General features: G+C 38.9%; 22 protein-coding genes and 1 non-coding gene across 66 annotated transcripts; 11 read left to right on the top strand and 12 right to left on the bottom strand.

Annotated features, from left to right (window-relative positions):
• Positions 1-20,614: 20,614 nt before the first annotated feature.
• On the top strand, positions 20,615-36,420 carry c22h14orf180 (chromosome 22 C14orf180 homolog). Of its 5 annotated transcripts, XM_078941379.1 has the most exons (13): positions 20,615-20,666; positions 21,379-21,456; positions 23,586-23,668; positions 23,827-24,048; positions 24,564-24,594; positions 27,882-27,968; positions 29,153-29,276; positions 30,450-30,480; positions 30,574-30,682; positions 33,416-33,582; positions 33,684-33,816; positions 34,235-34,261; positions 34,562-36,420. In XM_078941379.1, exons 4-13 carry the CDS (start codon positions 23,896-23,898, stop codon positions 34,765-34,767), a joined length of 1,068 nt encoding a protein of 355 aa, XP_078797505.1. In that variant the 5' UTR covers positions 20,615-20,666; positions 21,379-21,456; positions 23,586-23,668; positions 23,827-23,895; the 3' UTR covers positions 34,768-36,420. The 5 variants fall into 5 exon arrangements, with proteins under 5 accessions (XP_078797505.1, XP_078797507.1, XP_078797504.1 ...); XM_078941378.1 differs by lacking the exons at positions 20,615-20,666; positions 21,379-21,456 and having other exon boundaries at positions 23,577-24,048; XM_078941380.1 differs by lacking the exons at positions 20,615-20,666; positions 21,379-21,456 and having other exon boundaries at positions 23,577-24,048; positions 29,156-29,276.
• LOC101159057 (transmembrane protein 179) lies at positions 36,003-38,880 on the bottom strand. Its single transcript, XM_004082301.4, has 4 exons — positions 38,512-38,880; positions 38,071-38,208; positions 37,335-37,413; positions 36,003-37,259 (listed from the first exon to the last, which is right to left on the bottom strand). Exons 1-4 carry the CDS (start codon positions 38,811-38,813, stop codon positions 37,083-37,085), a joined length of 696 nt encoding a protein of 231 aa, XP_004082349.3. The 5' UTR covers positions 38,814-38,880; the 3' UTR covers positions 36,003-37,082.
• Positions 38,881-45,967: 7,087 nt separating this feature from the next.
• On the top strand, positions 45,968-50,737 carry prph2lb (peripherin 2-like b). Of its 3 annotated transcripts, none has more exons than XM_011490374.4 (4): positions 45,968-46,486; positions 46,771-47,563; positions 48,006-48,252; positions 48,367-50,737. In XM_011490374.4, the coding sequence occupies exons 2-4, from the start codon at positions 46,983-46,985 to the stop codon at positions 48,637-48,639; spliced, it is 1,101 nt and encodes a 366-aa protein (XP_011488676.1). In that variant the 5' UTR covers positions 45,968-46,486; positions 46,771-46,982; the 3' UTR covers positions 48,640-50,737. The 3 variants fall into 3 exon arrangements, with proteins under 3 accessions (XP_011488676.1, XP_078796399.1, XP_004082348.1); XM_078940273.1 differs by having other exon boundaries at positions 46,156-46,268; positions 46,882-47,563; XM_004082300.5 differs by having other exon boundaries at positions 46,351-46,486; positions 46,882-47,563.
• A 3-nt stretch (positions 50,738-50,740) lies between these two features.
• Positions 50,741-69,779, bottom strand: ubr1 (ubiquitin protein ligase E3 component n-recognin 1). Its single transcript, XM_004082560.5, has 47 exons — positions 69,644-69,779; positions 66,496-66,755; positions 65,852-65,930; positions 65,541-65,651; positions 64,439-64,566; positions 64,214-64,352; positions 64,081-64,143; positions 63,879-64,002; positions 62,543-62,650; positions 62,352-62,440; positions 62,177-62,275; positions 61,624-61,781; positions 61,440-61,539; positions 61,237-61,365; positions 60,383-60,563; positions 60,249-60,301; positions 59,973-60,083; positions 59,802-59,867; positions 59,617-59,718; positions 59,456-59,519; positions 59,250-59,374; positions 59,118-59,170; positions 58,932-59,034; positions 58,808-58,856; positions 58,572-58,726; positions 58,370-58,469; positions 58,175-58,278; positions 58,010-58,090; positions 57,707-57,888; positions 57,411-57,619; positions 57,232-57,328; positions 56,958-57,110; positions 56,765-56,865; positions 56,591-56,681; positions 56,361-56,509; positions 56,225-56,280; positions 56,044-56,140; positions 55,194-55,261; positions 54,761-54,908; positions 54,566-54,653; positions 53,889-54,025; positions 53,695-53,803; positions 53,116-53,172; positions 52,933-53,010; positions 52,667-52,837; positions 52,461-52,562; positions 50,741-51,853 (listed from the first exon to the last, which is right to left on the bottom strand). Exons 1-47 carry the CDS (start codon positions 69,686-69,688, stop codon positions 51,712-51,714), a joined length of 5,214 nt encoding a protein of 1,737 aa, XP_004082608.1. The 5' UTR covers positions 69,689-69,779; the 3' UTR covers positions 50,741-51,711.
• Positions 69,746-73,855, top strand: atxn3 (ataxin 3). Of its 2 annotated transcripts, none has more exons than XM_011490370.3 (11): positions 69,746-69,883; positions 70,353-70,517; positions 70,595-70,639; positions 70,724-70,809; positions 70,897-70,963; positions 71,039-71,126; positions 71,200-71,329; positions 71,404-71,561; positions 71,653-71,809; positions 71,950-72,005; positions 72,152-73,855. In XM_011490370.3, exons 1-11 carry the CDS (start codon positions 69,839-69,841, stop codon positions 72,196-72,198), a joined length of 1,044 nt encoding a protein of 347 aa, XP_011488672.1. In that variant the 5' UTR covers positions 69,746-69,838; the 3' UTR covers positions 72,199-73,855. The 2 variants fall into 2 exon arrangements, with proteins under 2 accessions (XP_011488672.1, XP_078796400.1); XM_078940274.1 differs by lacking the exon at positions 69,746-69,883 and adding an exon at positions 70,255-70,271.
• A 698-nt stretch (positions 73,856-74,553) lies between these two features.
• Positions 74,554-80,629, top strand: serpina10b (serpin peptidase inhibitor, clade A (alpha-1 antiproteinase, antitrypsin), member 10b). 4 transcript variants are annotated; one of them, XM_004082299.4, is made up of 5 exons: positions 74,554-74,818; positions 74,960-75,579; positions 75,651-75,924; positions 76,094-76,241; positions 76,316-76,682. In XM_004082299.4, the coding sequence occupies exons 2-5, from the start codon at positions 74,976-74,978 to the stop codon at positions 76,502-76,504; spliced, it is 1,215 nt and encodes a 404-aa protein (XP_004082347.2). In that variant the 5' UTR covers positions 74,554-74,818; positions 74,960-74,975; the 3' UTR covers positions 76,505-76,682. The 4 variants fall into 4 exon arrangements, with proteins under 4 accessions (XP_004082347.2, XP_011488670.1, XP_004082346.1 ...); XM_011490368.4 differs by lacking the exons at positions 74,960-75,579; positions 75,651-75,924; positions 76,094-76,241; positions 76,316-76,682 and adding exons at positions 78,808-79,430; positions 79,502-79,775; positions 79,875-80,022; positions 80,115-80,629 and having other exon boundaries at positions 74,667-74,818; XM_004082298.5 differs by lacking the exons at positions 74,554-74,818; positions 74,960-75,579; positions 75,651-75,924; positions 76,094-76,241; positions 76,316-76,682 and adding exons at positions 78,550-78,663; positions 78,795-79,430; positions 79,502-79,775; positions 79,875-80,022; positions 80,115-80,629.
• Positions 80,630-81,979: 1,350 nt separating this feature from the next.
• On the top strand, positions 81,980-87,609 carry ddx24 (DEAD (Asp-Glu-Ala-Asp) box helicase 24). 2 transcript variants are annotated; one of them, XM_011484847.3, is made up of 9 exons: positions 81,980-82,120; positions 82,246-83,114; positions 83,206-83,619; positions 83,834-83,987; positions 84,426-84,935; positions 85,676-85,751; positions 85,912-86,100; positions 86,184-86,313; positions 86,409-87,609. In XM_011484847.3, the coding sequence occupies exons 2-9, from the start codon at positions 82,325-82,327 to the stop codon at positions 86,678-86,680; spliced, it is 2,535 nt and encodes an 844-aa protein (XP_011483149.1). In that variant the 5' UTR covers positions 81,980-82,120; positions 82,246-82,324; the 3' UTR covers positions 86,681-87,609. The 2 variants fall into 2 exon arrangements, with proteins under 2 accessions (XP_011483149.1, XP_078796393.1); XM_078940267.1 differs by having other exon boundaries at positions 82,016-83,114.
• LOC101170908 (ubiquitin thioesterase OTUB2) lies at positions 86,758-90,738 on the bottom strand. The gene is made up of 5 exons (XM_004066584.5): positions 90,459-90,738; positions 89,554-89,672; positions 89,389-89,473; positions 87,997-88,188; positions 86,758-87,919 (listed from the first exon to the last, which is right to left on the bottom strand). The coding sequence occupies exons 1-5, from the start codon at positions 90,537-90,539 to the stop codon at positions 87,686-87,688; spliced, it is 711 nt and encodes a 236-aa protein (XP_004066632.1). The 5' UTR covers positions 90,540-90,738; the 3' UTR covers positions 86,758-87,685.
• A 1,737-nt stretch (positions 90,739-92,475) lies between these two features.
• Positions 92,476-95,670, bottom strand: ccdc197 (coiled-coil domain containing 197). Of its 2 annotated transcripts, XM_004066699.5 has the most exons (9): positions 95,425-95,670; positions 95,295-95,337; positions 94,420-94,596; positions 94,171-94,328; positions 93,997-94,079; positions 93,744-93,916; positions 93,556-93,666; positions 93,365-93,481; positions 92,476-93,302 (listed from the first exon to the last, which is right to left on the bottom strand). In XM_004066699.5, the coding sequence occupies exons 1-9, from the start codon at positions 95,517-95,519 to the stop codon at positions 93,132-93,134; spliced, it is 1,128 nt and encodes a 375-aa protein (XP_004066747.1). In that variant the 5' UTR covers positions 95,520-95,670; the 3' UTR covers positions 92,476-93,131. The 2 variants fall into 2 exon arrangements, with proteins under 2 accessions (XP_004066747.1, XP_011483176.1); XM_011484874.4 differs by lacking the exon at positions 93,997-94,079 and having other exon boundaries at positions 94,241-94,328.
• Positions 95,671-106,231: 10,561 nt separating this feature from the next.
• Positions 106,232-110,504, top strand: LOC101157753 (ankyrin repeat and SOCS box protein 2). Of its 5 annotated transcripts, none has more exons than XM_078940268.1 (9): positions 106,232-106,248; positions 106,362-106,476; positions 108,079-108,248; positions 108,323-108,478; positions 108,552-108,797; positions 108,884-109,055; positions 109,154-109,748; positions 109,832-109,985; positions 110,099-110,504. In XM_078940268.1, exons 2-9 carry the CDS (start codon positions 106,394-106,396, stop codon positions 110,227-110,229), a joined length of 1,707 nt encoding a protein of 568 aa, XP_078796394.1. In that variant the 5' UTR covers positions 106,232-106,248; positions 106,362-106,393; the 3' UTR covers positions 110,230-110,504. The 5 variants fall into 5 exon arrangements, with proteins under 5 accessions (XP_078796394.1, XP_078796395.1, XP_020556288.1 ...); XM_078940269.1 differs by lacking the exon at positions 106,232-106,248 and having other exon boundaries at positions 106,313-106,476; positions 108,552-108,599; positions 108,693-108,797; XM_078940270.1 differs by lacking the exons at positions 106,232-106,248; positions 106,362-106,476 and adding an exon at positions 107,552-107,883 and having other exon boundaries at positions 108,552-108,599; positions 108,693-108,797.
• Positions 110,505-110,664: 160 nt separating this feature from the next.
• Positions 110,665-111,881, bottom strand: LOC101157270 (uncharacterized). The gene is made up of 2 exons (XR_013653020.1): positions 111,740-111,881; positions 110,665-111,633 (listed from the first exon to the last, which is right to left on the bottom strand). It is a non-coding gene; the product is annotated as an uncharacterized LOC101157270 (transcript).
• A 4,120-nt stretch (positions 111,882-116,001) lies between these two features.
• prima1 (proline rich membrane anchor 1) lies at positions 116,002-134,434 on the top strand. Of its 2 annotated transcripts, none has more exons than XR_013653022.1 (4): positions 116,002-116,801; positions 117,518-117,659; positions 119,669-119,801; positions 132,444-132,750. XR_013653022.1 is itself a non-coding variant. In XM_023951513.2 (4 exons), exons 1-4 carry the CDS (start codon positions 116,331-116,333, stop codon positions 132,541-132,543), a joined length of 402 nt encoding a protein of 133 aa, XP_023807281.1. In that variant the 5' UTR covers positions 116,143-116,330; the 3' UTR covers positions 132,544-134,434. The 2 variants fall into 2 exon arrangements, 1 of the variants encoding a protein (XP_023807281.1); XM_023951513.2 differs by having other exon boundaries at positions 116,143-116,357; positions 132,444-134,434.
• A 2,231-nt stretch (positions 134,435-136,665) lies between these two features.
• On the bottom strand, positions 136,666-170,802 carry unc79 (unc-79 homolog, NALCN channel complex subunit). 9 transcript variants are annotated; one of them, XM_078940276.1, is made up of 51 exons: positions 170,345-170,802; positions 169,047-169,167; positions 165,847-166,160; positions 164,986-165,156; positions 164,759-164,854; positions 164,623-164,678; positions 163,603-163,732; positions 162,855-162,919; positions 161,947-162,035; positions 161,639-161,679; positions 159,987-160,015; positions 158,698-158,927; positions 156,961-157,132; positions 156,633-156,863; positions 156,341-156,531; positions 156,042-156,165; positions 155,302-155,442; positions 154,687-154,902; positions 154,221-154,448; positions 153,827-153,968; positions 153,517-153,596; positions 153,265-153,413; positions 153,034-153,191; positions 152,124-152,305; positions 151,780-151,981; positions 151,513-151,695; positions 150,019-150,087; positions 149,390-149,679; positions 149,126-149,308; positions 148,474-148,636; positions 148,114-148,263; positions 146,771-148,030; positions 144,834-144,935; positions 144,345-144,461; positions 144,167-144,269; positions 143,936-144,076; positions 143,790-143,828; positions 143,603-143,715; positions 143,440-143,525; positions 142,867-143,040; positions 142,525-142,593; positions 142,349-142,459; positions 141,146-141,250; positions 140,983-141,060; positions 140,781-140,870; positions 140,522-140,697; positions 138,099-138,282; positions 137,795-137,998; positions 137,388-137,465; positions 137,266-137,307; positions 136,666-137,178 (listed from the first exon to the last, which is right to left on the bottom strand). In XM_078940276.1, the coding sequence occupies exons 1-51, from the start codon at positions 170,364-170,366 to the stop codon at positions 136,990-136,992; spliced, it is 8,079 nt and encodes a 2,692-aa protein (XP_078796402.1). In that variant the 5' UTR covers positions 170,367-170,802; the 3' UTR covers positions 136,666-136,989. The 9 variants fall into 9 exon arrangements, with proteins under 9 accessions (XP_078796402.1, XP_078796401.1, XP_020569091.1 ...); XM_078940275.1 differs by having other exon boundaries at positions 144,167-144,272; XM_020713432.3 differs by having other exon boundaries at positions 149,390-149,727.
• A 505-nt stretch (positions 170,803-171,307) lies between these two features.
• LOC105356928 (cytochrome c oxidase subunit 8A, mitochondrial) lies at positions 171,308-173,361 on the bottom strand. The gene is made up of 3 exons (XM_078940287.1): positions 173,264-173,361; positions 172,212-172,454; positions 171,308-171,575 (listed from the first exon to the last, which is right to left on the bottom strand). The coding sequence occupies exons 2-3, from the start codon at positions 172,326-172,328 to the stop codon at positions 171,468-171,470; spliced, it is 225 nt and encodes a 74-aa protein (XP_078796413.1). The 5' UTR covers positions 172,329-172,454; positions 173,264-173,361; the 3' UTR covers positions 171,308-171,467.
• On the top strand, positions 173,341-194,308 carry btbd7 (BTB (POZ) domain containing 7). The gene is made up of 11 exons (XM_004082558.5): positions 173,341-173,914; positions 179,823-180,044; positions 181,723-182,874; positions 187,582-187,790; positions 188,225-188,300; positions 188,711-188,871; positions 188,989-189,132; positions 189,446-189,635; positions 190,496-190,674; positions 190,793-191,197; positions 191,311-194,308. Exons 2-11 carry the CDS (start codon positions 179,963-179,965, stop codon positions 192,076-192,078), a joined length of 3,366 nt encoding a protein of 1,121 aa, XP_004082606.1. The 5' UTR covers positions 173,341-173,914; positions 179,823-179,962; the 3' UTR covers positions 192,079-194,308.
• Positions 194,309-194,325: 17 nt separating this feature from the next.
• On the bottom strand, positions 194,326-199,267 carry LOC101157579 (ubiquitin protein ligase E3 component n-recognin 7). Its single transcript, XM_011490362.4, has 13 exons — positions 199,210-199,267; positions 198,915-198,996; positions 196,865-196,985; positions 196,540-196,673; positions 196,403-196,463; positions 196,224-196,319; positions 196,059-196,112; positions 195,870-195,975; positions 195,654-195,781; positions 195,171-195,347; positions 194,894-195,050; positions 194,741-194,802; positions 194,326-194,667 (listed from the first exon to the last, which is right to left on the bottom strand). The coding sequence occupies exons 1-13, from the start codon at positions 199,250-199,252 to the stop codon at positions 194,584-194,586; spliced, it is 1,305 nt and encodes a 434-aa protein (XP_011488664.2). The 5' UTR covers positions 199,253-199,267; the 3' UTR covers positions 194,326-194,583.
• Positions 198,898-224,389, top strand: itpk1b (inositol-tetrakisphosphate 1-kinase b). 14 transcript variants are annotated; one of them, XM_011490365.4, is made up of 12 exons: positions 198,898-199,024; positions 199,680-199,779; positions 204,235-204,259; positions 210,404-210,529; positions 213,075-213,192; positions 218,824-218,922; positions 219,020-219,060; positions 219,207-219,263; positions 219,340-219,505; positions 220,132-220,199; positions 220,285-220,447; positions 222,275-224,389. In XM_011490365.4, exons 2-12 carry the CDS (start codon positions 199,685-199,687, stop codon positions 222,544-222,546), a joined length of 1,230 nt encoding a protein of 409 aa, XP_011488667.1. In that variant the 5' UTR covers positions 198,898-199,024; positions 199,680-199,684; the 3' UTR covers positions 222,547-224,389. The 14 variants fall into 14 exon arrangements, with proteins under 14 accessions (XP_011488667.1, XP_078796407.1, XP_020569128.1 ...); XM_020713469.3 differs by having other exon boundaries at positions 198,899-199,024; positions 199,683-199,779; XM_020713470.3 differs by having other exon boundaries at positions 198,972-199,269; positions 199,683-199,779.
• A 673-nt stretch (positions 224,390-225,062) lies between these two features.
• On the bottom strand, positions 225,063-231,149 carry plk4 (polo-like kinase 4 (Drosophila)). Its single transcript, XM_011490360.4, has 15 exons — positions 230,889-231,149; positions 230,092-230,187; positions 229,742-229,837; positions 229,367-229,481; positions 228,301-229,267; positions 228,139-228,227; positions 227,074-227,393; positions 226,887-226,991; positions 226,677-226,779; positions 226,447-226,596; positions 226,128-226,356; positions 225,951-226,044; positions 225,677-225,814; positions 225,484-225,590; positions 225,063-225,395 (listed from the first exon to the last, which is right to left on the bottom strand). Exons 1-15 carry the CDS (start codon positions 230,916-230,918, stop codon positions 225,281-225,283), a joined length of 2,754 nt encoding a protein of 917 aa, XP_011488662.1. The 5' UTR covers positions 230,919-231,149; the 3' UTR covers positions 225,063-225,280.
• Positions 231,150-231,675: 526 nt separating this feature from the next.
• hspa4l (heat shock protein 4 like) lies at positions 231,676-240,244 on the bottom strand. Of its 3 annotated transcripts, none has more exons than XM_004082293.4 (19): positions 239,756-240,244; positions 238,841-238,898; positions 237,988-238,128; positions 237,712-237,834; positions 237,517-237,616; positions 237,297-237,430; positions 236,984-237,228; positions 236,831-236,907; positions 236,595-236,746; positions 236,376-236,482; positions 236,019-236,152; positions 235,747-235,943; positions 234,905-234,979; positions 234,043-234,186; positions 233,548-233,673; positions 233,342-233,449; positions 233,134-233,253; positions 232,587-232,748; positions 231,676-232,507 (listed from the first exon to the last, which is right to left on the bottom strand). In XM_004082293.4, exons 1-19 carry the CDS (start codon positions 239,860-239,862, stop codon positions 232,319-232,321), a joined length of 2,499 nt encoding a protein of 832 aa, XP_004082341.1. In that variant the 5' UTR covers positions 239,863-240,244; the 3' UTR covers positions 231,676-232,318. The 3 variants fall into 3 exon arrangements, with proteins under 3 accessions (XP_004082341.1, XP_078796414.1, XP_078796415.1); XM_078940288.1 differs by having other exon boundaries at positions 240,033-240,094; XM_078940289.1 differs by lacking the exon at positions 238,841-238,898 and having other exon boundaries at positions 239,756-239,897.
• chmp3 (charged multivesicular body protein 3) lies at positions 240,229-243,490 on the top strand. 2 transcript variants are annotated; one of them, XM_020713391.2, is made up of 6 exons: positions 240,229-240,290; positions 241,426-241,486; positions 241,824-242,003; positions 242,134-242,255; positions 242,358-242,472; positions 242,592-243,490. In XM_020713391.2, the coding sequence occupies exons 1-6, from the start codon at positions 240,255-240,257 to the stop codon at positions 242,729-242,731; spliced, it is 654 nt and encodes a 217-aa protein (XP_020569050.1). In that variant the 5' UTR covers positions 240,229-240,254; the 3' UTR covers positions 242,732-243,490. The 2 variants fall into 2 exon arrangements, with proteins under 2 accessions (XP_020569050.1, XP_004082340.1); XM_004082292.4 differs by lacking the exon at positions 240,229-240,290 and adding an exon at positions 240,864-241,021.
• A 2,225-nt stretch (positions 243,491-245,715) lies between these two features.
• On the top strand, positions 245,716-254,123 carry reep1 (receptor accessory protein 1). Of its 3 annotated transcripts, XM_078940290.1 has the most exons (9): positions 245,867-246,008; positions 247,300-247,372; positions 247,447-247,523; positions 247,632-247,752; positions 247,854-247,984; positions 248,078-248,191; positions 248,416-248,575; positions 251,305-251,552; positions 252,466-254,123. In XM_078940290.1, exons 5-9 carry the CDS (start codon positions 247,955-247,957, stop codon positions 252,535-252,537), a joined length of 624 nt encoding a protein of 207 aa, XP_078796416.1. In that variant the 5' UTR covers positions 245,867-246,008; positions 247,300-247,372; positions 247,447-247,523; positions 247,632-247,752; positions 247,854-247,954; the 3' UTR covers positions 252,538-254,123. The 3 variants fall into 3 exon arrangements, with proteins under 3 accessions (XP_011488661.2, XP_004082339.2, XP_078796416.1); XM_011490359.4 differs by lacking the exon at positions 247,854-247,984 and having other exon boundaries at positions 245,716-246,008; XM_004082291.5 differs by lacking the exons at positions 247,854-247,984; positions 251,305-251,552 and having other exon boundaries at positions 245,734-246,008.
• A 42-nt stretch (positions 254,124-254,165) lies between these two features.
• Positions 254,166-255,602, bottom strand: mrpl35 (mitochondrial ribosomal protein L35). Its single transcript, XM_011490357.3, has 4 exons — positions 255,475-255,602; positions 255,141-255,306; positions 254,497-254,641; positions 254,166-254,413 (listed from the first exon to the last, which is right to left on the bottom strand). Exons 1-4 carry the CDS (start codon positions 255,503-255,505, stop codon positions 254,225-254,227), a joined length of 531 nt encoding a protein of 176 aa, XP_011488659.1. The 5' UTR covers positions 255,506-255,602; the 3' UTR covers positions 254,166-254,224.
• A 2,019-nt stretch (positions 255,603-257,621) lies between these two features.
• On the bottom strand, positions 257,622-264,364 carry si:dkey-21a6.5 (uncharacterized). Its single transcript, XM_011490358.4, has 9 exons — positions 264,176-264,364; positions 263,034-263,207; positions 262,778-262,916; positions 262,600-262,688; positions 262,381-262,444; positions 260,579-260,667; positions 260,381-260,493; positions 260,131-260,287; positions 257,622-258,237 (listed from the first exon to the last, which is right to left on the bottom strand). Exons 1-9 carry the CDS (start codon positions 264,225-264,227, stop codon positions 258,080-258,082), a joined length of 1,035 nt encoding a protein of 344 aa, XP_011488660.1. The 5' UTR covers positions 264,228-264,364; the 3' UTR covers positions 257,622-258,079.
• Between the last annotated feature and the right edge of the window lie 1,035 nt (positions 264,365-265,399).

Raw genomic sequence — 265,399 nt, forward strand, 5'->3', positions numbered from 1 at the left:
CTGTTGTTGGTCCGTGAGAGGAGGTCTCTTCCAGGCTTTTGGCTCCTCACCCTTTTTTGGTCCTCCTAGTATTACTTCCACACATAGCATTCATACAGTTTCCTGGTCTTCAGCATTATTTAATGCTGCCAAGTCACCAGTTTGGAGTAGTTTACATTCTGGCTGTTTTTCTCGTCAAGTCTTGTTTATTGTTCCTGACCAAACTTTTGCCCCAAGCTGCGGCAATTTCATTGTACTTACTTTACTGAAACTGGATTGCCTTAGGGACTAATACCCCAAATCATTTGTTAGTGGTAAACTCAGAAGCATCACCATTACCAAGGATTACAAATATTAATTACCACTTCTGGAATACAGACTCCTCTTCATCTCCGGTTCTGCTTCCTTGATTCTCTCTTGCTACGTCCTGGAAACACAGGGTATGAGTTCTTGCTATCGTACAGTTTCTGTTTAATCTGATTCAGTATCAACACTCACCCTCCAGTGTGGCCTGCCAGCAGCAGTCAGCCTCACTAGTGTCAGCCAAATTTATGCAAACAGAACCCAACTAAGTCTAAGATTTCTGCAGATTATCTCTCCCTGTGCTCACTGAAAGGACTTACCTTGTCACTTTCATCTCCAGTCACTGGAAGATTCATTTGTATCTGCATGCCCTCAACTGATGCTGTGTTCCTCTGTTCAACTCCTCTGAATTTTAATTGAAAAGTTTAACCTCTTACACTCCTGAGTCTGAGTCTGAGTCCTCCCTGCCTCTACAGTACATGACCACTGGCTTGTTGTGTAGCGTCGCGCTCACAAATCTCCACTCACATATACAGTAAGTGTACATCATTCAGGATGCATGTGATGTGAACTGACAGCAAAACACTCAGTGTTTCTAGGGATATTTGGGCCAGTGAACTGCTCTGGTTAAAAGCAGGGCAGTCTTTCCTCAGACTGTTAGAGCAGTGTCCTGGAAATTCCACCTGCTCTCCAAAAACAAAACATATGACCCAATTAAAATGACTGACACATGTCACAAGTATTTACAGACACCTTCACAGACTATGTGTGATGTAAGAGGAAGAAAACCCTAGTAAAATGTTTGCATTTTCTTGAAATAAGTGCTTTGCATTGCAAAATGACTGTTTTTTTCCCTTTAATCTCTTACCTCTGATATTTTTCCATGTTTATCTCGATCCACATGAGGGTTTGACTTATCTGAACCTGAACAAAGATAACAGACAATTTCAGTCTGCAGCTCAAACATATTAGAGGTTATTTTCTGCTGTGTACTGATGACAATCATTCTAAAGTAAGAGGGAAAACAAAGGTATATTCAGACCACTTTCATTTTCCATCAAATGCCACAAAGTACCCAGGTTAGAAATTCTCAAAGGAATCTCTTCTAAAATTACAAATTGATTGGAAAAAAAACAAAACCATTCTCATTCGTAGATAAGCTGTGTAATAACACCACTTCATCCCAGAGTATCAGCTAAGCGGCATAGACACCATTCAGATCAACATAAGCATAATTAGGCAACAAGGAGCTTCTTTTTCATAACTCGTTCAAGAGGTTTCATTCCACTCCAGTTTCTCTTTGAGATAATGTCCTATTTAATTAGAAATTGGAGATATCATATTGTTTTTTAATGAGAGAAACACTTTAGACGAACATGCGAGGCGTTAGACAATCGTGCACAAGAAGGATAATAGCAGCAGGCATGGGCTTAAGGGAGTCCCAAAGAATGAATTTTCTCTCACTTCTGCTCTTTATTCCTTATTCTCTATTCTCAAAGTGCTCTCCTTCAATATAGTCTAACATGGACGGAGGGAGCACTTTAGGTGCAAATTTTCTGCCACGAATAAGGAAAAACCCCAGATTCACTCATTACCTGCCTTACTTTAATATCCTTCCAATATGTTCTTATCTGTCTGAACTGCACAGATACACACAGTGGCATAAAGTGCACACACACAAACACACACACACACATTTATTCGTTGTTGTCTGTGCGCTAATATTCAAAACAGAAATCAAATGCAAATGTATGCTTTGCTTGTGGAAGCTTTAAGGGGAAAGGCACAAAGCCATGAAAGCTGCCCAATATGGACAGAAAGACCTCAAATAAGATTTTAATTTGAAGTTTAGACTCCAAAATCCTATTTCCAATATATGTTTTATTGGAAAAAATAATGACATGTTGTTTGGCAAGGATATATCATTCTTTTTGGATGTTATGGTCTCGACAAACCATGAGTCTTACATTTTTTTTAAAAATTGCTAATGACAATTTACAATGTAGCTGAGTGATCTAATAATCCAAGTCCACAAATTATTTGATCAAATTTTCCCCCAAAAACAATGTTATTTTGAAGACTCCTGCATGAAAATTTTTTGTGTCTTTTTATAGTTTTTGACATGTCCTTTGGGCATTTTTCCCCAAAATTTGCATTTCTAAGAATTTCTTTATTCAAATCATTGTGAATAAGGAGTAGAAGAAAAAATGAGGTTGGAAAAAGCTTGTAAATGTGGCATAAAAGCTAGAATTGGAAGGCCACAAGCTCCATTCTGATGCATCCACTTGAAGACAAATAGAATCATGTATGTCTTCGTTTTACTAATCTGAGCTGGCATCTGGCTCAAAAACTGTACAGCTGGATTGCTCCAATATTGTTCACTATTTTTGTTGCACTGGTAATGTTCTACCCTGCGACAGACTGGCGACCTGTCCAGGGCATCCCCTGCCTACGCCCAAGTAGCCGGGATAGGCTCCGGCAACCCCGTGACCCCGAAAGGGACAAAGCGGTACAGAAAATGAATGAAAAATGGTAATGTTAGGTCGGGAGTATGAAGGCCTGCATGCTAGTGGGAGAATGTGTCAACAAACTGATGATGGGAAGTGATGGAAGGCTTACACTACGCCAATGGTTGTAATGAATTGCCACTCTACAAAAAATGTCTCCTACAAATCGCCCCCGTTTTGTTTTCTTTTTTTTTGGGGGGGGGGGGCAGAAAAGCATAACCATGGTCATAATTAAAGGACCACTGGGAGAGCTTTTACAATAGATCAGAATATGATCGGAGTGGGACTTTAAAAAATGCACCTAATTTTTTAAATTTTAGGATCAGTAAGCTTAACCAGACACTACTGTATATTTGTAATCACCAGCCTTTGCAAAAATTTACATGTATGATGTTCTACTTGATACTTTCATTACTTGATTAATTTGTCTAGTTTCACCCAAATTTTATTTAAATTAAATTGATTCACAATATTAAAATTGAGGACCATGTTTCTTTAAGTTGTTTTTGAATCTAGATTTTGATATAAATCTGTGAATTAAAGATGCTCAAATGAAACTCAAAAAGCCTAGCAGCGCACATCTTTAAATGCTGAAGGAGGATTTTCAGTGTTGATTGTTTATGATTTGTATTGCTGACATGAGCTATTGATGTCGTTTCCATAATGGTAAGACTTCTGTCAGCATGTAAGAGTGCTTGCTGCTAATAGGAGCTGTGCTATCATCAGTGCTGCTGCCCACAGGCTCTAAAATGTCAATGACAGCATTGTGACTTGAATAAGAAATGGCCCTGTGAGGAGCATGGCTTGAGCCATCAAACTGTGATCACTTGTAGTTGCAGGCAGTGGATAGATAATGCAGGACAGCACCTACTGACAAGGCGCTGACAAATACCCAGCTTTGCTGCAGACCACACTGCTGTCATTCATCACTTCACAGACAGAGCTTTGTCACTGCTCAGCAAGCCAAAGAATTATGATTAACAAATGTCCTTGCAAAGGAAAAAGAAATATCATTTTTAACAATTACTGAAAACAGATTGATTGTGTCATCAAATATATTCCCTCAGCACATTCTGAAAGGTTTCTACTGACCCATATTGGCACAGCAGATTTGGCACCTGCTCCCTGGTGTCTAGATTTCAGGACAAGAACAAAGAACATGCACTGAAACAAAAATGGCAAACTTTGAAGAGAAATGTGAGCAAGCTCTCACTTTTATAGCTTAATCCAACATCCAATGAGGTCTTATAGAAATGTACAGTACTATATTGAAGAAGGTTTTGCTTCATCTTAAATGAGTAGTGTGCATGCATACAGGTATTGGGTGTTACATCATGAATTTTGGGTGGAGTAAACAGAGTACACCTTAAGCTTAAGGTAAAATTCTTTGTCTTCCAGCATCTGACCTTCTCAAGAGACAGCAGATGGGGACATGGAGGTACAAATACAGTTTGATACATATACCAGTGCTTAATCTGTGGCTAAATTCAGTGGGAGCTTTAGCTCCATGAAGACTTCTGGGGAGGCAAATACAGATTATCAGGGATTTTTATTTTTTTAAACTCCAAACTTTTTGACATGGGTTGTGATAAAAGTCCACCAAAAGCGGAGAAAGAAAATAGAATATTTAAAGTGAAAATCAAGAACTCACTCCTGGATATCTACAATATTTGTGAATGTAAGACCTTCAGGCATAAAATAGAAAGTTTTTTTCTTTTTTTTATGCTTGTTCATTTGTGAAGAAAAACGCTTCAATACTCACAATATTTACTTGTGAAAACTGAGCCTTACTAAGAAGAATTTATTTGTTTAATTGTACTTTTTTCTGACATCCAGGGTTCCCTTTAACAATGTAGTTGGTCTCTTCTGAATGTGTGTGTGTGTGTGTGTGCGTGCGTGCGTGTGTGCGTGCGTGTGTGCGTGTGTGCGTGTGTGTGTTGTTGACGTGTATTCTATATCAAAAGCTTCTGTTTAATTACTGGATTTTTTTCTTTGCATATGCTTAAATGAAAGGCAATAAGCTGTTGCAATAATATAAACTAGAACTATTTTTTGTGTTAGAATCTTTTTCAGAAAAAAACTAAAATAAATGACACAACTGAAAGAGATCAAGTCAAACTGTTTTTAAGTTTTAGTTTCCTTTGCGTGAATATTCAATGCACCTGACTCGTCCTCCCCTCACTTCTCCAGCGACTCACACTGCCGGCCCTGTTAAGATTAGATTTGAATTTATGAAGATTGCCTCACCTGGTGCACTGCTCTAATCTATGCTGCTGTAGTAATTCAGGTTTAGGCCCTCATTTCCAATGCAGTCAAGAGGAGCCGTATTTCACCATGACAATGTAATCACAGGTCCACATTAAAAAGTCATTATTGTTTAAAATCCTGGGCCTTACTTGAGAAAACATGGAGCCATATTTCCCATTCACATGGCTGTTTACCCAAGAACAGAGGGCCCTGTGATTTAAACATACACTTACAATCTTATTGATCACTCAGTAGTTTTAACACACAGCAGGAGGGGGAAGAAAGTCTGATGGGTCTTTTTGTGCTTTTTGTGCTGATTAGCAGGTAATCTTCATAACAAGCTTTGATCCCTGCAGATTACCAAGAAGATAGACAGAAAGCTTGTTTACTGATAGCGTCTGTAAACTCTAATCTATCTGCCACTGCCTACCACTTTCCCAATAAATACAACTAACACATGTTAGATTAGTCTTAGGTTGGGTTGATGTTTCGGGGTAGCAGGGACCAGTGGTTGCTCTAAGGCCAATGATATTTTAGGTGCATGCCTTTTAATTTTGGTTGGCAATTATAAAAGGTGAAGTTTAAGATTGTTATGAGAAGAATCCTGATGCTGTTCAGCGTACACCGTGAGTCAACCACACCACCACATACAAGGAAATAGTCTCACTCTAGCATGTGGAGAGAGAGCATGCCTACAGAGACTGCAACAACGTCCCAGTAAATGACTTGAAACTGATGAGCATAATCACAAATTAAATATAACAGGTGAAAGTTACCCTGAAAAGGTTCCCAGTCTATTCCAGGACCACTCAACCACACACACTCACAATCACACCTATGGACAATTTAGTGTCATTTAGAGTAATCTATTAACCTTTAAAGCATGTGTGAGGAAATCTGAGTGTCCAGAAAAAAATCCCACACATGCATGCGGAGAACATACAAACTCCACACATAAAGGTTCCTGTTGGGAATCAAACCTGCCCTTCTCGCTGTGAGGCAGGAGTTCTAACTAGTAGAGTATTGAGCAGTCCTTTAACAAAATCTGATCTAATAGATGAATAAATATCAACAAAGGTTCTCATTCATCCAAGTAGTGTTGTCATGAAGTAGAGTCGTGACATCTGGATTTAAAGATGGATAAATGGATGAATGATGGATGAAGACTGTTTGATTGGACCAATGGAAAAGGCTAAGAAGTTGAAAGAAGAAGTTGTTTATAAAAATAGGAAAGAAAAACAGGCAGGTAGGACAAAGGTAAAGGCTGGAGGGGCATCTTTAAATAGCTTACTTTTCCTGTGACTACAGTTGCATGTTAGTCAATGGAGTCCAATGGACTGTAGCCAATCTCACTGGACATGGCCAGAAGAGATGGTTACCGAAAAGACCAGATCAACAAGAAAGTACTTTAAAGATAAACTCAAACGTGTCTACATTTTTAATATAACCAATTTATGCAATCTAAGACTTTTACCAAGGAAAGAAAAACATTCTTATTTATGACTTCATTTCAGAAAATACATCTTCCCTTTCTTGTACAATAGACTAGTAACAGGTAAACTAACTTCACATGTAATCTCATAACCCTAACCCTCAGCAAAGACTGATTCAAAAAGCAGCTGTGTGCTTTTTGACACCAGATAAAAATGCTAAAAATTGATGTTAGACTGTGGTTTATAAATGTATTATTGGTGGATCACAGCCTGTCTAAAGTACATCTCCTAAGGTTTCAGAAACTACATCACAGCAGCAAAGCCATTGATAAAGCACTCTTTTGCGATTGTTTTATTTTGTTATCATTTGTAGTTGTTGTGTGGTTTTGCCACACACTGACCTTATCAGGATGCATTTATTCATTGGTGAACCCTTATTGGTTTCCCTCTCCACACGCACTTTAATCATGATGATTTCAGTCAGGATCAATACTGCTTTTCATGTCTCTCACCTCTCACATCTCTTCTTTTTACAGATCAATACAGTGGTGATGTGTAGTTCTGCCAACCAAACTCTCCTGCTCTCATCATTTAGCTTTTGTTTGCTTCAACTGAAATGTCAAGCGTTTTCCACACATATTTCTCTCAATAATTTAAAAAAATGTGCAACAGTGTTTTGCTGCCCCTAATCCATTTAAATCAATTTGAATAAAAATTTCGGCCCTCGATGTTGAAATGTATTATTTAAGCAATAAACAACCATGCAGTTTTTATGAAATGCCTATCTAACTCCAAATCAATTGGGATTGCAGAGGCTTTGTTAGCACTAAAGCTTTGTTTTCCTCTAGATTTACGATCATTGCAGGGAGTTGGCAGGACCTGTGTGATTACTGCTTACACACTGATTTATACCTCACTTTTAATTATCTTATGGGGCCCACAGCTTGCTTGTGCCAATGAGCCTCCTCTTTTGGAACCATGTGCCGAAAACAAAAGGAGCCATTTCAGGTTTCATCCCACCTATTCCCTCTGTGTCTGAGGATCAGGATTTGGACACGGAAATTTGGCAGCATCCCACTCCTCCCCGGAGCAAAGCAGATATTTCTGACATTTTTCTGTCGGCAGTTTTCACAGTGTTTACTCCTCGTGATCAAAGCAGAGCAGTTTCTGTCCTCTTGTTGTGTGCCGATTACAGCCGGTACGGCTTTGTCTTTTTTTTATGTTTTAGTTCAAATTAACTCTCCTTTAATGTTTGTGCATTGAAGACTGCCAGCTTTCATGTAGTTAACATCGTGGGTGCAAAACTTCACAATTCAAAGTCCTAGAGAAGTAAACTCTTATCCTAACCTTAAAATCCCACTTCGATCATCTTTTGATCTATTTTAATAGCATGATTCAATGATTCAATCAAAAAAACCTGTGTTGTTTTCTAGGACATTGTTTCTGCACAGCGGCAATAGTTTATTCGAAATTTACCTCTGAGTTGTGACTGTCGACGTGGAATGAGCCCGCCACCACTTCCTGTTACCCATTTGTTTACACTATCTACACACCCCCAACCCAACATTAGCGGTGCAACAAAAATGGAGAACAATATTGGAGCTACGCAGCTGTACAGGTTTGAGCCAGATGCCAGCTCAGACTAGGAAAAACAAACATACATGGGTCTAGTTGTCTTCAAATCAAGAGGACCTGGCTGCTGACAACAAGATGGTGCCCAGACATTATTAGCCAGAACTGGAAGTACTTGACCAGATCCAGAAGTTCATGTTAACACCACCCCCAATTTCGGTCATAAAATACTCTATATATATGTTTTTATTTTTTGGGGAGAAAAAGACCGTTTCCCGTCTTTTTAGCTTTAAACCTTTAACACCACCGATGTTTGTGTCAAAACCCACTATGCCCTTTGACCTACTATAAGTCCTTATGCGATCAACGTTAATTAGTTGATTTACAGAGAAATGTGGCTTTGTGCAGGTATGCAATACATTACTAATTTAAAGCCTTGCATACCGGCGCAAAGCTGCTTTTCTCTACGACAGCAGGGACGTGGACAGGATTTTAGAGGGGCAGGGGCTCACAGTCGAAAAAGGGCAACAAAAACACACTTTTTTTTTGTCCTTTAAACAACCCAACTATTGATGTCTCGGCACTGTTTTGTCTGCAGCCAGGTCCCCCTCCTTCAAATGGATGCATCAGATTGGAGCGAAGCAGGGAGTTTGTGGGCTGCCGATTGTAGTTTGTATGTCACTGCTGTTTTTTTTTTTTTTGTCTGCTCCTGATTCACAATGACTGTTATAAAGAAATACTCAGAAATGCAATTTAAATTTTCTTTATAAATGTACTCCATCATCTCAAAATGCAACAAGAACAAAAACACAATTTGCATTGGAGTGGGTCTTTCAGCAGTATGGCTGTCACTAATAGACAAATATCTATTAGTGGGAAACTAACACAATCAATGGGATTCTAATCACAAATTCCTTACTTTTAAAGTAGTTTAGGTTTAGTGTTTTCTGTTGATTTCCTAATTGTTCACACCTGGTTTTAGTTCAGCTGTTCGGCTGTTCCAATTCAGATAATTATTCCCCATGGTGCGCTTTAGCTCTTAAAGAGAATCTTTCCACTTGTTTGTTTCTTCACCAGTTTTGTTCGTTTTTTGTTTTACTTTTTAGGTTTCAGTTTTTTATTTCAATTATTCAAAAAATATTTCAATTTCAAACTGACTCGCCTCTATTCTTCTCCATGTGAGTCATCCAATTATCTTCAAACATGGTAGATTCCTTGAAATTGACTTTTAAGCTGTTAAATGTCCTAATCTGTCAGTAAAAAATTAAAAGGCAAGTACTTCAAAAAGCTCTTAAAAGTCTCATCCAGGTAAAACCACCAAAAGACCTGAAAAAAAGTGTTTGAGTGACTGCTGCTGCCTGCATATCACAGTGATTTATAGAGTTTTCTGTATTAAAACGTTTGATTTTCATGTATAGTTTTTAAAATTATCTTTTTTTATTAAAAAGTAATATTTGGCAAGTCTGAGCTTTTGTGTGAGCAGTTGACTGGGGATTTCTAATAAAAAGTAAAAACATAGTTGACAAAGCAAAGCAAATTAACAAGCCTTGATGCTGTTTTAGGAACAAAAACCTAAAACTTTGATCTCTTAAAAAAAAACAACTAAAGTCTTTTGCTTTTCTTTGATCAGTCCAACATCTGACAGGTATTTAGTGGTCTGAGCTAAAGGTTGAAAGCATGAAGGAGCTGCGAGTGTCATGGTGATGGATTAGTTTTCTTATTGTTTTTCTCCAATGACTGGATTAGCAGCTGATGAGAGGCCAACGTGAAACGTTTATGCCAGACTTACTGACTGACTGTAAGTCAATGCATCACTGCTAGACAGAAGTTACATTTTGGAACTGCTCTGATAAACACAGTAATCCCCTCTCAGAGAGAAAGGAAAGAGTCCTTATGGAGCCAAGGCAGCACATTCAGGCAAATCCGCCTGTTTTAAAATGTGAAAGCGAAGCTTGATCTTGAAGCTAATGTCCTTCAAACACACACTTGTCTCCTTTATCTTTTTTTTTCTAGAGGGAAAAAGTGCAGACTTGCACCAAACACACATATTAAGCTGCTCTGCTCCCACAGGCCCATCTTTTTTTTCACAATAATGCCACTTCCTCTTGCCCCATGCAGCCCACTTTTATTTGCTCGGTTGTGTTTTCTCTGGCTGTTAAACTGAGGGATGGACTTGGGGGGGGGGGGGGGGGGGGGGGGGGGCTTGTCAGGCTTTTATCTCCTGCCCTGACTCATTTTCATTTCCTCTTTGAAGCGGAGGACAAAGCAAACCCTCGTGCCATTATTTTGTCGACGACTGGACGATTTTAGTGTAGAATCCCATAACATATTATCCTGCGTAAGTCATGCCATTGACGTTGCAGCATTACTGGACTTAGAGATATGACGACTCAGGAATTTTATAGACTATTACAGTGAGAGCACTGTAGCTCATGATGACCACAGAGGAATGGAATCATCTACTCTACACCAATGGATTTTAATAATGCATAAATGTGATTACAGAAGGAAAATTGTTTGTCCCACTATTATTACTGGGGCAGAAATTGCATTTTATGTAAGTTCCTAACAAGAAAGCATGCAGAACTTTCAGAGATGCCCACTTGTCTTCTTGCATTAGAATCTTTCAATTCCCTCAGCAGAATCCGTAGTTTATGAGCAGTCCTGCAGTTCATTACTCCCACTGATGCATATTGAAGCTGCAACTTTAAAATATTACATTTATATTTACAACATAGAAACTATTGTCAGAGGTAATAAAGAGAAGGAGCTCTGACATTAACAAAAGCAAGGTGATTAGTTCCCCCATGCATTGAAATTCCCGTGTAGCTGCTGGTGTCCATGTTTCAGGAGATAAAAGCAGAATATGTGGCAAAGGAAATTCTCCACAGCATCATAAAGATAAGGGACTGACCTTTATCAGTACACAAACACACATGTCTATGGATGGATGAGTTTTATAGCTGAAGTCACAGAAAACTGCACTCCTGCTTTTGTCATTAGGTGAAACTAATGGATCTGAAAACATGTCTGGATGAAGTGCTGCCACACGGGATTTGAAGAAGCAACATATGTTTAACAGATTTTTTTAAATATCACACAATAGAGCTTGTATTAAATGTGTGTAATTGTTTTGCAGGTTGTCTTTTTTTCCCTAAAAGAATGACTCTGGATTATAAATTATTTGCAAACTTTAAAATGCCTGCATCAAACTTAGGCTCTTTTTTTCTGAATGTCAGAAAAGCCAATTAACCCAACAGGTGTGGCAAGTGCACCGTGGGGTGTATCACAGCAGGTGTAGTCCTTTTTTCCCCACACTTCTCTTGTTTTTTCTTCTCTACTGCTGGAGCCCTAGAGGGGGAATATCCAACTCGACTCACTGGGAAGCTTATTTGCAATTAGATTTGTTTTATTAGCTTCATTTCTCTGCACCAGCATCTGTGTCTGCTGCTGCTAGGAGCAACTACACCGAAAGTAAATTTTCTTTGTTCTATTTTTTTAAATTTTTCTTTAAAAAGCAACTGTGTGTCTCTACGAGTATGTTTGTGCATCTGCAGTTTGTGACAGTTCACATCCAGAAGCCATGAGTCTCCGGGGAGTTTGTAGGAAATTATACTTTGCTCTGAAATCATTCTTTCTGAGCCGGTTCAGCTGCCCACTTTCACACCAGCACCCAACCTTCACCACCGCTGCTTGTGACACACTTACTCTGAGACTATATGCTGCCAAAATCTCATATCGACCCAGTTTTGGAGACACCATTTCATTTTTCATTCTTGTCCGAGACTTGGAGTAATGGGCTCCTCACTCTCCACATGGTTTCATCTTTGATACACGTTCAAGCGCAATATTTGTCGGCCTTCTATGACCTCAGACAATGGGTGCAATTATGACAGGCCTGATGCCCCACTGAGCTGCACTGCCAGAATGCTTTTAGCTGCCCTGCACTTCATGTTCCCCATGGAGTTAACCCGTTCTAGCCCTGATTGAGTTCTAATAATGACAGTTTGGAATAAAAATAGATTTAACAATTTGCTGCATCCACAGTTTTTTGTGCTGCAACACTTATGAGTCCCAATAAGTCCATGTTTTGGGAGGAGGAAAAGAATGGACACATTTTGTGCTTTACCTCGAGGAATAATGTCTTAGAACTTCTTAACCCTTGTGCTATCTTAGATGACCCCACCCTTACTTTGACAATCTTGAATGTCTAAATTTGTGGGATGTGGGTTTGCGTTGCATTTAAACTTGTTCTGAGCTTCCAATACCCCAAGCTGGGTTAATAAAATGATTTATTCCATATCCAAATTATATGTCCTTTCACACTTTTTGAGCAAAATATTGTTTTCCGGTTAGGTTTTCTTACATAAAATTACATTGTCATTAGTAAAAGTTCCATAAAGTGTAAAAAAAAAAAAAAAAAAAAATTTATTCGTTCCTTACTATGATTGGTTTTGAATGGTAAATCAAGAAATAAAAGCAAATAAAATCAAACCATTAATCAAATAATATAAATTGAGCCCTTTGTTTCACTATATATGAAAATTACAATATCAATAAAGATTGATTTGATATTTTGACATCATCCCTGGTTATTAGATGTCTACTCCATGCCAGGATTTAGTGATCTGGGCAGGACTGACATGACAAACTCAAGTTAGTGTTCTGAAAAACAAGTAAAAAATGCTGGTTAAGAATGGGATGCCATTCCACAACAGCATAAGGATGAGGCTACTTTGACTAATTATATAGATTTTATATACCATGAAACTCCTGTTCATTCAATGAATGCATTGATGAATTGCCAATTTCTTCAAACCTCAATCTTCCAAACCACCAAACAACAAGCTTGAAGATCTGGAAACTTTTTTAGAGGTCCAACTCACAAACTGAGCTCTGCTCTTTTTCCCCACAAATTCAAACACAGCAAAAAGAGGTCATCTAAAAATAGAAAAAGAACATTAATCTTAGGAGGAAAATCACAAGCAATTAGTAAAATTATCTGTCCATTCAGCAAATAATTTTTTACTTGATAAGAAATATTATAATAGAACGAGTACACAACCATTCAAAAAGGGAAAATGAAATAAAAAAAGGCTAACATTTTGATAGAATTACTTCAAATTGAATGTATACAACCCAATACATATTTCTTTTCCTAATTTTGAGCCAATGGTTTGTATTTTATGAGTTTTTGATGTACTGAATTGTAGTTAATTTAGATTACTCGGACAGAAAACTAGTGTAATGAGTGTAAATCACTCATTTAGGACAAAATATGAACAAAATGAGAATGTAATCTAAGTACAAATTGGCCCATCTTGCTAAATCCTTATAACATTTAAAAATTGCTCTTATTTTTGGAACATACATCTGAATTTTTGTATGCCAGATTAACTGGTTAAATTTATTGAACTTCAATATAACATACTCAAACTTGAAACAAAAATTACAACAAATGTTGAGTTTTTTATTCTTATATTACGTTTTTCTACTGTCATGAGCAAAAGGATTTTGACAGATTTTAATGATCATAATTTTCTTATTTCTATATAGTAGCTCTTAATGAAATAAAACATTCTCAACTGTGGTAATTTTGAGAAAAGCTGCTAAATGTATAGAGCAAAAACAAATTCAAACAGTTTTGGTAAAATAATATCTAAAACCAAGGTTGCAAATCTCTCCAAAGTATCATCTAATTTGCAGTGTGTTCCTTAGAAATGTGGTGCCATTCAAAAAATAATAATAAACAGGCTAAACAGAGTTATTACATTTAATTCTAAGAAGTATTGTAACAACAACAAAAACATCTACCAAACACAAATATGCAACATATGGAAAAAAGATTTGGGAGAAATACTGCACAAACTATCACCAGTGCAGCACAAAAACGGTTGAGATACATCATCAGCAATAAAACCACCATTGCAAGGTAATTATCATAGATTTTTTTTTTTACAGTATGACCAGTGTACTTCTCCTGGAGGGGAATCTGTCAGCTGTTTGATGAATTTTGCTTTTTATTGGCCCACAGTAAAACACTTCCTTACTATCTTATATGTAATACAATAGCCTGGCTACATTTCCAAGGAAACCTGCAATAAAAAAATAAGCGCATCAGCAGCTGCATGCTAATGTAATGTGCAGTCTATTGCTGATTATACGGTATGTAGGCATGTTGTCTGACGACAGATCTTCTGCTTTACATTGTAAAACAGTTGCTGACATGCAGGATTCAGCTTTTTAAACCCATGTTTTACATCAACATAACTTAAAAGATGAAGAGTTGTAAAATCACTAAACAAAAGAGGGGTATTTTAACATTTATGAAAGGTAAAAGGAAGACTCTCAGCTCTGTATGACACTTGGGCGGCAATACATTTGTAACTCACACAGGTTTGAGCAGGATGCTCTCTTGCTGGCTCTTTGGAGTCTGTCACAATGAGCCATGGCGGAGCAGGTGGGATTGTCCCACCACAGAGATGTGTGCATCAGGAAGCTGTAAATCCTCCACTGCCTTCCATTTGTTTATGCCTCCTGTTTCCTGCCAAACAAACTAGCAGATTTCCCATGAGAGCTCCCAACCCGCCCACACAAAGTCTTCAGCGGACATGCTTTACGGGAGTCAGAGCCAGATGAAAACAGTTAAAACGCCATTTTTAAAAGGTGCGTTTGCGTGGAGGGGAGAGCAGGATTAGATTCAGCTCAATTATCCGCACAAAAAAGTGAGGATATACTGTAAATCAGCATGCCGATCACTCCTGTCGTCCTGTTCTCAGTAAACACTGATTCATTTCACCGACAAGCAATTCTGCTCAAATTTGAATTTAATCCATCTTTTTATTTATGCATAAAAACAGGGGCGGGTGGCAAATCAGCAAAACTGTGATGGAGTAGAAAATCTCTTGAACTAGCATCACAACAGTCCTGATACATGAAGCTAAATGATGGTTACACTAACATCCCTGTAAATGCAGCTTTTGTGTGTCTTTACTTTCAAAAATGTATCTTTGTTTTTCCTGTATTGTATTGAGGTTTCTTTATTTTTTTAAAGAGTTTAATGTACAGAACGTGACATCCTCTGAGATTTCCCGTCTTGTCTGACATAAATGAAAAACCAAATTGTGTCAAAATGACAATCCCTCCAGGATTCTGTTAATTAGGTGAACTGAAATGTCAAAATAAGCTTTTCGTTTAAGTGACATTACAGTTGGCTTAACTGGAGCCAAATCTGACCTAAACCTTGTTAGAGCGGGTTTGTGTGCGAGTGTGCACCTAATTCTTGGGTTTTATGTCTCTGTGTCAGAATGTTTTATTAACATGGAGCCTCACAGACCAGTTGATGTATTTCACTTGTGAAGGACGTGACCCTGGTTGTTTATTTCCCATGATGAAATTGTCCGCAGGTTGATGACTCCGTAAATAAACAGTTTGTGGGGCAGCTTTTTTTCTGGCCGCCGGTCAAGTGGAATTATTACACTGTAATCATGTAAGGATGTAGCGGCTCAAGTCCAAAAGTTTGATATATTATTTTTTAATTATTGAATTTAATATTAGAGTCATCCACAGTTATTTTTGTGTACAAACAAACAAACTATTATTAATTTATTTTTTTTAAAGTCAAAACAAGTATTGGTTTTTATTGAGGATAACTGTGAGAAAAGATAATTAGATTTTAAACCTTAATCCTGTATTTCCTTCAACGTCTAGCTTAAACAAATAATCATTCATTTGGGCTTGGGACAAAAACAGTCTTTGGTGTCCTTTAGCTCTGCACTTCCATGTTTTACCACACAATCAAGGCCCATCTCAAATAAACCATTTAGCAGTCTCAGTGGTCTGAAAGGAACACATCATGAGGACATCCCAAACTTAATTATCTTCCAGATGCAGACCTGTTCACAGGGAATCAAATCAAATATTGATAATTAATGGACGTGATGTGGCAGAACCGGTCTGTTGAAACCAAAACTACACAGAAACAGGAAGTCTGGATGCTAAAGTTTTCATTAGGATTTTTTGGGCCCTTTGTACATTAAGACAATCTATTTTTAATTTTCATTAGATGTTTTTTCTAAAAGTATTTTTTAGGAACTCCAAATAATTTAACTTGTTTGCATGTAATTAAAGGACTTTAATTAGAGGTAACAGGGTTTTTGGTGGTGTTTTGCATCCTTAAGTAATAAAAATTCAGAAAAGAAGTTCAGTCGCCATTAATTTTGCTTAGCTTCAATAGATCTCCAGCAGGACTGATCTATAAAGTCCTTCCCTTTCATCCCCTTGCATCTGCTAGAAACTGTGTTGCAGTGGGGAAATTAAAGGCTCCAGAAAACAGAGATCTATAAACATATTATATCCTGTCTTAATGGAAATGTCATGAACAGAAATCTCGCAGCTCCACTGAGTGATGAGCCAATTTTCCCGACTCTCCGAATCACTCACATGTAAAACGACTGGAAATTCCAAGGATTGAAAGCAGTAACACCGGCAACCCCCGCTACCACAAACAAAATGACCAAATTTTCCAACCAATTAAACTTAAAGGCCTCCTTTCCCAGTTTTAAATGAACCACCATAAAAATTGAATTTGAAAATAAAGTGAAATGCTTTTTCTGGACGTTGAATAATATCACAAACATTTACTGTGTGCGGTCACTCCCCGCTGGTCACTGCCAGCATCTCTGCCCTTTTCTTAACACTCCTCTATTGGCAGAGTTAAGTGGATCAGAGGTTCACTTAGTTGAGTGGTTTTCAAAATATGGAATCAGAACCATAAACCTGAAAGGTTTACTGATTTTATGTAAAAATACACACAAAGCAAGGATTTGGTTGTTTGATGCTGATCAGCAATAAAATCCCCATTATGTTAAACAATATTTGACACAGGAGATATTCTAATTGGGTCTGAAATTAGACTTTTTGTATTCATTTTTTTAATATTTTTAATGAAATATATTTTTATATTTTTAAAAAGGGATAATCAAAAAAAAATCCAGCTTTCCAGGAGTTCCATTGTAAACAATGTGCCTGTAAATTTATAGTTTGATAACAAAGTAAAAAAGTACAAATGTCTTATTTTTCTTCTTTCAAGTAAAGTTTACTTGCCTGTATTGTTTAAGAACATGCTGATTTTCCAATTTAAAAAAAAACTTCCACACAGGGTTTTTTTTTTGTTAGGCAGCTGTTTTTAGTGTTATTAATGTTGTTGCAGTTGAGAAGACCAGCTGAGATCAAGCTGAGGTCAGGAAACCAAGAAAGCTTCCCAGAGAACTGCCTATCACTTCCCTGAACCCAATTTAAAATACCTGCTTGAGTGCAAAAAATAACTTTCCAGAATTTTTACCTCAATACAGAAACAATGCAGAATGGATTCACTGATTTCAATAATACTTTGAAATGACATTTGTCTATGACAAAAATCGGTCTGTTTGAATATAATAACTTTAATTCATTTTCATAATGTTTATATACCTGTTTAATTTATTTTTTGCATGTATTCCCATCATTTATGTTGCCGTTGGATTGGTTTGTACATATTTTTACTTTAGTTTAATTTTTTAGGACTATTAAATAAGAGAAAAATCTTATTTCACGCAGGTACAAAATACTTTCTACGTTATCCTGTTAGACCTTTTATCCCCAGACATAATTAAAATTTTCACACCACTATTTTTTAATGGACTTTTACAAGATTACGGCATTTTAGTAGTAGGTGTGTGACACTGTAACCTAATTACCTACTTTATCTGTAGTAAATAGTTTATCTAATCGTATTTGCCAGTATACATTGTTTTAAAAAATCCTATGGAAAAAAAAACCTTAATATAATTTTATTTCTGTCAACAGGACGAACAAAAAATCACAATAATAAAATAATGGTAATAATAATGGCAGCAAATATTCTGAGTCTTAATGGTGGCTCTAGTCCATTTTCAATTTCAAACAGGCCTTAACTGAGTCACCTGTTTAAGAGCTGAAAAAAGGGTATTAGTAGACTGATGCTGGTTGGCATGGTAACGCCATGTGTCTTGATTTTTCTCATTGTCTCCTTCCATTGAGCTGTTGAGTGCCAGCATGGCTTTGAATTGATCCAAATGCTTAAGACAGAAAGAAAGTGAATGCTTTACACAGTAGGGTGTTTAATACAAACAGTCTTAAAGGGCCTGTGATGAAAAAAATGTTTTAAAATAGGCATTGGCTAAAAAATATCCTGTAATTCAAATTACATCTCAGTTTTAACAAGGTTGAATTCACTCTCAGTTTTTTATGATCTGAAATGATGTTTTAAAGGCTTTTTGGAAACAATAGAGTGGAGGTTATAAAAACTGTTTTCATGCAGAATTGTCTTAAATTTCATCTTTGAATTTCACCAAACAAAATCAGTCTGAGTCAGCGGCAATCTTAAAGAGAGGGCAGTCACATTTGATTCTCAGTCACATAGTTCAAATTATTGTACTGATAAATAAATTCTGTTTTCTGACACTGCTTTGTTTTCTTTCAATTTACCTCCATCAAGAAGGCAATAAACCCTCCTCATTTCTGCAGCAGATGGCAGTGAAGTCTCAGTTTGGGAAAAGTGTGCTGATGCATGTCAACCTGCATACATTTTTAGATTCTATCACATTATCTAAATGAGTTATTGTGACTTTGTTTGAGCAATAATTTATTGACTTGTTTATATTGATTGCCATGGCAAAAACTATAAATCACCATGAATGAAGACAGCTTCTTTATCTCAATTTTAATTAAATTAGATTCACAAGAAAATGCTACTCCACTGTTTACACTTTAATAAAAGCAACAAAATATTTTAAAAACGGAGCAGACTGAATTTGTTAAATCTTTTTTCACACTAACCTACATTTTTTCATGCAAGCCTTGCAAAAATGCTCCTGACCTGTCTTCTAGTTATCCACCAGGAGGTGCTAGAGTAGAAGAATAGAAGAAGCATAACACTGTACATCAATGCTATTTGAAGGATGATGCTTTTTCTTGAATGAACGCTTACTGATTAATTAATTTTAGCAGTTTTTGACAGCAAGAATTATTAAAAGCCAAGATGAGGGAATGCTATAATTGAAACATTTAAATAATACACTTCTGTCTTGATTAAAGCTGATTCTGCTTTAAATATTGTAGGCGTTTGAGCTGCAACAGACTGGTAACCTGTACAGGGTGTACACTGTCTTTGCCCAAAAATTACTGGGATAGGCTCCAGCAACCCCATGACCCCAAAAAAGGGATTAAACAGGTTTGTAAAATAGACATATGGATGGCATTTTGGAAATCCTTTCCATGTAGAAATAATGAAAATGAAAAATAATTGAAATTGAATAGGTACCTGCTTTGACAATTCCTGTGTGAGTAAACGATACCATTTGTACAAATTGAAGCTGCTCAAAAATGAAACTAGATTGTTGAATGAGGTGAACATGTTTTATAATCTTGGCTGTGAGTTTTGTGTTACTGTTTACCTGCTCAGGTTTTGTCAGTAAAAGTCACTGGGTCAGATAATTGAGTAAAAAGAGACAGATGGTGGCAGCATTTACTGCTGATTACACAGAAGCTATAAACTCCCTCTCAGTAGCTGAGGTGCAAGACTATTAAAGTGCAGCTGCACCTGCAGGAGAGTGCCAGGTTTAAGCAGACACCAAGGCATGCAAGCATATAACTGAAAGCTCCAGGTATAGGTTTATTTTGTTTTATAAGTGCATGCATTTCATATTTATTCAAAACTCAGTGGACTGACCCAGTATTAACATCACTTTGCAAGCTTGGACAGAGTTGCTGCATTTTCATAATTCAGGTAATATTAATAGCATATGCTGATGTCAGTGCTGCAGAATCACTAGACACAAGAGAGGCAATTTGCTTCTCTAAATCCAAAGCATTATACAAAATAAATAACTGTAATAACTGGTTTTGTTTATTCATTATAGCACGTGAGATTAGCTTTCAGAGAAGTCAACTACAGCAGCCAATCGGGAATTTCGTTTTTTGACAGATTACTTTTTTTTATTTATTTTTAATTTTTTTTATTCAGAATTCTAAAAAGCAGGTGGTAGCAGAGACATAGTGCACAGTTAGGTAAACCAGCTTAGGTATGCTTCAAAAATCTAATCTTGTATTTTTCAGTCAATAACAGCATTTTGCTGTCATGAAGGATTTTCTTTCTTTCTTCCAGACCTAATATTACCCTAAGTTAGATAGTTGCCTCACTATATATCTTATTTGCATATATATGAACATATATGTTTATATGTTCATATATATATATATATATATATATATATATATATATATATATATATATATATATATATATATATATATATAAGCATATAAGTTTTGTCATAGCTTGTTTGAAAAGATTACTTACTTATATATGTAACAACAAAAAACATTTGATGTCGGTTTCAGGTATTTTTGTTTCCTATGAGATCCGTTCTCTGACCTTTAAGCATGATCATGGTGGGTTTGAATGAGGAAGTGGGTGGTTTTGACCTTGTTAACCTTTTCCAGTGGATTAGAAACTGACTTTACTTCTCTTCATGTCTTTCCTGTATAGCTGAACCCAATCAGAGCTTCAGAAATGTTGACGGGTGCTGTTCAACAGATTGAGGAAGTAAAGTATAATTCTATTATTCTTCTCTTATTTTATGATAACTTCTCTGAAAGTGTCTGTCTCCGAACATTCATTCTGGAGGTTTCTGTCCAGGGACACACAACTATTAAATACAGCTGTTCCAGAAGGAGACCTGCTTCATTCAGGTCTTCATTTATGAAATTTGTGTTTTTGGAGTTTTTAGCACATTCTTGTGGTATTTTTTTCATCTTGGTGGACATATGTAAAGAAAATCAAGTAATTGAAAATCAGGAGAAGACAAAAAATGCTGTTTGAATTATTTATTTTTTTGTCAAAAAGCGGCACAATCATAATTGAAAGACCACTGGGAACAGATCAAAAGATGATTGGAGTGGGACTTTCAGATAGATTTGCTGGATTTGTTTTGTTTTTTTTTGGCCCTACCTTAAAAGTGAAATTATCCAAAATAAACAAAAACTAAGATAAATCATGAAGCAATTCTGTATTATATATATTATTATATTATATATATATATATATATATATATATATATATATATATATATATATATATATTTAAAGCTAAAGAAACAACCCTCTACTTAAAAGCCCTCCTTCAACAACAAACACATATGGTGAAGGATAAATAACACAATGACATTATATATAAATTGGTCAAAGTGCCCTTTTCATTAACCTTTTGATATTTCTAATTTTAAATAAATAAACTAGTCTGTTTTTTCCCAGCTAGGTTTACTTCAACAGTGCCAAATTCTAAATAGCTGTGCTGTGGATGTAGAGTGGTCAACCTGCAATGGGAAAGTTGAAGGTTGGTAGACAACCTGATTTTCTGTGTATCAAAGTGTCCTTGTGCAAGCTACTGAACCCCATATTGTTCCACCAGGAGCATGCCATCAGTGTGTGAATGTGTGTGTGCTGTGCACGGGTGAAGGGGACTGTGCCTGTAAAGCGCTTTGGGCCTGTATCAAGGTAGAAAACAGCCATATACGACATTTAGCATTTTTTGTAAATCCCTTTCTTTAAAATAAAAAATAAAAAACAATCTGACGCAACATTATTTCTTTTATAATGACTATACACACTGCAAAACTGAAACAAAAGAATCCAAATTCAATACTCCTTCATGTTGCAACAGTATGCATTTACTGGTAACATTTCCATATTGATTATCCTGTAATTTCACAGAAGCACTCAGGTTCTTTTTTCCCCCACAGTTTTTGGATATTTACTTGACAAAACTATAAGAAGTTCATACGAGACCTGCTTTTTTCTCATCCCTATGCTGAATATTGCAGCACAAAGTCTGCAGAAGTAATCCCTTTTGATGTGGATGTAATACGGTATAGACGTACATCACTCAAAGCATTAATTCTAGTTTAAATGCAGAAGTTGACGGTGCTGCAATTACCGCTGGTATGGAATTTATATGTCAATGACAGTTTTAATGACGCTCTGTTCTCCTCTCCATACCATTCATTTGCATTAGTCTGTTAAATTGGCTTGTCCCACAGTGTTGGCTATGTTTACAGATCATACTGATGTATTTTTCTACCAACTCTTCCAGGCAGACAGTCAATATTCCATTTACAGGTAGGTCTCCACTCTTGACCTGTGTTACGGTGAGCGTCAAACAGAAATCGTCTCTAAAGTCCAGCCAGCAAATGCATAGAAATTTAAGAAATATTACACGGGTTGGAAGAATTTCCAAACTTGTATTAATTTTACTGTTCGTTAGGAAAAAAAGACAACGTCTTAAATTTGCATGGGATTTTTAAATTCTGCTTCAAATAAAATGCTTAAAAATGATGGGCAGAAAATTGGTCGATTTTGTTGATTTCCAAATGTTCACTTATTAGAAAATCCCATCACACTATAAAAGCCTCATATTGTTCTGCTCATTCATTCACATACTGATATTTAATCAAGTGTGATAAAGATTTTTTTAACACTAAATTAACGATAAAATTCATCCTGTAAGCTTCTGGCTTCTCATGCTTCAGTTTTGACTCATGTATTGACAGGACAGTAAAATGCGCACAATTACCTTTTTAGAAGGAATCAGTTGGCGTGGAACGGCCTAATCAATTCCCTCAGATTGATGCTATTACAGCAGGATGAGGTCTAGTCACAGGTTTCCTGTGTCTGACCTATAAGTGTGAGCAGAACACCTTCTGAGTTTACAACCACTGAGCTCCCTTCCTGCTCATCAAGGTGCATCGGTCAATGAAGATAGACTCAGCTGTGACTCTCTGTTACATCATTTGTTTCCTCTGCAGCCAGACCTAAGTCCATGTGAGGTGGCGGTGGAAGAAGTGCTGCTCTGTTACTGCCAACACCTGTTCAGGATCAAATTCCATGATATGATCACTTGTCCTGTCCTTTTTCCAGGTCCATGTTGGATTTCATTAGTGTATACTACCAATATTAGTGTAAAGAAACGATCAAATATTTAGAGAAGGTAGTTCCACTGAAAAAAATACCTGTAACCCTTATTTGCATTCTTCCCCTACCTCCTCTGGCATAAAGATAAATGTCGTCTTCTAAAGATGGCTTTTGGTCTTTTTTTTTTTTAATCTTGTTTGTTTTATAGACTTGGCAATACCTTTTGTGATGTTGTTGCAATCTAAAAGAGGATTTAAAACATTTTGTTGTGTATGGTATTAATGTGTGGCTGCATTGGTGCTAGAACTAAAATGAAACCGAAGCAGGCTGCTTTTGTTGGAGCTCCTTTCAATATTTATCTGGAGCATGTGCCACTGTGCCTCTTTCCTTTATATTATCAAAATATTTGTCTTCTGGTTTCTCTGGGTGATGATTGGACGAAATTCCACATGCTGGTGGGGCCGCTGTGCATGATCCAAGCAGGGATTGGCTCACAGCTCTGCCACTCAGAGATAAAATACTCTGACTTCCTCTGTCCTCTTTTTCCTGGTGCAGCCTTAGAGGGAGGGGAATGGATCTTTCCTGTGTGAGTCGCCGGCGCCTCCTCAGCCAGCTTCTTACTACCTGTCCTTGACTGAGTATGCACACAGACAAGATTGACAAGAAGCTGCCTTAGCTCACTCTTCCTCTGCCACATTTCCTCATGTGTTTGTGTGCACAGCTGCTGTCTTTTTAAATATTTCACTCTGGGGATTGTATTTTTTCTTCTTCTTCTACCTGTGGTGCTTCTGTGGAGTGCTGAACATTTGTCCTCAAAGAGTGGAGCTCTGATGGGAGGCAGTGCTAACTCTGGCTGGGACTGGGGATGCTGAACGGAGGTAGGGAGGGCCTGTTTGAGCTGGGACAGCAGCTCCAGCAGCAGGGGGAGTACCAGGCTGCCCTCCACTGCTTCCTCAGCTGCCTGTTGGGGTTGACCCACATCCAGAGCTTCACCTCACTGCCCAACTGCTTACACCAGGTGAGCACATGGACCACACACTTTTTCACTATGTCTTATTTTGTTTAATTCAACAAAATTTGCTCACATCTCATATTCAAATCCTCTGATTTGTATCTTATCCCTCAGCACAGATCAGGATATAATCAATCTACAATTCATGTCAAATCTTACACTTCTTTGAATGTGCTAGCACTGACACTTTAAGAAATCTTCTGTTCCACCATCATAGGAAAAAACAAACAAGATCTGCCTCATAGTATTGTAAGTTACTAAAGATGTTAAAAACTTAGCTGCATGAAAGCAGAGCTTCACTTTCAGCTGAAAGGCTCGAAGTAATGTTCCTACCATCAAGATGTTGCTTTAGCCCCAGAACTTTGCAGGATGATGCTGACCAGGCCTGTGACAAGTTGAGGAGATTGTTTATTTTTACAGCTCATCACATCATGCATGCACACACCCAGGAAAGATGTTGGGATGAATTATTTAACACTTAGCCATGTCTTGGTTGTTTAATCTTTCCTTGTGCTTCACAGATCGCTGAGCTCTTCATCACCGAAAAGAATTGTATCCTTTACAGACAACAATCTGAAGAAGTTTGTCGACTCGCAGTCTGATTTTTTTTTGTTTTTTTTTTTACTTTCCCTTTCATGTGAGACCTCAGAAAGTGGCTGTAAAGCTGTCTCATTGGCTGTATGAGTGTAAAGCATGAGTGATGGAGGCAGGGGTGGCAAATTCCAGCACAATGGAGGATGGGAAATCATTTAAAGAGAGCGGTCTTAACCGAGTGGGATGAGTGGATGTCTTGGGAGGAATATTCATAATCCATTTTTCCCAGAATCCCTCATGTTTTGTTTGTCACTTGGCCCCCGTGTCAGTCTTTTAAGAGGATTTGTGCACTCTTATCTCTGCACAACAGTGAGTGAGCATTAATTAACCTGTATCTGCGCTGAGGAGCCCGTGCATCAACACTTCACTGCCTCTACAATCTACAGCAGTATAGGACATGGCGATAATAGAAGTGTTGTGTTTCAGGATATGTTACCCCCACAGCTCCTCTCCTTGTCACCGAGACACTCGGCACTTAACTTGCCGGCTCAGGTTATCTACCTCAGCAAAGCCTTACCTCTCACTGTCCGATTTCCAAAATAGGTGGACTTGCTGAGCTTCATTCCCTCAGCAGCATGTGCCCTGTCAGCGTATCCAGTAAAGAAACAAAAAGACAGATCAATCTTCAGATGTATTATGTTTTTTTTTATTTGCGTTATTGTCTTACTGAGTAGTGTTCCCTCTTGCTGAGGTTTCTTCAGGTCTTCGATGGTTTCTCATGGCCCTTACAGCACAGGCTTTGTGCTACTTCTGTAACCGCCCTCTTGGGAAAAAGGTGAAAGGTCGCTGCTCAAACTGGGGCAGAATGTGGGAACATTAGAGTTTCACACAAATGATTTACGAGCAGAAGCAACAGCATCTTCTTACACGTCTCAGCTGGTTGACCGTTTTGAAATGCACAAAGACAGATATGTTGCGACTCCTTCAGTTCCGTGGCACTAAACTTTAATCCCAAAAAGTCTACATTGTTAGTTGTGTTTGTTTATGTTTTTGACTGTTAAATAGTCTAGTAAAGGTTGATGTATTATTGTTGGAGTTTGTAGAACCAGTTGTTTAAGCCAAAAGCTGGTTTAGATGGTCAAAGATGTACTTCTTGGAAGAAATTCTGATATTTACTGAAAGGGTTGATTTTAAAGAAACATGCACACTCTAATTTAAAATGAAATCAAAAAATTTTCTACAGCAGCTTTATATCATGGAGGAAAAAATGAGTAAATTTACTAAATGAAATACAGAAGATTTCTGCAGACCTTCTTGGATTCTTTTGGAGGTTATTCTGGTGAACAAAGCAAGAGTTTGTAATCCAATAAGAAGCACAAGAGAAGCTTTGTGAGTGTTTGTAGGAGGAGTCGAGGCAGTTCCCAGGAGAGAATTGTATGAGGTTCCTGCTGTTGCATTGTTTTGGTTCAGCTTGGGCTAAAAATAGCTAGTAGTAGCAGAGCTGTGACCTTTTCTGATAGCTGTTCCCCTTTCCTTCCATCACAGATGGTCTGTCTTGTATCTCAGCTGGCAGGTGACTCACAGGTACAGTCGCATAAAAAAGAAATGTACTCCCTCTGACAATCGCAAGGTCACTCTTGTCAGTACAAAATAACAAATGATGTAGCTTCAACTGGCTCCCAACAAAATCCTAACAACTCAGAGGAAAGAAATGTGGGACAGTTTGTGGGAAAACTAACCGCTTTCTTACGAAACGAGAGGATAAGCATCAGCTAGTTGTGGTAAATGCTTTCAGTCATGGGTGAGCACATCTTAAAAGCAGAAGTCTCCTGATGTGATTCAACACAATACCAAAAAAGGGAAAGATGTCCATATCTATTGTTTAACAAACAATCGTTTCTGCATTTTAGATATAGGAAGTGTTACAAAGTCTTTTCCAAACAATTAGCCCTCCAACAGTCAACACTGAGATCCCTCTCAAGCTGAAAACATTCCACTGTTGCTCGTCTTTCCAGGACTGGATGTCCCAGGTTCACCTCTGAGGCATGCAGTGGAGTTCATGTAGGCTTACAGACAGTAAATAGCATATAATAGGGGAAAAGTGTTTTGTTTCTATGTGTTTTTTTAAAAAGGTGTTCATTTTTCACTTAAACATGGTGGGGGGGTTCTTTGGTTTGCAAAGCTGAATCTGAAAAATGTAAAAACATCTGTGTGTCCGTCAGATAAACTCCACCAAAAGGGTCATTTTAGGTTATCATTTTAAGTTTAGTGTAAATAAATGATCTAATGGTTGTTAAAAATCTTCACGTTGACTGAATTTGAGACATGCAAAAATATATTAGGCCATGTTGTCTTAAAAGTTGTCTTTTATAAGTGTTGCTAATAGTTAGACTCTGAATCAATACACTTATTAGAAATTAAAAGCTTTTAAGTTCATAACAAGTGAAACAACCTCCAGGGAGTCTTTTTTTCACACACCACATCTTCATCTTGGACACCCCCCCCCCCATTGTTTTATGATTTTAATATTCTGATTTTTTAATTCTGTTGTTTTCAGTGGTTCCAATTACTTTTTTAATATATTTTTTTTTCAATAAAAACACAAATTCTTTGTGATCATCCCATGAAAAGATAAAACAAAGCAGAACATTAAAAAAATAATAGCAGTTCCTTTTTGCCATGACACAATGACCGTTTTTCCTTTTTTTTCTTTCTTTTTTTCATTTTTTGTTTTTAACTGAACTGATATCTATAAATAACTGAGAGTCAGTGTGGCAACAGTGACGAAAAATGAATTATTTTTAATCAAATCTTCTGATGGGAGAAAACAGAGGTTTAGTGGGTTATTTTAACAGGCTCCGTTATGTTTATTTTAAGCTCTCCACATCTCATTGGTCATTAAAATAACCTTACAAACATCACTAGTATCTTTTTACAATTACAAGAACACAACGTGCCCGTGATGCTTTGACAAATGGATCTATTGTTAGACTCCTTTAAATAGAGACCTAATGGAAACAAAGTCTGCCATTAGAGGTATTTATACTAAAACACAAACATCTTTTAAAGGTGGAATTAAATTTGGCTCCATGTGAAATTAATTATCTTGCAAAAAAAACCAATGCAGACATTCTATCTGTATGATGACCTAAAGATCCAGTATGTGTTTCGTACTACATTCTGCATGCTCTCAGGCTGTTGACAGGGGTTGGTGTGGGGGGGGGGGAACGTGAGTGCTGCTTTTAACTTCAACAACTGACTAATCCTTTTGACAACTGAAACCATTCCTTCACCCATAAAAACAGATGGGAAAGCGCTGCAGTTCATTCAAGCTGAGAAGATGTTCTATGAGGTGGCGCTGATCGAGCTCACTGCTCTTCAGGGAAGCACAGGCGAGTACTGTTTACTTCACAATTGATGAAAACTTCTAGGAAAAAAGAGAGCAAACATGGAGTTTGTCCTCCTCTGTGGCTCTTTCGGCTTTGTTTTTCTATTCTTTTCCAGGAATGACATTTCTGGCTAGGACGTGCTCAATTCTGCAGTGATTTTGTGAAGATGTTTATTTTGCTAATGCAATGATTTATCCTCCTCAAGTTAACTGTGTTAGTCAAGTCTGTTAGTAATTAATCTGTTCAACTCGACTTGTATCTTGAAAGCCATTAATTAGGCAAAGTGACCAAATATTAGCAAAGAAACACAAGAATCCGGTTCTTAGAAGCTCTTTGATGGCAAACAGACTTCTTTTTTACTAAAGTATCACCAAAGTGACTTGCGGGATTTAACAATCTTGCAAAATTTCTATACATAAAACAGATCACGTTGCTGACACAACATGGAGTAACATGTCATTTTAAGTGTCTCCGTGTTTGCTTGCACAATGGTTGAGGAGCCCAGAGAGTCTGCTCATCCATCAGCTGGTGCAGCAGCTCCAGACGTCTGCCTCTTCCTCCCCGTCTGCAGCTGAGGCAGCAGAGCAGCGTGGCGTGGGCTCAGTCAAGGAGATTGGGGACAGACATAAGCCAAGACAAATGGCCTCACTTTCTCATTAGGAGCTGTGTCAGTCCAGAATACTGAAGTGCCCTGAATCAGCACAGCCTCAGACTGAATGGCAGGCGTTGCCAAGGGCAAAGGAGCTTTCAATTCCTCTTCTGTGAAAAGGGCACCTCTGTATTTCAACTCTGACATAATTCTGACGTTTCATCTGTACGTTTGTGTGCGCTTCCCTGTTACACACTAACTTATTTGCCTTTTCTCCCCCAGTTTTGTTAAATGTTTACCATTCCTGCCTCGAACCTTACGTATGTTTGTAGTTTGTCACAGCGAACATCTCAGGGCTCAGTGGGCGTGGTGTGTTGTTCAACTCGCTTATCTGCTCTCTCCTGCCCTTATCTCTGCTCTCCTGTCTCCAGTCCTCAGTTGGCCCCTCTTTACTGTTCAGGCTTAAAGTCTACAACAAGCTGATCACCAGATGCTCACCCTTTTGAGGATTTGCTTTCCAGACTCTAGCTAGTGGAGAAGCAGAAGCAAAGAAAACAGAGGAACCTTGACTGTGATTCCATGCCTTGTGTGTGTTTAGCAGCGCCTCAGGAGGAGGCTACACTGGGATCTGCGAGATGGACAACCCCAGAGGAACTTTCCGAGCAAGCCTCCCAGGGACAGCACTTGGAGCGCTTGGCTCAGCTGTGCATCATGAGCAAACAGTAAGTAAAACTGTGTCCTTCTGGAGCCTTCGCTCAAAAGGATGTTTGTTCCATGTTTTCCAAGTTGAAGAAGACTCATTGTGAATAAGTTTGAAGAGTAATAGCATCATTTCCTTCTTCAATTTAACCCTTTGTTTTTGCTCTTCTAAATTTTTAGAAATATATGCAGAACAAATGTTATCCGGTTCCTAGTGGAAACTTTTTAAACCTTAACTCCAAGGTGTTTTAGTCAGAGTTAAGTTTCCCCGTCAACGTTGGGAAAAGAAACACCCGCTCTGCCTGACGTTACAGGAGATCTAAAGGTTCCTGTTGCATGGGGACTGTGTCGAGACTGTGGCATTCACCTGTTTTCTCTGCCTGTTGGCAGTGTTAGGATCAGGCCATTTAACCTGGTTGTCAGGGAGGGTGATGGAGGGGGGTAACAGGGCCTCATTAATGCAGGGAGCACACTATAGCTCAACCTAACGAGATGGAACTGATTGAACATGTCTGCACCTTGAGGCTTAGGTTTCTGGCTAAATAAAGATGGAAAGGAATTTGATACTGTGCTGTGATCTTCTCTTGGACTTTTGGAATACAACCTGCAAACTTTAATCAAATCTTCTAAGCCCTCAAGAAGCCTCGGCTTTACATGTTACTTCCTGTTAAAACAGGAAGTTCTACATCTTTCTTTCATGGTATTAAAGTCAAAGAAGAGGTTTTCTGCCCTTAAAGATCAGCAAAAACCAACAGCTGCATACTAATAAAAGCTGGAGCTGGTATTTGCCACTCACAGACCTCGCTCTACATTTGCAGGCACGTGCGAGGGCAACTCTGCCCTTGAAACAGATGCATTCACAAAGCTTAGCACCTTGCAGCCCCTGACAATGCCCCAGCCTGTAAGTGGCAGCTCTTCAGTAAATCACCCTGAGGCAAACAGTGGCAGCGCTGGCAGACATACAGGTTTTCCACTTCCTCCACGAGGCGCCTAAGTGCCCACATGGAATAGGCTCAGTCACAGCACAAACATGCTTACATTCATCATGGTGCGAATGCTGATACTCTGCTAAAATTAGACGTAGCTCTTGTCCAGGTGGATTTCTGCTTTTTACCAAACATTTTTCTTCTTTTGTGTGAACAAAAATAAAGGATGTTCCACATGTCTAATGATTCTTTTCTTACTTTTCGTCACAGACCTCATCTGGCTCTAGAATACAGCGGTAAGGTACGCAAAAGTCATTCTGTTGTTTTAATCTCTTCCACAATTCTAGTCAAACAATTTTGTGTCAGTGACATTTAAGTCTCTGTGTTTGTTTAGGCTACAAAGATTCACCAAAGGGCCTTTGGCAATGACCATCCAATCACTGCCAGAAGCTTGGAGCTCATGGCCACTGTCTATGCTGAAATTGGCAAGACAGAATATTCAGGTAAAACTCTCACCTGGAATCACATAAGCAGCAAAGCAAACAAAGCTTTACTCAGAGGAAATGTTACAACACCCATGTTTGTGGAATGAAAGCTAATAAAAAGCAAACATGAGGGAAAGCGATGAATATCCTTTTGAGGAATAGAGGTGTTTTAAAAATTCCCAAGATGATTCCCAAGTGTTGTTTTGGACACCGAAATGATTGTATGCAGAGGAAAAACAAACAGGAGGGCAGTGAGGGTTGTATACAGCTATGCTTGGCTTGCACTTACAGGGCGCAAAACCCTGCCGACTTCTGAACCGTGCATTTTCTGATGACTGCTGAGATGCAGAAAATAAATCAGAGCAATAGGCTGAAGCTCTCCTCGCTGTCGAGTCAGCTTCCAGAGGCAGTGGTGCAGATCACGAGAAGCAGCCTGCCTACAGCTCTGCAGTAAAAACAGCAGAGTAGACCACATAAGGTAAAACATTTCTATGGCATCGCTGTCGTTTACGTCACAAGGTTAACCGTGTTTGCTGAAAAAGTCAAGCTCTCAGGAGGTGTTGCATTTGTAGTTGCAGCATGGATCACCCGTGGTTCGCATGCTCTTTTGTTTGACATTTTATTTTCTGTATTGTACACATCAGAAACCTTCTTGACCCATAACAGAGGTCTCACTCAAGGATCCCAGCCTTTGACCCACAGGCTGTAACTCAGTTATGCACCCCTCCCCATGTCAATGACGTGTGCTTTTTGCTGGCTTCAACATTGTTAAGATGTGCAGATGAAGGGGAAAAAATTGGCTTTTTAGGGGGGGAAAAAATTCAAAAAGCTTGAAGGATAACGAACAAAAGTTTGCTTTAGGGAAGGAGATTACAAATGAGTTCAAATACACTGAAAAGGTGAAAACTGTGATGTAGAGGAAAACTCAACTATAATTTTTTAATCAGTCTAAATGAAAAAGAAATAACACTAACAAATCATACAAATTAATTAAAATTAAACATATTAACAAAGTACAACATAAAATCTCAAAGCACAACACAAGAACATCAATTATTGTCAATTATTTGAACAGACAAATTGTTATTGATTAAACCTAAAACTATAAAAGGATAGTTTCCAAATTTGTTTGTTTAAATGGATATTAATGTACAGTAGGTATAAATAGATTTTCTTTGTATTCATTTAAAAAAAGGCTCCCTAAAAAAACAAAAGCCTCAAATTGATTTTAAGTTCATTAATGTCATAATGGATGCTTGTTCTTGTTCATTAATGCACAATTTCTTTCCCATTTCCAGTCCCAACAAAGATCCAGCAAAGCTAAACAAAAAAGTATTAGGCTAAAATGGAATTGATATCATGTGAAATTACATAATGCATTTTTGCACTTTGCATTTGTTTATTTGGCAATGATATGTATTTTTATAGCTCTGTAAACTTCATCAGTTTCTATAACAGTGCAGTCATGTAGTTTAGTAATTTAGGATTTTGCAAATTTGTTTAAAGCCTTATTTTGATTATCCTTTGATTTATTCAAAAAGTGCTCCCAGAGGTCTTTCTAATGTGATTATGCCATCTTTAGCCAAAATCTAAAAACCTGTTGTTTTTCTAGGATACAGTTTGTGCAGAGCAACAGAAAAAATCCACCTCTAAGTTGTAGGCATTGGCGCAAAGGAACCCCACCCCCCTTCCCTTCCCTGTTGCTGAAAGCTCTATGTTTACACAATTTTCTGCTATCTTACAGCCCTTCACACCCGCAACCTAACACTACAAGTGCAATAAAAATGGCGAGCAATGTTGGAGCTGTCCAGCTGTACAGTTTAGAGCCAGATGCCAGCTCAGATTAGTAAAGCGAAGACAGACATGGATCTGTTTTTCTGCAGGTAGATGCATTAAAATGGAGCAGAACAGAGAGCTTGTGGCCCACAGAGTGTTATTTACATAATAAATACAGGCTCTTTCCAACTGCATTTTTTTCATCTGCTCCTGATTCATTAAGACTTGAATAAAAAAATACTCAGAGATGCAATTTCATTCATTATATATCATTTCATTTCATTTTTATATATATGTATCTGTCCTCTATCATCAGAAAAACACCAAAAGAGTATATTAAAAACACAAATAAAACCCGATTTTCATCTGTGTAGTTCTTTCAAAGTTAGACAATTGTTTTATCTAAAAATACATCAAAGGCCGCTGCCTTATTTTTATGTTTAGAGTGAGCTGTCATTGTAGTGACAGTATCCTAGATATTTTCAGTTATGGGCCCAAAAATCGTTTATGTTTCAAGGCACTTTCAGCATCACACACTCCAATGACAAACCCTGTGGGGCAGGGGGGGAGCAGGACAGCCCAGCCCCAGTTCCTGTCCTACTTACTGCAGATTACATGGATCAGTCAGTCAGAACCTGAAATTACCTTCAGCTGGAAAACAAGCAGGATAGTTGCTCTCAGAGGCCAGGAATGGGCTGTCATACTTCCATTGCTTCATAAACAGGATTTATTTTTGTAGTTTTTAAATATTAGCATGTTCATCAAATTTCGCTCACCCATGAAATTTGCACATAAAACTTATTTACAATTAATACTATAGGTGGATATCTGCTAAGAGTTGTGAGAACCCAAGCAATAGAAAAGAGAATAAAGGCTTTAAGACATTTGCATATTTTACTTTGTATGTTGGACTTCAGTCTGCCTGCACAGTCCAATGTGAAGCAGCTCACCGGGTTGCCATGGTTCTCTCCTTAGACTCCTTGGGCCAGTGTGTGTCCGCACTGTCCAAACGCTTCACCACCACAGAGTCGCTCACAGACAACTCCAGCTGTGTTCCCCATTCGCACCGGCAAAAACACTCAGAGGTTCGGCACAGAAAGGACACCCACCAACAACAAGAGGAGGACACTCTGAAGCCCAAGGTTTCTTCAGTTTTTACTTCTTATTTTTGCCTTTTGTTTCTGTGAAGGCTGGAATTGTGTTTCTATTTATTTTAAATTGTGTTTCCTTAAATGTAATGTAGGTAAACAGCAGTAAAGTCCCCACCTCCATACTAAAGAGGTCGAGTCCCAGCTGCGTGTCAGATGCAGAGACCAACCATAGACGGAAAGGAGAGCGCAGAGTTCGATTCAGAGAGCCAGAGACCACGGTGCATGGTAAGAAAACACTCTATTTGTTTAAACAATCAACTGTTTTAACAACAACAAAAATTAAAACAGTCTAACTAAAGTTTTACAACCTGTCCTCTTTACTTATTCTCTTGTGAAAAATGTAATGTTTTATACTTTAGAAAGATTTAATTTCATTTAAGCAAAAATAACCCAAAAAGTATTAGTATAAGACTCCCAAATCTGCAATGTAAAACAATCTTGAAGGACTCAAATTTGTCTTAAAATTCTGCAAGAGTCTGACGAGAAACAAAAGAAAGTGACTCACTTGTCACAGGGAATTATGCATGCAAATGAGCTGCAGGAGTCTGCTGCAGGTAGACATAAGGGTCTGTACAGAAGCTGCTGTAGGTCACTGAGGCTGGCTCTTGTTCTCTCTCTGACCTCCTCTCTGTTGGCTTCACAGACCTTCCCTCTTGTGAATATTTAGGCGGTAAGTCCGTCTCAAAGAATCCCTATATTAATGTGCATGAGGAAGCATCAACACCAGAGCACTCTTTGAATGAGTCTCACCCAAACTTGAAAAAAGTTAAGGTTTTGTTGGATTTAATTAAGTAACTTCCTTAATCACTTCCTTTTGATTGAGGCTCAGAAATAACATAGGATAACATAGAACACTCTCAAAATATGTTGCATTTGTTCAATAAAAAGAAATGTGAGTCTTTTTTGCATAATTTAAATACTCTCCATTTACAAGCCAAAACTCCTGACACTTTGTGTTTTCTGTGTGCAGCCTATGAGACAGCAGCATCCCGCCCCCACTTTGCCCTCTTCACCTGCCTTTTCCTGTTGATGTCCTGCTTGGGCGTGGCCATGTACTGCACAGACCGCCGGCGCCCACAGCGAGCATGTGAGGAGCTGGAAGCTGTGTTGGCTGTGTACCTGCTGCACATGAAGCAAATTCTGTGGGGGTGTTGGATATGGTTGACCATGCAGTGACACTGAGCAGGTTGAGGCATGGACTCCGCCACACACCCACACACACTTTCACCTCCTTTTATTAGAACTTGTTTTTTTCCTCCGCTTTGAAGGTGCCCAGGCCTTCAAACACCTCAGACATCTGATTCTAGAATCCATCTTTGCTATGGCATAAATTCTTCATCCCAGAAATATGTAGCTTCCATGTTTGTGTACATATATACAGAATATACTCATTGGCCACTTTTTATCGATCATCAACTCAATAAAACATCATCAGCTGTAAAGTTTAAACTGTCATAATTAAAAGTTGTGCTAATTAAGCAATGGAGTATGGTGCTGCCTTTCCAAAATTTGTCATTTTTGGAAACTATTAGTTCAAAATATGAGAAGTCTCCTATACAAGTTTGATTTGGGCACCAACTCTACCTTAAAACTAAAACTTTATTAAAAATTATTAACTATAAATGCATGTTTGTTCCAAATGTAATCAATCTGTACCTATTAAAGTGGCCATTGAGGGTATGTATATGTTTCCGATATATGTAAAACAGTGGTAAGCATGCTGCTCCGTTTGTCTGCTCACATGTAACCTCTGCATATTTACCCAGCCATGAGGCGTTTGACTTCAGGTCTCAGTCTGTTGGAATGGAATGCAAACATTCATTTTGTACTACGGTTTTGTGTACATCTAATATTACACTGAATGTGGCCCAATATACTATAAGGACTCTCACTATCAGTATTTAGCCTTGTAATTGCACAGAAATGAATGTATAGACGTCTGGAAAAAGACTAGATTAGCCTAGTGCTGCATCAGGTGATGTAATATTTAAGGGGGGGGGGGGGGGGGGGGGGGGGGCTTGTTCTGACTCATTCTGACAAATGCAGAACAGTGTTAGCCATTATAAGAAAGAATATACTCGCATAGAATGAATGCTACCGCTTTTTGTTTTCCTTTTTTGTAAATGAAAAGATTCACCTTTCCTTACATCCTATACATTCTTCTATATTGTATATCTGCTTTATAATAAGAATCAAACTTTTTTGTTGTTTTTACTTTTTGTTATCTGTTGATTTATTTTTTTAATACAATATTCAGGTCTTAATTGTGATGTCAAATTTCCCCAAAGCTTTGTAAAAGTGTAGGGATGGTTATAGGTTGAACAAAATCTGCATTCAACAAACAGGAAAAAAATAATATTCATTTTGATTTTGTTCTCAAAATAGAAAATAAGGAGAAAACTGTAATTGTATGTTGTTGCATGAGTCCCTTTATCAATGAAGGTAAATCAAATTCAACCACACAAATGCATTGAAGGAAGCACAGTGATGCACATCTCACATACCTCCCTCGTTAAGAGCAATAATAAAGTTTCCATCAGAAAATCAGAAGTCTCTGTTCAGGGAACTCAAAATAAAAATATTTGTTTCATTGTGGGCATTTCACAGTTGAATATCAAAGCAAAATGGGGCTGTTTCATTAAATAAAATAAAACACTTGAGGCTCCGTACTGTCGGTCAGAATCGCCATCGGCAATAATGCATCCAGTTCTGTATTCGCACACTGCTGTCCAAATGTTTCTTTGAATGATGTGCCTTTATGGAGGGCTTTCTTTGTTCCTTCTCTTTCATGTTTTTCACTTGTTCTACAATAAATTACCAATAAAGCAATTTTACTTGCCTCACAGTGATTATGCCATACCATGTAGCAGAGAAAAGGATGCATGCACATAAATATGCCACAGTAGTAGAGTACATTATCAGGTAGCCCATAAAGTGTGAGGAAGAAGCAGAGTTTGTAAATGGCACATGTTGGGATCTGTTCGTTATCTCAACAACAAATATTGTCTGTCAAACTGAGTTCATGGAGTTTTGTGTAAATAAAGTGCAAAAGCACATAATTCTACCTCACCGAAACATGCAAATAATACACAGTTATTCTGGACACAAGGCGTCTCCTCAGGGTTTAGGGAAAATACTCAAAGGTGTAGAAAAAAATAGATCTATTTAAAAGAAAATTGTCATGCATTATGTTCATGCAGATGTTAAACAGTAGATAAATGGGTAAATGCTTTGAATTGTTAAAACTGTGTAGATGAATATATTAAAAATATGACACCTGTCATCAAAATGATCAACTTTGAAGATATAATTAAGTTATTATCAGATAAATCTGGAGAATAAAACTAGAATCCTCCAAATTGTTCAAATCACCGTCAATTAAAGCAAAAGCCAATTGATTGTGATTGTCTGAAGAGGCAAACATTGGTGTTTTGTCATGGCAGTCGGGACGACCATGAAAACTGGAGGGTGAACGTTTTTTTGAGCAGTTTCTAGATCGGGCCAGTCTTGAGGTCATCAGAGTTACGACGGGAGGAGCGACCGAGCAGCAGCTCCTTCTCGTGGATCAGGTTGTCCAGCAGGTCCTCCTGCCTGTAGTTGTGGTAAACCTTGAGGAAGGCCATGACTGCAATTCCAAGCCACGCAAGCCAGGAAGCCCATAAGCCAAACTGAAAGAAAGAAATTAAAGTCATATTACAAAATTGGGTTTTTGTCATGACTGAATAAAATGATCAAAACCATACCTGGGCTATAGCAAACTGGTCATAGAATGCTGAATTGTCCAGGTTCAGTTCTAGGTCTGTGTCCTGCAGGTTCTCACAGCTGAAAAAAAAGGACATATCAGTTAGAGGACAGTGATGTCCAAAAAGTCCCACTCCAATCATCAATTGAGCTATTGTAAAAGTGTTTTAATCATGACAATGCTGTTTAGAGCAAAAAAAAAACAAAAACGGGGTTGTTTTCTAGGACATAATTTCTGCAGAGCGGAGGTTCATTAGAAATTTTACTCTGAGTTACAGGTGGAACTGTTTGCACAGAGTAAGCCTTCCTCACTTCCCAATATCCCTTTGTTTTCACTTTTTCCTGCTAGCTTATCTTACAACTTAATACCTATGCAAAATAAAATCGCAAAAAAATTGGCGAGCAATATTGGTGTTATCTAGCCGTAACGTTTTGAGCCAGATGTCAGCTCAGACAAGGGAAATGAAGACATACATGTTGTCTGCAAGTGGATCATCAGAGTGGAGCGGAGCAGTCAGAGAGCTTCTGGCCCACTTTTCTACATCACAAATAGGCTCTTTTTAAACAGCATGTTTTCATCTGCTCCTGATTCTGAACGATTTGAATAAAGAAATGCAATTTTAGGCTTAATTTTCCTTATGTATTTCCTCCATCGTCAGAATTTATGCCACAAGAACATGCAAAAAAAAGAAAAGAAACACCATCGTAGTGGGTCTTAAATGAGTACTTGTGTCTCACCTGCTGGGCATGGTCCCCCTTTCGGTAATGGCGTCGCACCACAAATTGAAGCCTACACTGACAATGGTGCTGGACAGGAAGACAGTGAACACCACCAGGGAGCTGATCAGCAGGTTGAGAAAGGAGTTAAAGATGGAGCTGCAGGGAAACGGGAGCAAAAATGTAAAAACCAACGTAAATAAAACAACCTCTGTTAAACGTGGGGCTAAATTAGTTTAACGTGTTCGTTACACAGCATTTCTGGAGAACAGTGTTCTTCAGAAATGCTTCAGGGGAAAGGGCTGGTGCTAGTGAAGGACCAGACATCTTTGATGGATGACAGTCTTTGCGTTTATAAGCCTTTAACGCAACATTGAATACGTCTTCTGCGGAAAATGCGTACATGCCAGAGGAAAAACCACGCAAAATCATTGTTTGTTTGTTTTTTGAACGGCCACTCACTCGTCGTGTCCTTTACACAGGAAGAACAGCAGCCTCCACGCCTGCACTGCGGACAGGACGAGGGACGCAATTCCGACGAAAGTGACAAAGCTGCAGGAAGACTCGGGTCCCCACTCCTCCACGATGAAGCGCTGCTTCGACACCGTGATGTTCTCGTTCTGCCACATACCCCGCGCGAAGAGCAGACATTTTCCTCCAAAATCCTCCGTGTTTTCTGACAGAGGCACCACGGCAATAAAACCGAACACGAAAGCTAAGAAATACAAAATGCACTGGGCGAAAATCAAATTATCGAGGGCCATGTTTGCCTCTCCCTGCTTGGATTGCTGTGCGCTGGAAAAACTGCGGCTGCGCAGTAGAGGCAGCGATGAGCGGAGGCGCAGCATCCGAGGACGCACTGTGCTGCAGCAGAGGCCTTCAGGGCTCCCTGGCTCTTCTGCGTCCACTGCTTCCTATATATATAGATATCTAGAGATATATAGAGCTGTGTTAGTTTAACACACATTCTATTCATCCTACTATTCCAGGTTTTTTATTGTTATTATTTATGAGAAAATAAAGAAATGTTTTGAAGCTTAGGCTTTTTTCTGATTAGATTGAAACAATTATTTCTAAATATTAAGGGGATGGATGGATGGATGGATGGATGGATGGATGGATGGATGGATGGATGGATGGATGGATGGATGGATGGATGGATGGATGGATGGATGGATGGATGGATGGAAGATTCAGTCATCATTCAAACTTGCCTCATCCTGTGTAGAGTGAAGAAAGGATCCACCTCTGACAGGTGCCAGTCCATTACCTGCACCTTCTTCATCCTCTGTTTGCACTATTGTATAGGTATTTATTGTTCTGACCATTGTGTTATTTTTTTTTATTTTTTTTTCTTACTGTTATTTTTTTATTTATTTTTTATTCTCAAGTGTTTTATGTGGCACTATGGCACCACAGCAAATTCCTAGTCTGTAAAACTGCTTTGTTCACTGACAATGGCAATAAAAACTCCTTGAATCCTTGAATCAAAGGGCCCCAGACATGTAAGACCATCCACCCCCATCTAGGGGGCATTTTAGAGTCACCAAACAACTTTTGGTGCATGTTTTAGAATGTGATTGTACCAGGAGGAAACCTACAATCATGAAAACATGGAAATTCCACACAGTGGTGACCTAGGTGGGAATTGAACCGGGAGCTTCCTCTGTAAAATACCATCCACAAGCTCTCCACGCACGCATTCCAGAAGTTTGAAATGTTATGAATGAAAGCCTCACGGATAACACAACCTACACAGGTTGACAACATCTTGTTGTGAATAAATAATTCTTGTAGGAGTGGCTGACATTTCTGGAAAGTTGTTTGCCTTTTAAAAGAATGACTTTATAAAACCAGTTTTTGTATAAATGTGTTTTGCACAGACACAAACACAGAAACAGCATTTACAGTTGTGTATACGTGCTGGAATTTCTTCAGAAAGGGCAGGTTTCTGCCTGTATGCTATCTGATGCAGACTCTAGTGACCCTATCTCATGAGCTGGCTAAGTTCGTGCGCCACAGCGCCCCCCAGTGGACAGGATGCTTTCTTCCAAAGTGGCTTTTTTCCCCGTTATTACTGGTCTAACTGACAGAATGATGCAGAAGATGGATAATGGATAAAGACTCTTCTGTTGTTTCAGAAAAAAATTAAAATTAAAAACAGTTTTTAAGCTATTTCTTCAAATTGTATAGTTTGATCTATTGTTGGTGCACAGCTAACCCAACAGGGGGTCCCTCTCGAGTCATTATTCTGCTCGAGTCAATATTCCTGCTTAATATTCCGCAGAGATTTTCAATGTAACATAGAGACAAGTATTTATATGAGAGGTTTCCAGACATCAGGAGGCTATTTGTATCCATCATGCTAACTGCAGTGTTTTGCATCCTCTCCCTGGCACATGATTTATGTGTCATTTTGCTGCACCACAGCACTTTGATGTTATCAGCTCTTAGATTAGATTGCAAGTGTGCGTGACTGTGAGTGTGTGTGTGGTCTCGGCCTAAAAGCTGACTTTATTCCAAGGCTGTGAGCCTCCTGGCAACACTTTGTATTATTCTGTTGCATTGTACTTGACTATATTTCTTGTGACAGCTCTTTTTTCTGGTGTTTTTCAGTTATTTTTATATTTATTGTCCTGTTGGGGGTTAACAGGTTCCCATGTTTTAAGTATGTGTGTGACCATGCATTAAAAATTGGATGACAAAAAGAAAAAGAAGACACAAAGTAATTATTTAACAACTGAGTTTCTCAAACTAAATCCGAGAAATAAAGAAATGTTGACATGACAGCTTATGTGTCCTCCTGCTGGACCTGAGAGAATCAAAAGTGCTACAACTACAAGGTCATAAACTCAATAAATTCACAAGCATTCTCCCTCATAGAAGCAGGAGATTAGAAGCACCGAACTCCAAACATTTGCTTTTAAATAATAAAGCATGTGTGCTCATGAACTAGGCACCCAGGGGAGACCACGGGCAGAAGTGTGTCGACCGATAATATGTGTTAAAGCAGTCCACCCGCTCCACCCTCCCAGCAATCCTCTAAACAAGTCAGACCAAGGATGAAAAAAGAGGGAGGAGGTTTCTAACCCATACGCAATCCCTGGGCTCTGGGCAAATGTGAGGAAGGATGGGCAGAAGAAAGCCCTGGGAGGTCATCCATTTTTCATGAGATGGCAGCAAAGCAAACATCCTTTTTTTCATGTGGATGGAAGCCAGTGAAAAAACTAAAGTGTGTAATCATTTTCAAGGGCACGATGGTTCATTTTAAATGTGGAGCAATTGTGCTTTCAACCAAGATAACCTGTATCCTTTATGATTTAGACCACAGAACTGGGTGAAGTTAAACTGAAAGTTGAGTTCTCACTGGCCTTTTTAGTTTAAAAAATACTCAAAAATAAAATATTTTAGTACATGTTTCAGGCTGTAGCGTAGGGGTGTGATATGTGAGTGTCAGGCGTTTGAAAATTTGGTGTCAGCCTTTTGACAGGAAGCACCATAAATAAATGACGTTGTAAAAGACTGTTTTTTTATTTGTAATGCTTTCCTACCTCATTCGTCTTTTCTAGATCCTCTCTTCTTTTTTTTTTGCATATTGTATCTCCTGTGTGAGGCTTTCCCAGCTTGCGGGCCCCTCTTTTTCTGGCTGCAACACAGAACAACAGCAAAAAAATTGACACAATTACAGCTTCATATCCTGGGCAGTGATGTGAAGGGTCTGATGAAATATCCTGTACCTATTAATCTTTCCCTGGGGGGCACACAAGACTAGAAGCAGTGGGCCAGCTGCTGATTAAATGCTCCTAATAGAGGCCATTCATCTCTTGTTGAGTCTCGTCTATTTCAACATGCAGCATCACTAAACACTAGTTCCTACCACCTTTGTCTCTGAAAACCTGGTGAGTTTTCATCAAGTCAGAATGAATTTCTTGCAAACGATCAGTGGCTGTTCTTATCATAGTATCTTCTTCATCATCATCAGAAACAGCCATTTATTCACAACTGCACTTGTACATTTGAATTTCTGATTAAATTAACCTTCATCTGTGCTGACACAGAATAGATATTAGTGCTGATTCAAATAAAATAAACTATTTGGGAGTCAACTGGCAATCGATTCTCTCATTGAGGAAACAAAAGTCAAGTTTGTGATTGATCACTAGTAAAATAAGCTCATTATATTGATAAATATGAGTGTTTTCTCAAAGAAGCACATGGCAGCTACAAAAAAAAAACAGCCCAAACTACGGTACTGTTCGTACCATGTAACATCTTTATCTTTGATCTCCTTTAATAAAAATGTGATATTTGAAATTCACAAGACAGCAGCAGCATCTTGAATGATAATTTACATGTCCCTGCATTTCATTATCAACAGATTTATCACACACTCATATTCTGAAAATAACATCATCCGATTATGAGAACTGAAAATAACAGGATGGATGAGAATGGAGAGGACACCTGCTGAGAGGTGATGAAATGCAAACCCCGATATGAGATCACCTCATCACCATGTTACCTGATACAACAGCGACCCCTATTGACCACTTTGTCTACATCCTTTTGTTAGGAACAAAGTACATTATGAATAACGCAAAACACCCTTCTGACATGGGTTTGCCATGTTGTAAAATTTTTGATTATAGAAGTTTGGGAGATCTCCGGCTTAACTAGATGCCTTGATGACTTAAAACAGTAAATCAAATTAGAAATGTGTAATTTTCTGGCTAAAAATATCTCTCACAGTTGGTTATAGTCAAAAACATTCTGACAAGGCTCCTTTTACACGCTCCAGCTCTGCTCTCAATGACAAAGATGGGACACCGGTGAGGGGCAACAGCCGTGGATCCCTGAGGCCCAGAGGTGATCAGCAGAACCTGGCAGATGGAGGAACATGAGGTGGAAGGTGCAACCCCCCCCCCCCCCCCCCCCCCCCCACACACACACCCTTTCTTCGCACTCCGACAGAAAATGCTCGGAAAGGAGAGGGATGGTGTTGTTTTATGGATGACTGATCGCAGCAGCAAGGCTTAGGGTACCGGGCTCTCCCACTTAATTTCCTCAGTCCTCCTCTGATAGCAGCTAAGCCCCCCCACACCTTTGTTTACAAGAACCTATGTCCTGCACCCCATGGAGAGCAACAGCTTTTCTGGCTTACAATTAAGTATCAACAGTTTTTATTTTACATATTACTCATTAGATTTTGTCATGTTTAGCTGATCCTAATGTTAAACAAGAAACTATTGTTTTTTATTTTTTTAGAAAGGTGTTCTCTGATTGCTGCAAAGCGGGTTTAGATAGATTTCACATGGATTTTGTCTGTAGGTTTTTGTTCTAGACTCAACTGAGGACCACAGCAACATCAAGCTCCAGTTTCTGCACAGGAATCTCACTGATGCTGCTGTTTGGAGTAAATGTTTGAACTCTCAGCTCAAAAGTCAGTTTAGGCTAAGCAAGGAAGATGTGGCAGGTCCTCCAGTAAACAGGGAGATTTAAATCCTAAAAACATTGTCTTAATCTTTTTCTGTGGCATCATCTGGGGTCCACACTTTTAGGAGGAATTTTAACAACAAAAAATCTCTGTCTCTTTTTTCCAAAATCTCCTCTTAAGTGACCCAAAAGAACATCTGGGTGAAGGTGAACCTAGTGGGAAGAACAGAGACAGAGTTTGGAGATATTATTCTGGGGCAGCCGTGGTTCAGAAAAACAGTGACTGACCTTGGATCAGAGGATCACAGGTTTGGTCTCCATCTTGCCAGCACATGTGCCAAAGGGAACCTGGGCAAGACACTGAACTCCACCTTTCTCCTCGTGACTGAGGTTGGCACCAGTGTAAGGCAGTGGAGCTGCCAGTAGTGACACAGGTGAATCACAGGTTCAGTTTGTGCCTTGGCTCCGCATGTGACACATGATCCGATCAAGATATTCTGCCCATGTAACCGCGGCTAGTGTCCTTGGGCAAGACACTGAACCCCTCATTGCTCCTGTTGGTTATAGGTTGGCAGTGTTAGGCAATGGAGCCATCATCAGTGGGTGTGGATGAGTGGGAATGTGACTGTAAGGCACTTTGGAGCGTCAAGGAAGGTAGAAAAGTGTTATATATACTTACACACCATTAATCATTTTTTGGCTTTGGGCATTAAAGCAAGAATAGCGCAGTAAACAGTAAAAATCGATTTGCTCTTTCTAATGTGAGATCAAACTCTATTTCTAACTGTTACAATTACAGTCAACTGTGGCCACTTTTAAAACTAAAACTTTTTGAATGAAATGTTTATCCCCCTTCAGTCTCTGCTTGCACTGCGTCCTCAGTTTTGTGCTTAGTGGGAATAGATTTGGACGTGTGATGCTGCAGAGAAGCGTGTTATTTTCTTTCTGAACACTTTAAACAAACAGCTTTACTAGAGGGTTGGAAATCTGGGGAGTGCTTTGTGATAGTTTGCATGCTTTTGATTTTGTGATGATGGACTCACTTCCTCACTTCATCTCCAGCCTCAAAACTTCTCTTCGTGATTGCAATGCACTTGACTTTTTAAAACTTTTAAAACTTATCATTTGTGTTTCTAATTTAGTGCTTGTATCACTGTTCAGCGACCCTGAGTTTTGAGAAAGGTGCCCAATAAGTAACACTTATTATTATTATTATTTTGGTAATAATAATAATAACAATAATAATAATAATAATAAATGTTATTTTGATGCTAAGAAAGAAATGAAGGGTCCTTCATCCTGCTATCTGGTGTCTAACAGCAAGATGAACCACAATTGCAACATTAATAATTTTAACAATTAATTATTTTTGACACATTTTAACAACTGTTCATGATCGGTGGTTCCGATATGATTGATGAGGTGTGTGAGTTGTGTCTGTGCTGGATTTGCTGACTGGCTCCTGAGGCTCTTATAACCTTCTTTCCTTTCACAAGCTACTTTCCTTCATCTTAATCCCTTAATCTTACTTTCAGTTAGTCTGTCATTCAATGGTTTGCTGGATGCATTCATGTTTTCATGTATGACTGTTGCACAGTCATATTATTCTTTAATAGGAATGAGGGGCTTTTTATCCCAAATTCCAAACAGACATCTGGTCACATCTGCAATAATCAAAGCAGTTCTTCACTAAATAAACTCCCCTTGCTGAGTAATATTCTTTACATCACAGAGGCTCCAAGTATTTGGAAAGCTACAAAATAAAAAAATATGATCCAAAAGTAGTTTGGCATTTTGATTTTATTTATTTTTTTAACAAAAATGCAGAGAAACCTCTACCCTCTTTTATTTTAAAAACGTAATGTTGCAATCTTTTTAACAGAATTTGTGCCCATCCATCCATCCAAAACCTGCTGAATCCTTTTTTGGGGTCACAGGGCTGCTGGAGCCATCGCAGCTAATGATGGGTAAAGAAACAGCATAGCCTGAATGGGTTGCCTGAGTCTATTGCGGGACCCCACATTCATGCACACACAAAAGTTCCCAGAGAAAACCCACACATGCACAGGGAGAACATTCAAACTTCACACAAAGGTCCCAACCGGGATTCCAACCAGGGCCTTCTCACTGTTGGCACCACCATGCAGCCCTTTTTTGTGACGTAAAAACCTAAATGAATATTTAATAAACTATGGTTGTAAACTTTGCAAATCCTCTCTCTGAACTCATGAATTTTTGTTGTAGTGGTTCACTGTTCAATACCAGTGAACCACTAAAAATTTTCTTCCTTGTTTATGTAAACAAAAAAACAAAAACAAAAATAATTTAATTAAATATATATATTTTTAGGTTGTCAGTCTCTTGTGCTAAAAACCATCATTACTTCAGTTGGTCGCTGTTATAGCATTTCTGTCAGTAGGGGGCAGTAAAGAGACACATTTTCTTCCATGTCTTTTTCAGTGTGTTTTTACCCACAATTCCCCTTTCCTAATAGAAATCTATGGAGATGTTTTCAGTTAAAGCAGGCAGAACTACATGTAAAGACCATGTTTTAAGCTCCTCAGAGCTCAAAACTTGCTTTTAGTTTGTTTTTGTTTTTTTTGTTATTTTCTGTGGCTGGGTATAATTCAAAGTGTTTACATGGTAGATACTCTTTAGAAATTAAAGTCTTCCTATTTTTTGTCCTAAAGAAGCATCATATTGAAATGATCTTCACATGCACACCAGCATCAGTCACCGTTACTACTGCAGTGCACGGACGCTCAGATTTGCGTAGGTGGCAGAAGGTGGGTCCAAATCCCTTGTGGGGCGCAGGACTGATTAATGATTAAAGGAGATTAGAAGGAGGGTCAGGACTTGGCTACTGTTCTCACTCTGATGCTGCTGTGGCTGCCTTAGTACCAGCGCCTCTATGACCACTCTGCTCCCCTTAGAACCAAATTACTAAAGGTCTTTTGGGGAAAAAATCAGAAAAACATTAAATATGTTGCATGCCAAAGCTGAGGTAAGCCCAACATTTTTTTTAATAATTTACTTTTAATCTGACAGTAATCTTGTTTATCTCAAACATTCTGGTGGATTTTCAGCTTCAACAAAATGTCCATTATGTTGAAATAATGAATGGGCCAGACCTCTTTGATCTAGTTAGGATGTGACTCCCAAACCCCTGCTTGCACTTTGTTTAAAGACTGTCAGTTTCTTTGTCTTTGTAGTGTCTTCTGTAAAAACAAAAAAACAAAAAAACCTTTCTATACAAATGTCTGTACTTTCTCCTCAACAATCTCACAGTGCATCCACAATGCAGCGCCCACAAGATATCAATCATGTCGACCAGACTAAGCTGCTTATGAAAAGATCTTCAGAGAAATGTACAACCAAACCCCTTCCTCTTGATCCCAGGTACAGCATGGAGGACAACCTGCTCCATTCCCCTTCTTTATTCGTCTCCAACCTTTAATCCCACCCTGGATTTAAAGGAATGACTGGAGAAGTGACAGACAATGGCAGTCTTAAAAGTTAAGTTCACAAAGACCAAGAGGGACAAACTGGCTCAGGTCTTGTGGATCCTTAACTGGATCTCGGTGGTTACAGGGGCCGTCCTGTTCATCTTGGGACTCTTCCTTAAAGTGGAGATCAACAAACGGGTGGAGCTAATGGCTGAGAGGGACATTCAGTATGTTCCCAACATGCTAATAGCCGTGGGACTCATCGCTTGTGCCATTAATTTCCTTGGTGGGAAGATCTGCTACGACTGTGTGGACACAACAAAGTTCCTACGCTGGAAGTTGATCATGCTTCCCTACATAGTGTGCACCTTTTTCTTTACCTTTTGCGTGCTGGTGGGCGCTCTGATGTGTTACAGCATGCGTGGTGAACTGGAGGAGTCTCTGACTTTGGGGCTGACACAGGCAATGAGGTTTTATAAGGACACAGACATACCAGGACGGTGCTTCCTAAAACGCACTGTGGACCTGCTGCAGATACAGTTTCAGTGCTGCGGAAACAGCGGCTACAAAGACTGGTTTCAGATCCAGTGGATAAGCAACCGCTACCTGGACATGTCCCAACAGCAAGTGGTTGAGTAAGTAAACAATGACATTAGAAAAAGGCGTTTGAAGCTTTAAAGAAACAAAGAAAGACAACGACAAAGAGTCCAAGGGGAGACAACATTTGTTAGTTTCTTTCAGCTATGCATCTTTGAGACAAATCTAATCTCTTTCTGTGATACAATAGATGATGTAGTACCGGTAATCCGGTTCTAAGATTTAGAAGTAATAAACTGGAAAAAAAAACTAAAATAATTACCCACACACAGTTAAAAAATCCAAAATGCATACCATCTAAAGATTTCAGCAAACAGAAGTTTTATAAGACATGATTATTTATGTTATTTGTATTTTTAAGATTTAAAAAGCTGGATCCAGACCCCTTTGACTTTTATGTCACATTTTTCTCTGCATTTGGTTTTAGATCTTGAGAGACATTTCTGTCTCAATGACTCTTGTTTTTTCCTGCTTTTCCAGTCGATTAAGGAGTAATGTTGAAGGGAAGTACCTGATGGATGGAGTTCCCTTCAGCTGCTGCAACATCAACTCTCCGCGGCCATGCATCCAGCAGCAGGTCACCAACAACTCTGCTCACTTCCACTATGAGCACCAGACGGAGGAATTGAACCTCTGGATGAAAGGCTGTCGCCAGGCACTGTTGGAGTATTACACCAACATCATGCAGTCCATTGGCCTTACAGTCCTCATCACCTGGCTGTTTGAGGTGAGCGTCTGATACTTGCTGTTATGAAGGTTACAACACAATCAATGCTTGACCTTTTTGACTCTTGATGTGGGATCCTTTCTGGTGTAATCTGGATTCTCATTCTGTTTTCAGCTCTCAGTGCTGACAGGGGTTCGATACCTTCAGACCTCTCTGGAAAACGTGCTGAGACAGGGAGACCCCGACTCTGAATCCGACGGCTGGCTCCTAGAAAACAGCTTCATGGAAACTGCTCGCATCAATCTGAATATTATTAAGAGCCTTGGCAAGAACAACCACATCGATACGGCCAAGAATGGAGATCCCAACATTGACATCCCATCCACATCTAAGGCTCACTATGGGCCAGACAACGTCCCCCCAAAGACCATCAAAGAGGCCAGTTAAACTTCCAGAAGATAAACAATGGAGTGAACTTTCTTTTCTAGCAGAATTAATTAAATAAGGTTTCAAAATGTTAAAACATGAGTCACTGATCTGTGGATTACAACTTCAAAGTCTGGGGTTTGTCGTTTGAGACTAACATGAAGATGTCATGCAGGTCCACATTACTCTGTATTTTAGCTGCAGGTACCTGAAGGCTAAATCAACTTTCTGAATTCTTTTAGTCATGGGTTTTAAAGGAAATAAGACAAGAACAAAGTCCAACAACACACATTCAAACTTGATTTTTGTAGCACTTAAACAAAACATATAGTTGAATAAATGTGCTCCATACAAATAATTGGACAGACCCTAAACTGTACCAAAACATAATGTTAAAAATAATAAAAGAAACATAATTAGTGTATTCTGAGCCGCTACACTGCAAAAGCATTTCCTGTAAGCATGTCTGAAATAGGTCAAACATTCTACCCCATTGGCAGATTTGTATTGTTGCTGTTGTTCACCTTTCGGCATTTCCCTTCAGGGGTCGCCACAGCAAATCAGGTTTCACTGATCCGCACAGGTGGTTTGGAAGAGATTTTTACACCGGGATGCCCTTCCTGACACAACCCTGTATTTTAACTGGGCTAGGGACTGGCACAGGGAGACCCAAACTTGGCCCCCCTTGATTGGCAGATTTAAAAAAAATAAACAACAAAAAAAGCCAAGGGGTTAAGACAAATGGTATATCCAAGAGTTCTTATTTAAAGGAAAAAAAATTCTAGTCACTAAGACATGTTTTCTCAAACTGGCTGTGGAGAGTTCTAACCTCAAGGATTGGACCAGACATATGTTTACACTTTGAAATGTTGGTCAAGAGGCAAAGCAGCAGCAATCTGAACAGGCATAAGGAAAAGGACTGGCTCATAAATTACAGGGGTCCAGTTTTGATTTAAAAAAAAAAACATTTTAAGATGACTTTTTTTTTCTTTTTAATCAAAAGGCAAACAAATCTACTGGCACTCAAACATGCCACTCAAAGACTCTGTGGAAAAAATGCGTAGATGGGCCCTTAGGTCATCAGCCCTTTAGAATATTTTATTCTATAAATTAAGAGAACCCACAAAAACAGGCTATGATTTATTGATAGTGAAAAAAGTTGATGCTAATCCTTCATTTGTGTCAATTTTCTCACCTGATATGAAGCTTAGTGTCTCTCTAGGAAAAAATAATATAACTATCATCAAGCTAGAATGAAAAATTTCACACCAAAACATTGTTATATACTTGTATCTGGTAGTTTTCTCCTGATGGGGCCTCTTTCACCAACACAAGTTGTACTGTATTTTTTTGAATGCAACATCTGCATTTTTAAACACTTGTCTTGAAAATCTGTAACCATCTTCTTACAAATGATACAGTTGCCTATATGGTTTTGCAACAAGGGGGCCAAAAAAACTCCTGACTCCTGCATGTGGAGACACTTGAATCAAAATGAGAACTTGAAACAATTTTTATTATTGTTGTTTGAACAAGAAAAAGAAGAAGTGTGTTTAGGGGGTTTACATGTTCTCCCCGTGCATGTGTGGGTTTTCTCCGGCTTCCTCCCACCATCCAATAACATACTTCATAGGTTAGTTGGTAACTTTAAATCGTCCATAGGTGTGAATGTGAGTGTGCATGGGTGTGCGATTTGTGGCCCTGCGACAGACTGGCGACCTGTCCATGATATCCTCTGCCTCCGCCCACGAATGGTCAGGATAGGCTCCGAAAGCGCCGTGACCCCGAAAGGGACTAAACGGGTTTAGAAGATGACTGAATGAATGGATGAATGTTAGGGGCGGGAAACCCTCATTGGCATTTTGATCAAATTTCATCTGAGAAGCTTAGTGAGATAAATAATTCAGATTCGAAGTTAGAAACCTAGAACAAACTGGAAGCGGGAGATCGCATGTCGCTAATTTAGGAAAATGCAGGAAAGATGGCTTTTTTTAAAAGTTCTGTTTTTTATTTTTTGAAACCATCAGAAATGATTTGGGGGAAATCCCTCCTGACATCAACCTTCACTAGAAGAGAAGAAAGCTGTTAAATGAATTAAAATAAAAATACCACAAAAAAACACTTGAATGATCATTCCTTTAATCTGCTGACAGCGGTGCATTTCTTGTTTACATGAATTCATTAATACTTAAATGTTTGTTTCTTCAGCACACAGGAAAACATGGTTAGCAGGTCGGTGTGCACCTTTATTTCTACAGCCTGGAAGTCAGGAAAAACTGTCCAACAGGATAAAAAGGAAGAAACTTCATGTTCACACTTGGTTTTCCAGAAATAGGAAAAAAATAGAGGAGAAACTGAAAGACATTGGATTATTCAAAATAAAAGAGAAAAAAAAAATATTTGTTGCATGTTAATTGAATTTATTTAACATTTGAAACCGCCTTAAAATAGTTCCATTCAAAAGTTTGATGCAGTCCTTTGCTTGTAAACTGTGGCTTTAAGGTTTTAAGATTATAAAGGAATTAAATATAAATATGGCTAGTTGTTTTTTAAGAGACGGTGGACAAATGACTGCTTACAATAGGTGTACATGCTTGTCATAGGCGAGCTGTTTGCGTACATAGTAAAATACAGTTCTTTACATAGGTTGATGCACTTTTCTACGTGGCTGAAGGTGAAACTAAATGGTATCTTGGAGCATATTTACAATGAAGAGACAAAAGCTTGGAGAATGTGTGGTCATGCTTGGGTTGAACATTCCAATATAGCAATGAGCTGAACAAAATAAGAATAGCTTATTTTAAAAAAAATGCTTAAAGAAATGGGGAAAAATAATAATAAAAACCAGAACAGGTTTACGTGTATTTGATGTATTTTTTTTAAAACCAAATGTTTCACACCAGCAAAAAACTCACTGCAGATAAATTAAAACAAGGCGACTTGGGTTAAATTGCCATTTTTCTCTCCCAGGTTCCATAAACTCACCTCTCTACTTAAGCCTTGTGTTAGTGTTAAATGCATATGTGCGTGTCAATTTGTGCTTTGGGAGCACTAGATTGTGCACTGCTGGCGGTTTCAAAGCTGAAGCAACTATCACAACATATGCCACTCAAAGGGAAACATAACGTTGACCACCTCCAGGCTGCGGGCGATTTCTTCCAGGATGCAGTGTTGCTGCCACAGCTGGTTCAGCTTCCTGTAACGCTCGGGGCAAAGGTGCAACGGATTGCCCCTTCTGAAAATGGAAAAAACACAAAAGATTTGTTTTATAAAATGACCAAAAACTGTTGAATATCATTAATAATAATCATAATCTGATCAGCTAAACTGGAAAAATCTAAACACATGAATGAAATGTTTATCGCTAAATAATTGACTTAAAAATCAGGCGTTAAATTCTTTCAACAAAATAATTTTAACACAAACTACTGAGAACAAAAACACAGAGACTGCTGCTTCACTCCACATGAGCAAACTGCTCCAACTGTGAAAGGTGTCACTTCTGTGCAGGATCTTGATATTCTGAAGATTTGATTGAATCCTGCACAAATCTAAGACACACTGTGGTAGAAGCAGCAGAGCAGCCAAATAAAGGTTTCATGAACAAAATAGGTTAAGGTGTCACAAGCAGGTATATCAATAATACAGTAACACCACATTTAGGGCTGTGTAGATAAAGCTAAAGCAAAACTATCTTGTCATCTGTTAGCAACAATTTTTTCATTTCTTTTTTTACATTATTTCAAGGGTACAGAGGTTTTTTCCTCTAATTAGTTGAAGGCAAACCAACAAAATTGTACATGAGTGTGAATTTGAGGACAAACTTAGGTCTAAATTCTTACCCAAGATGAGGATCGGTCTCCCCGTAATCATCTAAGTATGGAGCTGGGTACGTGCTTCCTCGGGATTTACTTGCCATCAGGACAATTTCACATTCTCTTATTCTGGTGACAAGACAACAATTCAATTCAAAGCTGAACTGGAGAGAACCTGCTTCATTTTCTGATTCTGTAGCACTAAAAACAAACTCCTTTGATTCGTGACCAACCTGAGGAACATGCCCACTCCAGCGCCACACGTAGCAGCATGAGCAGTGCAAGCTCCCACTTTCTCCCCGTCAAGCTGACTGAGGCAGCAGGAACTCTGCGAGCACAGCATCACCCCACAAAAAAGGCACAGAGTTGGTTGCTTTCTTTCATCGTCTGTAGATTTTGGACACCTGTCAGAAAATTAAAGGGAAGGGGAAAAATAGTTAATATGGTTAACACATAGAAGAATAGCAATTTTTTTTTAAGAAAGGTGTGTTTTCCTCACTGAAAATGGCTGGCTTGGTTAAGGAGAACACTGTAATCCTCAGGAAGATCAATCAAACGATTCCTTCTTCTGGGATAGCTGTGAAAATTTTTGATTTTTTTTAAATATATACACTTATATCAAAAACCAAAAGAATGTTTTTGGTTAAAAAAAATAGGAAATAATACAAAAGCAATAATCAACCTGACAGTCTGGGTTTTGCCTTTTAAGGCTTTGGCGACAGCTGGGCTCCCACACCACCTGATGAGAATACAGAACATTTTTACTAGGCCTGCACAATAAATCACAAATTCATCGTTATCGCGATATCAAGCTGTGCAATAAGCACATCGCAAAAGACGCCGAAAATTGTGATAGATGGTTACCTAAAATGTGTGAAATCTTACAGCTTGAATCATTTGAGAATCAAATAAATTATTTTATGTATTTGACCAATTGGATAGACCCCTTCCCGTTGTTGATCAATCGGATGGAACCATTTATGTTAGACGCTCGCCGTCTATGTAGACGAGGGTCATTTGGAGTATAATTTAAATTATGTTTACTCTTTTTTTAAATTAAACTGTTGCAGTGAAATGATGTTTTTATTTGTTTTGCTATTTGTTCATGTACCACAAGTTATATAGTCATCGCAATATTGATCACTAATATTGATCACTAAAATCGTGAGTTTTCCTCATATCGTGCAGCCCTAATTTTTTACCATAAAAACTTTTTTGCTTCAAGTGCATTTAAAATTCCCCCATGACTGGGTTCTTCTACCTTTGTAGTAATAGAGAAATGGTGTCTCTGTAGTCCTGGAAAAGCTGAAACACATTGAAAGGAAGTGCCAAGTAGTTACAGAGTGCCTCCATCTGTCCTTGGGAGGTTACTGCAACCAAAAAATAAATCAATATTCATTAATACGCTGTTAACTGAGCAGCACTTCATAATTCTGGAATCACAGGTTGAAATACCAGAAGTTTGAAAGAGCTCCTCAGGAGGATGTACTCCTGTAAGGTAATTGAAGAAGAGAGCAGCACAACGCAGGAAAGGCTCGATCCCCTTCTTCACTCTTTGTGCCACAGAGCTCCCAGATAAATCAGGAATTAGCCTGAAATAAGAGAAAGAAAGGAAATATAAAAGAGTTAATGAGATCAAATGAACATAGAAAAACAATCAGGCAAAAACCAGAGGGTTGTCTATACAGTGAACCAGCCCCACACATTTATCTTTTTGAATCAGCACTGTAATCTGAAGCAAAATCTGAACAGGTCTGACAACACTGGATTAAAAGATAAAATTATTCATGTTTAAAAATAAAATTCTGCTGCAAATATTGTAGGTCTTAGTCATATAAGAAACCTTCTAAAACGTGTTGTAACAAAAAGTATAGTTTATTAAGTATACTTTTAATAAAATTGATTTAAAGGGTAGTTCAGTGGCTTCACCTGTAGCTTTTACATTTTCACAATGTTGTTTAAACTGTGATTAGTTTAAACTAAATAAAATAAAAGAGAAGAAAGCAGGAATCAAATCAAGGCAGGTATCAGTAGTTAAAGACTAAAGTACAAAAATGTTGATTAACAAAATAAGACAATAACTCAAAACACGATGTTCTTAATTTTTAAAACTTTCTGCAAACAACGTGTACCTTCCAGTTTGCTTTGACACTGTAGTGTACAACTCTGCCGCTGCTCGTGCTTCCTCTGTCTCCTCTCCATCAGCTGCAGGAGGAAAATCTACACAGAAATTCAATGAATTGCACACATAAAAACCAATACTAGTGACTGAACTGGGTTAGCAGATTTAAATAAACATGAAAACACTTTTTTATGTGGACTAGTACCTGTGGATGTTAGGAGGACCTGCAGCATGTGAGCCATGGTAACCAGATGAAAGATGTACAGGTGGTTGTAGGCGGCGCTCACAGAAGATGGCTCCAAGTCCACAGCCTCCTCCTGATACAGGGAGGGCATGGACAAAACTAATCCCACCTGAAGGGGAAGAAAAGCAAAGCTCAAACTACGTAACTAAAGGTTTCATGAGAAAACCTAATAAAAGATGAAACATGTCTTTGCATATGCTTTTAAATTAAAAACAAAATAAACTATTAATTACTAAGAGAACAGGAAAACAATATATTTATATTAGTTGTTAGACTACAGCTAACTTCTCGACTGCCTAAAACCTGTAATCTGCACACGTGCCTGCAGCAGACACTGGCACAGCTGAATGACAGACGGATAACTTTTAGGGTCTGAGAAAGTTGAGGGACTTACCAGGAGATGGAAGAAGTCAACCTCCAGGATAGAAGGTGTGTTATTTCTGCTCATAGCAGGCAGCAAGACTGAGGAGAAAAAATAAATCTGGATTAGAGGCAAGTGTCAAGACAAAGCAGAGTCAAACAGGATCAATATCTATGCCAAGTTTGATAAAAAAAAGAAAATATTTGTTTCCCTGCAGTTTAAAATGTTTAATAAGATTAAATAATACAATATCAAAGATTAACACAAGCTATAAAGGAAATTGAACAAAACCACTAATTTAAAAAAACAGAAATATATTTATTTTACTGTTGAATCACTCTAATAGGAAGTATTTTGCTGTTAGACAAGTAAACTTTCATACAGACATGACAACATGAAAATGAAGAAGATCCATTCATCAGCAACTGGTCCTAAAGTTTAAATCTACTATATAATAGTCATTATATGATGAGAAATAAAAGATGTAAAATAAAACAAGAGTCCAAGCGTCTTAAACCTTAGCTGGGCCCAGCAAACCACAGCAACAACAAAAGGGTCAAAATTATCGGGATACTTTTTCGAAGACAACCCAGAAAACTTCAGAGCTTAGCAACCTCTGAGGAAAAAATGTCACAATACCCAAAAACCAAGATTATCGATGAATAAATAATGAATCAGAAAAAACAACACCAAAAAATACTAATTTGGAATCAGTCCAAGAAGGAAGGCAACAAAATTGGTTCTAAATATCTGCAAAAATAATTATTAGATGTGAGAAGCTTTGGTATAAACTGCAAAACATTTAGCTTTACTCAACAGAAGACAGGTTATCTGATCTAAATTTTGGAGCATGCACAAAAGCATTCTTTTATGGAATACATACCACCCATCATGTCCTTGAAGTGCCGCTGAACAACTGCCTGAGAACACTTGAGTCTCTGTGATGCAGCAAACTGAACAATCGCCTTCAGACCTGCCAGCTAAAAGACAAACACACATTTACAGCCCGCATATTTGCAATTTATTAACTGATTGTTATTGAGCATTACTATCCAATCTCCCACCTGTCTGTTTTGTAAAGATCCAAATATTGGCTTGTCCTCTTCCTGCAAAACATTTTCTGAAAAACAAGGAAACAAACTTTCAGAAATGCTCCTTTTTACGCATCAAGACGAATAAAATATGGAGGTCTTCCTGTACCTATTGCGTGAATAGTGAAGGCACATGTGTTCCAGGCCATGACAGGCACCAGGGGACACAGCTCATTGGGTGCTGTCCTCAGTCCCACTCTGTGGACTGTGGTGGCACACACAACCAGCATCTCAGTGACGCTGTCCGAGAACCTCCTCCTAAGGGCCAAAAGCAAACATTTCAAAAAAGGTGAGGAAAGGAGAGGGTCAGGTGAAGAAGCAGCCGAGTGTGTTGCTCACGGTTCTTGCACTCCGAAGCTCAAAATGGATCTGAAGTCTGGTTGGCTGTCTCCATACACACCAGAGGAGCCGCTACCATCAGCAATCAAATCTATAGGATGTCGTTTTAAAGTTACAATTTCAAAAATGCAGGTTACTTCTTTGGATCACTGATTTTTTTTAATGCCTGTTTACCGTTTTCCTGACTGAGTGCCTTGAGGCCTTTAATCCTGGAGGTGAGGACCTGGATCCAGTGAGGCAGAGTCAGATGTTGTCCAATTATTCCTGCATTCTCACTGCACAAACAAGACAAACCACAAAAATCAAATAATTTGTAAACTTACTAACATGTGAACTCTCTGTGGAAGTTACTAATTCTTAGTCTTACTAGTCAAATGATAGTGGTTCTAATGGAATGAGGGGAACCACAGTGTTGCACAGGGACTTGCACAGCGGGCACAAGTACTCTCCATTTTCCAAATCGATGATGAGCTCTGCGTGGAGCCGGCTCCTGGTTGTGTTTTGATCTGCCTCAAAATATCTGGTAAGAGGGGGAAAAAAATGCAGTAATTCATGAAATGTGTACACTAACCAAATGACTATGACACTAAATTTAGGAAAAGATTTAAAAAAAAGAAAAGGGTCTTCTATAAACTACTCACTTCTGCCAACATGTAGCATGCATGACATGCCCACAGCTGCCAGTGTGGGTCCCGATGGCCAAGTTAGGAGGTGTAAAGAGGGGATATGTCCCCGATCCTTTAAAGGGAAAAATCAAATGATCATTAACCCTTACTAAGGCTGGGAGTGAAAATAAAATGATTAGCGAAATCAGGCTAACCATCTGCTTTGATAGTCGGTATCTTTCCCCTGCACTGAGTCAGCACTGTGGACCTCTGCACACACACTGTCAGCACCATGGCAGCAGCGTGTGGTAAAACCTCCTGCTCCTCTTGGCAAAGAATGCAGGTGAGAACTTCCCGCTCCGCCTGGGTGGAGCCTCTTTGAGGCCCGATGGCTATGCAAAGCTCCTTCTGCTTTACAGCACAACTGCAACAACCAAAACCATTACAAAAAGAAGAATCAGTATCAGGCTTTACAAAACTGTCAGGAAATCTTCTGATTAGTTCTGCTTACCTCTGTGCAGCTGGAGTCGGTTCCCCTTGGATGCCGCTTTCAGGCATGTTGTCATACAGCATCTTGTTTGACTCAATGAAGTTCTTCTGCATTGCTGACATCTGGGCCATGATTCTCTTTCGATGTAGCTTAGCTGCTTCCGCCTTCCTCTTCCGCTCAGCTTTCTCTTTGTCCTGTGCGCTCTGGATCATTCAAAGAAACAATAATAGACCTGTTAGGACTCTTTTCTGATACATGCTTATATGTTCTATCTCATATTTGCTTTTTTAGCCAATTTTTCCTGAGTTGTTTTTATTTTTCTACCTCTTCTGGCTTGGCGCTTTCGGTGGCCATTGATACAGTTGGGCTGGATTTCTCTCTAAGGCACTTGATTATGTCAAACATCTAGAAGAAAGAGACACAAAACATAGCATCAAATCTGAACATTCATATCATCATGTAAATATCTCACACTGGACTGATCCATACCTGTAGAAGCCACATGATCATGTCTTTTTGAGCATCAATGGAAGGCAGAGTCTTGATCTTGGACAACAAATAGAACACTGACTTGTCCTGTTCTGAGCCAATCACTGCCAAACAGAACAGACCTGAGTCACAAACAGCTCATGGAGTTAAGATCAGTTTTGGTCTTTATTGATAACGGTGACTGTTGCTGCTCACATCTGGCTTTCAAGCTGAAATCAAATGTCACCTCCTCCACAGTACACGCCTCAAGCTGCGTTTTCTCTTCCAGCAATGCCTGGCCGATCAGGTGGAGGGCCTGAAAGAGGAAAGTGTTCATTTTTCCATTCCAGCTACAACGAGGCAAAAACATCATTTTTAGATTTAGACGGTTGGTTGTGTAAAGTAACAACGTGTGTACCCTCTGGATCATGGCTTCTGTCCAGTGGGTGGGCTGCTCCTCTGCAGCTCTCTGCAGGACGTGCCTCAGGATGTGGACGATAATGTCACAGCTGAGAAGGCGCACGATGTTTGAGAAATCTGGACAAAAGGCTGGAGGCACTGGGGGAGGCAGAGCTAAGAACAAACAAAATGTTAGTACAGCTGAAACATAGCAAAGTGCAGCACTTGAGCCATTGAACTCAAATGATAAGTCACCTTTCTCGCTGCCTTCTTTAGCTTTCCTCTTCTTTTGAGACTCTTCAGCCTAAAACGAATGAATGATGAGGGAAATGTTCCTTTTTCCAGAAAAACATCCATTTGGATTAGCAATGTTCTGTACCTTACTATGCTGGGATTTTGAGTAATGATAGAAGAAAGGGTTGAATTCTATGAGCCGGTCTTTTTTAACTTCATACCGCCCGTGACCAGACACTCCAGGCTTTCTACAAACAGAAACAACACATTAAGATTTAAACCCATTTATAGATTATTTGCAAAATTACTCATTCTTTCAACATGAACCTACTTGAATGTGGCAACTTTGGAGATGACGGCCTCCAGACCAGTTTCATAGTTTTCCTAGTTAGAAATCATTTTATTTAGCTCCTTTTTGAAATGCTTGAAGCTTAATCTAAAGTGCAGCTTTTAAACATCTTACATTCTCTGGTAAGCTTTTAACCAGGCTGCTATGTGCCATGGGCTCAATACACAGCAGGTGGATAACTTCTCTCATGGTCACTTCCTCTTTGGTCACTCGACTGATCCCAGGAACGTAGCGCTCACCTGGACACAGAGACGCAAAGAGGCTTCCATTATTTATTATTACAAACATAATAAACTGATCAGAATAACTGGAGACCGTACCAATGATAACGATTAAGAGGTAGAGCATCTCCTCTGTCAAACGGTTCCACTGCATCAACTGGTCCTAAAAAGAAAACCTCATTTTAGTAGTGAAAATCCCTTTATTTGACAGCAAAGTTTTTTTTTTATATGTTATCATTGATTTTCCAAGTACCACTTACCTGATCTTTACTTGAGCAACATCCATTAAAGTATTCAAACAGTTCAAATCTCAACAAGACCAGCATGAGAAAGTGGTTTGGATCCATTTTAGATGCGGCAATCTGAACAGTACGGAGTCCGTGTTATTGCCACAAATGTTCAACAATAGGAACTAAAAATCTGATAATGTCTCATTTTCACCCACCTGGAGCATGATGATATCTTTATCATACATCTCATCCCTGCATTTGACGTCCTGATAGTAGTAGACCTGTTCATGCAATGCAGATTCATCTTTTTTTTTTAAATGTCACGTAAGAAATAATGCAGAATAGTCATTTAAAAGGGTTTGTGCTTCCCAAAACACATGGCTTACCTGGCTGACGAGTGACAATCCATTTCTCCGCCACATTTCAGCAGAGACTTGAGCAGCCAGCACGATGCAGCGCAGAGGATGCTCTGCAAGCTGAGTGAAGTCATAGCTTTCCTGCAGCAGACCCATAAGAAACCCAGAACAAATGTTCAAAACTCCAAATTTTTAAGCATCTTAAAGCATAAAATATATTCTCTATTTGATTAACTTACAGCGGTAGATCACTAAAAACAAGCAAAAATTAAATTCTAAGAAATGTGAATATTTGTTGTCACTTACAGGATTATCCAGATGCTCGATCACTCCTGTCCCACACAGAAGTACGTACAGGCCTAAGAATCACAAAATACTAAGTTCATAAGTTGCACATGATGCTTAGAAATCCATACTTTATGGATCGTTAGTTCTCCTACCAGCAAAAAGCCTGGAGATGGGAAGGTGGATGCTGACAGGATCCTGGGAAACTTTGTACGGTTGAACATGGAGGATGTGTTTGCACATGTAGAAGTCTATCGCCTCCTTACGGAAGGGCTGGTTGTCACATCGGGTCAAAACTGTGTGGCACTCCTTAAACGCAAGCAGCAAGATCTCCTCCTAAGAGGGAACGGGTTAGAAAAGACTTGAGGAGCGCTGCATTCATCCATTAAGTCGGTCATTTTTTAAGAAAAAGCAGGAATGCATCAAATACACATTTAAAAGTCGTCTTTGTGGTTTAAGTTAGTTTTGAACATCTTAAACTGATTAAACCTCTTTTTTTCTGTGAATCTAATAAAGATTAGCATTCAATTGGGAAGATCCTCTTTTCTCTCCTCAAACTAAAACATTCTTTTAGTGACACTTCACTTTGAATAAGTTCTGTGTCTTACTTTTTGTGACCAACAGCATTATTTAACTGTTTTCCTAATAGCTGACTTCAATTATTCTTTTGCTATCAATAAACCCAAAGAGTAGGCCTGCATACAAAAAAATAAAAAAATTATCGTTATCGCAATTTCAAGCTTGGCAATATACATATCGTGAAAAATGCAGAAAATCTCAATGAATGGTTACCTGTGCTAAAACAATCTTGAAGTATTATGTTGAATGTTTGCCTCCTATGTAGACGAAGGTCATTTGGAGTATAATTTAAGTTGACTCTTGTTTTGCCATTGTTCATAAATCACAAGTTATATTGTCATTGCATTACTAACATCATAAGTTTTTCTTATATCGTGCAGCAAAGAGAATTATTTGTACTATGACGTCTGTTAAGTGTGGAGATTCTTACATCCGATGCACACCAGTCCTGGAACATGGAAAGAATGTGGCGCATCTGGATCTGAAGAGTAAAACCAGCTTCCCACTCTGGTTCCACTGCAATGTGCTGACTAAGCTGCCGCTTCACCTCCTCCATACCCTAAAAATAAAAAACTCTTTTAAAAGGGGCTACTTTTAGAGATTTAGTTAAGCACGGTAAAGTAATTCTGGTACCTGCATGCATTTAAGAAGCCCGAGAAAGACTCTGAATCCCTCCACAAACTGTCTTCGTAACTGATGGGTCCATACTGAAGGTTTGCTGATCAGAACGTACCTTAGAGACAAAGAGCAAACGTACTCAAAAAGGGGCGGGACTTACGAATAAAACCAAGAATTTCATTAAAAATATATGCATTACCTGAGGTCGTGGAAGATAATCTGGATGCGAGCAAACTTGTCTGAATTGTAGCCCAGAAAGTAAAAGCGGTTGTTGTCATCAAGATGCTCTTGCAGCAGGTACATGATGGTATCAACGATCACTCTAATGACATTGCACTCTTCCATCAGTTGTCTGGCCTACAGAAGAAAAAATTATTGAAAAAATACTTACACCATAAGGAAATAAATGTTTTTAAATCCTTATTTTTCTGTCCTGAGTATTAAATCTACAATTATGAACAAAATCTTTTAACATATTACAACATAGCGTATCTTTTGATGATTTTTTCTTACCGTTAAGATAAACTGAAAAAAGATTTAACAATAGTTTGGAAAAATATATATTTAGCCATCATTTTCATAGTTCTCTTATGTGAAACAAGCTCCAAAAAAAAACGTAAAGATCCTTGATAAATGGTTTACATGGTGACTGATAAGTGATTCTTTACTGCACAACTTTAAAATTCACTTTAAATATGTTTTGCTCAAACAATCTTTAAACAATCAATCAGAAAAAAGGAAAACAAACTCACAAGTGTGGGAACTGTGAAGATCTGAACAGACAGAGCTGTGATGGATATACTCCTCTCATGATCATCAACGATAAAGTCCTTTTGCAGCTGCTTGTAGTACTGAATACAAGACAAAAATCATACTTTTACTGTAAATAAAACCAATCAAAATTGTTATTCTTTTAAGGTTTCTCACCTTTGTGAACTCTATTGCAAAGAGCTTCTTGAATTCTGTATCCATTAGCATACTGCAGAAAATCAGCTCGTGTACAATCTTGCGAGCTCCTTCCAGAAATAAGGAAACATCTTTTTAGGATAGTGTTATATAAACAAATACAATTTATTGATTTATCAGTATAACCGAAAATTCCTCTTGTGGTTGCATACCTTTGTACATTTTGGCATCGTGCAACATCAGTCTACTGATGAGACAAGGCCGATCTCTGTCTGCGTTTGGTTCAAGTGCCACCTGGCAGAAGACCTGTCTGAAGCCCACTGCACAAAACAGAGTACAGATGAGTATAAGAGGCAAAAAAGCTGGGGGAAAAACGGCACCAACACCAAAGAAAACCAACTGGGCTTGCAAAATAAATAAAAAATGTATTGGAGTTGGGATATCAGCTTGTGCAATATTGCAAAAGACGGCATAATGCACGATCAATACACACATGCATAGACAGAGAAACCATTATGTTTTTAAAAAAGCTGCCTACGTTGTTCTTCATTAACATATTAGTTTTGGCCAGTCCTACCAGAAAGCTAGATGATTGTTCTCTGGTGTGTTTCCCTGATTTACAACTTCTTACTTACTGAGATAACTTCCTGTATAATTTATGTTGACTTTTATTTGAATAAAACTGATGCAGTGAAATGAAAATGATGTTTTAGTTGTTTTGCTATTTGTTCATGTATCATAAGTCATACCGTCTTCACAATATTGATCATTAATATCGCACATTGCATGTTTTCCTCATATTGTGCAGCATTGATTCCCTGGATCAGCTGTGTTTAGCCAATAAGGAGCTTCAATGGCAGGTGAGTTGGTAAACATGTAGGACAACGGCCCAGAGGCCCCGAGGCCTCAAGGCCCTGCTCTAATCAATATATAATAATACACAGTAACATTTTTATGATTTTGTTTTGGTGGTGGTGGTGTTGTTTTCTTGATGAAAATTTTTAAGAGTAGTTTCGGAGAAAAAAGTCCCCAAAACATCAGTGGTTTAGAGTTCGGCTTTTAAACTGATTTGGAATACATTTATGACAAGATCAAAGTCCTAACTCTACCACCAACAAGGGTATCAAAGTTTCTTGTTACATAATTTATCAAAACATATTAAAACTCAATGAATTATTTATTTTTGAGAAAATGACATCAATTATTGTTACAGTATTTATAACCTAGTTTAAGTCTTTTAAGGATTTTGAGATGTGTTTTTTTAAATGCCGTGTCTGCTGCACATTTCTTCCTCCAATCTTCATTTCTGGCCGTTTTTCTTTGTTTATAGTGTATCAGATAAAACAAGGCAAAATGTTTGTACTCCAATCCTTTGCCCCTAGCACAGGTCAGACATGCAAACATTTCAACACACTCAGATGTGCAGACCTTTTTCTTCCTGTATCGTGTTCTCTTAAGATTGGTAGACATATCAGTTTGTGCACCATAGGAATAGAACCACCACCTGTTTTCCTTCTAATACTGCTTTAGCAGGAATGGCTACTGCACCTGAGTAGCCGATGATCTTCTGGAACCAGGAGCCGAGGCGGATTGCAAACGTTTGATGAGCCATCACTACTGCATGAAGGATCTCCACCCGCAGCGGCTGCAGGGAGATGTGCTCCGAGTTGGACTGAAATTCAGAAAAGGAAAGGTTTGTATTTTGTGAGATCATGGTGTAAAAAGGAAGCATTCATAGAAATGGGTTTACTTTGATGAGATCTTTGGCTTGCTGGCAAGAACGAAGGGTTCCCCGCTTTACAGCCCGCCGCCCCTGAAGTAATAAACTACAGTGAGCTTTCATTTATAACATAGACAGTGACAGTAAAAAAACAACAAAATACCTCCTTGTCAATAAGTGTTGTGTGTGTTTTGGCTTCATCCTGGTTGCAGTTAACAGAGCGTTGGAGGGTGTAGATCACATGGTCATACGAGTGGTGTTCATCATTGTAGAGCACGCAGTAATACGCATTTTCTTTAGTCCTTTAAGAAAGAAAAACAGGCACATTCAAGCTAAACCAAATATTTGCCATATGAGTGTACTGTCATCAAATCTGGCACCACCATACCCAGGCTGAAGTTCAGCTGAAAGCTCAAAGTTCTCCTCCCACACCAAGAAGTCTGTGAGGTAGCGCAGCAGAACTCGGAACAGTTTCTTAACTCGCTCGCATAAGTCTGGCTCAAGAACCCATTCATCCTGCAGAAAAGGGTTGAAAAAGTTGTTTATTTGTTCCTCTGGAATCTTCCATATCACACTAAAATTCCCAGTGGAACTCTGTCTCCACAGTTTGATCCACAAACAATCTTCAGCAAAGAATTAGTATGATCAAATGTCTTTGTGTCCTTAAAACAACGTCTCATTTCCTGTTTCATAAACAGTTAATGAAAATGATAAATAATGAAAAACAGCTGGTATAGATTGATAAGTGGGAATTTCTTTGCTATACAAAACTTTTTTTTAATAAAGCTTGGTTGTTACAGCCATTTCAAACAGTTTGGACACAAAAAAAGCAAATATAAGACAAAATAAGCACAAAGACAAATCAAAAAAGTATCTTCTCTCCAGCTTTACAGTGTGTGCAGATACAAGAGGTTTGGGAAGCAAAACTTGGTGATTTGAGCCGTTTGTAGCAGATACTCCGCATGTTTAAACCATTGAATGAGTTAAAACACAAAACTGAATCCTGTGTGGCAAAAACAGAACATGTCAGACTGAGGCCGCGAATGTCAACAGGACCACCTGTTGTTTATGGAAACAGGCAGGGAGCTGTCGAGCTCCAGGTCTGCCGAAAGCCCAGAGCGTTATCTTATCAATGAGCCTAAACATCACCAATCAGCAAAGAAGGGTCTAGCATCTGCAGAGACACACAAACAGCCTTCAGAAGCTGTAAATGCAAGTCAACCTTGCACAAGGTGGTAGTTTTTATGTTGACAAAGTGTTATGCTCATACCTATTTTCTTTTTCACATAATCATTCAAATTCTCAACGGGCATTCTACTTTATTTCCTCTATCAGTGCAATACAGCATCTGTTTCGTTTCATCCAGTTACGGCCAGATGAGCAGCATCCAGGACCAAGATGGGTAAATAAGCATTCTGGGGTTCACTGACACAGAATGGGACAGGAACACTCCTCCTACATCCGTCTTCCCCCTTGCTTACATAACTTACCGTTACCATGGCAGTGGCTGCTCCTGGGTCATGTTTGGAGCAACAAGGGCCGATCTTCCAGGCTTCCACATCCCCACAATCACAGAATCCGCCCCCCGAGGATGCGTGCATCTGGGATATAAAATGCATCGTCAGTCACTAAAGATGAATTAATGGGTGACACAAGTTAACTACACTAACATTTTGCAACGTTTTCGTGATGACAACCACACCAATATGTGGGATTAGTTATAGAAATTCATAGAAAATGAGTACATTTATACTTTTGTATCCCACACATCTATTTGACAGGAAATAAAGAAAACACAAACCTTGTAACGATGACTTTTGTGCACGCTATCCTGAAAACAGTCCATGCACAAGACACATGTGGGGTCTATTGCACAGTCCCTAAACACAAAAAAAATGTTTATTGCCAACATAATTTATCTGATTTTCAGCTGATTTTACTTATTATTTTACGTTAAAAGAACACACTTTTATGCACACATTTCTATAATCTTAATATGCCAGCTCTAAATACTTAAAATTTCTTCAGCGTCACTGAATAAGACAGCACATTCTGCAGCATGACTCAACATTGGCACAAAATCCCAACCTATCAATTATTCACTTTTAGAACTCAGCCTGACCGAAACGTAACAGGATTCTCCTCAAATCAAACCACCAGAGGCCAAACTAATATCACTGAAATACACTGATAATTATTTATTGTTTCCCAGTTTAACAATTGCCTTCTTAATTTGAGACTTTACCACTTTAGAATGAAATATGTTTGTTTTAATCGTATATTTAATGCTAAAAACTGCACAAGTTTAAGGACAGGGTCTAATAGATTTTGGAATTTAACCAAAAGGAGTCTAAATAGTCAATAGATGCAACAGTTTTAACAAATTCCTCCAAACGTTTGAGGTTTCATGTATCTATTACAGACCACCAGGTCCTCCGTTCTGACCTGCAAGAGTAGACGGTCTCTCCCTCTTTGAACACACGGCCACAGAGCTGGGAGGAGGTGCTGCCCTGCTTGAGCTTCTCCAGGCCCTGCTGAGGATCCTCTCCAAAGAGGAAGCACTCCAGAGGATGGAGGAGCCGACTTTGCAGGAGCTCCTCTTCCTCCTGGGGGCTGTACTCCTTCCTCAGACAAAAGATCTGTGGCACCTGCTCCTTCAGGTAACCGAGCAGCTCGGCTCTGCAGTCTGAAGCCTGCTGCCATTCCTGGGAGAAAAACATTTCAAGTTACCTTTTTTCTCATTTTACAGACAATAAATGCAGAAAAACGCAGAAATTAGTCACGACTACTAAACAAATTATCTTTCATGATGCTTGACAAAAACCTGTTGGGTTTTCGATACACTGCAGTATTTTGACGAATAAGATCAAGCAATGATGAATTTGAACTAGAATTTACACCGGAGCAGTGGTAGAATAAATACGCTAAACATTGTTTTCATTGTTTAACACCAAAATGACAAAGCAAACACATATTTGATCAAACAAGAAAACATTTTTTGACTGTCGCTTGTTGCTCAAAGACCTAAAACTGTTAGAAAGTAAAAAAAAACACTGAAAAGTATAAATTATCTTTTTTTTTAAACACTGAAGTAGGGCTGCACGATATGAGGAAAACTTGCGATATGCGATATTAGTGATCAATATTGCGATAACGATAAATTTGCGGTAAATAAACAAATAGAAAAATAAACAAAAACATCATTCCCATTTCATTGCAACAGTTTAAAAATTATACTCCAAATGACCCTCATCGACATGGGGGACAAACGTCAGGGTGGCTAACCCTGGTCCTCAAGAGCCTCAACCCTGTCTGTTTTCCAATTCTCCCTAGACTGCTCGATAATGATAACCAAAGTCAGGTGTGTTCAGTCAATCAGGATGTGAAATCACTTGAGTCAGCCAATCAACAGCAAGCTGGTTAAGGAGAGCTGGAAAACAGGCAGGGTTGAGGCTCGTCAGGACCAGGGTTAACATAATAGGCCTCCATCTGATTGGTCAACAATGGGAAGGCGTCCATCTGATTGGTCAAAGCATAAAGGGATTTATTTGATTCGTTAAATGCTTCAAGCTGCTAGAAGATTGTTTTAACACATTTTGGGTTTGCGATTTATTGCGATATTCGCCGTCTTTTGCGATATGCATATTGCAGAGCTGGATATTGCGATAACGATAAATTTGCGGTATATTGTCTAGGCCTACACTGAAGTTACTAAACTGAAACTGATTATTTTTTCATTTCCTCTCAAATGGTCAAAAAGAGGCTAACGTTTTTCCTGGAAGAAAAAGAAAAAGCTGATTGGTCCGTGTTATCTTATGCTAAAACTAACAATAACCATCATAAGTTGCTTTTTTATGAAAAGATTAAAAAAAAATTCCTCTAAGACTGAAAGCTGTAAAAAGGTCAATGTTCTAGACTCATATTACTCCACATTTAAGACAAATATTCAAATCCTCTGCAGAGATTTGGGTCTCTAAATGCGCCGTCATCAGTGGGCCACAAACTGATGTTGAAAGCCAGCAGACTAGACAGTTGTCCAGAAGATGATCACTGACAGTAGTGTGCATGGAAGAGGGGACAGAATGACGCAAAAGGTCATTGCTAGACAGTTGAATGTTTCCAAAGTGCCGAATCCACAACTTATTATTGAAAAACAGAATGATTTATTATCAAAAAAAATGTAGAAAGGATGATGCACTTTTAAAAGAGATAACAGATCTAAGTGGGGGATCTTAAAAAAATGCTGGAGGAATTCACCATAAGAGAACATATCCAAACATTAACTTCAAAGGCAGCATTATTATGTTTCTTATAGATATAATCCAACCAGATCAATCTGTCCGAGGCAAATTGATAATTGCATCGACCTTTACTATTATAAAATTGTTTCAAAATGAATCGATTAGAGCTGATATTAGTGAATACCATCTGGATTGAGGCACGGTAAGTTTATTTCACAACAACATAAATATGAATCGGTGTCATCACAGAGGACAACACACATGTGATGGCTGCAAAAAAGGATCAATCCATAATTACAGTCCAATGTGTGGAAACACTTTTTACAAAGACATGTGACCATAAAGTGTGGTAGAATGTTCTAATAATGTTCTGTTTAGATTATTTTGTTGTGGGCTGAACTTTAGGAAACTAAAATGTCAATGGATTTGCCATTAATCCCTGTTCACTTGTTTGCTTGTACACATATTTAATTCACACTTTATTATTTATTTAATTTACACATTCTTGCAGGAGAATCCTTCACCTGCTCTACAGTACCCAGGTATTTATCACCGAGTCACACACTGGTTGATTTTTTGGCTAAAATGTCCTGAATCGATTTTCAGTCTATAAATCGTATCGTTCAAAATGAACCAATATCACCTATGAATCATATCAGCAACTAAAAAATATAATGATATGAATCAAATCATGGTTAAAATTTAACGTTACACCCCTACTTTCTAGTCTTTAGTGCCTTGAACTACAGACAACATATGATCATGTGTATATAGAAAAGCTAGAACATTGTTACTGAATTCTCCAAATCTGCTTTCCTTTTAGGATATAATAAACTTTATAATAAAAGTCCAATGATAAGTTAGTGTGAAGGAAGATTAGCTCAACAAATCGGGATGTAAATAGTTGGCAGGATCATTGTGAAAATTTAAACGATAAAATTATGGTTCGTAATAAATGTTCAGTTTCACATTCATTTTTCGAAAGATACAACTTTTTTTCACTAAATTCTTCAAAAAAACAGGACTGATGCTCAGTGTTTAAAACTCGTAAAACGGGGTTTTGGACAAAACTAAGTACTAAAATATCAGATTGACCTACACATCTGCAAACAGATCGCGTTTCTGACGAAGATTCAAATCGCTGATGCTAAACAATACCGAAAAATAAACCTGTTTTGTAGCATCTCTAAGCTAGTAAAGCGGTTAGCCGTTTCCAGCTTCTGCCTGCTAGCTTTAGGACCGTCACTGCGCGTTGAGCCCGTTTTCTGTGTAGCATTTTATAACCCCACGCGTACGTGTCAAATATCCGAATCTCGGTAATAACTGTCAGTTTTTAATTTGCAACGCCATACCTTACTGAGCTCCAGTCCGTCAAGGTGTTTCTTACTCTCTGCCATATTTCATTTGCCGAAAAAGGAGGGGGGTTTCCTGTGTGACCAATATCCTTTCGGTTGTTGGAACGGAGCGAGGTTGTACTCCAAAATGATCCATAGAGGGCGCTAATAGAGATTGGTTCCCATCTTTACAGGAGTAGGGGTCAAAGTTGAATGTTTGACAGAAATCTAAACATGGATTCCATATTTCATGAAAAAGTAGGTTTAAACAATTTACTTGTGACATTAAACTGAACGCCTTTACTCGTGTGTAGTCGGAGAGAGTAAAGACACTTAGCATTTATTTAGAGTTTGTGTTTAGCCGGTGCTAGCTTCAATCTAATGTTATTTTGGCTTTATTCAGACTGCTAATGCTAACTCACTTGCTAACCAGGTGTTGTTAAGTTTCTTTAAAAGCTAATAGAATGAAGTTAGAAAACGAGTTTGCGGTATTTATTGTACACTTCGACTCCACCAATAATTATTAAAGAAAAAGGATACTAAAGTTGTATGTTGCTCGTTGTTTAGATGTTTGAAACATTATTTATTTTTTATTTATTTTTTTGTAGTTGCTTTAGCTTTTTGTATAATCTATCTCCAAGGTTTTGTAAGTTTTTGCACTCCATTTTGAAAAAGTGGAGACCTTTTTTTTTCTCAATACGTTTACGCAGTTATTCTTTGTTTTCAGCAAGAGGGTTCCTTATGTGCCCAGCACTGCCTCAACAACCTTTTGCAGGGGGAGTATTTTACCCCTGTAGACCTGTCCTCAATTGCTCATCAGCTTGACGAAGAGGAGAGAATGAGAATGGCAGAAGGAGGTATGGGTAGTGAAGAGTACAGGACCTTCTTACAGGTAAGTGGGGACAGGTAACAGATGTTTTCTGCAGTGGTACATGTATTTAAACAACTGTTTTAATAATAACTTTATAGCAGCCATCTGGAAACATGGACGACAGCGGATTCTTTTCAATACAAGTATGTTTATGTGCTTTGTCATATGATCATTAGCAATCAACTTTACAAGATTGTCTTATCACTCCTTATGACTGATTTTTATAGGTAATTAGCAATGCTCTCCGAGTGTGGGGATTGGAGTTAATTCTCTTCAATAGCCGGGAGTACCAGAGCTTGATGATAAATCCAATGTAAAGTTGTATTTTCAAGACTTCCTTGTATAGCAAGTCGATCCCACACCCACATTTAAATCCTGACTTGATGTCTTTGCCTTTAAGAAACGAGAAGGCCTTCATTTGCAATTATAAGGAGCATTGGTTCACCATACGCAAGCTTGGACAACAGGTATGTCGATTTTTATTTTTTTACTTTTCAATACGTGTGTTGATGCTTAATTTACTTATTTAATTATTATTACAGTGGTTTAACTTGAATTCACTCTTGACTGGACCAGAGCTGATATCAGACACATATTTAGCTCTTTTCCTGGCACAGCTACAACAAGAAGGTATTGTAAAGCCGACTTGTTTACACTATTGCACCTTTTGGTACACAAATACAAAAATAATGTATTTCTGCAGGATATTCCATATTTGTGATCCAAGGGAATCTTCCCGAATGTGAAGCAGAGCAGATTCTCGGAATAATGCGGGTTCAACAACAGCAACGGCCCAGGCTAATTGGAGAGGATGAGGCTCAGACAAGTTCAGGGTAGGTTTGTGGAAAATGGTCCTCGCTTGGATTACATTAGGTCTTGTTTGGACATAATACATGTCTGTTTTTAGAAGCAGATCCGTTGCTCGGGGGCAAATGGACGTTGTATCAGATGAGGCTGTGGATGACGATGAAGAACTAAAGAGAGCTCTGGCACTCAGCAGACAGGAAATGGATGTGGAAGATGAAGAAGCTGACCTTCGCAGGGCCATTCAGCTCAGCATGCAAGGTGTGCCATTTCAAAGCTCCAGGCTGATTTGAAAATATTTTATTATATTGGAATTTTTTAACCCTTTTTTTGACGTTTTTCCTTTAACTAGGATCAGGCATGAGTAACAAATCTTCAGAGTCTGATGTGGGAAATGTGAAATCCGAAAAACGGACTGTACAGAGTTCTACATGTGGAGATAAACCAGGCCAGAATGAGACACTTACTGCTGAGGAGCTGAGGAAGAGGAGACAAGCTTATTTTGATCGGTAGGATTTGATCTGTAAAACTTGAATTTAACAAAAAAAAAAACTTTCAGTAATATGTGTACACATGTTCAAAGGTCTTTTTTTAGTGAGCAGAAAGGAGAAATGTGCCTTATGAACCAGACTTTCGTATTATCTTTCAGGCAAGCACAACCAAGCATTCCACGACAGTTAGAAAGTCATGCAACCAGTGACTCTGGTGAGTAAACTCTATTTAAAATTCAAAACACCCTATATGTATAACACCCATTATATACAGTTTTTTGCATATCAGAATGAAAATGTAGATATTATTTTCATGTCAGAACAATAACCCAAGTATCCATTTTTTGCCCCTAACACCAGAAAAATCCAACTCTATGGAGGACCAACAAGAAAAAGACACCAAATAAAGTTGTGAAAGCTTTGCTGCTTTTGTCTACCAACGCTCTGAACTTGAAACCCTGTACAGGGGTTGGCTTCTCTCCATTCTCTAACCTTTTGCAAACGCAAACATACTGCAGCCAGAAGGCCGACACATGGTTTCCTTCGCTGGGTTTGCTGATGGGCAAGGGAAAGGCAGCACTTGGTCAAATCAGACCTCAGTGTGGTACAGAGATGGGGGAAAAGGGTGATCGCTGGACTTAAAAATGACTCATAATGTAGTTATTCCAAGTTTTCAATGGCCTTTTTTTATTTTACCATAGAGCCTTCTATTTCTTTACATTCTGGTTTTTGTTGTCTTAATTTTTTTTGAAAACATAAAGAGAAAATGAATGAAAAATGGGTTAACTTTTATGAAGTTGGATTCTAACAAGATGAATGAATGAAAGCCATAAGAGACCAATGTTTTAATCATTCGTTATATCTTTGTGGATAACAGGGTGTCCCGCCGTATACATGGGTTTGTGGAACACACGTGGAACGGAAAACCTAGCCCAACCAGAGTTACCATTTGTTTTTCTGATGACCATCAGTCATTTTTTTATTTCTTTAAAACTTTACTGGATATTTTGTGACCACATAATCTCTCATGTGTTTACAAAGAAACATTTTACAGTTTAGGTATATTATATATTTTCCCAGAAAACATAATTTCCACGTACACGTATTATTTATTTATTAGCATACACAAATAACAACAGAAGGATTTTCAAATTGTTAAGTATCACATACTGTAGATCCTAGAAATGTTTCCTTTCTTCACCCTTGACCAAACTTTGGCACATTTGCATTCTCCTTAATTGAGAATCAGTCATTTTCTTTTACTGCATTTGAGCAATTGTTTTGAAGAGTTTTTGTGATTTTTATGATTAAAGCACTGTTAATAAAAATACTTTCTCTGTGGGAAGGTCTTTTAAAAAAAACCTGACAAGTTACATGATATCAATCATATAACACTTGATTTGACCACAAATGTCCCTTTTAAGTAGTTTATGACAACTGCATGAGTTTATAATTGAGGGTTATGAAGGGGGAAGGTCAGTGTAAACATTTTTCTGGTAAATCTTTTAGAATTGACAAAAAGAATTAATGACCTCAAAAATTCATGCAATTTATGCTTTTTCTTTTAATGAAATTAGCTTTTTTTATTTTATGACTTATGCATGTCTTTTTATGTAGGGAATTCTGTGTAACACTGAAGATCTGTATCAGATTTTAACTTTCAAACACTTGATATTTCTAATAACTTCTATTTTTGTGGACCCTTGATGCCTCAAACTCATTCTGTTTCTTTGTTTGTTTGTTTGTTTTAGTTAATGGCCTTGTTGTGCATACTTTCCTGGATCATGTGTTTGGTTTTATTGTTAATATTTTAATTTTCAATCACAATTGCACTTGTATTCGCCTATAAAATCTGGGTTGTTAGTTTTTGCATTACTAGCAGTGAATGCCATCACTACATTTTTATCTTTGTTTGATGTTGGCACAACTCTTTCTCTTCTTTATTGATTCTTTTTGATTTGAATTTTGTTTGATGCTTTATTTTCCAGAAAGCTCAATTTAACATTCACCATGACTTGCACATTGCCTCATCTTAAAATAAATTTGGAAATGCATTGAGTTTAAGTTGTGGTCAGTATTAAATGTTGACATTAACAGCAGCACATTTTTATTCTGAATATGTGGATGCGGGAGAATCTTCGTATATGAATTTTAGGTTTAGACACGTCTAACATGGACATTATGAAAAGATCTCAACATCACATCAAATTAGTCAAATATGATAAATAATGTTTTTTACGTTTTGTCTTTTTTTTGTTTGGAAAATAATAAGTTTAAAATAAATGAACAATTGACAAAATAGATATGTTTTAAGCCATGCAGTCACTGCCAAATATGCTAAACAAGCTTTGAAATGACTGAATTGCCTACATGTTGTTTTTATATTTTAGTTGTTTTCAACTAAGTAATATTGAAGTTTCATTTCTGACTAATAAACTGTAGAATGTGTCAAAGGATTTACATAAACATGTAGAAAGAGTGTTGTGGCACAGTGTTTAAAAGAAAACTATGTGCAGTGACTGATAGCAGCAAAAACAAGTGCAGGGATCCAGCAACAGACAGAAACCTTAGTTTGATAAATTATTAGAAGAAAAAATGTGTTACAATCAAGAGGTATGAGAAAATTTCATCTGCACAAACTTAAAATTGTGAAAAAATTGATAAAAATCCCAAAATGGTGTGATTAATTAGAACAATATTACTGGGCGTACACACTTAAGAACCGAGAAAGGTGATAAATTGACTGCAGATGTGAAGGTAAAAACAGGTGTGAACAATTAACAGGAAGCACATGCGCAGTAAACAGCTGTTGCACATCTAACTACACTGAAGAACCAGGTGAAAAAGGAGCCATGGTTAGGTTCTTTTTGAGCTAGATCTACAAGTATCAACACAAAAAATGAGAATCTAAAACAAATTCTTTAACTTTGTTCCTTTCAGTTAATGTATAACCTCTGGAGCCACTTGCACTTTGTTTCACCAAATAATCTTTGGAGTTTTCAGGGAACATCTGACTCAAGCTGAGAGGTATGTGTGACAGTTGAATAAACAAGAATAGGTTTATTTTGGAGGACAAAACATGGCTTAGAATTTGTAACTATGTCTCAACTAATTTTCAAATTAACTTTATATATATTCACACTTTTGAAATAATTTTTTCTTTTCCAGACAATTCTGAAGAGTCATGGTCTTCAATGGGATTAAAATGCTTGTTGTTTTTGCACTAACCTGCATCTGCTTCATTGTTCCTGTGCATCAATCTCTACTGCCAAATGCCACCATCCTGGATCTTTCCTACAAAAACATGGACTTTGCTATGAACCTTTACAGAAAAATTGCCAACTATCATGACAAGAACATCATCTTTTCACCGTTGAGTGTTTCTACAAGTTTTGCTGCTCTCCTAATGGCTAGTGACGGCATCACACACCAGGAGATCCTCAAGGTATGCAACCTGGAGCAGTTTGAGATGGTCGACCAGCCGCAGCTTATCCCAAGACTTTTCCAAGACCTTCAAGAAAACATCTCACGCAACGGCTCTCTGCAGCTGGAGCAAAGCATGGCTCTGTTTATCCGACAGCGCTTTGAAGTCGAGAGGACATTTCAAGACAATTTGAAGAATTTTTTTCAAGCGGACATCAATGTTTTAGACTTTGGAAACACAAAGGACAGTATCAAAACCATCAATGACTATGTTAGACAGAAGACTGCAGACAAGGTTCCAGAAATGATTTCCACTTTAAATGCAATGACTAAACTCCTGCTGATCAACACTATTTTCTTCCAGGGTGGGTTAAATCCCTTCATTAATCTGTTGGAGAGTGAAACTTTGAAGCTAACAGTCTGTTCTTCTTCACAGGAGTTTGGCAGATACCTTTTAATCCTAATTTTACTGAAAATGCAACATTCCATATTGACAACTACAATACTGTTCAAGTTCCCATGATGTTTGTAGAGGATAAATTCTACATGGTGGAGGATGAACCTCTAGGAGCTAGAGTCCTCAAGTTACCGTATAAGGAGGGTGTTTCCATGCTGATCTTGCTTCCCAATGAAAATGCAGATTATAACAAGATTGCTGATGAGATCAATGCTACCATGTTCCTGAACTGGACAAGTAATCTGGAAAAAAGGTTGTACACATCAAAAAATCAGACGCTTGTCTCTCTGGCTGGGTTTACTAAATGCATATTTACTGTTAAGATGTTCCACATTATCTTTGACTTTTGTGAAAGTTTTTTTTTAAATGCTGATCAAATGCAAAACAAGCTTCCTAATTAAGTCGATGTTGTATAATTACAGAAAACTGGAAGTCAGAATGCCAAGATTCCACATGGAGCAAGATTATTTACTGCACAACATCCTGCCAGATATGGGTCTGACTTCTCTGTTCACTAATTTAGCAAATCTGACAAAGCTCTCAAAGGATGAAGACCTCATGGTGTCAGAGGTTAGTTTCAATCTTCATCTTTTTCTAGTATTTTTATTTGAAGCTGCTTTGCTGAATGTTCTGTGAAACTGCAGGTTCTTCACAAAGCCGTGATTGAGGTTGATGAAGTTGGTACAACTGCTGCTGCTGCCACAGCGGTTGAAGTCACTAGATACTCGTCGATGAGCTTTATTATAAACAGGCCATTCTTTTTCTTCATATACCACGAGGAAACTGAAGCTCTACTGTTTGTGGGCAGAGTCATCGATCCATCTAGGAACTAGCAATCACCACCGTTGCTGCTTAAATCTGGTTCTGTAGATGGCGTTAACTCTGACCTGGAAGGACTTATCATTTTCTCACCCTAATTTAAAGGATGGAAGATGGTGGATTATGTGCACCTGCTCCTTTGGAAGTCATCTAATGTGCCAATTTTGATATTAAAGATTTAATCCATACTAAGATTCCTGGTCTGCTTATTTTTTATATATATCTTTTTTTTTTAATGAAGACAAATGGTCATTTACACATCAGTTTCTAACGTTATTGCAAGTGCCTAGCTAGTGTTAAAGTTATTTTTTATTTTGGTAGTATAGTTGTGCATAAAGGTCTGAAAATTGAGGTTTTTAACCAAAAATGAATTGCCCAAAAAGATGTGCTTTTTTTTAATAACTGTAAGGGGAAAATTTTTATCTTAGCCATATTTAAATATAGATTTATTTATTTTTTTAAACAAACCAGGAAGTCCAATATTTCAATGTATTTTGTCCTAATTATTGTATCCCATTTAATGTAAAATGAGTTGCCTCACAATGCAGTTAAGGGTCAACTTTTTAATGTGATCTTCCAGAAGGTCTTGATACAAACATCTGGTAAAATGCCCTGTCACATTCAGACTGCAGAACTCTTGCGGTTTAAACTGAGGAAAACATACCTGCCATAATTTGCAATTTTTTTTTTTTGGTTTTTTTTTTTTTTATCAACCTAAACTTGTAAAATCTCAATTTAAAATCTTTAGGAGGGCTTGCATTTTTTTTCTTAAATTGCAGCATTAAACACTGGTAATTTTAATATTTCATCGTATGCATTTATAATTCAGTGCTCAACACTATCTTGAATCTTGCATACTGAATCATCTCAAAGTATGTAGCTGTCAAAACATTTAAAAGTACCACAGTATATTAAAAGTAATCAAATAAGCCTTAAGTTCTGAGTTTGAAAACAGTCTTTCTGCATCTACAGCTAAAGACTTGATTACATCAGTTATTCTTGATTTTAGGTGTCAAATTCAAAATAAATCCAGTGTGGCCTCAAACTTAAGCTAACCTGATTTACTAATAAAATTTGTCATGTCGATCTTTCCAAATGAAACTATTACTGATACATTTTAGCATGAAGAAGTCTTGCTGGAAGTATTTTTCTTATCCTCTAGAGTGGCAGTAACATTCCAAATCAGCCACTCTTCCCCCTAGTTATTGGGTTTAATTCAGCATAAATTCTTGATCCATTCGTTTTCCAAACCCGCTAGATTCCTTTGCTGGAGCCTGTCCAAGCTGCTGTTGGGTGAAGGCGCGGTACACCCTGGACAGGTCTGTAGTCCGCCACAGGGCCACACAACATAGATTCACATTTAGTGACAATTCCTCAATTATCCTATGAAGCTCTTGGGGCTGTGTAAAGCAGAGTCTAATTCTTCAATTAATTAAATAAAATCAGAAAATACATTAAAGTTACAAGAACTTTGAACTCACTGTTGATTATTTATTACAACTTAAAATATATTAAACCACTAATGTCTTAAGATAACATTTTCCTTTAAAAAAATATGATCATTAAAGTGTTCAATTTGTTACTTTTAAGAAACTGAAAATAAAAACATACATTCGACTCATTACTTTAACTGAAATCATACAAGCCTTTATTTCTTGTAGGTTTGATTATGATCCATTTATGATGAAAATTAACAATTTAGTTTCATTAATTTAATAAGAACCACATTCCAATTAAAAAAGAGGGTTTCAGCACTAATATCAGGCGTTTAGATTACAGTTTTCTAAAATTGCAAAATTTTAGTCTCAGATCCTTTAGAAAAATTTAGTTTTGATAGGACTGTACCTGGTGAACCAACTGTACCAGCAACAACTCAACCATGCTTAAAGCTGGATAGCAAAAGTACCCGAAATAAACAGTGATGTTGTTTGCCTGTATCTGCTACTGTGCTTTCTTGTAACCAAAAACATAAAAAATAGAGGTGGCAACAGCTAAAGTAAATATACCAAATCCTGAAAAAATGATGGCTATTTCTGTGCACTTAAAAAAGTGTAAGAGAACAGAGTTGAGGGGTTGTACCTGTGGTTAATGGATAACCGTTAAAGCATACTTGCACTTTGTTTCACCAAATAATAGATGTAGTTTTCAGACAACATTTGACTCAAGCTGAGAGGTTCGTATGACAATTTGAGGATAGGAAGGATATTTGAATCTCAATGAAACAATCCAATACTTTTTCATTCATTAACAAAATCTGTTAAAATAGTTTGTTGTTTTTAATTACAATGTATTTGTATGTTTCAGGTTGTTATTCCAGACAATTCTGAAGAGGAGTCATGGTCTTCAATGGGATTAAAATGCTTGTTGTTTTTGCACTAACCTGCATGTGCTTCATTGTTCCTGTGCATCAATCTCTATTGCCAAATGCCACCATCCTGGATCTTTCCTACAAAAACATGGACTTTGCTATGAACCTTTACAGAAAAATTGCCAACTATCATGACAAGAACATCTTCTTTTCACCGTTGAGTGTTTCTACAAGTTTTGCTGCTCTCCTAATGGCTAGTGACGGCATCACACACCAGGAGATCCTCAAGGTATGCAACCTGGAGCAGTTTGAGATGGTCGACCAGCCGCAGCTTATCCCAAGACTTTTCCAAGACCTTCAAGAAAACATCTCACGCAACGGCTCTCTGCAGCTGGAGCAAAGCATGGCTCTGTTTATCCGACAGCGCTTTGAAGTCGAGAAGACATTTCAAGACAATTTGAAGAATTTTTTTCAAGCGGACATCAATGTTTTAAACTTTGGAAACACAAAGGACAGTATCAAAACCATCAATGACTATGTTAGACAGAAGACTGCAGACAAGGTTCCAGAAATGATTTCCACTTTAAATGCAATGACTAAACTCCTGCTGATCAACACTATTTTCTTCCAGGGTGGGTTAAATCCCTTCATTGATCTGTTGGAGAGTGAAACATGGAAGCTAACAGTCTGTTCTTCTTCACAGGAGTTTGGCAGATACCTTTTAATCCTAATTTTACTGAAAATGCACCATTCCATATTGACAACTACAATATTGTACAAGTTCCTATGATGTTTGTAGAGGATAAATTCTACACAATGGAGGATGAACCTCTAGGAGCTAGAGTCCTCAAGTTACCGTATAAGGAGGGTGTTTCCATGCTGATCCTGCTCCCCAACAAAAAAACAGACTACACTACAATTGATAATGAGATCACGGCCCAGAGGTTCCTGAGTTGGATCAGAAATCTGGAACCAATGTTTGTGTCTCTGCCTGCTTTTTTACTTCTTCATGTCAATTTTTCATTTTTTGACCCCAAAAAATATATGTAGTTCACCATGTCAATTCTGTTTTTTAGGAAACTTGAAGTCAACATGCCAAAGTTCAAGATGGAGCGGGCCTACTCTTTGCACAACATCCTGCCAGAAATGGGCATGAGCTCACTTTTCACTGATTTCGCCAATCTGACAAGGCTTAGCAAGGCTCAAGCCCTCAGGGTTTCAGAGGTTAGTTTACATTTTTTTTGCTCCTCCAGGAGGATTATCTGACATATTAAAAAAAAAAAAAAAACTCTCCCATTTTCCCTGAATTATCCCAGGTGCTGCACAAAGCTGTAATTGAAGTTGATGAAGTTGGGACAACTGCTGCAGCTGCCACTGCAACCGGCATTATACCATATGCCCTTCCAAGGAGATTTACTATCAACAGGCCGTTCTTCTTCTTTATTTACCACGAGGAAACAAACGCTCTGCTGTTTATGGGTAGAGTGATAAACCCCACCAAAAACTAGTAATGTTGTCTCTGTTGCTGTTTGAGCTCTGCTGTAGCTATGAATGACGTTTTACTTCTGCTTTCTGTTTGAAATTCCGAAGGCCTGTTCTGTAAAATCCTCCAGTCAAGCCTTAAACAAATATTTACTTTGATTCTTGTCTTTGTATTTAATCAATTTTATTTAATCATGCTTTGCTTTGTTACAACTGGTGCTTTGATAACTATTAAAAATGTAATCATGCAAAATTAGTTAAAAAAAAAATAATAATAAATGTTTTCCAGAGTTTACCATCAGTTGCTTTTCTAGTGTGTAGTCAATAAACAACTTACTGATTAGTACAACTAATGACTTATGAACTTTTTTAACTTATAAAGGAATAAAGAGTTTTTTGTTTTGATTCAATGAATTTTTTCAATTTAAAAAGCGAAATATGAGTTTTAAAGGTGTTTTAGTGGTTGAATCTACCACAGATCTTTTTTTTTTAGTGTACTTCTGCTAAATACTATTATATGCATGAATTATATAGAAATGAATACAATAATGATTAAGAATTGTCTATTCACTTACTATTAAAGCAGTTTCAACTAAATGGTATTTCTGAAGGGTAAAAATCAGATCTCATGTAAATATTTGTGGACAGAATTATGTTTTACATTGATACATAGATGTTATCCTCTTAAAATAAAAACAAAACAATAAAAAAATATTAATATAAAAAGAAATCTACTTAAATATTATGATACGAATGTTGTTCCCTTGAGAGATGATTTCTCTCAAGTGATGTATATGATTTCTTCATCTGCAAACATTATTGTTAAGACAGGTATTGGCAGTTGTCAGTAGAAGATCACCTTCCTGGTTGCATTAAGTCAAGTGTCACGTTAAGTGGAAGGAGTATTATGATGTGGGGCTGTTTATCAAGAGATGAGTTTGGCCCCTTCAGTTCCAAAAAACATCTGAATTCTTTACATGTTTTCTGTAATTGACCTGCAAATCCAGGTCAATTTTGTTGTTTTGTAGTGTCACTTACAAATAGGGGCGTAACGATTTATCAGTTTAGTCGATTAATTGATTTGTATTCTCCAGCCAGATCAGTCTGCCTGAGGCAAGTTGTTAATCAAATTAACCTAAACCATTATAAAATCCTTTCAAAATTAAATAAATGGATTGTATCAATATTGGAAAATCCCATCTGGATTGAGGCCCTGTGGGTTCATTTTACAATAACGTAAAAACAACAAAGTACCATCACAGCGGACAACACAAACAAATACAAGGAATCTGGAAAACTTCACCTACACTGTTTAGTACCCAGATATATTTCGGCTTAAAGATTAAAACCTGGATTGATTTTAGTTCAGTGAATCGGATTGTTCAAAATGAGTCGTATCAGCAACCACGAACTACAGTCAGGACCATAAATATTTGGACAGACACGTTTTTTCTAATTTAGTTTCTGTACATTACCACAGTGACTTTTAAGTTAAACAACTCAGATGCCATTGAAGTGCAGACTTTAAGCTTTTATCCCATGGGTTGAACAAAAAGATTGCATTAAAATGTGAAAAACTAAAGCATTTTAGCAGGTTTTGCTTTGTTAAATGTTTTCTTGTTTATATAGCAGAGAATACATTTGGACATAAATGAGATGCTCTCTTCCACATACAATCATCGTTCTCACCCTTCTTTTCGGGCTTGTACGCATCCTGTGTTTAAATAAAGTTTTTACAAAACATGTGATCAGCACTGTCATGGCTGCGCCCTCGTGAACTGCATGGTTGTTAACGGTTGTGCGTGTATTTTGATACTTCATAAAGCTCCATCGAATCCGGGTAACGTACCATTGTATTCCTTGTTAATAATATAAAAAGCCTGTTCAATGCATTAGCAGTAAGTTGTAAACAATCAGTTGCGCTCATCGTCAAACGTAAAGGCTAACGGAAACGTCTCGTGTCAGATCTCACAGGTTCACTCGTCTTCACCTTTAGCATCAAAGATAATTCACATGTATTAAAACTGTAGAAAAAGTGAGAAAAATGAAGACAAAGAAAGTGGAAGCTCAAAACAAAAACAGCTCGTTTAGGTTAAAGACCCGGAGCATCCGCGCTAAAGGAACATGGAAAGCGGTCGAAATAGATCCCAGTGTGTTCTCGGAGCAGGGTTTGGAGGGTCTGGTGTGTTTTGAAGAGCTGAGGGATTATCGATTGATAGACAGCGAGAAAGCTGCAGCGAAGCAACTTCAACGAGAGAAGAAGGTGGCTAAGAAAAGAAAAGTCGCGGAGGAAGACGAAGCTGGAGAGACTCCTGCTGAGCCAGCTAAGAAGAAAGCAAAGAAGAAAAAGAAGGGGAAAAAGGTGGCTCCAAAGGAATCTGTGGGATCGGAAAGTGGGGATGCAATAGGAGAAGACAAGGCTGTTGATAAAGAGGCGGGGAAGGATGAGATCAGTGAGGACCTCTGTGAACAAGAACACCCCCCAAAAAGAGAAAAAATAAGGAAAAAGAAACTGAAGAATCATTCAGAGAAAGATCCCGTCACGGAGGAGCAGCCAAAGCTGGATTCTCCATCTGAAACAAAAGGTTTGAATAAAGGTCAAAATAAGACAAAACCCATCAAAAAGCAGACAAAGAACTGGACCTCTGCTGCACTCTGTGGCTCTGATGATGACAAACAATCTGATGTGAGTGCGTGGAAGGACTTGTTCGTTCCCTCTTCTGTGCTGAAGGCTCTCAGCAGCCTGGGATTTGAGTCACCGACTCCCATTCAAGCTTTAGCTTTACCCCCAGCCATCAGAGATCATATGGATGTCCTGGGTGCAGCTGAGACTGGTGAGCTAAAATACTTTTTTTTTTTTTTAAGTCTTGATTTTTGCCCCTTTGTTTCCACATGTTCTCACGTGAAGTTTGGGTGTCGTTGCAGGAAGTGGAAAGACGTTAGCTTTTGGTATTCCTATGATCCACGCCATCTTAGAATGGAAGCGCGGCACAGAACAAAGTCTTCATGACAACATCGACAAAACTCCCCCAAAGGTGGTGAGTTTATATTTACCATCAGTGGAGGAGTCTGCAAAATCAGAAGATGAGTCCACAGCTGTGGGGAACCAGGAGGGGAGTGTGGAGGCTTCAGATGAGGAGGACAGCTCAGCTGAAGATGGCAGCGAGGATCAAGATGAGAAAACAGGAAGTGTCTGCACGGTCAAAAATGCCGAGCGCTGTGTGGAAGAACAACTTGCTGGTGGCCGGTCTCGGCCCCTCCTGGGAATGGTCCTGACTCCCACCAGAGAGCTGGCTGTTCAGGTCAAACACCACATTGATGCCGTCACAAAATTCACTGGTGAGTCTCCATTCAAGGAAGCATGTGACCGCATTCAGCTCAGAATAACATATCTAATGAAGCAAAAAAAAGTGTTTACATCAATGTTGTGTGAGTTGTAACAGTCAAACACAGCCCATTTGCAAAGAATTTCTGAACAAATGGGAAGGAGATCTCTGCTGATCGTTGCATCTGCTGGAATACGTCTCCATGAGCTGCTTTTTCCATGTTCCAGACATCAAGACAGCCATTTTGGTGGGGGGAATGGCCCAGCAGAAACAGAAGAGGATGCTGAAACGCTGCCCAGAGATCATTATTGCCACCCCTGGACGTTTGTGGGACTTGATTAAGGAGAAGCATCCTCATCTGCTTAACCTCAGACACCTCCGGTTTGTCACCATTCAAACGCACTGATATTGATCTCCTTTCAGTCTGTCAAAATCTAAATTGTTGTCATTTAAATAAATGATTGGTCATCAAGTCATTACCGTACATTTAGGTCAGTAAGAGCTGCATTGGTTACAAACTAAAACACCTTTGTCTACATTTTCCACATAATGAGTTTCACACTTCCTTATAAGCTGCATTTTCTAGCTTACAAATGATGGTCCAGCACGTTAAAATGTCTACATTCAGCTCTACTATGTTGTTCAGTTATAGGTTTCTGACCCCAAAAAATGCTGGTATTGGAGGCTCAATGGAACCAACGACCTCTTATTCCTGAAATCGCAGCAGAATCTACCTATTACGGATTCCATTACGGATTCTGCTGCTTTGGGGACCGACCCGTTTTGTTTGACACTTTTGCGTTTTTCTTCCCGATCCAGGTGTTTGGTGATCGATGAAGCTGATCGCATGGTGGAAAGAGGACACTTTGCCGAGCTGGAGAGCCTGCTGGAGATGCTCAACACCACACACTTCAACCCCAAACGGCAGACTTTTGTGTTCTCTGCCACTCTGACGCTGACGCACAGCCTGCCCAGCCGCCTCCTTCAGAAGAAGAAGAACTTGGAGAAGAGGAGCAAACTGGACATTCTCATCGAAAAAGTAGGAATTAAGTCCAAGCCTAAAGTCATCGACCTCACCCGGAAAGAGGCAACTGTGGAGACCCTGACCGAGACACAGATCCACTGTCAGAAGGATGAGAAGGACTTCTACCTATATTACTTCCTGCTCCAGTATCCTGGCCGCACCATGGTTTTTGCCAACAGTATTGATTGCATCAAAAGATTGAATTCTTTGCTGGTTATCCTAGAATGCAATCCACTGCCTCTACATGCCAACATGCACCAGAAACAGCGCCTGAAAAACCTGGAGAGGTTTGCAGAAAGAGAAAGGTGAGGATAGTAGAATTTATTTACCCCCAATCAAAAGCCCTCTGTTATTTCCCTCTGTCATTAGTTTAACAGTTTGATCTCATATGTATACAGTATACTAAACAATATCATTGAGAAATGGATCATATAATCGTGTTTTTTATGGACCAACCAGTGTGGGTCTTTTTCTGTATTTTCAGACTTAAATTTAAGAAATTAAAACGTAAAGATAAAAGGAACGTTGCAGAGTGTAAGTTTACCTCCAGGTTTGATTAAAAACTACAGTGACTCTGTGGATGACAGAAAAATTAAAAAATTGTTGGCAAAATGTTAGGTGTCAAATAGTTCATAGTTTATTTAGGTGCTACCAAATGCATACATCGTAAACGGCATAGAAAAAGTTTTATCGGAAATGCAGACAAAGACATTGAAATGATACCTATTTGACAAATTTACCCTTATTTTTTGTCTGTTTAATCTGTTAAACCTGAAGTAGAGATTTTATTTAAGAAAAGATCTGTTAAAAATGGTGACACCTTTTGAGTTTATGGGATTATTTCTTTGAGTTTGGTTCAGCCTAGATCAGGCATGATGTCTCAAGTCCAATATGTTTACACATAATTATGTATAAATGTTTTTTAACCGTTCTGTTAAATCAAAAATATGTATTTTACTTACAAATAAAACCATTAAATAATAAGAACATTCATTTTGATTTATTAAACTGACACTGAAGTGTTTACCTTTCCAATTGGTCACAGTGGGGTCCTGCTAACTACTGATGTGGCAGCAAGAGGCCTGGACATCCCAGATGTGCAACACGTTATTCACTACCAGGTACTTTTGAAAACCTCTTCCTAATGGATCATGTAAGGAATGTTTTTTTTAAACCTGTTAAAAATCAAAGCCATCAAATAGCAGTTTAAATTCGAGAATCATCTAGTTATATCTTCAAATAATGAAGCAGTTACAGAAAAGTCAAATCTTCTCCCGACAGGTTCCAAGAACATCAGAGACTTACGTCCATCGGAGCGGCAGAACAGCAAGAGCAACCAAAGAGGGTCTGAGTTTGCTGTTAGTTGGCCCGGACGACATGATAAACTTGAAAAAAATTTACAAAACCCTTGAAAAAGACGAGGAAAGTCCAATGTTCCCCATTGAGACCAAATGCTTAGAGGCCATTAAGGTAAGATCCTCAGTCAAAACACTTTGATGCAGCAATGTGTGGCTCTGAGTCATGCTCTTTTTTTTGAATGTGTGACTCCACAGGAGAGAGTAAACCTGGCCAGAAAAATAGAAAAGATCGAGTTCTATAATAGTAGAGAAAAGCATCATGATTCCTGGTTCAAACAGGCAGCAGAGGCTCTGGAGGTGGACCTGGATGATGATCTCCTGCTTGGTAAGACGCACATACCTGTTACACGTGCAGCTCACATGAACTCTCAGTTAACATTTAATTAAAGGTTTAAATGCTGACGAGAAAACTGTCCACAGGTGGAGCAAAAGATGAAGATGAAGAGAGGGAACAGCAAAAGAAGGTAAAAGGGATGAAAAGGCATTTAAAGCATCTGATCTCCCAGCCCATATTCAAGCATGCGATGAAGACCAAGTACCCAACTCAAATGGGCAAGCTCCCCCTCGCCCACATGCCCCACGCGACCATGGAAAGTGCCTTAACGAGGGTTTCAAATGAGAAGAAAAACCAGAAAGCAAAGAGAGGTTTTTCACAGCCGTGCAAACAGAGACGAGGAAAAGGAAAGCAATGACTCGGAATAACAAGTTTGTGTCTTTACGCTTCGAAAAAAAAAAAGTCCTACTAAAACTGTAATTAATATAAGTCCAGTTGCATTTGGGATGGCAAGTTATACATTTTAATCGTTTTTTTGTCTTTTTTTTTAGTGTTTATATTTCCTTTACAGGACGGCTTTCATCTGTAACATTTTTTTTACATGAAGTTAGCTGTTTACCTTGAACACAATAAAAAAAATGTAATCTCCAAATCAAAGTTATCATTTTCACTTTATGGTGCATTACCGCGAGAGTCCAGCAGAGGCAGGGCCCTTATATAAAGAAAAAGAAAATTCGGATTTTTTTTATAAAATAACACCACTTTTAACATGGTTTAACATTTTTCTTGTATGAATTATGACCATGTCCAAATTTCCTTCCTATTTAATAATTACTAAAATATATAGTGCAGTACTATCTAGTGCCCTGAATTTTAAAGCATTTGGACAAAATCCTCAACCTTTTTCCAGAATCTGATGATGAAAACTTGGATGGTTAAAAAAACATAAATTAAACGTTTTTTTGAAATGAAAAATTTTTTTTGCCAATCTAGTGAGCATCAATGCACACTGGTTGGTTGTAGAGACTTTGGGGAAATTTCCAAGGCATTGAATTTTGGAATTGTAGATTAGAACAGCTATACTAACTGGTGAATGGACTATATAGCACACTAAGTAGTAAAGGAATCAGACACAACCCAAGTTTCATCAAAATTGCTTATTTTGTGTGATACTGACAGCAGGTTCGTTTTAAAAAAAAGTGCTGGAAATAAGCTCCAGTTAAACTTTCACTCTGGCTTTGCTTAGAAAGTTTCTTGAAATGTTAGAAATTCATACTTATTTTATCATTTCTTGTAATTTGCAATTGTTGACTTTCAGAAGACAAAATAAAAATAGTCTGAATACAACTGATTTCTATTCTTAGTCTAAAAAATGTTTAAAATGTATGGAACATGTTTTCCATTGTTCAAATTCCTGAGATGATTAGTTTGGGGATAGTGGACTGGTGTTTTTAAGTTCAGGCCGTTGGTAAAGAATGTTATAGTGTGACGACTGGTAGAGAAGATGCAGAGATGGTTGTGCTCCCTCTGGAATGATGTAGTGCACCAGCTGCTGCTGTTCACCTTCCAAAGAGACTATGTGAAGACCAACATCCAAAGCTTGAGACAAGGCTAAGATGTCCACATGGTCACACTCCATTGCCATAACCTCCACTTCCTGTGTGAACAGAGAGCATACACCCTAATTATTCCTTTAATGTCTGCTTGAAAATGGTTAGCTGGGTTGTTACCAACCTGACGACAGTAGACTTGTAGGTCAGGAGCTTCGACAAAGTTGCAGAAGAAGTCTGCAAAGTTTTGCAAATGCGCTGATGTAAGAAGCCGCAGATACTGAACGACACCGTCCGAGACTGCGCTGTCGTTGAAAAGCTTGAGTAGCGTGCTTTCTTGCTCATCGGCCTGGCATTCCTCCACAACATTTACAACCTTCAGCAGGAAAGAACAAAGATTCATTAAACCTTTTCGTTGCCCTGAACTGGTTGTTCAAGTAACTGGAAGCTATTATTCCTCAGTTGGACACTTCAGAACACGCAAAGGTCGGAATACGTGGGAAGTAAAACTGGAACGTTATTTAATGATATTGTAAAAATAGTTTTCAGTCGAAAGCAGCTATCTAAACTGGTTTGGGTGTCATTCCTCATAGTGTTGGCCTCCCCTTTAACGGCTCTAATGAATAATGGAAATGCTAATGACATGTTGACAGAAAAATCCAAACAAGACAGGCCAGGCATAAAGTCAAACTACAGTTTGATCCCAACCCATTAGGATTAAATATCATGAACACAACAGGCAGTAGTTTTAGTCCCACCCCAATCATCTTTACAGCAGTTTTTAAAAAGCGTTACCAGTGGTCTTTTAAGTATGATTATGTTGTTTTTAGCTAACAATTTTTATTTAAACTGATGATTTCCAGGACATATGTTCTGCAGAGCAGCAGTAGTTCATAAGAAATTTACTTCAACTGGCCACGACTGTTTGCACGGAGCAACCCTGACCCCTTTCCCACCACCCAAAACTGAACTATCAGTTTACATGCTCTCCCTCTAGCTTTGAGCCCCTCACACCCCCAACCTAACAATAACGGTGTCACAAAAATGGCGAACAATATAGGAGCTATCCCGCCGTTCAGTATTGAGGCAGATGCCAGCTCAGACGAGGAAAACAAAGACGGTCTTGGATCTAGTAATCATCAAGTGAATGGAGCGGAGCAGGGAGCTTGTGGCTCACCCAGCATATTTTTAACCTAACCAATTTCAAACTGCACTTTTTTAAATATACTCCTGATTTTAAATGATTTGAATAAAGAAATATTTTTATAAATGAAATTTTAGCGAAATTTTCTTTGAATATTCTTCCATTATCAGAAAAATGCCACAAAAACATGTTAAAAACACCATTTTCATTGGATTGAGTCTTTAGGTTTTTGAATTGAATTTGAAGATATGAATTCATATTATTACTGAAGTACACACATTTTCAACTTGCTGAATATATATTTTATTTTTTCCAGAATGCTGTGTACGGAAATTGTGGCCATTTTAAATGACATCTTAATGCCTAATTTTTCTCTGTACTCTTGAGACCATAAACATGTAAATAATATAGGAGATGTGCGTGTTTACGTACAGTATCAAGATGGTGGATGAAAGAACTTTCTTCAAATCCTGCAACAGCCAAAACTTGTCCGCTCTGGATTATCTTCTGTTTGAACCTGTCAGTGCATCCAAAGATCAGACTCCTTCAGCTGTGTTCTGGTTCTACAGCTTGACTAATATGCAGTTGTTTTGGTACCTCTCCAGAGCTCTGGGAATGTGAAAGATTGACTCCAGGTAGGCAAAGCAGAAGGCTCTGTAGAAGCAGTTCCCATCGCCGAGTATTTTACGAACGCCGAAAAACTCCCCATCTAAATCCTGATCAGAAGGGAAGTTTTAATATAACAGACATATTTAAAAGTGACCTTTTGATTAAAAAGAAAATAAATAAATAAATAAATAAAAAGTAGCTTTACTGCACCATCCTTATTTTTAACAAATGATTTACAATGGAAAAAACACTTCCTTTTATTGTTTTTTTTTCCATAGGGATGCACAATAATATTAATTTAAAAAATGACGCCTATAAATAATTTCATAAAATATATATTCTTTACATTTCTGCCAATACGTTGTTGCCAATGCAGACTATAAAACCTAAGCATCCCCGCAACTAAATAAAGTCAAACGTGGTCTTTATATATTCTGCAAAGCAGTGCAATTGCATGGCCAAGTAATAATGACAGAAAATCTCTAAAATAACAGAGACATGGGGTTAAATTTTCAATAATGGGGGAAAGAAGGTTAAAAATACCACTACCCCTACTAGGGTCCCTAGAGAGAGAAAAATAGACCCATACCATCATCTATCCCCTGGTAGTTAACAAGGAAAGATTAATTGTTTTGTTGTTTAAAAAAAATATCTGTAATAACTCAAACTTGAACTTTTTTGCTTTAAAACAAAGGTTTTACAGTAGAGCATACATCAAATGTGTTTACGACACTTTTTAATGATTTACTGACACACATGTTTATTTCAGTTTTAATTATCGCTACTGTACTTAGGTATTAGCATGGGGAAGTAACATCACTCCAACTTGAGTACAAATTTTTTGGAAACTCCTGGAATTGTTACACAATATAAGCCAGAGGGAAATCACCTACTTTCTGTTTGGGGTGCGCATTTTCAGCGGATACGAGCGTAGATATGTCTTCTTTGCATGAAACCAGACAGACGGCAGCCATCTGTTCAGATATAGCGCAACCTTCCGTCGGGGGCTGACCAGTCACTTGACAAATATTCGAATTTCCTTAACATCAAAGTGTGGAAAAATAACCACGTAATTACAGCAGAGGAAAAGCTGCGTCATCGCTGTTTCAGAGCATGGGTTTTGTTTTGGCTTTTTTTTTAGTTCCTGTTTCAACAAACCGGATATTTGGAGAAAACGCACGTGGAGGGGTTTTTTAAAAGGCCAGTGCACAATTTTAAATCCTGACATGGGCACCCTCTTTTCTATAGACTATGTGTTTACTAATGTTTATGTCAATAAATCCAAGATGCATGAATACATCAAGCTCAAGCCCCCAACTGACAGTGTGCTCAGTGAATGTCTCAGGCAATGGAGGACAGATCCTCATGGGAGGACAAACCCCTGCATGGGATGTACCACCGGACCATAACTGAAGTGGCTGATATCAAGAAGTCCTATCAATGGCTAGAAAGGGCTGGCCTACAGGACAGCAGTGAAGCGCTCATCCTGGCAGGTCAGGAACAAGCCCTGAGCACCAGAGCCATAGAGGCTCAGATCTACCACACCAGACAAGACCCAAGGTGTAGGCTGTGCAAAGAGGCATCTGAAACAATCCAGCACATAACTGCAGGGTGTAAGATTCTGGCAGGGAAAGCATACATGGAGCACCACAATCAAGTGGCTGGAATAATATACAGAAACATGTGTGCAGAATATGGACTTGAAACCCCAAGGTCAAAATGGGAAACACCTCCGAAGGTGGTAGAGAATGAGAGGACAAAGATTCTGTGGGACTTCCAGATCCAGACTGATAGGATGGTAATGGTGAACCAACCAGACATTGTAGTGGTGGATAAAGAACAGAGGAAAGCTGTTGTGGTGGATGTGGCAGTGCCAAGCGATGGGAACATCAGGAAGAAGGAACATGAGAAACTGGAGAAATACCAGGGACTCAGAGAAGAACTGGAGAAAGCCTGGAAAGTGAAGGTGACATGGTGCCTGTGGTAATTGGAGCACTCGGGGCAGTAACCCCCAAGCTGGAGGAGTGGCTACAACAGATCCCTACAAAGACCTCAGACCTCTCAGTCCAGAAAAGCGCAGTGCTAGGAACAAGCTCCCAGGCCTCTGGTAGAGGACCCGAGCTTGGAGGAGAAACCACCTAAACACTAAACAGTAAATATGTTTTAAAAAAAAACGTTGACAATAATTTAGTCTTTTATTATTTGTTTGATACGACACAAGAATTCTGAAATTTTTATGTAATGTTTTAAAATAAAACATTTACTTTAATTGTTGTTAAAAAAGTTTAAGTCAAATTGGCTTTGGTGGAATTATTTTAGATAAATTGAAACAGTTATAATTACTTGTGTTGTTTGATGCTTTTCCCTTTCCTTGTGTAAGTCTAATTGACAACCTTAGATGTTAGACTTCACAACTGTCCGACTTCTTTAAAAGACCCACTCTAGTGAAAATCATGTTTTTAACATGTTCTCGTGGTTTTTCTCTGATCATGGCGGACATATGTAAAAAATTAAGCTCAAGATTACATTCCCGAGAGGAAAAAAGTTGTAGATATGACGTAGAAGCTACTACAGCAAGCTACAAACTCGATGCATCGCTTCATTGTTATTCATCCACTTGTAGACTACTAGATCCACGTATGTCTTCATTTTCCTGGTCCGAGCTGTTTTCTGGTTCAAAACCCTACAGCTGGAAAGCTACAATATCGCTCCCCATTTTTGTTACACCGGTAATGTTAGTTGGGGTGTGATGGGCTGTAAGCTAGTGGGAGAACGTGTGAACAGATAGCTCTGTATAACGGGTATTGGGAAGAGGGAGCGGGGTTACCAACACTCCCACACAATTCAGGGGCAAATTTCTAATGAACTACTGCTACTCTGCAGAAAATATGTCCTAGAAAACGACACCAGTGGGTCTTTAAATTTATTGTCCATGCAAAATATTCTCAAACCATAATAATTACATTAACATAAATGAATTTTATCTGTAAAACAAATATTGGAAAATGCCTAAATAATACTTTGTATTTACTGTTACCCCATGCTTCCGATGCATTAAGCAGCCAAACTTTAAAAGAATATACAGTAATTTGAGGGATGTGTAACACAAAGACAGCAGTAGATGAGGAGAGATGGTACAAACGGAAAAAAAAATTACACTGAAATGTGTTTTTTAACAGCAATATCCATTTGTTTCCGTTGTCCAACATTTACTGTGCTTACAAAACAAAATAAAACCTCCCTCACAAATGTGAATCTGCCTTTACATTAGACTTTATGGGTTAACTCTCAGTCACATAGCACCAGCCATTTAGGATTCATATTAGGCCACTTTCTCTTACATTAAAATTTGTGTTGGGTTAAAAACAAAAACACAGTTGACCAACTTTTTTAGTGTCTTGATGTTAAAAGTTTAAATATATTATGAGAAATTACATATTTTTATTTCATGTGTAAAGGATGCAATAATTTTTTAAATGCTGTGTATTTGTCACAGTAAATACATTAGCAGGAAATGCATATAAAAATAATGTTTAAAAACTAAGCCTGCCCTGAGATAGCATCATTTATGCAGCGCTTTTTTGACTGACTGTACTTGCATTTTTCATTTTAGATTTATTCTCAATACTTCTAAATGATCCCTTGTCTGCTGTAGATGCTCCACTCCTCAGCGTCGTGCCTGAGTCCCTTAACTTCTTCACTCGCCTCTCTGTGTCTGCCTTGTCCAGAATGTACTCCTAAAAAAAAAAAAATGATAAAGTTACTCGTGCATTTTACGTGAAATCCATTTCATCTCTACCTTTATCATGTCCATCTTGAACAATACATTCATGCTTTCTAGCAGTCCATATGTTGGAAGGTAACACTGCTGTGCCAGGTTGTCGATGGCCATAAGCAACCTTGCACCCTCTTCAACCTAAAAAGCAAGAAAACACAGAAGTTGCTTACTTCTTTTAACTTCAATTTTAAATTTGAGTGTGTAATTCATACTTTCTCTTTGACAACTCCTTCCTTAATCATCAAGTTAGCCTCTGTCTGCTTATTCTTCTCTTCAAGAGTCACTAACTCACTCTGCAGTTCAGACAGTTCCTTGTTGGCCATCTGTGTGTTAAAATGCATTTTAAAGCCCTGTGATTGGAAGACACACTGCTTCAAGTGTGGGGTGGTAAATTTCAGACCAATTTTTGAGTCCTGTGCTCCTCTTTCATCTGCTGCAGCTTTTGCTTTTTTTCCTCTGCTTCTGTGTCCATTTGGCTCAAACGTTGTTGAAGCTCTTGGTGGGTGATGGACAGAGTCTTGTGGCGCCGTATAATGGGCATGACCAGGGATTCATACCCATCATCATGGTGGACTGCAAAAGATTGAGAAGTTTGTTCCATTTTTACATCAATTTAAAACTTGCCAGATCACATGAATCAGCTTTGAACTTACCTCTAGGAAGAAAATTCAGAGTTTTCATTAAATAGTCCTCATAGATTTTGTACTTTTGCATTTTCTCTTTTAAAACTTGCTTCCTGTGACATTAATATTATCCTTTTTTTTTAAAAACACCACAAAAATACTGTAATACTGTTTGTTTTATCATTATTTGATTTATTCTCCCACCTGGTTCTTAGCTGTTTAAGTTGTTCTGCCAAATCTTCAATCTCTCTTTGTTTTAAAAAGTTCTGCTCACGTGTAGCTTCACACTTCTGTAGAGCTTTGCAGCGCTTGACTTCATTTTCACCAACAAACTTTTCAAATTTCTCCATCCTCTCTTGTGTCTGAGTGAAAATGTCAAATCCGAAAACAAATCACATACTGTTGATGTCAGTCAGACGTCAGGAGCTGCCCACTCCCCAGCCCTTGACTCACCTGTTGCTGTTTTGTTTCCAGCTCGGATCTCCTGGTAGCCAACGCCCCCATGCAACGTTTAAACTCGTGCCGTTTAAGTGCAAGTTGCACGTCCATTTCATCCAGCTCTGCCTTTTTTCTTATGACCATGTTCTTTTTTAAAGTGGTCACTCCTGCTTGTAGAACAGCTCTTGATGTCTGAATAAGGAAGCATAAACTACAGAAGCTTAAAAAGCTTGTCAATATTTTCATATAAAAGTATCTTAGCCTTAAAGACCCACTTCCATCATATTTTAAATCAATTGTTCGCAGTGGTATTTTAATCATTATTGTGCCGTTTTTAGCCGAAACCAAAAAACCTGTGTCGTTTTCCAGAACATAGTTTCTGTAGAACAGTAGCTCATTAGAAATTCACCTCTGAGTTGAGGGTGGGACTGTTGCCATGAAGTAAGCCTGCCCCCACTTCCCATCATCCCCTTGTTTACATACTCTCTCGCTGTGGCCCCTCACACTCTCAACCTAACATTACCGGTACAACAAAATGGCAAGTTTGATCCAGATGCCGCTTCAGACAAGGAAAACGAAGACGTACGTGGATCTAGTTGTTGAGAAATGGACGCATCAAAATGGAGTGGAACAGGGAGCTTGTGGCCCACCCAGCGTATTTTCTGCCTAATAAATACAATCTTTTTCCGACTGCATTTTTTTATCTGATACCGATTCACGATTTAAATTAATACATACCCAGAAATGCAATTTGAAGTTTAATTTTTTTCATATGTCCTCCATCATTAGAAAAATGCCACAATACCAAGAACACAATTTTCATCTTAGTGGGTCTTTAAAAGTAGATAACTGCAACGTATTTCATGCATATATTTTGTGTGTACTCTTACCTCTGATGCAACAGGACAATTGCCATCCTCTTCTGTAACCTCCCTAAACATTAATTTGTTTTTTCAGCAATAATATACTACAATATGTTATGATATCACACAAAAAAAGCAACTGAACGCACAGACTTACCTGGTGTCTGCTGATTGGGTGACAAAAATGTTATTTATTCCTTTTCCCCTCTCAGTCTCTTCATCAGAGTCTATCGTAGGTTGAAGTGACGTCATGTTTCCCAAAGATGCCTCGTCGAGCTTTTACGACTCCTATAATCAAAATACACGAACGTATTATCCGGCAGTACGCTAAATTGGTAGGTAGTTGAACTCAAGCGCTACGATAACCCATTTGCCGTGATCGTCTAGAGGTTGCTATGGCAACTTCCGAGCGACCGGAAGAACAACAACTGGTGTCAAGCCAGCCCTCTCTCGTCGAACGGCTGTCAAGTGAGCCCTCTCTTAAAAACAGTGTGCCGCGTTCTTCCGTACATTACGGTAACAGCAAGAAGTAATATTTTTTTAAAGGTAAAAACATAGTTTAAGAACTGTCATTACATTTATATGTATGTACAAACATGCCCCCGTATAAATATATATCTATATCTATGTATATATTTAAAAGTCTGAGTAAATTTCAAAATAAAACACAATTCAAATCATGAATTGAGGAGTACTTATAATGTTGACATGGGTCTAAAAATTCTGCTTGTTTTCAGTGAGTCATTTCACTTCTCACTGATAGTATCCTACCTGGTGATGTCACAATGAAAGTTTCGGAGGGATCTGATGTGGAATTTCAAAATAAAACCCAAGTGAAATCTGCTATAAATGTGTTTTTGCCATAGGTTCACATACGTCTAAAAAGATAACTGCTAGTTTTCAGAGAGTCATTTCACTTTTCACTGATAGTGTCCCACCTGGTGATGTCACAATGAAAGTTTCGGAGGGATCTGATGTGGAATTTCAAAATAAAACCCAAGTGAAATCTGCTATAAATGTGTTTTTGCCATAGGTTCACATACGTCTAAAAAGATAACTGCTAGTTTTCAGTGAGTCATTTCACTTCTCACTGATAGTATCCTACCTGGTGATGTCACAATAAAAGTTTCGGAGGGATCTGATGTGGAATTTCAAAATAAAACCCAATTGAAATCTGCTATAAATGTGTTTTTGCCATAGGTTCACATACTTCTAAAAAGAAAACTGCTAGTTTTAAGAGAGTCATTTCACTTCTCACTGATAGTGTCCCACCTGGTGATGTCATTAAATAAGTTTCAGACAGATCTGATGTGGAATTTCAAAATAAAACCCAAGTGAAATCTGCTATAAATGTGATTTTGCCATAGGTTCACATACTTCTAAAAAGAAAACTGCTAGTTTTCAGTGAGTCATTTCACTTCTCACTGATAGTGTCCCACCTGGTGATGTCACATAAAAAGTTTCAGGCAGATCTGATGTGGAATTACAAAATAAAACCCAAGTGAAATCTGCTATAAATGTGTTTTTGCCATAGGTTCACATAAGTCTAAAAAGAAAACTGCTAGTTTTCAGTGAGTCATTTCACTTCTCACTGATAGTATCCTACCTTGTGGTGTCACAATAAAGGTTTCAGAGGGATCTGATGTGGAATTTCAAAATAAAACCCAATCGAAATCTGCTATAAATGTGTTTTTGCCATAGATTCACATACGTCTAAAAAAAAAACTGCTAGTTTTCAGTGAGTCATTCCACTTCTCACTGATAGTGTCCCACCTGGTGATGTCATTAAATAAGTTTCAGACAGATCTGATGTGGAATTTCAAAATAAAACCCAAGTGAAATCTGCTATAAATGTGATTTTGCCATAGGTTCACATACTTCTAAAAAGAAAACTGCTAGTTTTCAGTGAGTCATTTCACTTCTCACATATAGTGTCCTACCTGGTGATGTCACAATAAAAGTTTCAGAGGGATCTGATGTGGAATTTCAAATTAAAACCCAAGTGAAATATGCTATAAATGTGTTTTTGCCATTGGTTCACATACTTCTAAAAAGAAAACTGCTAGTTTTCAGTGAGCCATTTCACTTCTCACTGATAGTGTCCCGCCTGGTGATGTCACATAAAAATTTTCAGGCAGATCTGATGTGGAATTACAAAATAAAACCCAATTGAAATCGGCTATAAATGTGTTTTTGCCATAGGTTCACATAAGTCTAAAAAGAAAACTGCTAGTTTTCAGAGAGTCATTTCACTTCCCACTGATAGTATCCTACCTGGTGATGTCACATAATAAGTTTCAGGCAGATCTGATGTGGAATTTCAAAATAAAACCCAATTGAAATCTGCTATAAATGTGTTTTTGCCATAGGTTCAAATATGTCTAAGAAAGAAACCAGTAGTTTTCAGAGAGTCACTTCACTTTTCACTGATAGTGTCCCATCTGGTGATGTCATTAAATAAGTTTCAGACAGATCTGATGTGGAATTTCGAAATAAAACCTAATTGAAATCGGCTATAAATGCGTTTCTACCAAATTTTCACAAAGGTCTAAAAATAAAACTTTTTTTTTCTTTTTCCTAATGGGGGCCTTGCAGAACATAATTTAGAAGCACTTATGTAAACCAAGGATCTGCTATCTAATGCTCCGGAGCTGTCATGCAGCTCTGTTGCTTTAAAGAAAAATGCTGGTAAAAGTTAAATTTTTCCATTTATTATTATATATTTTTCAATGACGTCATCTTACCCACTCTTGACATAACACTAAATTTAGGAGGCCTTGTATGCTTGATGATGGTTAAATCCACTGTCAGAACTATTTATTATTAGATTCAGTTCAAAACACATTCCTATGTTCTGTTGCACCACAACACCTTCTGTTCAGAGAATGCACTTAAATTATAGAATTGCATTATAATGATAACTTTAAGTAAATCTGCTCAGCAGGAGGATTGTTTTTGACACAAGGTAGCCAGTTATGCTCATTTCAGTCATTGTTTTGGGCATTTTGACTCCAAACGGTTGTTGTGTGTTCAGACGTTTGAAATTTAAAATTAACAACCAATTAAAATCACTGAAAGTGCCCCACCTGGTGACGTCACATGCTAAGTTTCAGACGGATCTGATGTGCAATTTCAACAACACTTCACTCCGTAGAGTTCTAAAGTTGTCCTCCATTGCGTTCTCGAACCGAAGTCAAAATTCAATATATAAAGCGCACTGCACCACAGGACACTACGTACATCTTTGTGGAAATCTGAAGACTTTTACGCGCGCCCCATTGTTGCAATTCATCGAGAGCAGGAAGCGAAGATGTCCAAGAAAAAACCTGGGTGAGTGATCTTATCTGATAACTTATTAATATGTATGAAAACATTGCTAATACAGATAGGGTAGGATTTGTCTTTGTAAGTTGCAATGCTGTTCATTTAAAATTCCACATCAGATCTGTCTGAAACTTATTTAATGACATCACCAGATGGGACACTATCAGTGAGAAGTGAAATAACTCTCTGAAAACTAGCAGTTTCTTTCTTAGACCTTTGTGAAAATTTGGTAGAAACGCATTTATAGCCGATTTCAATTGGGGTTTTATTTTAAAATTCCACATCAGATCCCTCTGAAACTTATTTAATGACATCACCAGGTAGGACACTATCAGTGAGAAGTGAAATGACTCTCTGAAAACTAGCAGTTTCTTTCTTAGACATATTTGAACATATGTCAAAAACACATTTATAGCCATTTCAATTAGGTTTTATTTTGAAATTCCACATAAGATCTGTCTGAAACGTTTTATGTGACATCACCAGATGGGACACTATCAGTGAGAAGTGAAATGACTCTCTGAAAACTAGCAGTTTCTTTCTTAGACATATGTGATCATATGGCAAAAACAAAATTTATAGAAGATTTCAATTGGGTTTTATTTTGAAATTCCACATCAGGTCTGCCTGAAACTTTTTATGTGACATCACCAGGTGGGACACTATCAGTGAGAAGTGAAATGACTCTCTGAAAACTAGCAGTTTTCTTTTTAGACGTATGTGAACCTATGGCAAAATCACATTTATAGCAGATTTCACTTGGGTTTTATTTTGAAATTCCACATCAGATCCCTCTGAAACTTTTATTGTGACATCACAAGGTAGGATACTATCAGTGAGAAGTGAAATGACTCTCTGAAAACAAGCAGTTTTCTTTTTAGACGTATGTGATCCTATGGCAAAAACACATTTATAGCAGATTTCAATTGGGTTTTATTTTGAAATTCCACATCAGATCTGCCTGAAACTTTTTATGTGACATCACCAGGTGGGACACTATCAGTGAGAAGTGAAATGACTCTCTGAAAACTAGCAGTTTTCTTTTTAGACTTATGTGAACCTATGGCAAAAACACATTTATAGAAGATTTCACTTGGGTTTTATTTTGAAATTCTACATCAGATCCCTCTGAAACTTTTATTGTGACATCACCAGGTAGGACACTATCAGTGAGAAGTGAAATGACTCACTGAAAACTAGCAGTTTTCTTTTTAGAAGTAAGTATGTGAACCTATGGCAAAATCACATTTATAGCACATTTCACTTGGGTTTTATTTTGAAATTCTACATCAGATCCCTCTGAAACTTTTATTGTGACATCACCAGGTAGGACACTATCAGTGAGAAGTGAAATGACTCACTGAAAACTAGCAGTTTTCTTTTTAGAAGTATGTGAATCTATGGCATAATCACATTTATAGCCGATTTCACTTGGGTTTTATTTTGAAATTCCACATCAGATCCCTCTGAAACTTATTTAATGACATCACCAGGTAGGATACTATCAGTGAGAAGTGAAATGACTCTCTGAAAACAAGCAGTTTTCTTTTTAGACGTATGTGATCCTATGGCAAAAACACATTTATAGCAGATTTCAATTGGGTTTTATTTTGAAATTCCACATCAGATCTGCCTGAAACTTTTTATGTGACATCACCAGGTGGGACACTATCAGTGAGAAGTGAAATGACTCTCTGAAAACTAGCAGTTTTCTTTTTAGACTTATGTGAACCTATGGCAAAAACACATTTATAGAAGATTTCACTTGGGTTTTATTTTGAAATTCTACATCAGATCCCTCTGAAACTTTTATTGTGACATCACCAGGTAGGACACTATCAGTGAGAAGTGAAATGACTCACTGAAATCTAGCAGTTTTCTTTTTAGAAGTATGTGAACCTATGGCATAATCACATTTATAGCACATTTCACTTGGGTTTTATTTTGAAATTCTACATCAGATCCCTCTGAAACTTTTATTGTGACATCACCAGGTAGGACACTATCAGTGAGAAGTGAAATGACTCACTGAAAACTAGCAGTTTTCTTTTTAGAAGTATGTGAATCTATGGCAAAATCACATTTATAGACGATTTCAATTGGGTTTTATTTTGTAATTCCACATCAGATCCCTCTGAAACTTTTATTGTGACATCACCAGGTAGGATACTATCAGTGAGAAGTGAAATCACTCACTGAAATCTAGCAGTTTTTTTTCTGAGACTTACGTAAACATATGTCAAAAACACATTTATAGCCGTTTTCAATTGGGTTTTATTTTGAAATTCCACATCAGATCTGTCTGAAACTAATTAAATGACATCACCAGATGGGACACTATCAGTGAGAAGAGAAATGACTCACTGAAAACTAGCAGTTTCTTTCTTAGACATATTTGAACATATGGCAAAAACAAAATTTATAGAAGATTTCAATTGGGTTTTATTTTGAAATTCCACATCAGATTTGCCTGAAACTTTTTATGTGACATCACCAGGTGGGACACTATCAGTGAGAAGTGAAATGACTCTCTGAAAACTAGCAGTTTTCTTTTTAGACTTATGTGAACCTATGGCAAAAACACATTTATAACAGATTTCACTTGGGTTTTATTTTGAAATTCTACATCAGATCCCTCTGAAACTTTTATTGTGACATCACCAGGTAGGACACTATCAGTGAGAAGTGAAATGACTCACTGAAAACTAGCAGTTTTCTTTTTAGAAGTATGTGAACCTATGGCAAAATCACATTTATAGCACATTTCACTTGGGTTTTATTTTGATATTCCACATCAGATCTGTCTGAAACTTATTTAATGACATCACCAGGTGGGACACTATCAGTGAGAAGTGAAATGACTCTCTGAAAACTAGCAGTTTTCTTTTCAGACGTATGTGAACCTATGGCAAAAACACATTTATAGCAGATTTTAATTGGGTTTTATTTTGAAATTCCACATCAGATCCCTCTGAAACTTTTATTGTGACATCACCAGGTAGGATACTATCAGTGAGAAGTGAAATCACTCACTGAAATCTAGCAGTTTTTTTCCTGAGACTTACGTAAACATGTCAAAAACACATTTATAGCCGTTTCAATTGGGTTTTATTTTGAAATTCCACATCAGATCTGCCTGAAACTTATTTAATGACATCACCAGGTGGGACAATATCAATGAGAAGTGAAATGACTCTCTGAAAACTAGCAGTTTCTTTCTTAGACATATTTGAACATATGGCAAAAACAAAATTTATAGAAGATTTCAATTGGGTTTTATTTTGAAATTCCACATCAGATCTGCCTGAAACTTTTTATGTGAAATCACCAGGTGGGACACTATCAGTGAGAAGTGAAATGACTCTCTGAAAACTAGCAGTTTTCTTTTTAGACGTATGTGAACCTATGGCAAAATCACATTTATAGCAGATTTCACTTGGGTTTTATTTTGAAATTCCACATCAGATCCCTCTGAAACTTTTATTGTGACATCACCAGGTAGGATACTATCAGTGAGAAGTGAAATGACTCTCTGAAAACAAGCAGTTTTCTTTTTAGACGTATGTGATCCTATGGCAAAAACACATTTATAGCAGATTTCAATTGGGTTTTATTTTGAAATTCCACATCAGATCTGCCTGAAACTTATTTAATGACATCACCAGGTGGGACACTATCAGTGAGAAGTGAAATGACTCTCTGAAAACTAGCAGTTTTCTTTTTAGACTTATGTGAACCTATGGCAAAAACACATTTATAGCAGATTTCAATTGGGTTTTATTTTGAATCTCCACATCAGATCCCTCTGAAACTTTCATTGTGACATCACCAGGTAGGATACTATCAGTGAGAAGTGAAATGACTCACTGAAAACTAGCAGAATTTTTAGACCCATGTCAACATTATAAGTACTCCTCAATTCATGATTTGAATTGTGTTTTATTTTGAAATTTACTCAGACTTTTAAATATATACATAGATATAGATATATATTCATACGGGGGCATGTTTGTATATACATATAAATGTAATGACAGTTCTTACACTATGTTTTTACCTTTAAAAAATATGACTTCTTGCTGTTACCGTAATGTACGGAAGAACGCGGCACACTGTTTTTAAGAGAGGGCTCACTTGACAGCCTTTCGACGAGAGAGGGCTGGCTTGACACCAGTGAACAACACGTAGCGGCAGGAAGAACATATGGTGACAATTAGATTTTTGTTTTAAAACACGTTTTACAAAATATATTAACAGACTTACATGTGGATTTATTTATGCAAATAAGATTAAAAAAACACTTGTCAGTCACAGAAACTACTATTTTCCCTTCTTATAAAGATGAGAGGTTTGTATCGTTCATCATAGAAACTCTTCAACTGTGAGTTGAAAAACAAAAAAGTAAAAGGAGAATTTAGTATATCGCATTGTATGATTTAAAAAAACCTTGTATGTATATGTCATCTATTTGGTCAATGTGAGGGACTGAGGGGCTAAATTATTATTTTAAAAAATTGTGTGTTTTTACATAAACAGTAAAAAAATGTACAAACTGGGCCCATATAAGAGGTCAGCAGAAATTTTGAAAATTAATTAAATTTTAACATTTAACTGTTTTTCCTCAAACAAATGAAATAATAAAGCAGCTTAACAATGTTTTAAAATAGAAAAAACAACACAAGATAAAACATTGAAATAATAACAATTACATTAAAATAGGGGCATGCTAATTAGAAGTCATAATTCTAGAACTTGAAATAGTCTTATTGTTTTGGATTACTTCCAACTATATATTTTTAAATTTAATAGAGGCCCAATAAATGCAAGTCAATTTTCATAAAATTATTTGTTAAGGGGACTTTTCCTGACCAATTTCTCTTAATAATATTTTGGTAAAATTATAATTAGGGTTTTTAAGTATGTTTCACCGGAATGGGAAATTTCGTCCATCCATCCATCCATCCATCCATCCATCCATCCATCCATCCATCCATCCATCCATCCATCCATCCATCCATCCATCCATCCATCCATCCATCCATCCATCCATCCATCCATCTTCTTCTACTTATCTGACACCAGGTCGAGGGGGCAGCAGTCTCAGCAAAGATGCCCAGACTTCCCTCGTCCCAGCTACGTCCTCCAGCTCCTCTGGTGATACCACGAGGCGTTCCCAGGCCAGCCGAGAATCACAGTCCCTCCAGCCTCTCCTGGGTCTTCCCCGGGGCCTCCGCCCAGTGGGACAAGCCCGAAACACCTCCCCAGGGAGGCGTCCAGGAGGCATCCAGACTAGATGCCCGAGCAACCTTAACTGGCTCCTCTCAATGTGGAGGGGAAGTGGTTCAACACCAAGTTCTCTGTGGGTGACTGAGCTTCTCACCCTATCTCTAAGGGAGCATCCAGCCATTCTCCTCTGTGAACCACCGCCTTCACATGTTAGAGGAGTTTGAGAGTTCAAGTGATCCCAGGAGCCGAGCTGTCTGGGGCTGAAGCCCCTGGTAGGGTCTCCCATGGGAGACAGGTTCTGGGTGACAAGTCAGACAAAGAGCAGTTCAGAAGCCCCTTATGAGAAGCATAATCAAGGACCCAGCTACGTTGCCCGGATTGGAGTCACCAAGGCCCCACTCTGGAGGCAGGGCTGGGGTTGGGGTTCACAGGCAAGTGCCGGGGCTCTTCCCACTGGCCCCAGTCGGGCCCAGCCGAAGGAATGAAGTGGGAGTACCCTCCCATGGGCCCACCACCCATAGGAAACCTCAAAAGGGGCTGGTGCAATGTGGTTTGGGTGGCAGTCAAAGGCGGGTGCCTCAGCAGCCCAAACCCCGGTCATGATACTTGCCTTTTGGGAAATTCAGTCATTAAATGCAAATATCTTATCCAACTAAAAGGAATTAACTGATAAGAAAACACACCAGGGAAACATGTTAAAAAAGAAAGAAAGAAAAGAAAAACAATAGAAAAGAAAAGGAAAAAGTAGACAAATAATAAACATAAATGAGTGACCCCATGGAATTAAATAAAAAAAAAACATTTTAAATTAGTCTGTTGCACAAAAGTGTAGAATTAATGCTAATGCATGTATATTTGCACCAATAAACATTCAGGAAAATAATACAATGTGAGTCTTTTTTTTTCTACATTCAGTAACTCACTGTTATTCATTACAGACCTCTCTCATCTTTTCAACAATACAGGTCATTATTTTTCTTGCAGAACGTTCTGTATTATTCAGCAGCGTATGCCTCTTCAAAAAGGGTTTCCAGAATGTTGTTTTTGGATCAAAACACCATTGAGGCTTTCACACTAGTAAAACAGCTTCTGCAATAGATTATGCTATCTACCAGTAGTCTCTCTTTTTATCATAGGAGTTACCCACAATGGCGTCTTGTGGCCCCAAAAATTTGTACGACAAACGTCTGTTTTGTGCAACTTTCTGTTTCAAAGACTTCACCTTTAACATTTATACATTATGAAATGGATAAAATATGGGATGACTACATGCACTTCCGTTATCCAGTAATTCAATCTGAGTCAAAAAATATTATAATTATTTATGTTATAGTTTAATTTTTTGGTAGCATCAAAATGTGCATGTCTGCAAACTTCTTGTTTATATTGATACGCACCATTTCAAAACAAATGTCAAAATGAGGAGCTATTTTAATGTTAAGGCTTATCATTCTTTAATTTTTTTATTTGTTTAAGTTTTAAAATCTAGACTTTGATATCAACCCATTTTTAAGTTTATTATGTTTAAAGAATATGTTTAGTAGAGACATTAAAGAGGAACATATCTCTCATGCAGAACATAGCTCACCTTAGGGTATGAGGAAAAACCATTTAAAAGGTATGAGGAAGTCCCTTTCATCAGGAAGAAAAAAAAAGAATTAGTAAGAAGTGATTTCAACTTGAACTGTCTTTGTGTATAAGACCTACATGTTTCAAAAGAACTACACTGGTGGTTTGTCATATGAAAACTGAGACAATTGCAGGCACAACAGTATCAAGTGCCTCTATTGTTCCTCTCTTTAAGAATCAAGATTTTTCATTGGGTTGCATAGTTCCTCTGCGTGAGAACTGATTTGTTGAACTAGTTTGTTTAATAACCATTTCCAGCGTAGACAAGACAGACAAGGAAGATTGTTTTTCTTTTTTCTTTCCAAAGAAGTGATTGTGTAATACTGAAGCAGTCAATGCAGGATGTCGAAAGATGTGTTGCTGTTTTACTTCCACTGCACTGCATTTATGGTCTGATAAAAAGGAGAACCATCGGATAGCTTTTTGACGATGTCAGAGTAGCTTCGGTGAAAGACAACAGAGATCGATCAATTTGATCAGCCTTTGTCACAAAATAGGATTTAAATGTTGAACATAAAATCTATCAGACAATCATCTTGTTGGAAAATAAACTTTATCTATATTTGTTGTAACTTTTCCTTGCTTCATTGCTCGTTAAAAAACCACACCATCATCATCTGGAGCAGCAGATTAAAGTGAAACAAAACAAAGCTGAACATGTCCTTAAAAGGCATCCCACCTCACTGCACAAGGAGCTGAAATCTGAAGACTGCCAGCAGACCTCAGCTCCCCCAAACCACTTACTCCTATCATGAAAAACAGAAATCCACAGAGTAGTTTTCTCTTTTCTGGACTCTACGAGGTAGATTCTGATTTTTTTCATTGTTCATCGCTGTTTGCATTTGAAAAAGACTGTCCTCCTTTGGGTTTTCTTCGTCAGGTTTGATTAAAAAAAAATATCTTCAATGATGATAGCTGTCTGCAGGTCAAAGTGGCTTTACCACAAAATGAGCAGCACCATGAAAAACAGACCAACAGTTTGTCTCACAACTCGCCACACTTCATCTGATATCACAACAAACGTCAATGGGTGAGACAATTTACTATAATGTATGTATTTTATAAAGATATTCTGTGTTTTACATCTATATTTGTGAATATCCCTTACTTTAGGTATAAATAATTGCATTTTTAAGAAAAAATAACTCAAATAGAAACAACTATATAAACACATAAAGATTAATTCAATGCCATACGTTGGCCATTATGTCCACTTTTAAAGAGCATTTTTGTATTTATAAATTGAAAGATCTTGGTTTTCTCATGGATGTTGCTGTCAAATTTAAGTTTTTGTAATATTGTATGTAGCCAAAAGTGTCCAGTCACTTATAGCCAGCCCCACTTTGGGATGCAGGTAGAATATCGAGGATGGCGATCTTGGGTGTGCTGAGAGTTTAGGGTGTCACATTCTTCCAAGCACCTGAAATGCTTAGAAAACCATGCTATCGTCATGTTAGGTCATCTATCCATATAAATCCATCTCCTCCATAGATCTATTTAATATCTCCCTTCATTATTTTTCCTTTTATGTCTGTCTTTTTGTCCGTTTCTCTACTGTCCATCCTTAAGTTTTTTAGTCTTTTATTTTTAAATTTATAGTTTTGCTCTATGTATTCAATTATTTATTTTTGTTTTTGAGGGGGGTTCTATTTTCATTTGTATTTCTTCTGTTAATTTTGTATGTGGGGGCAGTAACATTTGGGAGGGGGGGCAATGTCCCCCCTGCTCATACCTATATCCGGCCATGCCAATAATATAAGTTGATTTCCAAGTAAAATAAACATAAAAATTATGGATCTTAGTCATTAACTTTTAAAACTGTAAGTAGCTCATTAAATTTAATCGGGGTCAATTATCCCATTAAAAAGATTAATTATAGATTCCCATTGAACAAAACTTTATTAATAATCATTTATCTCCTAATCAAAATCTAAGTTGAATTCTCTCAAAAGACTTCTGATTTCATTCCTCGAAATGCCGTTATTTTTATTTTTTTGAGAATCTGTCTTTTATTTTAAATGCCTTCATCTTAAAGGAAAGAGGGCGGCATGAGTCATTGATGGTGTTGTTGATATGTCACATGTGTGCAGCCGTCTGGTTCCTTCATATAGAGACCAGCCAATGAAAGGGAAACAGAGAAACGCCAGTTATCTCCAGCATTTGCCTTATCTCCCCATGTGCGTGTCTGTTGACATATATGGAGGAAACCACCGTCAGGCAGCCGCCTGACAATTCACTCCCAAAATAATCGGAACAGCTGAGCAGCTGCGCGCCGCCGTGGACTCGCTGCGATCGGGGGACAAGCCGACGAAACGATGACGAAATTCTGTTATTCGGACTATTTATCGCAATTCCGAAACCCGGGACGAAAATTGTACAATGTTGTGTCGCGACGGAGAGAAGACAGCTGGAGAGGAGACGGAACAAAAGAGCCGGAGTGAGTCTTTGTTGTGTCAGCGCGCGATAGTCACGGAAGCCGCGTTGGTTCAGTTTGTGTTTGTGGTTCCTGTGTGTCACTGAAGCGTTGGTATAAAAGGCAAAAACAATTAATAGTTTAATCAGTCACTCAAATTTTTGAAAAACGGATGTGCAACATTATGAATGATTTAACCTTTACTTTGTCTCTTTAAAGGGATGCTGATCCAGTCATCTGTGCCATCAGGAGAGGGGATGTGAAGGCACTTCAGGATCTGGCAATGTTCTCACCTCTCAGTTTGCTGAAGGAGAACAAAGATGGATGGATACCTTTGCATGATGCTGCCCTCTGTGGACAGACAGAGTGCTTGAAGACCCTTCTGAAAGGTAAGGCTTTCAAAGGGTTTAGCCCCCCAGCAAATCATTATCTGACACAGCATCCTCTGTGTTTTGTTCATCAGCCCATCCAGGTTCGGTGGACAAACGCACACTGCAGGAACAGACGTCTTTGCTGCTTGCTGTGTCCTGTGAACACCTGCCTTGTGTGCGCTGCCTTCTGGAGTTGGGGGCCGACCCTGACATCTCCAACAACAACAAAGAGACGGCTTTATACAAAGGTACAGCTAAGGAATCAAAGGAGACAATATCAGATGTGAGCCACGAAATTGGAGCTGTGTTCTGTCTCTGCAGCATGTGAACTGGAGAATTTGGAAATGGTCAGCCTCCTTCTATCATACGGTGCGTCTGTGAACCAGCGATGTGCTCATGGCTGGACAGCTCTCCATGAAGCTGTGACGCGAGATAACACAGAGATTTGTGACATACTAATAGGGGCAGGGGCCATGATCAATCCTGCTCACACTTACAGCATTCCACCTCTGAATGTAGCGGCTCAGAAAGGACACATGGGGGCACTGTGTTACCTCATTGACAAAGGTGACTTTATGCATTGGGAAAAAAACTAAATTCTAATGTATATCTTATTTCTTTTTATATATATTAACAGAATTGAGCTCTTTTAGGTGCCAATGTGAACATGCAGACATGTGACGGCATCACAGCTCTGCACGAAGCAGCTGAAAATGGCCATAAGGAAGTTGTGAATGCGTTATTGTCTAAACATGCAGATGCCAACAAACCTGCCAATTCTGGACTGCTACCACTTCATTTTGCTGCAAAATATGGACACCATGAGTGAGTTTAGCTATCGATGCTGGTAATTCTGCCGAGTAACATCCCAGCACTTATCGTCTTTCAGGTTTTTTCAACATCATTGCTTCTCTTTCTCTCAGGATTGTGTCTCAGCTCGTCTCAGTTACAAGTCGTGCCAAGCTGCGGCACAGCTGGATCAGCCCACTCCACCTGGCAGCAGAACACAACAGACACGCCGCGGCAGCTGTGCTGCTGAAGGCAGGTGCAGATGTTAATGACACTTTGGCGCACAGTCACTCCATCCAGTACCCCGATCAACGGGCCACGGCGCTCTACTTTGCCATCGCCAACGGGAGCACCAAAACAGCTGAGATGTTATTGAACGCTGGTGCCAGTCTTAGCCTGGATCCCATCAGCCCACTTCTCATGGCTGCACGTCAGGGCTGTGTGAGGAGTGTGTCCTTACTGCTGGAGCGAGGAGCTGACATGAACACCAAAATACCATCTTTTCCCACCGCATTTCCAGCTGTTGTTGCTCTTTGCATGGATAACCTGCCTCTTCTGAAGTGCCTGTTGAACCACGGCTGTGATGCACATTCTTGTTTTACCTGCACATATGGCCAGGCTCGTCATCCACTCCCAGACATAAACAATGGTTTCAGCAGTTGCAGTATTTTGCTAAATGAAAGCATGGCTCTTTTGAACAGCAATGAATCGTCAGAAAGAACAACCCAGGTGTGCATGAGACCCTCCATACATTTTACTACTGAAACATTAGTTGTTTGACGTTAAGTGTACTTATGGTTTTCCATCTCCAGTTCTGTGAGTGGATCTCAACCCCACTGATGTGTGAATGGGCAGGACCCATGATAGACCTGCTGCTGGAACACGTGGGGCAAGTTCAGCTTTGCAACAAGCTCACTGAGCTGTTGGACAGCAGGGAGGAATGGCATGATGTCAAAAGGAAGTTATGTGAGTGCTAGATAAAAATCCTACTCATTTACATTTTCACAGGAAAAAAAAAGGTCATTTGCACCTCTTCTTAGAAATGTATTTTGCATTAATGCAAATGTCCTGTCTTGCAGTGTCACCGCGTCCACTGCTGCACCTCTGCAGGTTAAAGATTCGGAGGCAGATGGGCAGAAACAGACTGAGATCCATCACAAGCTTACCTCTGCCAGACAGACTGATCAGATACTTGAGCCTCAACGACTGACTCAAAGATAACCATCACACAACAATGTCCCCAGAGACAAAATAATATTTTTCTTTAATGATTTGACATCTTTATTCTGTAAAGTTGAATTTTTATTTATAAATATCTATTTATGGATGTGATGTGACAATATGTCTCTTTAATATTTCATCTAATCTTTTAAAAATAAATTTTCAGGGAAACGTTATTCAAAAAAGTTATTGTCCAAAAGATCTGTTCAGAGAAGATGAATCATTTATTTGAAGATAAAATACTTTGTCAAATCTGTCAAACAAGACTGTGATTTCTAAAAAAAAAAAGTGTTTTCACAGATAAGAAAAATGAAGCTATGATGTTTGGGTTCATCAATGCAACCTTCTGCTAAAACTGTCATTCCCTAAATAGAGCAGGGAAAAAAGGAAAGGTCTTAATTTATAGAAATATTTCTGGTAGGTGTCATCATGCTGAATGGGTTTAATGGAAAAGTGCATTTTAGTCCATTAAAATTACAAAAATAGATGCAGCATTAATAAGTGCTTGATCATTTTAATGTAAAAATAACAATAAAAACAAAATGCTGGGTAAACAACACACAATTATCGAATTATATTGTGTCTTATTATGCCACTTAGATTAATCCAAACACACTAAAGATCGGAGTCTGGGCTGCAGGCTTGGTCGGGATCGGTTTGACCACAACATGCGTGTGGATTTTCTGTTCATAAAGATGATCAGGTCTCCCTAAATCATTTGCTGCCTTGCTCCACAGTCCCAAGGGCGGGTGGGGGACAACGATGTGGCTGTGTACAACGTGTTGACCGTGGTACTGGAAGGGGCAGCAGCTGCAAACACTTAAAGACACAGGAGAGATCAGATCCATTTTCAGGGTCTCTTTATCCGTACAGCTGCGCCGGCCGGGCGCAGGGACTTTTGGGTCAACATGAACCGTTTTTTGTTTTTCCTTTGCGCTCCCTTCACACATGCCTGCGGGGCTGCCTTTAAGTCTCATCAACGCGTTCTCCGCGTTGGTCAGCTTGGGTTCCTCCCAAAATGAGGCAGGTAGCTGACGCTTCCTCATTGGCACCTGCTCCACCGTGCTTCCCGCGCTCTCGTCTTGAACGTCAGAGCTGGCCTTCTCTGATACCGTCGCGCTCTGGTGAACGGTTCCCACCGGCTTAGCGCACTTGTAATCCACAGATCTGTGCGTGTGGCATCTTGGAGCTCTGGAGTACTTTTGGGAAAAGCGCTTAAGTTGTTTTTGAAGATATTTCCGGTGATCCACGGAGCGCCGGCAGGGAGCAGATTTATCCAAAGCCGCCTTAATGTCACTGGATGCCAAATTGACAAAATTGAGCAATGTTTTGACTTCACTGTCTGCATTCGCCATGCTTGTCCAAGTCTTTTAGTCCATGATTAAGCGTGTAGCTGAAAAAAATGGAGTGTTGGGTAATTGCGCACATGTGTCCAAAAAAACCTTAAGTTCCTAAACTAATAATTTGTGTCACAAATTAAAAAAAAATCCTCCACTCACCGTTGTTGAGTGAATCCATGCAGTCCAACACAACTAACTTCCCTCCAGTCTATCTGAGTGCTTCAACAAGTTGATTTGATATAAACTCCTTGTAGTTATGGGGCTTCTCTTGAACCAATCAGCGACCCCAGGTCCTCTCAATGCACCCCAATCAGCCTCCAAGCGCCCTAGTATCGAATTTTTCACCAGTGCAAAATGTTGTCATGGAGATCTGGAAATAGCCGCCATGGAGATGGGATATTTTACATAGATTGCGGTTTGGGAGATTAAACTTTCAAAGTGCAAAGCTGGCAAAACAACATCAACCAATAGTGGGAAAATCATCTTTATTTTATAGTAAATTTGTATAAAATCACATAAATTTGAAAATTTCAACACCTACCATAGCTTCCCCAAGAGTGATGTCAGATGTAAGATTTGGTAAGGGTGATGGGGGGGGGGGGGGGGGGGTTGGATCTAAAGAGTGCATAACCATGGAAAGGGGCTTGAACGCTCAAGAATCTTGTCTTTCTGTTTGCCCCCTCAATCGACCAACACAAAGGCTGAATTACTCATTCAAACCTCGCGAGACAAAAGGAAAGGAGCTGGATAGCACTCCTGCATTTGTAGTCAAACATTTAGAGACTTAAATCGAGTCGTCATGAAGGAGAAAGAGTCAGACAAAGCCCATAGAATTGCCATCAGCAAACATTTTCCTGTGTCATATTATGGGGTCTCCATGGCTCCCTCTGGCCTGTGGACAATAGCACAAGTTTGCACACTCGAATACTGTCACCCTGCCAACGGAAACAAGGGCCCAAAACAGGACAATCCTCAGAGAAAGCATGGGCTCCACGGGGAAGGTTTGGAATAGAGGAGCAAAATGGGACTTCTGAAATGCTAATTGAGCTTCATGCCCTCATTGAGGTGGGGAAGGAGTCCCTATGTGTCTGCACAGCAGTGAGGGAGCAGATTCTATGCCAGCAACACCTCAGATACATGAGAGAGTATATCTGTACAGGAAGTTCAGCTATCTATAAATGAAATGGCATAATTGCCTTTAGATTTGTTTTTATTCAGTGTTTCCCCCTTGTAGTGGAGAGGCGATGGGACTCCATTGTTGTCATCTCCTCCCTTTCTCTTCACCTCTGTTCAGCTAAAAAGGCCAATTAACAATAGGAACCCCTACCCCTCTCCCCAAATCAGCCTATCACCCCACCCCTGTCCTTTTGAAGTGGAAAAGAATGAAGTAAAGAGAGTGGAAATGTGTTGCATCCAGGAGGAGTGAGTAGCGGATGAGGCCATTTCTTTGTAGATTGAGGTGATTTCTTTGGTTTTTATGCTCCTTACGCAATTTATTCCATCCTAAGAGTATCATAAAAGAGTTTTGCTGCATAACAATAAAAAAGAAAAATCCATTTGGTCAAACTGCATCATGAGCTCTTTAATCCATGCTCTGCTGCAATACATACTTTGCACTCTTCAAATATACATTAAAGAGCAATGCTTTTTAAAATCAGGTTCCAAATATTTGATGTGTGTTAGTAAATTTTGGGTTATTATGTTATAAAAATATGTTTCCTTTGTATTCAAGTTTTGACCTTTTAACCATCTTTAAGTCACTAAACCACATCGTGCATACTTTGAATTATATTAGAATTGTAAACACAAACTAAGTACACATTTTACAGAACATACATTGATTTATAGCAGAAACTCATTGAGATTTAATATCCACTACCTTGTGCAGGATTTGGTGGAACGAAGGGATTTATTTTCTTCATGTTTTTCATGAAAAATCCAGGAAATTCTATTTACAGATCAGAGCCAGGGAGATGCTCCTGCTATTTAAAATTGTAAGGTGGTGCTAATCTCTCAGAAGTATTTTAAGCTTCGTTCTGGTTGCTTTATTTAGCATGTTTTTCCATTGTAGGGAGAGAATTTATTTCACCCCAAAAAAAATTCTTGTCACTAACTGTCTCTGGGTTGCTCAATAAAACCTCGTTTGGTTGTATATGACATAAAATGACTGTGATAGACTAAATCCAAGAGGGCAGGAGTGATTTGCACTAAATGCAAAGAGCTTTGCAACTGTAAAAATAAACTAATTGTTGCACTGGTTCAAATCCAAGATGGGACCTTTCTGTTCAGAGTTTGCATGTTATCCCTGTGCATGCATGGGTTCCTCTCTCTCCAGCTTCCTCACACAGTCCAGAAATATGCTTCATAGGTTAATTAGTTACTGTAAAGTGTCCTTAGGTGTGCATGTGGGAGTGATTGTGTGCCCTGCCACAGACTGGTGACCTGTGGTGTAACCTGTCTTTGCTCATTATTAGCAGGAATAGGCTTTGGATACCCCGTGATCCCGAAAGGAATGTAGTCAGTTAAGAAAAGGGTGGATTGATTGAACTTTACGCTCAGGTAATCAAATTCTCGGTACAGCATTCAGTGAACATATATTGCATAAATGTAGGAGCCGTGGTAACAGCAGGCAACCTCACCAGCATCACTGCTTTTTGCATCAAACAATATGCTCATGTCTGCTGCTTGTTGAACACACTTACTTTCTTAATTTAAGGAATTTTGAAGATTTGAAGATTGTAGATAATAGATTGTAGATTATACTCATGCTAAATGAAGGATTTTATTGTTTTCTTTTGAGTTTTAGTGATCATGTACCATTAACCACATCCTTTGCTAAGGACAAATATGACTAATAAAGGGCAAATTCATTCTCACCCTTCAGTAAATTGATTTTTCTTTTAACATTTTCACGTGTTGACAGACTCATCCACTAGATGGCAATGCACTTCCTCTGTGCAACTCCTCACACAGGTCTACAAACATAACGCACACTGATACAAAAGAAATACAGATGACGGGGAGTTTTTTTTTTATCTGAACCCACCTTTTCTGTAAATGCCAGACCGATTTAAAATCCCCTTTTTGTTTTTTACAGGAGCTAATCTGCCCTCTGAGAGATGCAGATGTTTGCAGGAGCGATAAAGCTGAAAGACCACAGTAATTGCATTAAGAGGGTTTCTTATCAGAGTTTATATGGTCTGATGCATGTTTGTGCCAGCCTGCTGGTTACTGAATTGAGGTGAGGTAGCAGGAAGGAAACAGGAGGATCTACTTCTTTCCTCTTGTCAGATAATCAATATAGGTGCAGACTGGGGGAGATGATGGATGACCTGCTGGACATGCCAAATGTAGCTTTACTGTATGTTTCAAAAACTCAAGAAAAATCTCGGCATTGGACTGCATGGATGCGGTTTAAGGATTGCTATGGATTTTCCACTCTAAAAGTCATCCACAGCTCTTTGTATGAGCTCATCCCATTACTGCCAGTGAAGTGCTTTTTGATGGGCAGGACATGTGATAAATGTTCAGCTGCAACAAAAGGCTTTGGGCTGGTTGCTGAATTCACTGATCTTAATCCAACATTGGTTGGCTTAGATGTTTTCTTTGGAATAGACAGGCTGACACAATTGGCTCTCCCCTCTGCTATTTCACCCACAAGTGGCTTTTCTTGGAGCCAAGAAATAGACATTATTATGGCTTCATGAAACATAGAAGCAATAAAGAGCAATAAATATGGGCACCAAAGCAGTCCAGAAACAATTATTAATATGATTTATGAAAGCCATAAAAAAGTGTTTTGACGTTTTCACTTAAAAAGATCAAGAAAAAGCAGAAAATCTTCTCGCCTTTTAAACCCTTTATCAATTAATTGTTGGAGTTCTTAAATTAGGTTTGGTGAAGTCAAGCGTTACTGCCCAATTAATAATTCAATATAGACTAAACTGCAGCCCCCTCCTCCATACATATTTCTGTTTTGCATCCCTTCTGCATCCTCCATTAGGAGACACTATAAGTTTCCACTCCCACTGTCAATCAGCCGCCTGAATGTCACGTTGGCTCTTATCAGACCAAGTATGACTGTGGGGTAATTTCATAACTGTGCCCATAGTGAGGGCCACCAAAGACATTATGCAACTCTGCTCTTAAAAACTACCCATTGTTGCCTCACTTTTTTTTGCAGTCTGGCATTAATAATGCGGATGATGCTTCAGAAAAAATAAAACATAAAAATGTTACAGCAGTTTTTTTGTTGTATATGTCAGGATTCATCCAAGTCATCTTCCTCCTGTTTTTTTTTCAATAACTCGCCTCCACACTTACTTTGTGATTGTACCTGTGTAAATAAACCCAAACAAGCCAGCGCCTTCACAACCACATGACCTCCCCGCTGCGTTCTGGGTGGAGGAGGGGGTACTTTTTGAAGGGTAGGGGGGGCGCATTTGTTTGGAGCAGTGTGAGCTGATGCGAGCGCCGTACCAAGTGATGCTCCTGTATTAAAGCAGCCCGCTGTGGTTTGGCACAGAGCGGGACGCATCACTTTAACCCCGCGGCTCTGCCCTCCGGACTCGCCCATATACTCCGCGCAGCCTAGATAATAAGTTGAAAGGATGTGTGATGCTGCTGCTGATGCTGCTGTGAGGAATCCTGCCACGCGATATTCCTGAGGACCTCGCGCTCCAGCTCAACCCCCGTTTATTTTTTCATAATTTCCTTCAACTTCGATGGCTCCAGTGGCCCAATTGCACTCATGCTCGCAGCCGAGGAGGAATGTAAGGTACGGGCAATCCACCGCCCTCACAGTGCGCGGAGTCGCGTTATGATTCAGGTCCCTGTCTGAGTGCCAAATCGGTCGGAGGAAAGAAAGATTAAAGATCAAACTACTTTCGAGATGTGAATTTTTTAAATGTTTTTTTAATTCTTCAACCGTCTCACTTGTCCTATGCTTCCGACAAGGAGGTTTCAAGAGGAAAATGATTGTGGCATAAACTATTTCTGGACACGTCTGTCACAGGTATCACCGTTGGACTGGACAGGGTGGATGGTTATTTCCCAAAAAATTCATGTATTCTGCATCCAGTTGTGGGAAACACCTCCTACTATCTTCCAGAACAGCTCGAAAAGAGGAATGCTGGTCCAAGATTTAATACCATTTACTTTAAGTTTTTGGCCTCTTTTCTTCGGCCACTGCCTGCTCTCGCTGTTTTTACTTTCGTGCCAGGTAAGCATCGCGTCCGGGCGCGCCACTTGTCCTTTTACGCATGGGGGCAGGTCACACAATTGTATCTGGGAACGGATTTTGGGAAGCAGGGCTGATAAAGGAGACCAGAAACTAACTTATTTTACAGTGTGGGGTTACCACAGGGCACACCTGCATTTAGGAAAAAGGGGAAAAAAAACTTCCAGCCACACGTGTATTGTGAGTTTCCACTGCATGAAAAATGCAGCTGTGCAAAACGGCAGGCGCAGACAGGGAGCTGTCTTGTTGTGGGAGCATGAAGCAGTTTTCATGAAAACGTTCCCACCAGGATCCCTGCAGCAGGCATATGTTAGTGATGAGTATTTTAACCTTTGCCCCATGCTTCTGCCTACAGATAGTTGTTAGCTGTTGTTCACATGCAGGCAACATTGCCTGGGTTCATGTGTAATGTGATCTGCTTGAGTTTCCAAGTCCACCCACGCACACTCCTCGGGGCAGCCTGCTGCCCACTCTGCTGGTGGGTGGTTTCTTCCAGAGAAAAGGGCTGCAGCCGTCGACGCGATTCTGCATGTAACCACGCACACAGCATCCCCAATGACAACAACACTGGAGCTGTGATGAGAAAACAATCTTGAGAGGATATCCACCAAACTGAAGGGATGCTGAGTGTGTGCGGTGCACGAAGCGCTGCTGCTATTTTGGAGTAATGCAGTGTCTTTTATCTCTCTTGCATTTAGGGGGAAATCCAGAGGTCATGCTCTCGGTCTGTGGCGGAGAAGGTTAGTGAACAGTGCCAGTTGGCATGCCACTGTAGGAGATACCCTCCCCTCCCTCCACCACCGCCTCCACCTCCTCCCCCACGGCTGCTGGGAACCACAGGTGAGGCCTTTTGAGAAATCATCCAAGTTCTGCCTCCTTTGGTCTCATTCTTATCAGCAGCTGGATCTCCCAGCCGCACAAGACCTGATTTTATCATCAAGATTAGCGTAGGATTGCCCATGTTTGGGAGAAGTTTGGCACTCTTGTGTCTGTAATAGAGCCAGGAGGATGCTGACGGCTAAACACAAGATTAATTGAAGCCGGGTCTGACCTTGGGGAGTACCATTATACTTGTAAAATCCATGCCTGGGCTGCAGTGCTTAGTAGTTCAGTAGTAGAGTTTCCCCTGCAGGACCTCCTGATTAAACCACTGATAAATGAATTAAGTTATCTTGTTACAATGGAAAATTGCAGGCTAATGAACCAGCATTGTTTTTAAGTTTAGCCAACAATACAACATGTGTATAAAAGTCTTACCGCTTGTTAATAGCAAGTATTTACAGTACGTTTCTTGATTGATTGCCTGTCATGGGTGTCGCTCCTGTCCTCCCTCTCACTCCCAGATCGTAAATCCACTGACATATTGGCAATCATATTTTGCCAGCCCGCTTGTTGAAAGTTTATGGGATTTGTATGTCATTGCAAGCACCTTAATGAACAGCGCCCTGAAATATTTGACAGGGTCTGCTGAGGATGCAGCCTCCCTGAGCTATTACTGTGACTCTTTAGAATTACCCATCTGGAGACCTTAATGTTATGAGGAGTGAAGAGTACTTAATCACCAAGCCCTGAAAAGGTTTTATTCAGTCAGTCCAAGTGATTTTTTTTTTCAGTCTGGTCAAAATTGATGGATTTTTTTCCCTCCTGACTCACCATGTGCATTGCTTGAGAATTCTGAAACCCTTCAGTTATTCTTGTCAAGATCTCTACACGAGCCCTGCCTTAGCCAACTGGCAGCCAGCAGAAATGATCTTTGCAATGCCTAATTTTGACCAGTGCAAAAGTGGAGTTGTTCTTCTATTCGCGGGTTAACATGTTCAAAAGTAGCAGTTTTAGTCACAAACCAAAATAATAAAATGACTCATTAAAGTTCATCTGAACACCATAAAGAACTCATTTCCAGATTTTTCCCTGATTTGCAGGCTACAAGAGATTATCTCTAAAACATGTCACTAATAACACATATAATAGAAAACACTAACATGAAAACTGGGACAGGGAGTGAGACCATTATCTGTTAAAAGTAAAAAAAAATGAGGAGGGCTGTCTGTTAAGTAAGCGTCCATGAGCTAAAAATAATACGTGGGTTTCTTTTAAAAGAGCCCACTTTTTTACATTGGAGTAGATCCTTGCCAGAGACGTAATAAAATCCTTCTGCTGCTGACAAAATACAGGATTAAAACTGAAGTTTGGCTGAGAAGAGCTTTCAAACTCACCAATGGTGTGATTTTCTGGTAATGCCATGCCATTTGGTGGAAAATTGCTGTCCTGAATTGGAAGTTACTGAGTTATTCTTTTTATTTAGAAAAAATCATTTAGTCGATTAAAATAAGAACCGATGCAAAGTAACAAGTATGTCATAGTACATCCATTAAAAGGTCATTTGAAGCCACTTCAAATTAGACTAAACTTTTATTTGCTCAGATCTGTACATGACCAAAGGGATTCAAAGGTTTTGTGAGAAAATCAGATGCTGCAGAAATTCTACATTACAGACACATAGCTGCTGATGCATGGATATACAACATTCCTGGTGATTAGTTCTAATCCACAGACCCAATGTGGAAGGACCAGAAGGTTCTTGCAACAGTAATTGGTGTGGAAAAGTGCTGGTGTAAGGAAGGCTGACAGGAATTTAAATGATTCATGGTGTCGAGCTGTAAATCTTTGAACGTTGAACCCAAGGCCTACAGAGCAAGCAAGGGCACAGCTACCCCTCAGCAAGGAAGAAAATCACCTTCATGCTCTTCCAAAACTTTAGATTTATATTTTTCATCAAGATATCGTTTTTTGATTCTCCTGTGAACCCGTAACATTTTCTTACAACTTCTTTTTTTTCCCGTGGTCAGAGGCAGAGCCCATGGTGCCCTTGTTGACGCCCTGGTGGATGGAGGTGGACCTCATAGTGCTCGGGACGGTGGGCTGTGTGTCAGTTGTCTTCCTCCTCTCTGCCATCATCATCTGTTATAAGGCTATTAAAAGGTTAGATTTGACCCTCTTTGTGGAAATATGTTACATCAAATGTGTTTAATTCATAATTTGGAACGGATCTTGGTAAAATAACATTTATTCTCAAACATTGAATGCTGATTGAGTGTGGCAGAGAAAAAGAACCGTAAAGAGTAAATCCATGAAATTGGCATGCAAACTAAAATCACTTTAAGAGATCAATAAAACGACAAATAAATTAATAAATTGACCAGATCATGACAAAAACCATCAGGGCCAACCAAAAGGATGACAGAACTTGACAAGGATTAACTGAAAACCAGACACTTAAATAGACTGAGGGCAATAATTAAGATTAAGACCGCTGTGGATCATGAACCGGAAACTGGTGTGACTGCCTGACAGAGAGCAACCAAGAACATGACCAAAAGCAACTCGAACTGAAGTGCAGAATCCACAGAGTACCACTCCCCAAAAGAGCAGATCCCAGATTCCCCAACTCAACAAATCACTTGGGAGGACAGGACCTGGAGGAACAACAAACCAAAAGATAACCAGAAACATTTAGGGTTCCTGCAGCTAACCAGATGTGAGTGGTATCAGAGAACACCTCCTTAGGAACAAGCATGAAGAGGAGCAGCCCCAGTGACCCTCCTCAGGGACAGGAAACATGAAGTGTGGCCCCAGCAACCCTCCTCAAGAACAGACATATGAAGAAGGCTAGCCCTGCCAACCAACCACAGGAAAAGGACAGGTAACATGAAGGAGCAGTCCCAAAAAGCCCCCTCAGGAAGAAACAAGTGAAGAGCAGCAGCCCCCGGTGACCCTCCACAGGAACAGGAAACTTGGAAGGATGGCCCCAGCAATCCCCGACAGTAACAGATTGGGTGGACGTGGAATTGCATGACTTGAATCTGACTGCAGCAGGAAAACCCGTGGCCCCATGGTGTGGACTGCAGTGGCAAAAAACCCTGCCACTGCAGCAGCTAGCATTTAATAAATTGACCAGAACATGACAGAAACCACTGGGGCAAAAAAAAGGGATGACAGAGCAAAACAGAACAGACGACCTGACAAGGATGAACCGAAAACTGGACATTTAAATATGCTGAGGACAATTAAGTGAAATTAAGACAGCTGTGGATCATGAATCTGGAACTGGTGTGACTGATTGACAAAGGCCAACTTAGGACATAACCAAAACAACTTAAAACTGCAGCTAATGTAGGATTAAATCCAATAATTAACCAGAACAGCCAGAAGGGCTGCACTTTGGCACAGTGGTTAGCGCTCTTGCCTCACAGCCCCGGTTCAAATCCTGACTGGGATTTGAACAGGACCTTTCTGTGTGGAGTTTGCATGTTCTCCCCTGTGCATGTGTGGGTTTTCTCCATGGACTCCTGCTTCCTCCCACTGTCCAAAAACATGCTTCATAGGTTAATTGGTCAACCTTAATTGTCCCTAGGTTTGAATGTGAGAGTGCATGGGTGTGTGATTGCAGGCACCCTGCAGGCTACCCTGCAAAATGTGCCTGCAACAGACTGGCGAACTGTCCAGGGTGTCCCCTGCCTCCACCCACAAGTGGATAGGCTCAGGCAGCCCCTTGACCTAGAAAGGGAAAAACAGATTAGAAGATGAATGATTGTATGGAAGATGAATGAATTAGCCAGAACAATCAAGATGAGTGCAAGTTGAAAAACACACTCTTTATAAAATAAATACAATTATAGACACAAATATCATATTATTGCACATCACTTGTTGACCGTTCTGAAAAGTCATCTCCGACAATTACCTTCAGATTTTTCAGAGAAGCTTTGCTAAGATAGAACCAACTATACCAAGGGTTGGGCTAACTTTTTGACTTGTGGGCCACAGAGGGTTCTAAAATCTGAGAGAAGGGATGGACCAAGAGCTGATGTGTGGAGCGTTTTGGTAGTCCACCTCATCAGAGAAAGAAATAACATGGAATCTTGATGAAAACATGCTTGAAATGATTAAATATATATATATATATAAACTAAACATTTTTGATTTTCATCATCATTTCAGAGCCAATTGCCCCAATCACTCTGAAATGATTGATGTCCCTCAAGGCAAAATTACGGAAATGCTGCATTCATGAGCGGTTGGAATGATCAGAAACATCAGAAAACCAACAAATCTTCCAAAAATCACATGCTGAAAAACTCTCTACATCCAAGCAAAGGTTACTTTATTTGTAGAGCACCATTTATGAGTGGACTCCAGAATTACAGGGAAAATAAAACCTCTATGAGGATTGTCAATGTGATTTATTCCAGTTTGGCAGGCCAGATTAAATCATTTAACGGGCCGCATATGGCCCCCGGGCCGTAGTTTGCCCACCCCTGAACTATACTGTTTAAGTAAGTTTTTAGTCCGGATGTTTATTATTAGACTGCGTGGTAGTGTAGTTAGCACTCCCCCTTTACAATGAGAAGACCCTGGTTCGAATCCCAGCGAGGTCTTGTGTGGGTTTTCTCCAGGCGCTCTGGATTCCTCCCACAAACATGCTTCACGGGTTGATTGGGGATTCTAAATTGTTTCGTAGGTATCAATATGAGTGTGTGTGGTTGTGATGAACTACCAAACTGTCTATGGTGTATCCTGCCTTTGCCCATCAGTTGTTGGGATAGGCTCCAATATCTCCATGACCCCGAATAGGAATAAACAGACAGAAGATGTATTGAAGCTTTGAGTCTGCAGGAAGGCTTCTTTTTTGTGGAGACTTTATTAAAGACTTGCAATACAGAACTTCTGAAAGAAATATAACCAGGTGACCAAACCATTTGAAAAAGCACTTGTAAATTACATTTTTTATTCAGATTAAGCTCCTCACCTCATCTCTGAAAGGTCATCTAAGACCTTCAGAGGAAGCTTGTTTTGACATCTGGTTATAATTTGGACTACATATTTAACAGTAAATTTCCAACTTAGTATTTTGAGCAGTACAAATTTGTACAAACGTCTTATAGTTTAGTGCAACACATTGATTTTAGATGTGCTTGAAACAGACTCAAACACATCTAAAGCATCAATAACAGAGAAATGTCTTAACTGAGAAGGGACACGCTTGTTCTTTTCAGGGAAGACTCTTCCCTCAGACCTAGAAGTGCTGACAAGTCTTCCATGCAACAACTCCCTTAAAAGAAAAATCCTGTAGTGACCAGTCAGACCTACCTCACACTGAGTGTAAAAGGAATCTAGTGGCCAGTAGAAAAAAGTCCTAATAAGGCTTTTTCTTGAAAAACCTTTCATAGGACCAAAAAGGAATAGTGCACAAACCTCATTTAAGTCTAAAAGACATGCAGACGGTGTGGACTAATTTCACTGCAGGAGAGCTGGTTCAGTGGGTAGGAATCCCAGAATTCACAAAATATTGATTAAAACAAATTGCTGCATTTTTATAAGCATTTTCTACCTATCTGCAGTTACAAATGGGACATTCTTGTTAATAAAAAGTTGTAAGAATATGTGTGGAATAACTTACATGAATAAAATTGTGTAAATCAGGTCATAAAGCTGCTATTTTTTGTCTCTGATGCATTCACTGACAGGGGAGTAGTGAGTTATTATGTGACGAAGCTTTGTACCTGATTCCTCCTGCTCTAACTCAATATTTCATATTGATGCTTTTTAAAAGGTAGCCTTCAAAAGTGGCTGCAAGCAAAGTCACTTGCACAACAATAATGCATGAAGTGTATGATGACCCTTTCATCACCTTTTTGGGTCACAATGAGGTTACATAATGAAATGCACACAAGTCCGAGAGGATGATCCACAGGGCTGAGTCATGCATAAGGATCCACCACTGAACATGATGAATTGAAGTGCGTGCAGGTGAAATGGTTTTTCATTCACGTCAGTGTTTACAGCCTCTGGTCCAGCTATGTGGCAGTGAACGCAGGAGGAAAGCAGAGGATTCCCAGCTGTTTCAGAGTTTCCTCCCATTTGGCTCATTAGAAAAAAAAATGCTGCGTGAGGTTTGAGCCTGCAGCACAACCAGACCCAATTTTCTTTGAGACATTCAAGCTGCATGGTGTCACTTATGTACTCTGACATCCCAGAGTATGTATGTAGAGATTTGACAAATGTTTGTGCAAACTTGATGCGTTTGAGGTCTTGATTTGTTTACTATCATCAAAAATAAGTAGTAAATGTTGGCTCCATTACAAAAATAACATTTGCTGAATTTGGAGCTATTCCATATTTTATTCATGTCTCTTTAAAAAGATGTGGTATAATGCCTCTTGTATTTATGGAACTGTTTTAAGCCTGATTGCCAGAAATAGCTTCCCTCAGCAGATTTTTTTCTTTTGCTCTTTGAACAACAAATAGGCAGTCAGGCAGTGGAAGTAATAAGTGGTTGGCTCAGGAAATCATTATGGCAATTTTCCAGACCCCTGTGTAGCCAAGGGGCACCTTTTTTTTAATGCAGCAATGGTTGGAAAGTGTTGTTGCAATATGGGCTCCAGCCCCAAACCCAAGTTATTATTTATGAATTAATTTGTCATTCAGTCTCAGGCTCCATCTTTTATACATGCAAGCGGGTCGTGTCCTGAAGTGCAGCGAGCTCCAGACTGCAGACTTTGTGCCACACCAAGCTGCCTTACACTTTGAATAAGAAGTACACAGACTAGTGTAGCCCCGAGAAGAAAAAAGAGGAGGATTAAACAAATTAATCCCATAAATGATCAATATTATTATTAATATTGATATTACAAAGTTACTAAAAGGAATATGTTTGAATAAAAACTGGACTCATTAGACATTCATGAGCAATCGACCAATAGGAAAACAAACTAGAGAAAAATAGAACTCCTTTTAGTCATAGATGCTGTTGTCATCTATCATTTTTAACAGGAAGGAGAGGAATTAGCACACTGGTTGGACAAATGTAATGTCCACTCGGAGGGAAAGACTTTAGGCAACAACAAAGTGAGAAGAGTCTGTCAGTGAGAACACAGCTTGTTATATATAGCCCTTCTAGACCCTTAGTGCTCAGGGCTTTCCCAATAAAAAAACAACTGGCCATGAGCCAAAGCTTGTGCACTGCAGAAGAGCCAGTTCTGCAAGTCCCAGCCCTAATGGCTTTTTGTTATACTTTATAATCTTTTTCTGCCAGTCATCTGTCAAATGGAAAGGGACTCAAAGAATCGCATTTATTCAATTCTATCCAGAGTCCACAGCACCAGAAAGGCTGGTGAGCGCAACCACAAAGAAGATGAGTGAAACACATGCTGCGTTTCAGTGTTGTTGTGCTGTCCAAATCAAACACCATGACTCTGCAGTCCAGGCACTCGGCCATCCGAGGAGTCAAAACAAATAAAACTCTAACCAACTGAGTATTGAATGCTGTTCTTAATCACTTACTGCACTGGGAAGCACATTATACACTGCATCACTTTTTTGTTGCCAAGATTAAATGACAGAGAATCTAACAACAAAGCCAGTTTGGGGAAACAAAAGTTTGTATCCTCAGTTTTATTTTCCAAATTGTCAACCATTAAACTCAGAAAATTGCTTATTCTGCCATTTTTAAACTATAGGATGTTTCTTTAATGTCCAGATGGCCAGAGTAGCTCAACACATGTCCCAATATCACAGTGATTCTCTCCCCAAACCCCAAAAAAGCAAAAGTGTGTTGTGATTGCACAGCTTTCACATGAAATATTAATTTAATCTGTGAAGTGTTGTGTTGCACCTGCCATGTGTCAACAGCATGCCATTTATTATTGAAAGTCTGGGCAGAGGTCGGCTTGACGCCCCAGCGTTCTGCCCTGTGCGGTGGCCCAAAGCGACACGGTCAGTCTGTGCGAAGATTACATCCTGGGAAGAATAAACAAGGCAGAATCACCTTTGAGCTGGCTGTCCATCAGCAGCCTTTTCAAATGCGGCAGAGGAAAACTGCTCTTTAATACTTGCTGCCTCTTCTTTCCTTGTTTTGAAAGGTTATGATTAAGCAATTTTGGCGATAGCACTTTAATAAAAATGTTAAATATCCTTATTGTCCAATCAGAATGTCAAGAAAGTGGTGGGCTAAATTGCAAAATAACCCCTGTCCTTTCAGAGCTCCCACATAGCAGACAAAGAGCCGGACAGTCTGCCAGAATTAAGGATTTGTCCTTGCAAGGCAACGCTGAAGGGAGCCACAGTGGACAAATGAAGCGCCACAGAGAAGCTTCAGCACTTTATCTGAGAGGGAAAGGTCCTAATAACCTTAGTCAAGGAAATTCCCTCTGAAAAAGTGTTGGTGCAGAAAGAAAAGAGATATGTGCAACCGCTTCACCCATCCTGTAACTGGAGAGATTAACAAACAGGAATTATGATGCGGACAAAAAACAGAGGACCAAAAAAGTATTTGGTGGTCACTGATTCTGCAAGATGTCCCACTTAAAGGGATGAGAGAGGTCTGCAAACTGACACTATGGATGCACTTCTGTTATGAGAGACAGAATGTAAAAACATAAAAAATCAGGAAATCCCATTGTTGTTGAATTTATTTGCATTATGGTGCAAAAAAGCATTTAGTCAATAGCATAAGTTTGCCTCAATGCTTGGAACTGTAACTGTGGTTGTCAATGACAGAGGTCAAACGTTTCCTGAGGTTTGTCTTCATCAGGTCTGCACACACTGTAGCTGCTATTTTGTCCCACTGTTCCATGTAAATCTTCTCAAGGACTGTGATGTTTTTGGCTGTTGCTGAGCAACAGGGAATTTCAACTCCTTCCACTATTGGATTGAGGTCTGGAGCCTAACTAGACCTCCAGAACCTTGAAATGATTTTTACTTAGTGGTTCCTTCATTGCTGGAGCAGTGTTTGGGATCATTGTCATGTTGGAAAATCCAGTTGTAGTTCATCTTCAATGTCCATGAGATGAAAGAGAGGTTTTTGCCTCAAATCTTACCATACATGGACCAATTCCTCCTTTCCTTAAGATGAATCAGTTGGTTTGTCCTTTTTGCAAAAAAGCTTCCCCAAAGTATGATGATTCCACCCCCACCACTCACAGTGGGTATGGTGTGGTTGGGATTTTTCTAATTTTTTCTCCAAAAGTTTAATTCTTCACACCAAGCTGTTTGCTTAGTTCATCTCAGTCTTGTTCAGGTTTACAATCTTTTCCATGGTGTCCTTTGACAACTCTTTGGTCTGGTTCATTGTGGAGAGGTTGCAGTCTGACTGTTTAAGGGTTTGGACAGGGGTCTTATTCAGAATATCAGTTCAAATAAGTGCAAATAATACAGGTATCAAGTGGAGGATAGAAGACCCTTCCTAAAGATAGTTCTGTGAGGGACAGAATTCTTATTTGTTTGTGCTAAATACTTATTTCAGCACCCTCATTCAAATAACTTTTTAAACCTTTAAAAAATAAACACGATACTACTTAGAATTTTTGTATCACACTGATGGCATGATGTGGCACCAAGGAGGCACCGTTACTGTGTTTTAATTCATTCCTTTAATATTTATGGCAATGGCCAAAATTCTGCTAGTTGTAGTTCAGGTTTACTATAGTTCAGGTTTACTATTTTAAAATCCAAGCTCGATCCTGCCCTTACCTGCCTAAGCAGACACTTATAAATTAATAATACATTACTTCCTAGATGCGCTATAAAACTATCCAATTTGATTCCAGTTGTTCACACAGACTGTTTTATTGTCAACACTTTACATTATTTCATTTACTGTCCTCTTTTTGTTCCAGGGCCCTTAATACGTCTTTGTGATACTGTGCAAATTGTTTAATTACCCCCTCCCTTTTTTTTAAGGATTTCTAACACTTGTTATGTATCCAGTTTTTGTAATAGGATCAACAACTTCCTTTTCAAAGTTGGTCCAAGCTTTCTTAAATGGTTTTGCACATTAAAAAAACTTTATTCATATTTGTTTTCCCATCTATCCATTCTCATCACATTTTCTTGTTTATGGATGTATTCCCAGGGCAGTAGCTTTGAAAATATCTTTGACTCAACATTGTTGTACAGTTTTATTCAATTTTTTCTTCATCTTATAGCTTTTTAGCTACAGCTTCAGGACAAAAAAAACATCATAAGAAAAGAAAACTGCCATTTCCATGTTTGAATGATGGATTTTTAGAGAAATCCTTTTTAAAAGTGTATCTAGTAAAAATTTTGAATGACCTTCTTAGATCATACCTTTAAATTGTTAAATTTTCTCCCTCATTTGGTGGGAGTCATTGTTCGTTTTCTGCAGCATTTAACTTGTTTAGGAACCGAAGAAACTTCATCCCATAGCTGTGAGTGGATGAAAGAATGTGTATGAAAGAATGTGTCTACATCTTCTACCAGGGAACAACAAAAGACTCAAGTAACCATGCACACCTCTTCTAAACTTCCAACGAAATACTGAAATACCTCTCCAACTTCACTTAGCTTGAACTAATTTGAGTCCAGAAAATGTTGCCTGTAGCAACACCATCCCTAGGGAAAGCTGGTCTATCCCAAATCCCTTTGCTGCACCTGTATCCAACTCACTGCCTCCCACAGCAAAATGTGCTTCTACTGGGATGATGGATTGGTTCTTTTCCAAGGCTTTCCTGGACCCACAGGGACACAGCAAGCAGCATCTGTTCCATGAGGCCAGCATGTGTCCCTGGTGCACAGCTCACCTGTTCCGCTGTCCCAGCTGACTCAACTTTTAGTTTTGCTCTTAATTTAGTTGGAGATGAGTCCCATCCAAATGCAGATTGAATGTAAACATGAATTGGATGTCCTTTTCATGGCATTTAGGGACTTAAAGTGGCTTTAGTTACAGTTTGCAAGCTAAAGTGTGGAGCTTGTCTGATCTTCTGCCCTCTATGTCGGTTTCCTCCGTGTGCTCTGGCTTCCTACCACAGCTGAAAAAACATGCATGAAAAGTGGATTGTTGATTCTAAGGCTCCCATCTTGCCTCTAGTGCCTGCTGCCTTAGCAGATGGTCCATACGTGTTTTATGATTTACTGCTAGTGCATTGACTGTTTCACAGCAGGCACACGGCTTATGCCTTTTTGCCAAGCAGCCATACATCCATCGGCGTCATGCTACCAGGTGTGTCCAGATGTTCCTGTCTGAGTGCACACACACCCCCAAACGTGCTGCACGTGTAACATGCAACTTCACAAAAAAACATGGTGTGTTTTGGGTGTTTTTTGATAAATATGGTTTTGATGTTTAGAGATAGGCGAATGAGTAGAGTAGCTTATGACTATAAAATTGCATTGTTGCATATTAACATCCATCATGCATTTGAACCCTTGGTTTTAAAAACAAAAACAATACATTGTAAAGAAAGTAACTAAAAAGGTACATTTTCAGGAAAAATGAAAGGTGCAACATCACAAACAAAATATATAGTAGAAAACATCTAAACTTGCAGCATTTTGTCATTAAAGAAAAGAAAAAATCTCTCCAAAAATTAAATTTGGGGGATTTTATTCAGTGTGTCCACCATCGTTTTTAAAAGAGCAACAACTATTTTATGTTTTATTGTTTTGATAGAGATTTCTTGAATGTGTTAGTTGTTTTGTTCCTTTTGAATATTAAATACCAATTTTTTTCCCATTTGTTACATGCTTTTATATTTCTTTGATTGCATCACATCAACATAGTTGTGGAGCTTTGAGTTTTCAGACTTTAAAAAAGACAATTCATACCTTGAGAGTTGGAGTTGCATTAGGTTACATTACACCATGTGTTAGATCAGTTCACCCTCAGCACTCTGTTACTAGAACTTTTTTCCTTACTGCACAATTGTTTGAGATGGTCAGCAGATTTTGCATGTTTGTGTGGAGTTGCACCAGCTGGCCTGCACTTTCAGTCGAGAAGGTGGTGGGCAGGGTGGTGGGAGTGGGGGGGGCAGGATTAAGATGTTGCTCGGGGTCCTGTGAATGCAGCGTACAGTTTTGAGAGGGACAATGACTGTACGAACTGTATTTAGATCTGTCTTTGACTTACATAAGGCCAAGCAGAGGAGAGCAGCTGATGGAGTCAGTGCAGAAACTACAGTACACTGGACAAACATAATACCTACAAATGCATTAAGAAGTGCATGAAAGAGACTTCACTGAATGACACTTCTGCTCACAGGCCACTAGCAGTCACAATTTCTTTTTATTTTACCCACAAAAAGGCAGCTTTGCAAAGCAGCCAATGGTGAGAGGGGAGAGGTTATGTATTGATGTTTTCCGCCTAACATAGCTGTACTGCAGGAAAAAGCTCCATGCTGTCCAAGAACCTTCAAAGAATGAGTTTCTCAGAAAAGATTGGTTAGACTATCAAATCCCTCTGAAAGTTAGCAAACCTCTGTTTACAGTTTTGCTCAGTCACTTTAGTACAATTCTCAGATCAGAATGAAATTCCCAAAACTATTTGTTCAATCTTCACATCATGATGTCACTTGTGCACATCATATAAGCACTTTCTCACTTCTTTGAACAAGTTGCAATTGCTTTGGTACATCCATGCAAATGATTATGCACAATTCTCTGCTCTTTGCTACATTATCAGTTGTTTATGTCATGTTGATCAAAATGTATTATATAGTTCATTGTGCAATAGTCTTACTCCTCAAAACACCTAGTCATTAGTTCATCGTATAAGTCATTAACTGCAAAATGGTTGACCAAGTTGTCATAATGTGACAAACATATTTCGCTGCATTGCAAGAGAGGATATTCGCTGTGATGTGGATGAGAATTTGTGGCCTAACATACAGGAACGACAAGAGGTGTAGGAAGACCACACCAATTCCTACTGCACTGCCTGTACTGTTGTACAGAATATTGTCCTATCTTTTTCTTCCCTTTGTGTTACTGTTTGCAGTGGTTTTTTTCTATTTTGGTATGACATGGTCTGTCAACAAATTACAATATGAACAATAAAAGTGTAAATGTGAATTTTGTCCAGTCTCTTGCAATCAAACAGAAAAGGTGTAACTTACATTTTACAATAATTGTCATCAAAACTTTAGCCATAGTTTACATCAGAACCTCCCTCTAAAGTACACAGTTATATTGACAACAAGACTAAGTAGTTTGACTGTCTTGTTCATAGACAATGACACAAAGACTTGAGATTCCGATGGCACTGACATGTTCAATGACATAAAGACTTAGTTTTGAGAGATGAACTAAAGATTTTGAGCAAGTTATAGGCTTTTGCAAGAAATCCATAGTGTTTTGCTGTTTGTACACATTGTTTTGAGAAATGCACACACGTATTTGCAAACTTCAATTCTGATCTGAGAATTGTACTAAAGTGACTGAGAAAAACTGTAAAGACCCACTACAATGAAAATATTTTTTTGTGTGTGTCTTCAACATGTTCTTGTGGCATTTTTCTCATGACGGAGGGCATGTATAAAGAAAATTAGGATTAAAACGAAATTTTTTTCAAACTGTATTCAAATCGCGAATAGAGGGGCTAACAAAAAATGCTTGTTAAAGTAGTTACAATCTCCCTCCCAGCCAACAAGGCCAAGTGGGCCTCATGTGATTTAAAAGTGGGCATAAAATGTGGGCCCCGAATGGGTTTGTCTGCAGTTTCTGTGGTGGCTCCACCTGCGTTTGCCCACATTGGCTGGAGTGGGCACTCAGTGGGCTGGCTCGCTGTGCGGCGAGTTATGCCACCCAGGGGCCGGTAGAGCTAGCCAAGCTGTCCACCATGGAAACTGCAGACAAACCCATTCGGGGCCCACATTTTCTGCCCACTTTTGATCATATGGGGCCAACTTGGCCTGGCTTGGCTGCTCCACTCCGTTCTGATACATCCCCTTGCGTAGAAATGAATACTTAAACGTCTTTGTTTTCCTTGTCTGAGCTGGCATGTGGCCCAAAATTGTACAGCTGGATAGCCCCAATATTGCTCGCCATTTTTGTTGCGCCAGTAATGTTAGGTTGAGGTTGTCAGGGGCTGTAAGCTAGTGGGACAGAGTGTAAACAAGGAGATGATTGGAAATGACAACAGGTTCACTCTGCAGGAATAGTCCCGCCCCCAAACTCAGAGGCGAATTTCAAATGATTTACTGCCTCTCTGCAGAAACTACAGGATGTCCTAGAAAACAACACTGTTTTTTGTTTTGTTTTTGTTTTTTGGCTAAAAACTGCATAATTATATTTAAAAGTCGACAGGGAGGTAACACAGATCAAAAGATGAATGAAGTGGGACTTTACAGAAATGGCTGTAAAACATACAATTCTCCGCATCATAAGGTACACCTCAAAGTCATCATTTTTTACAAAAAAACAACAGTTCGCCTTATAATCCTCAGTGCTTATGTATGGATTAATTCTGCTGCAAACACGGCTATAGATAGATAGATAGATAGATAGATAGATAGATAGATAGATAGATAGATAGATAGATAGATAGATAGATAGATAGATAGATAGATAGATAGATAGATAGATAGATAGATAGATAGATAGATAGATAGATAGATAGATAGATAGATAGATAGATAGATAGATAGATAGATAGATAGATAGATAGATAGATAGATAGATAGATAGATAGATAGATAGATAGATAGATAGATAGATAGATAGATAGATAGATAGATAGATAGATAAAATCAGCTGTGCCCTATAGTGGAGGAAGTACTGCAAATTCTTTTCTGTGGTTAGAAATTTTTCTAATATTTTTCTTTTTTACAGAAAACCACTGAGGAAAGAGGAAAACGGGACGAGTCGTGGAGAGTACGCCATGAGCATCCGAAACACGAAGACCATTAGTACGAACAACACTGTGGTATAAACATTCTCCTGAAGTCCACAGGAGCTGACTCACATCATGTTTCCCACCTTGTTCTGAAAACAGCAAACTCCTCTCACTGAATGGTTTCACCTGACATTTTTCAAAAAGGTAAACCTTTCTTCTTTGCTTGGCTTGCTGCCGGGGCAGGAGAGACAGCACCGACCTTGAGAAGAGCTGAAAACACGGAGGACAAATTGAATCAAACCAGAAAGGACTAAAAAAAAAAAAAAAAAAACCTGACAGGGACTGTGGTGTCAAAAGCAGCACAGCAGGCTGAACATTATGCTCTTAGTAACAGCAAGTGTTGCTGACAGGCTGGTTGGCTGCTGGCTGGAGAGGGACTGACTGCCGGTCTGCAGCAGATCCAGACCTCACATGCTGTTCATTCAGCAATGGAAAAAAAAGAGAGACAACAGCCCCTTCAGTCCCATGGGCAACTTGAAAGAAAACCCCCATTACAAGCAACAAATAACATGCATGCAGTTTTTTTTAACAGAGAATGCAACTTTTTTTAAATTATACTTCAACCCTCTCCCTGCTCATCTTTGTGTTCTCCAAATTGAGGCAGATGATCCGACTGCAGGTCCCAGCTCTAAGATGAGGATTTATTCAACTATGCAATTTAAAGAAACCTACACACTTCACCATGGAAGATTAAGTTTTTTGACATATGTCAAAACAAGCGTTTGACTGAGTGTGATCTGTCAGCCATTATTAACTATATTTGTTTGAAATTGTTTTTTTACTTTCTAGTAAATTTTTCCCATCTTTAAAAAATCATTTTTGATGAATTTATTTATTTGATTGGTAAACTTGTTTTCTTACAGTAACATTTATAACTTTTGTAAGTCACTTTTGATGCTCCAAAACGTTTGGCGTGCCCACATTTTGCATCCCATAGCACGCTTGTACTGCAAAAGTTGTCTGAATTTAAAGAAGGTTGATATTTCTTTTTCCTCAAGACTTCAGCTTAAAAAAAAAGAAAATATACGCTCTTTATGATGGGCTTTCAGAATGTGTGTTTAAAAAAACTAACATCTTTGCAGGTCATTGAGTTAAAATTTCCAGTTTCAAAATCAACAAGGGCCTTAGTTTCTATATTCTTTCCAGACTTGAAAATCTGAATTTTTCTCCATCTGTCAACACTTACGGACGTATAGTCCTTCACCGGGAACCCAAGCCCAAAGCTGACCTAGTGACTGGTGAGAAGCAGGAGATTTGGCTGACTGCAGATATCAGGTTGCAGGGAGGATTGCCTCAATAGAGACAAGTGTGACTCAGGCATCCTCCACATCCCGCTGGAGCAAATCAGCTAATCAGGAGCATCACTCAACACCGCCCTCCCAAACCCACCCATATAAAAAAAAATGAAATATGCGTGTGTGCATGCATGTATGGATGTGCATCTGTCTGTATGTGAGTGTGCATGCAGATGAGTGCTCTCTGTGAGAAAGCGCCCGGCTCTGTAAGTTAAGTATAGATATTGGCTAAGCTGTGGAAATGTGGAAATGAAAAAAAAAAAACAAAAAAAAAACACATGCTTGCAAGTGCACAAACGGGCATTAGGTAATAAAATACCATGTACCCCACCATGTACTTATATGAGCAAAATGATGGATGCATGAATGTAAATACTGATACTTAAGTACCTGCCTTCTGGACTGTTAATTCATGTACATTGTAACAGATCATATGTTTATACATAGTAAGAATTGAAATAATGTGCTACCATTTAGATCTATGTCAATGTTGTCACGGAGCAAGCCAATAATGTATATTTGGCAGTCAATAGTCCTTACACAATTTATGCATTATAATAGACGGTTGAAAAGATGTGCATAAGTTGATAACTGCTGGGTTTTTCAGTTGTAAATAAAGCTGTACATAACAACAGAGCTGCAGTCTATTGTGTCAAAATGGACCGGCATGCAGGTGCACCGCTACATAAAGGAGGCGAGCTGGTGGAGGGTTTTGAACGGGAAAGAAAGGGAGACTGTTATATTTAGCTTGTGAGCATTGTGCTGCGCTGTTCATGCTTTGGGCAGAGCTGAGCTGGCCTTGTCTCCTGGGCCCCCTGCCGTGCAGGACATGCTCTCAGTCTGTCTCACACAGTGCAACTTTAATGATCTGCGATCATCCGCCTTATTCCACCCCACAGGGTTTAATGACGCAAACCAGAAAACGTATAGGTTACATATTGTGCTTGCTCCTGGCTCGATCAATAAGGATGTCACCAGAAATTGTTGACAACTGTGCTTAAATGAATAGTGCAACTTAAGCAAGAATTCAAGCTGCTGTAGGAAAATGATTACCGGTATATTAAATAAGACATGCGGATTAAAAATGTACCTGTTAAAGGAGGTGCATTAAAACATTAGATGTCTTTTCTTTTACCCATTATGTGGAGACTGTACCTAGTGATGTGAAACAAACAAAATCTATGTCATCCAGGCTGATGGAGAAGAGCACTGAGTAATGTCAATGGATACGGAGTACTTAGCTTTCCCTGCTTTAGATGTGCAACTTGATGGTAATGCCGATGGACACAGTGAGCAATTTAAACATTCATGCATTGTCCAGCCAGGGCGCTGTGGATTTCCGTGTAATGAAAGCAACGTGACAGCTCGGGGCACTGGAACCAAGGTTTGTCACTGTCTCAACAAGTTTTGGAGGCTCTCACAGGGCGTCTGAGTTCAAAACAGCCAACAACAAACAGATTTTCCAAGGTGTTCTTTAATCAAGACATGCCACCAACACTTCCTCATCCTGCGTGCGTGTGCAGAGTTCTTCCAAAGCTGACCTTCACCATCTCAGAGGAGCTGCTCTCACACCCTGGCTTCCCGAGAGACCTCTGGTCAGTGTTAATTACCCTCAGCACTTCCAGCTGTCTGCTCATCAGGTCAGCGCTTCCATATGGTCCTGCAGGAGGCAGCAGGCAGGCAAGGCGAGGGCGGGGAAAGTGCTAGATACCTGTGGGACACTGATTACATAAGCTGCCGCTAATGAGAGAGGCTCTTTCCGAAAGGGCTGTGAGTTCAAACGATCACAACGGTGGCAGTGGCTGGCAGATGTAACCCCAGAGCATGGGGGACTTGATTAAACACGTACAAACACACACACACCTATACACGCGTAGTGACACACATACACACTGCACCATTTTAATAACAAACACACACACAGGGGCACAGCAGGAGATGAGTTCTTTGATGAGCCAAGACTAGAGGTTGATGATGAGGGGCACTACAGCCGGTCTCAGCTAGCTGGAGGTCACCAGGGAGTCTGTGCGAATGCGTGTGTGTCCATCTTCATCTGTCACATTGGTATTGAGGGACTGAAACACCTCTTAGCATGGGTCCCGTCAAAAAAGAAGCAACCAAAAGTAATATTTCAGAAACCATACAAATAAAATTGGCCTTTTCATCCCATAAGTAAGCTAGTTTCCCCGGCAGATGCATGGATATCATCAGATCTAATTGTTCTTAAGACTTGATAATAAAATTCTTGCAGCAGCAAAGATCAAAACCAAGATTAATGTGCTGCCCTCCTGTCGTGTCATCTGTTATTCTCAGAGAGGAACTTCGTGGTAATACAGTTAGAACTCACAACACTGCCTAATCACAACAAACAACATTAGGCCAAAAGGTAATTGCGTTTGCTCGGTGTGTGCGTGGGCCGGTCTGTTTCGCTGATACCAATGCCAAGATGGGCCAAGTTCTCTGTAGATGGGGGGGGGTTGCTCTTCACTTTATGGGGAGGGAGAAGGGGAAGCACCACCGAAATAGTCTTGTTTGTCTCCAATGTCTGGCTCCACATTATTGAGTTATAAAGCTGCTGCCACAACATAGATTGGCCTCTGATCGATCGGAGCCCTGATGGGAGCAGGCAGCATGACTGACAGGCTGACAAGGATCTCAGACTGGAGCTGGGTAATGCATGTCATGTCATTTTCTCACAGACACCTGAGGTTCTCACCCAGAACAGAGCTGATTTTTATCGCGCCCCGCATTATTATCATACAGGATATTTTCCACATCCACCCGTAGTCAAAGGCCAGTAAATGTCACATTTCAATTTTTGAAGGGGCTGGCAATTCACACAAAATGACAAAGTGTCACACAGTTTACAAAGATTTGTACTTTTTATTTTCATCTTGCATCCAAGCAACTTAGAAAGTCATGAGATATGAATTTAACAAGGGGAATTTCTTCAAGGATGGTCAAACACATGTTTCCATTCCTCATTATTGCTAATGCGGAAACTCTGGATCTCCAGATGTGTTTGAATATATCAGGTGGGCACAAAGAAGTGCCTCAAAGTCGTATAGCTTTGCCGTAAAAGCACAAGTGTTAAACCAAAGGTGCAAACATCTGAATCCCACAAAGTTTCTAGGAGCCCTTTATAGTTGCAGGGTAAGGATTCGTGGACTTCTGAGGATCCATCAGCTCACATGGGGTAAAACTGAGAAGCTGCTTCCGATGATTGGATCTCCACCTGAGCCATCTTGAACTGGGTGCACTGGAGCCATTTGCGCAGGGCAATGGGAGGAGCTCCAGGACTCTGGACCTGAAGACACTGGTGGTTCACTCTGTTCTGGATGGCCTGTAACCGCAGCTGCAGCCCCGCAGACAGATGCTGGTGAATCAAAGAGAGAAGTGTATAGCATATCAGTTTGACGAGTTTGAAGAGTCTAGTTCCTTACTCATAGCTTAAAAGGCTTACCTTTAGGTTTGATTGAATCATGGGTAACCACATAGGAATTAACTACAACACAAAAATAAAGATGAGTGAGGATTATGCTAATGGGAACTTGTTTTGTGTAACAGATGCAGCTGAGGTCTAACCTTGACAAATATGGTAGAGTTGCATTCTTGTAGAGCTTCCATCAAACTGATAACATGAAGACACACCATCTCTACCATCTAAGGGAAATAATTAACATGTTTATGATTTGTTATGTTTTTGATTTGATTTTATTTGCATAGATTAGATTGGATTGAATTGAATTGAATTGAATTGAATTGAATTGAATTGAATTGAATTGAATTGAATTGAATTGAATTGAATTGAATTGAATTGAATTGAATTGAACTGAATTGAATTGAACTGAATTGAATTGAACTGAATTGAATTGAACTGAATTGAATTGAACTGAATTGATCTGTGTAATGGTATACAACAAATTCCGTTTCCAAAATTATGGAGAATCTTGGAGCATTTTGAGTTCAAAAACAACCAAGTGACAACTTACAACTTTATTGTGAGCCATAAGATGTAAGATGCTGGGTGTAACCCGACTCCAGAACTCTAGGCCAGTGAGAATAGCGCCAGAAGAAAACTCTGTCTGGTTCTGGTTCTGCAGGGACGGAGCTGCAGCTGTCTGCTCGCAGTAGATAGTCCATAACTGTGCGAACATGAAGGCGTGGAACAGAGAGCACATGTGCAGCACTGACGTCTAGGGGACAAAAACAAAAAAAGAAAGCAAAGGATCAGAAAACAGCTTAAGCTAACAAAAAAAAGTTTGACCACATGGAGGAAAATCATTTTCAGCTGACCTTTGACTGTTCTGGGAAGCCAATAAGGATGACTTTAAGATGATCTGCTATGTGGGATCCAGCATCCAGAGGGATGGGCATGCAGGAGGTGGAGCCTTGGTGCAGGGCGCAGTGCGTCAAGGAGCCCAAAAGAAGCCAAGACAGCTGACGGATGTGGGACACGCACTCAATGAACTCTTTAGGTCTTTGGAGACAAAATAAGACATGATTTGATATCTTCTCATTCACTTTAGTCAGAAATCCCTTTTTTTGTCTTTTAGATTTTTGAATGACTTTTTAAGTGTACATTACATGTAGTCTCAGAAAAGAAACCACAAGACAAAAGCTCTGTAGTGAAAAATTCTAATCTCATTCAAGTTTGGATCTTAGCTTTTTTCTATTAGGACAAATTCACAATTATAAAACAGCTGTTTTGCCATCAAAAGAAATGTGTTTACTTAGAAAGACATATAGTCAAAGCAGGACTTAAAAACTGAACAATCCTTTTTTTAACAAAACCAGCTTCCGCTGCCTGAAAAGTCTACTCTAAAAGTTTTAAAAATCACAACAACTCCTGACTACTGTGGTCTTGAGGAGCATAATGCAAGGCTAATGACAAGAAAGAAGGTTATTTTAACTTACTCTTTTTTTTTTTTCATTTCCTTTTTGCTAAGATTGAAAAAAGCTATTTTTTTGTCTTGGACAAATAAAAGGCAACAAATGTTGTTGCACAAATTTTGCCCCAAAAATAAAGAAACAAAAGCGGAAAGTTGAACTTCAGGTTTCAGAGATACTGCAAACTATTTGATCCTTGCAAACGTTTCAAACTTTGTTCCTAGACATTTAAGATATTTTACCAGGTTTTACATTGTTTTAACATCTCTTTGCTCTACACCTTTTCTTAAAATCAGCAGTCGAGATTTGTTTTAATCTCATGAAAAGCTGGGATCTACAAATAATAAAATTATTAATAAAATGGGTCAAAATGCTTTTGAGCCATACTCTATAAAAAACCTCATTTAAAACAAAAAAACTCAAATTCCACTCTCATTCTTTATTTAATTTTAGGGTTGTTATCTTAAAGTTTAATCAATGTTATTATTTTTGAAACAAAAATTTAAAGCTACCTTCTAAGAATAAGTGCTAGTTTTAGATTTTATTAGGGGTTATTAAGATATCCCAGCTCGTACCAAGATCATATGTTTTTTTGTCATGTTTTGTTCTAAAAATGAGTCATTTCTACTCTTTACTTTAATTTCTGTCACTGTAATCTAAATGAACTACAATTACGTTATTAACATAAAAACTCAAGAAATACAAACCATTTGCTTAGAACTAGCAAACAAAATGCCTATTATTGGGCCGTAAAACTTTCAATTTTAAGTCTTTCTATCTATTCGATTTTAAAATTATTTTTCCCTTTTTGAAAGTCTGTGTGGAACTTTGTGTTTCTAGATTTTGGTATATTTTTTAGTGATTTTCCGCCTAAGATTAGTGTTCTTGTTTCATATTTAGGCCACCTCTTTTTGTATGCATGTCAGAAGAGTTGCTTTGGGGTATTAAAGACAGATTAATAGAAGAATAAAAGGATTCAAAAGGATTCACATTCATTTTATACATGTTTTGGTCTCTGTTTTATTCCAGAACATACTAAAATATTTCTTCTTAATAATTGGGTTCTTTCCATTCCAACTAGTGACTGAGTTCTGAATAAATACATTTATTTTAATGTTTTTCTTTCTTCTTTGATATTTAAAGGTGTTCTTTCATCTGCTAACTTTTATTAAATGTTTTGTGAAACATCTTTATTTTTTCCTGTGTTATGAACTTTTATTTCACTGCCGTGTCTATATTTTTCTGTCCTATTTTTACATACAGTACCACAATGCTTGTACTGCTATACTTTTGAAGAACAAAACACTTGTGCGTCTGTTTGCTGTCAGCTATCACACACGCACACTAAAAAGATCCTTGATCTTTGACTCTTTGAAGTCTAGTATGTTATCCTCGACCATTCATCTCAGTGATGGAGAGCAGCATGTCAAGATAAATGAAGACTTTATATTTTGTGTTGCTTTCTTTCTATTTATTGGCACTCATAGTGCACAACATAGTTACAAATGGTCAAATAATAAAACGTTGATCTGAGGAAACAGAAACCAGGACTTAAGGAAAAAGAAATGTGCTTTTGGGCATGTTGAAGGGAGTCCATTTTTATAGATGTTCCTTATTTTTCTACCACACTGGTGTGTGAATCGGAAATTTTGAAAAGGAGCTTTTACGCAAATAAAGTGAAAAATAATTATCCAATATTTCTACTTAAATTATACTTTTTGATCAAATTTAGAATAAAAATAAAATCCTGAAAGACTAACAACACAGTTGTTACATTTTAATTAAGTAATTTTAGCCTCTTTAAGTCTTCAAAGCATCAGTCTCCTTACCCTTGCTGCATGGTGGATGGTGGGTGATAAAGCCAGGGAAGATATCGAACCACAGCTTTATTATCACGATGATTGCCTTTGCTGATCTCCATGGCTGCAACTTGGGCCAAACCCACTTTCAGGTTGCCCCCAAAAGTGTCCTCATGCAGCGGCTGACAGCAAGCCTTCATGTGACTCTAAATAACCAAGGAAATGGAAGTTTTACATCAGAATACTGTTGTAGTGTAATGGTAGTTGTGGGTTTCCGATGAAAACTCACTTTCAGTTTGGTTAGTGTGTGCATGTCTGCAATGAAGTCTAGCAGCTCACTTATGTATTGCCTCATGCATTCCATTGCAGCAGTTGTACACTGTGGAGAATGGAAACAGTTTATCCTTGAGAAGGAATAACAACTGAGCTTCCTACTGTTTTATGTTGTGGAGCTTAATGAGATTGTAACATAAAGAGATTCAAAGTCTCACCCCTGGCAACGTAGAGATCATGTGCTTCTGGATGATGGTGGATTCGGCTAGTTGTGTGCCAATATCTGCACAAACAAACTGACAACAAACACTGTATTTCACATCAACAGTGGAGTTACATGATTTTCTGGCTAACAGAAATGATGAAAGATTTATATTCTACCTGGACCAGCAGTAACAAGTTCGTGTCAGGCACAGGAGACTTGAACTTTAGAGCCTGCAGAAGCTCCAACACCACAGTGCGGGACATGTAAAACTTATCTCTCTCCTGGATGTGAGGAAATAGAGAAGGGAGTAAATGTACTGAGGCAGCAAGACTGCCTTTTTCTATTATCACTCTCCCTTACTCATGCTGCGCAGAGAGCATAAACTCTGTAGCTTGAATAGAGGGGGGAGGAAAGGCGGCGGGCGGGGTAAGAGGGGAGCAAGGAAGCCAGAGAATAGTGAAACCAAGGAGTAGATTTAGGCCAGTCCAGATCTCTCCTCCCAGAGTCCCAGGCAGCTCAGACAAGGCTGTCAGACTGCCTTCTCTTTCCCCGAGGACAGGCTGCTCTCTTTGTTCATCTCTTCCACACAAAGCCCAGCTGCCTGTTTACAAACCACACTGTCATATTTTGGCTCCCAGTTCGCCTCTCCCTTTCCCTTTGCAGTCATGTTTGCTTAGGTTAGAGGCAGGCGCATGACCCACTCTCACAGAACGCAGAGCTGCAGCTGACGTTTCTCATCGTGCAGTTTGCTCCTGCACTCACCTGCATGTAGTACTCTTATAATTAAAAGTTAATGGAGCATAGCTTAGGAAAATGGCTGAGCTGTGAGGGTCCAGTCTCACAAAAAAATAGGACTGAAGCTGGTACAAATGGTATATCATGTGCTAAATGTTTTATTAGCCCTTGAATTCGGACTTAGTCGAAAAAGATTCATTTGTTCTTCCTGCAATTGGCACAAAACACCATCCACAATTAATAAATGCTGGTTTTTGAAGTGTGGATTTTGTAAGGTGGGGTACTAATGAGAGTGTAAAAAATCAATACGGCAGGAGGCATAAAGCACATAACGCTGACAGTGGTGGAAGACTAAGGATCCATTCGCTCAAACAGACACCTCTGTGTCAGGCAGCCACTGAGAAATGCACCATACATCCTCCGACTTGGACACCAACTAATCCTGCTAATCAATACTGTCTGATTTCCTACTTAATCACTTGTGTCACATGGCTACATCTCTGGCTGAGTAGAGAGTTGGAGAAGTAGGTGTAGCAATGAAAAAAGTTACACATGATGGGGATTTAAACAAGAGTACAGCATTTTAATCCTGCAGATCAGCTTTCGGGGGTTTACACAAAACACGTCAGCACATACTAGATTACCTTATTGAAGGCTTTGTAGCAGAGACCACACAACTCTACGAGGTAGGAGAGGCTGAACGTGCCATACTGGATAACAAAGCTCAGCAGCTTGGAGAAGGATTCAAGGAGACTCTGTAAACAGAAGGAAACATGTCACACATTTGAGCTGATCTGTCCAATTTCTGCTATGGACTTACCCGAGTTGCGCTTGTTGTTGGGATTTTTAGAAGACAAATAATGATCCTTAAACTGGAATCCATTGGGCACTAGGAAGAGATGGATTTTAGACTCAATAGAACTCAAAAAGTTGTGTACAAAGTGAGATGGCATTCTGTGATCACGTGCTTGATCAAGTTGTGGGATCTGCCATGGAAATTAATTTGACCTCCAAGGTTAAAAGAGTCAGATGCAAATCAATTACAGTTTTAAGGCTGACTATTGAAGCTGACTGGAGCACCGCTGAATGCTTTTTCCTCCGGTGGTAATCACATTAACCCATATCAGACCATGATTAAGTGAGCGGAAGAGTTGATATCTACCTTCAGGGGAAGCACAGAGGGCAGCTTTGTGAGAAAGGTCTGGAACTGGTTGCAGATGGTAGTCCACAGGTTGCTAGGAGAATCCATGGGGAGAGCTTCCATGAAGGAGGCAATGTTTTCCAGGCAGTGCAGCATTGTGCCCCCTGCTGGCAGACTCTTTTTGTTGTTCAACCCCTTTAGGGCACAGAGACATAAACCATCACAGGGTTATATAATATAATTCCACAACTTGAGACATTTACTCTTAAGATTTGTCTTGATCAACTGTGATGCTCATGAAAAGAACGAAAGACGAAGCACAGTGATGTGAAAACAACCATCTGGGTGAGCTCAAGCAACCATAGCTTCTTGTCATTTCAATTTATTTAGCTCAACAATAATCCAGAAGCAGCACAGTGGTGCAGAGTACAGAAGGTTTCTGGAAAAGCTCAGACGATTTGTTGTTTTAAATGGACTGTGTTGAACATTAAGATAAGCTACTAAAAATTTGGCAAGCGCTCCCCCTGCTGGTTGAACATTAAAACACATGGGTGATATATATATATATATATAAAAAAAAAAGAAAAGTTGTACCTCCAGCAGCATGTTGAGGGCTGCAATAGAGCTCAGCTCGTTGAAATCGATCAAAGAAGATGCTAAGGTTCGCAGAAAAGTCCCATCTGTGAAACGAAAAGAGTGCACATGTGATGGCAGATTTTTAATCAACTGCACCTTTTAGGGCTAAAAATAAGCAAACCTTTGATGTTGCTCTGAAAAAGCTGGGGCAAGATGCCATTGGGGGCCAGCTGGTGAAACACACAGCGCAGGAATTGCTTGGCTACACCTGCCACATTGCCTGGTATCAGCATACTGCAAAACAGAACAGACACATCTACCACTGAACTCTTTGACAAGCTCAGAGGGAGAGCTTCAAAGTGTCATACCTTTCAGCTTGTCCAGAAAAATTGCCACTAGATGCCAATCTGAAAGAAATCCATGAATTATGGATGAGTCCTAAGAGCGGGTTATGACACTTCATTCAACAGTGGAGTGCTGTGTGGACGGTTGGAGGAGCTGCTCTGCCGCATACCTGCCCACAGACTGCATGATGTCGAGCAGCATCGGAGCAGCCAAATCAGGACTGAGGTGGATGAACATCGAGAGGACTATAACAGCAAGGCTGAGGGTCTCCTCATCATATTCCTCCAGCACAGCCGCACAGTCCCGACACCTGAGACAAAAAAGAAAAGAAAAAAAAACGCAAACAAAATGTACACTGATTTTTGTAGGGCAAATGTGACTGCAGAACAAATTCCCTCACTTGTCAGACATCAGGGTGGGCTGCTCGTCGATGAACTCCTCAGGCGCCGGAACAAACATGCTGACTGTACTTGGTGCTGACAAAAGACTGGTCTTTGTTGGACCTACTGGGGACCAAGATGTGTTAATCCACAGCCTGATTTGAGCTAATATCTATCATTAAGTCGCCTGTGGCTCACCCGTCTCCCAAGTGCAGATGTTGTGCGGCGCACTGGACTGATGCTCCAGCTGTCTTTTCATCAGCTGACTCATAGTCAGAGCCCCCAGGGAGCCTCGTTTCACTTGACGGTACTGAGCTGGAGGTCAAACACAGAAAACAACACCTTTAATGATCTGCTGAATTGATGTAAGAGTTACTGACAGCTTCAACATGTGAGCAGCAAAACATGAAAATGGAGGAAATGATGCCACATTCATGCATTTAGAAGTTATTAAAGTTATTATAATAGTTTATTTATTTATTTATCTGTAATTAGAGGATTTTCAGGATGCATGAAACCATTGATCTAACTTTTTATTTGTAGTGTTTACCAAGTTAAAAAAGGATTATTTGCAAAAACATACACGTTTCAGTCTAGTTTTATACAAAAACATCAGTTTTTGTCAAAAACACAATAAAAAAAACAATGCGGAGTTAATTAAACAATCTCTTAATCAAAGCGTCCTACTTGATACTGAAGAGCGGTGGCTTGTTTCAGGCATAGCAGCTTCAAGAGTTGGGGCTGAGGCAGATTCTCGAGGCTTTTCCAAAGTAGACAAAACTTTGTGATCTGCAAGGCAACACGGACGAGTGATGGGTGATCCACGGGCATCAGAATATATGCCATCCCGTGCCAATATGACAGCAAGAACGCTCTCCACCATCAGTGCGTTAAGCCCCAATTTATGTTTTTTTTATGTTGTTTTATGGCAATTTTATTGTTTTCTCAGATACATTTAACAATTTTGTAATTAGATCTGACATTTCTTTTAATAAAGCAACAGCTTTCAGTTAATGAGGTTTTGCGTCCCTGTATTGTGAGCACTTTAAAATGGTACATTCCTACATTTTCTATGCAAACATTTTACTAGTGCATGAATCAAGGAAGAAATGAACGGATATACACAAAATACTTCATTCCACAACAGAAAACTAAAAAAGCTGACATGCAAATGGTGCTAAAAATGATGTGAGATGATATAGATTAAGTAATAGAGGAATCTATCAACACACAACATAAAAAACTGAAAAAATGCACGGAAACTAAAAGTTAAATAGTTTTAACCCTTTAACTGCGTTCTAAACCGAGACGACTGTTGTTGTGATTTTGGGCTATACAAATAAAACTGAATTGAATTGAGCAACTGATTGTGTGTTTTACTCACCCGAGGCAAAAGGAAATTAAGAAAATAAAATCTTTTACCTTTTTATTGGTTAAAGGGTTAAAAAGTAAAATAGAATTTAAATTATAAAAAAATTTGGAGTGAAATTTATTTTAAATTTATTATTATCAACTTTAAAGTTTTCTCTTACTTAAATGTTCAAATAAAGGAGAAACTAAAATAACTATATCACTATCAGGAACATAAACTAGTTATGATTTTTAGACATTTCATAAAACTATAATTACATTATTATTATTTTGAGTTTATATCTGAGAGTTAAATTTTTGCTTTCTGACTTAATTTTTTTAACTCATTACCTTTTCTTACTACCTAATTTTATTATTTATATCATCAATATTTATCCTATTAGTAGTAGTATTTTCTTTATTTTCCCTTATCTATTATTATCATTATTATTATTATTATTATTATTATTATTATTATTATTATTATTATTATTATTATTATTATTATTATTATTATTATATTATTTGTATTAACTTTCTTTTATTTTTTAGGGACATGCTTTCATAAGGTAAGCTTCTGCCTGCACCATTTCAAACATGATTTGTTTTATTGTTATGCCATTGATGTTGTAGCAATTTTTATTGATATCATCTTTACGTTTGCATCATAATGACTGTATTATAATATTGAACATGTTTCAAAAAAACTAAAAGAAACTGGTTCAGGGTTTTTTTTTTTTTTTTAACTAAAAGCTGCTTCACTGTGAGCTCAAAGGACCATCAGATTTTTTTCCCCCAGAGAAATACCTTGAATTGTGTTATTCTTAATTTTGGAAAACGATTTCAAATAGAAATTATATTAAAAAACAGAATGCTCACAGAAACGTATTTTCTTGTGTTAATAGTTGGTCATTTGGACTAACGTGTAACAACAATTAGGACCAAAACATGTTTGCACCTTTTCTTTTATATGCTCTTTACTTGATTTTCATTTGAGTTTTTTTTTTTACTGTCTGGAATAAAAGAGAGCGCAGTTAATTTTAGGATAAAAGCATGTAATTAAGAAGGTGTGCAGATAGTTTAGAATTATTTAAATGTTTCTCTTTTAGCCACAACCAACCTTAACTTGTGGTGAAGGACATAAAAGGAAGAAGTTTTGAAAAAATCCTTGTACTCTATCCTCTTCTACTGACAGACGTACGCCACATCAAAAGTTTTAAAATGGATTTAAACTTTGAAAATATCTTATATCTTTCACCTGTCCTTCTCCTTACCCGTTTCTGTGGTCTGCTCAGCTCCCAGCTTATCGAATGTGTTAAAGGAAATGTCCAGATATTCTCTCTGGATGGCGCTCACTGCTATCTTCCTCTGTTTTCGCTGCCTTGGAACAATCTGGATTCTAAACTCAGCTTCGTCGTTGTCATTTGCGTTATCTGGTTTGGGGTCACTGTCTGCTTCGTCGCCCATGTCGTCATCTTCCTCGTCATCTCCATCCCCTTCCTCATCGTTGCTGTTACTTTTGGCTTTCTCTGGCGAGGAGAGCGGCTCTGCTTTGTCCTCTGGGATGTCCAGGAAGACTGTCCTGCCAGAGGGACTTGTGCAGTGCCCAATCCCAGTCCGAGCATCCTCAGACGTGTCGTCTATCGAAGTGTCGGGAACATTTGGCGTCTTCTTCAGGAGGTCTCTCTTCTGCTTCAGAGTCATGGGGCTTTCGAGGCAGATGTTCTCAAAGCGCTCGGGAATATCCAAAGAGGCACTTTGCTTCAATGGCTTACGCTTCTTTTCCACGGGTGCTTGCTGTAAGGCGCCTTCTCTTGGAATAAGTTCTGGGGGTTTTCTTTCACTGGAGCAGTCCTCGACACTCACCTGAACCACAGGAGACAGCCGCAAAGTGCTGCTACTCGCAGGGGAAGATGAGACCTTTGGGCACTCGTTAAACTTGGTCCCTATGATGGTGCTAATGTCAAACTCTTCGTCACTCTCCACTATCCTGAGCGGAGGCAGAGGTTCAAACACCAAGGAGTCACTGTCAGACATGGAGAGCAAGGAGTGTTTTTCTGGAATCGATGTGCAGTCGGAAGAAAGATCAATGAGATCCTGGTCCTCCTTTTCCTGCGCTGATCCCTCTAAAGAACCCTGGTCCATTTTGTCCTCAAAGGTTTCCATGCAGCTAAGGCGCACTTCTGGGATGACATGCTTGGATGTGTCAGACTGACCTCCTTTAGATCCTCTTCGGTCCACTGGCTCAACTCGGGCCGAAGAGCCGTCAGAGGATCCTTTACCGTGCTGCCTTCGAGATGCCGCAGAGGAAGGCAGGATCACAGGCGGCACTTGCATGTCACATCGATCGATGCAGGATTTTCTTCGATGTTCATCCAGACTGAAGAGAATTGAGTCAGTATTGGAAATGTCCAGAGATTTCTGCTTGTGCATGGCCTGCAGCCGTTTCTTCCTAGTGCTCTCCTCTCTCACACAGTGAAGGATGCTGTCAGGCAGATTGCCACCCTCTCGATACTCTGACAGCTCAATTTCACCTGGTGCACAGAATATTGCAGTTAAAGAAATATATCAAAAAAAGAACAATGGAATTTGCCTTAAACATAAGCAACTGTCTTACTTCTCTTGGCATTCAGCTCAACTGGCTGATACTTCACTGACTTGCTGCCCCCGATTCTCTTTAGACGGGCAAAGAAGGTTTGAGACTCCTTGTTTGCAGCACCAGTTGGTGTGTCGTGGACATCTGACTCATCGAAAACACTGTCCTCCTCTAAAAACGTAAGAACACATGAAGCATTCTCATGTTATGTAAAAGCTAAAAAGGCTACCATCTCCTTTCAACTTTGATATTAAGATCCAAATAAATCAATACTTGTTGGTCTCAACAGAATATTTTCATTTTGAATTGATAAACCATCAAAAATATTATTGAAATCAAAATCTGTTGTTGGGCTAAACTGTATTTATGATTCTGCTCCACCTTTTTCTTTCTCGCTGTAGCGGCTCATGTTGGAGTTGTCACTGTAGAGAGGTCCTGCTGCAGCATGTGGACGACAGCTGTGGTACTGAGCATTCAGCGTGTTGATGGTGATGTGGATGAGGTGGAGGACCACCTTACTGCCATCCATGTCTCGATACGGATACTACAGATTTACAAAAACAAAAGCGGCGAGGCAAAAATCCTTACAAGGAGGCAAAACATTCAGTCATTTTCCTAAAAAATCCAGTTTAGTTTGTTATTGGAATAAATATAAAGAGCATCACAACTGAAACGATAGGGTTGCAACAATTCACTTTACCCAAGATTTGGTTCAAACCTCAATTTTTGAGTCATAGTTTTGCTTTGGTTCAATACATGATTTGTTTCTACAAAACAACAACCAAAAAACAAAAAGTGTGAAGAAATCCTTCTTTTAAATTTGCTAATAAGTGAGTTAAATGAAAAAAACATACAGTTTGCCGATACTAAGCCTGGTGCAATGTAATCCAACAATAAATACTTCTTCAATTTAAAACTAAACATATTTTCTCCACATTACATTTAATGGTGTAACATATGGATCCGTTTTCAATCGAGAATTGTGCAATCCCTGTTAAATGAAAGTATTATTGAAGTAGGGGCAGAAAAGTACCTTATACAAAATGACTAGGAGTGCTTTGAGCCACATCTGTCTAATGTGTGGCCTTAAAGCCCACAGGGAGCACCGGGGGGGCTGCTGGAAGTAGTGTCTCAGCTGAGGACATGTGCAGTACTTCAACACCTGGACCACCAGAGGGAGCAGCTGCTTCCCCAAACTAATATTATAGTCCATAACCTAGAAAATAGCATAATCTTCATGATTTATTACAGGATTTTTTTAAAAAACATATTAGAAATGAGGTCAAAGGATACCTACTTGTGCAATGCCGGCTATGAACCCGTTAAAGCAGGTGGAGGTGCGCATCTTCTGGGGTGCGATCATGAAGCAGCCCTCCTGTTGGTCATAGCCCAGCAGCACATACAGGTGGCGTTTCACTGTGTTGAACGCTTTGGCGCTGCCGATGTCAGCTTCGGCACTGCTCTGGTCTTTAGCCATAAATTTCATGAGCACCATGATGAGCTGGTGGACGGTTTGGTGATCGATGCCCGCGTTCTCGGGCAGCAGATCCTTGATGATGGTGTCATCCTCAGGAGAAGGAGTTTGCCCTGCAAGAGGGGCTGAAGCATCAGGGTTAAAGTGCAGGAGGAAACGTGCTGAAAGCACAGGAGAGGAGGGGGAAGGGAAGGGAATCAACAGAGGGCACCAGCACAGAGGTGGGGGAGTCAGCTCATCTTGTTGGAATGACACATATACAGCTGATTGTTTATGGAAAATGTAAATGGAATGCACACAAAGGAAGTCCAGCTATTTGCAAAGGTTTTTTTCCCTTTCTTTCCCTGCTTTTTTTCACCAAAATGTGAAACATAAGGAGTTTCACAAGTCAGCGTTACACGTTTCTGTTTTCTCAATGATGGTGTAATAACAAATTTTAAAGCGTCATTTACCTGGAAGGACTTTCTCTAGCATATCTCCAAGTGTGGGGGCAGAGAGCTCCTGCCTTGTGAGCTTTAAAGCTAAAAATCACATACGAAGAACACGCTTTAGGAAAACATTGACAGGGGGAGGTGGCACAGGGCATGCTCGTGCTACACATTCGAAGGAAACACAACGTCAACACAGAGCAAAACAATTTAGATAAGTGAACAACACAGGAGTTCTTTAGAATTTGCACAGGCCTTGTCTAAATGTTTGAAAGCTTTTGTCCAAAATGTGAAAAACATGTTTAACTATGTAAAGCAATACATAAAGCATGTGAAACTCTAAGTTTTGGGGGAAATTATGGTTGAGTTTTTAAGTATTTAATCGCATTAATTTGCAATCAACACTGAAAAGGTTGAATGGAACTCAAGGAGAAAGCAGCTGTTTCTAGTGTGCAGTTTCTAAAGATAAATTGGAGGTGTCAGAAAAAGAACAGAAAATAAATTCCAAAGTAACTTTTTTTAAAAGAAAGTATGGAGTCAGGGCTGAATGGTGGTGTGATGGTTAAACACTAGGGAGGCTTCGGTTCAAACCTAGGTTTTAGTCATATTTTTGTTTTGTTTTGTTGTTCAACACATGATTCACAAAACAACAACAACAAAAAACAGAAAATCCTTTTTTTAAATTTGCTAATAAGCAAGTACAAATATAGAAAGACCTTTAGGTCGTCTCTAATGATGGTGTAATGTAACACAACACATGCGTTCAACACAACCATTTAAATGTATGCAGTTGGGATGCAACAATTCACTTTCCCCACGATTTGGTTCAATGGAATAACATACGGTTTGGTTTTATTCCGAGAATCTTTGCATCCCTAGTTAGCGCTGTTGCTTCACAGCAGATCTAAATTTCAATTTAGAAGTTAGGATTTGAGTGTGTTTAGCTAAGCGATGGACTGGCAATCTGTCCCATGAATACTCTGCCTTTGCCCTAAAGTAGCTGTGAATGGCTCTACCAACCTCAAGTGACCCTGCACAGGACAAAGTGGGAGTAAAAGATGGATGTATGGAGATATAACCATTTATTAGTTTAAGCACTATGTTTATGCTTTTTAGCATTACACAGACATTGGGTCTGTTTTTTTTAATTGAGACATATTTAGTTTTGTCTCATTATCTGGGACCTTGGTGTGTGAAATTTGTTCTCCGCATTTGACCCATCCCCTGGGAGAGCGGTGAGCTGCAGACACAGCGGCACCCGGGAACCATTTGGTGGTTTAACCCCCCCAATCCAACCCTTAATGCTGAGTGTGAAGCAGGGACGAGGCTATTAATGCTATTAATGTAATCTTGTAAGGATTTTAAATATTGAGCAGGAATGAAGGACATAAGAGGCTCTTTAACAAGCCTCAAATCTTAAAACATACATGCAAAAAGCATTTGGTTAGAAGTAAAACCAAAGAGACCAAAGTATAAAAGTTAAAGGGATGACTTTATGACATGAGTTTTTCTACTCACGAAGTCGATTGCTTAGAGTCTCTGGCAGCGAAAATGCTCGTTTAGAGTCTGACGGGTCTCCTTTGACGCTGTCTCGCAGCGAGCGCACGCTCTTCTGCTGGTTCCTGGCAAAGCGGGCTCTTTTTATTTTCCACATTGCAGCATCACTGAGGTTGGCAACATTGGTCCGAACAGATGTGATGGCTGTCAAGAGAAAGTTAAAACTCTTTAATACTGTAAATGGTCATAATAATAAAAAAGAAAGATGACATAGCAGCTACTCCATACTTGTGGGAAATGGGAACTCCTTGTTGCAGTCCAAGTGTAGCTGAGCCTCAAGAGATAATGTTTCAAAACGGTTCACAAAAAATTCCCAACTGAGAGCAGGAATATCCTTCTTCAGGAAATGCAGCAAGAGAAGTTTGCTAAGTATGATGGGACGATCTCTGACCACAGTGTCAAACTGGAAATCCATACACAAACACAGTCCCTGTAAAATGTACAGATCTCACATTAGCATTAATACATCCTCAATACATCGCTTTTTCAAATTAAAGCTGCATTTCATGTGGATAAACATGTTGCATGTCTCCCAGTTTGTGTGTTTCTTGACTCTGTTTAATGCAGATCACCTGAAGAGCTGGTCTTTTGATGGTGTCCAGCAACAACCTGGCTCTGGTAGCCACAGCTGGGTTGACATCTTCCACGGAAGCCAAGAAGCAGCAGAAAGCATGAGCCAAAGCATACTTCAGCAAGTGGTTTTTTGTCACCGCACCAATATCCAGGAACCGACACAGCACAGCAACCTTCTCAACTGGGGAGATTTGACAAAAACAGAAAAGAAAAGGTAACATATATTCATGTTTTTTTATATAGTTTTGTAATTTATCAAACAAAAGCAGTTTTTAGGAAGCAGAAAATCAATTCTCTTATCAAAACTCTTATCAGTCGGACATCACTATCTCACCAAATGTCAGCCAAAGGATCTGGAATAACCCCCATAATCTGACCACTAGATGGCAGTATATAAGAGGAACTGTACAACTGCAAATTGATGAGATTTAATAAATAATGTTTTGTTTTTTTAAACGCTCTCACATAAATTATTGTACACCATTTAAGTCGTAATTTTGAGTGTAATTTAAACTAAGAAAATGGCTAACTAAAATGTTAATATGGTCAGTGAAATAACATAATTTATCAGTTTGCATTACTTTAGGACATATTTCCAAACAAATAGCTTCAGCTATAAATGTATGTAGTATTTGCTGTATGACAGACTCCACAATTTCCCATAACCCATGTACATCAAGTCTTAGTGAGCTTCTACAACCCCTTTTTCAAGGTCACGAAACTGCTCCCTAGAAATCACATGCAAAAAAACCATCAATCCCACAGATCCTCCCATTCTGCCTTTTTAAGTACTACCGTAACCATAGCAACACAGGCTAGAGGAGTGAGCAGGATGTAGTTTAGGAAGAGCTCATGCAGGGATAACTGCAATCTTATCAAATGAAACACTAAAATACTAATATTTCCCACCAGCTTCAAAGCGTATCTTCCAGTCTTGGTTATTGAAGTTTGTGTTGATCAGGTTCCAGAAGATGTCTGCCCCATGAGGCAGAGAGAGGGCGTGGAGGAGCTGCGGCACAGACAGGGAGGCCAGCTGGCAGAACTCGGACTTCAACATCGACCACAGACTGAAACATAAAGAGTAAAGCTGTGTCGTTCTCAGTTGTGAACAGCAATGGGTTCCTTTACTGCTGTACACACCTGGGGATGAGCATCTTCTCCTGGATGTAAGCCAAAAATGCGGGGTGATCCTTACGGGCGAGGTACAAACACTCGCCATGGAGACACAGGATCTTCAAACAGTTCATCATGTTGAACAGGATGTCCGGCTCCTCAAACTTAGACATTTCCTGGTAACACAAAATAGATGCATGACAACAAAGAAAAGCCAGAGTAATTGTAATTTTAAACCAATTTGTAGTTTGAATTGTGTTTGGGTTTTTTTTTAATTACCTGAAGAACAGTGTAAATAAGCTTTAGCGACACAGGGAGCTGCTGGTAGGAGAACTTTTTGTCTGAAATATTTTTCATGGCTGGAATAAAACAAGAAGATTGTGGCCCTTATCATCCTTTAAATATCAAATTCAATCATCAAACTTTTATGACATTTTTAAAACAATTGAGCAATTCCGAATTTAAAGTTTTAGTATTTTGCAGCCTTGAACAACAAAGTTAAGCGATGTTGAAGCATGTGGTTAAAAATTAGAAAATGCTCTGCTAGTACTAAATATGATATGAAACGTAAAAAGTAATCAGTGCTAACCTATATCCTCTGGAGAATGGTTGCTTGGTTCCTCAGTGTTTGCCCCAGATGGGTTGTCTCCTTCCTCGCTTTCATTCTCTGCCCCGATGGAGAAATCTTTTTGATGCGAGAGTAAGGTTTCCTCCAAACAATCTGTGGGTTCCTGCAGAGACAGTATTGACAGACTTCTATGCAGAGTAATACATCATTTTGGTCAGATTCATAATATAGCTGAGCTCTATGACTTGCTAAATGTTCCTTTATGGTTTTTATACTATATTGTACCATAACTATACTTGGCAGATGGTTGTTTGTCTGTTTGGAAATGAATGGGGACGCAAAGCTAGGGGGGGGTTACTGCAAAGCCATACCTGCTGAATGTTCAAGGTTAATTTATGCATGCAGTGTGTCTCACCACCAGGTTCATCTCATCCCGGGGGGTCAGCCTCTCTAGGAGCTCACAGCCCAGCTGGTAGCACAGAATGCTGGATTGGCACAAGCTGCACTCAAGGGCCTTTTCATCCTTCTGGCAGGTGTGTGAGCCCCCCCACGGGGCCTGGAAGACATTGTTGATGATGCCCACAATATCCTTCCCTAGGCTGCTGTCTAGACCCAGCATCACACCGTCATCCTGAAGCTCCATCTGAAACAGCAAGGGAGGGGGGCGGTTGAGAAAACAGAGTAGCAAAAGTGGAACATGACACAAAAATCTCAGGGTCCCACCTGTGACTATTCTACTGCTCTTTTTTATTTGACTGGATTTAAAATTAGCTATACGATGTGTAAATGAAATATCAGATACCAGGTAAATGTGTCAACATTTGACATAAATAAAAAGATTTCTCATTTTTTGTTTTTGTTTTTTCTAATCAGGCACTTACCTGCTTTAAGATCAGATCAAACATGAGGATAAAACAGCCGAGGTTCATGTCGTCATCATCACAGTCCAGGTCCAGTGCGCAGTGGCCGGTGGCATGACCCAAGTTTTTAAAAGGACTGCAGCGAAGGGGGCTACGAAATGGGCTCCTGAAGGGACTGGGGAAAGGGCTGAGGGTGTTGTGTTGCCCACGGCGTCCTGGATCTGACACCACACTCACCTGTGGTAAAAATTGCCATTTTTTTCTTGGATAGCTATCATAAAGTTCATACTTTTAATATGAGTTTTAGACATTTTAATATACGTTTATATGTTCATTTCTGTTATTAATCTGCATCACACTCGAGTTCAATCAAGCCTACTACAAATGCTATATTTAGAATGTGGCAGTTACCATGGTAACTTCACTAATGACTAGCGAAAAATAAAAAAAGGGGAAGCAAATGTGCCCTTTTTTCCAAAAAGTCATATGAACTAATTTGTCCTGAGGGTGTTACAGCATCTACTGACCACTTGACTGAAATGTTGTACATTTTCCGCCAAAACTTGCATTGCCTAAATAACTGTTGTTGACTCTCCTTTCTTCTGATGTTTTCTTTTCCATCAAGGTCCTGCTCACCCTGCGTGCTTCATTGCTCCCAGACAGATCTGACGCACGTGCTTTTCTCTGATTGGCCAGTTCTTTTAATGAGTTCACTCCATCGGAAAACATCCCGATCAGCAGCTGAAGAGGAACCACGATGTCGAGCTCTGACAACACCTGCATTGCACAAAACAGGAGGAGAAAAAAGTCCCATTCACAGAAACTTCTACGTTTTTCAAATAACTTTCTAGATCATGTTTTTAGAAAACAACAACTTGAAAATATTTTACAAATATACCTATAAATTCAATTCAAAATATCAACCAAGATTATTACTCTTCACCTCCATTTAAATTCAACTCCACATAAAAACTGATGACCAAGACTAGAAATAGAAGTGTAAATAATAATGTCAGATTGGAAATATGCCCAATGTGATTTAGGTGAAGAAAAGCACCATAGGGACACATTCACCACAATTTAACCCTCTAAAATTAATATGATGTATTTTCTGAGAGTACATAAGAAATAGTCTTTTGATCACAGTTGCAACAAAAACCTTAAATCAGACCCATGGGTGGAGTGCAGCGTACTGTTAATTCAAATAAAATAAAATCCCACCTATGGCACTTGGTCTCATTCTGTAACCAAGATCCACATTCAGCAGAGCCATGGCCCAGACTTCAACACTCTTACAAGCTGTTCAGTTCACACTCACAGTGGACTGAGCTGCAGGACCCGTGGCAGACAGAATGAGTTTGAGTGTGGGAGCTTACATGCAGCCACAGAAGAGCTTGCTCCTGGACAGACGCAGGGTAGCCAGAGAATCTGCAACTAATGAAGCCAAACATTTCCTCCATGGAGAAGGGCAGGGGGCACAACTCGATGTCAAACATCTTGCTGCATGGGGGAAAGACACCCACAGAGCAGTTTTATCACAATTAAAATTAGACATCATGCCCTTCTGCTTCCACTTATTCATACATTTTGACCAAAGATCCATGTATTTTTGTGTGATCTAAAATTAATAGTTTCATTTGCTGTTTTTATTCTTTGAAATAGATGACGAAAGTACCTAAGCACTTCCCGGAACTCCTTGAGCTGGCTGTCTGGTACCTCGGTGCGGATAGCCTCCAGCCACTCAGGAATAAAGCACTCCCAGAGTGGCTGACTGATGACGTTGTATGGTATCAGACACAGTATACGGTTCAGACCCTCTTTCAGCTGTGTCACTGTGCTACAAGACTTGTCCCAGTAGCCTCCCACCTACGAAGAAGCATGCAAAAAGAGGTGATCTGTCCTCAAATGCTTTACCTTACTACTCCTATAATCTTGATTATAATTTTTTCCAGTTTTCTTTTTCTTACTCTGGCAAATTCTACAGGTTTGGGCAGCAGACACATGACCATGACATCAAAGCGCACTTCACACACAGTCTTCAGCCATTTTGTGACAAACTGTGGCTTCAGCTTTTCCACCAGGCTTCCTACTTCATCATCCATCATGTAGGCAGTGGAGTGAAACCACTGGAAAACCATGCTGACCAGTCGAGCCAGGCTCTCCGTGGGCGTGTTCTCGTTGGGGGGGCACAGACTTACCTGGAGATGTAAAACACACGCACAGAAATAAAATGAGAGAGCTGTGCACATCCTTTCCCACCCCCTCTTGGTATTGACAGACAGAGGGATTACACACCAGGAACCAGATGCCAAATTGACTAAGGAGACGCTGGTCATGCTGGTCGTCTTCCTTGTTATCAAACTCGATGTTGTCAAGAGAGTGGTGAGAGGCAGACAGGCCCATCTGACGACGCCTGTTTAGCTCAAACTCCCGCTGTTCAGCGTGGATTTCTGCCTCCTTCAGAAGACTGAGAGTCCATGGAAAGTTCAGAAAAACAGTGAGAAAAATTAACCACACTAAAACTTTATTTAAATACCAGTATGTTAAAAGAAAGCTAAAGTCTAAATCTTGTTATTTTAGCAAACACAACCTCATCTCAAATAAATTGTACTATTTTACTCATTATTATCCGAAAAATTGAAAATAAATGCGTGAGAAAAAAGTACCCTTAGTGCTTTAATATGTTTATGTATGGAAAAATGATTTAAAGTGATTGAAATTTAAGCTAACAACAGGCTATGTCAACAGGTTTGCATTCAATGACACTCAAAGGTTTAAGGTTTTGTTGTGCCTTTTTTAAAGCTTTTTAAGCCTAATTTAGTAAAATGAACTGCCAAACCACCTAGGGCAGGAGTATCAATGCATCCAGGCCTCGAGGGCCGGCCTCCTGCTGGTTTTCCAGAAATCCTGCCTCATCTGCTTCTGATTACCTGGATCAGGTGTTATGGGCCAAAATGGAGCTTCAATGGCAATTGGTTGGAAAACGAGTAGGACAGCTGCCCTTGAGGCCTGGAGTTTGACACCCTGGATCAAGAGTGTACCCTGCCTTAGTCCAATGGTGGCTGGAACAGGCTCCAGCAACCCCATGACCCTGAACGGGATCATGTTTAAGATTTAGAAAATGGATGGATGCATGGATTTCATGGCTGTTCACCTTTCAGCACATCCCCTTAGGGGTCACCACAGCAAAACAGTTTTCAATGATCTCCACATTATGTTTGGCAGAAGGTTTTCACCTGGGATACCCTTCCTGACACAACCCTGTATTTTATTTAGACTGGGGACCATCACAGGAAAACCAAGCCCCCCTTGTGGAGACATAGGTAAGCATGAAGGGTCTGACCCACAGCTCTCCACGCCCCTTGGGATACAAACTGTAGTTTCCCATGTGCCAGCTCTGTTTGTTTATTTGGTTTGTTCCTGTATGTATACATTTTTACAAATAAGGTCGTCTTTTTGTGAGTCCTGCCTCACTTCCTGTATCATGCCTGTATTTTGATTTCAGTAAAAAATTCAATCCTTCAACTGACTTAATTCAGTTGGATGGTCATTGCCACTACTCACCATAGTCCTACCCAGTAACTATATGTAACCGATGTGGGTATATTATGTGTATACTTTATATTTGTTCAAGGAAGTCATATGTAGAACACAATATTGCCAGATTTGAAATTGTTAAGTCATGTTCAGAGGAGGAATAGTGGCAAACTCAATAAAATAATCCTGAGGTTAGAGCTGCCAGACGGAAGGATGAAAAAAAAAACAAAGATGAGATTTATGGATGCAGTGAAAGAAGGGATGAAAGAGAGAAAAAGATGCAAAGGATAAGGTGAGGGGGAGTCAGATGATTCACTGTGAGCAGCTGAGAGCAGAAGGAGATCACTACGTTCTAATGAATGAAGCTTTTAATTAAAAGAGAACACGTTTTGTAGAAGACTGATAAGAAAATGCGGTATTCTTGTCTTGCAGTCCCAATGGAGCTTCACAGGCTTTTATCTTGCGACTGTGACGTTCGCACAACCCTGTACTGACCTTATAACAGCCTCTACAGTGCACACCAGCTCCTCCGCTCCACACTCTCGGGTGTTGATGGGTGGAGGTGAAGTCTGGTATAGATGGGTCTCCGCCGCAGCCCCCACCTCGCTGCTGTGGTGGTTGACATGGCAACGCTTGCAGTAGCGGACAGGCCGGTTGCCATGGCGCCCGCAGCAGCCAGCTGAGAAGCAGGTGACCACAGCCCTCCTGACATGAGAGCTACAGTTCTACAGTTGATGAAGCCAAGACAAGGACAGCAGGAGAAAACACTTTACTTTGGTTTCAATTGATAAAAGAAGCAGCAAACACTCCTTTGTCAAAAACTTCTCTAAAAGTACAACTTTTCCAGATACTTGTTTAACAGTCAATTTTATCGAAAAGAATCTGAGAAGGGAGCTTGATTTGTGAACGTTTTCAGGAATAGAAACGGTCTTGATGTCCCCACAGTGTCTCACATTTCTAAAAATAAAAAGGACTGCGCTAGAGAGGCAACCTAATCTGATCCGCCTCTAATCTTGTGCTATTAGAGAGATGCACTGCTCCATATCAAATTAACATGTCTGTCATCTGATTGCGAGTCCTTTCATTCATCGATTTGGCTTTTGACAATAAAATACGCTGCTCCTCTGTGCAGTTTTTTCTGTGCTTGTCTAAATTGAGCTATTTTAAAACATTGTTTTAGGTTAAATTACATTTAGGTTAATAAAAACAGACAAAGTTCAGACTTTTCAGAGACTGAGGCTGTGGAATATGAAAAGCCTACAATTTCCATAAACAGCACAGGACGGCTTTTCATTTTCCTGATATCATACAGAGCACAGTTTACCTGTGTCTCCTTAGAAACAGAAATGCACATTAGTAGATATGTATAAGGCACCAGCAGTTTCATTTAAAATGGTTTGGTCCATGCATACAAACCCCCCTGTGGATAATAAACGGTTCATTTATAGCAGACTATTTACAGATTATTAATTATTAAATGGCTGTATTTTTGGTTTGACTGAGACAAAAAAAGTTTTATTTGAAATGTGGATTTTAGATATGTATTTAAATTTAAAAAGTTGATATTAAATGGCAGTAATTGAAATTATTGCCCAAATGTAAGAATGCAGGTTACACCAATAATACAGCTTTTATACAATATTTTTTTTTCTCTTGAACAGACATGAGAGAGTAAGAAACAGAATTTCAATTCATTGCATGTGATGCAAATGTGAAGAGAATCGACAATAAAGTTGACTTTGACTTGACTTTGATCTATTTATGATCAAATCATATAGTCTTACCTTCTTTTGACAAATGGCAGATATCTCTGCTGCAGAAAAACACAACAACAATAAATAACCTGCATATCACATTAACATTTGGAAATATGTCTTTTGCACTCTAATTAAACAGCACTTGAATGTGATGACTGTAGCTGTCTGTGATAAGCAGTTAATTGGTCAGCATCCCAGGTTTTACAGTACTTGCCCCATTAGACCCCACTTTGCTCCAAAATAAAAAAAAAATATCAATAAAGCACTGAATACAAAAAGGAACAGTGTCTTAAATACTGTTATGCAGTTCTTTTTTCTAAAATACATAACTTATGTCAAGTTCAATTTGACGTAGAAATGGTTAAGTCAGAGCTCATGTTGTCTCATTATTTTGCACTTGACATCCAAAGCATTGTTTGCTATTAAAATTAGATATTTTCGGATCATGCATAAAGTTGCCTGTATATGAGCTTAAAATTTTTTCTTTTGAAAAGAAACATCGGGTAAAAACTTTGAGTTTTCAAATTGAAAAAGCACAGGAATGATGTGTTTTGAACCAGTAAAAACATCAAATACTGCTTGTTCATATGCATGCAAGGAAAAGAACCACGCATCAAACTGAAGCATGGTGGGGGAAATGTCATAATTGGAAATTGTTTCCCAGTGAGGAAATAAAATTGGTGTCTATTAGTATGCTATAAATTCTACATATTGTCAAAATGAGAATAAAAAATGTTATTGTTTACAGTTTAATTTGTTTAAATCCTAAATTCTAGGAACTTCACTATGAAAAAATGGCTGGACTTAAATCCAAATGAAACTCTGGAGATTCATAAACATTAATTCCTCCAGACAATAAAAGCTTTGAATGATCAAAGTTTCAGTTTATCCAATGGAGGACCTTTCTGTTGGGAGTTTGCATATTCTCCCTGTGCATGAGTGGGTTTTCTCCTGGGACTCTGGCTTCCTCCCAACATCCAAAAACATGCTTCATAGGTTAACTGGTTATACTGTTCCTAGGCGCCCTGTCCAGGGTGTACCCTGCCTTGGCTCACAATTGGACGGGTCAGGCTCCGGCAGACCCGAAAGAGACAAAACGGGTTTAGAAAGTGGATGGATGGATAGTTAATCCAATTTGTAAATAAATTCTATCTCTAGTAAAACCAATGAATGGGAATGATCACTAAGACAGTTTCCCAAGGTTGATGATTTTGCTTTTCATATTTTTTCAGTTTAAATAAACCAAATGGTCAAAAGAAACATGTAATGGGAAGTTAAATTGTCAGGATTGAAATGCTTTTTGTGCAACGATTCGTCATTTGTTTGCTGAAGGCCACAGTGAGAAAAAAAAACGGTAACCCTAACAAGACTGGAAATAGCTCATCAGTTTATCTCTGCCTATGAGCCCTAAACTTCCTGGAAAACACACCAATCTGATTATACTAATCACTGTGACTGCAGGATGGGTGGGTTTTGTTATCTACCGATGCTCATTAACATATGTTTTAACTGTAGAACTTCATGCAATAATGCAATCGAGACAAAATAATTTTATTTTTGTGTTTTAGCAATGATAAACACTTTTTGACACAAGTGAAGCTTTTTATATTGTCTTTCTGGTTTTATAAGACAACAGACTTTCATAAATAAATTCAAAAACCTTCTGTGTTTTTGCTCACCTTGAGGCAAAAGGACATCAACAAGCCATTCAGCATGATCCCTGTAAAGGTTAAATAGATATTTAAGTATGACTCAAGGGGGACAACACTAGAATACCAAAGGTCTTAACAAAAATTAGAAGGCCCACAATGACAGGAATTGTCAATGATTACATTTTGGTGAAAGTAGAAGGAGGTGGATTCATGTTTTTGCTGTGTTGAATATATTAGGAGTGTGAAAGAATGATGTAAAATTTGTCCCTGGGTTAAATATGAGTGAAGACTGACTGTGGATCTGCAAAACTGAGGATAAGAAAGATTTAACGTACCCAGCTATCCTCTGGCTGCACTCCTCACATATATAAAGAGGAGGGGGCTTATCTCCCAGAGCAACAGAGAGCGTAGGATCAATACACATCTGCAACAGTAATAGACAGTGTTAAAACAAAACAACGTTTTTTAAAGATAAATTGATCAGCCCTTATTTTTAAGGGTTTTTTTATGACATACAAAAAAAACAACATGTCATACTCTGATTTATCAGAGGAATGTTACTCTTGATAAAGTTCAAACAATGTTAACATTTAACTTGACTTTAAAATGACCCATATGTTCATATTTTTAGGTGTATTGTACTATAAAAACAGAAACACATGTGACACGACAGTTCTCTCCTCTGTAAGGATGACTGACTGCATATGCTGCACCCCATTTTCCAGCAACCTGTGCCTGCCCCTGTGTTAAACGCTCAAGGCCTCAGTGTTCAGATGGTGCTTTGTGATTTACTGTGCTCACTTGATTCCATCCCTATCCTCAAGGGCTCGCGTGGGGTCAATGCTTCCAATTAAGCCCCCCACCCCCACCGCCACAATGCCTTCTTGCTCCCAGTAATTGAAATCTGGGCTCTGTCCACGCTCCTTCTTCCAACTCAGTTTTGAGCGCAGGAGAGGTACAGGAAGTGCAGATGATGAAGTTGAGGTGCAGCAGCTGGCAAGGGGAAAGCTGATCGAATATGTGATCCCATGTTTCCATAATGATTTATTTATCAAGAGTCGAACAAAAGCAAATCTGCCGGTGTGCACGGTTGGACTTGATGAAGTCTTCTTACAGGAGCATTTTTGATACAGTGTAAAGGCACTTTTGAAAACACAGTTACTATACTCCATGTGAAAAAACATGTTGGATTTCTGTCAAGTGCATTGCTTTGAGATGCAGTTTTTTTTCTAGCAATAGTCACCTTAACAGCAGGTTTATTGATGGCATTGTGGCACTCAATGTGTTGACAATGGATGGGATTCCAGGCTGAACAAGGAGAAAGAGGTCATACAGAAGTTTGGAAACAGAGGAAAAGCTCAAATCAGTGGGTTTAGATTAAACAGGTACGGTAATCAGTCTAAAGCTACGTTCACACCACCCTCTGCAATGCACGTGTAAGCGGCCAGTTCCATTGAAAAGTCCATGTAAACGCGTGTAAATGCACATTTTGGGCTTCCCTGTTCAAAACTCTCACATTCACACGTAACTGCACACGTTTGAAGACTGTTTTGGGGCTCTAAGAACAGAACGCAACCTATGTTGAATATTAAACCAGGCCTAACTTTAACCAATCAGGGACTTGGATTGAGTAGTGGCGTATGGATGGCGTCCCTTTTAATTTCTTGAAGTGCCAACTGTTTGAAAATGGATCATAAAGGAGAAATTAATAAATACGGTTTGTGCCCTGCCTGAATTATATGACACCAATTCTTCTATTTATCGGAATAGAGCTGTGAAAAAAAAAATCTTGAGCAAGATTTGCACCAAGCCTCTTCCAACAGGGGAAAAAGAAAACGAAGAAGAAGCCCCTCCATGCTTGTCCAGTGTGAGCACCATGAACTATACTCTCGTTCAAGAACCCTCGTTTAGCACGTTCTTGAATGCACGTCACATGCCCGGTGTGTCCATAGCTTTAGAAGCACTAGGGCAGCAGAAAAAGAGAATCTGACCCGTGTACTGGAGGCCTCTGTATTCACTGATGGCTCCTGGTGGTTTCAGATTGGGCCAATAATGAAACAGCATCTGCACAGCTGCAGGTTTTACTTGGGATGGCCCGTACGATATGACATAAAGCAAGTCCTGCAATGTCACAGTAAAAATATGAAAATTATTGACGGGAAGTATCATCCAAAAAAAAAACAACAATGTGGACATGTAACTGTATTATTTTAAATTTTTGTTCAATTTCATCATTAAAAAACAACTATCTGAAGGTGAAATATCCATGACTTGGCTGATTCTAGGTTTAAACAACTCAAACATCCAGGGCCTCCTTTCTTGTAGTTATTTCATCAAGCTCCAAATGTTCTCAGTGGGTAATAGGTTTAGACTCCAGGCAGGTCAGGATGGTGTTAATAAGGCATATGGTCCCCCAGATTCTGATTCACCACACCAGGGGAATCTCCAATTTATCTGAGTCTTTCTAGATGATCTTGCTCCGAGAGTCAGACAAAATTCCCACATTTTGTTTGTTTGAGGTCTTTTGTTCACTTCACTTGTTTAAAAAAACAATTGTGCTTTTTATGTATTTTTTTATATTTCGATATTGCTGAAAAAATATACAACTCATCATTCTCATCAGAACTGCTTTCAAAGGCACTGATACCAATCATCGTATTGCAACCTATTTTAATTTTTTTTTTATTCCAAAGTGCCCAAATTTTAAAACTGAGTTTTCTTTGCTGCAAGATTGCCTGAGTGTTAGCAGATGAATAGATAACAATAATATAACTATCTTAGCAAAAAGATCAGCAAAAAATAAGACGATTAAATAACTGAAAACAGGTAGATGTGCTTGGGCGTAATTCTGTGCTCAATGTATAGTCTTTTATGGTCTTCTTGAAAAGATAACATTGAATAACTTGAAATTAAAACAAGACATTATGCTTCCAGTGGTCTATACCAGACTTATCAACTCCTCCATCTATTGGGAAGTTTGTGTCTGCTTCAAATGTGTGAACGAAATGTACCTTCCAGACTTCCTGTTTGTGCTTCATCAGACACTCCAACAACTGACAGTGATAAACTAAGAAGAGGAGGAGATCCAAATAAACAGAGAGGATTTGAATTTCAGCATAGGCAGTGACGGTGACCAAGAAAACCTACCTGGGTTTGAGGTGTACTGCATTGCAATCATGAGCATAGACGAAGCCGACAAATTGACATAAGCTGGGACTCCGCCTTCCTTTCTCGTAGAGCCCACTGGAAAAAGGGGAGGGAGAAAAGCTTATCTTTGCAGGGAAAATAAATATCCTTATGTATTTAATCAATATGTGATCATTCAGACGACTCACATCTGTTTTTCTGATGCTTTTGTACATGGTTTTACTCACATATCGCCATCGGGAGGAAAGATGTGCTCAGGTACTCAATGATGTCTTTATGGAGGAAAGGGGGAAATGTGGCTAATGTGGAGATCATAGTGTAGGGCAAAGTGCTGAGGATATCATCACTGAGAAAGGGTAGTAGGCAAGCTGTTGTGTAAAATATAGACTGTCCCAGATCTGATGGGAAAAGGAGAGAGCAAAATAGACAAAAAAAAAGACATACACAAACACATATTCAATCAACTGTACATGCAGTATTTACATACCGTATGTACATAGCATGTCAAAGTTTTATAAAACTCAGAGTTCAACAGTAAAACAAGGAAAGTAAAAGAACATTTTAGCATTAGCGACTGGAGTTAGCAAGACCTTTCTTTCAGAAATTTCTAAGGTAACGTTCACTCCTAAGAAAAGCTAAAAAATCTATGAGCTTTCATGCTTTCAAGCTTTTTTAAGAAAACAAAAGTTGAAATATTTATGACATATAAGAGCACTGACTTTGAGGCAGCTTTATACAACACAGTGAACATTCTCTAAAGTCATCCCCTCCTTTAATCTTTTTTTTATTACATTTCCCATTGTTTTTCAGTACACAAGTAAACATTTCTCCCACATAGTTGAACAAACATGCATTCAGGTATGATACACAGAAGAAAAGGCCAATTTATTTCAGGTATTTCCAATGGCTTATGACGGTTGACAGGATCCAGCGTGCTCCCAATCACCCCATGCATCCCTCAAGATCCTCAGCAGGACTTCTCTCCTCCCGTTACAAAAAAGGCCAAAAAAAGCAGCAGTGGCTTCATGCAGGCCAGGCGGCTCGTGGATGATGATGACAAACAGTGGTGCACTTGGGCCTTGACTCACCATGCTGACCGTGCTGCAGCAGGGGCACCAGGTCAAGCAGGGTCACGAGGGTCACATAGAGGCCCTGATAGTCCAGAGAGGGGTACTCTGAGAGCTGAGCGTCCCGACTCTGCTGCCCCTGCCCCCCGCGGTCTGACGGGGCATCGCGCAGAACGCTGTAAAGGAGGGAGCGAGTAACTGTAGGGTTGATGGAACTGACTTGTGGTCTTAGAGATGGGGTGAGTGGGAATGGCACAGGAAAAAGACACATGGTCATGGGCACGGCCAAATTGGAAGCTTCCTGGTTCTCCTTCCTGCCTGTGCGGGACAGAATGCTGCTCCGGGGGCGGGGAGGGGAGGGGAGGGGAGGTGGGAGAGGGGAACAAGGGAAAAAAAGAGACAACAAAGACACAAAAAAACAGCACATTACATTGAAATGGCACTACAGAGACAGCGTAAATAGAAAAAAACAAACCCAGATAAACCCCACATAGGATGCAGTGTCTCACTATTTTTGTACAGAAATGAAAGCATGGGTAATTTGCTCGCTGCTTTGTCTGTTCCAAATGACTTCATTTCAACCACTTTTAGTTTGGACTTGCTTTCCATTTTTAAACAAAACCAACGAGGAAAAAAACATGACCACAAACTGCAATGATCACTGCATCTCATGCGTATCTGGTGACAAGGAGCAAAAATATAAAAAATGGCATGTTTTCAGTGGCAACCCCATACTTCTCCAAAAACAGAAGGGACACAATAGCAAAGAAAGCACTGTCCCTCGGTGAATGCCATCTTCCAATCAGCAAAGTCACTGGATGCTATGCAGAAAGCCCAATGAGCCATGAAATGCAATTTACTGTGAAATTTCTTTGCGTTTAGTGGGGCTGTCAAGGATGGGAGTGACACCAAATTGGTTCGGGAAAATACAGAGGTGGCACTTTTGAAACATGCTTGAGCCTGTAATAAACATGTGTGTGAGGTTAGATCAAGAGCTCCTAGATCACAGCACATGTTTATTGCACCAGAGAAATAATGTCCGTATGCATACTTTATGATACTGCACCAGTATCATCGGAGTAAATAATGAGATCCAACAGGCATATGGATTCAGGTTTCTAAAATAAATGTAACAACTAATCTACAGTAGAGAAAAAACTAGAATGACAAAGGAATAGGTTGTATCAAAGGGGAGATGACTGGTAAGTATCATGTTTGTGAGCTAATGCAGGATGGACAATTGTGTTTGCTGTCCCCTGGGGAAGGTGGTGGACATATTGGACTTTAAGAAAGGGAAAAACAAAAGCAAAAACTAGTTGGGTTGAGTGTGGAGCATCTAGGGTGAAGGAAGAGGGGAAAGGAGGGGCCAGAGAGCATTGCTCTATTTTTTTTTTGCATGGTTATCAAAGAGCTAAGCTGTTCTATCAGGCAAATGGTTGTGATTTATCATGAGAGCCCAGATTATAGATAAATATCTACTACAGTTGTCTTTTTTTTAAAGAACACTCAAAAATTACATTTGGAGCTCCAAGGCAAGTGAGAAAGGGGATTGCATTGAAATTGTTCGACATGGTGTTGGATGAATAATGTTGAGCACCAGAACATAGTATTACAACATGTGACCGATCCCCTCAAAGTGATACTCTAAGATTTTAGTCAGCGACGGTTTGTTATAAAACTCATTAAAGGACTAAGTCGCAAAAGCAGACTATACCTCAGAGTATGACTTTTTCACCGCCTGTTTATAATAGAGACAACATCTTCAATTTGAACAATGAACATAGACAAAAACAGACCCGCTCACACACGTACGCTAGACATTCAAAAAACACACATATGTGCACGCAAACACATACACACACAAACATTTGCATATGACAAGTAACACATGTAGAAATGCACAGACATATGACGTACATTTACTGTCAAACCCTGCCCTGTCAACTGTGTGCATGACTTAAATTGTGGAATATGTGTATGGTCAATTGCTAAACTTTTCTCCAAATAATTATGCACTACAGTTTCCCATTTTGTTGTGAATGAGGCACTTAGGAAACAGATCAACTATTTTTGCTTTGCAGCCTTCTTTTTCTAATCTTCTAACCAACAGTGCATGAATCAACAACCTCAACTGACCACTCATCTGTCCGGAAAAAAAATAAAATAAAATGACACATGCCTGCTCCACTTTTCAAGGCTCACTACTTCTAACTCTGTCTTTCTTACCATGTTTTCCTTCACTCAGTGCCTTAGGAGGCACAGGTGCAAGAATAATCTCAGAGTCCCTGCTGAGGAAACAACGTTGTTCTAATGGCAGGCAGAGTGATTTTCCCTGCATATCTTATGCTAAGAGGTTGGGCTTTGGGAAAATATTGAGGCTGTGGTGAGAGCGGACTCCTGCTGAGTGATTCTCATCTTAGTCTGAGAATTCTTTCCCTCAGAGACAAAATCGTTACTTGAGTTCACACTGATTCCCACAGATGCAGCCCTTGTCACGCTCAATCAGTGCCGTGAGAGGCCATGTTTTTAACAGCACAGTGATTGCTGGTGCTTGGCAGCCCCTCACCAATGTAGGAAGTATCCAGATACCCTGCAGCAGATAAATAATCCTTTCGAAGCTGAGGAATAAAGCACCAAATCTAGGCCAGCTGCCAATCTCTAATAGATTGTTCCCAAAATGATTAAACTAGTGCTACTTTCGCAAAAAATTGCTAAAAAAAATAACAGCGCAATACCAAAATATCTCTTCATTAGTTTAACATCATTTTAAAGAATAGGACGTGTCTAAAATGTCTGCCTTCTTGACCTGTTGTAGAAAAAAACATTCCTTTCCTTCTTCGAGCTTTCAGATAACCCAAGAGAGCAGGCTGACCCTGCGGCTGCAAAGCTGGAGAAGCCAGCCCCGCAGGAAAGGACATGGAAGCAGATTGCCCAAGGGAGGCATTCATCTAGCAACTGGCCGCTGAATCAATAACCATCACGGACCTATCCGTCTTTACTTATGCTTCAGAACAACACCATAACACCAATACAGCAGAACAGGCATGGTAACTCATATTTAGCATTAATTTTCTATCAGAACATTTAATCTTGAGGCTTTTATTTTGGAAAAATGTGCAGAGATAACCTGGTGTGAGTAGTCTCATCTGCTGGTGAAGGAAGCTATAGGTGTTTAGCTAAGTCTGTGAATTCATCTGATGACTCTGGAACGGGTTACTTACCTGAGCAGCGTTTGGGAAAAGTATTTCAGTGTGTTTGCAATGTCTGTTCCGGAGGGCACAGGATAAATATTGTGTTGCACACGGTTGTGATACTCTTGCAAGTATCGTATCTTAGAGGCAACTAGACAAAATAAAGAGCAGAGTAGATCAAACAAAGCAAATCAACACGGTAGCAAATCCTGTTCTTAGCAGAATATATGCAGCTGCGCAAGAGCACAAATAAAAACACTGTGTGTTTCTCCTGTTGCTTGGCTGCGACCCAAGTGTGTCGCTCCGCCGTATATATAGAACATGAGTGTTTTAATTATCAAGTTAAACAAAGAGTCCATGTTCCCATGGCTCTCTGGCCTTAACCAGGTGACCTTTATGGTGCAGCAGTTAAGTCACAGGAAGCCTCAGAGGAGACAGTAACCTATTGCTTACAGAAATACACTTATGAACAAAAGGTTGTCAGTTCAAGTCCCAAGACAAACTGAAAAGAATGTGCTCAGCTTGAGCATGAGAGGGGCTTCCCTGCCTTCAAACATGCAGCAGCACCGAGACCAGCTGGCCCCTTCCTGTTGAACTAGCTCCATGTTGTGTCAGATGTCACTTTTGCAATGGCTAATTAAGACTTCAAAAAAAGCTGATGTGGGGAACACATGACCCATATTCAGTGACTTTGATGTTTAGCTTCCAGTCTGACCTGTAAAGCAAACTGTGGCTTGAGTTTAGGCGGCCACACAGCACAAGTGCCTCATTTTTCAATGCAAATAGACATCTTTGGTTATGTATTTTGAAATTCTGATGTCTAAGTAAATGGAGGTGTGTGGGGACACCCATTTTTAAAGCAATAAAATAAATGATAAAAAGAGGGGGGGGGGGTTGGAACATATTTAAATTCTAATCAAGTCTTACGGTCTTACATACAATCAAGTCGACCTTGAGACCATCCCGATTTTGCCCTCCATTCCCCAGTCACGTCAATCAAAAACAAAAAGAATTACAGCAATTATAACAGGTCTCATTTTCATTCCAAAAAAAGGATAGCGCATTTCTTTTTCCACCCATAGCCTAAAAAGGCAGAAACAGTGGCTGTCTCTGCGCACTGAAACCTCCAGCCGCAGTGAGAGGACGTGTTGCAACCTGCCTTGGCAACCGCGATTTCATCACCAAGGACAGCTCCCCGTTTTTTTCGCGTTCTTGCTCATGACAAAAAGAGAAGGGAGCAAAAACATAACAAAAATCCACGTTTCCCGCTTCCACCGAGCGCTTTCGCAAAGAAAACAGGAAAAACACACACAAAAAGCCGTACTTACACTGCTCTGCCTTGGTAGACATTTTGCAGACACTTGGAGAGACATAAAACCAAGACTGTCAATTGATTTCCCAGCTTTTTCTTCCACCCTCTTTCTCCGACGTTCCTCAGAAGCGAAAAAGTGGAAATACCTCCTTGCAGCCAGACTAGGCACGGCTTGATTGTACCACTCGGCGGAACGGATCTTGTTGCGGTTGGCGTCGTTTTCCTGCTCGTTTTTAAATGCCATTCACGGACAAACCCCTTGTTGAATCCTATTTTTAAACTCGACAATTACATCTCTTTGACGCACAGAAAAAAAAATCAACTATATGTCATATTTCTGTCACACCTTTCCAAATGGACTGATCCAGCTTTGACAAATTGTCATTCAAAATTTGCAAGAAACGATTCCTTATCTGAAGCAGAGCAAAAACACTGTGCGTTTGCCTCCGTATCCCTGTGCATCTGCTGCATGTAAAAGATGCATATAAAACGTGCAACAGATGGTTGTCACACAGTTCATGTCTTGGACAAAATACACTAATGTACTTGCAAGTGTTTTTATACTTTCCTAAGGTGAGCCCCATAATAAATACCTTAATTTAGTTTTTCTATAAATCAGCCTTGATTCATAACCTATTGTTCCATTATCAGTCCCCATGAGCAATTTAAAAAAAACGTCATTAGTAATGTGGGCACCATAAAACATGGGATACAAAATGCAGCAACAAAAATATTCTAAAAATCAAGAATATTTCTCATTTCACCCAACCCAGTTCTTGAAATATTTATGTTTGCATAGGTTTTTGGGATGTTTTTTTTAGATCAACACATTTTTTTTCATAGTGGTTTCATTTTAACCCAACCCAGAAAAGAGTATGTTCCTTTTCAACTCTCAAGTTAAAAGCAACCCAACTTGGAGGTTTTCGTGTGTTGTACAAGGGATTTATTGATGTGTATTTGTAGCTGCAAAAAAAAAAACTAAAAATACATTTTTCTTTATTTAAAACAGTACATTATTGACCAGGTATTGCAAAGAATATGTATCAAACGCTCCGTCATCTTTTAGTTCCAAAGTGGCATCTTGTCTTAAAAGCTGCACAAACTTGGGGGTCATTCCAAATGCAGAGTTCTCTCAGCTGTCATGGATGTGGAGGTGTTCTCTGTCGGTACTCTGGAACGTGATGCATGATCCATCCAGCTGGGGCAAGGAGAGTCACAGCAAACACGCACAGGGCAAAGACAGATTGCTGTAGAAAAATTGCAAAAGAACAGGAGTCATCCTTTTTAAAAGTTTGCTTTCTGGAACACAGAAAAAAAGTAAACCAGAATAATTTACTTTGTTATGTCGTCCACATTTTTCACCCTATAAAAAAAGTTGAACATCTGCTTTCACTACACAGTGTTGAAAGCTTTTACATGTTTTTCTTGCCGCGGTCCATCAATGTGTCTCTTTCCACTCTGGGATTCCTAATTTCAGATGCCATTTGTAAAAAACCTTCTGATTGTCCCCGAGGACAGATCAGCAGATTTATAGCAGCATAAATGCCGGCTTGGTCTGTTGCAGTTTCATCATAGCATTCTTTTTCAGAGGCCAGATTCTGAAACTGACATATGTACACAGAATTAATAAAACATGTTCTCTACTTTGCTGGCCTTGAAGGAATGTACGCTTTGATTCCTCTGGTTACCTTCATCGAAGTGTAGCTTTAAAGATACAGACCTTTGAGGAAATAAATAATTGATAGTGATGTTTTATAGGATAAATTGATATGAATGTTGCAATTTTTAGATATTAGCTGCATTCAACCTCTTTGTAAGGTGTTATAATTATCACATTACAATGGTCAAATCTTCATCATGTTATCAAAACTAAGCAGTCCTACCATTGGTCCAATCTTATCTTTTGGTGGCTTGCTGTAGATTCTTGATGTGTGGGTTTGTTGAATGGCTTTTATCAGCAGCAGTCCAGTCAGTGATGGTCTCTTGAAGGTAGAGATCATCCTCCTTGCTTCAAGTCAAACACTTAGTGTTCAGCTAAAGAGGATGTTCCTCCACACAGCTTCAGAGATCCAAGCAGATGACATCTACTTTAAATACTTCCCATCATGCTTCCTGGGAGGAGTTGCCTTCAAGTGATAAACATACTTAAGTAAACACAGTGAGTTGTCTTTGGGATAGAGCCATTGTCACTGTCCAGTTAAGGATTAAAGTTAAATGAATTTGGAGAATTATATAAACCAAGGACTGTTATAAGCCTGAAGCTCAGTTTTGTTTACATATGTAGTATACAGTATAAAAGGAAGGGGAGAATATAATCATCTGGTCATTAAACAAAAGCTTCAGGAAGCATCATAAAACTGAATTTATCAAAAAAAAACATCTAATGAAGGACACACAAGACAATAAACTTATGTACAGTAAAGTATTCCAATAAGATTTTCTAAATAGTCTTTGTATCTTGGAAAACAATAACAATAAAAAGAAAACAGAAAATGAACGGTCCTAACTATAAAACATTGTCATAAATGGTTTAGCTTGTTCTGAAGTGGAAAATATTATTCAAAAATTTATAGTTATTAATCATGAATTTAATATGAAATTTATTAAATAGATGTGAGATATGAAGACATATAATATTAAAATTAAAGCTACTTGATTGGCTATAGCAACTTATTGCTCCTAATTGTGCACTTTTAAAGAAATTCTTTTACAGGACAAATAATTTGTGGTAACTGACTGTTTTTTGTGAGGCAACCTATTTGAGGTTTTAGATTATAACATTTGTAACATTTCCGTTTTTCTGTATGTTTTGATAATATTATTTCTAAGCCTTTCCAACAACAGACACCAATTTTATGTATCCAGACGCCCTCATCAGGATACTAAAGGAACTTGATCCAACCAAAGGTAAACCTCAGGGTAGAAAACCACTCACATCGCCGTCAATTGTTCACTAGGGGGCGCTTGATCATTGCAGAGTCTTCCAGGTATAAAAAGGCCTCTTCGACCGTCAGCGTACGTCTGACTTTTCAAGCCACCGGAAGTTACAGTAGGACTGTTATTCCGGTTTCACAATTGAAGCAGAAAACTATAGAAAAAACAAAATTGTTAGATGGGATTTTTTTCCTTTATTTTACGGTAGGAAAGAGTTTACATTCATTTTGCTTTGAATCAGCATATGAGGTAAAGAGAAGATATTGTTAAAAGAAAACATTTGTTAAGAACATAAAATCGTTTTATTTTGAAATTTGTAACAGGAAACTCAAGTAGCGTTTCTGCTATTCTCGAATTAGTAGCTTTGGGATAGGCCATAATAATCATCCAACAAGGCGTTGAGCCACTATGGGGGAAATACCTAACTGAACCGAGAATAAACCCACATTCGGTTTGCTTTTTGGGAAGAAAAAAACCACCAGAATAACACCGGAAACTCATTTCAAGTGGAAATGATTACATATTGTGGCTTTAATGCGGACGTTGACGTCGAAGCGTGCGTAATGAGCAGAGTTGGGAAAAGAAGGTGTTGAGCTGCATTTTTTTTTCTCTTTTTCTGCCTGAGACAAGTTGGATGGAAGAACTAAATAAGGTATGGAGACTAACAATCCATTTAAAGCGCGTCAATTTTTTGGTGAACGTATTGCAGTGCCCTCTTTGCAACAGTTGCTTTGGATCCTGATCGAATTAAAACGCTGTTTCCGAAGGGTAAAGTCAAAGCGACACGGAATCGGATAGCTAACCCTAGCCTCTGAGGATATGCTACTAATTGCAGGGTAGCGCTGTCCATGACTTTGCTATTCGTCTCTCCGGTTTAGAGAGTAATATATAGTCTTATCAGATGCAGAAAATGTTACTCTGGTGTTTTGTCTTTCATAAACACTTTTTTTTAGCACGGTTTCGGTTTATCAGCGACATCCCACCGGTAGCCCGGAAAGCAACAATAGCTCAGTGAGAAGCTAACGAAGCCCCTGCAAATGATCGATTTCCTTCTACATGTTTCAGGGGAAGCGATGCCTATTTATTTTCCCTTTCGATTGAAGTGAATTTCATAAAGTCACAAATGAATGTGAAATTTTACTTAACAGATTGACCTACATGTTGCTGTTTGGGGGATTATTGTCCCTAAAGTTGTTGGTCTGTTGACGGATTCTTTGTCATCTCAATGTTTGAATAGCCTTTAATTAAAATAAAGGAAATAATCCGTTTTTTGTTTCGTTTTTTTATTCTCAGCGTGTTTTTTGTGTGTGTGTGGTAAACCATTTTTAATAGAATTTTTAAATGGCATCCTGTTAATGCTTTATGTATAAATTATTCCTCCGCTTTTGTTTTTTATTGCAATTTTTTTCCCAGCATGCAACATTATCTATTTATAAAGATTTATAATTGTTAAGGGATTATTTGCAGCACATAAAAAATGTTGGGCTTTCTAAAACTGAGTGATCTGTCAGATGTCAACAAAGTTGTCACCAAAATTCTTTGTTATCTGATAAAAGTATGAACTGTAGCCTCATATGTGTCTTTCATTAGTTTGTGTATTTATATATTTGCTTCAGGGACAGATAATGACATGTAATTACTTCATTGCATGCTCTGAAGTCCAATCCTATCATGACAGGCAGAGAACTTGTAAAAACCTGCTGCATAGTTAGCCGGACTTTGGCCTGAATGTTGTTTACACTGACCAACATGGGTAGAAACCATTGAACACTGATAGCAATCTTAAAATAAGCCTTCTTTGTTCTTTTGAGTGACCGTTCACTCTCTGTGGATCAACTGCTGGGCTGTTTGGAACAGTCAGTTTTCCTGTTTGGCAGAAAACAACTGCACTCCACAGTAGTTGAACATTTACTTCATCCAAAGTCCTTTCTACTGTAAAGTCTCAAACAAGACAAAAGGTGAACGTTTTTGAATGAAAATGGCATTTCTACTGTATGGTTTGTGCAACGTGTAATCAGCTGACATCGTAGTTGGTGAAATGTCAAGTACACAGCACCAGAATTTATATTGTTAGTTGACACTGGCTAATCCAGAGGGCGCTGACCATGAATCATCATTGTGGAGATTTTTGTTTCCTCTGTTTTTTTTTCTGTCTCCTCTTTGTTTAGTCTATTTTCTTGCTGTTCCGGTTGCTTTAATTTCATGTGGCCCTTTCTGTCAGACACTGATGCTCTGATGTGATACTGACATGCCTGTTTATAAAACAAAACAAAAAATCCACTGCCAGTATGAGCAATCTGACCCTGAATTTTGTGCTTTCAGTCATCATCTTTTCAGATTAAGCCATTTATTCCCTTTTTGTTTTCCATGCAACAGTGGGTTTGTCAAACAGAAATATCTGCACAAGATCCATCAATAACCTGGAGGTCACTCCTTGTGAGATCTTGGTGGTTTCTGCACACTGCTGTATTCCCCTTTATGAGCCTTTTAGAAAACCTCTGATTATATCAAATATCGCCGGAGTGAAACAGTCTATAATTACAGCTTATTTCTGTACGGCTTTGCAAAATGCATAAACTTGCCAGCTCTCCTCACGTGTCATGTAACAGTTTTAGTAGCAACCCAACTGTTAAATCCTTTGGCTGAGGTCATATATTTCTCTGTTTATTCTCCCGTTTCGTAAAAACGTTTGTTCCTTCTTGTTTTCTAGGATCAGAGTGGCCAGATAGACAAGCAAGGGGGGGGTGAGGAAAAATCCCTAGTAACATTTTTCGTTTGCAATCATTAACCTAAAGTGCTTTTTATGTGAAGGTTTAAAAAAAAGTCAAAGTGGAGTGTAATGTCTGCTTGCAGACAGGAAGGTGTTATAGGGGAAGCTTTTCAGTGTCTCTGCAGCTTAATGGTGACACTGACTTAGTGTTTGCTTTTCCTCAGGAAAATTGTGTCTGCGCCATTGAGCCTAATAAAGTCACCCATTAAAACCCAGGCTTAACTTCATTTAGAGCTCCCAGTCAAGCAGTGTAGTGCAATATTGTTGTGCGTTTGTTATTGAAATTAAGATAGAAAACATATGTAAAGAAAAATTAAGCTTAAAATTGCATTTCTGAGTTTTTCTTTATTCAAATTGTTGAGAATCGGGAGTGGACAATTAAATATCATTTGCAAAAGCAACAATCGGCAGGCCATAAGCTCCATCCTGATGCATCCACTTGTAGACGACTAGATCCATGTAACGGTACATCTTCGTTTTCCTCATCCGAGCTGGTGTCTGGCACAAAAATGTACGGCTGGATAACTCCAGTGTTGCCATTTTTGTTACACCAGCAATGGTAGGTCGGGGGTGTGAGAGGGCTGTAAGCTGGCAAGAGAGACTGTAAAATGGTGGATGATGGGAAGTGGGGAAAACTTGCTCCATGCTAATAGTCCTTCCCATGACTCCCGGACGAATTTCTTGAAGATAGATCAGAAGATGATCGAAGTGGGACTTTAAATGTTTCATAATTCATTTAAATCTTGATTAAACAGTATTTTGTTTCCTTCAATTATCAGAGCATGAGATTTGTTTTATTTAAGGTGGTATAAGGCGTTTCCGAAACAATGGGGACATCCAGATGGAACTTTGCTCCACATTGGAGGAGGCTTGCCTGCTGACATTTTCTATTTCTTTAGTAATGATGGAAAAAATCGTCATAAATGATGTATAAAGGACCCTGTAAGTCATCTGAATTATACATTATCCTTATTGCTGTGCCAAGACGTTTCTGTTTGGTAATGCACATTGATAGGTGATGCTCAGCTTTGTAAACATTTAGAAGTGACTTGTATTTTTCCTTTTAGAATGAGATAAAAGGATTGGAACGACTGAAAAAGCTGTTTTAAAACGGTGTGTAGCTTTGTTAGACCTGAAGGATAGGTGGGGGCAGGGAGTGTCTCCTGTCACCTTTCATTAGGGACGCTTGCACCAGCCCGGCCGGTGTCTGCCTTCCCCCCGTATGTGGCGTTGCCCTCCTCCCCCTCAGTGTGAGCTGGTCGGAGCAGCTCGCCGTCAGTGTCTAAACCGCACAAAATGTTTTAATGTTTGGTTATCGACAGGACACCCCCCCCCCGCCACACACACACACACACATTTTTTTAATTAGACACTATGTGTCAAGTCTCAATTTTAGAAATCTGCATTGCAACCGAAATTAAATTTACGGTAGTTGTTTATTTTGCTATCCTGCTGCTGTTTTCCTGGTAGGACCCCTACTTTTACATTTAATAATGGCTAAACAAGATATATATATATATTTAGGGCTTCCCCTTTCCTACCTATTCAGATTCAGTTTCTAATTCCCTGTGAAGATTATAGAAGCCATTTAGCGCAGTCAGAAGAATTGAACATTACCCACAGTTTTTATTGGGAGTTCTATTTGAGACGGCTCTGTGACTTTTATTTATTTATTTTTTAACTCAGACTGTGGCTTTGCATCAACCCTTGGGAGAACTGCTGCACAGGGGCAGACTGTGATTTATTAGCATGGCAGACAAGAAAAAACTAGCAGGCTGAGATAAAACAGATCTCCCATCACACTTTAGTTCTCTTTCTACTCAGAAAAAACTGCCTTTAAACACATAAGACTTTGTTTTTGTTCACTTCAATAACTAAATGTCCACATTTGTATTATAGTACTATGATTTAGAGGTAAAAATACCTTTACTTTGAAAAGTAATTGGTAATCTTTTTCACAAAAAGTCTAGTAAGGTCTCTGCTACTATCATGGCAACCTTAAACACTTATTACCAAATAATAACAATATTTCTTACAAAAATATTGATTTATTTTACATTATTTGTTTTGCATCTACAATATTTGATTTTTACGGTTGAAAAGTCATTTTTTTAATTCCGATTTGAGTCTCATGACATGTTTATGTTTAAATGTTGGGTGGAATTTTGTTTGGAATGGATTTGTGCCCAAATGTAGACGGCAAAAAGCATTTGTAGTCCTTGTGCAGCTTTTTTTGACAGAAAAGGTCCGATGCATCACCATATTCTCACACTGGTTGGCTGTTTTAAAAGTCTCAACTGGTAATGAAGTTGTGAGTCGATGCGAGTTTCATTTAAAAATAATCTTCCTTCAAATCAACACTGTCAATTTTCTGATTTTATTTTTTTAAATATTTTTTTATGAAATTACGCAAAATTATTATAGAAACTGACTAAATAATTCTCTTGGGTGTTAAAATTTGGTTCAGAATAAAAAATAATTCTTTTGAAACAGCATAGTATAGAAGAAATTCAGCCAGTGCTCAAAAAGAACTGGATACTGCCAGCCTGTAAGTGAACCGGCAGCTCACCTTGTTACGGACAAATGCAGTAGAAATAGAAAAGGCTGCTTTCCACAGACGTGAGAAGTATACCCACTGACTCATGTTTACAGATGGACCCTCAAATTCTTATATTGTAAAAGCCTTCCTGTTTAAAATGTATTCACAATATGTATATATATATATATATATTCATTCCATCAACCAGATCTGGGTGTCACTGCCAAAACAACTAGGTCAATTAGATTTTATCTTCTGTGTTTATGATGTGAAGTTTTTTACTAAATATTAATAATTTTTGAAAACACAATAACGTAATTATCCACAGCCAATTATATTATATTAGAAACGACTGTTTTCCTATAAATAGAAAGATGTGGAAAGCTCATAAGTAACATTTAAGGAATTTTATCATAAAACTTAAAAGAAACCTTTTTAGTTCTGGAGAAAAAAAACTCCTTCGAAGACACTCGTCAAACCTGAGACATCTGGAGCAGTTTGCTCATGAGGAGTGGACCAAAATACCTGTGGACAGGTGCAGAAGGCTCATTGACAAATATAGAAACCTTTTTTATTGCAGTGATTGCCTCAAAAGGTTGTGCAACAAAATATTAAGTTATGGCTACCATGATTTTTGTCCAGCCCTATTTCATTAGTTTGTTTTTTAAATAATTCTGTTAATCAACAACTCAAAAGTAATGGCTGATTTTGATTATTTAATTTTCAATTAATTTTAATCTATTGTTACTTTTGAAAGTTTCAAGTCATTTCAGTGAACATTGTGGACTTTCTTTCTTTAACTGAGGGGTACCAACAATTTTGTCCACCACTGTATGCCTAATCTGAAATGGATAGCATGGAAAAGCACTGAGTGGGAAGCAGTAGTTGACTCTAATCACTATTGAAGATTCTACATAAAATCCTGAACTCTCATTGTTCTTGGTAATATTTCATAAAGTTAAAGCCTTTAAATTTACTTTAGTGTTGATACAGATATGATTCATCGCTGCACTGAACATCAGTGTTGCCCAAAGGCTGTGATAGATGGTAAAAGAGGTTTTTCTGTTTGGCACTCCGGATATTAGTGCCTCAGGCCATTCATTGTCTTTTTACAGAGTCTACTGTTATGGTCCAAGCTCATCAAAGTGTAATCCCTGTTTGATGTCAAGTCAGCAACATTTCAAATCCAATCACTTTGTTAGGGTTTAACCATCTTCCTTTTCTTTGTGCTTCAATCTTCTCCTCCTTAAGGCATGGCAGCCCAGGGCTCTGAGGATTCTGCAGGGGATCTGCGCCTGACCCATAGCTGAGGACTGAAAGGAACACGTGGTCTGAGCAGAATGACTCAGCAAGAGGGGGGACCCCCAAATAGGAAGTGAAGAGACGTTAGGATGGGTGCCAATGGATCCAGCTATCCGCACTCATGCTCCCCACGCATTGGGGGAAATGCGCAGGCACAACAGACTTTTATAGGTACGTTCATTTAAAGCTGGTTACACAGACATGTCTTAACTTGAATTAAAGTTAAGTTGCTTTTTAAGTAATTCTACGTCCACACCAGGCATGTGTTGCACGTTCAAGGACATGCTGAACTCAGATTCACTACCAAATACAAGTCCCTGATTGGTCAAGTGATTTTGGACATGAAGCCTGAAAACAGACTTAAAAAGTCTTGTAGCAACCCAGGAATGTGATAGTTTTGAACACGGAAGCCTAAGACGTCCATAAACAGGCATTTACATAGACTTTTAAATGGTAGTGGTAGCTTGAACACACGATGCTGAGGCCGGTGTGAACGTAGTATAACAGTTATCTAGCGTCTCTGTGTTTGATGATCAAATACATACACGCTCTGTAAAAATTCAACTTTACATTGACTCCTACCACTGCATACTAAGAGCGTAATTGATGGACAAGCTCCCATTTTACACCAACCTATTTCCATGCCAGCTAAAAGCCCAGGAGCTGAGTGATTCTATACGTGTGAGCTCTTAAACTATCCAATTGACTTCTAAAACTGACACAGATGCATTAAAAGGTGCTCCTGTGTGCTTTATCACGGTGACAGAGAAACTAGGTCTCCAATTTATCTTTATTGCCACTTTATTATAGATATAAGATTTCTTTAAGATTGATTTTGGTTTGCACCCATTCATTATGTCGCTTGCTTGTTTTGAAGTTGGGGAACATCTACAGTCTTCAGACTTTTTTTTTCCAACACATTATTCCAGCTGCACAACTAATATTTGTCCCTGATAGCTAAAAATCTGCAGAAATGATTCAAGGGTAATTTTAAGGGACTTCTCTTTTTCCCCCTCAAACTGTTTTGGTTATATCTAAAAGGATCTGTGTCTAAGACCTTTGTGGACTTCAAAGGGTTGGTATTGTTGTAGGAGCCAAGTTATCTAAGGATCTCCTGAGATCTCTTTGGTTTCCTCTGAGCTGTGGAGCTGGCTTGGTCCAGGGATGATTCACAGAGTTAGAATGATTACAATTTAGGTCACACTGATGGATGCTGAAAGAAACTCTGGCAGAAGGAGTTTCCCTGCGGGAACTTGATCTGTTGTGCAAGCTCTGCGTTGCAAGCCAAACCCGGCTGCCATTTAGTCTAATTGATGGGACTTAAGCGTAGACGGATTGCACTTGTAAAGTGAAGCAAAGTTATAATTGGTTTTTGACTTATTAAAAAACATAAAGGGGGTTACATCAAAGAAAATAGGGCAAATTGTTTTTCCGTAAAACTAGATCCAGGTGTTTTAGTTTTAATTTCAGCTTAAGCGTTTTTACTTGTTCTGACAAAGATCGACGCATCTTCAGCTAAAAACAGAAAAATATTGTCTATTTGAAGTTTATGTGGAGACAAAAAATTACCCTTAAATATGTGCATGTCTCATTTGACAGCAATTTTTAAAACATTTCTATGAAAATGATCGGAATATTTGTTCTGTCATTTTTTATTACCTGCAGTGTTGTGAAATGCTTATTAACTGAGCCTTTATTCAATTTGAAGATTGGCTGATTCAGAAGAATAACACCCCCATTGTCTGAAAATTTAGAAATATTTGTTAAGAATTCCATATCATAACTAGCATATCATAATTAGGTGAACCCATGATTTATGAACTTTTTTATTATTTTGTTTCCCTTCTAGGGACTTCCTCCTACTCTCATCATGTATATGGCTGGGAGACAAAGCTGTATAGCCTTGAGCATGGCCACGAACGGCCTGCAGACAGGAAGAAGAAGAGTCTTGGTCTGGCAACTCTTAAAAGAAGGTTCATCAAGAGGAGGAAGTCCAGCCGCTCAGCTGATCATGCTCGACAAATGCGGGAGCTTTTGTCTGGCTGGGACGTCCGCGACACCAACGCCTTGGTGGAAGAGTATGAGGGAACGGCGGCCCTCAAGGAGTTGAGCTTCCAGGCAAGCCTGGCTCGTGCTGATGCTCCCAGCCTGCAGCGTGATCTGGCCGCCCTTTACCAGCACAAATACTGCACTGATGTAGACCTTATCTTCCAAGGAACATGTTTCCCTGCTCACCGGGCGATCCTGGCTGCCCGCTGCCCGTTTTTCAAGACCTTGCTGTCGTCCTCCCCAGGTTATGGAGCGGAAGTCCTCATGGATGTTGACACAGCTGGGATAGATGTGCCCATGTTTTCTGCCCTGCTCCAGTATTTGTACACTGGGGAGTTCGGTGTGGGCGGATCGGAGGATACTAGACTCCAGAACGTGGATGTACTTGTTCAATTAAGCGAAGAATTTGGTACACCTAACTCATTGGAGGCAGATATGAAAGGCTTGTTTGACTACATGTGCTACTATGATGCTCTGCTGAGCTTCTCCTCAGACTCAGAGATGATTGAAAGCTGTAATGAAAGAGGCGCTGTAGCTTCAGCCCCAGCAGGGGGCTCGGGAGTTGCCGCTGGCCCGGGGGTCCCAGGGACCCCAGAAGAAGATCTCAGGGCACACAAAGCTATCCTCTCCGCACGGTCCCCTTTCTTTAGAAATCTTTTGCAGAGACGCATTCGTACAGGAGAGGAAATGACAGAGCGCACCCTGCAGACTCCGACTCGAATCGTGCTGGATGAGTCCATCATTCCACGGAAGTACGTGCAGGTCATTCTCCACTGCATGTACACAGATGTGGTGGAGCTGGGGCTGGTGTTACGCGGCAGCCCTTCAGCCGGTAGCCTGGGCGAGGTGCAAGCCCTCGTTTCAGGGGGCCGTGGAGCCAGCACACGTACGGAGGAGGCTATGGAGCTATATCACATTGCCCTGTTTTTGGAATTCAGCATGTTGGCTCAAGGTAAGTTACAAAAATGCAAAAGAACAAAATCCCTTTTAATGAAGGCTTTTTTTTTCTCCTCACAGATGTAAATGTATATCAGAATAAATTAAATAGTTGGTTGAATATTCAGATTTTCCTTTTTGTTTAATTTACCAGCTCTTTTTTTGAGAATATTGTTCCATGCTTACATCAGGATTGTGGTTTCATTCCTTGAAAATTCCTTCCTTCCTGCTCTCTGAGTGCACTAGTTTCAATCCTGCCAAGGTCTCAACCACAAATTGCTTAAGACCTTCAACACAGATTGTTATAATGTAGCAAAACAGCCTTGATCATGAATGTCAAAGCCAAAAAGCTTGTCCAGTCTATCAAAACTAAAGCAGCTGCTTTTAACGACTCAATACAGTGAGCCTAACTTTCCTTTTTCTTTTCATGTGAATTTGGGTAATTTCGGGTTAAGTTTCCCTGTCATCTTTTTCTTTGTGTGTGTTTGTAGAATGTCTCATGCTCAGATAGTGTGTTTGTGGATCTGACTCCAGTTTAAAACACTGCTGACGTGCAGAGATGAAAGCCCTGTGGCTGGCAGAAGCACATGGGTAGAAGGCGCTCTGTGTGTCTGAGCAGACAACTTTCCGTCAACATCTTATCTCTCATCTGTTTTTCTGTGAATATACTTGACTTGCAAAGTCTTGAAATTTGACCAGTGTTACCTGAAAGTTCAACGACTTGAGTTTGGGTTTTTTTTTTGTCACCTGGATGTACTTTAAAGAGACGATCCAGAACATCCAGCCTGTGTTCTGTGTCAGCACATTTATCCATGAGGCTAAATTCAACACCCATGTGTTTTTTTATCACAGCCCCGTGTTGGAATGTCCTCTGTTCTCATACAATTTTATTTTGAAATATCAATTATGGCGTATTGGAAATCGGAAGTGGGACTTTAAAAGGAAGGACTTCTTCTGTAGCTGTTGTAGTGACGTCACTTATAGACAATCCATGTATTGCTTCTTGTGAGCAAAGTGATTAGACGCCACGTGTTTCATTCACACCTGCAGCGTCTCTGGGGTGTCACTGCAGCCACAAAAAAAAAAAAAAAAACCTCACCAATCAGGCAAATGCTTCATTGACATACGCCATCACCTCCTCTGGGCTCCCATCCCCCCTCCCCACTCCAGGGTATTTTTATCCCCTCATCTCTCGTCTGCTTCCGTTTAGCACAGATCAAATCAGTTCCCATGAAGCCACAGTGGGGAAACGTCGTGTTTAACTGGTGCCATTTCCCCTTTCACCCAGTCATCTTTAGGTTCTTCCTTTCGTTTTCTTTTTCCAAAAACATCCTTCGACATATACTTTGTGTTCCAATCGATAGTTATCTTGATTATTGCTGTAGTCAATCGTAACCAGTCAAAGCTCAGTGACTGGCAGTTCTTGAATGCGACAGAGAAGCACTGGTTGGTTCAGAGAAGACCCTTTAATCTGTCACGCTCTTCTCCCTCGTGTGCTCATTTACTGCTTTCCTTTGACTGTTTAAAAATTCTGCCTCTCCAGGCTTTTAATATGGCTTAGTAGTTCTGAAGACAGGCATCCCTTTATAACCCCATCTCACTCAAATGATTGCCAGAATTAAAAGCCTTATTAATTTTTGTCAGTGAGCTGAAGGGCTTGTGGAGTTTTAGTGTAGTGCCATGTTTTGTTTTTTTCTCCCACTAAGATTTATCATTAGAGCACATTTAATGTTTTTGAGGCACTGGGTATTTGTCCACCAAATAAAATAAAAAAACAGTAAGTCTTAATACCTGTTTTTCCCCCTCTGGGTTTGTTTAGAGCCCACTTCCTACTGTTTTTGTTTGGATTCTCAGTGGACTGAAAATCCAACGACTGTAGAGTTCCGCCCATGGAGGGGTGTTAGATGAAATGCTGATTCTAATCTCCACCTCATAATAAAAAGTGCTGCGTTTTAAAAGCCCGGCTGTCGCTTTTAATTCTGCTCGGCTAACACACACCAGAGCTTTTTGCTTTGCTGCGATCCCAAACAGGGAATTGCTTATTTTTGTGTGTGTGTGCTAAAGGTGGTGGTGGTGGGGGTCACTGCTGCTCCAATTACACAAAAGGGGCAAAGATGTAAAGGTAAATGCTTGGAGTTAAAGAATCTTGAAAATGAAAGCAAAGATGGAGCGGAGAAATGGATGTTCTTTGTCTGTGGCAGATTTTAAATGTACCTGTCTCAATTATTGAATGAATATGAGGACTGGATTGAGTGACCCCTCCTCCCTCTTGTATTCCGTTGGAAGTACACACTAGTTCCATGCTACCTTTTTTTTAACATGTTCTTGCTAATCCTTTTTGTTCTGTAGTGCAAGTTATAAACTAACCAATCCGATGCTTCAATAAAAGTATGTGGTCTCACTTTAAACAATCAAAACATCTGATTGGCAGGTTTCGTGTAGCTCACTTTCAGGTGGTAGGGGTGTGGCCTTCCTACAAGCTCACTCCTGATTGGTGAGTTGGTTAGTGGTTGTCATATTAGGGTCAACTCAGACCGACTTGAAGCAATCACTGCTTACTGACAATTTCTGGTATCGCGAAAAAATAGCAGCTGAATTAACTTTGTTTGGAGCTGGAAATAAGCCATTTTCTATGGGTGATGTCACACTTACTCAGTTCAGTTCTAATATACACTCAATGGTCTTAATATAGGATATTATCATAAGGTAAATAGCTGTCTCTTTCTACCCTGTACGCCTACATTAAATGTTGAAGATCCTGTCCTTATCCCCGGAGAGGCACAGAACCCTCAATTTATAAGCATTTGTTTAGTTTTGTTTGATCAGGCAAGTTTTTCTTTGCACATTTTCAAGGTGGTTTGTAGCTAAAAAGTCTTAGATTTTAAGATAACATTTTCCCAAAGAAGCAATGCTACTGCCTGAACTCATGGACAGGTCAGTCTGGCCTCAAGGTTATATTTCAGCTCTGTGATGTTCTGGTTAGACATCATTAGCCCTGGGTTTTCCTTTTTGTACTGTCTGTCAAAGAACTTCACAGTCACTTTACATCTTCGCTGTTTGGAACTGGAATTGATTTACCTGACTAAACCTGTCATGTTCTAATCTGGAGTGACACCAAAGAGTTTACATCTCTATAAATGGATCTCTTTTAAATTTAGTGTGAATTTGAGTGCTGGTGTTGACTGGGCTGGCTAAGCAGAATGCTACTTCGAATGGCTTGAGCAGCATGTACATAATTTCCAAAGCCTTCTGTGGCTTTTAATGCATTTTTTGATTTATGCATACGTGTGCGTTCACATTAGTGTGTGTGTGTGTACGTGTGTGTGTGCTGCTACGCTCACACAACACACTTCCTCCGGCTGCTGTGTTTACTTAACACGGTAAAGGGAAGGCAGCTTGAGACCGCAACACATCAAGGTATCAAAGGCATTTCTGTGGGTTGGTGAGTTGCAGAGTAAAGCAACTGCCTGCTGTTCTGGTATGTGCTCTGGTTTACAAAGCTCAGCATGGAGGATGTGGGGGCTACTAGAGGAAGACTCCCTGGGACAGTAAAAGAATCCAAACTGCTGATGCCGTAGCAGTGGTACAAAAATTAAAAACAGCGCATATTTTCAAAACGGTCAGGATTAAATATTTCTCTTTTGTGTTTTGTTTTGGTTTTCCAGCAATGAAAAATAACACAACCAGACTTAAAGGTTTAAAGAGCAAATTAAAGGAGGCTGTTGTAACACAATTAGGTGTTAATGCATGCCTTTTAGTACCTAACAAGTTTTAACACTGGTAGATAAACATCAACCAGTCAAAAACCTTTTCCTTGTTTCAAAAACGTGTTCAAATATGTTTTTTTTAAACACATTCCAACTAATATGGTTTACATCTATTCTGATAACATCTGTTGAGGTTTTCTGATTTCAACCACTACATACTCAACAAAGAGCTGAAAGGCGTAACTCACTTGGTGGTCTGTCAGTACAAGTAAAATAAAACCTAACAACTGAATATTTTCTTATACGGTCTAAATATTGCACCTCTGGCTGCATTTTCCAAGTCATAAACGGTATAATAAATAGTAGTAGAATTTTAGTAAATATAGTGTTTTAAAATTGCATCCTAAGTGTTTACCTTAAAAAAAGTATATTTTTGCCTATATTTTAGAGTTATATTTTGTGTTTAAGAAGGCCACATTTGTTAGTGTTTGCTATCTGCTGTATTTTTTCTTTTTGTTTATTGCTTTGAGAGAGGGAAAAAGTGTACCTATGGCTTTATTGATTAAGTAAAAAGGGGCAGAAATAATGTTTTCTTCTTTCTGTTCCCCTTTCATTGTCACAAAAAAACCTACTCAACTCTTTGTTTTTTCCTATTAAGCAAACTCATGCAGTTGGTCATCTCTGTTTACAGTGAAGACTAGGAAATGTACAGAATTTTAAAAGATGCTTTTTTGCACAAAAGCAGATTTTTTTTTCTTTTTTTTTACTATATCCTAAAAGAGACTGAGATTAATGGGTGATATTTTGGGTAAACATCCCTTTTCCTGCACAAATGTAGATCATAGTGGAAGATTTAGACTCTCCAAACAAACGTAAACATTCATTTCTGCCCGTGTCAGTAAAGTCACTGGATAATAGCAGATAAAAACAGAACACATGCTGTCATGTTTTGAAGAGCCTAAACCAGATTTCTGATTGGATGATGGAGTAACTCGAGTTATATTCATTTTTCCCAGGTTGTGAAGACATCATTGTGGAAAGTTTGTCCTTGGAGACTTTGGTACCCATCCTGAAGTGGAGCTCCCAGCCCTATGGTTCCAAGTGGATCCACAGGCAGGCCATGCACTTCCTGTGCGAGGAGTTCAGTCAGGTTGTCAGCTCTGATGTTCTTTATGAGCTTGGCAAAGAACACCTTCTGAGCGCAATTCAGTCTGACTACCTACAGGTATGAGAAACAGTCTCATCCAGGCACCCGACTTTTTCATTTGGGGAGAAAGTCTTCTATAAAACAAATGTCCACTCCATAGATGAGTGTCCGGATTAAATATAAAGTTATGGGTTTAAAGGGATTTCTCTCCAGAGGCCTAATCAAAGCTGATGTGTGTATGTATGTGTGTGTGTAATCTGGAGCCGAGTCGAGCAATAGAACAGATGGTTGAGGTGAAGTGTTGTAATCCATCTCTGCATGCAAAGTAACCAGGCCTGAGTTTTGCAGGGGCACACCCCAAACATGCTCCATATTGACCTTATCTTCTTTTAACAGCATCCTCTGTCTGTTTTCAACATTCTCTACTTGTGTCCTGATGTCCAGTTTTCTTTTCTCCTTGTCCTATTTCTCTCTTGATTTTTTTTTTGTCTGCACTTTGCTCTCATTTGCAGGCGAGTGAACAAGATATTCTCAAGTATGTTGTTAAGTGGGGGGAGCAGCAGCTTATTAAGAGGATGGCAGACAGGGGTAAGATTATACACTATAATTACCCTCTCAGCAACTCCTCTCACCACCCTGAGAAAATTACCAGACCACCCCTCTGTCCCCTAAATATCAATTTAAAATATATATATGTATATAAATAAATAAACCTAACAATAGCAAAAAAAAAAGTTGTCACATTTATTGGGGTTTGACCGGTTCTTTGACTTGTGCTCAAAAAAGAAGTATTATGTCATTCTAGCAAAGTGGGCCAAAAGAAACCTTTTAAGGAGCCCAGAAACCTGAACCACAAGTTGCATTGTCTGAACCACAGACAATGCTAAATGAATGTGGTACAAAGCAAATAGAAACTGCTATAAGGTTACATCCTTCACGCTCTCCTATAAAATCATGGTTTCATTCACTATTAACCTTTTTTTATTTATTTAACCCAGAGCCAAACCTGTTGAGCGGCACAGCCCATAGCGTCAACAAGCGAGGAGTGAAAAGAAGAGACCTGGATGTGGAGGAGCTGAAGGAGATCCTGTCCCCCCTCTTGCCTTTCATCCGAACTGAGCACATCCTGCCTCCCAACAGTGACGTCCTCGCAGATGCGGTCAGCAGTCCTTTTGTCTGCCTTTTCTCTCCTTCTGTATTTTTAAGAGTGGGTAATAGGGGGCACCGTGACCTTCATTGGCGGAGCATTGATCCTTGATGCTTACACTTTTCACAGCTCAAGAGGGGTTTAATAAGCACCCCACCTCTAGACATGCTGCCCACAGCTGAGGGAGGGAAAGCCAATGCCTGGTTAAGGCAAAAGAACGCCGGCATCTATGTGCGTCCTCGCCTCTTCTCTCCATACGTGGAAGAAGCCAAGGTGAGGCCCGTTCACTTCAGAGAGACATGATGAAGTCTGCAAGTGTCTGCTCCTATGAATGCAGACCATTTTTATTGAGCGTTACATCTGTCTTCTTGACAGAAATTATTTTATGTTCATTTGCAGATTGTCACGGTAACATGTAGACCTCACCTTGGGCATGAATATTAATCAACATGCCCATAGGGCTGGGGAGTTTTTATTAAATTAAGTGTCAGTCAAGTGGAACAAATTTGTAAAGTGTACTCTATGTCCTTGAGTCGCTCATAGGTTGTTTGATTTCATTTCTTTGTCTTTTTTCACCCGTCTTCAGTCGGTGCTCGATGAAATGATGGTGGAGCAGACTGACCTGGTGCGTTTGCGACTCGTGCGCATGTCTAATGTCCCAGACACGCTGTACATGGTCAACAATGCTGTGCCTCAGTGCTGTCACATGATCAACCACCAGCAAATGGCAGGCAACTCAAGCACAGCCCCATCCGTTGTGGCTAATGAAATTCCAGGTAGGGGATTGTCTTCCGAGGTTATTTTGGAAAATTGTTTGCAAAGGCAAAAACTGTTCTTAGCCCTGTAACTTTGGAACTGTCGCAGGCGAAAGAAAATAAGAGACGATCTTTAAACTGTTGTAATAACTCTTTGACTGTTTAAGCAACTAACTTTATTCTGACTACTCTGGAATGCTGAGAAAAGCAGCTTTTGGGTGATATTAATTACTTTAAAGTGTTACTTCTCAGCGCCAAGCTGCTTTGCTCAGCTTTTGGAAGCCGTTGGAATCGCATTATTGTGTAACCCCAGTGGTCTCCAACCCGCGGGCCGTGGACCGGTACCATTCTGTGGGACAGTTGGTACGGGGGCCACTGAGAGAAAAAAACACGATCTAAATTTTTTCTGTTTTATTTTAAACCCGATTATTATTATTATTAAACTACTAAATTCTCCACCAGATGCAACTCATTCTTGACGGATGTCAAGTCGCTCGGTCACGTGTTGAAAATACATCGGCTACCTTCTTGAAGCGACTGCGTCCATTACTAAATCGAAACCCCCAAGCTAAGAAATTTAACCAAAAATTAACGTTTGTGGAAAAAAAATTTTTTGCAGAAGAGTCAGTGAGGAAACGGAAGAAGAGCCTTTGACTTTAGAGAAAAAGAAAGCTACATTTAACAGACAAAAACCAGGAGTCTTTACTCCAAACATGGATTTATTGTGACAGTTGCTCCCACATACCATTATAATAACATATGATATTCAGCCAGCAGCTGTCTAATGTTATCAAGATGCTGCAAATTAAGTTTCTCAAATCACGTTTATGATTATTTTTAGAAAATAACACTTTTAGTGACCTTTTTCCTGTTTGTTGTAGTGCCACCTCTGTCTGTCGTAAAGGATATGATCCGTAGGCTGCATGAACTGCGTCACACTGAGCAGGTCCAGAGGGCTTACGCCCTGAACTGTGGTGAAGGAGCCACAGTCAGCTATGAGCTTCAACTGCGGGTGCTGAGAGAGTTTGGTTTGGCAGATGGAGCCACCGAGCTGCTGCAGGTAAAGAAAGATGAGACTTCTGAGGCTGAGTCACTACCAGACGAACATGTGAAAAGACGCTGACTTAAAAGGCATTTGTCCTTATAATTGTGGCATACTTTTTTTCTTTTGTGTTTAGAACCCATATAAGTTCTTCCCGGACGAACGGTTTGGAGACGAGAGTCCAATTCTGGCCCTGCGCCAGGTGGGTCGTTGTCGTGTAAACAGCAGTCCGGCCATGGATAGCATGTTCACAGACATGGAAGGCGTAGCAGGCTTTCACCCTCCCCTGCCTCCCCCACCTCCTCCTTACCACCCTCCAACCACACCCAGTCACCCCCATCTCAAGAGTGCTTGGCGCCCCCGTGTTCCCTTGCCAACCCCCACCCGCTCCTTCTCCTATCCCTGCAACCGCACTCTGATCCAGCGCCATGCGGCCAGCAAGCATGGCAGCTCGGAGTACTCCTCTGTGCCCAGGCCCCAGCCCCCAGACTGCACCAACCCACAGGCTATGGGTCGAACTTTGCTTTCAGACCAGCAGCCGGTAAGTATGTGTGTGACAGAGACTTCCTCCTCTGTGCTGCTTTATCTAGCTTGTGGTGATAAGCTCTGTGACGGTCAGCCGGGTTATATCTTATCATTTGTTTTCTATTCCAGATGAGCTTGGAGCCCGTCATGAGGGAGTTCATGCCTGACATCGCACTAGGCGTCTCAGTTATGACCCTGAGAGAGCAGCACATGGCAGAAATGGACAGAGAAGGCCCTCACAGCCCCATAGGCTCCAAAGGCCACCTACTGCCCCATGGGCCATGCCCATCTGCCCACCTCGCTCACAATCACGGCCCTGGGCATGGCCACTCCTGCAAGAGACACGCCCCCGAACCCAAGCTGGAGGCTCAAGCAGAGTTTCCTGATCTGTATGACTTCTCTTGTCGACCTGCAACCCCGACCTCCTCTCACCCCCTGCCCTCTTACGCAGGACCAGACCTGTACAGCCACAGCTGCAACCCATCCACGTCTTATCACCCCAATTATGTTTCTGACCCTCAGTCCGGGGGCCACATGCAGGGGCGAACAGCACAAGACCCACTACGACTGGATGTCCTCAGTATTAAATCTCAGAGGCATGATGGAGTCCTGGCCAGCCCTTCTGGGGCCCATCCTCACATGGGACATCTCCCAAAGGGACGATCAAACGAGACAGACTTGACTCATGGATTAGGCCATTTGCGATCGCCCAGTGGGAACATGGATAACTACGAAGAGAGGCACATAGGACATAGAGATGTTCCAGAAGACATGGTTTTAGGTGGAGGCCCAGAACCCCTTCAGCAAGCTCACAGAAACAGCGTCACTGAAGACTTTGTCAGAGACCGCAGATCCCCCAGCAAACCCGACTACCCTTATAAGAAATCAGCACTTTAACCCCGGTTAAGTACCAAGAGGTTGAGTTCAGAAACGGCAAAAAGGGATGAATGGCTATCCATCACTGTGGAAAGCAAAGCACTAAACGTGTGACTGCATGCTTGTATGTGTTTGAGAGGAAAAGGGGGTAAGAGATGGTTGCTATTTATAGAATCTGTCCTTTTGTCCTACCTCTATCACAATGTGCTATCCATCACACAGTCAGACAATAGAACAAGTAAGAGATGTCATTAGAAAGTCTGCTGGGTCCTGATGCTGTAGAGGAATGCTGGGGTTGTCTGGTAACTTTAAATATTAAGGAAGACTCTGGTCACAAAATTAACGAAGCTCAGTGACGAAGTGATGAAAGACTCTCCATGACCCTGACTGATACTAGCAGCAATCGGAGAAGAAAATTGGTCTTCAAAAGGGAGCAATGGGACACAGTCTGCAGCAAAGTATTGTTCTAAATTATGTGTAAATACATCCGGCTGTATTCTATTGCTCCTGTTGCATCCATTTCCATTTTTTCCTATCGCATTTTTCTTAACACGCTACCTGACTGGTTACTTCCTCATGTCCCAGAATCCTTCCTGAGGACGAAAAGGTCAGACTGCGACACAAACCAGCAGCTGGCTCATGAAGAGGGTCGTCGGAGCTCGTTATTCTCCGGAAACAGTTAGATAATTGCATCAGGCATTAATTATCACAGCGTCTGTGTTTGTGTGTGCGTGTGGTTGTTTTTAGCAGAGTTTAGTGTGGTCAGGAGGATCACGGGGAGGGACTTTATCGCTGTGATACATCAGAAAACCGTTAGCGTGGCGTGATGACTGATGTTCAGCAACGGCACGGATTGCTGTTGACTGGTCGATCTGGCAGCTGGAGCGAGTGCGTGCGCATGTCTGTGTGCGAGGTGGAAACACGCAGGTGTTCAGACAATCTCAGTACTGTATGCTCTCATCTTCGGTCAGGTCTGTTGGTACATATCAGTCTGTGGTCAATAGCCAGTCCTTAGCACAAAGTGCAGTGGTCGTCATGTGAAGAGCTCCCTTTTGTTAGTTTAGCATCAGTTGTTCTAATCTAAAGCCTTAACAAGAGTATATTTTTTTCTTTTGGTTACCTTCAATAAGTTAAATACATTTCATTGTGTCACAAACCCCCTTTAGCCTGTTGGATTGTCTTGATTTTTTTTTTTTTTTTTTTTGTTTTACCACGGCCTCTGCTTTGTTCTTTGCCATCTTTCGGGAGGCGGAGGACGTGTGCAAACAGTGCTAATGCCGTTAAAGCAAACTGCTGACAACTGTAGCTCTACGTCTCTTTAAATCACCTGATCCAGGTGGCCATTGATGTAAAAACTCGCATTGCACTGCAGGAAACAACTGTATTAACAGAAGGGAAGAACAAGAAACGGAATAAAAGGAAAAAGTCGGTGAAGGCTTGCTCATCTCTTAAAATGAAAATTGTATATAATGACTTAAGCTCCACATGGTTTATTGAATTTTTAATGGTTTCTAAAACATTTTTAGTGGTCGTCGAAGGTCTGTGTTTTTACTGTAGTGGACAACACTGTGTTTGTGTCTTTGTCGAGAAGTCTCACTAGGAATGTGTGGTATAGAACAGATTGTGTATCCGAAATCCATTTCGTTTGAATTTGTCATGCATCGAGAGCAGCTTGTTCCGTAATAGGTGACTTGGATGTCCAAACATTTCCTCCATACCTTTTCTAACTTTACAGAAATATGCAGAAGATTTAAATATAGTAGCAGAACAATATTTTTTCCATCTAAGTTGCTTAATTAGGGGGGGAAAAAATGCAACATACCAGATTCCTTTTACTATTTTTTTTTTTTGCCAGGAAAGTGTCCCATTAAGTCTTTGTTCTGCTTTTTGCTGTAGGAGTCAGTGCCTTCCCCTGCCTGCGGCTGGGCTTTATTGGAGAAATGACTTTGATGTCTATGCAAGCTCTTTTACCAGCTTACTAGCCTGCATCAAGTAGTTCTTTGAAATCTCATGTAGCTTTTTTTTTGTGTACAGTGTTATCTAGCACCTTTTTAAGACTGAAACATCTAAAATGTGTGATTGCTTGTGTTTATTTGTAACAGGTACCTTGTACTTGTAACATAGAAATCATGTTTGTAGATATTAAGTTGCATTTAGTTTCACTGAATCTATTTTTCTACTGTCGCCTCAAAAGGTGCATAACAGTGGTCAACTTTGGCATCCTCAAAATAAACCGTTTGATATTATGAAATGAGTTTTGCCCCATCGTGGTGTTAATTGACACTTTATTTGGAACATTCACAAGCTTTTATTCATCAAAAAAGGATCAGTGTGCAACATCTGTTTCAAGTAAAACTCAGAATTAAAGTTAAAGCATCTTTAATAAAAAAAAAAAAAGTAAAAAACAAAACTTTTAAAAAATGAGTACAAACTATAAATTTAAGATTATAGTAGTTGCAGCAAAAAACTCACTTTATTCCAGAAAATAGTCTCTTTAAACGACACATTCATTAAAGGTCTTGTTTGTTACTGAAATCCTCCGTCAGTCCTGCGCTTCTTTCTGGCTCGCAGCTCCGCGAAGAACTCATGAACTGCTTCCGCTGTGACTGTCTGGAAGAGACCCATTATAACATTTGAAGTAAGTAGACAAAAACCCATCAATGAGGGGTTGAGCTTTTCTCACCTTTCTTTCAGAAACGCACTGTTCCAAAAATTCATTGAGGGAAGACGTCAGCTCGTTGATACCTGAGGTTAGAACCAAGTTAAAACTTTCATATCAAGTGACAATTTTAGGTCAAAATATGCTTCATTGTACGGCAAATCCTGGCATGCTCACCGTATAAGACTTCCAGTTGCTGCACACGGTCCATAGAGCTCAGGAGAGCCATCAGTGGGTGTTGCCCGAACGGCTCATCCAAACCTCTTTTTTCATAAGCTAGGATCGTATCGGACTGATCCATGAGAAACTGCACTTCTGCTGCCACGTAGGCTTTCTTTAAATACACAAGTTCCAAAAAAAAAAAAGCTTTAGACATTTTTTTTCATTAAAAAAGGGGTTGTATTACAAGTAAGGTCATGTTTGAAAGAGAGTTCAAATGAAATCTTGTGCCTACCTTACAGTTAGTACAGGTACAGAGCTCAGAGCGCCAGCTGTAAGGCCAGAACACAGCTCCTAGTCTTGGCCTCTCCAACCCCTGCAACTTCTTCAGCCTGCACTCCCCTGGTGTGGTATTGACCTTCGATGTCTCAGGGTGATTTCTTTTACGAGGGGAACTCCCGATTCCAGCTTCCTGAGGATGCAAAAAGGGTTGAGTGTGAGTGCCATCAGCTTTGCTGAAACATACTGACACAAAAAGCAATGCAGCTGGATGATGACGACAAGTTTACAAAAGGCAAAGTCTGTGAAGTCTGGCCAAAGCCACGTAGAAAGGAGGAGAAGCAATGCCTCATGGGTCATTTCTCTCTCAATTATCCAAAGGACGATAAGAACTTCATAACAGGATGAAGGCTGCTCTCTAACTGAGATGATTTACTCTCCAGCCCCACCTAGTGGTGAACTGTATACAAGATTAGAGTAATCAATCAGATCTTCTCACCGCCTTTCTAGATTCGTCACTGCTGGTTGATCCTTCATTCCTTGGACGTTTCTCAGGGCTTTTCTCCTCAACTTCCACTTCTACATCCTCCTCCTTGTTGGAATGACTGATTTTGATAAAAGGGGGTTCTGTAGGAGAATAACAAATCCATTCCCATCAGGTTAATGCTACTATATAACATAAATACGATTTGCTTGAAACAAGAAGGTTGGATACCAGCAAAGTGAGCGGCATACGTCCACAAGAAAGGAGCTTTGTTCATGCAAGTCTCACACACCATCTCTTGCAACTCTTCAGGTTCAACCACAGTGCAGCCCAAGTGCTGTAAATACAAGTATTTAAAACACAAAAAAAGATGAAATGGTGTTCATAATGAGACCAAATATTAAGTACTTTAGTGCTTACCTTACTGTGAAACCAATCCTCACAGATGACACACTGAATCATTTCGTCATCATCCTGAAAATAATTTCCAGTCAGATATAGTGATACATATTTACTAAATGAAACTATTTAGTAAATATACATAGTAAATATTAGACCAAAGGATTTTGTGGTTGAAGGTAATACCTGCCCATCTGTGTCTGGATATGGTCTGTCACATGTGCAATAGCAGCCACTGAAGTTGTGATTGTAGCGATTTTTATCATTTCGCTCATCTTTAGCCTGAAAACACAAAAATAGTGACATTTTAACATTTTACAGAAACTTTTTTTTTAACTTTTAATAATAGAATTCAAAGAACTCACAGGATTCAGCTGGCATTGAAAATCTCCAAATTTTCCATTTCCACAATCACAGCGAAAATGTCTACAAGAAAACAAAAAACATAATTAAAAAAAAAACAATGTAATTGAATATAGAAAAGAAAAAATGCTTCTTTTACCTTTTGGTGTAAAGTTCAAAAATGTCATGCCCATCATGGCATTTATTTGCACATGCCAGACAAATCCCAGCAGGCTCTGTGGCATCGGGGGTGCAGGTGTTGCAGGCAAATACTGCCTGCCTCTTCACATAACCCTGCAGCAAAAAAAACAATATAAAATGCCCAAATTCACAGTAAAATATTTCTGTTTTTAGCATTTTATAAAAAATGAACTATTCCATACAAGACGTTAACACGCAGAAAAACATGTTTTTAGTAATACACATATAGCAATTGTAGAGCCAAAAATATGCAAAATGGGCACAGCTGGTCCTGTGTGTTTTACCCGGGAATACGAGCAGTTTTCCGGGTCGCTTCCAGCCAGCACACACAAAGCCTGATCCAGCTCCTCATCGGTGACGAGCAAGGCATCATGAGGGTGAGAGTCCGGGAGGTTTGAGGCCATATTGCGGAGAAACGGCGTCCAAGACGAGCAGGGCTAAGAATAAAACAATCGAGTTGTGGCCCTGCACGGTACCGACTGTTGACATACGACTGTTCCGGGCGGGAGTTTAGATTCATACCACGTGGAGGAAGTGACGCAGACAGCAATTGGCGGCAAAAAAAAGTTGTTGTTTAAGTTACACTGTATATGAGCACAAAAATAGTCATGACGCATGTATTTTTATTTTATTTTAGAATATTTATTATATTTCCTTATATTATAAATCAACTAAGCTCTAATTATAAACAGCAGCAGTTGTTGGAGCTGTTTCTGCAACATAGAACATAAAAATAATAAAGAAGGAAACAATGAAACAATAACAACTAACAACAAAACAATATTAACTAACAATGAAACAATATTAACAATAAAACATTGTAGACACTAAGTCAAGTTAACCAACTAGATACAAAGCCAAAGAAAGTGGCAAATTCACGAATTTGCAACATTTTAATTTGCTGTAAAGGCTATTATATTATAAAATTTTAATATTTGCCAACTGGAAATTTTAATACAGATTTTTTTAAAGTTTAAAATTTATTAAAAAATTCTGAACCTTTTTCTCTTTTTCTTTATTTAAATATAATTATAACAAACTCTTGCGGACACAACCACGCAATGATTTGAGGCACAGCTCTCCACAAAAAGAAAAGAAAAGAAAAGAAAACACATGTATACATATATGTAATATATAAATCTTTCAGCATAAATTAACTTTCCAGGCAATTATCAATCTTGACCCAAGATTAGTAACCATTCTGTAGCAGATTTACAAATGTCATTAATAAAACGATTTGAGTTCTGAATACATTTCATATAGGATAAATTCAGTGTGGATTCATTTTTAAAGCACAGAAAAATCGATCAGTCTTTTTTCAATTTTTTTATGAATTTGATATTTTCCAAAAATCAGGAGGATGTTTACTAGTGTTGTCTCTTTTGTCAACTTACTGTTTTAAAAAAACAAAATATCTTCTTTTGTGAATTGTATAAGGTTAATTTTCTGAGCCAGTTATGAAAATCTTGCCAGAAGCTTTGGATCACTGGACATTAAAAAAATAGGTGTTGAGTTGTTTATGAAGCTGTATATGATTTTTTTTTTACCTTTAGTTGTCAGTTAACAGCCCTGAGCAATATTTAGGCAGCAGTTGTGAATTTTCAAAAATGTTTATTTTGGTAATAAAACTTCTTTGCGATTTAAAAATATATATATTATTATGAAACCCAATAGTTCATTTCCAGTTGGTGCGTTTACATGGTTTTGTACCATGATGGAAAAAGACGTTCTACACGTTTGCACAAATGTCCAGCAGGTGGCGGTACTGAACAACCTTCGCTTCAAATGCGTTAAACAGAATTCGCTCTTTCTATAAATCTGGCGACATTCCTGCAAACAACCGTGTGTTGATACATTGATGGATTTTTCCCAACTATCCCGTTTATTAATGGTGACATTGTGTCTAACCTCGTGTATTAAGTGCAAGTTTCTAGTGCGCCGTACTGGGTCTGTGAATGCATCTCTGGCTCATCTGTGGGCAGATGAGCCGGAAGTACGATCTAGCTCAAATGTTTGTCCTGCTCTTTTCTTTCTTTCTTTTTCTTTCCTTTTTTTTTTTTTTTTTTGGGGGGGGGGGTGTAAAAAATATATAAAAGTTTGGGACAAAAATATTTGTCGATACTTCAAGTCATTATCAGAAAAACAACCCATTTTTACACAACACCCTTTATTTTATTTTATTTTTTTTGTAACCTAAAATAATGCAGTTTAAAACTTATAATATTATTTGGGCATTTTGTTTAGAAACCTAGAACTACTGTGTCAAGATCAACAAGATAACGGGAGTGTCAATCATTTGTTTAGGCAACAAAGCGCTCAAATAAAAGCACGTACGTAGAGAGCTTGTGATTTCCAAGGGCGCCGTGAAAGCAGCACCAGTCCTCAGGATCCTGGGTGTGTACAGTAGGGTCAGAGCCTGAGAGAAACAGCAGAAACATCTCAACGTGAGTTCAGCTGCGCCTGTCATCTGTCACCTCGGCTCTTTCTGCTTCGTCAACACACGGACCGGGAATGGAAAACTCTCCAAGATAGTTTCTGAAGAACATAGGAGCGGAACTGTGCTAAAACTAATAGGTTAGTTAGCTCACCACCATAGGCTCTCGCTGTCATGTTAAATTAGTTAACTCACTTGCTTCATCGTATGCTAACGGTTTGTTGCTAGCTCTGTTCATTTGAGCCGCCTAAACAGGTACGCGTGCTTTCACCGCTTTGACATTTCTTTGCCTTGTTTGCGACCTAGCTTTATATTTGTTATTTGAATCGCTTAGCTGATTGTCAGTTTGCAGCTAGCCAGCTAACATTAGCAGTTAACAAGCGGTCAGTTTGCTGCCTGATGCTGAACCCACCACATCCTCTCTAATTTTATATTTTTGTAGCGCTGTTTTGGAAACAAACTGTTAGAAAGCGACAATTCTGGCCGATGGAGCAAGAATTCATAATCGAGTTGTAACTTTCGTTCAACTGGCAATCTGTTACTACACTTGCCTAGCGGTTATTTGGTGATCTCGTTCTTTCTGTCTCGCAGGTTGAGCCTGTTTTTTTTCCCTGCACAATTCACTTCCAGAAAAAAACAAAAAAAAAACACTTTTTGCTCAACAGCAGAGATGCAGACTTTCCTGAAAGGCCGGAGAGTCGGCTACTGGCTCAGCGAGAAGAAGATGAAGAAACTGAATTTTCAGGCCTTTGCTGATTTGTGCAGGTGAGCGTTTGTTTAGCTGAGTTTTGCGTTGGCACAGTAAAATTCATCATCACACACACACAAAATACATGGTTTCACACCTTTTTTAAAGGCCATGCTGGAAAATATGCCTCTAAACTTGGATTTAAATTAAACTGTTTTATTAATGTTTTCCCCCTGATTTTTCCGTTTTATAGCCTCTTCAATGCTGTAATCTTTTGAAATGTAGTCCTCTTTCAGGCCATCTTTATTTATGACTTTTTTTAAACTGCATGTATAAAATTAAAACTATACACAAAAAGGGAAAGAAAGTTGGGAATTTCTTTAAATATTAAAAGTAGAAATTAAAATGTGTTTTTTATTTTTTAAGTTCAAATACAAAAATTCATGTTTACTCTTGTGTCTGTCCTTTTTAGAATGAAACATTTTCTCCCTTCTTTACCAAAGAATGTTTTTTGTTTATTAGTTTTAAAAAAGCAACTTGAACACAATGTTTGAAAGCACATCAGTTTGATTCCAAGTTGTCCTACTGGAAAAAAAAAGACATTTTTGAGTGGGAAGAATGTTTTAAAGGTCAACAATTTTTACATAGTATGATTTTTTTTTTTTTTTTTTTTTTTTTTTTTTTACTGACTAAAATTCATTTGTTTGTAATACCAGAATCCCTGGAAGATATTGAACCATTTTCAAAATCTGCAAATGTTACCTTTAAAACATTTTTTAAAATTAAATATAAAAAATTAATCTTAAAATTCTTAATCTTAAAAGTCTTAAAATTAATCAATTGTTTCACTGAGAAAAGTAAGGCTACCGTTTTTAGATTTGTTTGCTTAAATCCCACTATGTCGAGACAGGCTGCAAGTAAGAACTAAATTATCGTGAACTTAAAATCCACCGGTGAAATTTAATCACAGAACGCACAAGGACAATGGCAAGTTTATATTTAATGTCACCTGGATTTGGAAAAGTTTTATTCGTACTTTAAAAACCAATAAATCTAAAGGTTTACTTTATTACTTGTCTCATTTTACAGAGGAGGTTTCCCATAGATTTTATTGCCTGTTTGTGGATTTGTTGGTTGATTTACAACAATAATAACTTTGCTATATGACAACAAAGTTATTAGCTGATTAAAAGTGCTCTACGCTTCTCTGAACCTAGGCTCCGTGATTGTATAGGATATGAGGAATATTTTTAATCGATGGTTTTTATGGACAAGAGTGAGCACTCTTCTGACTAACGGACAATCTTGACGTGAAGCTGACTGCTGCCTTCACGTTTCAAATTTGTAAAAACTGCTGCATCAAACTGGGACAGGACAGTGTACTTTGATTGATCTGAATGTTTCTTCAGGAAGGTTGTACAAATTTAAATTTTGCCATTTTGCTTTTCAAAGCATCAAGCCCTTTTTTAGTGCCGTTTTTAACTGTAAACTCATACATTTGCCAGATTTATTCATTATGCCTTCTTTACAATTTTAAAACTATTTTTGTTATTCAGTTATCACCTTGGCCGTACTGCAGTTTATGGCTAAACATTTAAAGAATTTATCGTTTTTACTCACTATGTCCTTGACTGAAGTAAACCATTTTGCATCATATTAAATCTTTCATCTTGAAAACAGCTTTTTTCTTATTGTGATAGCATTACAATATGAAATTGTGCATTTTTGTTGTCATTGAAATTTCACAAATGTTTATTTAACAGATATAAATATCTTGTAGGCTCATATTTTTTCTTGCAATCCTGCCAAGTCATTTATATATATATATATATATATAAAATAAAAAGTGTTTTAAACATCTCAGGGTCTGAAGTGGAAATGTTGTTGATGTTCTGTTTGTCAGCAGAAAATGCACTTATCTGTACAAATGTATTACTGCTGGTTCATTGTGTCTGTCTGCTCTTTCAAAGAGCTTGAAAAGGCCAACATCAATGGGTTCTACTGTACTGGAGCTTATCTGTGTCAAACAAATGGGATTGCTTAAGATATGATTATGAGTTTTTTTCCCTTTTGCTGCAGACATGAATGTTCCTATTTGCATTGTTGGACTATGTTGGCATGTTGGATTATAGGAGAGGTTAAGGGTTTGACACCTCCCTTATTATATCATCTTTCAAAATAATGTATTTGAATGCCTACTGTCAAATCTAAAGTAAAAGTAAAACAATAGAAAGTACAATGTCAGATGAATGGAAAAAAAACAAGGACACCAAGCAGCCCCGCAAGTCATGTTGCAAAAATGTACACCAGCAGGTTGGGTTTTGTTGACAGGATTTTCACCTTTCTAACAGGGGTGTTGCCTCACCAAGTGACCTGATTAAGCCAGCACAGATTAGAACACTTTAATCCACACATTTTTAATCTCTTCATAAACCTCCGAGAACCTTTCCCTTTCTTATCCAGCCCACCCTCTCTGTGCTCAAAGCTGATGAAAGTAAATTATCAAGGTCAGATATTTAAGAAATGTGGTTTTAGTTCACAAAGGTCAGCTTTACTGCTTGTGAAAATATTTATGTGCATTATCTTTATTACTTAGTCAACAAATGACAAAACGCCGGCCACCAAAATCCTAAAACTTTTTTTTTAATGCAAAACAATGTATTACAAACGTTTTTGCTCTTTAGTATTAAAAGGGAAAATCTAAACTCGTGTGAAAAAACAATTGGCCGTAATAATCCTTAGCAACAACAGAATAGCCAATAGCTGACAATCAATCCTTGCAGTGCTGTGGAGGAATTTGAGCCCACTCATGTTTTTAGAATTGTTGTAAATCAGTGATATTGGAGAGTTTTCGAGCAGTACCTTTTGTAAAGTCATCCCACAGAACCTCAATCTGATTTATCTCAAGACTTTGAGGCCCCTCCAAAGGCTTTTTGTTCTCCCTAAGCCTTCATAACTGGGTTTCCACGCATGTTCTGAATAACTGTCCTGCTGCGGAACCAACGTGTGCTTCAGCGTCAAGTCCAGAATAGAGCTAGGACATTTAAAATGTAGTTTAATGTACTAAAGCATGCAATAAAGAAGCAAAACGGCCCCAAATCATCACACTCCCACCTCCATTTTTGACATTTTCTATAGTCTGCTTTTTCTGAAATGCTGCTACCTTCACACAAGATGCAAGGGTGTGCATGCAAATAAATAAAAAAATCAAACTTTAGTCTAGTCAGTTCACGGAAGTCTTGGGGAACAAAACTTGGACAATTCTTCACGCTGTTTTGTTTGTTGTTTTTACAGAACTGATTTATTTATTTATTTATTTTTTTATGAATTGTGCAACACAGAGCCTTTTTAGCCCAGCACAGTCATAAACCGACCTTTACTGAGTTGTGTAGGTTTCAAAGATTTTTTTCCCCCCATTTTTCATAAATGCCTCTGTTTTAAAGTTTTCTTTAATTTAATTTTGTTGATAATCTCACATATTTAAGTGAGACAATCTTGTAAAAAAAAAAAAAGGAAATGAGGACAGGAGCAAACAGTTTTTCACAACACTAAACATGACCGCTTATCTTTTTACTGGTTTCCTTCTTAATTATAATTCACTTCATATTTACATAGTGTTGCTTCCCTCTCTTCATGTAGCATGCAGCTGGCTCTGTGAGGTACATCACCCAAGACTCTGTCCTGTCTCATTCAGCTGGCTCAAAGGGGTTCCTGCTGGTCAGGACTCTTTCTGTTTATCAGTCACACAGCCCTTTTACTCCAATCCATATAGAAACAAAGAGCCTAAAGGTTCATTGGATTATATGTAAACAAGGGTCACCACATTCTGGTTTACCACATCGTACAGTTACACTGACCTGTTTCTTAAACCATTTCAAGAACATCTGACCTTAGACTTGCTTCTTTGGTGGATGTCCCATCCTCATCCTTTTCATTCGACAGGCTTTGTTACAGTGTAAGAGAGCAAATGATCTCTGTCTGATGTGGGCTGAAACTGAAGCTCAATCGACATGAAGCAGGCCAGCTGTGGAATTAAATACTCACATTACTGTGAAGCAGTGAATGGCTCCACTTTTGTTACCATGAAAGTGTAATCTCAGAAACAGCTGGTTTGGACAAGCTGATCTAGCACTGGTGTAATGTTTGCATTGTTGTTGTTGTAAGTTCTAGTAAGAAGGAGCTGGCACTTTGTGTTGTCCTGTGTGTTTTGTGTGTATGTGTTTGCCCTTTTTGTTCTGAGAAGTTGAACAACAGAAAAGCCAGTTCAGTGGGGCTTGTGGAAAAATTCTCCACCGGGTGTTTGTTGTAATTCCATTGAAGAAATGGGAACCAATAAACATTTAAAAGGGTTTAAGGACATTTGATATGCCTCTTTTTTTTGCTATTCATTTATAAAACATGTTTAATACTGACATGTCTTATGTTATATTGCATGCAATAATGTTATTTCAAAAAGTGTGTGACAACTGTTTCTGACAACACTGCTCTATTAATTTATGTTAAACTAAATATTGTCTCTTTTTTTTTTTTAGGAAAAGAGGGATAGATGTTGTTCAGGTAAGCAGATCATTGTATATTTAGTTCATTTCTTTTTTTCTATGGGTTCAAACAAAATAAAATTGCCATTTTCACTGCAGATACGATATACCACATTTGTAAGGGATGATTTGGAGAGTAATATTACTCATTAGTCCACCCCCAAGTTTTTCTTTTCTTTTTTTTTTGTACTTAGTTTGTTCACGGCTTGTAGATACAATGTTGAGGTATTTAAAACTGATCTGAAGAAGCAACATAACTGTAGTTTAGTCTCAATGATCTTCTGTTTTAGTTTCATGAAGTGGGATAGTTTTAGGTCCAGTTTTATTACTTAAGTGCCACACTATTGAGGTGACTCTACAACAAATCTATTTTTTACATACTCAGATATTTCTTTTAAAAAAATGTATCCCATGATCCTATAATCCTGGTGTTAATAGATCTGCCTTCGCTCATCATTTTGTATTTGAAATTGGTTTATTTCAAGCAATCAAAACAAAAAAATACTAAAGAAGACCAAGAGAAACAGCTTTACAGACTTTGTAAACCCTCTTTTCTGTGCGTTGTGAATGGAACCGTCTTGCCCTCTACTGTCACCTCTGTTGCTGCTGTGTACGATTGTGAGGTACGAAAAGAGGCCAAATGAGCAACGTCTGAATCAGAAAACATGCCATTCACTCATAAGAAGCTGCTGTCCGCTGATGTTATGCTGTCGGTTGCCATGAGGAAGAGACCATAGTCTGGCGCCAGAACTCTTTTTGACTCGATTGATAACAAGGAAATGGAAATGAGAACTTTTTTTTTTTTCTGATAAACTGTAACATGACCGATCTGGAAAAAACAGCTGCACTTTAGTCATAAGAATATGATTTGTAGGAATGGTTACTCATTTTAAGGGAGTGAGAGTTTGTCATTTTTTAAACTTTAAAGTTAGTAGGGAGCTGCTTCTTAAGGTATTAAAAGTGCTTTTGTTGGGGGTAAATTTAACTTTTTAGTGAGTTTCTACCTTTTGAATATTTTGTGTTTAGAACGTAATGTGCTAGAAATGTCTTATTTGAGCCACTATCTAGCTGTAGTCAAGGTACCTGGGTTGAGTTCACATAAGTACAGGCCTCTGGAACAAAAGTTTAACTGGAAATCATTCAAACCACCTCACAGCTGAAAGTAAACACAGCGGCACACAGAGAAACTCAGAACGATTGTCACCATGTCTAAAGCGGTTGGGTGCTTTGCTGTTATAATCTAAATTTTCTATTTATTAGCTCCTCTCTTATTTAGTTTATTTTATTTGTTTATCTTTGAAGCTCTTGTGCTGTAGCTATCAGCCTTGTCTCAGCCTTGTCCTGGGAATTGTCCCAAAGTAAGCAGGGCTTTGTTTCCCACTGCACAGTCACCCTCTCCTGGGAGACCACGGATCCTCATGGACTCTCAGAAAGTAGCAGCTATGTGTATTCAACTGCCGTTGCTGGGGTTTTCCTGTCTAAATGTACCAGTTTTTATCCTCTCTTTACGCTATAATATAGAGGAAACACAAGTGTTTTTGAGTGCACAGATTGAGCTGCCTGCTTACAGCCTATAGTGTAGTGAGGCAAAGAGAAAGGCTTTCATTGTCTTGCTTTAGCCTTGGCGCATTACATCTTTGAACAATGATGTCTTCTCCAGTTTCAGCATGAATATCTGAACCCAGTAGCCTTTGGTACTCGCTGCAGACTTTTGCTTTTACAGACTTGAGTATTTAAAGTCTCCAATTTGAACCCCTTTTGTTTAAATATTTTCGTAAATTTTGTATTTCTGATGCATCGAAGTTCATGAAACCTGGTAGATATATTGATAATGGTGAATGAAGTAATTTAATAGTAGAGTGTGAAGTAGTCTAGTGAGCGTTGGTGCTTTAAAGGGGGTGGTTATGAATGGAGTTCCCAAGGCTGAACAATATACAGATGATGTTCAGTTGAAGATAAGCTGATGCCTTTTTTTTGTTTTGTTTTTTTACTCTTTCTGGGTTGTTTTGGGGAATGATAGACGTGTAGCTGTTGTGTGGATAACCTTCAGTGGAAGGTAACGATGGGTTATGGCTGTACGCTTATCTTTTTCAGTCAGTTTAATCACCTGGCCTTGTCCCTGTAGAGTGACAGACAGATTGACCCTGGAGATGGCATTTCAGTAGCAGATAACCAACGATGAGTAGATCTCCCCCAGAAGGCCAGTATGTTTACCATCCCAGTATAAGAATATTTACTGATTTTGTTTTTCTCCAAGGGCAAAACATTGATTGTGATCTGCCATGTTGTTGTGTTTCAAATTTCACCTCGTGGAAAAATACAAAAGGGTTTGAAAATCAGAGAGCCATAGTTTTATTTTATATAGATTAATCTTTGCTTCCCTGAAGAACTCAGCTAGCCTTTTAGTTTGATTTTGTCAGGATTTCCCAAAGAATAAAATACTTTTGTCAGTTGTTCTCGTTTATGTCTATAACTTCAACTCTTGAGTTATTTTTGTCATCGGGATGATTAAACTTGTTAGGCAAGTGGTTAAAATGTGGAAGCTTAAAAGCATTTATAACAATTTCCTTGTAAAATTCATTTGAAAATTCAATGGGGCACATTTAGATGGAATTTCCTAAGATTATTTGCTCTGTAAAGCGGTATGATATATTATTGTTGTCGTTTGTTTCCCTCTCTGTGCTAATATTGACAGTTCAACAAAAATATTTCTCATTTTCACATGACAGAACTTAGTCTCCGTTTGTTTGACGGTTTACTTCTTATGCACTTCTACGTTCTATGCAACCTAAAAATCAATAAAAGTAATTCTGACTCCACCTTAAAGCAACAAAGTAATGTTTGTTCATCTCGAGCTGCCAGACTGTTGGCAGGACATGACATCTTTCTCCATGTGTACTCGTGGGTTTTGACCAGTAGATTTTTTTTTTTCTTGAGAACAACAATCCCATCTTCACTTTTTATATTTGATCCAAGGGGAAGACATAGTTGTTTTTGCGCACCCACACTGTTTGACTTTTAAGTGTCAGTTGTCAACTTTGAGCGGCCATTGGTTGCGTCATTCTGCCCTGACTGCATGATTCCTTTAGGCTTCAACTGCAGTCATGCAAGTCAGGAGAGTTTAGTCATCCCCTTTGATGCAAAATGATCTGCACAACTTTTCTTTGATTATGTTGCCTCAAAAGGATGTTCGTAAGATTCCCACAGAAGAACGGCCCACTGTAATCTACATCAAAATGTAGTGGCCCTGACCTTCCCGCTCCCATCAGGAGAGTCTTTTCCACGCTGTTCGTCTCAACTGTGGCCCAGCTTTAGCTTTCTGTCCCAGAGGGACTTGGAAAGACGTCAGATAACATTTCTGCTTTAAGCATTTAGCAGGACATCAATGACTTTAGTGGTGACCTTTGGGACGAGTTTTTGTCCAATGGTGTTGACCTGAATGAGTGTTTTATTTTTTGAGAGGGTCAAACTCATGTATAGGCCCTGTGTTGTGTAAGCAGGGTATTTCTTCTATACACATATACACACCCAGCTGTTCATGTCTGAGTCAACGTATCTGTCATTTTATCAGGTTATAAAACCCAGCTTTAAAGACCAGGAAACGGACAGTTTGGTGGTGACATTTGTGAATATGACCAGTGTTTTTGAAATACTGGGGGTAAAATCACGAGAGCAGAGTTTTATTTGTTCAGTGGAAACGCATGGTTTGTGTTTGTCAAGCACATAATTCCTAATAACCTCTGCTGAAGTTCTGCGTCAACAGCCTTCATTTTACATTTTGTTTTTCTGCTTAACCCTTGTGCTATCTTAGATGACCCCACCCTTACTTTGACGTGTTCTCCCTACCATGACAAAGGTGGATAAAGGTGGAAAGATTTCATGTAATCCATGGACACCAGTGAAGATCACAAATCATTGAAGAAAAAAGGTTCAGCGCACTGTCTAGTGGGTCTAAATGACCCAACTCCCAATGTTAAAGTGCCTAAGATAGCACAAGGGTTAAAGCATTCTGCCTCACCTCCTCAGTCTCACTTTTGAGTTAATATATCTAAATAATTTTTTTGGAACTCAATGTGGTGTGTTGTCGTCTTGGGTATCATGCTATTTATTGCGAATCTATAGGTGATCTTCTATCATTATCAAAGTCTGCTCCGTTTATTTTATTTTGTTCAGAAATCCTCTTTTGTCATGATAAATGTGTGATATTTCATTTGATTTCTGTTCATTTAAACTTTTATGAAGACACAGTCAGATAAAAAAATGTAATGTGTCATTTCCAGACAAGCGTGAACTTCCAGCAGACAATTTTGTGTGCGTCTGTTGTTGCTCGTGTTACATGAAGCTTAGAGGCAAGTTCATACAGGCTACTGGAATGAAATCGAGCAGTATTGGGATGGGGGGAAAAATCTAGTTGATATGGCACAATAAGGGCTTACCCAATTACCTAACGCAGCATAAATAAATAAAAAATTGTTGATTATTGTAAGATTGGTTTTTGTTTTTTTGGCATAGCTATACAATCAAATCTACTCTATGGGCAAACTAAGCATAGTTATGTTTACTTTTGATCATTTAGTTGGATTTTCCTAATTTATTGTGATAAAAGTAGCTTCGTCTTTGATTCAAACTGCTTTACATTCAAGGAAGAGTGAGGTTCCAGGTCTGAGCAAAGGGTGCTCTTGATTAGCCATCTATCCCTCACACCTCTTTCAATCATTAACCAGCAAATGTTGTCCCTGGCTGCGGCCAACCTTAAGCTAACTGAAACTGCAGTTTTACAGCGTTTTCATTGATCCCCACCTGTGTGGCTAGGGTGTATTCATACCTGCTTTATATGCCCTGTTGACAGCACAAAGGACAGTAGGTCCTACCCAAGGCCAATCTATTTATACAGGAGTGGCTGTTTTGTCTTTGGTCTGTAAAGAGCCAGTCATTCCATCAGCAATGATGTTGATGCAACAGCAGCACTGCTATCAGAGCGCACCAAAGGCGCTTTTCCTTCAGGGTTAAACTTGAAATGAATGCTAAATTGGTATGTACTCTCTGTTCACTATGCTCAGCCAGACTGAAAGAAAAGTCATAGTCTATCTAAAACTGGAAAAAAATGCTTTCCAGTTTAAAATAAATGCAGCATAAATTACAGCTGAACTGGAGTCAAAGTCATATATTAAGACGATGCTGCACTCATCCCCACTGTTTCCTAGAAGAAAAAAATTGATGTGGAAAAAAAGAGAACAAAAGTTTAACAACATGACCTTCTGTTTATAGCACTTTGCTCTAAGAAGTAAAACGCACGTTTGTTATTAATGCTTTTTACTTTTTGTAGACACTTCTAGGTCCTTTATTATTTCTTTCATCCAGCAGGGATCTTTTTTAAGTGCTGCCTGCAATTGCTTAAATGGGAGATGTCGTGTCAGAATGTATTGGTACCTTTGCATCCACTGGCAGTTTTTGTGCAGATCAGCATAAATACCTGGTTTAACTTTCTGTGGGAGAGGGAGGACAAAAATACTGATTATAGTTGTTTGTATCTGGTTAAACTTTTGTGTTTTTAGTTGTTTTCCAGCTTTTTAATTTGTGCCAAGAGTTGAGCTGCAGCTGCACAACTTGTGCTACTTCACTTTTTGCAATATCCTCTCACCCGAGGGTGTAAAAGAATCTAATTTTATTTCCTGCAGCCTGACAAACCTTTTATGTTTAGTCACGATTTTAGTTCATATGGTGCAGCAGTGGCTCAGGCGGTTGAGCAGGTCAGCCAACGATTGAAGGGTCGGCAGTTTGATCCCCGCTCCCCCCAGCTAACTGTTGTTGTGTCCTTGGGCAAAACACTTCACCCTCCCTGCCTCCATCATTGCTCCACTGGTGTGTGAATGCGTATGAATGTCCCGGTGATGGTCAGGGGGGCCGTAGGCGCGTACTGGCAGCCACGCCCTTGTCAGTCTGCCCTAGGGCAGCTGTGACTGTATCAGTAGTTACATCACCACGTATGAACGAGGAGTGAATGAATAATGGAGATGCATTGTAAGCGCTTTGTGTGTCTGGGAAAGCCCAGATAAATCCAATCAATTATTATTATGTTTATTTTTTATATAAATATTAAAACTTGTACCAAATGGCACGATTCAAAAAATCTGTGTTTTAACTCTGCTGTTTCATTTCACAGCTGGATTTAAGCCAACCTCTGGAGGACCAAGGTCCTTTGGATGTCATCATCCACAAATTGACTGACCTGATCCTGGAAGCTGACCAGAATGATTCCCAGGCGGTGATGTTGGTACAAAGAGTACAGGTATGCATTTCTTTTATTTTCCTCGTGATCTTGGAACATTAATAAGGGTAGTGAAAAACGGAGCCGTGGTTCTTAGTTGTTTTGGGGGATTTCATGTCTTTTAGGAGAATGGCCGAAGCTTCAGAGAAGAAATGTAAAAGAAATGTCAGTATTTTTGATTGATGGAGCCTTTGTTATATACAACACCTAACCTTGATATACATTTGTATTGTACGCTTACTATACACATATTGTAGGTGCCCGTGTTCAAGGAATATGATAACAAATTCAAAGAATCGGGCAGATAAGGTTTTCAAAGAATCGGGCAGACACCGTGCAAGATCATAAAGGAATATAAAATGTCAGAGAAAGTGTTGACTCAGTCTACCTACATGGTGTAACTGAAAACACTTTACAGGGTTGACTTTTTCAGGGTTTACTATAACTGTGTCACAAAGAGCTGTAGATCACAAACTAGGAAAACTTTTGCTTTTGTATCTGTATAAAAAATGTCCTTAATGTCTCTGGAAAACTCTTGCTCATCCACAGAAAGACTCAGAGCAAGCCATTTTTCACTGATAAATTCGGTAGAACCAACATGATTGTAACGGCTACATCTAAACGCGTTTGACTTGATTGAAAAGATCAATGAAGACTTATTTTTTAAAGACCCACTCCTATGGAAAATGTTTTGGAAAAAGCTTATACCTGTGACAAGGAAAATACGCTGGGCAGGCAGCAAGCTACCTGCTCCCCTACATTCTGATCCATCCGGAGTCCCCTGAGAAACTCGCACAGAAAGGTTCCCCATTGGTGTTCTGTTTCAGGTCCCCCATCCGGGATTTGAACCGGGGGACTTCTTGCTGTGAGGATAGAGTGCTAACCACTGAGCTTGATGCAGTTTGGCTTTGTGCCTGTACTCGGCTGTCATATGTGACAGCCAAACATTCTTGTTTGGGAGCGAATTATTGGCATATTTCTAATTGTCACAGCACATGTTTGCAAAGGAGAGAACTTGTGTTCCTTTTTGCAGTGGAACGAAATGTCAACCTTTGTCATTGTCAAACCTCAGAGATTCGATGCTTGAGCTATGTGCACATAACTTTAAGGTTCTGAATTTAACCCCAAGGGGATGTTATGGTATACTATATTCTGATTTAAGACTCCCACTTAACACTTCTAAGAAAATTGGAAATGCCTGTCTAAAGTAGATCTTCGCAGAATAGGCAAACCTGAACTGAGTTACAGTTGTAAAGAACTCCCTTTTTGGATGTGATAAATGCAAATGTGAAAAAATAATAGTTCCTTCAGATGTAATGCATGTGGTGTCACGGGCTTGTTTGATCTGCTTACCCTTCACTTGAAACAGATCTGCTCTCAATAATTAACAGTTCTTGTCTGGCCCTGTCCGACTCTCACACTGCCATAACTCTGGCTCATTTCCTCTTCAACATTGCTGTTGTCTCGTTTGAACCTAAATCCTCTCCTCTACGTTTTTATTTTTCCAAGATACTGAAATTCCTACGTTTTTGTCAACCTCATAGTTTTCCTCCAGACTCTTGGAAGATTTAAGCTACAAGCTGCTTTTTTTTATCGCTTTTGTCTCTTAGATTGCCGTAAATTTTGGTAATTGGTCTTTGACAGAAGAGTGTTTGTCTGCCCTTTTAGTACGAGTCATTTTACAAAATCATTTTTTTTTAATTATTATACACGAATTCCTGATGTTCAAGTAAACATGCAGGCTGTGAGTTGAGTTGGCAGATAAGCCAGCGGCCTGGCAGCATTAGTGAATTACTAAAGGTTGGCTGAAAAGAGCCATTGGTAGAGCTCTGTAGATCAGACACTGATAAGCAGAAAGAAAAGGGAGCGTTAAAGGAGGAGAGGTGATAAAGAGCCGACAGGAGAGACAATAGGGGAAGACGAGTCCAGTTATGTAAAATGGCTGACCTCTGGTGACGGATCAGCCGGCCATGCAAAGATGCTGGGGTGTAACTTGCATAGACATGCTGGCACATAATTCACGTATTTTTATGCCTGTACACAAATACATGCACAATGAAGCAAGCTGACCCTTGAACTCTTTTAATTTCCTATCCCTTATGCTCCTGTTATATATTTATTACCATCTATGTGTTTTTATTTGAATACACGGCCCTGATGCACTACATACTTTGTTTTAAAGCTGGTATTTTTCCAATTAGCAAAATGATAATGGAGGCTTGCCGTTGTAAGAAAAAGAAACCTATCAGCACATAAATCCATTAGCTGGTTTACCCTGTTTCAGGTCATTAAGAGGTGTGGTGTCTCCCAGATGGCGCTGATTGAGTTGCAGATACTGACAAGTATAATACACTTTATATAATGAGTCTGAGAGAAGCGAGATAGACAGAGGGAGGGCATTTGTACTACACTAAACATGAATGTATCATTGCTATATCAGGGTTTGTAGAGATATAAAGGCAAACACTAGTGCAGAATTGCACAATCTTTTGTAACTGTATGAATTTAAAGTGCCATGTTTCTGTGTTTATTTTTTATTTTTATCGTTTTATGCTTATTTTTGAAGGATTACATCGACGCCCACCCTGAGACCGTTGTTCTGGATCCACTACCGGCCATCCGAACTCTGCTGGATCGCTGCAAGTCTTACCAGCTGGTCCACAGAATAGAGAGCCGTATGCAAGGTAAATGGTCTGAACTGGCAGAAGCTGTGACATTGGCTGCGTTGCATCATGCGTTTCTGTTTATAAAGGGTTCTCTGTTTTTCTGCGAACAGGGACACAAAAGAGGATCATCAGATCCTCTGTTATCTAAAAGTAGAAGTTGTTTAAAACAATAAAGTAAGTGACGACGGCCTTCTGCCTTTTTTAACATGTCCTCAAACGCTATTAAGAGGATGGAGGTGTGAATCCTGCAGGGTCTGTCTTTCCTCATCACCCCCAGAGGACCTGCTCTTGTTAAAACATGAGTCACTTTTCACTTGAATTACGCTTTTCCATTTTCCAAGCAGATGAGAAGTTTTTGGCACAAGATTCAATTCTTGTCTGGACACCACAAGAGCCCCTCTCAGTTTCTCCTCACCTTTACCTGAAACGAACTTGTGTGTCTATTGGATCAAAGCTTCACTTTGAGTCAATCCAGCAGCACCTTCTCCTGCCACAGTGAATATAAACTAATCGGGAGGCGGCGTGTCATAGCTGGGTGCAGTGACGACAAGAGCATTCTTGATGGACAAACACTGTAAGCCCACCTGTGACTCATCTACAGTTCCCTGAGCGCCATATATGGAGCGGGAACGTAAACCTATTAACTGTTTGCTGCCCGTGAGTGCGTGTGGGGCTGCAGGCTGGTGTCACAGCAACAGATCAGGGGCTGTTTCTGAATGTCTGCTGTGTTGCTGCTTTCTTAAAATAGAGCCATGAGAAGAGGCCGCTTTATCCAAACAGATGTGATGGCCGTTACGTAACAGCTGATATATGCTTCATCACTCCGCTTCTCCAAGTGCAATTTGTATAAAGAGGAAGATAACACAATGCTGCATTTATTGAAACCTCTTCCTTTTTTTTTTTAGTTTTTTACGCTGCTCTGCTGTCATTACTGCCCATAATGTTCTGCATACAAAAGTCTACAACCATAGCTCTCCAGCATTAGGAAGCAGCATTGTCTGTAAGCCACTCTAATCCCGCATCACAGCGATGACTGTACCTTTTAACAAAAAAAACGGAATGCGGCGGGTTGTACATGAATACATTTTCATTTGTCAGCACAAAATGAAGAGGAATGCAAAACCTGGGTGAAGGTTGGCCTGAAACAGTGGATGGTGTGGGAGGTGTTTGAGCTCGTCTTTGCTAGAAACACTCTCATGGAGTCTTGGAGGAGCTGCCAAGACAACACGGCAGTGAAAAGGCAGTGGGGGAGCCTGCCATGTTCTGCGTGACTCAGAGTAGGACTCAATTGCAGGAAGCACTTGAGGTGTGCTTGTCCTTTCTGTGGGGAGGTGAACTTATTACCGTCACTCACTGGGCTACCGGTGTTAAATGGTCTCAGTCACAGAGCCATTCTGCTCCAAACGGTTCAAATTCTAATTAGGAGTTGCTTCATTTCAACGTCATCTGCTGTATAAAACAGCCACTAATGAACTGGTGCCGTTGATTTATGGTTGTTAACTTAGTTCTGCATTTTTAATTTGTTTTTTTGGTGGAAGGAGTAAACTAACTTTATTCAACTTTATACCTTTCGTGATCTAATAGGTGATGTGTTTACATATGTTTTTTTATATTTGTACTGTTTCTACAGACAACAGACACTGTTGTCGGGTCAACTTTGCTTTTTCCTGTTCAGCTACAGCTCCAAGAATGTCCCCAAAACCATGTGGATGAAATGTAAATTTTACTTTGAAATTCTTCATTGGGGTTTTAAGAAGCTCTGATAAAAGGGACATTTCTCCTTAAGATAACCTTTTGCTGTTAAATTTGACTCCAGTTCAGGTAAATATTTGTTTTGTTTTGTAGGAACAGGTTTCATTCCAGAATAGAGGAATCTGTATTTGTTTATGGATTCTAATTCTCAGACATTTTGAGAATTGTTGTTTACTTGATGCAAAAAGGCAGGATTAGTGTTTTATCTAAAAAATCTGATTATTTACAGCTTTGTCTTTTCTTTCAAAATAGAAGCTTAAAGCACATAAATACTAGATCTGCCTGTTTAATTTTAGCCTTTGGGCTCAATTGATTAATGGTGACTAATGGGAAAAAACCTTGACTCATCTTTGTAAATATAAATCCTAGCTATTAAAAATAGACGATGGATAAACGATGAGTAATTGCATCTGCAGGTTCGCAGTTTCATGTGTGACATGTCACTTATAAAAGAACATGTAGAGGTGAGTTGGTCATTTATGTGTTTTGCGAGCAGTGTTGTGTCTGCAAACAGTGCTGTTCCCTTAAACCAGCGATGTGAATCTTGACATAGTTGAAATGCAGCCTAGAGAATGATGTCCCCTCTGGATCTTTATCTGCTGGAACCTGCACAAAGCTGCCAGCAGCTCTTTTATTGTAGCTAACAATCACAATGAGATTCATGAATGCAGCCGTGAGTGACTGAAATCACTATGAAAGTATTTGTAAATAGTTTTGACCCTTATAATCCAAGTACACTTATTTCTGTTACAATTTCGAAGTCTTTTCTGAACAATATTACCTTGAAGAATATTCTCTACATGAAACATTAAGCTTATAAAACTGATCCCTAAAGTTTTCCTTGACATACCCTAGTTTGCACAAAAGGTTTTGAACGTTATGGCAGAACTCTGAACCTGCATTTGTTAAAACAGGTGTAAACAGAATTTAGCACTGGATTCTGGGTAGAGGTTGCTAGCTTTAGCATGTTTTTATAGGATAGGATGTGCTTTTAGGTTGGCATGTATACTTGTGGGTCACTTTGACTTTAAAAAGTAGGGAATATCCATCCGTTTTTAAGTGGGTCGATTGATGATTCGTTCAACCTGTCTTGTTGGTGTCGGTTCAAGTAGTCGCATGTTTTTGCTGTTTCCTATCATCAAACTTTTTATGCTGAAAATCATTTGTTTCTACACTTGATGTGCTGCATTCAAGGACTGAACACACGTGGGGGAATTCTGCTGTGATTTTTATGCAGTCAACAAACCTAATTAGCATTGTTTTGAGCGATTGTGCTCCATGGGCCGCCATTTGGAAATCCCTGTAGTAAAGGTTGTCCTTGGCTCCACTGGGTCTGCTGCATGCAAGCAATGTTTAGACAGAACGAGAGAATGCACCTCCCTGCCACCCACATCTTCCTAAAGTGTCAAACAAGATCAAGCCACCACAGTGCACAAACTTGTCTCCACACTCTCGTGCTTCCTTCCTCTGTTTCTATGTAAGAAATACGTATAATGAAATAGGAAATATTTAATATGTTACTACTTCTGTCGATAGCATGATAGCTTGATGTGTCAAGGATATTTCTTTTTAACTGTTTCCTGAAGTACTTTCCTGAGTAGCAGGGATGACTGATGGGTAATCATCCCAGCTTACTGGTTACAAAGTGAACATGAAATCAGATGTGCAAGAGACCGGAAGGCTGTCATCTCTAGCAAAGCACCAAAAAATTGGAACACCAACTCAAAAGAGCAAATAGTTTCACCTTTTTTTCAGTTTCTGAGTGAAGGGAACACCGCGTGGCATCTCTTTACCACATTCGTGCTGCGAATTTTACATCCTTATAAGGTGAAATGCTTTAAATATTTCCAAGTTTTAGATTCGAACATTGAAACTAAACTATATGGTTTGAGACCCATTGTGTACAAAAATCCCAAGTCAGAATTGTGATGCACCCCCCCTCCCCTTCTCTTCCTAAGCATTACACAATGGAAGAACAAATGTCCAAATTGCATATATTTTGTTTTTCACCTAGCAATTTTATAGAAAAACAAAAATTTTATGTAAAAATGTAACATCTAAAATGTATAATTCTCTTTCTGAAATTTTATTCAAAGAAACGGCAACACAAAAGAAGCATACAAGTCTTAAAAAATGTCAATTGTAGTTTTTATACAGTTTCCAACAATGAGAATGCAGCATCCTCAGGCTAAAACCAATATGAGGCAAAGCCACGGCTGCAGAGAAGTGTGGAGAGAAATGAGGCATCACCACTTTCCTCCAAATCTGAGTTCAGCTCCAGGGACAGAACTTAATGCGGGCAGATGAGATTGTCCTGACCTCAGCACTAACCAGAGCTGCAGCAACCACTGGGGCCCCCGCCATACAAAGACCGGCACGGCCTCTATTGTGCATCTGTCATTAGCATTCGCCAGCTCCTCCTTTGACCCCAGCTGATTTCCTTCAGTGATCTCTCCAAGCTGGTGCCTTATCTGCTACATATATCTAATTGTCCGATGGACTGAGGAAGAGCATTTCCACGTATGCATCCTGATGAAGAACGTCTGAGTTGCAGCTATTTTCACTTTCTGTTTCCGCCTTAACGGAGCGAGTCTACCTTCTTTGATCTACCAAGATGAGATTTTTGAGATCCGGTTTGAAAAAAACCCAGAATTCTCTTTAATCACGCTGTGGCACGAGTGTAATGTGCGGTGTCACTTGTTGTGTTTGTTGCCAGGCAACTGGTGAACTCTTCAGGAGGACTGTTGTCTGTCAGCTGAAGGATCTGATGACACTTTCATATGAAGCAGTTCCTCGTGAAAGTGCATGTTGATTGTGTTTCGAAATGAGGTGTGTGTGTGTGTGTGTGTGTGTGTGTGTGTAGGGGAGGTTTTACTCATGAAAGACTCAACGAAGACTGGTTACACAAGCAGACTGTGCAGAGAGGGTTTGCATAATGCTGTGTCCTCTGAAGTCATACTCAAACATGCAGTGGTGTTGTGTTTGGGAAGAGAGGAACGGAGGCCTCGGTTGTTTGTTTTGAACCTTTTTTGGCCAAATTAAAATGTGCACTTACCAGACTCGTGTGTCACAAATGGAATGGAAGAGAAAAACATTTTTTCAAATACAAATGAAATGAAGAGGAAGAGAAAGTAAACGGTACAGAAAGCAAAAGTAAAAACAAAAGAATTTATTGACCAAAAGGGGTCAAAAGCACAGTGGTTTTTTTTATCTCAGCCTCTGTCCTTATGAGAAATGAAAATAAAAAGATGATTACTACTTTAATAAACACCTAATGTAATGTATGCAAGCAATTGTAGACAAAAAATATATGTAAGAAAAGATGAATGTAGATACACACCTTAGAATTATTTCTATAGGATTTTACTAAATCCATATTTGCTTTTTTATGTTTGCCTACAGATTAATTGCATTACATTAAAATTAACATAAAAATAGTTGTCAACTATAACTTTTTTTGGGACTTTCAAGGATCATTTGTATTCATATTTAATTTGTTTTCCTTAAAGTCCCACTCTGATCATCTTTTGAGCTAGTTTAAGTTTTTTGTTTTTTTTAAGTGGTCTTTTAACTAGGATAATCCCGTTCTTAGTTAAAATTAAAAAAAAGAAAAAGTTGTTTTCTAGGACATAGTTTCTGCAGTGCAGCAATAGTTCATTAGAAATTCACCTCAGAGTTGTGGGCGAGACAGTTGGCATGGAGCAGATTTGAGAGCTCAGAGCAGGGAGCTTGTGGGCCGCCCATCGCATTTTCTTTGTGTTCTCCATCCCCAGACAAATGTTAAAAACATTTAAAAAAAAAACATCAGTGTGAGTCTTTAAATCTCACAAAAGTACTAAATGTATACTAGTTGCTTTTATTTTGGTGTGTTTCTAAAGTGTTTGTCTTTTTTATTAGATGAGAGGATTTGCTCTCCTCCTTTCATGGTCCTGAACACGGAATGCAGTCCAGATGTGCTGGAGGACATCAAGAAGCAAGGACTCACATTCCCCTTCAGTGAGTGCCTCCATCTCACTTCTGTCAAACCCAAAGTGCTTTTATTTTCCGTGATTTGCCTGTTTAACGTTTTCTCTTGCTTTGATTCCTTTTCCAGTTTGCAAAACGAGGGTGGCTCATGGCACCAACTCGCACGAGGTAAGAGACTGCAGGGCTCAGAGTTCACCCACACCCTGCTCCCTCCCTATCAGAGAACACAAACACCGGGCCTGTCACAGGATTGTCATTAAACCCAAAACAGCACAAACAGATAAAGGGCTTTTCCTTATGTTTCTCTGTATCAGCGGAAATCAATATCTGTGTCATGCTTGCCCTCGTTCCATCACTCTGACGGCTCTGAAGTAGGTTATGACTAAACTTTGACTTGTGACCCGAGTGATTTCTGCACCTTATCGGCTGTCGCTCCCCTGTCCCCAGATGGCCATCATCTTCAGTGAGGAGGACCTGAAGAATGTGAGCCCTCCGTGCGTAATCCAGAGTTTCATCAACCACAACGCAGTCCTCTACAAGGTCTTTGTGGTGGGTGACTCCTACACTGTGGTGGAGAGACCTTCCCTGAAAAACTTTCCTGCTGGGCCTTCAGGTAAGAAGACAGAAAGGTCCAGTCTGCTCCACCGGTGCGACTTGCAGAGCTTGTCAAAACTGCTCAATAAAAGACCTCATAAATTCTCTTTATGGCCCCTGTGATTGCACCTGTTTGCTGCAGGCCTGAGAGAAAAACCAGAGTTCAATAAACGTTTACCTGCTCGGTACGTGCTGTTGGTAATGAACACAGTTTTTCATTACAAGTGACCTAAATACAGAGCTTCCCCCCCAGAGAAGGATGACACCAGGATTTGCATTTGGTGCAGTAGTTGCCCTCATGCAAACATTCTCACTATCAGTGCGGTTGCCTGTTTTGGCTAACAGTGCAGAGGGAATGGTGTCTTTCCTCCTGGAATGCTTAAAAGTGCAACAGGAAAACAGACCCTTATGTAACAGCAGAGTGATACAAACTCCAGCTGAGATCTCTGAAGCTCTGTCCATCTGGTAAAGTGTTGAGACCTGTTAGTTTAATTTTAACTTTGCATTTTTTTAACTGAAGGTTGTATTTACTTAAGCAAAGATGGTTTCCTGCTAGCTCTGCAGAACTACTTACATTTTGCTGCCATCTACTGTTCCACACTGGAAAAGCGTGAATTTTTTTTTTCTTCTTTGTCCCCATTTCAGACAGGAAAGCCATATTTTTCAACAGTCACAATGTTTCCAAGCCGGAGTCGTCGTCAGACTTGACCTCGGTAAGTCTCCAACGTCATGACCATGCAAGAATATAAATGTTTATGCTGGCTGTCATGGGAACGGTGAAAAATTTGCTTACCGTAGAGAGCAAACGTGGAAGGAGTGTCTCAGCCACCTTGTGATGATGTCATCAGAGAGCTCTCCAGGTCACTGCAGCAGGAGCTGGGCGTGTCCCTGTTTGGCATCGATGTGATCATAAACAACCAAACCGGCCAGCACGCCATTATTGACATCAATGCATTCCCTGGTATGTGCAACCTTTTTATCATTTTAATGTCATTCATGAAGCAAAAAAAAAAAAACTTTACTTGAAATATGCTGACCGTAAAGCCACATTTAAGTCTAAAAAAAACGTTTTTTTAAAAGTTACTTTTGTTACAAGTTAAATAAATGTACCAAATATACCTGTACGTGTTTGGTTTCCCTTTGCAGCAACAGCTGCTATCCAGGGTTGACAAACACTTGATGTGTTTTCCTAAAATGTAATCTGCTCTGTTTCAGTCCTAAAATATCTAAAAGTGGTAGAAACAGGCCAAGAGGATCTAAAAGGTTCTTCAAGAACCACTGTGATGAAAGATTGTGTTTTTGGTGTTTTTCACATGGTTTTTGTGGAAAACCCCAAAAGGACGTTTATAAAGAAAATTTAGCTCAAAGTTGCATTTCAGAGTATTTCATTATTCAAATTGTTGTTAATAAAGTAAAAAAATGCCATTTGAAAAGACTATAGTATTTGAGACGTAGAAAATGTGCATCCATGACATACATCCATGTATGTCATGGATGCATGACATGCATGAAACAGCTGAGTAGCTCGGTTGGTAAGGTGCCAAGGCTGCTACCATGCAGGAATCCAGGGTTCGATTCCCGGAGGGGAAGAAACAATGGTACTGGGGGCAATTACCATATCAATGGTGAGCAGTGAACATCACTCAGTGAGGGTCCTTAGGCAAGACGTTTAACGCTACCGCCTCCCGAGTCCAGGATGGGTCAAATACAGAGAAGAATTTCCCCATTGATGGATAAATAAAGTATCCGGGAAAAAAAAAATATATATATATATATATATATGTGTGTGTGTTAGCCTGAGCTGGCATGTGCTGCAAAACTGCACAACTGGATAACTCCATTATTGCTCACCATTTTTGGTTGAATGGGAGAGCATGTAAGCCATTGACTGTATAAGAGAACTGGTCTGAGTAACCCGGCCCCTTCCAATCAGGAAGTAACTGCTGGTTCCAAGAAGCCAAAATCCCATAAACTTCTATTGAGAAATAAACAGTTATTACTCAGTCTTTATATTTTTCAGAGTAACATTCTTGCTCTAATTACCTTTTTAACATGTTCTTGATAATCCTAGTTTGTTTTCATGATATTTTCTCTAAAGAGCAAGTTATTTAAGTTGTAATCTGACCAATTAGATGCCTCAGTAAAAGTAGGTGGTCTCAAGTCTTGCGTTCGAAATGATTGACAGATTGTCCAGAGCCCACTTTCGGTGGGAGGGATGTGGCCTTCCAACAAGCTCATTTCTGATTTGGATGTCATGGAAATATTGACTCGGACCAACTTGGACCAATCCCTCCTCAATGAATTCTAGTTCCAACATGGCGACGTCCATAATGAGGGGTAAAAAGGCGACTGAATCCATTTCAATTTGTTGGAACCGGAAGCGAGCTCTTTTACTATGGATGACGTCACACTGTCTCTGTCCAGTTCTCAGTCAGTGGTGCAAACGGAGCAATCTCAGCAATGGGATGGGAGGGGGGTACTACCCTCAACTAAAAGGTGAATTTCAACTGGCGCTCTGCAGAAACGATGTCCTAGAAAAGCAATCCTAATTAAAAGCCCACCGCTTTAAAAATTGATGAAAAGATGATCGGAGTGGGACTTTAAACAGAGATGTAAACAGTTGATGTGAAAAATGACTTTAAGGGGTCTGGATTAGTGTCTTCACTGTGGCTTCATTCATTAATTAGGTCAAAGAAGTCACATTATCAAAAGAACAGTCAGGATTTGGATTGTAATCTCTTCACAAGCGGTTGACTTGTCTTCAGTTTGTGTTTTCTTGTCTTTGCAGGCTATGAAGGCGTTCCAGAATTTTTCAATGACCTGCTGAATCACATAAGCAGCGTGCTCCAGAGCCACAGCCCTGACTTTGTCCCCGCCAGTGAGCAGTCCAAAGGCCTCCCCGTCAGCACCACCGTCCCCAGCAGCACCCCCCCGGCCTTGGGCTGCTGCAGCAGCATGCGGGGGAAGGACATGCAGAGACTAGGCTGCAACTCGGCCGTGTCCCCCAACTTTCAGCAGCACTGTGTCTCCACTATAGCTACCAAGGCTTCCTCCCAGTGACTGAGTCCATACCCCACTGTGTTTGATCCCTGAAAAAAAAAAACAAATCACAAAGATAATAATAATAATGATAATAATCAAAGTAATTATGATGTTAATATATCTAATCAAAATCTTTTTCCTATATAGTTACTGAAATAATTGGTGATTGGGTGTAACCTTTTTGTCTTTCTGCCTTTTTGTATGTTTTGTCTAATAAGACTTAAAGAGTACTGTAATGTGAACTGTTGGGAACTTTGACCTAATTTTGCTTTTTCTCTCCTGTGGGGTTCTCTATAGTGAAAGGGTCCAGATGGAATGGCTAAAGAAAAGGGCCTCATCCATGCTGGAGAATTATGTGCCACCAAATGTGCAATGTCTAAGCCTCCCCTCTCCCAGGTTCACACAAACATTTACACAGCAACATGCTTTGCCAGTTACTTGTGTGTGTATTTGTGGTCAGTACCACTGATAATGAGGGCACCGGTGGGCATTACTCCACACATCCAAGGCTGCTGACTGGCAGAGGACATGAATGTTAGAAGGGTTTTCTTAGTTGGAACAAACATGCAGTTTATCATTCTGAGTGCCATCAATCCCACGGTAAAGGAGCTTTGTAGAAAGGAAAGAGAAATTCCTCATGACTGTTTAAAACATCTGATTTTTTTTAAATTCTTCTATATAAATCCATGTCCTCCTCATTTATGCAGCCACTTTAAGTTTAATTCCTGCATGCGTGTGCAACTTTTGAAGTCACTCCAGTGAAGAAAGGATCACATTCCTGCTCGTTTGTGAACGTTTTCAGAGAAATTCCGACATTAGAATTCCAGTGGTATAGTGTGAGCTTTCCTCTCATCCCAGCATGGTGTAACCAAGAAACTTTAAGAGCTGCCGTGAGGCTGAACCGGTAAATCTGTGCTATCATTCACCCTAAACTTAGTTTTCTGTGGTCACTGAATAGGTAATATTTGCTTTATTGTGACACTTCATATAAGAATCCAGTCGAGCTCAGATATTTGGTCGGTTTTCTCATTCAGCTGCTGTATTTGATTTTTTTTTTTTTTTTCACATTTAAAGTGGGTGGAGGGTCCAGCTGTTGTTCCCACTCTTTACTATGTGATTTATTTTTTTAAGATTTACGAAGAGCACATTTATTTTATAGAAATAAAAGAGAAAATGTTTTATATAAAATGATGTGAAAGCAGTGAAGCTTTTGAACAAAAAATAACAAATTTAAATGGAAAAATGTTGGTGCAGACGGTCTTAAAGGGACAGATGATCTTACGGTGTAACTAGTGGGAACCAGTGCCAACCTGCTGTGCGGTAAAATGACTGCTTTTGTGTGAACCTGCTCATTTTTCTCTTCCCGCAGACGGCTGCCGATCCATATCTAAGGGAATTGATTACACTTTGGTTTGCTCTGTCGTCATAAATCCCTGCAAACACATCACCAGCAACATGTCTTGAAATCATAGCTTAGATTTTTTTTTTCCACTTATTGCTTATGGAATGTTATGATTTTAAACATCTGAGTGCAGAGAAGCATCCAAAGCCACAATAGCTTCAGAGGAATCGATTTCTTTACCTGGCAGTGTTGATATGGAATTTCCCTGTGCACACACCACTGAACTGTACCATTCCTTGTTCCTTACTGTACTAGGTTCTTCCTATCAGTGGTTTTCCTGATATCCATCCAGCCTCCATGTTTACTTCTTGGGTGTCTTGTACAAAACTTGTGCACCTGGATTTACATCCATGCACTACTTTTTTGTATCGGTTCTGTAATCAAAAATCCACATTTGTGACTTTTTTTTTTTAATTGAAGGGCCAATTACACAGACAAAAATAAATAAGTGAAAACCTACTCGACCTCATTTATTGCTCTTGTGGGATATGTTTAACATTTGTTTTTAAGAAAAAAAGATAAAATGCTTTTAACTTTACCCGGAATATTGAGCTGCTTCACAGCAAAATAAACTTACTTTTGAATTTTTTTCTATCCAAATCTCTATGGAAAAACAAATTTTAAAATATTTTTGGTTGGGATCATGTGTTAATTTAAAAATCATTTGTACAAAAACTAACAGATTTGAATAAAGAACAAAACTGATCTATGAACACTGCAGTCATTTTCTTTAACCCTTGTGCTATCCTAGGCACTTTAACATTGGGAGTTGGGTCATCTAGACCCACTAGACAGTGCGCTGAACCTTTTTTCAATGATTTGTGATCTTCACTGGTGTCCATGGATTACATGAAATCTTTCCACCTTTATCATGGTAGGAGTAACACGTCAATGTAAGGGTGGGGTCATCTAAGATAGAACAAGGGTTACGGTGTATTTTTTTCTGATGACACACAAAAACCACAAGGGGCAGGCTTTTCTGCACCAAGTCCTTATGCCAGTAAAGAAAATGCAAAGGTGTATTTATAAACACAGGTTGATTGAAATAATAAGTTTGCTCTTAACTCTTTAATATGTTATATATTAATATAAAATGAATATATGAAAGTAAAGAGAAGCCTGCAAACCGGTGTGCAGTAATTTCCCACACAGCCTCCACACATTTATTGCTTCAGCCATCAGTCACACAGTACATGAATATAGAGACGTTAAAAAACAAAAATAGGGCTATTTTAGACACTATACAACAAAGTCAGGTAGTAAAATAAAATCTATCTTTTCATAATCTTAATCTTCTGTACATGTAAAAACAAGCAGGCATATTTACAAAGCACCAGTTTTTAAAAGTTTCTAATGCTCTGAGTGTTGATGCAGTGTGGACGGGTTTGCCAGCAGTCCGAGAATAGTCGAGAGACAGTGCAGCTTTTCCTTGACGTTTTCTGGTAGCTTTTCATTCTCTTTATACCTACAAAAGAACATTTTGTTCATGAGGCAGAGGCGATTATGTGTTGTATTTCTTACAAATAATAAGATAGTATAAATCAGTCTCACACCTGGTGATCCTCCCATCCGGAGAAGTGTAAGTAATGCAGGAAACTCCCGCCTGAACCACAAGCTGAGAGCCGTCGTTGAACTGCACCCACACCTCTCCGCTCGTCAGCTTCACCGACAAAAAACACATCCAGCTGTTTAGTCACTAAAGGACTTCGTTCATCAACAAGAAAATACTGTTTACTCGTCATATACCTGGGAAGCCCACCCAACGTTGGGCACAAATATTGATTTCAGCACCTTCCCTGAACTCTGAACCAGGTCCTGCCGCACCGGAGAGCATTTTCTACTCATGCTTGCTGTGGTGAAATCAGACCCATCGTAGGAAATCATCTGGAGAAAAATAGTAGGAGACCAAATTCAAATATCGACTGAATGCAGGCAAAATTGAGGGACGCCGTTGAGGAGTTTTGCTGCAGCTATCGTACTTTCTAAAATGAAAACTGTAAGACTTTGCAGAGACACTTACAGAAGGAGTGATTTGTGTGGATTTTGGAGGTGAAGCTGTATTGCGGAGCATCTGCTGCAAAGGCAAACAGGGGGCATCTGAGGTGACAGGTCTCCTGTGAAGCAAACAGATGAAGCATGTAAAGTGAAAATTCATTCTGAATGCTTATGAAAAAAAAATCACCATTTAACCTCTTACCTGCCGATAGTTATGGGGAAAAAAGGAACTTTTTTGTTGCTCCGTTGCTCCTCTGCCGTAATGGCGGCCTCTAGTGACAGACACATGCTGTGACCCTCGTCGGACAGCTCGACGTACAACCTGCTCTCCGGACTCAGGCCGCCCAGCCCCACGTCTCCTTTCACGGTGTACGACTTTCCGCTCTTCTCCACGACTCGTATAAGTTCCGGTGTCTTGTGGGTCTTTGCACCTGTGCAAAAACAACCATCAGGTATGGTTAGGTTGGAAAGGCAGGACAGGTGGGAACAATGAACAGTCATCCCGAACCTCTGAATCTCACCGTCATAAAAGCAAACTTCGAGGTCAGCGTTGGGCGAGTTTTCCATCAGCATGACTTTTGCAAACTTGGTGTAAAGGGTCACTTTAGGAGTTTTGGATTTCACAAGCTGCACAAATTTGGAAGCATACTGGTATTTTTTCCAGTATTTCTCTGGAAGAAAAAAAGGAATCCATCAAGCAAAAATGTCAGGTTATATAATGATAACTGAGGTGATGTGTCCAAATGAATACCTGGAAGATCCTCATAGCTGCAGATGAGAATATCCTCCGGAGCAGCAGGAGGACAATCCAGCACAGGAAACCCTTTTCCTCCATTAGGCTGATATATTGTTACCTAAGTATTAAATATAGTTTTAAGGACAAGCAGCTTTAAATTACAGCAAAGATTTGATCAAGTAAAAAAAATAAAAAAAAATAAAAAAAGAATAAATTGATATTCACCATTGTTCCATCACAGGAAATCCGTAGAACTTCCTTCACCCTTTCTTGCCCGTTTTGGCATTTTACCAACTCCATGCACACTTCTCCTGTGTCCAGTATGCTCACCTGAACAGATAAATCCAAATTAGACATGACCGAGCCACTGCACAGCTCAAACAGAAACATTTATAAATGTGCAACATCTTACAACTGCGTTTTTGGTCTTCTGCCTGATAGGTTTCAGTCTGGCTGCACACAGAGGTGGGACTACATCTCTCAGGGTTTTCTTCTGCTTGTCTGAACTGGGTTTGGCTAAAGAAAGCTTTAGATCCCCTCCTTTTGACAGGCGGTACTCTGCTTCGGGTGTGTTCTCCCTGTATGAGTCGGAGTGCTGGCTATGGAGAGAGTGAACACCCCGGCTCCCAGGTTTGTCTGTCCAGGAGTTGTGGACCCCTAGAGCTCCTGTGCTGCTGTGAAAGCTGCCACTGCTGCTGTGGGTGCTGTTCTCTGTGGGCCTTGGCCCAGAACCTGACAGAGAAAAAACAGATTCAGGAAACATATCAACAAAAACAGCAAATTTTCCATCAGCCTTAAAGACCCACTCCAATAAAAATGGTGCTTTGGTGTTTTTTTTTTAGGTTGTAAGGGGGTGGAAGCTAGCTGAAGAGCGCATAAACAGATGGATGATGGGACATGGGGACAGGTTACTCCACGCCATCACCCCCGCTCACAACTCAGACGTAAATTTCGAATGAACTACTGCCGCTCTGCAGAAACTGTCCTAGAAAATGACCGTTTTTTTCTTCTTGCTAAAAACAGCATCATCATAATTAAAAGACCCTTGGGAACGCTTTCAAAGTAGAGCAAAAGATGATTGGAGTGGGTCTTTTAAGTTAGTTTGGTGAGATTGTTTCATTTTGGTAATTACATTCGTCCAAACCCTTAAAATCTGACAAAGTTGGTCTAAAAAGTAGCATTTTCAAGTAATTAATTAAAATAAAAATAATAATAATAATGGATTACGGTAGATTTATCTGCGCTTTTTCTTGTTGCTCAAAGCACTTACAGTGTATCTCTATTATTCATTCACTCCTCACTCATACTTGGTGATGGTAACTACTGATGTAGCCACAGCTGCCCTGGGACAGACCGACAGAGGCGTGGCTGCCAGTTTGCGCCTACGGCCCCTCTGAACATTACCGGGACATTCATACACATTCACACACCACTGGTGTGTAAAGTAAAACACTGATCAATTTAATGCTAAGTTTACCTTCATTGCTGAGCCAGTTGGAAACCCCGTCTAGATCCTGAAACTGTAAGTTTGGTTGATGTGCCATCTCTGTTGATAAATACCTAAAACTGAAACACAAAGTGAGATCATTATTATAATAGAGATTGTTATTTTTAAAAATGTTTGGAAGCTGGTTCTTACCTTGCTGATTGTTTGACAGGAGGTGACGAGTGCCGGCCATGCTCTGAATGCGGATGCTGAGAGCAGTTCATGGGGAACATTTGGCTCCCGACAACAGCCAGAGTCCCCTCTGAACTCCACCTCTCCAGCTCAGCCTGGGACGACCTCTGTCCAAGTGCAGCAGGACCGCAGCGCTCTGACGAGTGTGCCCTCCTGAGGAAGCGAGAGTGTGGCTGAGCAGCGTTTCCGCCGTGAGCTGTCCTGCTCCTGCCTTCTCTGTGAAATGTGTCCAGGGAGTGTTGTTGATGCCACTCGTCTCCCCCCTCTAAGACGTTTGGTTGGCGGGCAAGACTCGGGATGGGCGCCATGCGATTCGGAAGAGTCGACGCAATCATGTGTTTGGTTCGCCTCTGGAGACGTGTGCCGCTGCTGGTGGAAGTAGAGGCTGTGGAGATGGTGGCGATGCCACTGTCTATGGACCCTTCATCTCCCACTCCCAGCTCTTTGGTCCTGACCAGCAGGCTCTTGGTCATGAACGGATGGTCCAGTACTGCTGACAGGCTGGGCCTGTGGGCGGGGTCTTTCTGCAGCAACTGATCAATCAAATCCTGAGCCTCAACAGAGACATGAGTGGGCATCTCATAATCCCCGAGAACAACTTTAGACAAGGTGTGCTTCACCGTGTCCGTGTCAAAGGGAGGGCGCCCCATCAGGAACGCGAAGAACATACACCCCAAAGACCAGACGTCTGACTCCAGGCCGTGGGCGCTTCGGGTGGCAACCTCTGGGGAAATGTAGTTGGGAGTCCCACACATAGTGAAGTGCTTCTCATGTGGCAGTTTGAGCTGAGTGGCCAAGCCAAAATCCGCTATCTTAATGTTCATGTTGCTGGTCAGCAGAAGGTTGGACAAGGTCAGATCTCTGTGTAAGATGCCGTGAGTATGCAAATACAGCATTCCCTTCACGATTTGGTGCATGAAATGTCTCGCTGTGAAGCAAAAAGATTATTTTCACAAAGTAAGCAGCAGTTTTATAAATGAGTATCTTTTAAAATTATTTTTCACATAAAGAAAAACTTCAGTCTGACCTTCATCCTCAGAGAAAGGCTTCTTTCGCTCTTTGAGGTACCGACTCATCTCGCCGTTGTGGCACATCTCCAATACCAAATAGACATAGTTGCTGTCTTCAAAATAATTGTAGAGCTTTAAAGAACAACATAAAATATGATGAGTGTATAGACAACATTGAAGTATATATTTACCGTAAGATGTGCAAGAAAAACAAAACAATTAGGGCTAAAAGAGGCTACTAATAAAGTTAGGTTTTATTGTGAAGCTTAGCCAAGCTGCTGATGACCAACAATTAGAAAATATAACTGGATTACCATACTGAATTATTCAATTTCATATTTCATTTATAATTTAAAAGAGTTTCATAAATTGCACTTCTGCAGCGGCGTTACCTCAAGTACGGAGGGGTGTTTGAGTCTGCAGTGGATCTCCACCTCATTGGACACACGCTGGACCATGCCAGCTTTCTGCATTGCTTTCTTGTCAATCTGCCGACGGGAACAACAGGAACAATTACCCACCTGCCACTCTGCCTTTCCACAAAGTGGCTTGGTTTGCAGGCTGATAACGAGTCCATCAGACAGAAGGACAACCGACCACAAGGCAATTGTGCAGAGCCAAATGAAGACCCAAGGGAGGCAACAAGGTGTAATAATCCCAAAGTTCTAATTAGCACTTCAACGGCTTCAACTGATGCTTAACGGTACGATAGTTTACCAGAAACAGACATAAAGGGTCTTACCGTTTTGATGGCAACCTCAAGCCCAGTCTTGACTGATTTTGCCCGATAAACACATGCAAAGGAGCCTTTGCCCAGAAGGGTGAGGACCCTAAAATCCTGCATGCACAGAAAGGAAAGAAAGCATCATCAGTAAACCATACATTAAAAAAACACAATCAGATTTTTAGGTTTTAAACACCTGAATTCTATTCCCCTCAGCATCATTTTGGATGGCTCTCAGGAGACAATCAGGAGACAGATTTAAAAAAATGTTGTGGATAGTTCCTCTGACTAACGACATGCTGAATGTTCAAGGCAGATCTCACTCTGAACACTGACTGACTTCACCAAGCAGTGAGATCCAAACACCCAACTGTCAAACAAGAAGCCACCAACACCTGACGCCGTATGAGGGCCAACCAAAACCTATCATTATCCCGGCTTTCTTCCCGCTGGAGGACGTTTGGTGATCGTTACTAAGCAGCATGATGTTGGTTTACCTAACTGATGCACTGCTGTCCCGGGAGAGCACCCCCCTCCCCTCCCCAGAGATGGATCAGGGGGAAATAGAGACCAATATCAAACAAAACAATCATAATTTTAATACAATTTTTTTTTAAGTTATGAAAAAAATCAAATATTTGATCAAATTATCAAGCTTAACCAAATTGCTTGACTTTGTAGTAATTTATCCAGTTAAAACTTGCTAATTAGCAAAAGTGTTTTTTTTTTTAAACAAATGTTCTCCTAAACAGTGCGACCGCCACTCTGCCTCATTGCTAACCTGTGGGCGTTAGCTTAACAACAAAGAGGCTCACCTCGATTTTATCGCCGATAGAAAGACTCATCGTGCCGGTTTGTAGCCGCGCGGGTCTGAAATGTTCTTTTTCGACCACCAGAGTACATCGAAACTCGTCAAAGAAGTCCTTAAAGAGTCCAAAATCGTGGATTTCCAGTTCCCCTCCAAAATTTTGCCAACTCTTCCATTTTGAAAATATCCGCCCGTTACTACGTCCTTACGTCGCTGTATACGTCACTTGACAACAACAGTGTTAGCCACGCCCCTGTTTAAAGAGCCCGCACTGACTGATTTCCATTGTTTTGTTTCTCCCGACACTGAATGCTTTCCTTTGACTTTACGAAAATATAAAGCTCGGCAAACAAAATAATTGTAAGATTTAACTTTCACATTTTTAATACAAAAATAATATATTTTACATATTTCTAAAATTTGAATAACTATTTAAATGTAACCTACACACATTTACTTTAAGAAGTATTTCTTTTCAAATGCAGTTTTTCTACAAAACAGTTTTAAACATTAATTCAAAATTCATTAGGTTCAAGTTAATTTTTATGACTTTAAAAATAAATAAAAAACTAACTTCAAGACACAATATGAAATGTCCATCTCTGTGTTTAAAACATTGCTTTTATCTCTACAATTCTAAATTTGAACCAATACATCACTTTAAAAACCGGTACATATATAAGGTTTATTTTATACTTGCTAAATTCCTCTGTTTCCTATTTCACTAAAGGTTGCTCACATCATAATTACTGTTGTTTGTCTAAATACGTTAAATAATAATGGACTTGAGAATCTTTCCTTTATTAAATTTTTATTTCTCCATCTTCTCATCCCAAACTTAAACTTGGAAAAATGGAAGAAAACAAAATCTTAATTAAATAACCAACCAAAAACTTATGGAAATGTAGGGTTCGGCATTTAAATTTCGACCGTCTATGTGTAAACAACTATGCTGTTTCTTTAACTTACTAAAATAAAATGTACAGTTTCCAGACAAATATGGTTCTCATTGAATACAAATACATATATACTAATGTCTCTTTTTTAATTAATGCACATATATTCAAACATTTCTCTCATATGAGTTTATAATCATCGATTGTTATACTTAGCATTGAAATTCATGAGAATATTCAACAGTTAACAGTCACACAGAGTACATATGTACAAAAGAAAGTTTACATCAGTCGGTATTGAGTCAACTGCAGCATTATTTCCTTTTTATTGAGAATTCCAACCTTGAAGAGAGTAAAGCACAACACTATCACACATGAGGATGAAAGGCTGAAAACACAAACTACAAACAGGGAAGCCCAACGGGAAAGGATGCACACACTTAAATGGATGTAGAAGATCAGGAAATGGTCCTGGATGCTCATTTTTCTACCCTCTACATAGTGTGTGATGTAGCTGGGAGTTTCCTCTCTACTATCAGTCTCATTCCACCTCCATTTCTTTCGTGCCAGCCTTTGTCTGGTGGCTTCCCTTCGCATCGGCCTTCCCTTCGGCTGCTTGCTTGGGCGCTGGGCCGTTATGAGCTTCAGCGTTTTGTTCATTCCCTGCAGAGGTTTCTTCCACTTTGGGCGTTGGCTTGTTGATGACTGGATAACAAACATCCTCCACCTCCTACAGGCAAAACCAACAAAGTAAAAAGTAAATATGATAAAAGTAAAAAAATGTCTGGGTTAAACCGTTTCCAGGTTACCTGGATTTTGGCGATGATGTCTGCTACTTTAACAACAGGGTCTTGAGTTATATCAAGTTTGCTCTGTGCATTCATTTTGTTGTTCAGCCATCCCATGCCTTCGTTTACACACTTCTCTACGATGCTCATTTCTTCTGGACTTAAATGCACGAAACGCTCATCCTGGAAGAAAATAAAAGTACCCATCAGCCATTTAACGCTTGACAGCAAGTGGGGTGCTCTCTGTGCACTCTTTAGAGAAAACAATGACTTAATTTAAGCAAACAACAAAATCTAAACTAACAAAGACATTTTAATCCATTTTAAAAGCAATAAAAACACAGACTTATAGTAAACTAATAAAACTACATGCACAGCAGCAAATCTATAGTTGTGCTTCACTTTCATAATAAAAAAATTAGAAAAAAATGTGCCATCTCTTAAAACTAACATCATTTGTGGGCACAAACCTTCGAAAATTACAAATTGGAGGAAATTTTCTATGTAAAATAGTTGAAAACAACAATATTAGCATGATAAAAAAAATGTTTCATTTGATTATTTTTACCTTCTGTCTGTAACAATCTACAAATTTCAAGTAGAGCTGCAGTTTCTTTCCCAGTTCTTCAAAGGCTTTAGGTCTGTCTTCATGTTCAATATGTCGTTCTTGAATGGGCTGACCCAACCTCTGGAAATTAATGGCATAGATTGTAGCTTTTTTTTTAAATAATTTCCATAATTTAATTAAAAAATGTTTGCATTATTTGTGGGCAAACCTTAAGTGCATCTAGTTTTTCCTCATAGACATGTTTTGGTTGATCTTCTCCATCCTCATAGAGCCAGTTCTCTGTATCTTCCAGCATTAGTGTCAGACGGTTACTGTCCTGTAATGAACAGACATTTTTTTTTAATAAATCCCTTCTGTCACTCATAATGTATTGATTAAATAGGGACAACAATAGCTGATGGATTTGAAATTTACCTCCTCGTTAATGTACTTTTGGTAGACCCCGCAGAGCTTTTCCCGTAGCTCATATACATATTCCTCCACAGCATTTTTAGCATCGTTCACTTCTTTCACCAGTTTGTCCTGACTGATCATCTGACGCTGAAAGAAGCAGAAAGAAAAAAATATATCAGGTGAATGATAACAATAACAGTAAAACATTTATAAATGGTATTTAATGTAAAGGATTTTAAATAACCATAAACGCCAAAAAACAAAGTCTAAATTTTGATATTAAAATAGTAATCATAAGATTAAAACATCTGCTTTGTCTGGATCTTCACCAATTTATTCGGGACACGTACCCTAAAGCCTGAACAAGGCATCTACTCCCTGAAATTACAGTTTTAACCAGAGGATCTGTCCTTATACTGGATGATTTGAAAAAAAAAAAGAAATAAGACAAAGGGACATAAACTCTATAATATGTTAAAGGCTCGGTTATTTTCAAAGGCCGGCACTAGTACTCACCTCACTTTCCACAAAGTTAGCTAGCACCTCAGTGTCGAGCTGTCGAATGTTGCTGGACATGATGGGAAGGTCAAGACTCTTCACCTTGACTTTTGGCTTGCTTCCTCCAGCTGTTGGGTCCTGACTTTCCCCAGCAGCTCCCTCCTGCATTTTGGACAAAAACAGAAATTATTCCTGATTTCTGTTAGAAAGTTTTTGTTGCTATTTGGTCTCAGAGTCCCAGTCCAATCATCTTTTGATCTGTTTTAAAAGTGTTCCCAGTGGTGTCTTAATTAAGATTATACTGTTTTCAGCCAAAATCATAAAACCTTTTTTTCCTCTCTAGGACATAGTTTCTGCAGATTGACAGGAGTTCATTAGAAATTTGCCTCTGGGTTGTGGGTGGGACCGTTAGCACAGAGCAATCCAGACCCCTCTTGCCTCCCTGTTGCTGGGAGCTTGGAGCAGGGAGCTTGTGGCCCCCCTAGTGTATTTTCTACGTCACAAGTACCATCTTTTCCAAACACCATTTTGTCTGCTCCTGATTTACAACAATTTTGAATAAAGAAATACTCACAAATGCAAATTTGAGCTTAATTTTTATAAAACAAGTCCTCCATGGTCGAAAAATGCCACAGGAGCATGTTACTGGCTTTTAGTTTGTTTAACTATTGTTATACCTTTGTTCTAAAATAAATAAAATCAATCAGAAGCTTTACATTAAATAAAAGTCTGTAAGAGACAGAAGTTTTTTTATTGCGCTTTGAGCCTGAAAGACTAGTTCCTATACTAGTGTCAGCACAAACAGGTGAAGAAGGACTGGTTTATGAGCTACATGTAGAAATACTTCCTTATTGCATTGGTAAAATATAGTTTGACTTACCTTACTGTTGAAACTGCTGTCGTCATTATGCTGGTCACCTTGGTTTTGACCTTCCGGATCCACCTGCATTTTGGTCTGAGACACAGGCACTCCTAATTATTCAATAAACTGAAATAAATTGCAGAAACAATTTTTTTAATACTTTAGTTTTGAGGGAACTACATCAGAAGCCCATAATCAAAGTAGCAGATTCTCTAAGTATATGTATTTATTAGTCATTTTCATTCATTCATTCATCTTCTATCGTTTAATCCCTTTCAGGGTCACTGGGCTGCCGGAGCCTATCCCGGCTACTTGTGGGCAAAGGCAGGGGGCACCCTGGACTGTTCGCCAGTCTGTCGCAGGGTAGAGTGTCCACAATCACACACCCACGCACTAGGGACAATTTAGATTAACCAACTAACCTATGAAGTATGTTTTTGGACAGTGGGAGGAAGCCAGAGTCCCCAGAGAAAACCCACGCGTGCACGGGGAGAACATGCAAACTCCACACAGAAAGGTCCCCCATTGATGTTCTGGTTCAGGCCGGGCCGTTTAAAAAGCATTCTTTTTTAAACTGCATTTTTTCCACTCAAATGACTTAAATAAAGAAATACTCAAAAATGCAACTTTAAGCTTATTTTTTTATATATATGTTCTCCATCATGATTAACATGCCACAAGAACATGTTAAAAACCCCAACAATAGCATTGTCATCAAAGTGGATCTTTAAAGCTGCTGTTTTTCCCAATCAGGAGCATTTCTTTCCAGTCTTACATTAAAACAGTCGATGAGTTCCTTTACTGCTGCACTTACAGGGATGTCACAAAAGCAAGCTCAGCAGCAGAAATGACCAGCTCACCTGTTCCTCTGCTCTGCCCTCATTCTGCACCATCGGCTCAGAGTCAATTTGCATGTCCTCCCCCTCTCCTTTCTGCTTTTCGATCAGAGATGCGCTGGACACGCTGAAGATGCCGTGAATGTTGACCCGTACTTTGACCTTGACTTTGGAACTGTCACCGTCTGGCTGGGGAACCACATTCTGGACCGAAAAGCAGCCTGACAACAAAAGTGAAGGAGCTGAGTCACGTCCACCGCTGCACATCTACCTCTCTGTTTGAGTGAGGAGGTTACCTATCCTGTGGTCAGGGTACGGTAGCTCTTGAGGGTTGCTGTAGAAGGCTTCAAGATCAAAAGGTTCCTTCTTGTGGAAGGTGATCACCTTAGAGAACGGAGCACTGTGATTCTTACCGAACACCTCACACTCACTAGGGCAAAAGCAGAGTAAAAGAAAGTGCAAAGTAAGGGCCTTAAAAGTCAATACAGTCTGGACAATCTGAATCTTCAAAACAGATCAGCATTACACTGTTTTTAAGGACATCCTCAGGAGTCAGAGTCAGAAATACTTCCCGCCAAGGTTACATTTTTCTGATGGATTTTTTTTATACAGAAATTCACTTTTGTTTTTTACAGCAAAACTCTCTCCTTTACCCCAGTCCGTCCTCTGTTGGTGTCTTCCAGCGCAGGGTGATGGGAAAAGTAACCACGTCAGTGATGGAGAACTCTCTGACTTTAAACGCCGGGGACAAAATTGCGCACTACATGCAAAAAAAGAAACAACACAAAAAAATCATCTCACTCTGAATCTATTTAATATAAAACAATTAAAGTTATTGCACATAAAGTAACATAGTCAGAAAAAGGACGTACCTGAAGTGCGCAGCCTCTTGCGACAGCTTCGTCTGCGTTGAGTGTGGTGCTGATGTCTTTACAGAAATACTTGGCAATCCTGTCTTTGACAGCTGGGATTCTTGTGGCTCCTCCAACTAACTCCACAGCATAAACATCATCCCGGCTCAGCTCTGTTAGAGGTACACGTATTACCGAGCGGCCTATTCCTTTATATTGCATTCAAAAATATGTCGCAGTGAAGCCTGGGGGCATACTTGATTGTTCGAGAGCTGTTTTTAGCGGCATCTCCACCCTCATCAGATACTGCGCACACATGTCTTCAAACTGTGCCCTGTGGATAACACATGATCACTGCAGATTTCTTAGAAAGGATGTATTTGTAGAGGACAAAAGTGGAGGAATTGTACCTGTTCATCCTGCTGGAAACATCAATGTCATTCATGAAGCACTCTATGTTCAGAGGTAAGTCGGAGGAGTTGGCACTCATGAGTTTCTTCAGTTTTTCACACTCCTGGTGCAGCCGCAGCAAAGCTCGGGGGTTGTCCCTCACGTTAAGCTTGTACTTGGTCTTGAACTCCTCACAGAAGTAATCAACTAGTGCTTCATCGAAATTACGCCCTCCCAGGTACGGGTCAAAAGCTGTGGCAAGAACCTAAATAAATAGACAACTAAGTTCCCCACTATAAGCACAGTTAAAACAGCGCGAGACAAAAAGCTCACCTTGAGTTTGCCTTTGTTGAAAGCAGTGATGGAAACCTGGAACGATGAATGTCCCATGTCCACGAAAACAACATTTCTCGGTTTCTCCTCTGGATTAGGAAGGTCTTGCTTGTAGATCCCATAAGCCAGAGCCACTGTTCATATGAAATGCTGTGTTTTCTCATTTTTCATCACAGAATTGGGCAATTTAAGCCAAATTACTGTACAACAAAACACTGACCAGCTGTGGTATCGTTTATCAGTCGCAAACAGTTAAGTCCAGCTATTTGTGTAGCGTCAAACACTGAGCGCCTTTCTGCATCTGTGAAAAAACTTGGGACCTGTAGAAACACCAGAAAACAAACAAACATGTTTCCACAAAAGATTTTTTGTGGAACAACACTGACGAGCACTGAAACAGAGTCCATAATCTCACTGAGATGACACAGTCCACCACCGGCTTCTTCAGGGCGCTCTGCGATGTCTCCCTCAGCTTGCTAAGCAGCATCCCGGTGATCTGCTCCACTGTAAAAACTTTATCCGCATCCAAGTAACGCACCTGCGAAAGTCACACAACAAAACTTGAAGTTCATGTTTTTGCTTTTTTTTTCTTTGTGCATCAGACTGTTACTGTGGTCAGAGGGCATGGCTAAAAGAAACCTCGGATGACAGAAAGGAAGACAATAGAACACATATGAACAAACTTCTTTACCTTGATTCCAGCATTTCCATTGGGAAGCTTGTGTAAGCTGTATGGTAGCTTGGGTTGTTCAGCCAGGATAAATGCATCGTCAAACGCTCTGCCATGAAGCTTTTTAAAACCATGCACTGTATTTTTGAAGTTTGTTATCATCTGCAAAAACAAGGAACATTTTAGAGAATTGAGTGGAAAAGCAGTGAATATACTTTAAAGACCCACTCCAACGAAAATGATGGTTTTGGTGTTTATAACTTTATTTTTGTAGCATTTTTCTCATGGAGGACGTATAAAGAGAATTAAGATTAAAACTGGATTTTTGTGTTTATCTTCATTCAAATTGAGGTGAATCAGGAGCAGATGAAACAAATACAGTTTCAAAAAGCTTGTAGTTGTTGTATACAAACTACAATCGGTGAACCACGAGCTCCCTGCTCCTATCCATTCTGATGCATTCACTAGCAAACGACTAGATCCAGGTACGTCTTTGTTTCCCTCACCCGAGCTGGCATCTGACTCAAAACTGTACAGCTGGATAGCTTCAAAATTGCTCAGTATTTTTGTTGCACCTCTAATTTTAGGTTGAGGTTTTGAGGGGCTGTAAGCTAGTGTAAGAGAGTGTCAACAAAAGGATGATGGGAAAGGAGCGCAGGTTTAACAATTGCCGCTTTGGAGAAACTATGTCCAAATAAACAACACAGGTTTGTTGATTTTTGATAAAAACTGCATTTTTAAAAAAAAAGAACACTGGGAACACTTTTACAATAGACCAAAAGCTGATTGGAGTGGGACTTTAATTTTTCTTTTTTTTTTTTAAATCTGTCATGTGATTTTTTTTTTAATGATATTTTTAAAATCAATTATTTACCTGACTCTTGGCTGCATTTCCTATCATACGATTTTTGGAGGCAAAAGACACACAAGCCCTAAAGAAACACAACAGATTACTGCATGAGACAGTTTTGGCTTCCAGGAGCTAAAATATTTAGATAAATAACAAGACTTTAAGGAAAGACCACAACCTAGGGCTGTGAGATTAAACCAGATCACCTTTAACATGATGACATGAAAACCCAAACAGGTGATGCTTAAAGAGGAAAATACTGTATCTGCTGACAGAAAACGAGGTTTCTGCTCCCACAGAACGCAACGATCTATTTCCTCCTGGCAGTGATAAGGCACTCCTTAGTTTCACCTTGGAACAAAAATATCTCCACTTCACTTTGCTGAGCAGATCTGCACATCTCTGTTTGCACGATTCTGCTGTAAATTCCAGAAAGACAGGAGAACCAGCCAAAGTCATTGAGTTCAATGTGCCACCTTTGTGAGGAGTCCTTGAAGCTGTTAGAAGGGTTGCATTTTATTTTTTCAAAAGCACCATACACACAAGTGCAGCTATATAAATGCTGCAATACAGACATACAAGTCTCTTTTCTTTATAGATTACTGAATGGTCACATAAAGTAACATTTATTTAAGAAAAATAACCATGGTTTCTGTTTTAAATTGCTTAACTTTCCCAAATGTAGGATATTATTAGATTCTTATTAATAAAATAAAAAATTATCAACATTTTTCCATCGAAATAAATTATTTAAAAGGTCAAATGTTATACACTTTCCTGATGCTAAATCAACAAACACGAGACCCCCTCAGCTAGCATCCTGGGCTGGCTGCGTGCGCATCACGCAACTCGGCGAGTGCGCCTCCGTCGCAAATATTGCGTAACAACCTAGCAGCCGAACCACAGAGGGCGATGGTGTCTGTCAATATTTATACTTACGGTGTGCATCTGTCACTGTACTCATTGGCAATGGTTTCAATGCCACCGCTCCTGGCAACGGCGATGTAACAGTTCTGAAAGCCCACATCAATACCAACCACTGACATGCTGATCTTAATTTGAACCCGTTCTAATCTTCGTGCAAGTTATTCCTCTTTTGGCTAACTACAACGAAAAACAACAGAAAAAAACAAAAATGGTCTTATTCCGATTTGTGGCTGAGCGTGTCTTCTGTGAAAATATATGCTAACTGAGTTTCCACTGACTGAATTACTACCTCTTATGTAAATCAAGCCGTTTATAGCAAACTCATTCAGTATAATCCCGACCAGCGGTGATGTCCAGAGCGGATTCTCCGACTGGTGGGCGGCTCCAACGTCAAAGACAGTAGGGATGCTATTTAGCCCCGCCTCTCGATGCATGTCATTGGTGGAACGCAGCCCCTTCTAGAAAATTGATTGGTTTGGCAGCATATCAATAAAAGAAAAATCTAGAACCCATGGAACGTCGACAAACGTCACTATCAAGAAGAACGGTTTGAACTGGAACTCATTTATTCTCTTTACGTACTTGAAAAAATATTTTTAAACAAGTGCTCTTAATGCTCATATTTTTTAAACACTATTTCATCTCCTTAGTGTTCCATTTATTAATGTATTTATTTGATCAATTTATTTAAGCCGTGTACATTTTATATAAGAAACAAATGTCTATCCATTCACATGTGTAAAAGTCTTAAACCTTTTAATGGGATTATTTATTTATTTTATTATTTTAACCATAAACAGCAAAGAAAACGGTTTAAAGGAAAATAAATTAATTTACAGCAATTTATACAAGCTTCATGACACAAAAATGACAAATAATACTATGAAACGCTTTTATTTGACAAGAATTGTATAATTAAACTGATACAATTATTATTTTTAAGGGTTTAAAGTATTAACTTTTTTAATCTGTATTTAAAACTATAAATAAAAATAATAACAAGACTGAAAAGATATTACCGAGTATTTACTTTGTACTTACATATCTTTTCAGTCTTGTTTTATTTAAAATATAACAGTTTGTGTCATTGTAATTCCTTCTATTTTCAATAAAGCATGTTTAAAAAAAACAGAGCCTGCCTTTGCTGGTACCGGAAGTGGTGGATGAGCTAGCTTTCTTAGCTAAATAGTTCTAGTCGATTAGGTTAGATTGGCTTTTATCTCGGTAGTTAAGATGGGACTGTTCGGTAGAACACCAGATAAACCACCAAAAGATTTGGTGAGTATAATATTGTGGGGGCAGTAGAACTGCCTGTTGTTTGACTTTTCTTCGAAATAAATGAAAATCAAATGTGTTAGCCTGCCTCGCTAATGTTAGCAGTCAGTTGAGCCACCGTTGGCCTGGCATTGGTTATCCTCAAAAACGGGCATAACAGTAGTTGACAACGACAAATAAGTCCTTTGAATTTATTGTTTATAATTTTTCCTAAGGTCTAACTCCTGTTTACTTTTTATAGTGGAGCCAGTTCGCACATAAGCTAACTTTGTCTTGTCTCGTGAATGTAAACAAACCCGTCCTTTGGGCAGTCAGACAAGTCGGGCCTGCGTCATTTTTGTGATACGCTGAAAACAAAACTGTTTAAAAAAATAAAATTCTGTAAAAATAAAAACGTGTTTTTTCAGGTCAATGAATGGTCTCAGAAAATTAGGAAGGAAATGAGAGTGATTGACAGACAAATCAGAGGTAAGAGATTTTCTTTTTGACATTTGGCTTTGGTAAATTGATGAAAAATAATCCTGGTAATAATTTCCAAGTATTTGTCAAAATTAGTCTTGACTTTACAATTTCACCCTAATAGTGGGAAATAAAATGTTTACCACAAAGCATATTCAAAGTGATTGGAGTTTATGCATATCATTACATTTGTGTTTCTATATTTATATATACTCTATATGAAAAATGTAAACTATAAACAAATAGACATTTACATAATGTAAAAGGCTTCAGTTATCAATAATAATGTTTAACGATAATAGGATAAATAACTTTTTGTGTTTTCCCCTATATTTTGTGTCTTAAGATATTCAAAGAGAAGAAGAAAAGGTGAAACGATCCATTAAAGATGCTGCCAAAAAGGGCCAGAAAGATGTCTGTGTGATCCTTGCCAAAGAGATGATTCAGTCAAAGAGGGCTATATCAAAACTCTATGCTTCTAAAGCTCAAATGAATTCCGTGCTTCTAAGCATGAGGAATCAGCTGTGTGAGTATGCAATGACTGCAAGCTGGATCATTGGATATAGAGGGATTGATGTAACTAATGGAACTTTTCAATCATCAAACTATTTTGAACTGCATTGTCTCGGTAAGAAAATATGTCCTTCTGTTTTTAGCTGTGGTGCGTGTAGCTGGTTCTCTGCAGAAGAGCACAGAGGTCATGAAAGCCATGCAGAGTCTAGTCAAGATCCCTGAGATCCAGGCCACCATGAGAGAGCTATCAAAGGAGATGATGAAGGTCAGTGTGATGCACCACTAAATATTGAATGTTGTTACTAACCATCTACCATAATTTGCTCTAAACAAGCTAATGCAAAATCAACACTGATTGATTTTTCAGGCTGGCATTATTGAAGAAATGCTGGAAGACACATTTGAGAGTATGGAAGATGGGGAAGAAATGGAGGAAGCAGCAGAGGAGGAAGTTGACAAGATCCTCTTTGACCTCACAGCAGGTAAGAATATTTAAATGTGTTATAAATAAGTATTTACTAACCCAACCGAATTCTTTTTTAATCATTTAGGTCTAAATCAAATATTTAACATTACTAAACCCTTGTGTTTGCTCTGTTAGGAGCTCTTGGCAAAGCACCAAATAAAGTCACAGATGCCCTGCCAGAATTGCAGCCTCAAGGAGCAGCTGCAGCATCAGACGAAGAGTCGGAGGAGGACATTGAAGCGATGCAATCCAGATTGGCAGCTTTGAGGAGCTAAGGTGAACTGCAGCTCCAGTTTTTTCAGTTGGCTGTTGGATAAAGACAATTTTTTTTGCGAGGTTGTCTCTGTGTCATACTATACTTCAACATAATCATTTGGGTTTGACAGTGTGCTATAATAGTCAACCTTTTTTTTTTTTTTGATGGCACACAACGCAAGGTGGTATTGCTTCTTAATGTGTATAGTTATAGGATATTTCAGAGTGATTCTAAAGGTCGTGGAGCATGTACATAATGTTAGTATAAATAGACTGTTGTGCCTAAAGAGATGGATTACTTCTTTACTCTTAAGTCATGGAATGGATGTGGTAGTTCTGGGGTACTTTAGATCTGAACAAGTGACTGAATAACTGTTGGATAAGTACTCCATACAATTTTCTCCAGAAAACAAGTATTTTAATTTGATTTATGCTGTTTTTAGGTAACAGTTGTTCAGTTCACTTAAAATGTTTGACACTATTAATGGGCTGGTGTTGCTTCTTTTTGTCAACTTTTCTGTACTGTCTCACTGTAACAGTTCTCTCTGTTTGCATATATGTTAACTATAACTGCACACAAAATTTACTTTTGTATCAACATTTGGCTTAATTGCTGTATAACATTCAGTTTAATTTTGCACCTTGTCAGTGGTGGAAGATGCAGAGGAAATGGAAAGGTTAAATGTACACAATCTGTGTTATGTTTAGGTCTGGTGTGTAAAAAGTTTTCTATTTGAAAGGTGGCGAAAAATGAATAAAAGTTTTATGGAGGAAATTGACATGTGGAAGTATACCTTTTGCAGTTTTTGTTTTTCTGTTGATCAATCTTGAGTTGGTGGTTTCACTTCACAGCGAGTCCCAGCTGGGACCTTTCTGAGTCGAGCTTGGATGCTCTTTCTGTGCACATGTGGGTTCTCTCTGGGCACTCCCTTTCCACAGTCCAAAAACGTACTTCAGTGGTTGATTGGTTACTTTAAATTGACCCTAGGTGTGACTGAGTGTGTATTTGTGTGGCACTGCTGCAGGCTGGCGACCTGTTCAGAATGCACTCCTCATTCACCCAACAGTAGCCCGCTAAGGCTCTGGCAGGCCCGTGAGTTAAGAAGATGGATGGATGTTGATCAATCTTTATGTGTGGAGAAACTCATTTAAAATAAATCTAAGGTTTGCTCATTGGAGAAAGGCCTTAGTAACATAATGATCTGCTAAATAACAGAACTCTAGCTCTTCAACCAGCTCCAAAAGGTCACCCTTAATGTTTTTAGTTAATAAACAATAATGCCTGTCTGTCAGATAATGTGGTTTTTCTGTGTCTGAATAATTTGATTCTGTTAATATTTTACAAATATGTCAAACCGATACCTGTTAACATAAAAGAATGGCATCATCTTCCATCCTGAATATCTTGTGATTTTTTTTTTTTTTTTTTGTCTGTGTAGATCCTGTGCCCAAGGGGTTTAGCTTGTTTCAAATAAACAAAAGAGCCCGTTCTTTTTCCCGGGCCAGTTCTCCCACAGTAGCTTTTGTTGTACGGTAACCAAACCTTCCTCCTGTTCCCTGTTTCATTTCACAGGTCAAAGGCTTGAAAAAGCAAAGCCATTATGGTTCCAAAAACACTTCCATTCTCATGTTGGTCACAAAGAGACAGAATCTCATCTGAGCTTTTTGATTATGGTTTTGTTTTACATCCTTGAAGTAACATGCCAAGGGCTTCAAGAAAATGAAGGTGGGCTCTTTTATAACTATCTTACGTTTATTGTAGTAATACACACTCACTGGCCACTTTATCAGGCACACCTGGGCTACTGCTCATCAACTCAAATTTCTAATCAGTCAGTCACATGCTATCAGCGCAATGCATTTAGGCCTGTAGACTTGGCTCAAGACGACCTGCTGCGGTTCAAACCGAGCAACAGAATGAGTATGAAAGAGGATGTAAGACATGGTCATTGGTGCCGGACGGGCTGGTCTGAGAATTTCAGAAATTGCTGATCTGGGATTTTTACACATGAGCATCTCTAGCGTTTACAGAGAATGATCCAGAAAGAGAAAATATCCAGTGAGCTGCAGTTCTGAGAAATGCTTTAGTGATGTCAAAGGAAAAGAAAGGCAAAAGTAACGTAAATGGTTACAACCGAGGTCTGGAGAAGAGCAGCTCTGAACGCACAACACATCCAACCTTTGGGCAGATGGGCTACAGCAGCAGAAGAACACACCGGGTGTCACTCCTGTCAGCTAAAAACAGGTCACTGAAGCTATAATTCACACTGGGTCACCAAAACTGGACAATAGAAAATTGGAAAAACAATGTCTCCTCTGAAGAGTCTCCATTTCTGCAGCAATATTCTGATGGTAGGGTCAGAATTTAGCGTCAGCAACATGACAGCATCCTGCCTTGTGTCAACAGTTCAGCTATTGTTGCTGACCATGTCCATCCCTTTGTGACCACAGTGTACCATATTCTGATGGTTACTTCCAGCAGGATAAGGTGCCATGTCATTAAGCTGGAATCATCTCAGACTGGTTTCTATGACTTCTTAGTTCTCAAATGGCTTCACAGTCATCAGATCTCATTGGCTTCATGGATCTGCAGCCGACAAATCTGCAGCAACTGTGTGACGCTATCATGTTAATATGGACCAAACTGTCCAAGGAATGTTTCCAGAACCTTGTTGAATCTATGCCACCAATGGTTAAGGCAGTTCTGAAGGTAAAAAGGTATTAGGTAGCAAGGTGTACCTAATAATTGGCTATTAATAACTGTTTTTATTGCAAATTTGTATTGATAAATTCAAATAAAAAGAAAATACATAGTACTAGACTTAATATTGTGGCAACTGGAAAAATAACATTGCTTTTTACATGTAATAAAATGAATATAACTTTTTTTTTTTTTTGGTTGAGAGTTGAACCAGATTTTATGTGATATAAAATAATGTATTTGCTGTATTTCTGTCTCCTTATGGCAATTTGACTTTTTCCAATGGTAAACAAATCGAAAACGCATTTTGGGTGGAATTTCTGAGATGCCGTTTTTTCCCCCAGCTGTAAAGGATCATCACATCCCCAACCTCTGGGATTCATTTGTTCAATGCAACACTGCCATCTATGGATAAGACTCGCAGGGCGCTGTGTTTGTCGCGCGTCACGTTGCCGCCTGTGTGCGTACCGAAGGTGCGGCGTACAGACGCCGTCTGCGGACGCGCCTGTCATCTGGAGGAAACTCCTCCTTGCAGACAGCGCGTCCTGTCGTCTTTCCATCGCAATGGTCTCCTGGATCATCTCTAGACTTGTGGTGTAAGTCCTCTCGATTTCATTTTCTCCCGTCTCCTCCAGTGCGGTAGGAATAAAAATGCGCGCAGTGGCTGTTACAGGTCTGAGTCACTGAGGAGGGGGCGCGAAACAAGCCCCCCTCGGGTTTTATTTTTTGATCCTAATGCCATTTCATCAGCATCAGACGTAAATGTGTTAGGAGATCAGGTGACGGGGCTCTAGATTCGAGCTGAGCAGCTTGTTTTTTTGGACACGATCGCTTTGTCAGAAGGAACACAAAAGCGCGTCTGGATCAGGCTGATTTGTATCTGTGAACCGGCTGGAAACACTCAACAGAAGAAGCAGGAATACATGTTATGTTAGGAACACAGACATGACTCGATTTCCCTGAATTATTTATCGTGATAAAAAGATGTCAATCACTGAAAGGCATTTGTTTAGTCTGGAGCTTCAATGTGGAGATGTTGATGAAAAGACAGAAGCAGTCTTTGGAGCAGTTTTTCATGCCCCATATTGTAAAGAGGAAAACAGCTAAAGGGAGAGGTCAGTCTTCTCAGATTACAATATGAGTTTTTTATTTTTTATTTTAGTGAAGACACAAATGCACAGCCTTAATACTTTACTGGATTTTTCCTCCTGATGGAGAACTGGCCCAACTCTTAAAATAGTAAGGCAATTAAATTTAGCTTAGAAGATCTCTCATATTGGACTGGCTCAGCTCTGGCCTTTACAGCTTGTTTATGTAGGTCATTTTGGATTCAAGCTTTAGCAATACGATTGCTTAGCCTTACGTGCACAGATGATATTTTCAGTGTCCTTGTAATTTGGAACTCATTTAACTGACAAGCCAGAGTGTTGCAACCTGAAGTGAGCTGGTAATTTGATCAGATCGCTGTCACAGCTGTTGCTTTTGTAGCACTGCAACATGTTTCATATCTACAGGCTCCCAATATGCAGCGTAGGTGTCATGCTGCAAAAAATACCTATAGATTTTTAAGGAAAGTGCAGCAAATGTCATCTAATTTTACTCGCTTGGCAGAATCTGTCTCGGTGAAATGTGACCCAGTGCCCAGGCTGGTTTAGTTGTTCAAAGCGTTCTGTGCACTTTCCAGGGCTTTGTTTGTATCAGCAGGACAACATCAAACCAGTTTGATGCATGTAAATAAAGAAATGTTTTTTTTAAAGTGCAAAAATTAAGCAAAAATATTTGACTAAGAATGAGACAACACTAGTAAAGCTGTTGTTATGTTTTAATTAATAACTGATTTTTTAAAATGTGTTTTCTGTCTATTAATGGAAGATTTCTTTTCATTAGACTGGTTTTTGGTACACTGTATCCTGCCTATTCATCTTATAAAGCTGTGAAGTCAAAAGATGTGAAAGAATATGTGAGTATGTTTTCATTCTTTTGTTGAAAATCTCAATATAAATGTGTTTTTAACTAAATTGAACAATATTACAGGTAAAATGGATGATGTACTGGATAATATTTGCCTTATTTATGACGGTGGAAGCGTTTACAGATATGTTTCTTTGTTGGTAAGTGGCCTCAGTTGCATAAATGATTTAATGTGTATGGTTTTATAGTGGATTTGTTAGATAATATGACTCATAAATCCATGTTTTGTCGCTGTTTGTTCATGGCAGGCTTCCTTTCTACTATGAACTGAAGATAGCCTTTGTGGTGTGGCTGCTGTCGCCGTACACGAAGGGCTCCAGTGTTCTGTACAGGAAATTTGTACATCCCACGCTTTCCTCAAAAGAAAAGGTGAAAGCCCTTTTCTTTTGTTTGCTCTTGTATGCTTCAAGGATTTACGGATGAAGGTGTTCCGTCTTTAAGGCAGCTTTTTATCTTTTCTGTCTCTTTAGAGCGTCACTTTTCTGATGTTTGTGACACAAAAGTTCCTCTGTTGCTACTTTTTTCCACACTTACGCTGTGAAAAAAGTGTTTGCTGATCAGGCGAGAGGAAATGTCATGGTGCTCCACCATTTCTGTGCTGGTTAGGAAATGCAGCTGTCCACACTGTCAATGTCATGAAAAACAACCACAGTGGATGTGCTCATGTAATGGTTGTCTCTGCCCTTTTTTTTAGGACATTGATGACTACATCTGTCATGCAAAGGACAAAAGCTATGACACACTGTTGCATTTTGGGAGAAAAGGGCTGAATGTTGCAGCCACTGCAGCAGTCATGGCTGCTACAAAGGTAATGGAACATTCGGTTTAACCTTCAGGCACAGGTTATCGCTGATAAATCCCGATTCAGGAAGGGAGGAATACAGAATAAACAGTATAAATAAAGCTTTTGAGCTTTTCCTTTTGTAGTACTTTTATATTTATTTGCTTGCAGACACTAATTGGATCTCATGCTTAAGTTGGGTCACGTTGCCGTAAAGGGCAAGAATGAAAAACTCCATGTTTCTGATTTAGGGCCAGGGGGTTCTGTCAGACAGACTAAGGAGCTTCAGCATGCAGGATCTGTCCTCCTACCAGTCTGACCCTGTGACCTCCAGCCCTGGTTCTGCGCAGTCTGGAGCTACTCAGCACCGGACCAGACCCATCATGCGCAGCAAGTCAGAGAGCTATAAGGGTAAGACATCTCTCAAATCAGTTATTTACAGAAAAAAATAGCACATACAAAATTAGTAATCCATCAGTTATTGTTTTTTTTTTTTTTTATCCAAATGCAGTGCATTTAGTTTTAGCAAGTCAGCTTTATTTAAGCTGCCATAAGCATGGCCTGTTTAGTTTAAGACAGATTTGTCATTTTGATATCTGGCTTCCTGTTTGAGCTTGTTTGAGTCCTCCTTAGTTGTTTATTACCTCAGCTTTCCTGCGTGGATCCCTAACCTCAATCCTGCTTTCCTGTTTGGAACGGATCAGTCCTCAGGGCTGCCAGAGTAACCATCCAGTGAACATTCTCACATGTAGTTTTTGGAGGTTTCTGAGGTTCGGTGCATCATGAGAACCCAGTCCTTTTTTTTTTCTTTTTGCTTTTTTGGGGGTGACATGTTTTCCACATGACTGTAAAAACTAGAACTAAAAATTGAGACTCATCTGATTAAATTTAAAGTATTAAAGCACACAAACCATTTTTGGTAAACTAAAACCTTTAAGGGTACTTTTCTTCAGTGTTTGTACAACTTTAAAATATTCCTTCCACCACATTAGTAAAATATTTCTTTGTGTTTGTGCCTGTTTAGCATTGCCAAAAATCTCACAAGTCCAACTGACGCACCCCTTTTATGCTGTTGTTATATTCCTTAAGAGCTGTGAAGCACAGACAACTGTCTTGCTGGACTATTTTCAGCTCCGTCTTGTTGGCATGTAGAGCAGCATGGTGGTGTTTGGTGACATTTAAAATAAGCCACAATGTTAATATAAATCAATAATGAAGACAAATGAAAAATTAGATGTAGCTATGAAAATCGGGACAGATGGCGTTGCTGCTAATTGGGGTCTTTAATTAAACTACTGAAGTGGATCAATGCTTACTAAACATCTTAAAATATTATGAATGTTATAACAGATTTATTGGGCCAAATGAAGGTTTCTGTATTTTATAATTATTATTATTTAAAAAGAAAAAAAAAGCTTTTGTTAGCTCTGCATGCAATCAAAAGAGCAGAAGAGATTCAGCAAGGAATGCCTTGTTATGCTTTTTTAAGCAGCAGTAAATGGCTTTCCTGTTGTCTCTCCATCTCCAACCTTCATTTTGTAGAATGTCTTTGCATTAAAATACAAACTACAATCTGCAGAATGTCAAAATTTGATTGCTTAAAATTAGCTCTCAGTTTTGTTAGATTAAGCCAAATTTTCTCACCTTTGTCAATAATTCAAACATGTTGAATGTTTGCAACATTTCTATAAATGTGGGTTTTCAATGATATGGTAAATCAACTGAAAGATTAAAGTAATATATCTAAACAATTGAAGTAAAAACACATTTTTCAAGTTTTTTGGTAAATGTAATCTAACAGTAAGGCATTACCCTTACATTTGATCCACATAAAATATTGAGGGAATCCCAGCAAGTAGTGGTAGATCAAAATTAGTATTTTGAATTAGATTTGCCCTTTCCAACTTGCAGATATTTCTTCTTCTGTTGTGCCTCTGATTTTTCAAGTGAAAGTAAGCCCTATAGTAAGAGTAAAATAGAAGTTTGAGGCTCTCAGAAAAAGGCTTACACTGCCTATTAGCCTGGTAAAGGATTCAACAAGATCTCATGCATGCTCCTGCATGGGCAATGGTCTATATGGGCTTTCAACACAAGTGCCAACAGGTTTGGTCATCCCAGCAAGTTCACACTAAAGGTAAACTGCAAGATACTGCAGGAAGTCTCCAAAAGACCTCAAATGTCATCACCAGACCTACAGCAGGCTCTGACTAATGTTGGTAGAAAAGCACATGCATCTACAATCAGAACCGAACTGCACACAAAGAAATGTTTGGTAAACACCAAAGGCAGTATTCCAGAACAAGAATAACTATGACGCATGGAGGTGGAAGTGTCATGGTTTGAGGTTGTTTTCCTGCAGAAGGACCTGGTCAGATCACCGTCATAGAATCTACAAAGAATGCTGCTGCGTGTCAGAGGGTGTTAAGGAAACACATGAGACCATAAGTCAGTAAACTGAAGCTGAAGCTGAAACGGACCATAAAACAGGTCAATGATTCAAGACATAACCATAAATAATTCAAAGACTAGCTAAAAACGTATAAAATGCAGAGAAAACAAGAACAAGTTCAGATCATGTTTTGGTGATTAGACGTACATCTAATAACGCTCTTTTCTGTTATGTCAACTGATGGAGGTCGCTTTTCACAAGGATTGACATGAGATTTTCTTTAAATGTTTATACAAATAAGTATAGAGAGTGTCCAACATCGCCAGAAATCAGTTAGACATAGTCATCAGAAAAATTTCTGTAAGATGGCTTACATTTAGTTTTTTAATTTTTTTTTAATATTTAGAATACCCAGTAACATTTTACAATAATGTTTATGTTTAACGCGCATTTATGTTTTAGACTTACATATGCATTTGTGATAATCTATCATTTCCTTTTATATTTAGTAGTTAGGACACCATGCTTTTAACAAACCCATTCCACTTTAATCAATTCTGACTTAAATATGATCAAATGTGGGGGGAAATGGGTAAATCTGATATAACTGCAAGGAAATTTCAATTGGCTGACCATTTACATTTGTTTTTTTGTTTTATTTTTTGCTTAAAATAAGCAACAGTATTGGAGGGAAGAAAAGAAATGGTTTTGTGTCGTCTTCATTCCTCACCAAACCTTTTCCACGGTACAGATTTTGACATGACCGAGTATGAGGTGTTGGGTTTGGAACCGTTGGACTCCGTAGATTTTCAGTCCAACACGACATCAGCCGTGTCCACACTTGTTACACCCTCTGTGACACCCCCATCCGCCCCAACCTCTACACCCAGCCCACCTCCCACTCCTGCAGCTCCAGAGCAGGCTGAGGAGGTGGACAAAGAGCCACCTTCACCATCGAGTTCGCCCCAGCTCAGGCTGAGTAAGAGGAAAGCTCCTGAGGTACCACCATGCCAATGAAGCTGCTCCGCTGCTGCCTGATTCTAACCGTCCCTCAAGAGTGGTGATTCCTGACTGATTCACTCATGTTTGCAGCTGTGTGGCTCAATTCATCTTCACAGCGCTGTAGCCACGCAGAGGGCTTCTGCACCAGACTAATGTCAGGAGATGTTTGAGGCCGTTCAAATAATACGTTTTAAAAATTGGAGTGAAAACTTCTCGGAACCATAATCATTTGTCTGCATGTGCTTTTTTAGAAGTCGATATTGTTGATACAGGCAAAATATCTTTGTGATTTTTCTTCCAATAATAGATTGATACCATGACATCAAAGTCAAGGAGTCAATACAAAACCAAAACAAAACCTGATGATAGATGTTATTTTAGGTTTACAATTAAGTTGAAAAGGAAACATTTTATAATTAAACTAATTAGCATTTTATTTCAATTGGTATGAATCATTTGCCCGACTGTATATATGCATTAACTGCTATGCAATATAAAGTGAGTATATAGATATAGAGTGTGTATTGTTTTGGTTAATGGTGTTGTAACTCGTCATTTAAATCACGTTTGTGGAAAAGTAATCAAAGGATTGATCCTTCCCCATCTTTTTTTTTGTCTTTTCTGTTTAAATTAAGACATGGGTGACGCAATATAACACATATTTTCTGATTTAAAAAATTTTTTTTCAATAAGTGATGCTTAATTTATTTTTGACAGTGAAACAGTTTAAAATAAAAGCATAAAACAGTATATCAGTGAAAAAAAATGACCTTGCATTATGTTTATTTGGACTAACCACATTAATCAAGAGCTTGCTTTTGCAAGAAAACACTAAATAAAGCATCTTGCATCTTCTAAAATGCCTGCAAGCCTTCACAGCTGCTGTCTTTGTTTCTGTCTTGTCTTCCAGCCTCCTCATAGAGTCTTAAGGCCTCTCACAAGATCCAGGAGTGCTTTTTCTTCAAACAATGAAGCTATGTGAAACTGTCTTCAAAACTCCTCCAGCTGCCTTTGCTGCAAGAAGTAAAAATATTGAATGGCCAAAAGCTACATCACTAAAGCAGCCATGCTATGGAGTACGGTATTACCAAAGTGTCCTCTTAAGAACCCTCTCTTTACAGTATATAGCTAGTGGCTCATTGTTTGAAAATCAGATTTGATATTGGAAAAAATGAGCGAATGGTCTTCATACTGACACATGCTTTTTGATAGAAGGTTATTGAATATGTATTTCTGTACAGTTTGTGTGTACATCATGATTTCATTGTTTTTATATGTCATTGCTGGGAAGGCAGTTGCATGTGGGTCTATCCAGTCGTTAATCTGCTCTCGGTTAAACAGAATGTGCTGAGGATGAAGACCACAGTTGGACCTGCTGAGACATTCAAAAACATCAGGACTCGAGCCAAGAATCAATAGAAACCAAGCTGTATTTAAAAACCTGTTGTTTTAATGTTTATTAGAAGATAAAACCATCTGTAAATTTAGTACCAAAAGGTCTGGCAGCAGTAAGACACACTTATTTGCTTCTTCCTTTGGCCCCAAAGAAAAAAGTAGCTCTTTCTCCAATTCTGATCTTCAGATTTTAACAGAACGCTTTCATAAAAAATATATTATTTTGCACTTTTTCTACCCCACAACTTAGTTCTCTTATTTAATTTCTCAACGTTTTTATTTAATTTCAAAACGATTAGACACATAAAGGCCAATTAGGAATTTATAAATGTATGGGCTTTGCAAAAATTAAATCTGAACTCTAAACATATTTTTTTGCTGTTAGAAATCTCCACCTCTCCTGGTGACAAAATGCTCGCATTTGCTTCTTTTTCTTCTTTCAGGAGCTAAGATGGAAATCTGTGGGTGCTGATGTTTTTTTTATCATGCACTTTGTTTAAAGAGACAAAAACCATCACTGTGTCCTTCACTTTCTCAGTACATTACCATCACTACAGTTGGGTCTTTTAAGATAATTCAAGCCTCTCAGGTAGAAAACTGTTCTGTTTACACATCCTTCACTCTAATATACATTTATTATGCACAGGAAGTGTTCTTTAAATGCATACCTTGTGAGAATATGTGACCCAGGGTAAACTTGTGTTTCTGCATTAGTGGTAGAATTGTTGGTGTTAATTTTAACATCCATGTAAGAAGAAAAAAAGACTAGCAAGTTTGTGTACTTGAGCATTCACTGCAAAACTCGTCATTGCATGAATCATTTGTGTAACAACTTAATTGATTTTGTGGAAATCTTGTTTGCCTCATTAAAAAGCCTTTTTATTTTTATTTTTACTTGTTAATTTTAATGTAAAAAAATTAAACTCCATAACCTACTTGGCCACAATACATACAAAAGATTTTACTCGAAATCAGAGTTGATATATTTAACCCTTTTTTCTGGCTGGCCAGAATTTTCATTTTTGTTTCCATTTCAGGTCAAAATGAAAAGCAGTGATACTGTACAATCATTGTTTGTCTTTATTATTTTGCTATTCTTATATTTTATTTCTGTTGTTAAAGAAAAGTTGGTTACTGCCATTAAATAAATCAGAGAACTCTGTGTTTCAACCATTTTTGTGTCCACTTGTGTTTAAATCAAGCACTTAGATCTAATTTGGTTTAATACAGTCTTTATTTAGCAACAATGTTCAGACAAAACATGAGTCTGCAATTCAGAGTTTGAGGTTGACTCGATCGTGGTACTTCTTGTATGGATCATTAACGTACCAGTTTCTTCTTTTCCAAAAAGATGTTGTCATTTTATCTAACAATTTGGACTGCGTTTTATTACAAAATACAATTTCCCTCAGCCGTTTTCGTCTGGCGGGCAACTTCTTCCACAGTTTTTTCTTATAGCCAGCCTGTTGAACGAAACAAAGAAGTCAGATTGGTAAACAGAAAAAAACCCTGACATTTGGACATATGCTACTAAAACCCTTCACACCTTGCGCCTGATCCAAAGACCGCAGTGCAGCCGCATGAACCGCTGAGTCACTGATTTGACACTCTTTCTTTTGCCCTTTTTCACGCTGTAATAAGTGAGATGCCTGCTTGGCTGCAGAGTCAGACTTGGAACAAGAGCTGTCACACTGCACAAAAAAGAAACATGATCAATATAGGAATACAGATCAATATTTTCATAAATATGGATTTCTCAACACATTTTGAAAAATATATGCTCCTGACTCACAATAATTTGATTTGAATAAAATACTCAGAAATGCTAGTTTGATCTCAATTTTCTTTAATAGAGAATACAAATGCTCCAAATCCTGTTAATAAAAACAAGAAAACCACACGATTTTCATGATGATGGGTCTTTTTAATACGATACTAAAAACTAGTACTAAGTTGTTTTTGGTAGGAAAATATTGAAAGGAAAACTGAACAAAGGAATCTATATACTAAAATTCAATATTTTAGCAAAAGCAGGGATTAAACAAACTTCCAACAGACAGAGATCAAAACAGAGGGTTCCGCACTTTTAACATTGAATCATTGATTGAGATGTTTTGACTAGTAACACGTCAGAAAACTGTCAACTCTTTAAGGTCAATATAAGACAAAATCAATAATTTAGTTCATTACCGTTTGAAAATGTTGAATTGGTGTGTCTGAAACGCTGAAACCGAAAAAGAAAAGCGGGCAGCGGCTGAAAGGACATTAATAGGAGCTGGGGCTTTGATGGAGCCGGACAGCTTACAGAGCTGAGGAGTCCGCGCGCACAGGGAGGCGGAGAGCGGCCTCAGCAGCGCTGACAGACACACAAGGACACGAAGAAGACATGAGAAAAGCACGACTAAAACGAAGCTGTTAACATTAGGACTTACATTTACCAATAACCTATATACGTAATGCTATTGAAATTAACCTACATTTACATAAAACTATATTAACACTCAAGTTATTTTATGTTATTCACCGGATACTCTTGCAGACCACACCGCCGCCATGGTTTCTTTTTTTATTGCTGTAACTACGGGGCGCTCTTAGGGTCAACATTGTTGCATGAATCAAACCGACGTCTTTACTGCCACCTATCGATAGGAGTAAGAACTGCAAAGTATCGTTATGCACCCTATTCTCCAAGTCCCACACATCTTTGCGCATTTCGACAATTTACAGAGATTCTTTAATGCTACATCCTATAAGAGTTAGGCTAACAAATAAAAGGCGTGTCCCTAGTCAGGCTAACAAATAAAAGGCGTGTCCTATTTCTTTAACAAATATTGTTGAATACCTTTAGTTTCTGTAGTCTGTTGGTCTCACAAAAAATAAAAATGAAATAACCTCAAAATGATCCATATTATTATTATTTATCATATCATACTTACCTTTAAAAAGTTACCATGGCTGGACACTTCCGTTTGTGTTGAGAGATCTAAACAATGACATTGCAAAGAGTGTTTGTTACGATAATAAGATAATATTTATGTTACTTTGAATGCTGTGTTGTATCCCTGTAAAACAAATTGGAACAAGGAGAAGATGCTTTGTTGTGGGTTCTTTTGCACTAAATATAAAAAAAAAATTATGTTTAGGCTACATCTAATTTTATTGATTGATTGCTTAAAAATAATTATTTTCTTACGCTTTTTTTTATTGTTGTTTTAAAGTTTAGTGCAAGAAATACTAAAGCCAACCAAAGTCTATTTTCATTCCCATGACTAGGTCAAGAACTGATTTTATGTGTAGGAAATGTATGAAAATCACAGTCTGGTATGCCACTTTTATCACAGAGAGTCTTTCTTCTCTGTTGTCACACTCTGACACACGTTGATCTTTTTTGAAATACATTGTTTCTCACAGTCAGTGTCTGGATTTTTAAACTGTTTAATCTAGTAAAACTATTTTTAGTTTTCTAGTTTTCATCCAACACAAAAACGTCTGCCAAACCCCCTGTGTGAATTACTGAAAGCTGATTTCCTGTTGTGACCCGTGAAAGGATATACCGAAAGATGAACCATAACATTAACAGGTTTCGGAGCAAATCCTCAACCAAACCTGCACACAATGAAATAAAGTTTATAGTTTTGTTTATATATTAGGTAGTGAATAGTTTATTAATTTTCTTTCATGAAGAAATGCACTTTTTAATTAAAAATGTGTGAACTGAGTCCTCTGTCTCTATTGTGATGCCAATGCTGCTGGAATTAAAAGAAAAAAAGGCAAAATCAAAACTGACAAACCATTAATAAAAGGTTTGAAATCTCTAAAAATCTTTTGCACTCATTCTTAATTATTTACAAGTTTTTTATAATGAAGACCGGATTTATTTTATATTTGAGTATTTGAAGTGTCAGTTTAAAATTATAAATCAAGTTGACCCTGTGTTAAATTTGTTAATATGTGAAAAATAAATAGCTATCAGGTTTAACAAAATCAGCTTTCCCTTTTGGGTCAAAGGCACATTATAAAAAGGACATTTGAAGAAATGTTTTTGCTGAAAATCTTATAACCTGCATCTGATTATTAGAAATATATACACTCAAAAAATATAAATATATTTTTAAAACTAGCAGTGCTTGGTTGATTCATTCATTGATTCATTTACTTTTGTTGTAGTTGTTGTTTTTCAATTTTAAATTGTTTTTTTTGTTCCTGAACAGTTGTTTGTTTTTGTTTTTGGTGTGAACTTCATTAGTTATTTCTGTATTTTGAAAAAATTTGTAATGTTTTTTTACAGTTTACATGTTTTGCAGACCGCATGTTTTTTACACTTTTGCAGCTGTATTTATTTAATATTTAACATTTATTTCTTTATTTAAAAAGAATCTCATTTTTGATAATAATTTTTCATAATAATTTTAGTAATATTTTTAATTATCTAATATAAATGTCATTTGTGATGTCCTTTATTGATGTTATATTATATAGATTATTTCTGAATGTCGTGTTTACTGCCACAGAAATGAAATTTCCCCATTGTGGGATTAATAAAGTCATCTATCTATCTATCTAAATAATTCTCTGAACTGAACAAAAAAAAAGATTAGAAAGCATTCCCTTCAAATAAGATACTTTCTCAAAGTTTGAAAAAAATGTGAGGAATAAAAATATTACAAAAGATGAAGAAAAAAACACAACAGTGTTTATTTTACATTAAAACATATAAACATTACCCTAAAAAACAAAGAAAAAAAAAAAGCAAAGTTATTCATAAAACTACAAACATGAAATGCATTAGAAATGAAGGGTCCTGCTTATGCATCTTCTGTCACTGAGCAATATATGCTTCTTCAGTCATAAATAATAATATTTATTTACTTAATAAAAAGTGCTTTTTTAAGTGAAAAAGATAATTAGCTGGTTCATTCATCTTCCAATCGCCGACCTCAGAAAAAGGGTATTTATATGCATGTTGAACATTTACAACAATGTCAGACCGTGAGACTTCACAAAAGAATCAACCTTCCTCCAAATAGTTTCAAAATTATCTCATTAAAACATAAATGGAGCATGAAAGGGATCCAGTGGCACCGGATCAGAATTTAGCATCCATCTTTTATCTGTCCGTTCTCGGTTGTTTACCAGCCGGCATATACAGGCTCGGTGTCACAGGGCAGCCCATAGTAGCGACCCTGAGGTCTCTCTTTACGTAACAGCGGGGCTCGGGCTATGGTGAGTTCTCCATCAGTGTCTTTCCTTCGACGTAATACCATTAAAATGACGAAGAGCAGGGCCACTGCAGAGTGAGACAGAAAAAAATAACAGCAGAGAATGTGACAGGAATTTAGCATCTACAAAGAGTGCATTGATGGATGAGCATGATTCTTATTTCTTTCATTATGTTATTAGCTGTAGCAGCTGACTGAGCAGTTTACGTCATAATGATAGGTATCCTTGTATGGTTTGACCCAAGAACACTTTCGCTATAAAAAGTTACACCATCACTTTAAAATACCCAACAAAAAGTACTTGTTATAAAAAATAGATCCAAACATGACAACTAATGATAAATAAGAGTGGTTAAGCGGCTTTTTTTTTTCAAAGCCGCTGTTTTGTTATGTGTAACAAAATGAAAAAGAAAAACATAGGAAGTTGCTAAAAAACATGCTCAAAAATTACTGAAAAATTAGGAATTTGAGAACAAAAAATTCCTAAAAAATATTAAAACGATACTAGAAACTTGGTTTTTGGTCCACCCATTCCTGGGACATGTGAGACTTCCCTGGAGTAGGCACACACTCCTTGAAAAGTGACATACTGAAATTAATGTAAATAGTTTTACTAGGGTGAAAATCACCCGGCGATAGTCCTCTAGGGTTAAAACAAAAATAACAGTTACAGCTTGGACAGCAGATACCATACATTTTACATTAGAAACAGCAGACAATGTTTTTTTCTGTTTTTTCCTTTTCATGAGAATTTGATTTTGTAAGAAGACATTAGAAGAGCAGCAAAAAATAATTTCTAAAGTGACAAAAGAGGCAAACAGTATCTACTCAAAAGACTAAACTATTCATGTATTTAATCAGTCAATTTTTCTACAAGTAAAGTTTTATTTATTTATTTTGCACATGAATAGCATCATGACATAAGACAAGATAATAAAAGAGAAGGTAAACTAGAGGATTTACATTGAAAAGAACAGTAAAGCGTGCAGAGAGGTGGAGGAAGCCATAAAGGCTTAATGTATGTTAAGACCACCGCTGGATAAACAAAAGGCAATGAATTAAAGAAAAAAGACAAAGGAAAAAATTGACGTGGCAAAAAAAATTACATAGAACATTTGGCTAACAGTCTATTTTTTAATTTGGTTTTGTAAATTAACAAGCATTTTGCAGTAAAAAGTAGGTCAGTGTGAGTATTCCATGCAATCCTATGGAGAATTGCTCACGTGTTCTTTTGTACAGAGGTAAGTGTAATTTGGGGGCCTGTCTTGCTGAATGGTGGTGAATTTGGTGACTGTATGTTAAGAGATTATTTATGTGTGAAGGTCATCTGATATTGTAGAATGGACTATATACAAATGTACAGGTCAGGAGCAAATTAATTTCATAGATATCTAGTATCTTCAATTCATTAAATAAAGGTGTGTGTGTGTTCCATTTGTTTGAAGCTACATTCATACTGCCCATGGCAATGCGCGTTCAAGCGCCCGATTTCAATGAAAAGTCTATGTATGATCATTTTTGGGCTCTACGTACAAAACGCTTGGCCATTGAATGTGCCCTGAATTTTAAACCATGTCAAACTTTGACCAATCAGAGACTCAGTTTTGGTAGTAATGTCTGGATGGCGTCTCTTTTAATTCCTGGACGTGCCAACCATTTGTGACTGTGATAGACGAAGAGAAATTAATAATTGTGGTTTGTGCCCAGCTGGAATTACATAACAAGTCTTTCATAAATCAGAATAGAGCTGTGGAAAAAAGAGAGGAGCAAGAACCACCAGATTTGCACCGCTTTGACCTTTCCCACAAAACCTTTTCCAACTATAGGTGGTGGACATGCGCTAGTAAACAGTGGAAAAAGAAAAAGAAGAATAATACCCTGGTGTATCTGTAGCTTTAGGGTCATCAAATACATTCTCTCTTATTCTTCTTTATTGTTTTTCTTTCTATGGTTTTACTCACCCCCTCCTCCAATAACTAACAGTGCGATGGTTACAGGAGCCAGTTCACATGTATCCCCTGCTTTGCGGAAGAAAGTCTCCATGCAATATCCCGGAGCCAAGCTCCCCTCTGGACAAAAAGCATCACTTGGACACTGGATGGGGTTCACGTCAGGGCTCTGAAAAAACCCAACATGCCTCGTCATAAAGCATCTTGACATTTATTTTTAGTGCAGGCATGCTGATTCTTCTCCAGTGTTTTTATAACTCACAGGACAGTAGTGATTCTCTGGGCAGACGTCACAGTTTTCCTGGCCCCAGCGGATCTGGTAGAAGCCACTGTTACAGATTTGGCACATACTCTGATGGGGAGGCTTGTGCATCCCTAATCCAGATTAGACACAAAAAAAACATTGCAGTCTCAATCATAGAGTCAACAAAAGCTCTTCACGGGCATAAATGTGGAATACCTGGACGGCAAGGTGTGCAGTCTTTAGCAGCCGTTTGCAGAGCTTCTGTTCCTCCGGGACACGTCTGACACAGGCTGCAGCTGGACGAGCTGTCAGAGGCAGAGGTGCTTGTTTATATTAAAAATACATCTATGGCTGGCAATTGTTAAATTGAATGCAACTTGATTTTCAAGGAAATCAGCACCACTTCATATGACCCATAATGTTAGCATGTAAGTCTAAAAATAGCTTTTGATCACTGGAATTGGGTTGAAAACTGTTTTCCGGATTGTTTTCTAGGCTTTCTTTTAAATAACAAAAACCTAATTTAATGTTTTAGGCCTGTTATGTACAATCTGATAACACTAAGTTTAGACATTTAAATACTAAAATTAAATTACTAAATTGAATATAGTTTCATTCAATTACATGTAAGAATCTACAAAGTAGAGCAGAAGGCTGTAGATTTTCATGGTAACATATTGAAAATTGTTTAACAAAAAAACAGACATTTATAATAGTAAAACCTTCTGTCATTTTTTCCCTTTGTGTTTTATATTTCTTATCTCCATCTTCTTGTAAAACAACACGTCAAATATCAGCAAGATTATGTATTTATTCTTTTCATTTAATCATAAGTAGCAGAAGCATTGACTAAAATGTCCACTATGTCAAAAACCAAAACATTTAGGATCTAATTTAGCTCAAATCATAGTCAACCTTGCTGAAATAAAACAATTGGGGTCAATAAAACATACATATCTTAAGGCAGTTATATCACAAGATTGATTTCAGATTACTTTAGACTTTGGATCACAATCACATATATTTGGAGAAAGATTAAATTGTAATATGAGAAGTAATGGGTCAAATTAAATGAGAATTAAATTAAGTTTTCAAAACCCCAGACTTCTCCACAATGTTTGTTTTTTCTTTTTTGGGGGGAGGTGATATAGGAGCATAAATAATAAAATAATTTTGTTCTTCTCACTGCTCCTTTCCAGTCAAGGAGATGTGTGGACTTTTTGTAAATTAGAGAGATGGATGGGAAAAACCTCAAAACTCAAGAGCAAAAAACCTTCAAAGATGACAGAAAATGTATTTTAAATCATTTAAATTGCCATTTTAACAACCAAAAGAAGAGCTGCAAATTGCTTTTTGGAAAAAAAAAGACTTTTTCAAAATAAAGAGAAGACAAAATATGATAATTAAAAAAGACTGCCTGCAGGTTGTTTCAAAAAGTGTGAATTTTGGAGAGAAAAATTCCCTCCAGAACCCAGTAAGAATTTTGTATAAAGGGGTGCTGGAGAACATATAAAAGCACAACTGGTACCATTATTTTATCTTATTTGCTTTGCATGTATGCCTTTATTTAGGTTGGTATAAAACATCTGGCCATGTTTTATGCCAAAATAAAGTTTGTTGACTTTTATTAGAGATTTGGATCAAAATGAACATCAACTAAATAAACTATACACCAATAGACAGTCTTTTAACAAGTGGGAATCAAATTAGAGAAGATGAGGGTTTGCCTTAAATGAACACATCTCCAGCAAACACATGAGTAGACAACGACACTCCTTAAATATTTGTGCTTCCTGCTGATTTCTGAAATCCACAGTGGTGTGTTTGTCTGCATCTTTGATGACAAACAGAACCATGACATTAAAGCATGTGATGCTCAATTTGGTGGTTAGATAAGTGATTTTTTCCCCCCAGTTTTTACACACACATGCATGCACACACACAATCACAGATGCATTCAGAGTTCAAATTCTGGTAACGGGACAACAAGAAATGAAGTGAGATCTACGGGGACATACTTGCAGAAAGTCCCCATCGAACACGGTGTGCAGGAAGTGGAACTCTGCTTTGATGAAAAGAAACCTGAAATTAGAAGATGTCCCTTTATAATGTGTTTGATACAGTTTTAAGATAATTGAATATAATATTTTTTTAGGACTAATGTGATGAATATACCAAGCATGTTAAGATTATGAGAAGTTCACATATTTGCATCAGATGTATAAGCACAGACGTACCTGGTGAGCAGCTGGTGCAAGTTTCTGATCTAGTATTGTTGTTGAAGGATCCAGAAGGACAGGGGTGACATAATGGACTTCCAGTCAAACTGAAAAGTCGTAGTTTAAACATTGCAATTAATAAGGAAGTGAGACCAGAAAATAAAATAAAAATGCAATGAACTGGTGAAATAGTAACTTAGAGTAGAATCCTGGTGAGCAGGGCAAACACTGCTCCTGTCCTGACAAAGACTGATAAAATCCCTTCTTGCATGGCAGACATGCTCCAGGAAATACACACAGCCCAGGATCAGGACAGCATGAGCACAGCAACGTATCTGGAAAACGTTAAAAAGAACAAAAAAACAAGCTCTCTTCTGGAGGTGCTATTCCTATTTACTTTTATTTGTTTAAAGTGTTGTGAGGATTTTAAAGTGTACAGGTCCTCAACTCACTGTTGTCGTACTGAGATCCTGGTGCACATGGCTCACAAGCAGATACATTAAAAGCAAAGCAGCCTGGGGTAGTGCTGCTGAAGATCACGGGTGTTGGAGTCAGACCAGTCGCATTCTGAACAAGAGTGGTGTTCATCACAGCGGGAATGAGAGTGGTCTGGCCCACCACCATGTCTGGGAGAGAAACAGTACATTACTTATACACAGTCACTATTTTAAAGGGGCATAAAGTGCATAAATGGACTCAAAAAAATCGGCTGAGATGTTTGTAGGCGAGGAAATTGCCTTAGACCGGCGTGTGACCTGTTGCAAAAGATTCAGCAATCCTGCACTTTGGAGCATGTTGTCTTATCTCTGATGATAATTTACAACAGTGGAAGTAGAAAATGCAAAAAATGCAAAGGATAGGTGTTTTAAGTGTTTTAGGAATCAATGAAACGGCATTCTTTTGCAAACACATCATCTACAGTAAGAATGTCTTGTGCTCGCCTATTGAATTTTGCTGATGAATACAACCTTCAATGTGTTAAGTATGGCTACAGTACTACGTAAGTGACACTTTATCAGAAATACTTTGCATTATTGCTGTGCATACTGTATATCTAAACATAATATGCATTTTCAATATTCTTCAAAAATGAGTGCATGCAAATAAACAAAATCAACCGAAACAAAGCTGGTATTGTGGCAGTAATCACATAATCCATGTACTAAAGTTCTTTCCTGAATAGGAGCCACCACCCTCCTGAAATTCAATTATTCAGAAAGAGGTATCATGTGGTGTCTCAGCTTGTCTGTCCGTAACTTTAGTTTATAGATTACAGAAAAGTAGAAGTGGCTGAGAGGAATGCAGAATCTATGAAATATAACAAATTATCACACTAGACGGGACTACACATCAAGTAAATGAATAAAGCAAGTATTACTATCGTTTTTAGGATCAAATTTGTCTTGAGTTTAACTTGTAAAAGCACAACTGGTACCAAATCACAACTTAAATCAAGTCTAACTGTCGATTCTGCATCATATTAGATAATTTAAACACATGAATGACCTCAAGTACCCTAAAAAGTTAATTTCTTGACTTTTCGATATTTTTAAGGACTCCAAATATTGTTATCCTAAAAAAACATACAACTTACCGATGAAACAGGCAGCGGCTATGGCGCACAGAGCTCCCAGACACTTCTTCATCCTCCAGATTAGCGAGAAACACCACCGAAAAATCTTTGTCTACTGCAGCATCTCATGCCTGACAAGTGGCTGAGTATCTTCCTTTGTTATCACCCAGGAGTTCGTTCGCAGGGGAATCAGTCTCTCCCTCTCCTTCATCTGTGTCATATGACAAAAATGCGCATCATGTGATTTTACTTTGGGGGCAAAACTGAGTGAAATGAGCTGGAATCAGACCAAAGCTAGTGTTGTTACAACCAACGGCCACAGGGGTCGCTGATGTGCCAGGCAGAGAGGTCCATCATCAACTTCCACTACTTTATAGTTTGTCAAAATCCCGATATAACAGTACGTTGTAAGTGAAAAATACAAAAAATAAAAATAAAAACTCCAGTTAGTAATGAAATGTACCTGTTACCATATTCATCCTTATAAATAATACTTATTATGTGTTAGTGGTGGGAAAATGTCTCATGCGTCACGAGTTGCAGGTTAACTTCCCTGTTTCTGGTTTCTGTGGTGCTGATAAAAATAATACATTACAGTAACGGTGTCATTTTTCCAGAAGTAGTGTGATTGTTTTTTATTGATCTTTTAGTCAGAATGTGTCCACTCACTCCTTTATTAAATCAGACTTTTATTTTGTTTAAAGCATCGTGACCATGAGGTATTAATAGATTTTTTCTAAATGCAACAGGCAAAATCTATTTTTAGGTATTTCTTTTATTACAAATTACTGAGCCAAGCTTCCTGTTAGGCTTCATAATCACTTTAAATCTATTTTGCAATCTTATTACTGAGTGTTTATTCCTGTGTTTTCACCAAGCCGACAGTCTCTGCTTTTAAAATGTTTCCTCTTTGTGTTGGGGTCCTTTAGGTTCTCTGTTCTGTTATTTTCAAAATAGATATGTACAGACTGTGAATTCCTTTTTGTGAACTCAACTGACTGTAGCTGAGTGTTTGATCCTCCAATCTTACTTACTGTGAAAGCATAAACCGTTTATAATACTCCCTTTGTGGAAGTCATTTTTGTTTTTTGACAGTCTTTAATTGAAGAATAAAGAGAGAATAAATGATGTAAATATTGTAGAAATGTTGACCTTTTGTCAAAGTTTTAGCAGTTTGCAACTCTCTTTGCATCTGCCCTCATTTTTACAGACTTGGATTGTTTCGGATTCTTGTTATTCTTGTAT

The sequence above is a fragment of the Oryzias latipes genome, chromosome 22 (genome assembly GCF_053564925.1).
Source record: "Oryzias latipes strain Hd-rR chromosome 22, Olatipes_Hd-rR_3.1".
Lineage (NCBI taxonomy): Eukaryota > Metazoa > Chordata > Actinopteri > Beloniformes > Adrianichthyidae > Oryzias > Oryzias latipes.

Coding starts and splice junctions, on each gene's coding strand:
- mrpl35 (XM_011490357.3), bottom strand. CDS start 255,505: ATGGCGGCGGTGTGGTCTGCAAGAGTATCCG. Junction 254,642..255,140: donor CAATTCAACATTTTCAAACG/GTAATGAACTAA, acceptor TTTTTTGTGCAG/TGTGACAGCTCTTGTTCCAA. Junction 254,414..254,496: donor GTCTTTGGATCAGGCGCAAG/GTGTGAAGGGTT, acceptor TTCGTTCAACAG/GCTGGCTATAAGAAAAAACT.
- serpina10b (XM_011490368.4), top strand. CDS start 78,827: ATGGTCTTCAATGGGATTAAAATGCTTGTTGTTTTTGCACTAACCTGC. Junction 79,776..79,874: donor ATCAGAAATCTGGAACCAAT/GTTTGTGTCTCT, acceptor TCTGTTTTTTAG/GAAACTTGAAGTCAACATGC. Junction 80,023..80,114: donor AAGCCCTCAGGGTTTCAGAG/GTTAGTTTACAT, acceptor GAATTATCCCAG/GTGCTGCACAAAGCTGTAAT.
- LOC101157753 (XM_020700629.3), top strand. CDS start 106,352: ATGATGATAGCTGTCTGCAGGTCAAAGTGGCTTTACCACAAAATGAGC. Junction 108,798..108,883: donor GTGTTACCTCATTGACAAAG/GTGACTTTATGC, acceptor GAGCTCTTTTAG/GTGCCAATGTGAACATGCAG. Junction 109,056..109,153: donor GCAAAATATGGACACCATGA/GTGAGTTTAGCT, acceptor TCTTTCTCTCAG/GATTGTGTCTCAGCTCGTCT.
- btbd7 (XM_004082558.5), top strand. CDS start 179,963: ATGGGTGCCAATGGATCCAGCTATCCGCACTCATGCTCCCCACGCATT. Junction 187,791..188,224: donor TTCAGTCTGACTACCTACAG/GTATGAGAAACA, acceptor TCTCATTTGCAG/GCGAGTGAACAAGATATTCT. Junction 188,872..188,988: donor GTGACGTCCTCGCAGATGCG/GTCAGCAGTCCT, acceptor CACTTTTCACAG/CTCAAGAGGGGTTTAATAAG.
- chmp3 (XM_004082292.4), top strand. CDS start 240,977: ATGGGACTGTTCGGTAGAACACCAGATAAACCACCAAAAGATTTG. Junction 241,022..241,425: donor ATAAACCACCAAAAGATTTG/GTGAGTATAATA, acceptor GTGTTTTTTCAG/GTCAATGAATGGTCTCAGAA. Junction 242,473..242,591: donor CCTCTTTGACCTCACAGCAG/GTAAGAATATTT, acceptor TTGCTCTGTTAG/GAGCTCTTGGCAAAGCACCA.
- plk4 (XM_011490360.4), bottom strand. CDS start 230,918: ATGAGTCTTTCTATCGGCGATAAAATCGAG. Junction 226,992..227,073: donor AGAAGACCAAAAACGCAGTT/GTAAGATGTTGC, acceptor TTATCTGTTCAG/GTGAGCATACTGGACACAGG. Junction 226,045..226,127: donor TTCCCCATAACTATCGGCAG/GTAAGAGGTTAA, acceptor TTTGCTTCACAG/GAGACCTGTCACCTCAGATG.
- prph2lb (XM_011490374.4), top strand. CDS start 46,983: ATGGCAGTCTTAAAAGTTAAGTTCACAAAGACCAAGAGGGACAAACTG. Junction 47,564..48,005: donor TCCCAACAGCAAGTGGTTGA/GTAAGTAAACAA, acceptor CTGCTTTTCCAG/TCGATTAAGGAGTAATGTTG. Junction 48,253..48,366: donor TCATCACCTGGCTGTTTGAG/GTGAGCGTCTGA, acceptor TTCTGTTTTCAG/CTCTCAGTGCTGACAGGGGT.
- si:dkey-21a6.5 (XM_011490358.4), bottom strand. CDS start 264,227: ATGAAGAAGTGTCTGGGAGCTCTGTGCGCCATAGCCGCTGCCTGTTTC. Junction 260,668..262,380: donor TCGATGGGGACTTTCTGCAA/GTATGTCCCCGT, acceptor TGCCTCTGACAG/CTCGTCCAGCTGCAGCCTGT. Junction 260,494..260,578: donor CTGCACACCTTGCCGTCCAG/GTATTCCACATT, acceptor AATCTGGATTAG/GGATGCACAAGCCTCCCCAT.
- ccdc197 (XM_004066699.5), bottom strand. CDS start 95,519: ATGACGTCACTTCAACCTACGATAGACTCTGATGAAGAGACTGAGAGG. Junction 93,667..93,743: donor AGCACAGGACTCAAAAATTG/GTCTGAAATTTA, acceptor TTTAACACACAG/ATGGCCAACAAGGAACTGTC. Junction 93,303..93,364: donor TCAAGATGGACATGATAAAG/GTAGAGATGAAA, acceptor TTTTTTTTTTAG/GAGTACATTCTGGACAAGGC.
- LOC101157579 (XM_011490362.4), bottom strand. CDS start 199,252: ATGAACAGAGCTAGCAACAAACCGTTAGCATACGATGAAGCAA. Junction 196,986..198,914: donor GGAAATCACAAGCTCTCTAC/GTACGTGCTTTT, acceptor GTTTCTCCGCAA/TATGGCCTCAAACCTCCCGG. Junction 195,348..195,653: donor GTGACGAATCTAGAAAGGCG/GTGAGAAGATCT, acceptor TTGCATCCTCAG/GAAGCTGGAATCGGGAGTTC.
- itpk1b (XM_011490365.4), top strand. CDS start 199,685: ATGCAGACTTTCCTGAAAGGCCGGAGAGTCGGCTACTGGCTCAGCGAG. Junction 210,530..213,074: donor TGTTGGTACAAAGAGTACAG/GTATGCATTTCT, acceptor TTATTTTTGAAG/GATTACATCGACGCCCACCC. Junction 219,061..219,206: donor ATGGCACCAACTCGCACGAG/GTAAGAGACTGC, acceptor TCTCTGTATCAG/CGGAAATCAATATCTGTGTC.
- hspa4l (XM_004082293.4), bottom strand. CDS start 239,862: ATGTCAGTGGTTGGTATTGATGTGGGCTTTCAGAACTGTTACATCGCC. Junction 234,980..235,746: donor AGGGCAGAGCAGAGGAACAG/GTGAGCTGGTCA, acceptor CCTGTGTCTCAG/ACCAAAATGCAGGTGGATCC. Junction 233,450..233,547: donor AAAAGTACATTAACGAGGAG/GTAAATTTCAAA, acceptor TGTTCATTACAG/GACAGTAACCGTCTGACACT.
- LOC101159057 (XM_004082301.4), bottom strand. CDS start 38,813: ATGGCCCTCGATAATTTGATTTTCGCCCAGTGCATTTTGTATTTCTTA. Junction 38,209..38,511: donor CTGTGTAAAGGACACGACGA/GTGAGTGGCCGT, acceptor GTTTCCCTGCAG/CTCCATCTTTAACTCCTTTC. Junction 37,260..37,334: donor ACCAGTTTGCTATAGCCCAG/GTATGGTTTTGA, acceptor TCTTTCTTTCAG/TTTGGCTTATGGGCTTCCTG.
- prima1 (XM_023951513.2), top strand. CDS start 116,331: ATGCTCGCAGCCGAGGAGGAATGTAAG. Junction 116,358..117,517: donor CAGCCGAGGAGGAATGTAAG/GTACGGGCAATC, acceptor TCTTGCATTTAG/GGGGAAATCCAGAGGTCATG. Junction 119,802..132,443: donor TGTTATAAGGCTATTAAAAG/GTTAGATTTGAC, acceptor TCTTTTTTACAG/AAAACCACTGAGGAAAGAGG.
- LOC105356928 (XM_078940287.1), bottom strand. CDS start 172,328: ATGATCTCTACCTTCAAGAGACCATCACTGACTGGACTGCTGCTGATA. Junction 171,576..172,211: donor AAGATAAGATTGGACCAATG/GTAGGACTGCTT, acceptor ATTTTTCTACAG/CAATCTGTCTTTGCCCTGTG.
- LOC101170908 (XM_004066584.5), bottom strand. CDS start 90,539: ATGGCTGCCGTCTGTCTGGTTTCATGCAAAGAAGACATATCTACGCTC. Junction 89,474..89,553: donor ATTCCCAGAGCTCTGGAGAG/GTACCAAAACAA, acceptor ATGCACTGACAG/GTTCAAACAGAAGATAATCC. Junction 87,920..87,996: donor TACAAGTCTACTGTCGTCAG/GTTGGTAACAAC, acceptor CTGTTCACACAG/GAAGTGGAGGTTATGGCAAT.
- reep1 (XM_011490359.4), top strand. CDS start 245,803: ATGCAACACTGCCATCTATGGATAAGACTCGCAGGGCGCTGTGTTTGT. Junction 246,009..247,299: donor ATCATCTCTAGACTTGTGGT/GTAAGTCCTCTC, acceptor TCTTTTCATTAG/ACTGGTTTTTGGTACACTGT. Junction 247,753..248,077: donor CGCTTTCCTCAAAAGAAAAG/GTGAAAGCCCTT, acceptor CCTTTTTTTTAG/GACATTGATGACTACATCTG.
- atxn3 (XM_011490370.3), top strand. CDS start 69,839: ATGTTTGACAGAAATCTAAACATGGATTCCATATTTCATGAAAAA. Junction 70,518..70,594: donor AGTACAGGACCTTCTTACAG/GTAAGTGGGGAC, acceptor ATAACTTTATAG/CAGCCATCTGGAAACATGGA. Junction 71,562..71,652: donor CATTCAGCTCAGCATGCAAG/GTGTGCCATTTC, acceptor TCCTTTAACTAG/GATCAGGCATGAGTAACAAA.
- ddx24 (XM_011484847.3), top strand. CDS start 82,325: ATGAAGACAAAGAAAGTGGAAGCTCAAAACAAAAACAGCTCGTTTAGG. Junction 86,101..86,183: donor AATGCTTAGAGGCCATTAAG/GTAAGATCCTCA, acceptor GTGACTCCACAG/GAGAGAGTAAACCTGGCCAG. Junction 86,314..86,408: donor GGATGATGATCTCCTGCTTG/GTAAGACGCACA, acceptor AACTGTCCACAG/GTGGAGCAAAAGATGAAGAT.
- ubr1 (XM_004082560.5), bottom strand. CDS start 69,688: ATGGCAGAGAGTAAGAAACACCTTGACGGACTGGAGCTCAGTAAG. Junction 64,144..64,213: donor CAACACTTATTGACAAGGAG/GTATTTTGTTGT, acceptor TTATTACTTCAG/GGGCGGCGGGCTGTAAAGCG. Junction 60,302..60,382: donor CATCTCCAGGCTTTTTGCTG/GTAGGAGAACTA, acceptor TGTGATTCTTAG/GCCTGTACGTACTTCTGTGT.
- c22h14orf180 (XM_078941379.1), top strand. CDS start 23,896: ATGCTGAACGGAGGTAGGGAGGGCCTGTTTGAGCTGGGACAGCAGCTC. Junction 24,049..24,563: donor TGCCCAACTGCTTACACCAG/GTGAGCACATGG, acceptor TGTGCTTCACAG/ATCGCTGAGCTCTTCATCAC. Junction 29,277..30,449: donor CTGTGCATCATGAGCAAACA/GTAAGTAAAACT, acceptor TTTTCGTCACAG/ACCTCATCTGGCTCTAGAAT.
- unc79 (XM_020713431.3), bottom strand. CDS start 170,366: ATGTCTACCAAGGCAGAGCAGT. Junction 155,443..156,041: donor AAGCTCTTCTGTGGCTGCAT/GTAAGCTCCCAC, acceptor TGTGCAATGCAG/GTGTTGTCAGAGCTCGACAT. Junction 151,982..152,123: donor TCAAAAGACCAGCTCTTCAG/GTGATCTGCATT, acceptor TACATTTTACAG/GGACTGTGTTTGTGTATGGA.